The 288,358-nt window shown below is 42.9% G+C and overlaps 10 protein-coding genes, 1 non-coding gene and 5 pseudogenes across 12 annotated transcripts; all 16 read right to left on the bottom strand.

Moving 5' to 3' along the window:
- Nucleotides 1-16,798: 16,798 nt before the first annotated feature.
- LOC108413456 lies at nt 16,799-31,817 on the bottom strand (annotated as a pseudogene).
- Nucleotides 31,818-38,697: 6,880 nt separating this feature from the next.
- On the bottom strand, nt 38,698-40,962 carry LOC108441810 (perforin-1-like). Its single transcript, XM_037535560.1, has 3 exons — nt 40,867-40,962; nt 40,177-40,707; nt 38,698-40,078 (listed from the first exon to the last, which is right to left on the bottom strand). Exons 2-3 carry the CDS (start codon nt 40,704-40,706, stop codon nt 38,890-38,892), a joined length of 1,719 nt encoding a protein of 572 aa, XP_037391457.1. The 5' UTR covers nt 40,707; nt 40,867-40,962; the 3' UTR covers nt 38,698-38,889.
- A 6,629-nt stretch (nt 40,963-47,591) lies between these two features.
- Nucleotides 47,592-49,823, bottom strand: LOC108414999 (perforin-1-like). Its single transcript, XM_017687941.1, has 3 exons — nt 49,802-49,823; nt 49,087-49,620; nt 47,592-48,972 (listed from the first exon to the last, which is right to left on the bottom strand). The coding sequence occupies exons 2-3, from the start codon at nt 49,617-49,619 to the stop codon at nt 47,784-47,786; spliced, it is 1,722 nt and encodes a 573-aa protein (XP_017543430.1). The 5' UTR covers nt 49,620; nt 49,802-49,823; the 3' UTR covers nt 47,592-47,783.
- A 14,717-nt stretch (nt 49,824-64,540) lies between these two features.
- LOC108414998 lies at nt 64,541-67,878 on the bottom strand (annotated as a pseudogene).
- A 3,183-nt stretch (nt 67,879-71,061) lies between these two features.
- On the bottom strand, nt 71,062-72,897 carry LOC108414997 (perforin-1-like). Its single transcript, XM_017687940.1, has 2 exons — nt 72,365-72,897; nt 71,062-72,250 (listed from the first exon to the last, which is right to left on the bottom strand). The coding sequence occupies exons 1-2, from the start codon at nt 72,895-72,897 to the stop codon at nt 71,062-71,064; spliced, it is 1,722 nt and encodes a 573-aa protein (XP_017543429.1).
- Nucleotides 72,898-86,016: 13,119 nt separating this feature from the next.
- On the bottom strand, nt 86,017-88,040 carry LOC108415000 (perforin-1-like). The gene is made up of 2 exons (XM_017687942.1): nt 87,508-88,040; nt 86,017-87,393 (listed from the first exon to the last, which is right to left on the bottom strand). The coding sequence occupies exons 1-2, from the start codon at nt 88,038-88,040 to the stop codon at nt 86,205-86,207; spliced, it is 1,722 nt and encodes a 573-aa protein (XP_017543431.1). The 3' UTR covers nt 86,017-86,204.
- Nucleotides 88,041-92,543: 4,503 nt separating this feature from the next.
- Nucleotides 92,544-94,567, bottom strand: LOC119262580 (annotated as a pseudogene).
- Nucleotides 94,568-105,094: 10,527 nt separating this feature from the next.
- Nucleotides 105,095-108,131, bottom strand: LOC108416285 (annotated as a pseudogene).
- A 4,681-nt stretch (nt 108,132-112,812) lies between these two features.
- Nucleotides 112,813-115,052, bottom strand: LOC119262581 (perforin-1-like). The gene is made up of 3 exons (XM_037535551.1): nt 115,022-115,052; nt 114,304-114,837; nt 112,813-114,189 (listed from the first exon to the last, which is right to left on the bottom strand). Exons 1-3 carry the CDS (start codon nt 115,030-115,032, stop codon nt 113,001-113,003), a joined length of 1,734 nt encoding a protein of 577 aa, XP_037391448.1. The 5' UTR covers nt 115,033-115,052; the 3' UTR covers nt 112,813-113,000.
- An 8,022-nt stretch (nt 115,053-123,074) lies between these two features.
- LOC119262578 (perforin-1-like) lies at nt 123,075-125,328 on the bottom strand. Its single transcript, XM_037535545.1, has 3 exons — nt 125,284-125,328; nt 124,566-125,099; nt 123,075-124,451 (listed from the first exon to the last, which is right to left on the bottom strand). The coding sequence occupies exons 1-3, from the start codon at nt 125,292-125,294 to the stop codon at nt 123,263-123,265; spliced, it is 1,734 nt and encodes a 577-aa protein (XP_037391442.1). The 5' UTR covers nt 125,295-125,328; the 3' UTR covers nt 123,075-123,262.
- A 4,421-nt stretch (nt 125,329-129,749) lies between these two features.
- LOC108410557 (perforin-1-like) lies at nt 129,750-133,180 on the bottom strand. The gene is made up of 3 exons (XM_017681696.2): nt 133,159-133,180; nt 131,239-131,772; nt 129,750-131,124 (listed from the first exon to the last, which is right to left on the bottom strand). The coding sequence occupies exons 2-3, from the start codon at nt 131,769-131,771 to the stop codon at nt 129,936-129,938; spliced, it is 1,722 nt and encodes a 573-aa protein (XP_017537185.1). The 5' UTR covers nt 131,772; nt 133,159-133,180; the 3' UTR covers nt 129,750-129,935.
- A 2,226-nt stretch (nt 133,181-135,406) lies between these two features.
- Nucleotides 135,407-140,524, bottom strand: LOC108410556 (annotated as a pseudogene).
- Nucleotides 140,525-155,392: 14,868 nt separating this feature from the next.
- asns (asparagine synthetase) lies at nt 155,393-177,477 on the bottom strand. Of its 2 annotated transcripts, none has more exons than XM_017681700.2 (12): nt 177,340-177,477; nt 174,005-174,260; nt 172,594-172,831; nt 171,930-172,115; nt 171,420-171,521; nt 171,082-171,209; nt 170,833-170,959; nt 166,839-166,945; nt 166,231-166,331; nt 165,209-165,290; nt 163,967-164,122; nt 155,393-157,522 (listed from the first exon to the last, which is right to left on the bottom strand). In XM_017681700.2, the coding sequence occupies exons 2-12, from the start codon at nt 174,251-174,253 to the stop codon at nt 157,313-157,315; spliced, it is 1,686 nt and encodes a 561-aa protein (XP_017537189.2). In that variant the 5' UTR covers nt 174,254-174,260; nt 177,340-177,477; the 3' UTR covers nt 155,393-157,312. The 2 variants fall into 2 exon arrangements, with proteins under 2 accessions (XP_017537189.2, XP_017537188.2); XM_017681699.2 differs by lacking the exon at nt 177,340-177,477 and adding an exon at nt 175,439-175,567.
- LOC119262610 lies at nt 173,566-173,751 on the bottom strand. The gene has a single exon (XR_005129768.1). It is a non-coding gene; the product is annotated as a U2 spliceosomal RNA (small nuclear RNA).
- A 2,689-nt stretch (nt 177,478-180,166) lies between the features above and the next one.
- bloc1s4 (biogenesis of lysosomal organelles complex-1, subunit 4, cappuccino) lies at nt 180,167-200,689 on the bottom strand. The gene is made up of 5 exons (XM_017681703.2): nt 200,202-200,689; nt 197,590-197,661; nt 197,100-197,201; nt 192,697-192,825; nt 180,167-180,943 (listed from the first exon to the last, which is right to left on the bottom strand). The coding sequence occupies exons 1-5, from the start codon at nt 200,544-200,546 to the stop codon at nt 180,848-180,850; spliced, it is 744 nt and encodes a 247-aa protein (XP_017537192.2). The 5' UTR covers nt 200,547-200,689; the 3' UTR covers nt 180,167-180,847.
- A 5,145-nt stretch (nt 200,690-205,834) lies between these two features.
- Nucleotides 205,835-284,462, bottom strand: pard6gb (par-6 family cell polarity regulator gamma b). The gene is made up of 3 exons (XM_017681702.2): nt 284,156-284,462; nt 263,641-263,863; nt 205,835-208,116 (listed from the first exon to the last, which is right to left on the bottom strand). The coding sequence occupies exons 1-3, from the start codon at nt 284,225-284,227 to the stop codon at nt 207,128-207,130; spliced, it is 1,284 nt and encodes a 427-aa protein (XP_017537191.1). The 5' UTR covers nt 284,228-284,462; the 3' UTR covers nt 205,835-207,127.
- Between the last annotated feature and the right edge of the window lie 3,896 nt (nt 284,463-288,358).

The raw sequence follows: 288,358 nt of genomic DNA, 5'->3' as shown, positions 1-288,358 counted from the left end.
TTGAAGGCCATGATTTGAGAAGGGCTTACCGCCGTCACAGGTGTTTGAGCAGGGTTATCGGACTCACCCGAGACCCTTGGGGGTGACGGCGCGTTAGCTTTAGCAGGCCCAGTCGAAGAAGTGGCCACAGCATGCCCTTTAGTGGTCCTGCTGGCCATGATTTGCCTTCCCTTTCGTAAAGTATGCAAGTTGGATATAAAGTGAAGAGACTTGTAATCTGTATTACGCCTAAATATCACTTAAATGACAGAGTTCTGGAGAGCTCCGCAAAATGCAACCTACACCATCGCTCGCTCCAAGAATTTTATTTTTGTTCCAAACTATTCCGATATTTATTCCTAAAGCCTTCTTTAAAGAGTTAAACAAAATTACATCCACTTTCATCTGGAATAGGTCTCTTCCCCAGATAAGGAGGGAATTCTTAGAAGGACAGAAGGAAGAGGGGGGATTAGCCTTGCCAAATTACATGTACTACTATTGGGCAGCTAATATTCACAAACTAGGTTTTTGGGCCCTAGACCCATTAGATGAAGAACTTCCAGCCTGGGCTCTGATGAAACGACGTTCCTGTAACCCAGTGTCACTGCTCTCTCTTATCTGTGCCCCATTACCACTTGGCAAACGTTTTTCCACCAACAATCCAGTGGTGAGTGGTTCACTGAAGATCTGGACTCAGTTAAGGATTCATTTTAACATGAGACAGGCTCTCTCTTCTGCTCCTATTACAGCAAATGCTCTCTTCCCTCCATCACTTATTGACTCTACATTCCACGTTTGGGCGAGGAAGGGTGTCAGTCATGTAAAAGACCTGTTCAGAAGTAACAGTTTGATCTCATTCGAACAGTTGAAATCAGACTTTGACATCCCACAATCAAATTTTTTTAGATACCTCCAAGTACGCAGCTTCGTTAAAAAATATTTTTCACCATCCTTGACAACACTTGAGAGGAACTGGATTGATGATCGTTTAAGTATTAATCCTTTAGACAGGGGAGTGGTATCCATCCTATATGAAAATATTCAAAGAGTCACCTCCCCTACTCTGAATCATATAAAGGCACAGTGGGAGGAGGAATTAGGAGAGGAAATCTCAGAGGAAGCCTGGCAGAGGGCCGTGCAGTGGGTGCCTTCATCTTCAGTATGTGTAAAACATGGATTACTGCAGTTCAAGGTTCTTCATAGGTTACACTTTTCCAGAAGTAAGCTTGCAAAATTATATCCCAATACTGATCCAACATGCCTTAGATGTAAAAAAGATCCAGGCACCCTTAGTCATATGTTTTGGACATGCCCACAATTATTAGACTTTTGGATGGGAATTTTTAATACCTTTTCACATATTTGGAATATAAATTTCAAACCTAACCCCCTAACAGGTTTATTTGGGGTAGTCCCAGTAGACATACTTGTAACTTCAGACCAATCAGAAGTGGAAGCCTTTTCCACGCTACTAGCTAGACGTATGATCCTTTGCAGGTGGAAGAAGGCCGACCAAAAATTGGGTCAAAGAAGTCATGGCACATCTTAAACTAGAGCATATGAAACACACTACTAGAGGGTCAACTAGGAGGTACTATAAATGCTGGCAACCATTTAAGTCACATTTCGCGTCCCACTAAATTCAGCAGCCATCTTTTTATTTTATTTATTTATTTATTTTTTTTTTTAATTTTCTATTTTTTTTTTTTTTTTTCCTTCCCTTCTCTGTATCAGTCAGAATTATAAAGCATACTAGCTAGAATAGCGATAGGGTGGGCTAAGGGGCTTAAGAGTGTTTGTTGATGTATCTGAAGGAAAGACTGAGTCAGCTGGACTTTTGAGTCTGTTTGACAATCACTGAAAAGAGTGGGTTTAAAAGCAAAGCAAAGCAAAATTTATTTATATAGCGCTTTTTACAACAGATGTCACAAAGCAGCTTTACAGAATAATCAGTATTACAGAAAGAAAAGAGAAGAAAGGAATATCAGGGTCCAAGCCCCCATGAGCGTCGCTAGTGGCGACGGTGGCAAGGAAAAACTCCCTAAAATAGGAAGAAACCTTGAGAGGAACCAAGACTCAAAAGCGGAACCCATCCTCCTACGGTCGACACATTCCTTTTGAAAAGAGCCTTTTAGATTCACTTTTTTTTTTTTTACATTTTTTTGGAATATAGTCAATTTTCAGTTTTTAGCCACTAAAATTCCATCTCAGATATTACTAAAAACAAGTTGTATCAAAATCAATGTCATGCTCAAATCCGGGTTCGGGTCATGGGGGCAGCATCCTAAGCAATGAGGCCCAGACCTCCCTTTCCCCAGTCACTTCCACTAGCTCTCCAAGTGGGATTCCGAGGCGCTCCCAGGCCAGCTGGGCGATATAGTCACGCCAGCGTGTCCTGGGTCTTCCCCAGGGTCTCCTCCCAGGTGGACTTGCCTGTGACACCTCCCGAGGGAGGCATCCAGGAGGCATCCTAACCAGATGCCCGAACCACCTCAGCTGACTCCTCTCGACATGAAGAAGCAGCGACTCTACTCCGAGTCCCTCCGGGATGACCGAACTTCTCACCCTATCTCTAAGGGAGAGTCCAGACACCCTGCAGAGGAAACTCATTTCGGCCGCTTGTATTCGCAATCTGATTCTTTCCCAAAGCTCATGACCATAGGTGAGGGTGGGAACGTAGATTGACCGGTAAATCGAGAGCAAACAGCAGCGATGTGTCTCACTGTCATTGCCCACATGAGCGTTAAAGTCCCCCAGTAGGACAATAGAGTCTCCAGGAGGAGCACTTTCAAGCACCCTTCCCAAGGACTCTAAGAAGGCTGGGTACTCTGAACTGCTGTTCGGTGCATAAGCACAGACAGCAGTCAGGACCCGTTCCCCAACCCGAAGGCGTAGGGAAGCTACCCTCTCATCCACCGGAGAAAACCACAACATACAGGCACAGGGGCTATGAGAAAGCCCAGAAAAGAATAAAATCCAGCCCCTCTCAAGGAGATTGGACCCAGAGCCCAAGCTTTGTGTTGAGGTGAGCCCGACTATATCTAGCCGGTTTCTCTCAACCTCGTGCACCAACTCAGTCTTCTTCCCCGCCAGTGAGGTAACGTTCGAAGTTCCAAAAGCCAGTTTCAGCAACCGAGGTTCAGAACGCCAAGGCCCATGCCTTCGGACACTGCCAGATCCACAAAGCACCAAAGCCCCTCCCATTGGTGGTGGGTGGATGGGAGGAAGGACTCATGTAACTCCTTCAGGCTGGGCCCGGCTGCTGGCGAGCCCCTCCCCCAGGCCTGGCTCCAGGGTGGGGCCCCGGTAACCCTGTTCCGGGCAGGGTACACAAGTCCTGTTCTTGCCTTTTCATAGGGGTTATTATGGATCACACTTTATCTGACCTGTCACCTAGGACCAGTTTACCATGGGAGACCCTACCAGGAGCTTTTGCTCCAGACAACATAGCTCCTAGGATCATTCAAGCATGCAAACCTCTCTACCACGATAAGGTGGTGATCCATGGAGAGGTAACGTAAAGCCATTCAGTGAAATATATTACAAACTCAATTGCACAAAATTTGAGAGTGAATGCTAATAAAAAAACAAAGCAGTGATTTATAAATATACTTCCACCTGTATTTAAACAAAAGCAGTCTAAAGTCAATCTAAGTCTTATCGACTTAACTGTGTTTTTGTCAGAATTTGCTCATTCTGAAATTGATGTGTACAGCACATTGCAATAGAAGCATTTTAAGACTTGGAGCAATAAGGAAGTGTAAAAAAAACCTTACACAGATAAAAGCGCATCTTATTCAGTCATAAAAGCTGCAGGAAAGGCCGAGGAAGGATGGCACCGATGCTCACTTCTTTACCAAAATATGCATCCAACACTTTAGGAACATAATATTTAGGTATTTGACCCTCTATGGTGAATAATATTATCAACACATTTAGGGAACTGTTGCAACCAAGAGCTCTCTCTTTTTGCCCAGGGTCTGGACATTTATACATAATTTTAATATTAACAATACTATTGCCCTAATAACTATCTGTAATCTAATATCTTCACAAATAATTCAACGCATCAAAGAATATCAACAAAAATGAAAAAGGATAAACAGGAATCCAAAAGGACTTCACTGGCTGAGTTCTTGTGGAATGAAGGTAAAGGCCTTCACTTTATTGAGCATCAAATGGCAAGATGGTTCCTGGTCAACCACAATGCAAAGAACATCTCAAAACATCCCTTTTTATTCCCCTTTGGGGTGATGGGGTGATCTCCCCACCCCAGTTACACAATTCCGTACCATTTTAGGCCATCATGTCCTTTAGCCTTTAAAACCAAAAGCATACGATGTCTTTTTTTAAAGCCCAGTCTGGTCAGACTCTTAATAGTTCTCTCCTTACAGGGCCGTCTTGCGCAACTGTCTATAGGGCATCTTACACAGCCCTCCATATACGTACAAGAGTGTACCTTAGTTATAACTTACACTGTCATCTGGGCTCAGCTCCCTTCTCTGGGCCCAGAAACTCGTTCCCCGTTAGAGTGTCCACTGCATACAATCCATAGTCTGCTTCCCTATATTACCTTATTAGGGGGGGTCTCTAATCAATGTTTAGTTTATTGATTACTAACCAGCAATATTTTATTTAGTCTTTCCCATCAGAATTTAAAAAAAAATTTTTACCCGGATTTTCTCCCCCAGTCACACGATACCACCAATGCTAGGAAGGTGGGGTTAGCACAGACTTCCTCTGAGACCTGTGAAACCAGCCACTGCTTCTTTTCAAACTGCTGGTCACGCAATGCCACGGGACAGCCGAACGCACTCGGAGGACAGCGCCAACCGCCTGATCTGGTACGTCAGCTGACAAATGTCTGTGCTGACTAGTATCACATTGAGTGATGGGGGGGATGGGGGGCCATCCTACCCACCCAGAGAGAGCGATGCCAGTTGTGCTCTCTTGGACTCCCGGCTACAGATGTCTGTAGCAACACCAGGGATCGAACTCGAGCTCTCCTGATGACACGGCCAACGCATACACGGCTGCAAAATAATCTTTGTGTGCAAAAAGCAAGGTCAAAAACTACAGCAGAGTGCTTGTGACCTATGACCCCTCAGACGCAGAAACACTTTGACAAGTGTTGTCAATAAACACTGTTTGTCGTTTCATCCATAAATGTTAACTGTACTATGCACAGTGTAAGTCACATATAAACAATGTCCAGAAACGCCGTCGACTTCTTTGGGCTGAATTGGACTGATACACAGTGGAAATGCATTATGTATTGTGGTCGGACAAGCCAACCTTTTATATGGTTTATGGAAGTAATGGATGTTGTGTTCTCTGGGCCAAAGAAGTAAAGGACAATCCAGATTGTCGTCAATGTAGAGTTAGAAAGCCAGCATCTCTCATGCCACGGTGGAAACTACTTTTCCACAATAAGTGATATGACTGTGAATTTGATTCTGTCTGCCAAGATTCTGAGCTCTTGTTCAAATTCTGTGTGAATTCAAAGGGCTCAGTACATTTGAATAAGTAAAGGCATAACAGTATGTCAACATTGCTATAAATGTTTTTGTATCACAGTCCATTGTTATGTTGATCATATTGAAATGTAAAGCTCTCTGACTATATAACTATATAAAATTAATGCAATAATTCTAAAAAAAAAAGAAGACAAATGTTACAGTTTGAATTATACTATACTGAAGCGGGTCGTGAAGTAAGGAGGCTCAAGTTAGTGGAGAATCCCGCGGAGGGAAAACATTAATGCTTCGAGGCGAGGGGGCCGTACCAGACGTCCGGAACGGCTCGTCACACCCTGAGCCGGGGAAGGAGAAAAGGCCGGCCACTCCATGGGGCGTGCCGGGACAGTGCCTGCGGGACCTCCACGCTTCGCGGGCCGCCCAGTCTCCACAGTGCTGCCAGGAGCCAGGTGGGCCGGCTTCAGGCAGTCTACCGAAACGCTCACAGGAACGCCGCCAACCTCAACCTTGAAGTATTTATCCCAGGAGTCAACACTCGGAAAGGACCATCGTAGACTGGATGGAGGGGGCTCCGGTGCGCGTTGTGCCGCATGAACACCAACTCCGCCGCTCGCAAAGAAGGCGGAAAGCGTGACTCCGGCAGGCCATGTTGGGAGGTGGGCACCGGTGCAAAAGCGCTGAAGAACTCACGAAGGGCCTGCCGCTGGTGGCTGGCGGACCACGGGGCAGTAGAACTTGGGAGGAAATCCCCGGGAACCCGTAGCACCTGGCCATAAACAAGTTCAGCCGAAGAGGCTTGGAGGTCGTCCTTGGGGGCCGAACGGAGGCCCAGCATGACCCAGGGAAGCCTACCGGCCCAACCGTCATCCTGGAGACTGGCCCGGAGTGCGGCCTTCATAGAGCGGTGGAAACGCTCACACAGCCCATTGGCCTGGGGATGGTAGGCAGTAGTACGGTGAAGATGCACCCCGAGACCCGCAGCCATGCTGGTCCAGAGGGCTGAAGTGAACTGAGGGCCGCGATCCGAGGAAATGTCTGATGGAACGCCAAATCGCGAGACCGGGAACAACCGCGAGACAGGGAACAACGCCAGCGGGGCCTTAACATGCTGATGCACTTTGGCGCGTTGACAGTCCACACAAGCAGTACTCCAGTTGCGAATGTCCTTTTTAAAGCCGTGCCAGACGAATTTGTCTGCTACCAGCCTTTGCAATGCCCTCCTGCCGGGGTGAGAGAGGCCGTGTATGGTGTCAAAAACCGGTCTGCGCCAGCAGGTGGGAACAATAGGCCTGGGGTGGCCCATGGACACATCACAGAGGAGCGTCACACCAGTATCACTGAAGGGAACATCCGCCAACCGCAAGCCAGTGACCGCAGACCTGTAGGCTTGGACCTCTGGGTCCGACACCTGGTCCGCCGCCATTCGGGAGTAGTCGGTGCCGAGGTGTACAGTGTCAACTGCCGCGCGGGAGAGACAGTTGGCCACAGGGTTGTCTTTTCCTGCAACATGCTGAACGTCCATGGTGAACTCCGAGATGAAGGCCAGCTGACGTTGCTGACGGGAAGACCACGGTTCAGAGGACTTCGCCATGGCAAATGCCAAGGGTTTGTGATCCACGAATGCAACAAATGGACGGCCCTCCAAGAGAAAGCGAAAGTGGCGCACGGCCAAGTACAGGGCGAGCAGCTCACGGTCAAATATGCTGTATTTACGCTCATCGGGGCGGGGCAGGCGACAAAAGAATGCCAGGGGTTGCCAAGCACCATCGACCCTCTGTTCATGCACCGCGCCAACTGCATAGTCAGATGCGTCCGTGGTGATAGCAATGGGTGCATCAGGTGAGGGATGCGCCAACATAGTCGCATCTGCCAGCGCACGTTTGGCCGCATTGAAAGCCAGGAGCCGCTCGTTAGTCCAGTCTACTGCGTGTTTGGCCGCTTTGGCCGACTGGCTGCGCATGGGATGAAATGGTGATAGAAGTTCACCATGCCTAGAAACTCCTGCAGAGCTGTAACTGTCAGAGGGCGGGCGAAACACTGAATAGCTTCCACTTTAGTAGGGAGTGGAACCGCGCCGGCACTGGTGACGCGGTGACCGAGGAAATCGATGACCTGAAGCCCGAACTGGCACTTCGACGGGTTGATGAACAAACCGTGCTGATTGAGGCGCTCAAATAGGAGCCTGAGGTGGTGCAGGTGTTCCGACCTGGAGGTGCTGGCAACTAGAATGTCATTCAGATAAACAAAGAGGAACGGCAGGTCACGCAGGACACTGTCCATGAGGCGCTGGAACGTCTGGGCGGCATTCTTGAGGCCAAATGGCATGCGGAGGAACTCAAACAGGCCAAATGGAGTGATCACCGCCGTCTTCGGGATGTCAGCGGGATGCACAGGGACTTGATGGTAGCCATGAACTAGGTCCACCTTGGAAAAGATGACTTTCCCAGCCAGACAGGCAGAAAAATCCTGCACATAAGGAATGGCATAGCGATCCGGAGTGGTAGCATCATTGAGTCGGCGGTAATCACCACATGGGCGCCAGCCTCCGCCCGGCTTCCGGACAATGTGCAGTGGAGAAGCCCAGGGGCTGTTGGACCTTCGCATGATGCCTATGCATTCCAATGTGTCAAACTCAGCCTTTGCGACCGTGAGCTTGGCGGGATCCAGGCGCCTAGCGCGAGCGTGGACCGGCGGACCCGAAGTGGCGATGTGATGTTCGACTCCATGCTTGCTGCCATCTGAGGAGAAAGTGGGGTCCGTCAGGCCCGGAAACTCCGCGAGGAGGCGCGAGAAGTCGTCTGAGACAAAAAACGCACCCGTCAGCTTGGAGGAGCCGAAACGGCTGAGTGAGCATGGTAAGGAGCTGAACGTCTCCGGGTTGACAAGGCGTCTGTTTTTAACATCAACCAGCAGGCTGTTGGCACACAGGAAATCGGCACCTAGAAGGGGGGTGGAAACCTTTGCCAGCACAAAAGGCCATGTAAATCGCTGCCCGCCAAAGCACAGTGGAATTGACCTCAGCCCATACGTGGGGAGGTACCATTGGCGGTCTCGAGGGGGGGGCCAGCGCGGCCTGACTTCATGTCCAACCCGGAGGCAGGCAGAACGCTCAACTGAGCGCCTGTGTCGCAAAGGAAACGGCGCCCTGACACTGTGTCTGTGAGGAAGAGCAGGCTGCTGGAATGGCCGACGCCCGTAGCCGCTAGCAGGCGTCGGCCCTTGCGTTTCCCGGCTTCCCAAAACTGCAGGGAGGACGACATTTTTTAGCCTTGGTCCCAAAACGTGCATGATAGAAGAAGAAGGCTGGAGGGGGTTGGGGCATGGTTGCACATACCGGGGCGTCAGAGGGGGATGAAGACGCGTATGCCCGCGTGGCCGCAAGACACTGCTTGGTGGAGAGGATCTTGTCGGCCTCTCTAGCCAAAGCACGAAAGTCTTTAAGAGTTGAGCCTGCTAAAGCCGCACGAACATCGCCAGGCAGCTGCTGCAAGAAAAGTTCTCTGAATAGAAAACATGGAGGGTGGTCGCCCAGCAGAGACAACATGTGGTCCATGAGTTCGGACGGTTTTGAGTCGCCTAAACCAGGTAGCGAGAGAAGCCTGCGTGCGCGCTCTGACTCGGACAACTCAAATGTCTGAAGGAGAAGTGACTTTAACGCTGCATACTTATCGCCTTTGGGGGGAGCCTGGAGGAAACTCAGTACTCTGGAGGCAGTGCTGTTGGTCAGGGAAGCGACGACGTAACAGAACTTCGTCTCGTCCTCCGTGATTCTCCGGATGGTGAACTGAGCCTCAGCTTGCGCGAACCAAATGACGGCATGCTGCTCCCAAAACTCCGGTAGCTTAAGAGCCACTGCGTGTGTTGGCATGTCGGAAGAGCTTCGGAGACGTCCGAAGAGGCATCTGGGTCACCACTGAAGCGGGTCGTGAAGTAAGGAGGCTCAAGATAGTGGAGAATCCCGCGGAGGGAAAACTTTAATGCTTCGAGACAAAAACGAAACTTACAACTCGCTTCCAAAACAACAACTGAACTAAAACCAACTAGTGCCCCCCCCTCAAGTCTCTTAAAGGGCTAGACCCCGTTGAGTGACTTAAAGCCTGTCCGTTGCGAATTTGCTCCAGTCGCGAGTAGTAGCCCCTACAATACAACATATTTCAATATGTCAGTGTTTTTGATAACACTATTATGGCTATTTTGGTTTATTGTAGCCACATAGTAAATTGAAATGTAAGTAATAATCCTGTAAATGTACATGTTAGGTTTTTTTGAAGATACCTTGAATCCTCAATTCTCCCCTTGATTACAGAAATGGTGAGCCTACCACTTCCATCCTGATGTCACCGTTGGCTCCACCCACTATTCCATGTGCCCCTTAATTTTGATCCTCCATGTACATTTGTTTTGGTTTTCTAGTCCTGACCCTTTGTTTCATGACTCCACCCCTGATTGTCTCCACCTGTGTTTACACCTGTCCCTCGTTACCTTTATGTATTTAAGCCCTGTGTTTTCCCCGGTCTGGTTACTGGTCTTTGCTTGAATCTCTGCCTGTGTTGTTTGGATGTTTATGCCTGTGTTCATTTTGTCATGTCTGTCCCTCTTGCTCTCCGTATTGGCTATTTGAACCTGGACCGTTTAGACTATGACCCTGGATTTGCCCGTAATAAATCTCGCTTGTCTCCGCACTTGCGTCCGCCTCCTCGCTCCCCGTCACACCTGAAGACAGAATCACACCTTTGAGATGAAACACTTGCTGATTTGACTTTTCCAAGTCATGTTATTGGTTGTACGGGGAGCTTACCTGAAGTACGGGTTGTTTTTCATCTTGACTGTTGGCTCACGTTGACTGTACTCAAGTTGTCAATGTAATTCTGTTGGTCCCATTAGCTGGCCAGTTCTGATGGTCTCGCCAAACTGGTCATCTGAGTCTTACCAGCTGAATTAGTCTGGTGTACCAGTTCTCACCAGTTGGTCATATTAAATAAACCAGCTCTAACCCACTGAGTTAACCAGGCCTACCAGCTCTTACCAGATTTGCCAAGTTGGTCTTACAGCTCTAACAAGCTCATTTTGATGGTCACTATCTTTTTAGCTAATGGAGTTGGAAGCTGGAGTTATTAGTCATGTCTGTGACCCCTAAAGGGCGGGGCCTAGGCCAACCATTTTACTGCTTTTTTGTGTGTTTGCTACTCTTTGTCAGTTCAAAACATTACATATTCAAAATATATAACTATACCAAAAGTATGCTAATTAAAAATGTGCTAATGAATACACTTTCACTTTATGGTAATCACTTAAAGAAAATATTCTCAATATATGTTATCTGCCCTTATCTACCCCCTTATTTTTATTTTATGCTCTTAACCATATTTACTGTAGAGTGTTAGTAACTTGCCTTTTGTTGCAGAAAAGTGATGATTGTTACCCACCCTTAGCAAACACAGTCCTTGGTTTGTATTATATACACTCACCGGACACTTTATTACTTGCTAGTAAAAGGTTGGACCCCATTTTGCCTTCAGAACAATTCAATAAGAATTAATTCTTCGTGGCAGACTTTCAACAAGGTGTTGGAAACATTCCTCAGAGATTTTGGTTGGTTATTTGAGTTACTGTTGTCTTTCTATCATCTGGAACCAGTCTGCCCATTCTCCTCTGACCTCTCACATCAACAAGGCATTCCACACAACTGACCGCTCACTGGATATTTCCTCTTTTTTGGACCCTTCTCTGTGAACCCTAGAGATGGTTGTGTGTGAAAATCCCAGTAGATCAGCAGTTTCTGAAATACTCAGACCAGCCCGTCTGGCACCAACAACCACGCCACGTTCAAAGACCCTTAAATCCCCTTTGTTCCCCATTCTGATGCTCAGTCTGCACTTCAGCAAGTTGTCTTGATCACCTCTACATGCCTAAATGCAGTGAGTTGCGGCTGTGTGATTGGCTGATTGTCTATTTGTGTTAACAAGCAATTGAACATAAATAAAGTGGCTGGTGAGTGTATGTGATATATATCATATATCTTTAACAACATTAACAACAATAAAGGCCTCTCCTACAGAAGTGTGGTGACTGCAGAGAGCTTCTTTGCATGTCCACTTTGCGGCAGTGTAACCAGTGGTGGTGAAATTTTCATCTGTGCTCATTTTCTTCTTTAGGGCTTGACAGTGTTTGAACTCTGTACTCAAAGTAACACCATTATGTGTGCCTGATGCTTCCACATCCAAACAGTCTTTGACCGCAATATCTGTAAGTCCATTCATTGCTGCTTTACAGGTTCTGATGGCTGTTACTGCTTTCATCTTCCCACCTAAGTCCACTCCTGTGGTATAATGTGTGCCAAAAATGTCAATTATGCGTTGATAGGAGTCTGAATCATATTCTCGGGGAAGAGACTGCAGAGCCTGAAGAAACTCATGATGCAGTGGGGGTGAAGATGCTATTTTGTAGCTGTGAAAGAATTTAGAAGCCATTGATATTTATAATATGTACATAGTGACAGCTATGCAACGTGATATTCATCTGTTATACCATATAAAATGATTTCACAAAATTTATTTCACAGTGCTTCACGGGAATAAGTTCCTCCTACTGAAACTGAACCCTTACACATCACATCGAGCCCAATTTTCCAGTTGTTTGAGATTGAAGAAGTAGAATCGTTCACAAGAGCTTCACTCGAATCATACATCTTGCTGGAGACCTTCATTGAACACTTTGGGAGTGCGCTCCAGAACACCACAGCAGCTGGTGTCTTCTGCTCTTTGTTGTTCAGGTATGGGTTCTCATACATTTTGCAACTGCCATTCCCAATGTCCCACTTGTCCATGTCGATGACATAAGACCCTTTTCGCTCCATCTTCACAACGTCAAAGCCTTCTCCACCGAGGTTGTAGCCGGGAACGTAGCCAGCATTGTTGCAGTCTTCTGGACCACCCAGTTCTGGTTGTTCTTCAGCATTGACCAAGGAGAAAAGAGAACACCAAATCCAACAGCTGAGAAGGTAACGACTCATCCACCCCATTCTGTGAGACAATAGAAGAAATCCTTTAGTCTTTCCTTAAATAATCAATGGGGAAAAATACCTATTAAATACACCAAACTACTTGTGGTCTATGAAGCAGATCATAGTATATATACACATAGCATTCAAGTATTAATATGCAGTTTACAAATGTAATCGTTTTAGTGAATCCCATCAGAACTTACTTGGCTCTGAGATGTGAGGTATACCAAACCACATACCACACGTTAAATACTAGTGGATGCAGGAGGGGCTTTCTGTGTTGTCTTTATATAGGTATCTTTGATCAGGTACCTGCTATGCATTGGTTCTTCAACTGGTGACAAAAAGACTGATGACTTAATCTTAAAGCAGCCCAATGTAAAATACTTTCTTAAAAAAGTAATATATCTGACAAGTACCTGGAATCAGTTTATCTCTCCACACTTCTTACAGTTAGCTTTTTTTTAAGTTTAGTCGCTCCTTGTTCTGTCAAAGAAAGTCTTTTTGCACTTTTCAGCAAAAGAACCAAGATCTTTTTTGGCTTGGTTCGTAAAAGTTCAGTTGCATGTTCTCTTTCTACAGAGCCAGGTGAAAATAAATATATAAATACAATCAACAATCTCCTAAACTTTCATAACTTTTGTACTGCATTTTGGGCCACTTCATTTTGATGCATATTAACACACACACACACCCCCACACACACAAAACCGCTTATGCTTCTGGGTTGCGGCAGCAGTCACTGGGCGGAAGGCCACCAGTGTATCACAGAGCAGACAGACAAACATATATGCTCACTTGCACACACACACACACACACCTAGGGGCATTTAAACATGTCCAGTCGGCCTGACTGCATGTCTTTGGATTGTGGGAGAAAACCGTAGCACCTGGTGAAAACCCATGCAGGCACGGGTAGAACTCCACACACAAAGGGCCCTGGTCACCTGGCTGGTACCAAACCCAGGTGATCATGATGATTGAATTGGTTATTAATTCTTGACAAATTTTTTGAAGATGTAAGGGCCCTTTCACAGTGGCTGATCCGCAAGTCCTGTATTCGCAAGACTTGCACACTACAGTGATGTATTTACGCGATGAGCAATTTTAAAGCAGCACAATGTGTAACCCCATTTCCAAGAACGTTGAGAATGTAATGTAAATAAAATGTAAATAAAAACAAAATGCAGTGATGTGCAAATCATTTAAACCCTATATTTCATTGAAAACAGTTCAAAGACAACAAATCAAATGTTGAATAAAATGAACATTTTGAATATATATATATATATATATATATATATATATATATATATATATATTTTTTTTTTTTTTTTTTTTTTTTTAAAGATATGTCCATTTTTAATTTAAAGCCAATGAAACATTCCGAAAAAGGTGGGATAGGGGCAGTCGTGGGCTGGAGGTTATTGAACCAACCTTGTGACTGGAAGGTCGCCAGTTCGATCCCCTTGGCTGGATAGGGCTGCCCTCTGGGTAAGTGTCCTCATTGCCCCTGTGTGTGTGTGTGTGTGTGTGTGTGTGTGTGTGTGTGTGTGTGTGTGTGTGGGTTCACTCACTCACTAGTGTGTATAGATATGTGGGTTAAATGTGGAGGTCTTAATTCCTCTGTGTGCAAACACAGTTGGCTAATAGTTCTGATGTACTGCTGTGTTTCAAAACCTTTTAAGATCTGTAAGTGTTTGGGAACTGAGGAGACACTGCTGTAGTTTTGAAAATGAAACGTTTTCCTGTTGTTGCTTGATATAGGATTTCAGCTGCTCATCAGTTTGGGGTGTCCTTTATCATATTTTTCATTTCATAATGCACCGAATGTTTTCAGTGGTGACGGGTCTGGACTGCAAGCAGGTCAGTTTAGCACCCAGACTCTTGTAATAGTGAGCAATGCTGTTGTAATACATGTAGAATGTGGTTTGACATAATCAAGGCCTTCCTTGAAAAAGACGTCGTCTGGATGGCAGCATATGTTGCTGTGTGTTACGTGTTGGGCCTGGAAAGCGGGGGGGCTTTTCTCTCTTTCTCGCTTGCTCGCTTGTATGTCTCCTCCCTCGTTTGCTCCCTAGCTCCGTTACAGAATCTCCAGGAGGAGTGTAGATCTGCAGAGTCGATCTCCAGGAGGGGTTTAGATCTGCAGAGTCGATCTCCAGGAGGGGTTTAGGTTTGCAGAGTCGATCTCCAGGAGGGGTTTAGGTCTGCAGAGTCGATCTCCAGGAGGGGTTTAGGTCTCCAGAGTTGATCTCCAGGACTGCCATTCTGACAGTGACAATTCTGACTTGTTAAGTTTGCAGATGACACTACCCCGCTCAGTCTCATCTCAAACGTTGATCAGTTCACATATTGTGAGGGAGTCATGATATGACTCCCTCCCTGTATGGCTGGTGTCATGGTATGGAGCTAACAACCTGGACCTAAACACAAAAAAACTGTGGAGATGATCATTGATTTCAGAAGGAAACTCCCCCCACTGCTGCTGCTGGAAATGCAGAGCTGCACAGTTAGCAGAACAGAGTCTTACGAATTCCCGGGTGTCACCATTCAGCAGAATTTCAAATGGGACAGACACAGCACTGCAGTTATGAAGAAGGCCCAGCAAGACATTTTGGCTGCCTCAAGCACTACTTGTCCAGTTTTACACTGCCATAATATAGTCCACCATCACCAGTGCTGGACAGTAACTAACTAAATGTAATTGGTTTTCCCATTCTGGGCGACTTTTTACTTTCACTCTCCTACATTTCAGAGTCTAATATCTGACTTTTTCCTCCGCTACATTTTGAGAAATCTGTCGTTCCTTTTAGTTTTCCTTTTAGTTTTAGCACAAAATCTCTTGGTGCTGAAGCATTAAGAGTTCCTTTCAGTGGAACTAATGGGCCGGGGATTGCCAGACGGAGAAGCGTGATTGGTCACTCCAGAGAACACGTCTCCACTGCTCTAGAGTCCAGTGGCGGCGCTTTACACCACTGCATTCCACGCTTTGCACTGCGCTTGGTGATGTAAGGCTTGGATGCAGCTGCTCGGCCATGGAAACCCATTCCATGAAGCTCTCTACGGTGTCCTTGAGCTGAAGGCCACATGATGTTTGGAGGTCTGTAGTGATCGACTCTGCAGAAAGTTGGTGACCTCTGCGCACTCTGCCCCTCAGCATCCGCTGACCCCGCTCTGTCATTTTACGTGACCGACCACTTCGTGGCTGAGTTGCTGTCGTTCCCAATTGCTTCCACTTTATTATAATCCCACTGACAGTTGACTGTGGAATATTTTGTAGTAAGGAAATTTCACGTCTGGACTTTTTGCACAGGTGGCGTCCGATCACGGTACCACCATCAGCTTCCAGCCTGTTTCCCCTCAGCTATAAATTCATCGCACATGAGAAATGGCTTCTCTGAAATTGTATTTTTTCCCAACTTCTGAAGACCCCCACCCAGAACTCGCTGCCTTAGGATGCTACTGTGCATTTTTTTCTGGGGCCTGGACAACCAAACAGATTACCAGGACTTGGTGCCTTAACACCCTGTCCACCCTACACCCCTTCGTCCTTTCCCTTGTCTGGTGTCGAGTCCATGAGTTGGCATGATGCATTCATACTCTGAGCTGTGTTTTCATGTTTAAATTCATTACAGAGAGTGACGCTGTTTTAGATGGATGTGTTACTGGTACGAAATCACTGAAACAGATATGGATAATATTTAGCCTAATGCTAAAGGGAGTGGTAACTAACTATATTTCTAATCTGTCAAATTCCCTCTGCCCCTTGTTTTGATAATCGGTTTCTTTTTGGTCATTGGAATTTTAAGCTGAAGTTTACTGGTCAGGTTTGAAGGGTGGGGCCTGGGGCAACTGTTTGCCCGCTGGCTCTGACTCTCTGACCACATGTCTATGTATTTTGTTCCCACTGTATACTATCACAAATCTGCTGAATTGGTTGTGTTAGAGCAGGCAAATATATTTATTTCTTTGTTTTTCTTGCCTTCATTTAGACATTCCCTAGAGGAGTAGTAGAATGTAATTGCAAGTTTGGCCTGTGGAATGTGGCAAAATTAAGGGATATCATTTGATGGCTAAAGAACAGTGTAATATTAGTTTTTACAAAAGTTTTAAATTGTGCATGTAAGTAAACTTTTCTGAAGAAATAAAAGTCACTCAGGTCTGTCTCTGTGGATGCTTTAATAATAAAAAAAGTACAATTTGCAGGGGAATGAAAAATTCAGCAAGCCGTGGAAAACATGAAACCAAAGGGTTTTTTTGTTTTGATGTAAACATAAGATTTTTATTTGCAAAACAATACGCTTTTTAATATCATATCTGCTGCGCATGATTTGTATTACTCATAATAACCTTTGAAATAGGGGTTATTGGAGTAAATCTGGGCCATCTGGAGCTTCCACATATCTTTAGCCAGAATACCATTTCTGGACTGGAATATTTTGGCCTTTGGAGAAGGTATGTAAGTTGCGCAGTGTGGACCCTCCAGACTAGGAGCACATTTACAGAATAGGAGAAAAAGAAGGTGCCATACTGGAAGTAACATCTCAGGTCAAAGGAGCACTAGCCTAGAAGGTCTCTGTTCCAAGGAGTGTCTTCATCATATACTTTGACAGTGTTTTTTTGGATGGTGGACAGCTGGGGATAGTCATTGTTTGTAATTAGTGCAATTGAATGTGCCTCTGTATGTGATTTCTACATAGGCATCCGTTTTAGAAAAGACGTCTCCATGTAAACCGTTGACTCGGAGATTAAAAACCTTCAGTGTGGCTAGACCTTTTTCAACAGGACAGCAGCTGGACAGTAGTTTGACTTCCATAACAAACACAGGCACAGCGATCTCTTGCACTATTCTGGTGCCCTATCTTACAGGACCCACAGCAAACCTTTTTAAAGGTGTTGTTACGGATATAATTTTCTACTGCCTTCTTTAGTCCGTTCCTGGCAGGGTGGTTCTTGTTCAGCACTGAATGTAGGGGGTGAAGAGTGTATGTCACCACATCTGGGATGGTCTTCAGGGAATCCAGCCACTGGTTTAGAGAATTTGGGTGCGAGTTCCTGGAGAAAAGGAGATCCTCACCATTGATGTTCCCTCCTACCATCTCTGTCTGTCGCTCATTAAACATTGAGCTGAATTGTTCAGTTGTTCTCATTTTCGTCTTTAGGTTTTGACAATATTTGGACTCTGTATACGACGTGACACTCTTGTACGTTCCTGATGCTTCCACATCCAGTCTTTGACCGCTGTATCTGTAAGTCCACTCAATGATGCTGTGCAGGTTCTGATGGCTGTTACTGCTTTCATCCTCTCACCTCCCAAATCCACTCCTGTGGTGTAGTGCATGCCAAATTTGTCGATAATGTATTTATAGGAGCGTGAATCAAGAAACCTGTAAAATGACGGGTCCGGTTATGGCGGCTTGCTGAGAGGACATGTGTTAATCTGCTCTGCTACCTCATCAACTAAATCCTTTCTAAAAACGTTTTTTTTTTTTGCGTCGGTTGTTTATCTCAACCTATCAGAAAACAGAAGGTAATGCCAACGACACAAAAAAAAGCAAGCCTAAGCCGCAAACAAACTCTTCAACCGAAGTTGTTGAACTTTGCAATGCCGACCAATAAGCCTAACTCTGCGGCTAGCGTCGAAGCTATGGAGACCGAGCATACGGCTAATGCTAGCAAGGCAGCCGAAGACACAGCACCAGGGCCGGATAACCCTGCGGTTACAGATGGCTCGCAAGCAACTTCTGAAACTATGAATGATTCCTCCTGCAAGACTACTGGTGACATACGAGGGACGACCACATATCTTCAACAGTCCTGGAGAAGCCGAAGAGTTCATCAGACAGCTCAAATAGAGTTGAAAAGTTGAGGTGAACTTGGAAGTAAATGTTCATGGGTGAGTGAAATTAACGACTATTAGTGAGCTGATCCAAAGAGGGCTCATAGGATTCAAGAGCAAGAAAGATTTGGGTCAGATGTCATCCTTGGAATAGTAGTGTATTCTGGACTGTTTTCAAACATAGTTAAGCTTATGTTGTTATTGACGAAATTGACATGTTTTCTTCTTCAAAAAGGACATCTAAAAATATGTCTCCCAATTTCCATGTGCAGTTTTATTTTAAACAGTGAACATACCACATAATGTTAAGTTAAGTGTTAGGTAAAAGGTAAACATCCCGTATATGTTCTTCACTTTTATATGGAGAAAGACACAGTTTACAGTCAGGTGACGTGTTTTTTGAAAAAAAGGTTCGTACACATGAGGTAGCAGATGTTAGATTTAGAACTATTTGAAAAGCAGTTTTGCTGATCCTCATCTTAGAGAGGACCAGTTAGCTATTTGGGGAACCCTAAGATTTAAAAGGGGAACACTCAGACTATGGAGCCTGAGTGGGAGGCCATTGTTGGTTTCGGGTTGTTATTTGTTCTTTATTTAATTTTTCTTTCCTTACAAGAAATAACTTGGGGTAAAAGTTATGTTATCAATCTAATCTTTTTCTTTCTCACAGGTGTGATTATAAAAGATCTAAAAGATGGGAAATTGGTCTCTACCTATCTAAATAAAAATTAAAATTACGTCATGGAATTGCAGAGGGTTACAAAAACTGAAGAAGATTAAACAAGTAATGAACAGAATTAAATTAATGCAATCTAATATAGTCTTTCTTCAAGAAACACATTTGATGCACAAAGACGAGCTGAAAATAAAAAGAAGATGGAAAGGAAATATTTTTTCTGCCCCTTTTAACTCCCAGGCAAGAGGGGTCATGATATTGATTCATGAATCTATTCCACTGCAGGTGAATAAGCTCATTAAAGACAATTTGGGGCGATATATTATTGCCCATGGAACTCTACTTAGGGAGGAATTAGTTTTGGTAAATATTTATGCCCCAAATGTAGATGATCCCATTTTTTTTCAGAATCTGTTTCTGACCTTATCTACGTTCTCTGGAAGTTATATAATAGCAGGTGACTTTAACTGTACCTTAGACCCAGTGAGAGACAAGAGCTCAGGTGTGGACCAATCACACGGACAAAGTAGGAGGGTAATACACCATTTTATGAAAGAATTAAATCTAATAGATATTTGGAGAGAAATCAACCCCAAAGATGTAAAATTTTCCTGTTACTCTAGCACTCACAAGTCCTATTCACGGATTGATTTCTTTCTAGTGTCAACAAATTTAAAGTACAAAATTAAAGAATGCTCTTATGAAGCAATTTTAATTTCAGATCACGCCCCCAATTTTTTAGTATATCAAGAGATTAAATTGATATGGCATACCTCAAGATGGCAATTCAAACGAAAATGGCTGGAAGAACCTGGCTTTGTCTCCTACCTGGATGAGCAAATAAAATTATATTTTGAAACAAACACAACAGAAACATCTGCTAGTATAAAATGGGAAGCCTTTAAAGCATTTATTAGGGGTCAGATAATTAGTATCACAAGTACGAAAGCTAACCAGACATATCAGAGGGCGAAAACACTGGAAGCAAAAATAAAACAGAACAGTATTATTACCAATCAGGTTCCCCTGAAGTGCATCAAAATTTACTACTGTTGAGAGCACAGTATAATGAATTATCGGCATCCAAAGCAATGACAAGCCTATAACGACTCAAACAAACTTTTTATGATCAGGGGGAAAAAGCAGGGAAGGTACTTGCTTGGCGTATTAAACAGTTACAGAATGGAAGGAGTATTACTTCTTTACAAAATAAACAAGGAGAGGAAATTGTAGACCCAGTGGAAATAAATGAAACATTCTGGATATTTTATGAAGAACTCTATAGGTCAGAAACTCCTCATGAAATTCCAAAATTAAGAGAATTTCTAGATAAAATGCATTTACCCTCAATACCAGAAGTACTTAAAATGGATTTAGAGCAAGATATAACCTTGGAGGAAATATCCTCAGCAATTGATAGTATAAGTGTAGGAAAAACACCAGGACCAGATGGTCTACCTATTGAAATCTATAAAAAGTTTAAGAAAAGATTGCAGACTCCTCTTTTAGAAATGTTTAAGGAATCATTTATTGAGGGAATTCTTCCACCCTCTCTAAGAGGAGCTTTGATTACCTTGTTGCCAAACCCTGGTAAACTAAATAATAAATGTGAGAATTTGAGGCCAATTAGCCTTCTGAATGCAGATGCAAAGGTGTTATGCAAGATTTTAACTAGAAGGATTGAGGAAACAATACCAGTGATAATAGGAAAGGATCAGAACGGGTTTGTTCGGGGCAGACAGGGCTTCCACAATGTCAGAAGAGTGTTAAACATACTTTATTACAAAAGGATGCACCAGATACAGCTTTGCTTTCACTGGACGCTGAAAAAGCCTTTGACCGCGTGGAGTGGCCCTACTTATTTGAAATTCTTGAACGTTTTGGGCTGGGTGAAAATTTTTGCAAATGGATAAATTTGCTCTATACAGAACCATATGCAGAAATACAGACTAATGGAATTGTTTCAAAAGCTATTCAGGTGAAGCGGGGGTGTAGACAAGGGGATCCTCTGTCTCCACTATTGTTTATCATGGCAATAGAACCATTTGCAATTGCAGTAAGGAATCATATCAACATTTCTGGAATAAATATAGGAGATCAGGAACACCACCTAGCATTATATGCAGATGATGTCATTCTTTTTCTTAGGGATTTGGGGAAGTCTATCCCTGCCTTGTTGGATTTGATTAACACATTTGGGAAGATCTCGGGTTATAAAATAAATAAATCTAAAACTTCTATAATGCTATTAAATCATGCAGAAAGAAAAAATCCACCTGAGGTGACCCTCCAATTCAATAATGTGGACTGTTTCACATATTTAGGCATTAAAATTGTACCAAATCTTGAGAATATTGTAGAAACTAACTACAAACCTTTGTTACAAGAAATTTCAAATTCACTAGACAGAAGGATATCAATACCAATGTCACTAATAGGGAAAATTAATGTTCTTAAAATGAATATACTGCCTAAACTGTTGTATTTGTTTCAAAATTTGCCATTACCACCACCAAATAACTTCTTTTCGTATTTAAAGACCCTTTTTACGCGTTTTCTATGGAACAACAGACGTTCCAGGTTGCGCATGTCATTGATGTACTTACCCTATGATAGAGGGTGGCTTAGATGTCCCAATATCCTCTGGTACTATTGGGCAGCACAGCTAAGGGGATTGATGTTCTACTTTACAGAAAAAGATGCTCCCTTGTGGAGAGAGATGGAAGGCCATCGTTTGGGCCTACCCCTTCCCATTTACCTTTACTGGCAAAAATCTTAAAAAAAGCACTAAGAATCTAAACTAAGAAGTTAGAAATATGATTGTTGTATGGCATCAAGTAAAAAAATATTTGGGACAAAATGACTCTCTCTCTTTGTTTAGTCCGATATGGGGCAATGAATCATTTCCATCTGGGAGGTATGATGGGGGGTTTAAAATCTGGGCTAAAAAAGGAATAGAAGCAATAGCAGATTTATATAATACCGACAGTGAATTGCTTATGTCATTTGAAGAAATAGCCGATAAATATAGTATATCACGTAACCATTTTTTCAAATATTTACAAGTGAGAAACACAACATAATCAGTCACTTTCTATTCCTGTTTTGTCCAAAATAGAAAAATTAATGGTTAAGAATTGTTTGGGGAGAGGTATCATTTCCAACATATATAACCTTTTAATGGGTGAATCCTTAGAATCATCGATAGAGAGATTGGAGGCATGGAGAAGGGACCTACAGGAGGACATCTCCGTTGAGGATTGGGAGAAGGCATGCAATAGAGCTCACTCACAAACAATAAACTTGTGTCTTAAATTAATACAATATAATTGGCTGCTACGTACATATATAACTCCAGAAAGGCTCAATACATTCAATAGTGCTATACCTGATGTGTGTATCGAGTGTGGTAAAGAAAAAGGGACACTCTTTCACTGTCTGTGGCAGTGTGCCTATATAAGACGATACTGGGAAGCACTGAGGGACTGTATCCAGGACATCCTGCGTATACAGATACCATGGGACCCAAAGCTCTTCCTATTGGGTACATATCCAATGAATTACAAAATTAGGAAAAGACATCAACAGTTTCTAGAAATTGGTATATTATTAGCTAAAAGAGTTATTGCTGTATCATGGAAAAGAACAAGTGTGCCAGGTATAGATAAATGGTTAGGTGAATTATCTACAACTCTGCCCTTAGAAAAAATGTCTTATGCTATCAAAGGTAAATACTCGTCCTTTTATAGTATTTGGGGTCCATTCGTCAAATATCTAGAGAATACTGATTTAACTCAAATGTTGTAAGAACATAAAATATAAGTAACCCTCTGCAACTTAAAATATATAACACCATTTGTTTTTCCCCATCTAATGCTCAGAAGTAATACAAGTAAACAATGATTTGATAACTTTAATACTCTTACAATACCCTCAACTTATCTGCAATTATTTTAAATTTCATGTGCATGTGTATGTGTATGTATGTATATGTGCATGTATGTGTATGGACATGCGTGCGGTATGTGTATGTATATGTATGTACATGCATATGTAGGTGAATTATGTTTTAATATATATATATATATATATATTTTTTTTTTTTTTTAACTTTTTTTTGGGGGGGTGTCTAGATATGTTCATAATGTTGTGGTAAACATGACATTTTGTTAAAATCAATAAAGACAATGTTAGCAAAAAAAAAAAGAAACCTGTAAAATGCAATGTAAACTAAAGTTGTTGCTGGCCTTCATTGTGTTGAATGGCTGTAGCTACAGGCAAGTAACTACAAAAGGTTGTTAGGTTTTGTGGGAATAGTACGGTTTTAATCAGTTAACAAGGCAACCTCTAGTGGATTTCTTATGATCTGGTGTTTCTGTCTGAAACGCGGGGGAGCGATGATGAGGCGGATGCATACGCTGAGAGAAACGAGATTTATTAGGGGCAAATCCATAATCAGGGTCTAAATAGTCCAGGATCAAAGAGCCAACACAGAGAGATCGAGAGACAGACATGACAAAAAGGAACACAGACTAAACTCACAACGGAGGCCAGAAGAAACAACACCATGCAAAGATCAGCAAATAAATACAAGAACAACAAGGGTTAACAAGGCACAGGTGAAAGCAATCAAGGGTGAAGTCTAGAAACAAGGGGGCAGAACAGGGAAGAATCAAAGCAAGGAAGCACATGGACAAGACCAGAAGTAAACATAATCACATGGAGGACTGGGAGGGGCCATTCGCGACACTATCATATATTTAAGATGTCTATCTCAGCACTGTATAGGGACCTGGAAACCTGGCCTGAAAATTAGACCCCACAATAGTTAATAGCATAAATAGTACCTGATCTTCTTCACAAGAAGTGTCTCGAGTCCATGATTTGTGTACGTTGTCCACCTCTGTCTAAGAGTTACCCATACTTGCCTATTAAATTCACACACCTCATAGAGTCTCCTACAAAAATGGCTGATATAACCGAAAAACATTGTTCCAATTATTTATCAAAAGGGACGACGGACCATGCACAGTATGTCCAAAAAGAAAACTTTGGCTAAAACCAATCCTCTCATGAGTAGCTACTCTAGCTGCTAAAAATAACCAGGGCAATCCAATTTACCAGTCTTCACCAATCTGGACACAATAATCTCATAGTATGGACTGAGCATCTGATGGAAGCACTCCACTACTCCCTGACTCTGGGCATGATATGCAGTAGCTTTATTGTGTTTTTTATTAAGTGACTTTAAAATTTGACCAAATATACTGGAAGTAAAATTAGGCTCGATATACCAAAAACTGAAGCAAACTGAGTCGAGGTTTGGAAGTAATTGCATGAATAAACTGCAGGAAGTCTAGTAGCCTGACAAATTACAGTTGGCAGATACTTGTTTCCCACTTTAGACCTCAGCAATGTATCAACACAATCCACAATAAGATGCTCAAATGCGTTATAACGGGAATCGGTGCAGTTTGAACACTTGGTTAGGTTTTCCACTTAACTGTCAAGCATGCCATGATTTAGTATTAGCAGACACATCCCTTTTAAGCCTTTAATGCTTACAAGTAGCTGACACTGAGACTGAACAAACAGGCTGAATAAAGAGAGACTGAGACTAAACAAACAGGCTGAATAAAGAGAGACTGAGACTAAACAAACAGGCTGAATAAAGAGACACTGAGACTAAACAAACAGGCTGAATAAAGAGAGACTGAGACTAAACAAACAGGCAGAATAAAGAGAGACTGAGACTGAACAAACAGGCTGAATAAAGAGAGACTGAGACTAAACAAATAGGCTGAATAAAGAGAGACTGAGACTAAACAAACAGGCTGAATAAAGAGAGACTGAGACTAAACAAACAGGCTGAATAAAGAGAGACTGAGACTGAACAAATAGGCTGAATAAAGAGAGACTGAGACTAAACAAATAGGCTGAATACAGAGACACTGAGACTAAACAAATAGGCTGAATAAAGAGACACTGAGACTAAACAAATTGGCTGAATAAAGAGAGATTGAGACTAAACAAATAGGCTGAATAAATGAAAATGCAGTTTATTTATGGCTTGCTTGTGAAATGTGGTGTGAAATGCTCAAGATAAGCCGCCACCACAGTCAATTAGTCATATGTGAACGAAACAGGCCTACTGAGTAACTTTTCTTCAGACAAATGTATGATAACTAAAGGAAAGGTAATGCGAGAAAGAGAGAGCACATGTTTGCAACCTACTTAACTTGATCTGCTTTTCTTTTTATACATACATAAAGAAATATATTTATATTTATATTAAGGAATACATTCATATATGGGACCAAATTGCTTGGGTGTCACTGCAAGCGACAGAGAGAGACAGAGAGCACGTCACTGCAAGCGACAGAGAGCGACAGAGAGCGCGTCACTGCGGTAAAGTTTGTTGTGCTATCAGCATTTAAATCAACAAGAAGCGGTAAGTGGCTAAATATCATGGCTTCTGCTGGTTGTTTCGTCTGCTCAGAGTGTGGCATGTTTAGCTTAACGCCCTTTTCCGCCTCTAGTGATAGCGATAGCGTTTGTGCTAAGTGCCAGTTAGTTAGCTGTTTGGTGGAGAAGGTCGACCAGTTAGAAGTGCGTATCCGGGGATTATTAAGGGATAGGCAGCCAGAGGCAGCGTTAGCAGCCCCCGGTACCCTAGGGAGAGTTAGCACCCCCTCGACTCCGGCGTCAGAGCCCTCACAGCGGGGCGAATGGGTGACGACTCGGCGGTCTAGCCGGAAAGCTAAGGCTAATGCTAACGCTGAGGCCAAAGCTAGCCCACCGGAACACCACGCTCCTCCCATTCGCGTGTCAAACAGGTTTGCACTTCTGGTCATAGGAGACGCGATTGTTCGACACGTGAAGTTAGCTACTCCGTTAGGGGCACCAGCGGTTACAGTTAGATGCTTATCGGGAGCCAGAGCGCCGGACATTAGTGGCAACCTTAAATTAGCCGATAGGAGATATTCGAGGATAGTCATCCATTTAGGGGCCAATGATATCCGTCTGCGGCAGTCAGAGATAACTAAGGCTAATATTAGAGAGGTGATTAAACAGGCCCAGACGATGTCCGATGCCGTAATCTGCTCTGGCCCCATCCCAATGCGGCGCGGCGCTGAGGCCTACAGCAGGCTTACGGCGTTAAACTGCTGGATGTCCAAGTGGTGTTCCGAAAATCAAGTGGGCTTTATAGATAATTGGTTACGATTTGAGGGCAAGCCTGGTCTTATAGGTAGGGATGGTGTCCACCCCACGCGGGTGTCCACCCCACGCGTCCACCTCACTTGTTCAGTTTAGCTTTTGGTAGGTAATGTTCCCCCTTAGATAAAGGCAGCAGATCCAGGGGTCCATGGACACAGGGAATTATAGTAAACTGAGACGCTGGTGCTGTCGTCCCGCTGCTCGCACGCGGTCACTCAAGTTTGTGGACGGTGGAGTGGAGGGATGCCAAACTGAGTGCTGCCGTGTCTGTGTGTCCTTCTGGTTCTCTCCTTTTAGTTAAGCTGTCATAGTCAGATCTGCCGGAGTCGTTAGCCACACTCTGTAAATGTTTACATTCCCTGTTTATGTACAAACGGATAGAACAAAACTAATTCCATTTACCTGCTTTTTTTCCGAGTATACAACCGCCCACATGTCCGGCTGGACACTGAAGGACGACTGACTGCCGAGCCCCCCTGCTACCCACTTCAGACCAGCTGCCCACATGTTGTGACAACATCCGTTGTAAAAAGCACTATACAAATAAATTTGATTTGATTTGATTTGATATAATAAGTATCTTCCTCGGTCGTCTGCCTTCACACACATATCAACTTGAGTGACATCCCAGCCTTAATCTATAGGGTTTAATATGATGTCGACCCACCCTTTGCAGCTATAACAGCTTCACCTCTTCTGGGAAGGCTTTCCACAAGGGTTAGGAGTGTGCTTATGGGAATTTTTGACCGTTCTTCCAGAAGGGCATTTGTGAGGTCAGACACTGATGTTGGACGAGAAGGCCTGGCTCGCAGTCTCCACTCACATTCATCTCAGAGGTGTTCTATCAGGTTGAGGTCAGGACTCTGTGCAGGCCAGTCAAGTTCTTCCACACCAAACTCGCTCATCCATGTCTTTATGGACCTGCTTTGTGCACTGGTGTGCAGTCATGTTGGAACAGGAAGGGGCCGTCCCCAAATTGTTCCCACAAAGCTGGGAGTATGAAATTGTCCAAAATCTCTTGGTGCTGAAGCATTAAGAGCTTAAGGTGATTGGAACACCTGAATTCAATGATTTTAGATGGGTGAGTGAATACTTTTGGCAATATAGTGAGGAGGGCCTGGGTTCGATTCCCCGGCCAGGCGACCAGGGTCGTCTCTGTGTGGAGTTCTCATGTTCTCTCTGTGTCTGCGTGGGTTTCCTCTGGGTTCTCTGGTTCCCTCCCACAGTCCAAAGACGTGTAGTCAGGCCAATTGGACATGCTACAGTGCCCCTAGATGTGAGTGTGTGTGTGATTGTGTATGTCTGTCTGTCTGTCTGCCCTGTGATGTACTGGCGACCTGTCCAGGGTGTATCCTGCCTCCGCCCAATGACCGCTGGGATAGGCTCCAGCACCCGCCCCCCCCGCGACCCCCCCGCGACCTGAGGGAGACGCGGCTTAAAAAAATGGATGGATGGATGGATATATATATATATATATATATATTTTAATATACATACTATATTGCCAAAAGTATTAGTAGTAGTTCTTAAAACATGTATTATATTGTGAGCACAAAGCAGGAAAGAAAATACCAGATCAATAAAATATTATTAATTAGATGATATTGGTAACACATTTTGATCAGTGCATAAACTCTTCCAATACAGAATAGACTCTTTTAAATGTGTGTGGGGCGGACATGGAGATCTTTCATTGTTTACTTGTAGCAAACATATCCAGTCACGTAGAGGCTGTACTTCAGCCTGGTTCTCTCTCACTATGAATTATTTACATGCTTCAAAATGGTGCTATATTACAGCGACCAAGAGGGAGATAATAGGAAGGAAGTAAAATAGGAAGAAATTCTGAGACACACAACTTACTAATCAAAAACTTTTACTTTTATGGTCTTCAGGGTGGATATTGAGAATGACCTGACTGATTGTTGTTATGGGAACATGAGGCAGAATGGAAATGAACTCTGATATTTTGTATTAATATAATCAGGTAAAATATGTTCTCCATTATTTGATAAATTAGGACGCCACTGTCTCTGCGTGTGTGTCTCTGAGTTGAGGCGCTAGCGGGAAATGATGGTGTAAACAGACGGGTGAAAACCCCCTGCTGTGAAAACAGTTCACACCTCTGTACAAAGATGGCAGTGCTTAGATAAAATAACCAACTTCCGCTTTCAGTTGTAAAGGACTTTGAATGAAAGCAGTGTTTGAAATGTGCCATATAAATAAACTGGCCTTGCCTTTCCTTTCTTCATATTGTAGCGTCTAAGAACAAAGAACAAGTAGAAGGCAACATTGTTCATGTGGACAAATGCTCTTTTATTGAACAGGCTGTCCAGTGATATTGAATACAGCAGGATAGCAGACAGGTCACTTCTAGGTACATGATTTTGTTGTTTATCAAACAGCAATGATGTGAAGATGATGGCCCTAATATAAATGATCTCATATGTGTGGAACAGAAAGAGAGAGAGTGAGGGGCTCATCTCCTGTGGGACCTTGGGCTTTAGACCTGGGTCCCCTTAGCTTAAACATTCCATATGAAATTTCAGATGCCTCATATTTCACTTTATGGTAGGTGCCAACACCCACTCTAACTACCACACAGCCCAGCACAATAAAGCACAAATAATGCATTAACACACGTCCAACTAACAACCAGCAACATTAACAAGTCCAGGTCTTACCAGGAGAGATGTGCCTTTCTGCACAGACTACAAGGATGCATTGGGCCATCTGCAGTGGTGGACAGTAACTAAGTAAATGTAATTCGTCACTGTACTTAAGTAGTGTTTTGTGTATCTGTACTTTACTGAAATTTTTACTTTTTCCATTCACTCCACTAGATTTCAGGATTCCATGGGGAGACCCCATGGACCCTCACAGAGCAGCTACTATTTGGGTGGTGGATCATTCTCAGCACTGCAGTAACCCTGACGTGGTGGTGGTGTGTTAGTGTGTGTTGCGCTAACACAATAGCAAAATTAATAAAGATTTGACTATTAAGATTGATACATTTTTGATAAATAAGACTTGAATTAATATACAACCGTGAATAAAAATAATAAAGAGCCTCTCTTTGGACATGAGTGCTCAGATTAACAAATAATGAGTTCTGTGTGGGTTGTAGGGTTGATATAGAGCATGCAGTGACTCCGTCAGGCCGAGCTGTTACATCCTAACTAAAAGACGGAAGCACAGACTCCCTAAGATGTCAGCGCTCCTCCATTCCACCATCAACAAACCTGGGTGAGAGCAGTGGGATGACAGCACCAACATCTCAGTTCATCATAATGCTCTATGTCCAAAAACGTCCTGGTCTGCACCTTTTATGTCAGAGGATGAACTAATCACCAAAAGCTTGACTAAGCAAGTAGCCTAGACTTGAAATCTGACACCACAATAGAGCTTTTGAAGCCAATTTATTGAAACCAACTGGAAGCTAAAGAGAGTAGAATCCTAACTGGTGCAAATGTAAAGGTGTTTACAAGGAATTGGGAATTGCTGATAAATCTCACAACCAAATCATGCCAGAATATATGAATATATGGACCTACAGAATGTATGTATTCAATGAGTCACTGAATTTTAACCCCTTAAGTCACTCTCAGAACTACAGGCCTTTAGCTTAACAAAGCAGCTGCATGGTAATTACCAAATAATTTATAGTACACACATCGTCTAAGCCGCTTATCCTTCTGGCTCGTGGGTCATTTATAGTAGTTATGGAACAAATATAATTAATAACTTAATAACAAACCTTCAGCATATGGGATTTTTTATTTCCATGCCCTTACATTTTGGGAAGGACAGAAGCATCACTGATGAGAGGCTCAGCTCTCACAAAGCACAATGTGCTATTTTAATGTGATAATTGCACCCCCTTGTGGAGAGAGTGAGGTACAAGCCAGTCCATAATAGCTGAAAAACCCCACTACATTTCAGGGAACTGCAAACCAGTTTCTTCCACAGATTTACCTGTGGACTTCTCTGTAGTACAATACTTAAGCTCAGCTTATCTGTAAAATCATCACTTGTATTGCTTTTAATGGTTTTCTCAGATGGTTTAACTCATCCAGCATCTCCTTTCCCTACACTGCAAAGCCTCCTTTATACATCGTTCTGTATATAAAATATTATTTTACTCCACAAGCCTGGAACAAATGCAGCTATAATGCCTAATCCTAAAATGGACTGTCTAGGAGAGCCTGTCTTAAGATCTTCATTGACTTACTTTGTGATGAAAGTCAAAGAATCACTAGCCACATTTACAGGCAGCCTAATAATCCGTTAATAATCCGACTAATAGCTCAATCAGAATAAAACACGTCTATGTAAACACCTCAATTGTAATAGTCTAGTCCGATTGAGGCCATTCAGAATACAATTTCTACCCGATTGAACAAGGTGGGTAATCCTATAAATAATCTGTTAAATAGAAGAATAATATCCATGTAAACGCTTGTATCCAATTACATTCCCTATCGGAAAGTTTAAATCCGTTCTGCATAGTGAAAGTTTATACCGTTCAACACAGCAGAACAACTCTGCAGAAACTGGTCTGCAGAGGAGACGGAGTTCATGCTCTGATCTTTAAAAGACGGCGGTGGGACGGAAATCCAGCTTACGTGTCTCAGAACACAACGTCTTCCTCTCGGCCTTCTTTAATAAGGACATGCGAAGGACGTTTTCCTGAGTCCAACCTCATTTTAAAAGCAATTAAAAACACAAGCACTGCTCACTGCTGCTCATCTCATGCTGACTGGACCTCACGTGATGCTCACTGTCATGGTAAGTGGTTCTCCACGCTTGTGCATCATTTTGCGTTGGATTACTTTTAGCGTGGATGTAAACCTATTTTCCACCAGATTATCGAATAGAGCAAGAATAAACACCTCAGTCTAAATCTGTAATTGGAATATAGTCAATCAGATTGGCAAAAATCTTTGCATGTAAACTGTGTCACTAACACCAGCTGAACAGAAAGGTGGATGAGTCCAATTTGTCATTTGGATCCTGGATCAAACCTTAAGATGCTCCTAAATCACAAACTGGCTTTTCATCTTTTAATATGCTGCTTATTAATGTTTCCATCAGCCTAATAACTGGCTTCAGATCTCATATTCTGTTGGTGGTCATACCTTAGGAGGGGTCAAAAATGAAAAAGTGCCATCCTACAAGTACTTAATGAGATAATGAGAACCTAGTGAAGAAACTGAAGGTTTGGCTGGGTTTTTATTATCGTAATAGGACCTGCCTGGATTTAGCAGCTCGGAACGGCTTTTGCACGCTATGTCCTTAAGTGTTTTGTTTTAGACTAGGTGGATTTAATTTACATGCATGCGGACTCCTCTGTACTCCACCGCTTAGAGTCTGTGTATCACAGTTCTCTGTCCTTATCCAGTTCATTGTCCCGTACGCATCTCTGCATACTTTCTGATCTGGTTTCTTGGCACTGATCTGATCTGGTTTCAGCACTGGATGGAAAGGCTTTCTCCTATGTGTAGGTGAACACGTGTAGTGGTGAAATGCCCTCTGTTCAGGTGGTAGCTCACTGAGCAGGGGAGCTACATGTGAGCCACACTGTAGCTCCACTTGTCCCTCCGGGCCTAGAGTCTGAAGCATGCCTACCAGTGACTGAATCTGAAGTACAGACTTCTCAAATGCAGCAGTATCTCCAGGTCTTATATCAGGAGAGTCCACCACCGTAGCATTCTGCTCCAGTGTACTGTGGTGCAGGCTGGCCAATGGTGTTGGGGAGAGTAAGTAGGCATCTGCGATCAGTCTTGCTTTTTTAAACTTCAGGTGATCTACTAATGCCTGGTTTTTAAACAGTTGAATCCCGCCGACTGGTCGAAGGTACTTTAGATCCACCCCGTTCTGTAAGATACAAAAATAATAAAATGGTTTAATGATTTCTTAAATAATCAATGGGATTAAACCTAAAAACAGTAATTATTAATCTCTGTGGTACAGCCCACAGCACATACACAGCATTAAATGATTAGAACTCAGCTTAAACAATTCATTTTATTTGACTTTCAATTAGTTCCATCACAACTTACTTATGTCTTGTGTCTCATCTGTATCTCAGATGTGAGTCAAGCCCAAATGTCTCATCTTAAGTACTTGTGGCAGAGGGAGGGACAGATGCTACATTTACATGATGACGAATCTTAAAGGTGCCAAATATAAAATACTGTCTATATTTGGCACAAATATAACTGTAAAAACACCTAAAGTAAGTTCAGAATCATTTCTCCATAAAGAAAGTAGTGTTGGGCGTTTCGAGTCTTTTTGGTCTGTTCATCAGGGCCATTCTTTTGGCTCTCAGATTTCTTTGTTAGCTTGATGTTTTTCATAACTACATGCCTAAAGTGTCCCGTGCATGTTACTGTCATGAATGAGGGGCTTTATATGCAGAATACATGCACGAGTTCCAGTATATGAAAGAACTCAACAGCCAAATAAACAAGTATAATGGAAAATCAACTATGTGCCATGTCCTAAACGGCATATTTATTAAGTACATACTAAGTGCGCACTACTTGACCGTTAAAGAGCTATGCACTTTCACTATGCAAGTGTGAAGTATCCACACATTCTTGGACGGACTACATCCACTATTTCTTTCCCATTCTTTAACCTGTGAGGCTGAGCTTTACTACCAAAATGATTTTCCTTATAAACATGGTTGTAAGAGAATGCCTAAAGAGAATGTATAGCTGCAGCTGTGTCTGCACCACAGCACATGATGTCTGTCAGCTGTTCACCAGCTTGACTACTTAACAGTTACACCACTATTTCTGTTACTGCAAATTAGATCGGATTATACCGACAATATTCATTTAGATTAAATTCCTTTAGATTGTAAATATCAACAGTAATGATATGAATGCAGTCTGGAGAGACAGAAATTCCTAATAAATAACACTTTTACCATAATCAGTAAGTAATAAGATTTATGCAAACTGCTTATTTTATGATGCAGATTGTTATTTGATTCAAAAATGCACATTTTCTATTTACAGACACTTAAAAAATGCTGTTTTGGGTGGTCGGCCTTTAGTGGTGAGCTGGCTCTAAATAAAAATAACAATTTTTTATTGTGCAAGGATGCCTGCAATGGTATATTTATGTCTTAGATATGCTTTTCTCATCTTTCACACAAAAATGAATACCCACCCCTTTGTCTCCTGTCCCCTCGGCTCTCCGGCATTGGAAAATTACATCCCTCAGCCTGGATTTCTTCTTCCACTGCAGTGGATTCTTGGGATAGGGCAGTGTGCTGTTTGATGAACGCTGCCTATCTGGACACACAACTATTCTCACAGTATGCATTGTGAATTTTCAGATGCGGCCATAGGGAAACCACAACACAGCACGGTCACAACAGCAAGATCAGACAAATAGGGCTACTATACAGGGTGACTGCGATAGCAAAGGGGTGGAGCTAGGAAGACAAGTGGGGGTTGAATGGTGGAGGGTGGAGCCAGACGAAGAAGATTTCTTAATCATTCTTTTCCTCGCCTTTTCTCCAAATCATCTCCAAAAGGCAGCTCAAACGGGGCTTAGCCTTAAGGCTTAATATACCTAACCAAAGATATCATTGGTCAGGTATATAAACTGATTATTCAACCAGTGACCAAAAGATGACACATTTTCATGACGACTCACTGGACTGCTAAAATTCTCCTTCTATCAAGGAATGTATTTATAAACATTCAAGGTCTTTTTGCACTTTTAACCAAAAGTCCTGAGATGGTTAAAAATCCTTTGCATGTTTTCCTTCTCCAGCACCAACAGAAATCATCATCATCATCACTTTTATTTATATAGCACCTTTCCCATGCTCAAGGTTGCTTTACAGTTAAAGAGCATCAACACATTAAATAACAACACATCAAACAAAAAGACAACGCAGGTAAACATTCAGCCAGACTGTGCAGAGTTTTGTGTGTTATAAGGAGAACTTTGTACTGAATACGGAATATAATGGGCAGCCAGTGAAAAACAGGGGTGACATGGTCACTCTTTTTTGAAAAGGTGACGATCCCAGCAGCAGGGTGCTGGAGCTTATCCCAGCAGTCATCGGGCAGAGGCAGGACACACCCTGGACAGGTCGCCATTCCATCGCAGGGCAGACAGACAGTCACTCACACCTAGGGGCAATGTAGCATGTCCCGAATGTTCTATATTTAGGAAAATAAAACATGTTTCTACGCTTACCTGAGTGTCTTTTTGAAGCTTCAAATGTCTGTCTTGAAGCCGGAGCTGAAATGCCAATGAGTTACGTTGAGTAAGTTATGCTGAACATGAGAATCAGTCATGTTTAGCAAGGAGCCCCTAGTGTTCGCATGTGGTAGAACCTCATCCCACCCCTGGAAGCTGCAAGCTACATATTGTAGAGACATATTCCGTGCAAACCCTTAGAGGTTGTTGCTACCCGGTCTGCACCTTCTGCCCGATCCCATCGCTTTACAATACAGTATTAGTGGAATAGCTTGAGGTATTTAATCCTAAAACCAGCAGTCTCATGCTCGTTCCTACTTCAGCACTATTTACTGTACTTAAGTTAGTAATATTAAACTAGGAAAATGTCAGTTGGGTTGCTGTGCAGCTTTCGCCAATTTACTATAGCTTTTATTCTGACATATAATGCACTGTTTGTGTGTAGAAGCTGTTATATAATGAACATGACTTGTACTCCACTGCTTACCGCATGTGCCGTTACTCGTTACTGAAAATGAAAATGGGACAAACCTGTATATTCGGAATATATCTGAAAATATTCTGAATATATCTAAAGTAATCTGATTTTACAAACCAGTTAGCTACAAAGTCTAAAAATGTGCCATAAAAGAACTGCTTTTGTAAGTGTGTCACGACTGGCCCCTCCCAGTCCATGTGCATTTGTTTTGGTTTTCTAGTCCTGCCCCCTTGTTTCATGACTCCACCCCTGATTGTCTCCACCTGTTTGTACCTGTCCCTCGTTACCCTTATGTATTTAAGCCCTGTGTTTTCCCTGGTCTTTGTTTGATCGTGCTGTTTGTTTGATGTATGTTGGCAGAACTGTTTGAATCTTTGTTTATTGTTTGGTGATTAGGATCTGTTTGTGTTTCTCATCATGCCTAACTCTCGTGCAATCCGTGTTGGCTTATTGACCCTGGACCGTCTTGACCCTGATTTTGGATTTGCCCTTAATAAATCTTGCTTATCTCAGCACGCGGGTCCGCCTCTTCGCTCCGTGTTACAAAGTATAAAAGCGTTACTGGTTCCAAAGGTTCTTCACGCTCAAAAACCTTTTTTTTCTATAGCAGTGATCAATTAGGTTAGACTAAAATAGTGTAATGTGCCAGAAGAAAGTGAGAAAAATAATAAAAGCTAGTTAAAATATGTTTTTAGAAATATTCGTTTTTTTCAGAACGCTGGAAAATGTTTATTGGTAATGTGTTCTAGAATGAAAGGTTGCTCTTTTTTAACTGTCATATGTGCAGTATGGAGAAGGCAGGACTGGATGGTCTCAAAGTGTGATTTTAAGCATAGCAGACATGCAAAGATGAGTGAAGGTGCTAAACCAGTACAGTTGACTGGCCTAGTTATGAAAGAAACAGGCAGCCAGTGTTGTGAAGCTAAAACTGTCTGAGATAATCACATATAATCTTTTCTAGCATGTGTTCGTGTTCTTGCTCCCGAATTTTGCACAAGCTGTAGTGTACAGTGCTGGAGTTGGCGTCCTAAACTTCACTTGCATTTCCAAGACCATTAAAGACCACCTTTGCTGGTCCAGGCTTTTTTAAATAGTGAGCACTGGAACAGTGTCAGTAGTTGGGAGCTTTGTGAGTCTTTTAGGAGAGGTATGAAAATGTCTCGTAGCAAATGTAGAAGCTTAGCGTGAGAACATGAAAGTTAGCAGCCCTGTTTACAATCCACAGTCCACTTCACCAAGGAGTTCATCAGAAAGAGTGAGTGGAGAGGTTGACAGAGGTCAGAACAGTACAAGTGGGCTTGCACAAGCAAGAACTGTGGTGTATAGCTTGGTAGTGGACTTCTCTAAAATGTGATGGTACAGAGTTTGTTATGGCCCAGCTCAGCGCTTTTATCATCTTGTCCTAATAGATCTGAAGAGCTGCTGTCGATGGAGTAAAGGGAACACAAACTAACTCTAATCCTTACTTTGACACGCTGTGCATGTGTTGTCTTTGTAAGCAAAGCTGGACTGTTTTTCACACTTATCTGGCTGAGTTGCCAGTTTGTTTGTTAGCATGTTATGTCTCTGTGGGCCAGTATTGCGTACGGTGTAAAAGAAGACCTCAGGAAAGGAGACTGGTAGATTTGAACCATCTGTGCAAAGCATTTAAAAGCAGAAAAAATCGACAGACAGACACTGATCACTATGCCAGACGGAACAGTCACCACCTGCACGGCACCTCATAGTGAATAATTTATGGCCAGGATGACTTTACAGTTTTGCTTCAGTTAAGTCCACAGATAAATCTACAGATACGACAATTTCTTAATCGAACTGGTTTGCGTTTACCTGAAACTCAAACTCCACTCACTCAAAAAGGGGGCGCTATTGTCTTATTAAAACTATAACAGCTGAGACTCTCACTAGTGGTGCTTCTTGTCCTTGCCAGAATGTAGCAGCATGGAATGTTAAAAATAAAAAAAAATATTAATTCATTAAATGGAAGGTTTGTTATTCTGTTATGAATTCTATTCTTTCTATAACTACTATAAATTATTTGGTGATTACCATGAAGCTATTTTGTTCAGCCAAAGGTCTGTGGTTATAAGAGAATCACTGAATCATTTAAACATATTGTGACGATCGGCGGCGAGACCCAGAGGCAGGAGACATGTTCTTTGCCAACAGTGATCTTTATTTAGTTTACTACTCACTTACTGCATTTAAACTGCACGGAAAGCGAAACCAGACTACTCCAACTGGGGAAACCCGTGCCCAGGCCATCAGGCTAGCTGCACTTCTGCCAGAGGGTGAAGACGGCAACAAACACATTTGCATGGCCCCTCCTACTCTGACTGGAGGGCCGGAGCGCGGCCAATCCAGGAAAACCCCGTGCTCGCCACAATATATAATCTGGTGGATAAGTAGTTTTGGTTTAATATTTCACCTGCACACTTTTACAGCTCTTGTGTTGGGGGTGTGATTTAGTTGGAAGATTTATCAGCACACTCCCAAATTTTGGTCACGGTAGACTTGGTTTCTTGTGTACAGGTTCGCTTCTGCTGGAAGAATCTCACCGGCACACTCCCAACTCCGTTTACAAGAGCTGCTTGACTGTATGTGCTGCATGAGGTTTTGAACAGGTAAGAGGCCTTTACCATTCCACCCTTTAGGATTCTACTCTGTCTAGTTCCCTAGGTCAGAGGGCGGGCAATGTACCATATGGTTTTGGTTATGGGTAGTGAGGTTTAATGTAGTTAGCTTTGTAGCAGGCAAGCGTTTTTCTTTGACGCTTTCCAAAGTTTGATTCTTCCACTGTGGTACTAGACATCATAACAGTGGTTGGTTTTAGTAAAATAACTTCAGGAGCTCAAAAATTGGTCAGTTCTTTGTCAGTTCAGTGTTTTAGTGCCACATGGTACTGATCCCACAGTACCCTAGGCAACATGTTGGGTTGTAAATTGGATTTTGGATGTCTTTTTTTTCCTAAGATTGCTCAGTTTCTAGCTACAGCAGACAGTGGGCTGTTTTTTTAATTAACCTGTCAAGTTAAGATTGTGGCTCAGACACAATCTCAGATTTCAAGTCTAGTATCTACTTGTTTAGTCAAGTCTTCGGGGATTAGTTTTCTCCATTACATATAGAAGGTGCAGTTACATACGTTCATGTTGGTGCTGTCGTCCTGCTGCTCTCACTTAGGTTTGGTGATTGTGAGGTCAGTGCTTACATTGTAAGGAAGCCTCATGTCTGTGCTTTAGTACACCTACCTTGTGTCTATTTTATCAGGTCCACTTGTCATATAGGAGATTTTATAGTTCTAAAATTACAGACTGTAGTTCATCTGTTTCTCTGCGTACTTTGTTACCGTGTTCTTTAATGGTCAGGGCCACCTCAGAGCAGGTATTACTTGGATCATTCTCAGCACTGCAGTGAAACTGATGTGGTGTCATGTTAGTGTGTGTGGCGCTAGTGCGAGTGGAACAAACACAGAAGTACTGGAGTTTTAAAATACCCGAGTGTCACTGTAGTCCACTGTAGTCCACCAACCAAAACCAACCAACCAACCAACCAACCAACCAACCAACCAACCAACCAACCAACCAACAGCGTCCTGTGGGCAGCATCATATGAACATTGATGAAGGACTTGAGGATGACCAACACAAACTCTGTAGCAACAGATGAGCTATCGTCTCAGATTTTACATCTACAAGGAGGATTAAGAAAGTATCTGTGTCTAATAGAGTGGACGATGTGAGGTGGTTGGTCAGTGTAAGGACTTAAGCTTTTTTTTTGAAGAAAACAAACTCAGGTCTGTCTTTGTGGATGCTTTACTTAAACCAAAGTGCAACTTGCAAGGCAGTCAAACATTCAGCAAGCAATGGTTAAAATATGAAACCAAGTAAAATACTTTTTTGTTACATTTATGCAGATGTTCTTGATCTGTGAAACAAGCCAAATAAGCTAAGCTTTTTAGCATCATAACTGCTGCATAAGCTTTGTATTACTATTTATAACCGTTGAAATAGGGGTTAGTGGAGTAATTCTGGGCCTCCTGGAGCTTCCACATATCTTTAGCCAGAATGCCGTTTCTGGACTGGAATATTTTGTCCAGATGGGAGTCCATCGGAGAAGCACTGTAATCTGCACACTTTGGACCCTGCAGACTAGGAGCACATTCTACAGAATAGGAGAAAAAGAAGGTGCCATACTGGAAGAAACACGTGTCAGTCACTTTTCCACTTCTCAGGTCAAAGGAGCACTTTCCAAGAAGGTCACTGTTCCAGTATGTGTCTTCATCATATACTTTGAAAGAGAGTTTTTTGCTGATGGACAGCTTGACGGGACCAAACTCGAATGATTCTGTCCAACGGGGATTGTTATTATCTTTAATTACGGCAGTGCGCCTGACCGCGTCGCCGTAACTGACCTCTACAGAGCCATCTGTTTCAGTCCAGTGGTCTCCATATAAACCATTGGCGTAGAGTTTGAAAACCTTCAGTGTGGCTAGACCTTTTTCAACAGGACAGCAGTTGGACAGTATATTTTGACTTCTTTCACAAACACAGGCACAGCGATCTCTTGCACTATTCTGGTGCCCTATCTTACAGGACCCACAGCAAACCTTTTTTAAGGCGTTGTCACGGATATAATTTTCTACTGCCTTCTTTAGTCTGTTCCTGGCAGGGTGGTTCTTGTTCAGCACTGAATGTAGGGGGTGAAGAGTGTATGTCACAACATCTGGGATGGTCTTCAGGGAACCCAGCCACTGTTTTAAAGAATTTGGGTGCGAGTTCCTGGAGAAAAGGAGATCCTCACCATTGATGTTCCCTCCTACAATCTCTGTCTGTCGCTCATTAAACATTGAGCTGAATTTTTCATCTGTGCTCATTTTCTTCTTTAAGTCTCGACAGTGTTGGGATTCTGTACTCAAAGTAGCAGTCTTGTATATGCCTGATGCTTCCACATCCAAACAGTCTTTGACTGCTGTATCTGTAAGTCCACTCAGTGCTGCTTTACAGGTTCTGATGGCTGTAACTGCTTTCATCTTCCCACCTAACTCCACTCCTGTTGTAAAGTGTGTGCCAAAGCTGTCGATTATGTGCTGATAGGCATGTGAATCATATTCTCGGGGAAGAGACTGCAGAGCCTGAAGAAACTCACGATGCAGTGGTGGTGAAGATGCTATTTTGTAGCTGTAAAGGATTTTTGAAGGTATTCATATCCATTATTTGTATACAATTATAAGTTTTTATTGTACCATTTAGAATTATTTCACAACAAAATGGCTCACCTGTAAAAGCTGCATTTGACAACATGCTTGGTAAAGCTGAAATTGTCCTCCTTTGACTTCTTCATACCAAACTTTGCTTCACGGGAATGAGTTCCTCCTAATGAACCCGAACCCTTAAACATCACATCGAGTCCAGTTTTCCAGTTGTTTGAGATTGAAGAAGTAGAATCGTTCACAAGAGCTTCACTCGACTCATAAATCTTGCTGGAGACCTTCATTGAACACTTTGGGAGTGTTCTCCAGAACACCACAGCAGCTGGTGTCTTCTGCTTTGCCTTCTTCAGGTACGCGTTACTGTACATTTTGCAGCCGCCATTCCCAGTGTCCCACTTTTCCATGTCGATGACATAAGACCCTTTTCGCTCCATCTTTACAACGTCAAAGCCTTCTCCACCAAGGTTGTAGCCAGGAACGAAGTCAGCATTCTTGCAGTCTTCTGGACCACCCAGTTCTGGTTGTTCAGCATTCAGCATGGTGAGAAGTGAACACCAAATCCAACAGCTGAGAAGGTAACGACTCATCCACCCCATTCTGTGAGAACAGAAAAAATAATTTAGTCATTCCTTAAATACTTATTGCGAATAAACTTCTTACAAACGGAAAACTCTTTGTGGTCTGTAGTACAGTCACAGTGTGTATACAACATGCAGCATTAATATTCAGTTTACAAATTTCATTATTTCAACTTACATGTGTCTTGCATCTGTATCTGAGAACTCTGAGATGTGAGTTATGCCTGTCTCACGTTTAACACTAGTGGAAAGGGGAAGGACGTATTCTGTTGGCTTTATTTAGATATCTTTAGTTAGTTACACATTTTATCTCGATATATTTTTGATGCTTCAACCAGTGACCAAAAGATGATGCGGTTTCATGATGACTAATCTTAAAGGAGCCCCGTGAAAGATACTCTTAATTAAAATAATACATCGGAAAAGTACCTGAAGAAAGTATTTTGTCTTGCCACACTTTTTACAGTTTGCTTTTTATTTATTTACTCTCTTAGACTTCTGAAATCTTCCTTTTTCTGTCAAAGGAAATATTTAGAAACATTCAAGGTCTTTTTGCACTTTCACCAAAAAGCCTAAGATCTTAAAAAATCCTTTGCATGCTTCCTTCTTGACATGTAGCTTACAAAGTAAGTAAATAAATAAAATAATAAACATGCTTTAACATTAAATATTGAATTCATAAGGCCACAGGGTCTATGGGATTGGGTTTTTGAGTTTTTGGCTCGTTTTCAGTCTTGGCTCAGTTCAACCAAGTGAGTTACACTGAACAGGAGAACTAAAACACATCATTTCTACTGAAGAATATGCCAGTTTTGTTACAGCTTAACTAACGCTGTACTTTTAAACTGCCATAAAATGCTTGCCAGTATGTGGTACAGATTGCAGTGTTCTCTACACATGCGCGACAGTGGTTCACAGGCATGGTGCAAATCCTGCAAGGGACCCACATCAGTAGCAATACAGCTGGTTCAAGTGGATCCTTACTACCTTGTATTTCTCCCCTTATCTCAGAAACATGATGCAAAACACCAGACGGTGCCTACAAGTGAGTCATCAATGAAAAGATATGAGTAGGCTTAAATGGCTCAAACAGAAAAATGTAAATAGTTTCTAAACACTTGTCCAGGACCCTCCTTTCATTTTGGAAAGTAGAAGGATGTATTTCACCGATCAGTCATTGGGTGGCATTACTGCTACTGAGTGCTGTTTGGTTGGCATTATTGCTACTTCGTACTGCTTGGTTGGTGAGCTGAGCAGCTCAGTGGCTGAATGAAGCAGTTCTCACTCTGACCTCATGAGTGTGCATGAGGCACCGTCATGAAATTGTATAATCAGAGTTCAAAAGCGCTGCAATATAACAGCCGTGTTGAAATATTTCATTTTGTACTGTGTTCAGGAAACCATTCTTCTATATGCAGTTGTTTAAGCATTTACAAGCCATAATTGTGCTGAAATGCTTCATATTAACTCTTTAATTTTGGACTCACATAGATGCGCCCTCTGCCGTTTGATAAAACCCGAAGACTTTAATTAGTCTCCTTCTTTTTCTAGTTTAATATTACTTACTCTTAAGTTTCTTTGGGGAAAACCTTTAGACAAGCAGGATACGGAAAAAAACCTGCTCAGTGTGTAGTGAGGCTTGGAGCAAAAATGTTAGGCAGAAATCTCTATGCATGACGTGGCTGTGGCCAACTGCAGCCTGTTAATACAGCATAATGATTTGTGCATCTTGCATTTATTTGTGGGTAGACGCTGTTATATGACCAATGTAATGCACACTACATAGGGAGTAGGATGCCTTTTGAGATTGAGCCCATATTTTGCCCAGTTTTGTTCATGGTATTGTGGTTGTAGCACTTCCAGGCTAAGAATGCCTGTAAGAAAACCAGTCAGGTAGAGAATCACACCGTCACTGTGTTTACACTAAAACATCAACGATGGCACAGCAGTGGAGCAGAGAGCGCAAAATACAGACGTCATGACTGCTGAAGAGTATAGTCATATAATTAGGCCATGCCATAAAACACTCAAGCTGCATTCACGTTTGTGTTAATAAAAAGGTCGCTCTGCACGACACAGTGGTACGTGGCCACAACAGCATAAAATCACGCAAATGTTGCCATAGTGACTGCGGAGCCGGTGAAAATCGAGGGATATTGGCGAGCTTTACCAGTGTAGATTGCTTCAAGTGGAGAAAGACAGGAGGGGTGCTCTGTGCACTTTTATTTTTGCCGTATAAAACTGGGTTTGTCTGGAATTCAACAATAAGATATTTGGCGTTCATGGCGCCCCAAAAAGTCGAGATCTGGTTTATTTCACCTCTGCAGGCAAAAGTTGGCAAAATCGAACGCTTCACAGACTGTTTCACTTACCGCTGTGGTCTGCGGAATGCTGACAAGAATGCTGATAAGTTATTATTTTATTTATTTTTTCCCTTTCGTTTCTTAACATTTCAAATATAGAAGAATGATTCCCTCTTTTTGGATTTTATAATGGCACATCGTGTACACTGTGAGCACAAACTGCTTCACTCAATTGCAGTAATGCCAACCAGTCAGCACTCAGTATCAGTACCGTAAGCATCCTACTGTCCTGTTTGCGTAGGAAAAGGGAAATAAATAGGAAGTTCCCTGTTTAAGGCAGTGCTGGACAAAGTACACGAATCATGTACTTGAGTTAAAGTAGAGACACCCAAGGTAAAATATTCCTCCTGTAGAAGTAGAAGTTCCTCCCTTTAGACCTCCACTTGAGTAAAAAGTACTAAAGTATTTACCTTCAAATGTACTTAAGTATAAAGTAAAAGTACTAAAAGAGTAATTCTGGCTCTGATGTCCTGTTATCATTTTTATAACCAGACTGGCTTCATGAACTCATTTCAGGTGAAAGTCCTCCAGCGTCTCTCTTGGTAAACCAGTCTTTTAATAGAACGTCATTAATTAGTGACGCTGACGTCTATTAAAATGATCATAGATCTTTGCGCTTCTTTCATTTTGACATGTTGCATTTTTATACACACAGAAACTAAAAGGAATGACAGATTTCTCAAAATGTAGCGGAGGAAAAAGTCAGATATTAGACTCTGAAATGTGGTGGAGTGAAAGGAAAAAGTCGCCCAGAGTGGAGAAACTTCAGTACAGATATACCGAAAAATACTAAAGTACAGAAACTAATTACATTTACTCAGTTACTGTCCACCACTGTTTTTAGTGCAATACATTCCTTTACATTCCAAAGATTAAAGGAAGGGCATGGAAGTGGATAGTAATGAATTTTGCTCGATTGGTTGAGGACCTCCTCGCAGACACCCTCTGGTGTTTTGCAGGCTTGTTTTTGATACAACAGGAGAAGCAGGAATCGGCCAGGCTCCCCTAAACTAGCTCTAGTGGTTCTAATGCGTGTTTTTTGTGTTGTGCGTTTACGAGATTAAATTGTGAAAGACTGTTGTTTGAATTTAATGGGAATTACTCTAAATCATTCTAAACTATATTTGAAAATAAAATGATGATGATATTCAGAACAGTTACTGAAGCTTCAGAGAGACCGGTTCCTGTCATAGTGCCGAGTCGAGCTACGAAGACCATAGGACTGTCCATGATACAGTAGTCATACCGCTTTGATATTTAGCTGCATTTTCAGGCTTAAATTGTTGGAAACAAGAGCAATTCTGTAAATGTTTTATTCTTTAATTTATTAATATTTTATTCATCTTTCCGAGTCATTTCATGAGAGCTTTTGCATTCACAACATCTGCCATGCTTAAATCTGATCTGTTACCATGTGAGCACCACTCATGTCTATTTAATATAAAAACATCAATTTTACTTAAAATACAATATATTAAAATATGTTTTTTTTTTTAACTTACCCATAAAGCTAGCAGCAGCTGTGCAAGGCCTAGCAGGCCTTGGCCCACTCTAAACGATGCTAAAATTACTTTCATTATTGAAATTTTGTGAATAAATAACCTTAATGCTGTTTTAACTAAACAGATGTTACTGGTTCTAATGAATTGAAGCAGAGTAGGAAAGCTTTAAATCAACAGGAGTACTATTGTGTACTATTGCTCAAAGAATAGCGCCTCAACCTGGTCATCTGTGTAACTGACTTTTCCACAAGGAGTGATCTTTAAAAAAAACCTGTCTAGTGTTCAGTCTTGGTGTGAGTGCTCAGGGCTCAGTTCTATATCAGATGTAACGTGACAGAACCACTCAGACGCTTTACTGTCAGAATCGTCCACCAAAATCGTTGTCAGGAACCCGGCACAGGTCAAATCCCGTAAGGGCAGCAAGTAAAGACAGAAAAACATAACAGGCAAAAACAATCCAAAAGGGATCAGGCAAAAACAGGTAAGTCAAAACACAGAAGATCAATCAAAACCAGGAAAAACAACATATAAATGCTCAGCAGCTCAAGAAATGAGCAGCTGAATACCTCACACTGAACTACTCTAAAAGCCCGGGCTTTGTACTAAAACTAACTGAGAGGCCAACAGGTGCTACAGATTAGTACTCAGGCGAGAGAGAGCTGTGATTGGAGCATGCTGGAGGGTCCGGAGTCATGTGATCTCCTAGAGGATTCTGGGGGTTGGAGTCCATGGAAACGTCTGAGCCAGAGGGACACGTGACATCAGAATTGATAAAGGCATTAAGAAATTACCAACTGGTATTTCCTTTGTCTCACAGTTCGTTTTATGAATTGGTAAAAATAAATATAAAAGTTGAGAATGTTCATCATATTTAAAAGTGATGCTCTCTGGCAACTAAAGAAAAATAATTACAAAACAAATACAAAGAGTAAGGAGAAATGTTAGTTTGAATCACACTATACATATTATAACACATCAGCGTTTTTGAGTAATAATGTTGTGGCTATTTTCAGTTCATTGTAGCTACATGCAGTTAATTGAAGTGTAAATAATCATAATAATAATAAAAATAATAAGTCCTATTAATATACACATTGCCCTGCAATGGACTGGCGACCTGTCCTGGGTGTGTCCTGCCTTCCACCCGATGACCGCTGGGATAGGCTCCAGCACCCCACCGCGACCCTGAGGGAGAAGCGGCTTAGAGGATGGATGGATGGATGGATGGAATATACATGTTAGTTTTTGGTAGATTTTTCATGCTAAAGTGAAAGATTTCAGTTTCACTGAAATAATAGATGATTTCATTCTAAATAATCATTTCGTGCTGTATGGCCCTCCCTCTGTGTGCCCGTGTGACCCTGAGTATGTTCCATATTGCTCCATGTTGTGTGCAAAGCGGGCCTCTTCAAAGGCAATGGCCTGAAGAAGTGCCTAAGTAAAGAGACTCAGTTGTAACCACATATTATTAAGGATGTTTTTGAAGATTTAAGGTCATAAATAAAGTGAATGAAGTTCAAAAGCCAATGTTTGATTGTGGCCTTGGCCAATAATTAGAGAAACCATGTAATTCTAATGGAAGGTTTGGAAATCATAGTGCAGTCATAATAGCATGTGATTTGAAGATAATGGGGTAAAAATCAAGAGATCAAATTTTTTTGAAAGGGGCAAGGAGACGTCAGTCAATGACCCCTGTTTGCCCACAGAGAAGTATAAAAGTTATGGGTTCTTGTGGGTTGGTCAGTTGCAGCCTGTGCCAGCTCAGATTAACGTTTGCCTGTTGTAAAGCCTTAAGCTTTAATAAAAGAATCTTTGCCTTTTTCTACCATTCCTGGTGTTTGAGCTCTACTTTATTTTGGAATTTTGAGGGAGCTATATTTGCTACAGCAACACACTGGATCATGGATTCCTTCTCTTGATTATTGGAAATACGGCCAACCACTTCTATCCTGAAGAAAGAATCTCATCTTTGAGACGTAACACCTGTTGACTGGAATTTTCCAAATCCTGTTATTGGTGGTAGGAGGGAGCTTACCTGGCCCTTGGGTTCTCACCTTTTGCAGGACATGCAGTCGGACTGCGTCTTAGCACCAAGGCTCAGGTATTCTTTGTTACTGTAAGGCTGCATTCAGGTTGTTCAGCTAACTCTGTCTAGCCAAGCTAGCCAGCTCTTGCCAAGCTTGTCATCCAGGTCTTACCAGCTGAGTCAACCTGGTCTCTTAGGTCTTATGGTTGAGGTTGAGTTGATCGTCCAGTTCTAACCAGCTTTTACCATATTGAACCTTGTTGACCTTGTTCTGATGGTCACTTTAAGTATTGGCCTTGGAGTTTGAAGCTGCAGTTGTCGGTCATGTCGGTGACCTGCTGGTCCAGCCTCTGGGCATTTTCTTTTTTCATGTTTTTTTTCTCTTTGTTTTGGTGTAACTCTTCTAGACTGTGTCAGTTCAAAATGTTACAGTGAAAATAAGTGGACATACCAAAAGTGGACGTACCAAAATTGTGCTTTTAAAAGGTTTATTAATGAATACACTTTCACTTTATGGTAGCCACACTAACTAACCTGCAGCCCGACATGGAACAAAGGAATAAACACACCACTGAAGTCTCAGGCTGGGAGATTAAGAAACCCTTATTAGTCCCACAACAGGGAAATTTCACCTCTGCATTTAACCAATCCGTGAAGTGAAACCCCACATACACTCTAGTGAGTATATAAGTAATCAACTTTTTTTGAAAAAGAGAACTCATATTTCAAAATTTGTCTTTGTGAATGCTTTAATTAAACCAAACTGCAAGATAAAAGGCATACATTGAGCAAGCAGTGCATGAAATTTGAAAATGTGTAATATGCTTTTTGTTTTTCATTTTAGACAGAAGTTTTTAACACAAACTGTAGCAACAGATGAGCTATCGTCTCAGATTTTACATCTACAAGGAGGATTAAGAAAGTATCTGTGTCTAATAGAGTGGACGATGTGAGGTGGTTGGTCAGTGTAAGGACTTAAGTTTTTTTTTTTTGAAGAAAACAAACTCAGGTCTGTCTTTGTGGATGCTTTACTTAAACCAAAGTGCAACTTGCAAGGCAGTCAAACATTCAGCAAGCAATGGTTAAAATATGAAACCAAGTAAAATACTTTTTTGTTACATTTATGCAGATGTTCTTGATCTGTGAAACAAGCCAAATAAGCTAAGCTGTTTAGCATCATAACTGCTGCATAAGGTTTGTATTACTATTTATAACCCTTGAAATAGGGGTTATTGGAGTAATTCTGGGCCTCCTGGAGCTTCCACATATCTTTAGCCAGAATGCCGTTTCTGGACTGGAATATTTTGTCCAGATGGGAGTCCATCGGAGAAGCACTGTAATCTGCACACTTTGGACCCTGCAGACTAGGAGCACATTCTACAGTATAGGAGAAAAAGAAGGTGCCATACTGGAAGGCACACATGTCAGTCACTTTTCCTCTTCTCAGTTCAAAGGAGCACTCTCCAAGAAGGTCACTGTTCCAGTAAGAATCTGCATCATATACTTTGAAAATGAGTTTTTTGCTGATGGACAGCTTGACGGGAGCAAACTCAAATGATTCTGTCCAACGGGGATTGTTATTATCTTTAATTACAACAGTGCGCCTGACCGTGTCGCCGTATCTGACCTCTACAGAGCCATCTGTTTCAGTCCAGCGGTCTCCATATAAACCATTGGCTCGGAGTTTGAAAACCTTCAGTGTGGCTAGACCTTTTTCAACAGGACAGCAGTTGGACAGTATATTTTGACTTCTTTCACAAACACAGGCACAGCGATCTCTTGCACTATTCTGGTGCCCTATCTTACAGGACCCACTGCAAACCTTTTTTAAGGCGTTGTTACGGATATAATTTTCTACTGCCTTCTTTAGTCCGTTCCTGGCAGGGTGGTTCTTGTTCAGAACTGAATGTAGGGGGTGAAGAGTGTATGTCACCACATCTGGGATGGTCTTCAGGGAATCCAGCCACTGGTTTAGAGAATTTGGGTGTGAGTTCCTGGAGAAAAGGAGATCCTCACCATTGATGTTCCCTCCTACAATCTCTGTCTGTCGCTCATTAAACATTGAGCTGAATTTTTCATCTGTACTCATTTTCTTCTTTAGGGCTTGACAGTGTTTGAACTCTGTACTCAAAGTAACACCATTATGTGTGCCTGATGCTTCCACATCCAAACAGTCTTTGACCGCTGTATCCGAAAGTCCATTCATTGCTGCTTTACAGGTTCTGATGGCTGTTACTGCTTTCATCTTCCCACCTAAGTACACTCCTGTGGTATAATGTGTGCCAAACATGTCAATTATGCCTTGATAGGAGTCTGAATCATATTCTCGGGGAAGAGACTGCAGAGCCTGAAGAAACTCACGATGCAGTGGTGGTGAAGATGCTATTTTGTAGCTGTGAAAGAATTTAGAAGCCATTGATATTTATAATATGTACACAGTGACAGCTATGCAACGTATTATTTATCTGCTATCCCATATAAAATGATTTCACAGCAGAATGGCTCACCTGTAAAAGCTGCATTTGACAACATGCTTGGTAAAGCTGAAATTGTCCTCCTTTGACTTCTTCATACCGAATTGTGCTTCACGGGAATGAGTTCCTCCTGATGAACCCGAACCCTTAAACATCACATTGAGCCCAATTTTCCAGTTGTTTGAGATTGAAGAAGTAGAATCGTTCACAAGAGCTTCACTTGACTCATAAATCTTGCTGGAGACCTTCATTGAACACTTTGGGAATGTTCTCCAGAACACCACAGCAGCTGGTGTCTTCTGCTTTTCTTTGTTCAGGTATGGGTTCTTATACATTTTGCAGCTGCCGTTCCCAACGTCCCACTTGTCCATGTCGATGACATAAGACCCTTTACGCTCCATCTTCACAACGTCAAAGCCTTCTCCACCAAGGTTGTAGCCAGGAACGAAGTCAGCATTGTTGCAGTCTTCTGGACCACCCAGTTCTGGTTGTTCTTCAGCATTGACCAAGGAGAAAAGAGAACACCAAATCCAACAGCTGAGAAGGTAACGACTCATCCACCCCATTCTGTGAGACAGTAGAAGAAATCTTTTAGTCATTCCTTAAATAATCAATTGGGAAAAAATATTATATATAACAAACTACTTTTGGTCAATGAAGCAGCTCACAGTATATATACACATAGCATTCAATTATTAATATGCAGTTTACAAATGTAATCGTTTTAGTGAATCCCATCAGAACTTACTTGTGTCTAAACTATATCTGAGATGACTCTGAGATGTGAGGCATGCCAAACCACATTTCACACATTAAATACAAGAGGAAGAAGGAGGGCCTTACTGTGTTGTCTTTATATAGGTATCTTTGATCAGGTACCTAAACTGCTATGCATAGGTTCTTCAACCAGTGACAATTAGACAATACATTTTCATGATGACTTCCTCTTAAAGGAGCCCAATGTAAAATAGTTCTCATCAGACTGCTAAAAATTCTCCTTGTTCTGTCAAAGAAAGTCTTTTTGCACTTTTCAGCAAAAGATCTAATATCTTTTTTGGCTTGGTTCTTAAAAGTTCCTTTCATGTTCTTTTGCTCCAAAGCCAGCAGAAAGGTATCCTGCAAAAAAAAAAAAAAAGGGGAGGATATGCCAACTCCACACATAAAGGACCCTAGTCACCTGGCTGGTACCAAACCCAGACTTTGCTTGCTGTGAGGCAACAGTGCGACCCACTCCACCACCATGCCATCTCTAGACCAGCTATCTATAATGCTGGGAGCGATGACGAGGCAGACGCACATGCTGAGAGAAGCGAGATTTATTAGAGGCAAATCCAGAGTCAGGGTCAAAACGGTCCAGGGTCAGAGAGCCAACACGGACAGATTGGGGAAAAGACATGACGAAAAGGAAAACGGAAAAACACACTGCGGAGGCCGGAAGAACGACGTTAAACACCACAATACAAAACAATGCAAACAGTACATTACAAAGACCAAACAACGACCAGCGAACTCACAGGGGAAGACACAGGGCTTAAATACAAAGAATAACAAGGGTTATCAAGACATAGGTGGACAACACAGGTAAGAACAATCAAGGGCAAAGTCAAGAAAAAAAGGGGGCAGGACAGGGAAGAATCAAAACAAAGAAAGCACATGGACAAGACCAAAACAAAACAAAAGCACATGGAGGACTGGGAGGGGCCACTCGTGACACTATCCTTTTTGTAATTTCCCATCTCTATATGCAACCCTGTAATAATGGGTTCATGGGATCTCCCAAGCTTTCTACGTTTAGTTAAATATTTTGTGAATGGATTCTTAAGCATCCCTTAATGTCTTTTCAATGCATCAAATATCTGTCTTTATGCAAGAGCTTATATGTTGATGCTTAACTTGGTGCTAACACACTATATGAACCTAAGTATTGGGACACCAACACATTACACCTACAGGAGCTTTTATTTAGGCATTAATATGGAGTTGGTCCCCCTTTGCACCTATAACAGCTTCCACTCTTCTGGAAAGTGGGTAACGCTACAATACTGTTTCATAGCTACTAAGTAACTGGTCAGGAACTAAGCAGGAACAAATAGGTGGTGCTGCATTAACACTTAAGTAACTGCTAAGGACTACTAGTTAACTATTCAGTAGATAATGAAGAATTAATGATTAGCGTAGTTCACTATTAACTAAACAATAAGTACTCAGTTCTATATAGAATTACTTAGTAACTATGGCTTCTTAGAATAATTACTCATAAATTCCTGTTTCTGTAAATAGAAATGGAGGATATAATCCATTATATTCTAGAGGCTGCACACCGTGTAGTGTATTTCACTACTGTTAGAAGTGTTGGAATACTCTACATCAGTTAGTAGTTCAGTAGGAAACTGGTCAGACTCAGCTATTGAGCAATTAATGTTGATTTGATCGATAATTTATGAGTAATTATTCTAAGAAACCAAAGTTACTAAGTAATTCTATGAAACTTGGTAGTTATTTTTTAGTTAATAGTGAACTACCCTAATCATTAGTTCACTATTATGTACTGAGTAGTTAACTAATAGTTCTTGGTAGTTATGAATAGCTCTTTAAGTGTTGGAAGGTGTGTTGGAAGGTGTGTTGGAAAGTGTTGGAATCTCGAAGGTGTTCATTGGGGTTGAGGTCAGGGCACTGTGAGGGCCAGTCAAGTTCTCCCGCACCAAACTCAACCAGTCATGCCTTTCTGGACCTTGCTTTGTGCGCTGGGGCTCAGTCACTCTGGAACAGGAAAGGACCTTCCCCAAATCTACGAAGTTGGAAACATACAATTGTCCAAAGTGTCTTGGTCTGCTGAAACCTTAAAATTTCCCTTCACTGGAATTAAGGGTCCTAGGCCAACCCCTGAAAACAACATAGCATCATCCCTCCACCAAACTCGGCAGTTGGCACAATGCAGTCAGACAGGTAACGTTCTCCCGGCATTCTCCAAACCCTGATTCGTCCATCAGACTGCCAGATGGAGAAGTGTGATTCGTCACTCCACAGATTACAGAGTCTAGTGGCAGCATGCTTTACACCACTCCATCCAACACTTGGCATTGTGCATTTGACCTTAGACTTGTGTGTAGCTGCTGGACCATGGAAACTCATGTTGTGAAGCTGCTAATGTGCACTTTAGTTAACGTTGCTTCGAGAGGCAGTTTGAAACTCTTTAGTGAGTGATTCCACAAAGGATAGGCACTGTGCACTTCAGCACTTGGCAGGCTCACAGGAGTGGTCTACTGCTTTGTGGCTGAGCTGTTGTTGCTCCTAGTTGCTGCCATTTCATAATAATAGCACTTACAGTTGACAGGCAGATCTAGCAGGATAGAACTTTCATAAATAGACTTGTGGCAGAGGCAGCATCCTATGACAGTGACATGTTTGAATTCGCTGAGTTCATCAGTATGAGCCATTCTGCTACAAGACTTTCTCTATCGAGATTGCAAGGCTATGTGCTTAGTGTTATCCGCCTGCTAGCAGTGGGTGTCCATGAAACAACTGAAAATAATAAGGAGGGGTGTCCCAATACTATTGTCCTTATATATAGTATAGTGCAACATACAACTGAAGTTAATGACTGGACCCTCCTGCGTTTGCATGTTCCTTTCAGAGTAAATCCAGGACACGGGGTCTATGGGATCGACTCTTTTGAACTCTCGGCTCATTTTCAGTGGAACATGGCAGGAACTGGCTCATTTACACCGAGTGAGTGAGTTACATTGAGTTGAACATGTTTTTGCGAACTTTTGGCTCAGGTGAAAATAGCAAGCCTGGAAGAAAAATATGCCCAATTTCAAAGATGAAGTTACTAATATGTGGTATTTTTGTTTTGTTTGATTTTACAAGATTAGTGTGGAAGATTGAGTCCGGTTTGAGCGGCGCCATGTAAAGACGTGTTCGAGGCGAGCTCCTCAGGGGAAATACAAATTTCAAACTTTCAGATTCAGTACCAGCATAATACTTAGTAAAATATACAAAAAAGTGTCTCTGTGTAGAGTGAAAGGTTTGGTAGACAGAAAAGATGCCCCAAGTTCGCAGAAAAAAGACACAGAAGCCAAAGCTAGCGCGGATCCTCAGTCAACTACGAAGAAGGCCATGGCGGCCGCTAGCGAGCAACAGGCGGTCTTGCAAGCGATCAACATGCTGAAGGTTGACTTGCTGGCCAAGATTGACGAGAAGGCCTCAGCACAAGCCGCAGAGCTCCGAGACCAGATCGGAAAATTACAAGCTGAGCTAGGCAACGCGCTGGAGCAAGTGAAAACCAGGGTGGAGGCTACTGAAACTCGCATGGTGGAGCTGGAGGCCTCTGTGAGTGGACACTCAGACTTCATTTTTAGTGTGGAAAAAGACATGCTAACCCTGAGAAAAGAGCTGGCTACACTAAAAGACCGATGTGAGGACCTAGAGGCAAGATCACGCTCCAATCTGAGAATTATGGGGGTGATCGAAGGCCAAGAAGGGGGCAAGAAGCTAACCCAGTTCGTAGCAAATCTCCTAAAAGACGTTCTTAATCTTGAAACGCCCCCAATCCTGGACCGAGCACATCGCTCTCTCCGAAGTAAACCAACAGAGGATAATCAGCCACCACGACCATTAGTGGTAAAGTGTCACTATTTCTCTGAAAAACAGAATTTTGCGAAAGGCGGTTGAAAAGAGGCTCATGACAACAGCTGACGGCGACAGGATCTGCGTCCTCCACTTCACTTCACTTTGACCGTGAGTAGACGGTGTGCGGCATTTAATGAGATCAGGAGCCTGCTCCGGGGCTGCGGAGGGGTCCGGTATGGGCTGATGTAGCCGGCAACGTTGAAAATCACCACATCGGAGGGTACAGAGGTCCGCTTTGAAGACCCAGAAAAGGCGAGGGCGTTTATCAGGAGCAACATAGCAAGTTCGACCCAAACGCCGCTAGCTGATGTGCCAGGTAGCTCCAGGGATATCAACTCTGTGGTGGAGCACTGAAGTCTTTCGACTTGCTAACTCAGTGCCGGACTGATGGACATCAACCGTATTTTAGGTGGAGATGGAACATACTGTCATATCTCGGAGAAGGGACGTGAATCAAACCTAGTAAGTCAGTCCTTACATGGACAAGAGGCTTAATTTAGGACAGCGTTATTGTGAACAACTGATTTAGGGATGATATTGTAGCTCCTGAGGAGGATGGCCTACATGGTAAGCTTTCAGTACAAGAAAATCTGCTGGAAGAGATTTGAGTCTGACTGTTCAGCAGTTGTTAGTGTGTAATGGTTATGTTAGTGAGTTCTTTCTTTCCCCAAGCCCCCCCATTTTGCTGTTTTTCTGTCTTTTTATTTCTTTCTTTCTTTAATTTTTGGATGAATATTTGTTGCAAGGTAGGACCTCAAGGAATATGTCCGCAGTAGTGGAGCCCAAGACACGTTTTTATACTCTGGGATGATGAGTAGTAGCCAGACACAGAAGGCAATCACAAAACTGGTAACCTGGAATGTTATCTGGAGAAGATGAAGAGTGAAATTGTGTTTATGCAAGAAACCCATATGTTAAATAAAGAATATTTAAAGCTGAAAAGGGGAGGGTTCACACAGGTGTATCACTCAGGAAATGGGGGTAGGTTTAGATGAGTGGCAAGCAAGCAAAATTTATTTATATAGCGCTTTTTACAACAGGTGTTGTCACAAAGCAGCTTTACAGAACAATCAGTATTACAGAGAGAAGAGAAAAGAAGAAAGAATATCCGGGTCTGAGCCCCCATGAGCGTCGCCAGCGGTGACGGTGGCAAGGAAAAACTCCCTAAAAGAGGAAGAAACCTTGAGAGGAACCAAGACTCAGAAGGGGAACCCATCCTCCTATGGTCGACACCGGACAGCAAACATTATTAGTATGAAGTATTATAGTAAAGTGGGAAAAGAAAGATCTGAGGGTGAGGACTGCACAGCGCTGTACAGCAAGAAGCTCAGTGGTGGTCAAACCGGTCCAGAAGGCTGGTGAGCAGCGGCACCAATCAAGGCAGTAGAGGCAACAGCATCAGGCGCACAGGATGGGAAGCTGATCAGCTCGGCAGAGAAAGGAAAGAAAAAAACAGAGTTAGTACTGTAAAGAGTGGCTGACCACAGATTACAGTAAAACAGCAGTGTAGACTCCAGCAGGTCTAGACCTGACAGGGAAGACTAATCACCAAATGCTTGACTGTACAAATAAGTTTTTAGCCTAGACTTAGATTGAGGCTGTGTCTGATTCCCGAACATTAGCAGGAAGATTATTCCAGAGCTGGGGGGCTTTGTATGAGAAAGCTCTCCCCCCTGATGTAACTTTATTAATTCTAGGTACCAGTAGTAAGCCAGCACCTTGTGATCTAAGTAGGCGTGATGGTTCATAGTGGGAGAGGAGCTCACTCAGGTACTGAGGGGCGAGCCCGTTTAGAGCTTTATATGTCAGTAATAGGATTTTATAATCAATGCGAAATTTAACTGGTAACCAGTGCAGGGCTGATAAAACTGGACTAATATGGTCAAACTTCCTAGTTCTTGTGAGGACTCTGGCTGCAGCGTTCTGGACTAGCTGAAGCTTGTTAAGGCTTTTGCTGGGACATCCAGACAGCAGGGCATTACAATAATCTAGCCTTGAAGTGATAAATGCATGAACTAGCTTTTCTGCATCCTGTAGAGATAATGAATTTCTTAATTTAGCAATATTGCGGAGATGCAGGAAGGCTGTTCTAGTGATATTAGTTATATGTGTGTCGAAGGAGAGATCAGCATCTATCATGACACCAAGATTTTTAACAGATAAGCTTGATGAAACTGAGAGATTGTTAAGTTTTAGTGTTGAGTTAGACAGTCTGTTTCTGGCTAATTTTGAACCAAGAAGCAGGACCTCTGTTTTATCTGAGTTAAGTAACAGAAAATTATTTGACATCCAGTCTTTTACGTCTTTTACACAGTCCTCAATCTTGCCAAGTTTAATTTTATCATCCGGTTTACTTGATATATATAACTGGGTGTCATCGGCATAACAGTGGAAATTTATGCCGTGTTTACTGATAATGGTCCCTAGTGGTAGCATATATATTGTAAATAATATAGGTCCTGGTGTTGTGGAACACCATAAATTACTTTTGCACGAACAGATGATTCACCCTTTACATTAACAAACTGATATCGATCGGTGAGGTAGGACCTGAACCAGGAAAGAGCTGTTCCTGTTACCCCTACAAGGTTTTCTAGTCTATCTAGTAGGATAGAGTGGTCTATTGTGTCAAATGCTGCACTAAGGTCAAGGAGGACTAACAACGACACATTTCCTTGGTCGTTGAATAATAGAAGATCATTTATAATTTTTACTAATGCTGTTTCTGTACTACGATGTGGCCTAAAACTAGACTGAAATTTTTCATGTAGATTATTCCTATGCAAATAAAGGCTTAATTGTTTTGCTACCACTTTTTCCAGGATCTTAGATATAAAGGGGAGATTTGAGATAGGTCTATAATTTGATAGTTCACAGGGATCGAGGTTAGCTTTCTTAATCAGCGGTCTAATTACTGCAAGTTTAAAAGTTTTTGGGATAAATCCGAGGCTAAGAGAGGAGTTTATTATTGACAGAATAGGCTTAGTTATTTCTGGTAAGATTTCCTTGAGTAGACCTGTAGGAATTGGGTCCAGAATACAGGTTGATGGTTTTGCAGAAGAGACTATTTTGACTAGTTCATTTTCTTGGAGTAATGTAAACGATTCCAGCCTATCTGGGGTGACTCTAATATTCTCAGGGTCTAGACTGGAATTATAAGACAGCAGGTTTGTGGAATTTAACTGTGTGTTCAGAATTTTCTGTCTAATTTTTTCGATTTTATCACTAAAGAAATTCATAAAATCATTGCTGCTATAGGCTGATGGCATCTGGGGTTCAGTGACTCTTTTGCTCTCTGTTAGTTTAGAAATTGTGCTAAATAGTAGTCTGGGATTGTTCTTATTGTTGAGTGGCCATTCATTTGCATAGGAACATTCAGTTTGTGGTGTCAAAAGCCATCACTGATAAAAATGGAAGATACTTGATCATCCAGGGGAAGCTGTTTAATTTGCCTGTAATTTTAGCTAACATATATGCCCATAATTGGGATAACGCTTAGTTCTTTAAGGATGTGTTTTCTCTTCTCCCCCAACTAGATACTCACAGCTTAATTCTAGGAGGTGACTTTAATTGTGTGTTACACCAATCACTTGACCACTCCAGCCCTAGAGCGAACATAGGCAGTAAATCAGCTCAGTGTATTAATTCTTTTCTTTTGGAATATGGAATGATTGAAACTTGGAGATTTAAATATCCAACTCAGAAACAATTTTCCTTTTTTTCCTCAGTACATCATACATACTCCAGGATTGATTATTTTTTAATAGATAGAAAATTGCTCTCATTGCTGAGTTCAGTAGAATATGAAAGTATAGTGATATCAGACCAGTGATATCAAGCTCCGCTTTCCTGAAAACATACTGCCTGTGCAAATTTGGCGCCTGAACCCAAGACTGTTAGCCGATGACTACTTTGTTAAATTCATCCATCCATTTCCAAGCCGCTTCTCCGTCAGGGTCGCAGGGGGATGCTGGAGCCTATCCCAGCAGTCTTTGGGCGGAAGGCAGGACACACCCTGGACAGAGAGGACCCTGGCCACCCGGCCGGGGAATCGAACCCAGGCCCCCCTCGCTGTGAGGCGACAGCGCTACCCACCACGCCACCGTGCCGCCTTGTTAAATTCATTAAATCCCAAATAGATTTTTTTCTTGAAACAATTGAATCTCCTGAAATTAGCTGTAGGACACTATGGGAAACCATAAAAGCATTTATAAGAGGGCAAATTATTTCATACACTGCAGGTGAAAACAAAAGGAAAACAAAACGCACTACAGAAATTGCAGACAGAATAAAAATGATTGATCAACTATATTCAGTATCATCAAATGAGGACCTATATAAGGAGAGACTTTTGCTACAGACCGAATTTGACTTATTAACCAATGAGAGGGCGATAGATCTGTACATGAAGTCTCGGCAGAGCTATTATGAATCTGGCGAAAGAGCTAGTAAGCTCTTGAATCACCAGCTAAAACAGTCAACATTGTTGGGTTTTATATCAGCTATTCATAATTCTGAGGACAAGGTAGTTATTGATCAAAAGTGTATTAATGACCAATTTAAAGTTTTTTACAAAGACACGTCAGAGAGGAATAACATTGAACTTATAGAAGGCTTCTTCAGTAACCTACAGGCTCCTACTCTCGGAGAATCTGAGAAGTCTAGGTTAGAAGGAACTATAACTATGGAAGAGATAGATACTGCAGTTAAAAAAATTTGGTCGGGAAAGGCGCCGGGCCCGGATGGGTTCCCTATTGAGTTCAGATAACGCCTCTCCTTTGTCGTGTCTTTGAGGAGATATTAGAAAAGGAAGCCCTGCCCTCAACAATGACAGAAACGGTAATATCAGTTCTTCTTAAAAAGAACAAGGATCCACTTAATTGTGAATCGTATCGTCCAGTCAGTCTTCTTTGCTGCGACTATAAAATTTTGAGTAAGGTGCTGGCAACCAGGCTTGAATCAGTTATGTCTAAAAAAATCCATCCAGACCTGACTGGATTCATTGCTGGTAGACAATTATCCAATAATCTCCGTAGGCTATATAATGTGTTATATCTACCTAATAATGAGACTAGTCCAGAAGTCATCCTTTCATTAGATGTGCATAAAGCATTTGACAGGATCGACTATAATTATTTGTTTACAGCATTGAGGACATTTGGCTTTGGGCCAACTTTTATCTCCTGGGTCAAGATTTTGTATAAATCACCCAAAGCGATGGTCCGAACGAACCATATTCTAGCCACATCTTTTCGTATTTACAGAGGCACGAGACAAGGCTGTTCTCTGTCTCCATTACTCTTCAATTTAGCTATAGAGCCTCTGGCATTAGCACTGAGAAACAGCGTCAGCATGTCCGGAATTAACAGGGAAGGGCAAATTCATAAACTGTCGTTGTATGCCGATGATCTCCTCTTTCTATCAGATTCAAATACATCTATACCCGTAGCTCTGAACATTATTTCTGATTTTGGACGAACATCTGGATATAAAATTAACCTGACTAAAAGTCTCCTATTTCCCATTAATGAGAAAGCACATCAGATGTCATTTCAGCACTTCCCATTTTTAGTAACTAAGGATAAGTTCACATACCTGGGGGTAACGGTGACATCTGCTTACAAAGATCTGTTTGACAATAATTAGAAACCGGCGCTGGATAAGGCTCGGCAGGACTTTGAACAATGGTCATCCCTTCCTCTTTCTCTTGCGGGTAGGATTAACTCAGTTAAAATGACAGTGATGCCAAGAATTTTATTTTTGTTCCAAACTATTCCGATATTTATTCCTAAGGCCTTCTTTAAAGAGTTAAACAAAATTACATCCACTTTCATCTGGAATAGGTCTCTTCCCCAGATAAGGAGGGAATTCTTAGAAGGACAGAAGGAAGAGGGGGGATTAGCCTTGCCAAATTACATGTACTACTATTGGGCAGCTAATATTCACAAACTAGGTTTTTGGGCCCTAGACCCATTAGATGAAGAACTTCCAGCCTGGCCTCTGATGAAACGACGTTCCTGTAATCCAGTGTCACTGCTCTCTCTTATCTGTGCCCCATTACCGCTTAGCAAACGTTTTTCCACCAACAATCCAGTGGTGAGTGGTTCACTGAAGATCTGGACTCGGTTTAGGATTCATTTTAACATGAGACAGGCTCTCCCTTCTGCTCCTATTACAGCAAATGCTCTCTTCCCTCCATCACTTATTGACTCTACATTCCACGTTTGGGCGAGGAAGGGTGTCAGTCGTGTAAAAGACCTGTTCAGAAGTAACAGTTTGATCTCATTCGAACAGTTGAAATCAGACTTTGACATCCCACAATCAAATGTTTTTAGATACCTCCAAGTATGCAGCTTCGTTAAAAAATATTTTTCACCATCCTTGACAACACCTGAGAGGAACTGGATTGATGAGTGTTTAAGTATTAATCCTTTAGACAGGGGAGTGGTATCCATCCTATATGAAAATATTCAAAGAGTCGCCTCCCCTACTCTGAATCATATAAAGGCACAGTGGGAGGAGGAATTAGGAGAGGAAATCTCAGAGGAAGCCTGGCAGAGGGCTGTGCAGTGGGTGCCTTCATCTTCAGTATGTGTAAAACATGGATTACTGCAGTTCAAGGTTCTTCATAGGTTACACTTTTCCAGAAGTAAACTTGCAAAATTATATCCCAATACTGATCCAACATGCCTTAGATGTAAAAAAGATCCAGGCACCCTTAGTCATATGTTTTGGACATGCCCACAATTATTAGACTTTTGGATGGGAATTTTTAATACCTTTTCACATATTTGGAATATAAATTTCAAACCTAAGCCCCTAACAGGTTTATTTGGGGTAGTCCCAGTAGACATACTTGTAACTTCAGACCAATCAGAAGTGGTAGCCTTCATGGAAGTCATGGCACATCTTAAACTAGAGCATATGAAACACACTACTAGAGGGTCAACTAGGAGGTACTATAAATGCTGGCAACCATTTAAGTCACATTTCGCATCCCACTAAATTCAGCAGCCATCTTTTTTTTAAATTTTATTTATTTATTTATTTTATTTATTTTATTTTCTAATTTTTACATTTTTTTCCTTCCCTTCTCTGCATCAGTCAGAATTATAAAGCATACTAGCTAGAATAGCGATAGGGTGGGGTAAGGGGCTTAAGAGTGTTTGTTGATGTATCTGTCTTTTGTTCTGTATTTGTGTGTTATTGAAAAACCAATAAAAATACAATAATAATAATAAAGTGTGGAAGATTGTTATTTGACTTTTATTAGAATTTGTCAGCATAGAACACAGACATAAACATTAAAAATGATGCAAGGAAAGACTGCCTCGAATGGCTCAGCTCTTTCTTTACCACAACAGACCAGTAAAGAGCCCGCATCACTGCTGACCCAGCACCAATCCGCATGTCAATCTAGATACTTGAACTCCTCCACTTGAGGCAAGAGCCTATCCCCGACCCAGAGAGGGCTCTCCACCCTTTTCCGCCTGAGAACCATGGTCTCGGATTTAGAGGTACTGATTCTCATCCCGGCCGCTTCACACTTGGCTGCAAACTGATCCAGCGAAAGCTGAAGTTCGCGGCTTGATGTCCCCAATAGGACCACATCATCTGCAAACAGCAGTGATGTGTCTCACTGTCATTGCCCACATGAGCGTTAAAGTCCCCCAGTAGGACAATAGAGTCTCCAGGAGGAGCACTTTCAGGCACCCTTCCCAAGGACTCTAAGAAGGCTGGGTACTCTGAACTGCTGTTCGGTGTATAAGCACAGACAGCAGTCAGGACCCGTTACCCAACCCGAAGGCGTAGGGAAGCTACCCTCTCCTCCACTGGAGAGAACCCCAACATACAGGCACAGAGTCGAGGGGCTATGAGAAAGCCCAGAAAAGAATAAAGTCCAGCCCCTCTCAAGGAGATTGGACCCAGAGCCCAAGCTGTTGAGGTGAGCCCGACTATATCTAGCCGGTATCTCTCAACCTCGTGCACCAACTCAGTCTCCTTCCCTGCCAGTGAGGTAACGTTCGAAGTTCCAAAAGCCAGTTTCAGCAACCGAGGTTCAGTGGGTCGATGGGAGGGGGGACTCATGTAACTTCTTCAGGCTGGGCCCAGCTGCTGGCGAGCCCCTCCCCCAGGCCTGGCTCCAGGGTGGGGCCCCGGTAACCCTGTTCCGGGCAGGGTACACAAGTCCTGTTCTTGCCTTTTCATAGGGGTTATTATGGATCACACTTTGTCTGACCTGTCACCTAGGACCAGTTTGCCATGGGAGACCCTACCAGGAGCTTTTGCTCCAGACAACATAGCTCCTAGGATCATTCAAGCATGCAAACATCTCCACCACGATAAGGTGGTGATCCATGGAGAGGTAACGTAAAGCCATTCAGTGAAATATATTACAAACTCAATTGCACAAAATTTGAGAGTGAATGCTAATAAAAAACAAAGCAGTGATTTATAAATATACTTCCACCTGTATTTAAACAAAAGCAGTCTAAAGTCAAGCTAGTCAGTGTTTTGTCTTATCGACTTAACTGTGTTTTTGTCAGAATTTGCTCATTCTGAAATTGATGTGTACAGCACATTGCAATAGAAGCATTTTAAGACTTGGAGCATCAGGAAGTGTAATAAAAACCTTACAAAGATAAAAGCGCATATTACTCAGTCATAAAAGCTGCAGGAAAGGCCGAGGAAGGATGGCACCGATGCTCACTTCTTTACCAAAATATGCATCCAACACTTTAGGAACATAATATGTAAGTATTTGACCCTCTATGGTGAATAATATTATCAACACATTTAGGGAACTGTTGCAACCAAGAGCTCTCTCTTTTTGCCCAGGGTCTGGACATTTATACATAATTTTAATATTAACAATACTATTGCCCTAATAACTATCTGTAATCTAATATCTTCACAAATAATTCAACGAATCAAAGAATATCAACAAAAATGAAAAAGGATAAACAGGAATCCAAAAGGACTTCACTGGCTGAGTTCTTGTGGAATGAAGGTAAAGGCCTTCACTTTATTGAGCATCAAATGGCAAGATGGTTCCTGGTCAACCACAATGCAAAGCACATCTCAAAACATCCCTTTTTATTCCCCTTTGGGGTGATGGGTTGATCTCCCCACCCCAGTTACACAATTCTGTACCATTGTAGCCCATCATGTCCTTTAGCCTTTAAAACCAAACGCATACGATGTCTTATTTTAAAGCCCAGTCTGGTCAGACTCTTAACAGTTCTCTCCTTACAGGGCCGTCTTGCGCAACTGTCTATAGGGCATCTTACACAGCCCTCCATATACGTACAAGAGTTTACCTTAGTTATAACTTACACTGTCATCTGGGCTCAGCTCCCTTCTCTGGGCCCAGAAACTCGTTCCCCGTTAGAGTGTCCACTGCATACAATCCATAGTCTGCTTCCCTATATTACCTTATTAGGGGGGGTCTCTAGTCAATGTTTAGTTTATTGATTACTAACCAGCAATATTTTATTTAGTCTTTCCCATCAGAATTTTTTTTTTCATTTTTACCTGGATTTTCTCCCCCAGTCACACGAAACTACCAATGCTAGGAAGGTGGGGTTAGCACAGGCTTCCTCTGAGACCTGTGAAACCAGCCACTGCTTCTTTTCAAACTGCTGGTCACGCAATGCCATGGGAAAGCCGAACGCACTCGGAGGACAGCGCCGACCGCCTGATCTGGTACGTCAGCTGACAAACGTCTGTGCTGACTAGTATCACATTGAGTGATGGGGGGTGGGGGGGCCATCCTACCCACCCAGAGAGAGTGATGCCAGTTGTGCTCTCTTGGACTCCCGGCTACGGATGTCTGTAGCAACACCAGGGATCGAACTCGAGCTCTCCTGATGACACGGCCAACGCATAGACGGCTGCAAAATAATCTTTGTGTGCAAAAAGCAAGGTCAAAAACTACAGCAGAGTGCTTGTGACCTATGACCCCTCAGACGCAGAAACACTTTGACAAGTGTTGTCAATAAACACTGTTTGTCGTTTCTTCCATAAATGTTAACTGTACTATGCACAGTGTAAGTCACATATAAACAATGTCCAGAAACGCCGTCGACTTCTTTGGGCTGAATTGGACTGATACACAGTGATAAGGCATTATGTATTGTGGTCAGACAAGCCAACCTTTTATATGGTTTATGGAAGTAATGGATGTTGTGTTCTCTGGGCCAAAGAAGTAAAGGACAATCCAGATTGTCGCCAATGTAGAGTTAGAAAGCCAGCATCTCTCATGCCACGGTGGAAACTACTTTTCCACAATAAGTGATATGACTGTGACTTTGATTCTGTCTGCCAAGATTCTGAGCTCTTGTTCAAATTCTGTGTGAATTCAAAGGGCTCAGTAATACATTTGAATAAGTAAAGGCATAACAGTATGTCAACATTGCTATAAATGTTTTTGTATCACAGTCCATTGTTATGTTGATCATATTGAAATGTAAAGCTCTCTGACTATATAACTATATAAAATTAATGCAATAATTCTAAAAAAAAAGAAGACAAATGTTACAGTTTGAATTATACTATACTACTACTCGCTCCAGTCGCGAGTAGTAGCCCCTACACACGTCCCCCCAGAATCCGCGAAAACTGATATGTCCAACCGGTGAGGTGGCTGAACCAGACGTCCGGAACGGCTCGTCACACCCGGAGCCGGGGAAGGAGAAAAGGCCGGCCGCTCCATGGGGCATGCCGGGACAGTGCATGAGGGACCTCCACGCTTCGCGGGACGCCCAGTCTCCACAGTGCTGCCAGGAGCCAGGTGGGCCGGCTTCAGGCGGTCTACCGAAACGCTCACAGGAACGCCGCCAACCTCAACCTTGAATTATTTATCCCCAGGAGTCAACACTCGAAAAGGACCATCGTAGACTGGATGGAGGGGAATCCGGTGCGCGTCGTGCCAGATGAACACAAACTCCGCCGCTCGCAAAGAAGGCGGAAAGTGTGACTCCGGCAGGCCAAGTTGGGAGGTGGGCACAAAAGCGCTGGAGAACTCACGAAGGGCCTGCCGCTGGTGGCTGGCAGACCACGGGGCAGTAGAACTTGGGAGGAAATCCCCGGGAACCCGTAGCACCTGGCCATAAAGAAGTTCAGCCGAAGAGGCTTGGAGGTCGTCCTTGGGGGCCGAACGGAGGCCCAGCATGACCCAGGGAAGCCTACCAGCCCAACCGTCATCCTGGAGACTGGCCCGGAGTGCGGCCTTCATAGAGCGGTGGAAACGCTCACACAACCCGTTGCCCTGGGGATGCACCCCGAGACCCGCAGCCATGCTGGTCCAGAGGGCTGAAGTGAACTGAGGGCCACGATCCGAGGAAATGTCTGATGGAACGCCAAACCGCGAGACCCACGTGTCAATGAATGCTCTGGCCACCTCCGAGGACATCGTGGAAGAAAGCGGCACAGCTTCTGGCCACCTCGTGGTCCTGTCGACGATCGTGAGGAGGTGGGTGAAACCCCGGGACGGTGGCAGCGGACCCACCAGATCCACATGTACGTGGTCGAAACGCCACTCAGGCACAGGGAAAATGGCCAGCGGGGCCTTAACATGCTGATGCACTTTGGCGCGTTGACAGTCCACACAAGCAGTACTCCAGTTGCAAATGGACTTTTTAAGGCCGTGCCAGACGAATTTGTCTGCCACCAGCCTTTGCGATGCCGGTCTGCGCCAGCAGGTGGGAACAATAGGCCTGGGGTGACCCATGGACACGTCACAGAGGAGCGTCACACCAGTATCACTGAAGGGAACATCCACCAAGCGCAAGCCAGCGACCGCAGACCTGTAGGCTTGGACCTCTGGGTCCAACACCTGGTCCGCCACCATTCGGGAGTAGTCGATGCCGAGGTGTACAGCGTCAACTGCCGCGTGGGAGAGACAGTCAGCCACAGGGTTGTCTTTTCTTGCAACATGCTGAACGTCCGTGGTCATCTACTCCGAGATGAAGGCCAGCTGACATTGCTGATGGGAAGACCACGGTTCGGAGGACTTCGCCATGGCAAATGCCAAGGGTTTGTGATCCACGAATGCAACAAATGGACGGCCCTCCAAGAGAAAGCGAAAGTGGTGCACGACCAAGTACAGGGCGAGCAGCTCACGGTCAAATGTGCTGTATTTACACTCAGCGGGGCAGAGCAGGTGACTAAAGAACGCCAGGGGTTGCCAAGCACCATCGACCCACTGTTCATGCACCGCGCCAACTGCATAGTCAGATGCGTCCGTGGTGATAGCAATGGGTGCATCAGGTGAGGGGTGCGCCAACATAGTCGCATCTGCCAGCACACATTTGGCCGCATTGAAAGCCAGGAGCCGCTCGTTAGTCCAGTCTACTGCGTGTTTGGCCGCTTTGCCTTTGAGGGCTTCATACAGAGGATGCATGAGACTGGCTGCGCGTGGGATGAAACGGTGATAGAATTTCACCATGCCTAGAAACTCCTGCAGAGCTGTAACTGTCAGAGGGCGGGCGAAACACTGAATAGCTTCCACTTTAGTAGGGAGTGGAACCGTGCCAGCACTGGTGATGCGGTGACCGAGGAAATCAATGACCTGAAGCCCGAACTGGCACTTCGACGGGTTGATGATCCAACAGTGCTGATTGAGGCGCTCAAATAGGAGCCTGAGGTGGTGCAGGTGTTCCGACCTGGAGGTGCTGGCAACTAGAATGTCATCCAGATAAACAAAGAGGAACGGCAGGTCACGCAGGACACTGTCCATGAGGCGCTGGAACGTCTGGGCGGCATTCTTGAGGCCAAATGGCATGCGGAGGAACTCAAACAGGCCAAATGGAGTGATCACCGCCGTCTTCGGGATGTCAGCGGGATGCACGGGGACTTGATGGTAGCCATGAACTAGGTCCACCTTGGAAAAGATTCCCAGCCAGACAGGCAGAAAAATCCTGCACATGAGGAATGGGATAGCGATCAGGAGTGGTGGCATCATTGAGTCGGCGGTAATCACCACGTGGGCGCCAGCCTCCGTCCGGCTTCCAGACAATGTGCAGTGGAGTAGCCCAGGGGCTGTCGGATCTTCGCACGATGCCTAGGCGTTCCAATGTGTCAAACTCAGCCTTTGCGACCGTGAGCTTGGCGGGATCCAGGCGCCTAGCGCGAGCGTGGACCGGCGGACCCGAAGTGACGATGTGATGTTCGACTCCATGCTTGCTGCCATCTGAGGAGAACGTGGGGTCCGTCAGGCCCGGAAACTCCGCGAGGAGGCACGAGAAGTCGTCTGAGACAAAAAACGCACCCGTCAGCTTGGAGGAGCCGAAACGGCTGAGTGAGCATGGTAAGGAGCTGAACGTCTCCGGGTTGACAAGGCATCTGTTTTTAACATCAACCAGCAGGCTGTTGGCACACAGGAAATTGGCACCTGAAAGGGGGGTGGAAACCTTTGCCAGCACAAAAGGCCATGTAAATCGCTGCCAGCCAAAGCACAGAGGAATTGACCTCAGCCCATACGTGGGGATGGAGGTACCATTGGCGGCCTCGAGGGCGGGGCCAGCGCGGCCTGACTTCATGTCCAACCCGGAGGCAGGCAGAAAAACTGCAGGGAGGACGACATTTTTTAGCCTTGGCCCCAAAACGTGTATGATAGAAGCAGAAGGCTAGAGGGGGTTGGGGCATGGCTGCACATACCGGGGCGTCAGAGGGGGATGAAGACGCATATGCCCGCGTGGCCGCAAGACACTGCTTGGCGGAGAGGATCTTGTCGGCCTCTCTAGCCAAAGCACAAAAGTCTTTAAGAGTTGAGCCTGCTAAAGCCGCACGAACGTCGCCAGGCAGCTGCTGCAAGAAAAGTTCTCTGAATAGAAAACATGGCGGGTGGTCGCCCAGCAGAGACAACATGTGGTCCATGAGTTCGGACGGTTTTGAGTCGCCTAAACCGGGTAGCAAGAGAAGCCTGCGTGCCCGCTCTGACTCGGACAACTCAAACGTCTGAAGGAGAAGTGACTTAAACGCTGCATACTTATCGCCTTCGGGGGAAGCCTGGAGGAAACTCAGTACTCTGGAGGCAGTGCTGTTGGTCAGGGAAGCGACGACGTAACAGAACTTCGTCTCGTCCTCCGTGATTCTCCGGATGGCGAACTGAGCCTCAGCTTGCGCGAACCAAATGGCGGCATGCTGCTCCCAAAACTCCGGCAGCTTAAGAGCCACTGCGTGTGTTGTCATGTCGGAAGAGCTTCGGAGACGTCCGAAGAGGCGTCGGGGTCACCACTGAAGCGGGTCGTGAAGTAAGGAGGCTCAAGTTAGTGGAGAATCCCGCGGAGGGAAAACTTTAATGCTTTGAGACAAAAATGAAACTTACAACTCGCTTCCAAAACAACAACTGAACTAAAACCAACTAGTGCCCCCCCCTCGAGTCTCTTAAAGGGCTAGACCCCGTTGAGTGACTTAAAGCCTGTCCGTTGTGGATTCGCTCCAGTCGCGAGTAGTAGCCCCTACAATACAACATATTTCAATATGTCAGTGTTTTTGATAACACTGTTATGGCTATTTTGGTTTCTTGTAGCCACATAGTAAATTGAAATATAAGTAATAATCCTGTAAATGTACATGTTAGGTTTTTTCGAAGATACCTTGAATCCTAAATTCTCCCCTTGATTACAGAAATGGTGAGCCTACCACTTCCATCCTGATGTCACCGTTGGCTCCACCCACTATTCCATGTGCCCCTTAATTTTGATCCTCCATGTAAATTTGTTTTGGTTTTCTAGTCCTGCCCCTTTGTTTCATGACTCCACCCCTGATTGTCTCCACCTGTGTTTGCACCTGTCCCTCGTTACCTTTATGTATTTAAGCCCTGTGTTTTCCCTGGTCTGGTTACTGGTCTTTGCTTGAATCTCTGCCTGTGTTGTTTGGATGTTTATGCCTGTGTTCATTTTGTCATGTCTGTCCCTCTTGCTCTCCGTATTGGCTATTTGAACCTGGACCGTTTAGACTATGACCCTGGATTTGCCCGTAATAAATCTCGCTTGTCTCTGCACTTGCATCCGCCTCCTCGTTCCCCGTCACATCTGAAGACAGAATCACACCTTTGAGATTAAACACTTGCTGATTTGACTTTTCCAAGTTGTTCTGTTGGTCCCCTGTTGGTCCCATCAGCTGGCCAGTTCTGATGGTCTCGCCAAACTGGTCACCTGAGTCTTACCAGCTGATTTAGTCTGGTGTACCAGTTCTCACCAGTTGGTCATATTAAATAAACCAGCTCTAACCCACTGAGTTAACCAGGCCTGCCAGCTCTTACCAGATTTGCCAAGTTGGTCTTACAGCTCCCACAAGCTCATTTTGATGGTCACTATCTTTTTAGCTAATGGAGTTGGAAGCTGGAGTTATTACTCATGTCTGTGACCCCTAAAGGGCGGGGCCTAGGCCAACAATTTTACTGCTTTTTTGTGTCTTTGCTACTCTTTGTCAGTTCAAAACATTACATATTCAAAATATATAACTATACCAAAAGAATGCTAATTAAAAATGTGCTAATGAATACACTTTCACCTTATGGTAATCACTTAAAGAAAATATTCTCAATATATGTTATCTGCCCTTATCTACCCCCTTATTTTTATTTTATGCTCTTAACCATATTTACTGTAGAGTGTTAGTAACTGGCCTTTTGTTGCAGAAAAGTGATGATTGTTACCCACCCTTAGCAAACACATGTTAACTGTCATACTCACCTTGTCACCTCAGTCCTGGGTTTGTATTATATACATTCAACGGACACTTTATTACTTGCTAGTAAAAGGTTGGACCCCATTTTGCCTTCAGAAGAATTCATTAAGAATTAATTCTTCGTAGCAGACTTTCAACAAGGTGTTGGAAACGTTCCTCAGAGATTTTGATTGGTTATATGAGTTCATGTTGTCTTTCTATCATCTGGTACCAGTCTGCCCATTCTCCTCTGACCTCTCACATCAACAAGGCATTCCACACAACTGACCACTCACTGGATATTTCCTCTTTTTTGGACCCTTCTCTGTGAACCCTAGAGATGGTTGTGTGTGAAAATCCCAGTAGATCAGCAGTTTCTGAAATACTCAGACCAGCCCTTCTGGCACCAACAACCATGCCACGTTCAAAGCCACTTAAATCCCCTTTCTTCCCCATTCTGATGCTTGGTCTGCACTTCAGCAAGTTGTCTTGATCACCTCTACATGCCTAAATGCAGTGAGTTGCGCCCGTGTGATTGGCTTATTATCTATTTGTGTTAACAAGCAATTGAACATAAATAAAGTGGCTGGTGAGTGTATGTGATATATATCATATATCTTTAACAACATTAACAACAATAAAGGCCTCTCCTACAGAAGTGTGGTGACTGCAGAGAGCTTCTTTGCATGTCCACTTTGCGGCAGTGTAACCAGTGGTGGGAAATCACAGTATTGTGTTCTGTCTGCCGACTGTTACTAATCTGCTGATTCAGTTGTATTTACATTTACATTTATGGCATTTGGCTGACGCTCTTATCCAGAGCGACTTACAATTTGATCATTTTACACAAGTAGGCGAAGGCAGTGTTAGGAGTCTTGCCCAAGGACTCTTATTGGTATAGTGTAGGGTGTTTACCCAGGTGGGGGATTGAACCCCAGTCTACAGTGTAGAAGGCAGAGGTGTTAACCACTACACTACGCCAACCACTATTGTATTGTATTGAAGCAGGCAAGCGTTAAAAAAAAGGGCCAAACCCAAAATATAATGGGTAATATAATGGGTATAATCTGGATTTAAATTCTATAGAGAACATTTAGTCTTAGATTAAACGCAAACTTGGTTATGTTTTTCAGCTGTTTGAAGCCATTAATGCTGAGTGGACAAATGGTGACTTTGCTTTCTGTGAAAGATTGCAAGTTTGCAAATTTACACACAAAACTTCAACATTTAAAGAGATCAAAGGGAAAAGCTCTCACAGGAACCTACTGCATTGGTTTGATGAATGATCTATTGTTAACACCATTCAGAGGTTTAGAAGATTTCGGACTTGGCCTGTTTTCTTGCCCTGCAGCGTATGCTGTCACGAATCAACCAAATCAGAAAAATGCATTCATTTAGAAGTCTTTCTAAAGGAGTCATTGGATGTAACTGTTGAAGTTAAAGATGTATTCTGTGTTTACATGTTTTAAACTGTGTTTTTTATGAGCCTTTTTTTGAAGAAGAATACCTACACAGATTTGTCTTTGTGAATGCTTTACTCAAACCATAATGCAACTTGCAAGGCAAATAATTAGCAAGCAGTGCTTCACCATGAAGGAACTGATGTTCTTTTTTTTCATTTTACAAACCTTTACATACATTTTGGTCTGTCTAAGAAGCTACGCTGTTTAGCATCATAACTGCTGCATAAGCTTTGTATTACTATTTATAACCCTTGAAATAGGGGTTATTGGAGTAATTCTGGGCCTCCTGGCGCTTCCACATATCTTTAGCCAGAATGCCGTTTCTGGACTGGAATATTTTGGCCAGATGGGAGTCCATCGGAGAAGCACTGTATTCTGCACACTTTGGACCCTGCAGACTAGGAGCACATTCTACAGAATAGGAGAAAAAGAAGGTGCCATACTGGAAGAAACACATGTCAGTCACTTGTCCACTTCTCAGGTCAAAGGAGCACTCTCCAAGAAGGTCACTGTTCCAGTAAGAATCTGCATCATATACTTTGAAAGAGAGTTTTTTGCTGATGGACAGCTTGACGGGACCAAACTCAAATGATTCTGTCCAACGGGGATTGTCATTATCTGTAACTTCAGCAGTGTGCCTGACTGTGTCGCCGTAACTGACCTCTACAGAGCCATCTGTTTCAGTCCAGCGGTCTCCATATAAACCAATGGCGTAGAGGTTGAAAACCTTCAGTGTGGCTAGACCTTTTTCAACAGAACAGCAGTTGGACAGTATATTTTGACTTCTTTCACAAACACAGGCACAGCGATCTCTTGCACTATTCTGGTGCCCTATCTTACAGGACCCACAGCAAACCTTTTTTAAGGCGTTGTCACGGATATAATTTTCTACTGCCTTCTTTAGTCCGTTCCTGGCAGGGTGGTTCTTGTTCAGCACTGAATGTAGGGGTTGAAGAGTGTATGTCACCACATCTGGGATGGTCTTCAGGGAATCCAGCCACTGGTTTAGAGAATTTGGGTGCGAGTTCCTGGAGAAAAGGAAATCCTCACCATTGATCTTCCCTCCTACAATCTCTGTCTGTCTCTCATTAAACACTGAGCTGAAATTTTCATCTGTGCTCATTTTCTTCTTTAGGGCTTGACAGTGTTTGAACTCTGCACTCAAAGTAACACCATTATGTGTCCCTGATGCTTCCACATCCAAACAGTCTTTGACCGCTGTGTCCGAAAGTCCTCTCAATGCTGCTTTACAGGTTCTGATGGCTGTTACTGCTTTCATCTTCCCACCTAAGTACACTCCTGTGGTATATTGTGTGCCAAACATGTCAATTATGCGTTGATAGGAGTCTGAATCATATTCTCGGGGAAGAGACTGCAGAGCCTGAAGAAGCTCATGATGCAGTGGGGGTGAAGATGCTATTTTGTAGCTGTGAAAGAATTTAGAAGCCATTGATATTTATAATATGTACACAGTGACAGCTATGCAACGTGTTATTTATCTGTTATACCATATAAAATGATTTCACAGCAGAATGGCTCACCTGTAAAAGCTGCATTCAACACAATGCTTGGTAAAGCTGAAATTGTCCTCCTTTGACTTCTTCATACCGAATTGTGCTTCACGGGAATGAGTCCCTCCTATCGAAACTGAACCCTTACACATCACATTGAGCCCAATTTTCCAGTTGTTTGAGATTGAAGAAGTAGAATCGTTCACAAGAGCTTCACTCGAATCATACATCTTGCTGGAGACCTTCATTGAACACTTTGGGAGTGCTCTCCAGAACACCACAGCAGCTGGTGTCTTCTGCTTTTTGTTGTTCAGGTATGGGTTCTCATACATTTTGCAACGGCCATTCCCAATGTCCCACTTGTCCATGTCGATGACATAAGACCCTTTTCGCTCCATCTTCACAACGTCAAAGCCTTCTCCACCAAGGTTGTAGCCGGGAACGAAGCCAGCATTGTTGCAGTCTTCTGGACCACCCAGTTCTGGTTGTTCTTCAGCATTGACCAAGGAGAAAAGAGAACACCAAATCCAACAGCTGAGAAGGTAACGACTCATCCAGCCCATTCTGTGAGACAATAGAAGAAATCCTTTAGTCATTCCTTAAATAATCAATGGGAAAAAATACCTATTGAATACAGCAAACTACTTGTGGTCTATGAAGCAGATCACAGTATATATACACATAGCATTCAATTATTAATATGCAGTTTACAAATGTAATCGTTTTAGTGAATCCCATCAGAACTTACTTGTGTCTAAACTATATCTGAGATGACTCCTAGATGTGAGGCATGCCAAACCACATTTCACACATTAAATACTAGAGGAAGAAGGAGGGCCTTACTGTGTTGTCTTTATATAGGTATCTTTGATCAGGTACCTAAACTGCTATGCAGTGTCAACCAGTGACAATGAGAATACATTTTCATGATGACTTCATCTTAAAGGAGCCCAATGTAAAATAGTTCTCCTCATCAGACTGCTAAAAATTCTTGTTCTGTCAAAGAAAGTCTTTTTGCATTGTTCAGCAAAAGACCCGATATCTTTCTTGGCTTGGTCCTTAAAAGTTCCTTTCATGTTCTTTTGCTCCAATGCCAGCAGAAAGGTATCCTGCAAAAAAAAAAAAAGGGGGGAGGATATGCCAATTCCACACATAAAGGACACTAGTCACCTGGCTGGTACCAAACCCATACTTTCCTTGCTGTGAGGCAACAGTGCGACCCACTGCACCACCATGCCATGTCTAGACCAGCTATCTATAATGCTGGGAGCGATGACGAGGCAGGCGCACATGCTGAGAGAAGCGAGATTTATTAGAGGCAAATCTAGAGCCAGGGTCAAAACGGTCCAGGGTCAGAGAGCCAACACGGAGAGTTTGGGGAAAAGACATGACGAAAAGGAAAACGGAAAAACACACTGCGGAGGCCGGAAGAATGATGTTAAACACCACAATACAAAACAATGCAAACAATACATTACAAAGACCAAACAACGACCAGCGAACTCACAGGGGAAGACACAGGACTTAAATACAAAGAATAACGAGGGTTAACAAGACACAGGTGGATAACACAGGTCAGAACAATCAAGGGCGAAGTCAAGAAACAAGGGGGCAGGACAGGGAAGAATCAAAACAAAGAAAGCACATGGACAAAAACAAAACAAAAGCACATGGAGGACTGGGAGGGGCCAATCGCGACACTATCCTTTTTGTAATTTCCCATCTCTATATGTAACCCTGTAAAAATGGGTTCATGGGATCTCCCAAGCTTTCTACTTTTAGTTAAATATTTTGTGAATGGATACTTAAGCATAGCTAAATGTCTTTTCAAAGCATCAAATATCTGTCTTTATGCAAGAGCTTATATGTTGATGCTTAACTTGGTGCTAACACACTATATGAACCTAAGTATTGGGACACCAACACATTACATCTACAGGACCTTTTATTTAGGCATTAATATGGAGTCGGTCTCCCTTTGCACCTATAACAGCTTCCACTCTTCTGGAAAGTTGGTAACACTACAATACTGTTTTATAGCTACTAAGTAACTGGTCAGGAACTAAGCAGGAACAATTCAGTAGATAATGAGGAATTAATGATTAAGGTAGTTCACTATTAACTAAACAATACATACTCAGTCCCAGATATAATTACTTAGTAACTATGGCTTCTTAGAATAATTACTCATAAATTCCTGTTTCTGTAAATAGAAATTGAGGATATAATCCATTATATTGTAGAGGCTGCACACCGTGTAGTGTATTTCACTACTGTTAGAAGTGTTGGAATACTCTACATCAGTTAGTAGTTCAGTAGGAAACTTGTCAGACTCAGCTATTGAGCAATTAATGTTGATTTGATCTGTAATTTATGAGTAACTATTCTAAGAAACCATAGTTACTAAGTAATTCTATGAAATTCGGTAGTTATTTTTTAGTTAATAGTGAACTACCCTAATCATTAGTTCACTATTATGTACTGAGTAGTTAACTAATAGTTCTTGGTAGTTAAGAATAGCTACTTAAGTGTTAATGCATCATTTCGAAGGTGTTCATTGGGGTTGAGGTCAGGGCACTGTGAGGGCCAGTCAAGTTCTTCCACACCAAACTCAACCAGTCATGCCTTTCTAGACCTTGCTTTGTGCGCTGGGGCTCAGTCACTCTGGAACAGGAAAGGACCTTCCCCAAATCTACAAAGTTGGAAACATACAATTGTCCAAAGTGTCTTGGTCTGCTGAAGCCTTAAAATTTCCCTTCACTGGAATTAAGGGTCCTAGGCCAACCCCTGAAAACAACATAGCATCATCCCTCCACCAAACTCGGCAGTTGGCACAATGCAGTCAGACAGGTAACGTTCTCCCGGCATTCTCCAAACCCTGATTCGTCCATCAGACTGCCAGATGGAGAAGTGTGATTCGTCACTCCACAGATTACAGAGTCTAGTGGCAGCATGCTTTACACCACTCCATCCAACACTTGGCATTGTGCATTTGACCTTAGACTTGTGTGTAGCTGCTGGACCATGGAAACTCATGTTGTGAAGCTGCTAATATGCACTTTAGTTAACGTTGCTTCGAGAGGCAGTTTGAAACTCTTTAGTGAGTGATTCCACAAAGGATAGGCACTGTGCACTTCAGCACTTGGCAGGCTCACAGGAGTGGTCTACTGCTTTGTGGCTGAGCTGTTGTTGCTCCTAGTTGCTGCCATTTCATAATAATAGCACTTACAGTTGACAGGCAGATCTAGCAGGATAGAACTTTCATAAATAGACTTGTGGCAGAGGCAGCATCCTATGACAGTGACATGTTTGAATTCGCTGAGTTCATCAGTATGAGCCATTCTGCTACAAGACTTTCTCTATCGAGATTGCAAGGCTATGTGCTTAGTGTTATCCGCCTGCTAGCAGCAGCATCTGAGGGTGAAGATTGCTCAGTGTTGTAAAGCAAGAAGCTCAGTGGTGGTCAAGCCGGTCCAGAAGGCTTGGTGAGCAGCGGCACCCGATCAAGGCAGAAGAGGCAACAGCATCAGACGCACAAGATGGGCAGCTATTCAGCTCGGCAAAGAAAGGAAAGAAAAAAAAAGGAAAGACTGATTTGTTCATGAATCCAACACATCTACTGGAGATTAAAGCTGTGAATTGAGCCTAATAGACTGTAAACTGAGCTCCTTTGTGATTATTTTGTTGATGGACAATAGAAATCCAGAAGTATTGAAGATTCAAAAAGTCCTGTTCCTGTCTTATAGTCTCTTGTGTTTTCTTGTCCCAGCGAGTTTTCAGTTTAGCTAGCACATGAAGATCACTGGACCATGAGTCCATGAGTTGGCATGATGCAGCAGTCGTACTACTCAGATATTTAGGTGCGTTTTCATTTTTAAATGGTTATTACTCAGAGCAATTCTGAAAGAATTTATTTTCTTTCGGAGTCATTTAACAAGAGCCTTTTGGATTCATATTTTTTTCACATGTTTTTTGGAATATAGTCAATTTTCAGTTTTTAACCACTAAAATTCCATCTCAGATATTACTTAAAACAAGTTGTACCAACATCAATGCCATGCTCAAATCCGATCTGCTACCACATCAGCGCTAGTCCTATCAATTTAACGTAAAACCATTCAGTGAAATATAATACAAACTCAATTGCACAAAAGTTGAGCATGAATGCTAATAAAAAAACAAAGCAGTGATTTATAAATATACTTTCACCTGTATTTAAACAAAAGCAGTCTGAAGTCAAGCAAGTCAGTGTTTTGTCTTGTCGACTTAACTGTATTTTCGTCAGAATTTGCTCATTCTGAAATTGATGTTTACAGCACATTTCAATAGAAGCATTTTAAGACTTGGAGCATCAGGAAGTGTAAAGAAAACCTTACACAGATAAAAGAGCATCTTATTCACTCATAAAAGGTGCAGGAAAGGGCGAGTGCTTTAAGAGGAAGGATGGCACCGATGCTCACTTCTTTACCAAAATATGCATCCAACATTTTAGGAACATAATATTTATGTATTAGACCCTCTATGGTGCATAATATTATCAAAACATTCAGGGAACAGTTGCAACCAAAGAGCTCTCTCTTTTTGCCCAGGGTCTGGACATTTATACATAATTTTAATATCCATCCATCCATCCATCCATCCATCCATCCATCCATACATACATCCATCCATCCATCCATCCATTATCTTCGGGGTTCGGGTCATGGGGGCAGCATCCTAAGCAATGAGGCCCAGACCTCCCTTTCCCCAGCCACTTCCACTAGCTCTCCAAGGGGGATTCTGAGGCGCTCCAAGGCCAGCTGGGTGATTTAGTCATGTCAGCGTGTCCTGGGTCTTCCCTGGGGCTCCTCCCAGGTGGACTTGCCTGTGACACCTCCCGAGGGAGGCGTCCAGGAGGCATCCTAACCAGATGCCCGAACCACCTCAGCTGACTCCTCTCGACATGAAGAAGCAGCGGCTCTACTCCGAGTCCCTCCCGGATGACCGAACTTCTCACCCTATCTCTAAGGGAGAGTCCAGACACCCTGCGGAGGAAACTCATTTCAGCCGCTTGTATTCACGATCTTATTCTTTCGATCATTACCCAAAGCTCATGACCATAGGTGAGGGTGGGAACATAGATTGACCGGTAAATCAAGAGCCTTGCCTTATGGCTCAGCTCTTTCTTTACCACAACAGACCAGTAAAGAGCCCACATCACTGCTGACCCAGCACCAATCCGCCTGTCAATCTCCCGCTCCTTTGTACCATCACTCGTGAACAAGACCCCGAGATACTTGAACTCCTTCACTTGAGGCAAGAGCCTACCCCCGACCCAGAGAGGGCTCTCCACCCTTTTCCGCCTGAGAACCATGGTCTTGGATTAGAGGTACTGATTCTCATCCCGGCCGCTTCACACTTGGCTGCAAACCGATCCAGGGAAGGTGAAGTTCGCGGCCTGATGTTCCCAATAGGACCACATCATCTGCAAACAGCAGCGATGTGACCCTGAGGTCACCAAACCTCCATCCTGCGCCTAGAAATTCTATCCATAAAAATTATGAAATTATGAAAAAGGGCAGCCCTGACGGAGTCCAACTCTCACTGGGAACGAGTCTGACTTACTGCCGGCTATGCGAACCAAACTCCAGCTTTGTTTGTACAGGGCCTGAATGACTCATAGCAAAGAGCCATGTACCCCGTACTCCCGAAGCACCTCCCACAGAATACCCCGGGGAACACAGTCGAATGCCTTCTCCAGATCCACAAAGCACATGTGGACTGGTTGGGCAAACTCCCATGAACCCTCCAGAATCCTGGAGAAGGTGAAGAGCTGGTCCAGTGTTCCACGACCAGGGCGGAACCCGCACTGCTCCTCCTGGATCCAAGGTTCGACGATAAGCCGGAATCTCTTCTCCAGTACCCCTGCATAGACCTTACCAGACCTTAGGCTGAGGAGTGTGATTCCCCTGTAGTTGGAACACACCCTCCGGTCCCCCTTTTTTAAAAAGAGGCACCACCACCCCAGTCTGCCAATGCAGTGGCACCGCCCCTGATGTCCACACAATTTTTAAAACCAAGGAGCTTCTTAACTACCTTAGCGACTTCGGCCTCATTAATGGACAAGCCTATTCCCATGTCCCCGGACTCAGCCTCCTCACTGGAGAACGTGTCGGTGGGATTGAGAAGGTCCTCAAAGTATTCCTTCCACCGCCCAATGACATCTTCAGTCGAAGTCAGCAGCACACCATCTCCACTATATACAGTGCTAGTGGCACACTGCTTTCCCCTTCTGAGTCACCTGACGGTTTGCCAGAATCTTTTCGGAGCCGACTTAAAGTCACTTTCCAAGGCCTCACCAAACTCCTCCCTTACACGGGTTTTTGCATTGGCGATGACTGAAGCTGCAGATCGCTTGGCCTGTTGATACCTGCCAGCTGTCTCTGGTGTCCCACAGGCCAACCATGCCCGGTAGGACTCCTTCTTCAGCTTGACGGCATCTCTCACCTGGGGTGTCCATCACCGATTCATTCAATCATTCATTCAATCATTGAACTGCGGCCTAGGGTGTCCTGGTGCCATGTGCAATTATGGACAACCTTGTGTTCAAACATGATGTTCGTGATGGACAAACTGTGGTTTGCAAAGAAGTCCAAAAACTGAACACCACTTGGGTTCAGATCAGAGAGGCCATTCCTCCCAATCACACCTCTCCAGGTCTCACTCTCATTGCCCACGTGAGCGTTGAAGTCCCCCAGTAGGACAATAGAGTCTCCAGGAGGAGCACTTTCAAGCACCCTTCCCAAGGACTCTAAGAAGGCTGGGTACTCTGAACTGCTGTTCGGTGCATAAGTACAGACAGCAGTCAGGACCCATTCCCCAACCCGAAGGCGAACCGAAGCCCAAGAAAACCCCAACATACAGGCACCAAGTCGAGGGGCTATGAGAAAGCCCACACCTGCCCGCCGCCTCTCACCATGGGCAACTCCAGAAAAGAATAAAGTCCAGCCCCTCTCAAGGAGATTGGACCCAGAGCCCAAGCTGTGTGTTGAGGTGAGCCCGACTATATCTAGCCGGTATCTCTCAACCTCGCGCACCAACTCAGGCTCCTTCCCCGCCATTGAGGTAACGTTCAAAGTTCCAAAAATCCAGTTTCAGCAACCGAGGATCAGAAAGGCCCACACCTTTGGACACTGCCCGATCCACAAAGCACCGAACTCCTGCTACTGCCCCTCCCATTGGTGGTGGGTCGATGGGAGGGGGGACTAATGTAACTCCTTCAGGCTGGGCCCAGCTGGGCACCATGAGTAAATGCCCGGCCACCAGACGCTCGCTGGCGAGCCCCTCCCCCAGGCCTGGCTCCAGGGTGGGGCCCCGGTAACCCTGTTCCGGGCAGGGTACACAAGTCCTGTTTTTGTGTTTTCATAGGGGTTATTATGGATCACACTTTGTCTGACCTATCACCTAGGACCAGTTAGTCATGGGAGACCCTACCAGGAGCTTTTGCTCCAGACAACATAGCTCCTAGGATCATTCAAGCACGCAAACCCCTCCACCACGATAAGGTGGTGATCCATGGAGAGGATAATTTTAATATTAACAATACTATTGCCCTAATAACTATCTGTAATCTAATATCTTCACAAATAATTCAACGAATCAAAGAATATCAACAAAAATGAAAAAGGATAAACAGGAATCCAAAAGGACTTCAGTGGCTGAGTTCTTGTGGAATGAAGGTAAAGGCCTTCACTTTATTGAGCATCAAATAGCAAGATGGCTCCTGGTCAACCACAATGCAAAGAACATCTCAAAACATCCCTTTTTATTCCCCTTTGGGGTGATGGGGTGATCTCCCCACCCCAGTTACACAATTCCGTACCATTTTAGCCCATCATGTCCTTTAGCCTTTAAAACCAAACGCATACGATGTCTTTTTTTTAAAGCCCAGTCTGGTCGGACTCTTAACAGTTCTCTCCTTACAGGGCCGTCTTGCGCAACTGTCTATAGGGCACCAGGAATATTTTATTTACTCTTTCCCATCACAATTTTTGTTTTCATTTTTACCCCGATTTTCTCCACAATTTTAGTCGTTTCCAATTCCACCCGCTACTTAGTCACACGATACTACCAATGCTAGGAAGGTGGGGTTAGCACAGGCTTCCTCTGAGACCTGTGAAACCAGCCACTGCTTCTTTTCAAACTGCTGCTCACGCAATGCCACGGGACAGCCGAACACACACAGAGGACAGCGCCGACCGCCTGATCTGGTACGTCAGCTGACAGACGTCTGTGCTGACTAGTATCACATTGAGTGATGGGGGGAGGGGGGGCGTCCTACCTACCCAGAGAGAGTGATGCCAGTTGTGCTCTCTTGGACTCCCGGCTACAGATGTCTGTAGCATCACCAGGGATCGAACTCGCGCTTTCCTGATGACACGGCCAACGCATAGACGGCTGCAAAATAATCTTTGTGTGCAAAAAGCAAGGTCAAAAACTACAGCAGAGTGCTTGTGACCTATGACCCCACAGACGGCACTGCATTAAAAACGCGACTGTGATACGTCTCCACATGGATGCAGAAATACTTTGACAAGTGTTGTCAATAAACTGTTTGTCGTTTCATCCATAAATGTTAACTGTACTATGCACAGTGTAAGTCACATATAAACAATGTCCAGAAACGCCGTCGACTTCTTTGGGCTGAATTGGACTGATACACAGTGGAAATGCATTATGTATTGTGGTCGGACAAGCCAACCTTTTATATGGTTTATGGAAGTAATGGATGTTGTGTTCTCTGGGCCAAAGAAGTAAAGGACAATCCAGATTATCGCCAATGTAGAGTTAGAAAGCCAGCATCTCTCATGCCACGGTGGAAACTACTTTTCCACAATAAGTGATATGACTGTGACTTTGATTCTGTCTGCCAAGATTCTGAGCTCTTGTTCAAATTCTGTGTGAATTCAAAGGGCTCAGTACTACATTTCAATAAGTAAAGGCATAACAGTATGCCAACATTGCTATAAATGTTTTTGTATCACAGTCCATTATTATGTTGATCATATTGAAATGTAAAGCTCTCTGACTATATAACTATATAAAATTAATCCAATAATTCTAAAAAAAAGAAGACAAATGTTACAGTTTGAATTATAGTATACAACATTTTTCAATATGTCAGTCTTTTTGATAACACTGTTATGGCTATTTTGGTTTATTGTAGCCACATAGTAAATTGAAATGTAAATAATAATCCTGTAAATGTACATGTTAGGTTTTTTTGAAGATACCTTGAATCATCAATTCTCCCCTTGGTTACAGAAATGGTGAGCCACCACTTCCATCCTGATGTCACCGTTGGCTCGACCCACTACTCCATGTGCCCCTTAATTTTGATCTTCCATGCACATTTGTTTTGGTTTTGTAGTCCTGCCCCTTTGTTTCATGACTCCACCCCTGATTGTCTTCACCTGTGTTTGCACCTGTCCCTCGTTACCTTTATGTATTTAAGCCCTGTGTTTTCCCTGGTCTGGTTACTGGTCTTTGCTTGAATCTCTGCCTGTGTTGTTTGGATGTTTATGCCTGTGTTCATTTTGTCATGTCTGTCCCTCCTGCTCTCCGTATTGGCTATTTGAACCTGGACCGTTTAGACTATGACCCTGGATTTGCCTGTAATAAATCTCACTTGTCTCCGCACTTGCGTCCGCCTCCTCGCTCCCCGTCACACCTGAAGACAGAATCACACCATTGAGATTAAACACTTGCTGATTTGACTTTTCCAAGTCGTGTTATTGGTTGTACGGGGAGCTTACCTGAAGTACGGGTTGTTTTTCATCTTGACTGTTGGCTCAAGTTGACTGTACTCAAGTTGTCAATGTAATTCTGTTGGTCCCATCAGCTGGCCAGTTCTGATGGTCGCGCCAAACTGGTCATCTGAGTCTTACCAGCTGAATTAGTCTGGTGTATCAGTTCTCACCAGTTGGTCATATTAAATAAACCAGCTCTAACCCACTGAGTTAACCTGCCCTACCAGCTCTTACCAGATTTGCCAAGTTGGTCTTACAGCTCTAACAAGCTCATTTTGATGGTCACTATCTTTTTAGCTAATGGAGTTGGAAGCTGGAGTTATTAGTCATGTCTGTGACCCCTGAAGGGCGGGGCCTAGGCCAACCATTTTACTGCTTTTTTGTCTTTGCTACTCTTTGTCAGTTCAAAACATTATGTATTCAAAATATATAACCATACCAAAAGTATGCTAATTAAAAATGTGCTAATGAAAACTGTAACACGGGTTCTAGCTAACAGCGGGTGTTAGCTGGATTATAGCATTGCAATTTAGGAGCAACAACACAGTAGGTAATTTCTATCATTAACCTTGGGTTTAATTGAATAAGCAAAAGAAGAAAACACCAAGATACTGTGAGCAAAACAGAATGATCCCAGGATCGCCTACAGAGACGGGGCAACTACTACCCAAGAGACACCACTGCACTATGATTGGGAGTTTAGGAAAACTTCCATTTAATAAAGAAACATGTATGTAAATAAAAAAAAACAGATAAAACATACAATAACCCAATCAAATTTGTGTCGGGATTAGCTAGTAAATCTACTACTGTACTTTGCTACTACCCAGGTTGGAAATAAAACATCCCATTTTTGTTTAAATCCATAAACAGTCTCCAATCACAGTTCAATCAGTTCAACAATACAATTCAATTTCGTCTAGCAAAATAGTACAATTTCAATTACAATTTCAGTATCCCTTGTTTTCATATACGTGTGTGTGTGTGTGTGTGTGTAAATAATAAATGTTCCTTGTTGCTCCACAGGTTGCAAATTGCACATGTGGCTGTGACTGTTCCAGTCCGTGAAGAAAAAAAAAGTAAGTATTCCTCCTACCGCACTGCAGAAAGGCTTTAGTGCAAAGTTCAACAGGAACAGGGGATTTCACAGACTAAATGATGTCCACTGCTTGCAAATCACTTGTTTAGGGTCAATATTCCAGGGTGGCTCGCCATCGAATGAAAACAGATCCAACTTTGTCTCTGGCAAAAAAACCTGACCTATAATAAGGCCATAAATCACTATTAAATTCAAGTTTCAAAGTGTCTTTAAACATGAACATAGACTGTAACCGGCGTGACTCACGAATAACTGCACTTATTTACAAAGTTATCTACACATTGTTTCTACACAGTAAACGAAGAAACTGCATCACTCGGCACTGAAAGGGTTAACTTCTGCCGCGTACACCATAACGTCGCCTCTCAGCCACGCGCAGCACAGGCTGTGTCTAAAACGCGCCAAAAAAACTTGCATGAACTCTGGAATTCAACAGATATCTCTTATATAGCTTACTCTGGGTTCGCCGCTCTACTACCAAGTTATAAGAACACGTTCAAACACATTATACCGCTAGTATTTAACGCATTGCATACTAACTTAACTTAGCATAATCGCCTGTAGCATCAGCAAATAGAACTCCTTGTTCACCGGCAAAGTGCTTTTTTAGGTCCAACCACTGAGCAGTTTAAATAAAGAAAAGATTCTCTTAATTCTAGCGCTGTTTTTATTGTTTTTATAACTTTTAGCTTATCTCTGTTCTCTTGCAGGGAAATCCACCGCCTTGGCTGCTGGCTGAACCCAAAAAGGGAGTTCGGCACCAAATCCAGCAATATTTTATCCTCACATTAATGTAACTTGCCACCTTATTGGCTGGCTGTATCAGTGACGTGAAATATCTCTCCAATCAGTGAAATGGATACTTACGGACTAAATAAACCTATTTTTGTTTTTAATATTGGCGTCCATTTTATTTTATTCTTCTCAGCTCATTTCATATAGATTGAGCTTGGCTCAGGCTCAGAAATACTTGTACATTAAACTTTAACAGTTAAATATGATTTTTTTCTCTTAGAATTAAGAATGAGTTATTTGGTTCCAGTTTTCTGTAGCAAAATTCTTAATAATTAGACTGTCTTATTCAGATGTTTTGTGACCTGGGTTACAATACACTTTCACTTTATGGTAATTACTTAAAGAAAATATTCTCAATATATGTTATCTGCCCTTATCTACCCCCTTATTTTTATTTTATGCTCTTAACCATATTTACTGTATGAGTGTTAGTAACTGGCCTTTTGTTGCAGAATAGTGATGATTGTTACCCACCCTTAGCAAACACATGTTAACTGTCATACTCACCTTGTCACCTCAGTCCTTGGTTTGTATTATATACATTCACCGGACACTTTATTACTTGCTAGTAAAAGGTTGGACCCCATTTTGCCTTCAGAAGAACTAATTAAGAATTAATTCTTCATGGCAGACTTTCAACAAGGTGTTGGAAACGTTCCTCAGAGATTCTGGTTGGTTATATAAGTTCCTGTTGCTTTTCTATCATCTGGAACCAGTCTGCTCATTCTCCTCTGACCTCTCACATCAACAAGGCATTTTCGTCCACACAACTGCTGCTCACTGCATATTTCCTCTTTTTTGGACCCTTCTCTGTAAACCCTAGAGATGGTTGTGTGTGAAAATCCCAGTAGATCAGCAGTTTCTGAAATACTCAGACCAGCCTGTCTGCCATCAACAACCACGCCACGTTCAAAGCCACTTAAATCACCTTTCTTCCCCGTTCTGATGCTCAGTCTGCACTTCAGCAAGTTGTCTTAATCACCTCTACATGCCTAAATGCATTGAGTTGCAGTCGTGTGATTGGCTGATTATCTATTTGTGTTAACAAGCAATTGAACACATAATAAAGTGGCTGGTGAGTGTATGTGATATATATCATACATCTTTACCAACATTAACAATAATAAAGGCCTCTCCTACAGAAGTTTGGTGACTGCAGAGAGCTTCTTTGCATGTCCACTTTGCATGGCCACTGCACGGCAGTGTAACCAGTGGTGGGAAACCACAGTATTGTGTTCTGTCTGCCAACTGTTACTAATCTGCTGATTCAGTTGTATTTACATTTATGGCATTTGGCTGATGCTCTTATCCAGAGGGACTTACAATTTGATCATTTTACACAAGTAGGCAAAGGCAGTGCTAGGAGTCTTGCCCAAGCACTCTTATTGGTATAGTGTAGGGTGCTTGCCCTGGTGTGGGATTGAACCCCAGTCTACAGCGTAGAAGGCAGAGGTGTTAACCACTACACTAACCAACCACTATTGTATTGTATTGAAGCAGGCAAGCGTTAAAAAAAAGGGCCAAGCCCAAAATATAATGGGTTTTACTTATGGAGCTACCCTGCTCAGAATCTGGATTTAAATTCTACAGAGAGCATTTAGTCTTAGATTAAACGCAAACTTGGTTATGTTTTTCAGCTGTTTGAAGCCATTAATGCTGAGTGGACGAATGGTGACTTTTCTTCCTGTGGAAGATTGCAAGTTTGCAAATTTACACACAAAACTTCAACATTTAAAGAGATCAAAGGGAAAAGCTCTCACAGGAACCTACTGCATTGGTTTGATGAATGATCTATTGTTAACACCATTCAGAGGTTTAGAAGATTTTGGACTTGGCCTGTTTTCTTGCCCTGCAGCGTATGCTGTCACGAATCAACCGAATCAGAAAAATGCATTCATTTAGAAGTCTTTCTAAAGGAGTCATTGGATGTAACTGTTGAAGTTAAAGATGTATTCTGTGTCTTTTATGAGCCTTTTTTTGAAGAAGAAAACTTACACAGATTTGTCTTTGTGAATGCTTTACTCAAACCATAATGCAACTTGCAAGGCAAATAATCAGCAAGCAGTGCTTCACCATGAAGGAACTGATGTTCTTTTTTTTTTTCATTTTACAAACCTTTACATATGTTTTGGTCTGTCTAAGAAGCTACGCTGTTTAGCATCATAACTGCTGCATAGGCTTTGTATTACTATTTATAACCCTTGAAATAGGGGTTATTGGAGTAATTCTGGGCCTCCTGGAGCTTCCACATATCTTTAGCCAGAATGCCGTTTCTGGACTGGAATATTTTGGCCAGATGGGAGTCCATCGGAGAAGCACTGTAATCTGCACACTTTGGACCCTGCAGACTAGGAGCACATTCTACAGTATAGTTGAAAAAGAAGCTGCCATGCTTGAAGACACACATGTCAGTCACTTTTCCACTTCTCAGTTCAAAGGAGCACTCCCCAAGAAGGTCACTGTTCCAGTACGTGTCTTCATCATATACTTTGAAAGAGAGTCTTTTGCTGATGGACAGCGTGACGGGACCAAACTCAAATGATTCTGTCCAACGGGGATTGTTATTATCTGTAATTACGGCAGTGCGCCTGACCGTCTCGCCGTAACTGACCTCTACACAGCCATCTGTTTCACTCCAGAGGTCTCCATATAAACCAGTGGCGTAGAGGTTGAAAACCTTCAGTGTGGCTAGACCTTTTTTAACAGGACAGCAGTTGGACAGTACAGTTTGACTACTTTCACAAACACAGGCACAACGATCTCTTGCACTATTCTGGTGCCCTATCTTACAGGACCCACTGCAAACCTTTTTTAAGGTGTTGTCACGGATATAATTTTCTACTGCCTTCTTTAGTCCCTCTCTGGCAGGGTGGTTCTTGTTCAGCACTGAATGTAGGGGGTGAAGAGTGTATGTCACAACATCTGGGATGGTCTTCAGGGAATCCAGCCACTGGTTTAGAGAATTTGGGTGTGAGTTCCTGGAGAAAAGGAGATCCTCACCATTGATGTTCCCTCCTACAATCTCTGTCTGTCTCTCATTAAACATTGAGCTGAATTTTTCATCTGTGCTCATTTTCTTCTTTAAGTCTCGACAGAGTTGGGATTCTGTACTCAAAGTAGCAGTCTTGTATGTGCCTGATGCTTCCACATCCAAACAGTCTTTGACTGCTGTATCTGTAAGTCCACTCAGTGCTGCTTTACAGCTTCTGATGGCTGTAACTGCTTTCATCTTCCCACCTAAGTACACTCCTGTGGTATAATGTGTGCCAAACATGTCAATTATGCGTTGATAGGAGTCTGAATCATATTCTCGGGGAAGAGACTGCAGAGCCTGAAGAAACTCACGATGCAGTGGGGGTGAAGATGCTATTTTGTAGCTGTGAAAGAATTTAGAAGCCATTGATATTTATAATATGTACACAGTGACAGCTATGCAACGTGTTATTTATCTTTTATACCATATAAAATGATTTCACAGCAGAATGGCTCACCTGTAAAAGCTGCATTCAACACCATGCTTGGTAAAGCTGAAATTGTCCTCCTTTGACTTCTTCATACCGAATTGTGCTTCACGGGAATGAGTTCCTCCTGATGAACCCGAACCCTTAAACATCACATCGAGCCCAATTTTCCAGTTGTTTGAGATTGAAGAAGTAGAATCGTTCACAAGAGCTTCACTCGAATCATACATCTTGCTGGAAACCTTCATTGTACACTTTGGGAGTGCTCTCCAGAACACCACAGCAGCTGGTGTCTTCTGCTTTTCCTTGTTCAGGTATGGGTTCTCATACATTTTGCAACTGCCATTCCCAATGTCCCACTTGTCCATGTCGATGACATAAGACCCTTTTCGCTCCATCTTCACAACGTCAAAGCCTTCTCCACCAAGGTTGTATCCGGGAACAAAGCCAGCATTGTTGCAGTCTTCTGGACCACCCAGTTCTGGTTGTTCTTCAGCATTGACCAAGGAGAAAAGAGAACACCAAATCCAACAGCTGAGAAGGTAACGACTCATCCACCCCATTCTGTGAGACAATAGAAGAAATCCTTTAGTCATCCCTTAAATAATCAATGGGGAAAAATACCTATTAAATACAGCAAACTACTTGTGGTCTATGAAGCAGATCACAGTATATATACACATAGCATTCAATTATTAATATGCAGTTTACAAATGTAATCGTTTTAGTGAATCCCATCAGAACTTACTTGTGTCTCATATATATTTGAGATGGCTCTGAGATGTGAGGTGTACCAAACCATATACCACACGTTAAATACTAGTGGATGCAGGAGGGGCTTTCTGTGTTGTCTTAATATAGGTATCTTTGATGAGGTATCTGCTATGCATTGGTTCTTCAACTGGTGACAAAAAGACTGATGACTTAATCTTAAAGCAGCCCAATGTAAAATACTTTCTTAAAAAAGTAATATATCTGACAAGTACCTGGAATCAGTTTATCTCTCCACACTTCTTACAATTAGCTTTTGTTTTAAGTTTATTCGCTCCTTGTTCTGTCAAAGAAAGTCTTTTTGCACTTTTCAGCAAAAGAACCAAGATCTTTTTTTGCTTGGTTCGTAAAAGTTCAGTTGCATGTTCTCTTTCTACAGAGCCAGGTGAAAATAAATATATAAATACCATCAACAATCTCCTAAACTTTCATGACTTTTGTACTGCATTTTGGGCCACTTCATTTTAATGCATATTAACACACACACACACCCCCACACACACACAACCGCTTATGCTTCTGGGTTGCGGCAACAGTCACTGGGCGGAAGGTCACCAGTGTATCACAGAGCAGGCAGACAAATATATATGCTCACTTGCACACACACACACACACACCCACTCACACCTAGGGGCATTTAAGCATGTCCAGTCGGCCTGACTGCATGTCTTTAGATTGTGGGAGAAAACCGCAGCACCTGGTGGAAACCCATGCAGGCACGGGTAGAACTCCACACACAAAGGGCCCTGGTCACCTGGCTGGTACCAAACCCAGGTGATCATGATGATTGAATTGGTTATTAATTCTTGATACATTTTTTGAAGATGTCAGGGCCCTTTCACAGTGCCTGATCCGCAAGTCCTGTATTCGCAAGACTTGCACGCTACAGTGATGTATTTACGCGATGAGCAATTTTAAAGCACCACAATGTGTAACCCTATTTCCAAGAAAGTTGGGAATGTAATGTAAATAAAATGTAAATAAAAACAAAATGTAGTGATGTGCAAATCATTTAAACCCTGTATTTCATTGAAAACAGTTCAAAGACAACAAATCAAATGTTGAATAAAATGAACATTTTGAAAATATATATGTTTTTAAAAGATATGCCCATTTTTAATTTAATGCCAATAAAACATTCCGAAAAAGGTGGGATAGGGGCAGTCGTGGGCTGGAGGTTATTGAACCAACCTTGTGACTGGAAGGTCGCCAGTTCGATCCCCTTGGCTGGATAGGGCTGCCCTCCGGGTAAGTGTGCTCATTGCCCCTGTGTGTGTGTGTGTGGGTGGGTGGGTTCACTCACTCACTAGTGTGTATATATATGTGGGTTAAATGTGGAGGTCTAATTCCTCTGTGTGCAAACACAGTTGGCTAATGGTTCTGATGTACTGCTGTGTTTCAAAACCTTTTAAGATCTGTAAGTGTTTGGGAACTGAGGAGGCACTGCTGTAGTTTTGAAAATGAAACGTTTTCCCGTTCTTGCTTGATATAGGACTTCAGCTGCTCATCAGTTTGGGGTGTCCTTTATCACATTTTTCATTTCATAATGCATCGAATGTTTTCAACTGTTGTAATACATGCAGAATGGAGGGGTCTCCAGGAGGGGTTTACGTCTGCAGAGTCGATCTCCAGGATGGGTTTAGGTCTGCAGAGTCGATCTCCAGGAGGGGTTTAGGTCTGCAGAGTCGATCTCCAGGACTGCAATTCTGACAGTGACAAATCTGACTTGTTAAGTTTGCAGATGACACTACCCCGCTCAGTCTCATCTCAAACGTTGATCAGTTCACATACTGTGAGGGAGTCATGATATGACTCCCTCCCTGTATGGCTGGTGTCATGGTATGGAGCTAACAACCTGGACCTAAACACAAAAAAACTGTGGAGATGATCATTGATTTCAGAAGGAAACTCACCCCACTGTTGCTGCTGGAAATGCAGAGCTGCACAGTCAGCAGAACAGAGTCTTACGAATTCCAGGGTGTCACCATTCAGCAGAATTTCAAATGGGACAGACACAGCACTGCAGTTATGAAGAAGGCCCAGCAAGACATTTTGGCTGCCTCAAGCACTACTTGTCCAGTTTTACATTGCCATAATATAGTCCACCATCACCAGTGGTGGACAGTAACTAACTAAATGTAATTGGTTTCTGAACTTAAGTAGTTTTTGGTGTATCCTTACTGAAGTTTTTCCCATTCTGGGTGACTTTTTACTTTCACTCCACATTTCACTTACATTTCAGAGTCTAATATCTGACTTTTTCCTCCGCTACATTTTGAGAAATCTGTCGTTCCTTTTAGTTTTCCTTTTAGTTTTAGCACAAAATCTGTTGGTGCTGAAGCATTAAGCGTTCCTTTCAGGGGAACTAAGGGGCCGAGCCCAACTCCTGAAAAACAACCCCACACCATAATCCCCCCTCCACCAAACTTTATACTTGGCACAATGCAGTCAGACAAGTACCGTCTCCTGGCAACCACCAAACCCAGACTCGTCCATCGGATTGGCAGATAGAGAAACATGATTGGTCACTCCAGAGAACATGTCTCCACTGCTCTAGAGTCCAGTGGTGGCGCTTTACACCACTGCATTCTACGCTTTGCATTGCCCTTGGTGATGTAAGGCTTGGATCCAGCTGTTCGGCCATGGAAACCGATTCCATGAAGCTCTCTACGCTGTCCTTGAGTTGATCTGAAGGCCACATGAAGTTTGGAGGTCTGTAGTGATTGACTCTGCAGAAAGTTGGTGACCTCTGCGCACTATGCCCCTCAGCAACCTCTGACCCTGCTCTGTCATTTTACGTGGCCGACCACTTCGTGGCTGAGTTGCTGTCGTTCCCAATCGCTTCCACTTTGTTATAATCCCACTGACAGTTGACTGTGGAATATTTAGTAGTGAGGAAATTTCACGACTGGACTTGTTACACAGGTGGCGTCCGATCACGGTACCACCATCAGCTTCCAGCCTGTTTTCCCTCAGCTATAAATTCATCGCACATGAGAAATGGCTTCTCTGAAATTGTATGTTTTCCCAACTTCTGAAGATCCCCACCCAGAACTCGCTGCCTTAGGATGCTACTGTGCATTTTTTTCTGGGGCCTGGACAACCAAACAGATTACCAGGACTTGGTGCCTTAACACCCTGTCCACCCTACACCCCTTCGTCCTTTCCCTTGTCTGGTGTCGAGTCCATGAGTTGGCATGATGCATTCATACTCTGAGCTGTGTTTTCATGTTTAAATTCATTACAGAGAGTGACGCTGTTTTAGATGGATGTGTTACTGGTACGAAATCACTGAAACAGATATGGATAATATTTAGCCTAATGCTAAAGGGAGTGGTAACTAACTATATTTCTAATCTGTCAAATTCCCTCTGCCCCTTGTTTTGATAATCGGTTTCTTTTTGGTCATTGGAATTTTAAGCTGAAGTTTACTGGTCAGGTTTGTAACCCCCTGAAGGGTGGGGCCTGGGGCAACTGCTTGCCCGCTGGCTCTGCCTAAATGCATTGAGTTGCAGCCATGTGATTGGCTGATTAGCTAATTGTGTTAACAAGCAATTGAACTAATATGTAATGTACCTAATAAAGTGGCTGGTGAGTGTATGTGATATATATCATACATCTTTACCAACAACAATAAAGGCCTCTCCTACAGAAGTGTGGTGACTGCAGAGAGCTTCTTTGCATGTCCACTTTGCATGGCCACTCCACGGCAGTATAACCAGTGGTGGGAAACCACAGTATTGTGTTCTGTCTGCCGACTGTTACTAATCTGCTGATTCAGTTGTATTGAAGCAGGCAAGCGTTAAAAAAAAGGGCCAAGCCCAAAATATAATGGGTTTTACTTATGGAGCTACCCTGCTCAGAATCTGGATTTAAATTCTATAGAGAGCATTTAGTCTTAGATTAAACGCAAACTTGGTTATGTTTTTCAGCTGTTTGAAGCCATTAATGCTGAGTGGACAAATGGTGACCTTTCTTTCTGTGAAAGATTGCAAGTTTGCAAATTTACACACAAAACTTCAACATTTAAAGAGATCAAAGGGAAAAGCTCTCACAGGAACCTACTGCATTGGTTTGATGAATGATCTATTGTTAACACCATTCAGAGGTTTAGAAGATTTTGGACTTGGCCTGTTTTCTTGCCCTGCAGCGTATGCTGTCACGAATCAACCGAATCAGAAAAATGCATTCATTTAGAAGTCTTTCTAAAGGAGTCATTGGATGTAACTGTTGAAGTTAAAGATGTATTCTGGGTCTTTTATGAGCCTTTTTTTGACGAAGAAAACTTACACAGATTTGTCTTTGTGAATGCTTTACTCAAACCATAATGCAACTTGCAAGGCAAATAATCAGCAAGCAGTGCTTCACCATGAAGGAACTGATGTTCTTTTTTTTTTTCATTTTACAAACCTTTACATATGTTTTGGTCTGTCTAAGAAGCTACGCTGTTTAGCATCATAACTGCTGCATAGGCTTTGTATTACTATTTATAACCCTTGAAATAGGGGTTATTGGAGTAATTCTGGGCCTCCTGGAGCTTCCACATATCTTTAGCCAGAATGCCGTTTCTGGACTGGAATATTTTGGCCAGATGGGAGTCCATCGGAGAAGCACTGTATTCTGCACACTTTGGACCCTGCAGACTAGGAGCACATTCTACAGTATAGGAGAAAAAGAAGGTGCCATACTGGAAGACACACATGTCAGTCACTTTTCCACTTCTCAGTTCAAAGGAGCACTCTCCAAGAAGGTCACTGTTCCAGTACGTGTCTTCATCATATACTTTGAAAGAGAGTTTTTTGCTGATGGACAGCTTGACGGGACCAAACTCAAATGATTCTGTCCAACGGGGATTGTTATTATCTGTAATTACAGCAGTGCGCCTGACCGTGTCGCCGTAACTGACCTCTACAGAGCCATCTGTTTCAGTCCAGCGGTCTCCATATAAATCATTGGCGTAGAGTTTGAAAACCTTCAGTGTGGCTAGACCTTTTTCAACAGGGCAGCAGTTGGACAGTACAGTTTGACTTCTTTCACAAACACAGGCACAGCGATCTCTTGCACTATTCTGGTGCCCTATCTTACAGGACCCACAGCAAACCTTTTTTAAGGCGTTGTCACGGATATAATTTTCTACTGCCTTCTGTAGTCCGTTCCTGGCAGGGTGGTTCTTGTTCAACACTGAATGTAGGGGTTGAAGAGTGTATGTCACAACATCTGGGATGGTCTTCAGGGAATCCAGCCACTTGTTTAGAGAATTTGGGTGTGAGTTCCTGGAGAAAAGGAGATCCTCACCATTGATGTTCCCTCCTGCAATCTCTGTCTGTCGCTCATTAAACATTGAGCTGAAATTTTCATCTGTACTCATTTTCTTCTTTAGGGCTTGACAGTGTTTGAACTCTGTACTCAAAGTAACACCATTATGTGTGCCTGATGCTTCCACATCCAAACAGTCTTTGACCGCTGTATCTGTAAGTCCATTCATTGCTGCTTTACAGGTTCTGATGGCTGTTACTGCTTTCATCTTCCCACCTAAGTCCACTCCTGTGGTATAATGTGTGCTAAACATGTCAATTATGCGTTAATAGGAGTCTGAATCATATTCTCGGGGAAGAGACTGCAGAGCCTGAAGAAACTCATGATGCAGTGGGGGTGAAGATACTATTTTGTAGCTGTGAAAGAATTTAGAAGCCATTGATATTTATAATATGTACACAGTGACAGCTATGCAACGTGTTATTTATCTGTTATACCATATAAAATGATTTCACAGCAGAATGGCTCACCTGTAAAAGCTGCATTCAACACCATGCTTGGTAAAGCTGAAATTGTCCTCCTTTGACTTCTTCATACCGAATTGTGCTTCACGGGAATGAGTTCCTCCTACTGAAACTGAACCCGTACACATCACATCGAGCCCCATTTTCCAGTTGTTTGAGATTGAAGAAGTAGAATCGTTCACAAGAGCTTCACTCGAGCCATACATCTTGCTGGAAACCTTCATTGAACACTTTGGGAGTGCTCTCCAGAACACCACAGCAGCTGGTGTCTTCTGCTTTTTGTTGTTCAGGTATGGGTTCTCATACATTTTGCAACTGCCATTCCCAATGTCCCACTTGTCCATGTCGATGACATAAGACCCTTTTCGCTCCATCTTCACAACGTCAAAGCCTTCTCCACCGAGGTTGTAGCCGGGAATGAAGCCAGCATTGTTGCAGTCTTCTGGACCACCCAGTTCTGGTTGTTCTTCAGCATTGACCAAGGAGAAAAGAGAACACCAAATCCAACAGCTGAGAAGGTAACGACTCATCCACCCCATTCTGTGAGACAATAGAAGAAATCCTTTAGTCTTTCCTTAAATAATCAATGGGGAAAAATACCTATTAAATACGGCAAACTACTTGTGGTCTATGAAGCAGCTCACAGTATATATACACATAGCATTCAATTATTAATATGCAGTTTACAAAGGTAATCGTTTCAGTGAATCCCATCAGAACTTACTTGTGTCTCATATATATTTGAGATGGCTCTGAGATGTGAGGTGTACCAAGCCATATACCACACGTTAAATACTAGTGGATGCAGGAGGGGCTTTCTGTGTTGTCTTAATATAGGTATCTTTGATCAGGTACCTGCTATGCATTGGTTCTTCAACTGGTGACAAAAAGACTGATGACTTAATCTTAAAGGAGCCCAATGTAAAATACTTTCTTAAAAAAGTAATATATCTGACAAGTAACTGGAATCAGTTTATCTCTCCACACTTCTTACAATTAGCTTTTTTTTTAAGTTTATTCGCTCCTTGTTCTGTCAAAGAAAGTCTTTTTGCACTTTTCAGCAAAAGAACCGAGATCTTTTTTGGCTTGGTTCGTAAATGTTCAGTTGCATGTTCTCTTTCTACAGAGCCAGGTGAAAATAAATATATAAATACAATCAACAATCTCCTAAACTTTAGACAGTTGGGAATGTAATGTAAATAAAATGTAAATAAAAACAAAATGTAGTGATGTGCAAATCATTTAAACCCTGTATTTCATTGAAAACAGTTCAAAGACAACAAATCAAATGTTGAATAAAATGAACATTTTGAAAATATATATATATATTTTTTTTAAGATATGCCCATTTTTAATTTAATGCCAATAAAACATTCCGAAAAAGGTGGGATGGGGGCAGTTGTGGGCTGGAGGTTATTGAACCAACCTTGTGACTGGAAGGCCGCCAGTTCGATCCTCTTGGCTGGATAGGGCTGCCCTCCGGGTAAGTGTGCTCATTGCCTCTGTGTGTGTGTGTGTGTGTGTGTGTGTGTGTGTGTGTGTGTGTGTGGGTGGGTGGGTGGGTTCACTCACTCACTAGTGTGTATATATATGTGGGTTAAATGTGGAGGTCTAATTCCTCTGTGTGCAAACACAGTTGGCTAATGGTTCTGATGTACTGCTGTGTTTCAAAACCTTTTAAGATCTGTAAGTGTTTGGGAACTGAGGAGACACTGCTGTAGTTTTGAAAATGAAACGTTTTCCCGTTCTTGCTTGATATAGGATTTCAGCTGCTCATCAGTTTGGGGTGTCCTTTATCATATTTTTCATTTCATAATGCACAGAATGTTTTTAGTGGTGACGGGTCTGGACTGCAAGCAGGTCAGTTTAGCACCCAGACTCTTGTAATAGTGAGCAATGCTGTTGTAATACATGCAGAATGTGGTTTGACATAATTTTACTGAAATAATCAAGGCCTTCCTTGAAAAAGACGTCATCTGGATGGCAGCATATGTTGCTGTGTGTTACGTGTTGGGCCTGGAAAGGGGGGGGGGCTTTTCTCTCTTTCTCGCTTCTATGTCTCCTCCCTCGTTTGCTCCCTATCTCCGTTACAGGATCTCCAGGAGGAGTGTAGGTCTGCAGAGTCGATCTCCAGGAGGGGTTTACGTCTGCAGAGTCGATCTCCAGGAGGGGTTTAGGTCTGCAGAGTCAATCTCCAGGACTGCGATTCTGACAGTGACAATTCTGACTTGTTAAGTTTGCAGATGACACTACCCTGGTCAGTCTCATCTCAAACGTTGATCAGTTCACATACTGTGAGGGAGGAGTTGATATGATATGACTCCCTCCCTGTATGGCTGGTGTCATGGTATGGAGCTAACAACCTGCACCTAAACACAAAAAAACTGTGGAGATGATCATTGATTTCAGAAGGAAACTCCCCCCACTGCTGCTGCTGGAAATGCAGAGCTGCACAGTCAGCAGAACAGAGTCTTACGAATTCCCGGGTGTCACCATTCAGGAGAATTTCAAATGGGACAGACACAGCACTGCAGTTATGAAGAAGGCCCAGCAAGACATTTTGGCTGCCTCAAGCACTACTTGTCCAGTTTTACACTGCCATAATATAGTCCACCATCACCAGTAGTGGTCAGTAACAAACTAAATGTAATTGGTTTCTGAACTTAAGTAGTTTTTGGTGTATCCTTACTGAAGTTTTTCCCATTCTGGGTGATTTTTGCTTTCACTCCACATTTCACTTACATTTCAGAGTCTAATATCTGACTTTTTCCTCCGCTACATTTTGAGAAATCTGTCGTTCCTTTTAGTTTTCCTTTTAGTTTTAGCACAAAATCTCTTGGTGCTGAAGCATTAAGTGTTCCTTTCAGTGGAACTAAGGAGCTGAGCCCAACTGCTGAAAAACAACCCCACACCATAATCCCCCCTCCACCAAACTTTACACTTGGCACATTACAGTCAGACAAGTACTGTCTCCTGGTAACCACCAAACCCAGACTCATCCTTTGGATTGCCAGACGGAGAAGCGTGATTGGTCACTCCAGAGAACACGTCTCCACTGCTCTAGAGTCCAGTGGCGGCGCCTTACACCACTGCATTCCACGCTTTGCACTGCGCTTGGTGATGTAAGGCTTGGATCCAGCTGTTCAGCCATGGAAACCCATTCCATGAAGCTCTCTACGCTGTCCTTGAGTTGATCTGAAGGCCACATGAAGTTTGGAGGTCTGTAGTGATTGAAGAAAGTTGGTGACCTCTGCGCACTATGCCCCTCAGCATCCGCTGACCCCGCTCTGTCATTTTACGCAGCCGACCACTTCGTGGCTGAGTTGCTGTCGGTCCCAATCGCTTCCACTTTGTTATAATCCCACTGACAGTTGACTGTGGAATATTTAGTAGTGAGGAAATTTCACGACTGGACTTGTTACACAGGTGGCATCCGATCACGGTACCACCATCAGCTTCCAGCCTGTTTTCCCTCAGCTATAAATTCATCGCACATGAGAAATGGTTTCTCTGAAAACCCAGGGACACTTTTCCTCCCAGGATCCACAGAGTATGTGGAGGGGCATCAAGTGCATCACGGACCACAAATCCAACGTTGCACAAAGCTCCAAAGACCCATCCCTGCCTGAGGCTCTCAACAAGTTCTTCGCCCGCTTTGAGAATACTGACACCCCCCCCCAGCACCAAACTCACACACTCACCAGGAGAGGAGCCCCTCAGCGTGACACCAGCAGAAGTAAGGAGGACGCTGAGGAGGATCAATCCCCGGAAAGCTGCTGGCCCGGACAACATCCCCGGAAGTGTGCTAAGAGACTGCGCCGACCAGCTCTCGGATGTCCTGGTGGACATCTTTAACGCCTCCCTCATCCAGGCAGCAGTCCCCTCTTGCATGAAGACTGCCACCATCATCCCGGTCCCCAAGAGCTCTGCAGTGACGGGTCTGAATGACTACCGGCCAGTGGCCCTCACGCCGATATTAACAAAGTGCTTTGAAAGACTGGTTCAGACCCACATCAAAGCCACCATCAACGTCACTGTGGATCCACACCAGTATGCATACAGGAGGAATCGATCCACAGAGGATGCCATCTCCTCTGTGGTCCACACTGCCCTCACCCACCTGGAGCAGGATTCCTATGTTCGTATGCTCTTTGTGGACTTCACATCTGCTTTCAACACCATGACTCCTCAGACCCTGATAACAAAACTCTCCTCACTTGGACTGAGCTCTTCCATGTGCAACTGGGTCCTAGACTTCCTGACCAACAGGCCGCAGTCTGTGAGGTTCCACAACATCTCCTCCCCCACCATAACCCTCAGCACTGGCTCCCCTCAGGGCTGTGTGTTGAGCCCCCTCCTGTTTACACTGCTTACATATGACTGCTCACCTATCCATCCAGGCTGTCATATTGTGAAGTTTGCGGACGACACAGCAGTGGTTGGATGCATCACAAACAGAGATGAGTCCAACTACAGGCAGGAGGTGGAACACCTGGAGGGTTGGTGCAGAGAAAACAACCTCTGCATCAACGTAAAGAAGACGAAGGAGATGATTGTGGACTTCAGAAGGGGCCATCATGACCACCTCCCTCTGCACATTGGAGGTTCTGAGGTGGAAGTGGTCGACAGCTACAGGTACTTGGGTGTGCACCTGAGCAGCAACCTCACCTGGAGCAACAACACTTCCACTCTGGTCAGGAAGGCACATCAGCGGCTCTACTTCCTCAGGAGGCTGAGACGAGCTGGACTCGGGAGGGCAGTCCTCACCTCCTTCTACAGATGTGTGGTGGAGAGCGTCGTGTGCTCCAGCATCAACGTGTGGCATGGAAGCTGCTCTGCTGCAGATAGGAAAGCACTGCAGAGGGTGGTGAAGGCTGCACAGAGGATTGTTGGAGTCAGCCTCCCCAGCACCACAGACATTTACACCTCCAGATGCAGGAAAAGGGCTACCTGCATCAGGAAGGATCCCACCCACCCAGCACACGCACTTTTTGTCCCGCTCCCCTCAGGCAGGAGGCTGCGGAGCATCAAGTGCAAAACAACCAGACTCAGAAACAGCTTCATACCAGAAGCTGTAAGGCTCTTAAATTCCAACTGAACACACTGCACTGACACTTACAAGAACAAGTACTGTTACAGACACTGTCACTTTAAACCGCACTGAGACACTTTATCTAGACACTTTATCCACTGCTCTAAGTCAATATCATGCTGCTATAGCAAACTTGCACTCTGGACTTCATATTGCTGCTAACTGCCTACTTTCCTACTCTCCCTCTCTTGTGTACTTTCTATTTATTTATCTATTTTAATAACAGCTCTTGGGTGTAAACTGGACCATGAGATCTTAATTTCGTTCCACCTCATGTACCATGTGATGCGAATGACAATAAAATCTCCTTGAATCCTTGAATTGAATCCTTGAAATATATGTTTTCCCAACTTCTGAAGATCCCCACCCAGAACTCGCTGCCTTAGGATGCTACTGTGCATTTTTTTCTGGGGCCTGGACAACCAAACAAATTACCAGGACTTGGTGCCTTAACACCCTGTCCACCCTACACCCCTTCGTCCTTTCCCTTGTCTGGTGTCGAGTCCATGAGTTGGCATGATGCATTCATACTCTGAGCTGTGTTTTCATGTTTAAATTCATTACAGAGAGTGTTTTAGATGGATGTGATACTGGTACGAAATCACTGAAACAGATATGGATAATATTTAGCCTAATGCTAAAGGGAGTGGTAACTAACTATATTTCTAATCTGTCAAATTCCCTCTGCCCCTTGTTTTGATAATCGGTTTCTTTTTGGTCATTGGAATTTTAAGCTGAAGTTTACTGGTCAGGTTTGTAACCCCCTGAAGGGTGGGGCCTGGGGCAACTGCTTGCCCGCTGGCTCTGCTTAAATGCATTGAGTTGCGGCCGTGTGATTGGCTGATCAGCTATTTGTGTTAACAAGCAATTGAACAGGTGTACCTAATAAAGTGGCTGGTGAGTGTATGTGATATATATCATACATCTTTACGAACATTAACAATAATAAAGGCCTCTCCTACAGAAGTGTGGTGACTGCAGAGAGCTTCTTTGCATGTCCACTTTGCACGGCCACTCCACGGCAGTGTAACCAGTGGTGGGAAACCACAGTATTGTGTTCTGTCTGCCGACTGTTACTAATCTGCTGATTCAGTTGTACTGAAGCAGGCAAGCGTTAAAAAAAAGGGCCAAGCCCAAAATATACTGGGTTTTACTTATGGAGCTACCCTGCTCAGAATCTGGATTTAAATTCTATAGAGAACATTTAGTCTTAGATTAAACGCAAACTTGGTTATGTTTTTCAGCTGTTTGAAGCCATTAATGCTGAGTGGACGAATGGTGACTTTTCTTTCTGTGAAAGATTGCAAGTTTGCAAATTTACACACAAAACTTCAACATTTAAAGAGATCAAAGGGAAAAGCTCTCACAGGAACCTACTGCATTGGTTTGATGAATGATCTATTGTTAACACCATTCAGAGGTTTAGAAGATTTTGGACTTTACCTGTTTTCTTGCCCTGCAGCGTATGCTGTCACGAATCAACCGAATCAGAAAAATGCATTCATTTAGAAGTCTTTCTAAAGGAGTCATTGGATGTAACTGTTGAAGTTAAAGATGTATTCTGTGTTTACATGTTTTTTGAACAATATGTTTATTACAATTTTTCAAAAGTGTTATATACAACTAGACAGGTAAACAACAGAAAAAATTATACATTATGCTTAAAAAAAAGGAATGACAAGAAGATTTAAAATGTGAAAACGCACACAAAAACAAAACAGACAGGGCATACAAACTAAGGCAATGACTTATCTTCACTAGTGCAAATCCAGCATTAACAGAAAAAAAAAATTTAAAAAAAGGAAAGAGGCGGTTAGCCAATCACATTGTTTCAAGGTCTCCCTCAAACTCTTCGAGATGGTCCAAGAATGGCCGCCATATCTTTTAAAATTCTCTGAGATTATTAGACAGATTGTACCTGATTTTCTCCATGTGCAATAGAGATGTGAGCTCAGATAGCCACATCTTGAAAAGGGGCACTGCCTCTGACTTCCAAAGCATTAAAATGAGTCTTTTTGCAACAACCATTCCGTACATTATGGTGTGTTGTACACACTTACTTTGCGGCAACAGAACCATTGAGTACCCAAAAAGTGCCACCTGTGGGTCAGGCTTGAAAACACAATTGTACATCTCAGAGAACCATTGGAATACACTGCACCAAAAGTCATACAGTTTTGGACATGACCAGAAAAGGTGGACTAAGGTACCATCTGCAGACTTGCATCTCTGGCACAAAGGGGAGACAGTTGGATATATTTTATGCAGTTTAGTTTTAGAGTAGTGGAGCCTATGCATGACCTTGAACTGAATAAGGTGATGTCTAGTGTTGATGGAGCAATATTGTATTCTACTGAGACCTTCCCCCCAGACAATATCATCAATCTGGATACTCAACTCTTCTTCCCAGGCACTCTTCAAAGACTGGGTGGCACAGTCCACTTGTTCAGAGAATATTTTAACAAAATTTGAAATCAGGTGTCTTGAATCCGGTGGGCCAAGCAAAAGATTATAAATCTTACTTTCCTCAGGAAGAGTTTCAAAATTATGTATGTTTTGGCGTACATAGTTCCTAACTTGCAAGTACCTGAAGAAATGTGTTGCTTGGAGGGTGAACTTATGTTGCAGTTGAGTAAATGAGGCAAAATGCTTATTAAGGTACAAATCTTTTAAAGCAACTATGCCTTTTAGTTTCCAACTGTGAAAAGTTGCATCAGACAGTGAGGGTGGAAACGCATGATTATGACACACAGGAGCATAAACAGAGGTACCAGGTAGTTCACAACACTTCTTAATTTGCTGCCATATTCTCAAACAGTTGCGAATTATTTGGTTATTCACTTTTAAGTTGAGAAGACTAGGTGTTGAGAAAAGAAGAGGTGGGAGTGAAGTGTTTTTAACACCAGCCTTTTCAATGGCCACCCAGGCTGGAGTTTCTGCTGAGACACCAGGATTGTAACCTTCAACCCAATAAGCAAGAGGTCTAAGGTTTGCTGCCCAGTAATAGTGCTGAAAGCATGGCAGTCCAAATCCACCCTTTTCTCTTGGTTTTTGAAGATGCTTTTTGGATATCCTGTGAGCTTTAAACCCCCATATAAATGGCATGATTATTGAGTCCAACAACTTAAAGAAAGACTTGGTTAAAAAAATTGGAAGATTTTGAAACAGATAAAGAAATCTTGCCAGCGAAACCATCTTTATAGCATTTATACGGCCCACCATTGAAAGGGGAAGAGTGCGCCACCTTCCAATATCTACTTTTAGTTTTTCCACATTTTCACCGAAATTCAATTTAAAAATTAATTTTGGGTCTTTTGGAAGGGTTACTCCAAGGTACTTCAACTTGTCTTTAACTTTAAATGGGAGTCTATGCAAAAATTCTGGTTTGGGATTTTTCCCAAGAGGCATGAACTCACCTTTTTGCCAATTGATTGTGTACCCAGAAATGTACCCAAATGACTTAATAAGATCTAACAGAATAGGAGTGGATAATTCGGGCTGTGACATGAAGATTACTACATTGTCAGCATATAAAGACAGATGGTGGTCCACACCTCCTAGATGGATGGGGTTGAGAGTTTCATGCTGTCTAATACAGATTGCAAGGGGTTCAATACATATTGCGAAGAGGAGTGGGCTAAGGGGACACCCCTGACGCGTCCCACGCTGCAGACGAAATGAGGTGGACCTATCTCGATTTGTAAGGATGGAAGAGGACGGTGTCGCATACAAAATTTGAATCCAAGAGATAAAACGGTGACCAAATCCAAATTCTTCCAGGACCCTAAACATGTATGGCATTTCTATTTGGTCAAATGCCTTCTCGGCATCTAGGCACAAAACCGCTACCTCCTGGTCATTCTTATAGTTATGGTACATTATATTCATTAATCTTCGAACATTAAAGAATGAAAACCTGCCTGGAATAAAACCTGTTTGGTCTTTATGAATAATGGAGGTGATATGTTTATTTAACCTATTTGCCATTAATTTTGTGAAAATTTTAAAATCAGAGTTCAGTAATGAAATTGGGCGGTACGATGAGGGTTCAGTCTCATCTCTCCCCTCCTTTAGAATAAGTGAGATGTTAGCGTCATATAAGGAGTTAGGAAATTTTTGGTTATCAAATGAATGCTTAAACATCCTAAGCAAGAGTGGAGTTAATTGTTTGTGGAATGTCTTGTACCACTCCATGCCAAATCCATCCGGCCCAGAACTTTTCCCGTTGGGGAAAGATTTTATTGCCTCTAGGATTTCCTCAGCTGTGATATCAGCATTAAGCGCTTCACATGCCTCATCACTTAATTTGGGGAGGTTCAAGTCCTCCAGCCATGTAGAAGTGTCACCTGTCGCTTTGGATGTGTACAGTTGTTCATAATATTCCCTGAAGCGCTTATTTATATCCAAAGAGTTAGTAATAAGATCTCCTGATTTAGATTTTATCTTGTGTATGGCTCTGTTAGCCTGCAGTCCCCTCAACTGTCGCGCCAGAAGTTTCTGGGGTTTGTCTCCCAGTTCAAATTGTTTTTGTTTCAATTTAAATAGTTGGTTCTGTACCTGGGCAGACAATATGTCATTATATTCATATTTAAGTTTAATTATGTTCTGTAAGGTGACAGAGTTAGGAGATGATTTATAAATTGTGTCTAGTAGTGTTAAATCTTTTTCAATTTCTATCAAACGGCGTTTCTTTTCTTTTCTCATGGATTTTCAAAAGAAATAATGTGCCCTCTAATCACAGCCTTGAAAGCTTCCCATAAAGTTGAGTCTGTAACCTCATGGTTATCATTTGTTTCCAAAAATTCAGATATTTTAGAAGAGATAGTCTGGGAAAAATAGGCGTCAGAGAGAAGTGAAGGATGGAAGCACCAACTATACTGTCGTTTCATATGATTGAGGTCAAGTACCAATGATGTTGGGGAATGATCTGAGATTAGTATATTGTGGTATTTGGTGGAGATCACATTTGATATCAGGTTTGAATCAAGCAGGAAATAGTCAATTCTAGAGTAAGATTTGTGACGCTGTGAGAAAAAAGAATAATCCCTATCTGTAGGGTGCTGAAGTCTCCATATATCAACTAGATGAGTAGATAACATCAAATTGTTTACAGTTGCTGAGGCAGCAGAAGGTAACTGGGTTGGTTGGGAAGATCTGTCCAGATAATTATCAATCACACAGTTGAAATCACCCCCAACAATTACATTTGTGTCTGAGAGATTAGGCAGCAAATCAAAGACCTTGCTAAAGAAATTTGGGTTGTCAAAGTTGGGACCGTATATATTTAAAAGTGTAACCTGGTGTGTGTAAATGTGTCCTGTCACCAAGAGAAATCTACCATTAGGGTCACAAATAGTGGAAACATGCCTAAATGGAATACTTTTACTAATTAGGATGGCCACTCCACGAGCTTTACTAGAAAATGTGGACTGAAAAATTTGATTGACCCATCTACACTTAAGCAAATTTGCTCTAGTTGGCTTTATATGAGTTTCCTGCAGAAACACAATGTCTGCAGCTAAGGACTTTAAATGAGCAAACACTTTTGCTCTTTTAATGGCATGCCCCAATCCACGAACATTCCAACTAGTAAAAGTAATCCCGGTGCCACCACCTCTTAAAGTAGAGCTATGCACGTCTAAACACAGTAAAATGTACAAGTGACGCCCTTAAACACTGAACACAACATAAAAACGAACTATGTAAAAAACACACAAGTATACACCCCCTCCCCCCGTTCCACTTTCCCAAACAAAGTGAAAACACGTTCCCTTCAAATAAACACAGAGGCTGCCAGGCCATTGCAAATAAAAGTTTAGCGTAAGTAAAGAGCCCCAAGCCCTCTCTCCAAAAAAAACAATGATCTAATAGCGTCCATTAGGAGAAAAGAAAAAAAAATATTGTCCCAACCTGTAATTGTAAAAGGCTACATACCAGAAAATGTATCAATTCAAAGCGTGAACTGCACATACACTCAAGCCAATGCCATTGCGAACTGCTCGGCTTCTTGCGGTGTGGAGAAAACTTGCTCTGATGTACCCACTGTGACCCTGAGCCGGGCTGGGTAACGAAAACCGACCTTGGCGCCAGCCAGCTTCAGCCTGTCACGAACTCCTTCAAACGCCTGGCGTTGCTTGATCACCTCCGCAGGATAATTGGGGAAAATATGAATTGCCCTCCCGTTGTATGTCAAAGGAAACTGTTGATGAGATAGTCGCAGTATTTTCTCCTTGACTTGGAAATGGTGGATCTTGGCTATCATGACACTCGGCCGTGCCTCGCTGTCCTCATTAGATCTATTCCCCAGGCGATGCGCACGATCCACCACAACAGGCTTTGGAAAATTACTGGCGCCTAACAGTTCAGAGATAAACTTCTCCAAAAAAATCCACAGGGTGTGCTCCCTCGATTTTCTCAGGTAGGCCTACAATTTTAATATTTTGACGTCTAGAGCGAGCTTCCAGATCGATTACTTTGGCGTGCAATGCGCGGTTTTCTTTCTGCAATTCCATGCAAGTTTGTTCAACTTTTGTGAGGCGAATGTCTTGACTGGAATTAGCCTCCTCGATTGTGGCTACTCTTTGACCAAGACTCACCAAAGATGCTTGAGTGGATGCCAAGGTTGCCTCTAATGCATCAAATCTGTCAGTCATCGTTTTGTTCATGCTCTGTATTGCCAAAAGTATGCTGCAAGCGTCTGCATCAGTATCCGCGGAGTCCGCGAGGCCCTCGGCGCCCGCTAGCTCTGGTGAAGCACGGGTTGCCGACTCAACTTTATCCTGCTTTCCCCGTTCTGCCTTCCATTTTCCCATCCTATTTCTCTTAATAATCGCTTAAATCAACAAAAGGGTCGGGTAAACTGACAAATTTTTGATTAAATATCCAATTATATTATGATATGGAGAGGAGCTCAGAAAAACGTGTCTACTCCATCTGGTGCTCACTAGCGCCCCCCGTGTTTACATATTTTAAACTGTGTTTTTTATGAGCCTTTTTTTGAAGAAGAAAACTTACACAGATTTGTCTTTGTGAATGCTTTACTCAAACCATAATGCAACTTGCAAAGCAAATAATCAGCAAGCAGTGCTTCACCATGAAGGAAGTGATGTGCTTTTTTTTTCATTTTACAAAGCTTTACATACGTTTTGGTCTGTCTAAGAAGCTACGCTGTTTAGCATCATAACTGCTGCATAAATAGGGGTTATTGGAGTAATTCTGGGCTTCCTGGAGCTTCCACATATCTTTAGCCAGAATGCCGTTTCTGGACTGGAATATTTTGGCCAGATGGGAGTCCATCGGAGAAGCACTGTAATCTGCACACTTTGGACCCTGCAGACTAGGAGCACATTCTACAGTATAGTTGAAAAAGAAGGTGCCATGCTTGAAGAAACACGTGTCAGTCACTTGTCCACTTCTCAGGTCATCGGAGCACTCTCCAAGAAGGTCACTGTTCCAGTACGTGTCTTCATCATATACTTTGAAAGAGAGTTTTTTGCTGATGGACAGCTTGACGGGACCAAACTCAAATGATTCTGTCCAACGGGGATTGTTATTATCTGTAATTACGGCAGTGCGCCTGACCGTGTTGCCGTAACTGACCTCTACAGAGCCATCTGTTTCAGTCCAGCGGTCTCCATATAAACCATTGGCGTAGAGGTTGAAAACCTTCAGTGTGGCTAGACCTTTTTCAACAGGGCAGCAGTTGGACAGTACAGTTTGACTACTTTCACAAACACAGGCACAACGATCTCTTGCACTATTCTGGTGCCCTATCTTACAGGACCCACAGCAAACCTTTTTTAAGGCGTTGTCACGGATATAATTTTCTACTGCCTTCTTTAGTCCCTCTCTGGCAGGGTGGTTATTGTTCAGCACTGAATGTAGGGGTTAAGAGTGTATGTCACAACATCTGGGATGGTCTTCAGGGAATCCAGCCACTGGTTTAGAGAATTTGGGTGCGAGTTCCTGGAGAAAAGGAGATCCTCACCATTGATGTTCCCTCCTACAATCTCTGTCTGTCGCTCATTAAACATTGAGCTGAAATTTTCATCTGTACTCATTTTCTTCTTTAGGGCTTGACAGTGTTTGAACTCTGTACTCAAAGTAACACCATTATGTGTGCCTGATGCTTCCACATCCAAACAGTCTTTGACCGCTGTATCTGTACGTCCATTCATTGCTGCTTTACAGGTTCTGATGGCTGTTACTGCTTTCATCTTCCCACCTAAGTCCACTCCTGTGGTATAATGTGTGCCAAACATGTCAATTATGCGTTGATAGGAGTCTGAATCATATTCTCGGGGAAGAGACTGCAGAGCCTGAAGAAACTCATGATGCAGTGGGGGTGAAGATGCTATTTTGTAGCTGTGAAAGAATTTAGAAGCCATTGATATTTATAATATGTACACAGTGACAGCTATGCAACGTGTTATTTATCTGTTATACCATATAAAATGATTTCACAGCAGAATGGCTCACCTGTAAAAGCTGCATTCAACACCATGCTTGGTAAAGCTGAAATTGTCCTCTTATGACTTCTTCATACCGAATTGTGCTTCACAGGAATGAGTTCCTCCTACTGAAACTGAACCCTTACACAACACATTGAGCCCAATTTTCCAGTTGTTTGAGATTGAAGAAGTAGAATCGTTCACAAGAGCTTCACTCGAGTCATACATCTTGCTGGAGACCTTCATTGAACACTTTGGGACTGCTCTCCAGAACACCACAGCAGCTGGTGTCTTCTGCTTTTTGTTGTTCAGGTATGGGTTCTCATACATTTTGCAACTGCCATTCCCAATTTCCCACTTGTCCATGTCGATGACATAAGACCCTTTTCGCTCCATCTTCACAACGTCAAAGCCTTCTCCACCGAGGTTGTAGCCGGGAATGAAGCCAGCATTGTTGCAGTCTTCTGGACCACCCAGTTCTGGTTGTTCTTCAGCATTGACCAAGGAGAAAAGAGAACACCAAATCCAACAGCTGAGAAGGTAACGACTCATCCACCCCATTCTGTGAGACAATAGAAGAAATCCTGTAGTCATTCCTTAAATAATCAATGGAGAAAAATACCTATTAAATACAGCAAACTACTTGTGGTCTATGAAGCAGCTCACAGTATATATGCACATAGCTTTCAATTATTAATATGCAGTTTACAAATGTAATCGTTTCAGTGAATCCCATCAGAACTTACTTGTGTCTCATATATATTTGAGATGGCTCTGAGATGTGAGGTGTACCAAGCCATATACCACACGTTAAATACTAGTGGATGCAGGAGGGGCTTTCTGTGTTGTCTTAATATAGGTATCTTTGATCAGGTACCTGCTATGCATTGGTTCTTCAACTGGTGACAAAAAGACTGATGACTTAATCTTAAAGGAGCCCAATGTAAAATACTTTCTTAAAAAAGTAATATATCTGACAAGTACCTGGAATCAGTTTATCTCTCCACACTTCTTACAATTAGCTTTTGTTTTAAGTTTATTCGCTCCTTGTTCTGTCAAAGAAAGTCTTTTTGCACTTTTCAGCAAAAGAACCGAGATCTTTTTTGGCTTGGTTCGTAAAAGTTCAGTTGCATGTTCTCTTTCTACAGAGCCAGGTGAAAATAAATATATAAATACCATCAACAATCTCCTAAACTTTCATGACTTTTGTACTGCATTTTGGGCCACTTCATTTTGATGCATATTAACACACACACACACCCCCACACACACAAAACCGCTTATGCTTCTGGGTTGCGGCAGCAGTCACTGGGCGGAAGGCCACCAGTGTATCACAGAGCAGACAGACAAACATACATGCTCACTTGCACACACACACACACACACACACACACACACACACACACACACACACACACACACACCTAGGGACATTTAAGCATGTCCAGTCGGCCTGACTGCATGTCTTTGGATTGTGGGAGAAAACCGCAGCACCTGGTGGAAACCCATGCAGGCACGGGTAGAACTCCACACACAAAGGGCCCTGGTCACCTGGCTGGTACCAAACCCAGGTGATCATGATGATTGAATTGGTTATTAATTCTTGATACATTTTTTGAAGATGTAAGGGCCCTTTCACAGTGCCTGATCCGCAAGTCCTGTATTCGCAAGACTTGCACACTACAGTGATGTATTTTACGCGCTGAGCAATTTTAAAACAGCACAATGTGTAACCCCATTTCCAAGAAAGTTGGGAATGTAATGTGAATAAAATGTAAATAAAAACAAAATGTAGTGATGTGCAAATCATTTAAACCCTGTATTTCATTGAAAACAGTTCAAAGACAACAAATCAAATGTTGAATAAAATGAACATTTTGAAAATGTATACATTTTTTAAAGATATGCCCATTTTTAATTTAATGCCAATAATACATCCCGAAAAAGGTGGGATGGGGGCAGTCGTGGGCTGGAGGTTATTGAACTAACCTTATGACTGGAAGGTCGCCAGTTCGATCCCCTTGGCTGGATAGGGCTGCCCTCCGGGTAAGTGTGCTCATTGCCTGTGTGTGTGTGTGTGTGTGGGTTCACTCACTCACTAGTGTGTGTGTGTATATATATATGTGGGTTAAATGTGGAGGTCTAATTCTTCTGTGTGCAAACACAGTTGGCTAATGGTTCTGATGTACTGCTGTGTTTCAAAACCTTTTAAGATCTGTAAGTGTTTGGGAACTGAGGAGACACTGCTGTAATTTTGAAAATGAAACGTTTTCCCGTTCTTGCTTGATATAGGATTTCAGCTGCTCATCAGTTTGGGGTGTCCTTTATCATATTTTTCATTTCATAATGCACCGAATGTTTTCAGCTGTTGTAATACATGCAGAATGTGGTTTGACATAATCTTACTGAAATAATCAAGGCCTTCCTTGAAAAAGACGTCGTCTGGATGGCAGCATATGTTGCTGTGTGTTATGTGTTGGGCCTGGAAAGGGGGGGCTTTTCTCTCTTTCTCGCTTGTGTGTGCTCCCTCGTTTGCTCCCTATCTTCGTTACAGGATCTCCAGGAGGAGTGTAGATCTGCAGAGTCGATCTCCAGGAGGGGTTTAGGTCTGCAGAGTCGATCTCCAGGACTACAATTCTGACAGTGACAATTCTGACTTGTTAAGTTTGCAGATGACACTACCCTGGTCAGTCTCATCTCAAACGTTGATCAGTTCACATACTGTGAGGGAGTCATGATATGACTCCCTCCTTGTATGGCTGGTGTCATGGTATGGAGCTAACAACCTGGACCTAAACAGAAAAAAACTGTGGAGATGATCATTGATTTCAGAAGGAAACTCACCCCACTGCTGCTGCTTGTAATGCAGAGCTGCACAGTCAGCAGAACAGAGTCTTACGAATTCCCGGGTGTCACCATTCAGCAGAATTTCAAATGGGACAGACACAGCACTGCAGTTAAGAAGAAGGCCCAGCAAGACATTTTGGCTGCCTCAAGCACTACTTGTCCAGTTTTACACTGCCATAATATAGTCCACCATCACCAGTGGTGGACAGTAACTAACTAAATGTAATTGGTTTCTGAACTTAGGTAGTTTTTGGTGTATCTGTACTGAAGTTTTTCCCATTCTGGGTGACTTTTTACTTTCACTCCACATTTCACTTACATTTCAGAGTCTAATATCTGACTTTTTCCTCTGCTACATTTTGAGAAATCTGTCGTTCCTTTTAGTTTTCCTTTTAGTTTCAGCACAAAATCTCTTGGTGCATGAAGCATTAAGAGTTCCTTTCAGTGGAACTAAGGGGCCGAGCCCAACTCCTGAAAAACAACCCCACACCATAATCCCCCCTCCACCAAACTTTACACTTGGCATAATGCAGTCAGGCAAGTACCGTTCTCCTGGCAACCGCCAAACCCAGACTCATCCATCGGATTTCCAGACGGAGAAGCGTGATTGGTCACTCCAGAGAACACGTCTCCACTGCTCTAGAGTCCAGTGGCGGCCCTTTACACCACTGCATTCCACGCTTAGCACTGCGCTTGGTATGTAAGGCTTGGATCCAGCTGTTCAGCCATGGAAACCCATTCCATGAAGCTCTCTACGCTGTCCTTGAGTTGATCTGAAGGCCACATGAAGTTTGGAGGTCTGTAGTGACTGACTCTGCAGAAAGTTGGTGACCTCTGCGCACTATGCCCCTCAGCATCCGTTGACCCCGCTCTGTCATTTTACGTGGCCGACCACTTCGTGGCTGAGTTGCTGTCGTTCCCAATCGCTTCCACTTTGTTATAATCCCACTGACAGTTGACTGTGGAATATTTAGTAGTGAGGAAATTTCACGACTGGACTTGTTACACAGGTGGCGTCCGATCACGGTACCACCATCAGCTTCCAGCCTGTTTTACCTCACCTAAAAATTAATCGCACATGAGAAATGGCTTCTCTGAAATTATATGTTTTCCCAACTTCTGAAGATCCCCACCCAGAACTCGCTGCCTTAGGATGCTACTGCGCATTTTTTTCTGGGGCCTGGACAACCAAACAGATTACCAGGACTTGGTGCCTTAACACCCTGTCCACCCTACACCCCTTCGTCCTTTCCCTTGTCTGGTGTCGAGTCCATGAGTTGGCATGATGCATTCATACTCTGAGCTGTGTTTTCATGTTTAAATTCATTACAGAGAGTGACGCTGTTTTAGATGGATGTGTTACTGGTACGAAATCACTGAAACAGATATGGATAATATTTAGCCTAATGCTAAAGGGAGTGGTAACTAACTATATTTCTAATCTGTCAAATTCCCTCTGCCCCTTGTTTTGATAATCGGTTTCTTTTTGGTCATTGGAATTTTAAGCTGAAGTTTACTGGTCAGGTTTGTAACCCCCTGAAGGGTGGGGCCTGGGGCAACTGCTTGCCCGCTGGCTCTGCTTAAATGCATTGAGTTGCAGCCATGTGATTGGCTGATCAGCTATTTGTGTTAACAAGCAATTGAACAGGTGTACCTAATAAAGTGGCTGGTGAGTGTATGTGATATATATCATACAACTTTACCAACATTAACAACAATAAAGGCCTCTCCTACAGAAGTGTGGTGACTGCAGAGATCTTCTTTGCATGTTCACTTTGCACAGCCACTCCACGGCAGTGTAACCAGTGGTGGGAAACCACAGTATTGTGTTCTGTCTGCTGGCTGTTACTAACTGATTCAGTTGTACTGAAGCAGGCAAGCGTTAAAAAAAAGGGCCAAGCCCAAAATATACTGGGTTTTACTTATGGAGCTACCCTGCTCAGAATCTGGATTTAAATTCTATAGAGAGCATTTAGTCTTAGATTAAACGCAAACTTGGTTATGTTTTTCAGCTGTTTGAAGCCATTAATGCTGAGTGGACGAATGGTGACCTTTCTTTCTGTGAAAGATTGCAAGTTTGCAAATTTACACACAAAACTTCAACATTTAAAGAGATCAAAGGGAAAAGCTCTCACAGGAACCTACTGCATTGGTTTGATGAATGATCTATTGTTAACACCATTCAGAGGTTTAGAAGATTTTGGACTTGGCCTGTTTTCTTGCCCTGCAGCGTATGCTGTCACGAATCAACCGAATCAGAAAAATGCATTCATTTAGAAGTCTTTCTAAAGGAGTCATTGGATGTAACTGTTGAAGTTAAAGATGTATTCTGTGTTTACATGTTTTAAACTGTGTTTTTTATGAGCCTTTTTTTGAAGAAGAAAACTTACACAGATTTGTCTTTGTGAATGCTTTACTCAAACCATAATGCAACTTGCAAGGCAAATAATCAGCAAGCAGTGCTTCACCATGAAGGAACTGATGTTCTTTTTTTTTTTCATTTTACAAACCTTTACATATGTTTTGGTCTGTCTAAGAAGCTACGCTGTTTAGCATCATAACTGCTGCATAGGCTTTGTATTACTATTTATAACCCTTGAAATAGGGGTTATTGGAGTAATTCTGGGCCTCCTGGAGCTTCCACATATCTTTAGCCAGAATGCCGTTTCTGGACTGGAATATTTTGGCCAGATGGGAGTCCATCGGAGAAGCACTGTAATCTGCACACTTTGGACCCTGCAGACTAGGAGCACATTCTACAGTATAGGAGTAAAAGAAGGTGCCATACTGGAAGACACACATGTCAGTCACTTTTACACTTCTCAGTTCAAAGGAGCACTCTCCAAGAAGGTCACTGTTCCAGTACGTGTCTTCATCATATACTTTGAAAGAGAGTCTTTTGCTGATGGACAGCTTGACGGGACCAAACTCAAATGATTCTGTCCAACGGGGATTGTTATTATCTGTAATTACAGCAGTGCGCCTGACCGTGTCGCCGTAACTGACCTCTACAGAGCCATCTGTTTCAGTCCAGCGGTCTCCATATAAATCATTGGCGTAGAGTTTGAAAACCTTCAGTGTGGCTAGACCTTTTTCAACAGGACAGCAGTTGGACAGTATATTTTGACTTCTTTCACAAACACAGGCACAGCGATCTCTTGCACTATGCTGGTGCCCTATCTTACAGGACCCACAGCAAACCTTTTTTAAGGCGTTGTCACGGATATAATTTTCTACTGCCTTCTTTAGTCCGTTCCTGGCAGGGTGGTTCTTGTTCAACACTGAATGTAGGGGTTGAAGAGTGTATGTCACAACATCTGGGATGGTCTTCAGGGAATCCAGCCACTTGTTTAGAGAATTTGGGTGTGAGTTCCTGGAGAAAAGGAGATCCTCACCATTGATGTTCCCTCCTGCAATCTCTGTCTGTCGCTCATTAAACATTGAGCTGAAATTTTCATCTGTACTCATTTTCTTCTTTAGGGCTTGACAGTGTTTGAACTCTGTACTCAAAGTAACACCATTATGTGTGCCTGATGCTTCCACATCCAAACAGTCTTTGACCGCTGTATCTGTAAGTCCATTCATTGCTGCTTTACAGGTTCTGATGGCTGTTACTGCTTTCATCTTCCCACCTAAGTCCACTCCTGTGGTATAATGTGTGCTAAACATGTCAATTATGCGTTGATAGGAGTCTGAATCATATTCTCGGGGAAGAGACTGCAGAGCCTGAAGAAACTCATGATGCAGTGGGGGTGAAGATGCTATTTTGTAGCTGTGAAAGAATTTAGAAGCCATTGATATTTATAATATGTACACAGTGACAGCTATGCAACATGTTATTTATCTGTTATACCATATAAAATGATTTCACAGCAGAATGGCTCACCTGTAAAAGCTGCATTCAACACCATGCTTGGTAAAGCTGAAATTGTCCTCCTTTGACTTCTTCATACCGAATTGTGCTTCACGGGAATGAGTTCCTCCTACTGAAACTGAACACGTACACATCACATCGAGCCCCATTTTCCAGTTGTTTGAGATTGAAGAAGTAGAATCGTTCACAAGAGCTTCACTCGAATCATACATCTTGCTGGAGACCTTCATTGAACACTTTGGGAGTGCGCTCCAGAACACCACAGCAGCTGGTGTCTTCTGCTTTTTGTTGTTCAGGTATGGGTTCTCATACATTTTGCAACTGCCATTCCCAATGTCCCACTTGTCCATGTCGATGACATAAGACCCTTTTCGCTCCATCTTCACAACGTCAAAGCCTTCTCCACCGAGGTTGTAGCCGGGAATGAAGCCAGCATTGTTGCAGTCTTCTGGACCACCCAGTTCTGGTTGTTCTTCAGCATTGACCAAGGAGAAAAGAGAACACCAAATCCAACAGCTGAGAAGATAACGACTCATCCACCCCATTCTGTGAGACAATAGAAGAAATCCTTTAGTCTTTCCTTAAATAATCAATGGGGAAAAATACCTATTAAATACGGCAAACTACTTGTGGTCTATGAAGCAGCTCACAGTATATATACACATAGCATTCAATTATTAATATGCAGTTTACAAATGTAATCGTTTCAGTGAATCCCATCAGAACTTACTTGTGTCTCATATATATTTGAGATGGCTCTGAGATGTGAGGTGTACCAAGCCATATACCACACGTTAAATACTAGTGGATGCAGGAGGGGCTTTCTGTGTTGTCTTAATATAGACCTATCTTTGATCAGGTACCTGCTATGCATTGGTTCTTCAACTGGTGACAAAAAGACTGATGACTTAATCTTAAAGGAGCCCAATGTAAAATACTTTCTTAAAAAAGTAATATATCTGACAAGTACCTGGAATCAGTTTATCTCTCCACACTTCTTACAATTAGCTTTTTTTTTAAGTTTAGTCGCTCCTTGTTCTGTCAAAGAAAGTATTTTTGCACTTTTCAGCAAAAGAACCGAGATCTTTTTTGGCTTGGTTCGTAAAAGTTCAGTTGCATGTTCTCTTTCTACAGAGCCAGGTGAAAATAAATATATAAATACAATCAACAATCTCCTAAACTTTAGACAGTTGGGAATGTAATGTAAATAAAATGTAAATAAAAACAAAATGTAGTGATGTGCAAATAATTTAAACCCTGTATTTCATTGAAAACAGTTCAAAGACAATAAATCAAATGTTGAATAAAATGAACATTTTGAAAATATATATATATTTTTTTTTAAGATATGCCCATTTTTAATTTAATGCCAATAAAACATTCCGAAAAAGGTGGGATGGGGGCAGTTGTGGGCTGGAGGTTATTGAACCAACCTTGTGACTGGAAGGCCGCCAGTTCGATCCTCTTGGCTGGATAGGGCTGCCCTCTGGTTAAGTGTGCTCATTGCCCCTGTGTGTGTGTATGTGTGTGTGTGTGTGTGTGTGTGTGTGTGGGTGGCTGGGTGGGTGGGTTCACTCACTCACTAGTGTGTATATATATGTGGGTTAAATGTGGAGGTCTAATTCCTCTGTGTGCAAACACAGTTGGCTAATGGTTCTGATGTACTGCTGTGTTTCAAAACCTTTTAAGATCTGTAAGTGTTTGGGAACTGAGGAGGTACTGCTGTAGTTTTGAAAATGAAACGTTTTCCCGTTCTTGCTTGATATAGGATTTCAGCTGCTCATCAGTTTGGGGTGTCCTTTATCATATTCTTCATTTCATAATGCACAGAATGTTTTTAGTGGTGACGGGTCTGGACTGCAAGCAGGTCAGTTTAGCACCCAGACTCTTGTAATAGTGAGCAATGCTGTTGTAATACATGCAGAATGTGGTTTGACATAATCTTACTGAAATAATCAAGGCCTTCCTTGAAAAAGACGTCATCTGGATGGCAGCATATGTTGCTGTGTGTTACGTGTTGGGCCTGGAAAGGGGGGGGGGCTTTTCTCTCTTTCTCGCTTCTATGTCTCCTCCCTCGTTTGCTCCCTATCTCCATTACAGGATCTCCAGGAGGAGTGTAGATCTGCAGAGTCGATCTCCAGGAGGAGTGTAGATCTGCAGAGTCGATCTCCAGGAGGGGTTTAGGTCTGCAGAGTCAATCTCCAGGACTGCGATTCTGACAGTGACAATTCTGACTTGTTAAGTTTGCAGATGACACTACCCTGGTCAGTCTCATCTCAAACGTTGATCAGTTCACATACTGTGAGGGATGATGATATGACTCCCTCCCTGTATGGCTGGTGTCATGGTATGGAGCTAACAACCTGGACCTAAACACAAAAAAACTGTGGAGATGATCATTGATTTCAGAAAGAAACTCACCCCACTGCTGCTGATGGAAATGCAAAGCTGCACAGTCAGCAGAACAGAGTCTTACGAATTCCCGGGTGTCACCATTCAGCAGAATTTCAAATGGGACAGACACAGCACTGCAGTTATGAAGAAGGCCCAGCAAGACATTTTGGCTGCCTCAAGCACTACTTGTCCAGTTTTACACTGCCATAATATAGTCCACCATCACCAGTGGTGGACAGTAACTAACTAAATGTAATTGGTTTCTGAACTTAGGTAGTTTTTGGTGTATCTGTACTGAAGTTTTTCCCATTCTGGGTGATTTTTGCTTTCACTCCACATTTCACTTACATTTCAGAGTCTAATATCTGACTTTTTCCTCCGCTACATTTTGAGAAATCTGTCGTTCCTTTTAGTTTTAGCCCAAAATCTCTTGGTGCTGAAGCATTAAGAGTTCCTTTCAGTGGAACTAAGGGGCCGAGCCCAACTCCTGAAAAACAACCCCACACCATAATCCCCCCTCCACCAAACTTTACACTTGGCACATTACAGTAAGACAAGTACTGTCTCCTGGTAACCGCCAAACCCAGACTCATCCTTTGGATTGCCAGACGGAGAAGCGTGATTGGTCACTCCAGAGAACAAGTCTCCACTGCTCTAGAGTCCAGTGGCGGCGCTTTATACCACTGCATTCCACGCTTTGCACTGCACTTGGTGATGTAAGGCTTGGATCCAGCTGTTCAGCTGTTCAAGCTCTCTACGCTGTCCTTGAGTTGATCTGAAGGCCACATGAAGTTTGGAGGTCTGTAGTGATTGACTCTGCAGAAAGTTGGTGACCTCTGCGCACTATGCCCCTCAGCATCCGCTGACCCCGCTCTGTCATTTTACGTGGCGGACCACTTCGTGGCTGAGTTGCTGTCGTTCCCAATCGCTTCCACTTTGTTATAATCCCACTGACAGTTGACTGTGGAATGTTTAGTAGTGAGGAAATTTCACGACTGGACTTGTTGCACAGGTGGCGTCCGATCACGGTACCACCATCAGCTTCCAGCCTGTTTTCCCTCAGCAATAAATTCATCGCACATGAGAAATGGCTTCTCTGAAATTGTATGTTTTCCCAACTTCTGAAGATCCCCACCTAGAGCTCGCTGCCTTAGGATGCTACTGTGCATTTTTTTCTGGGGCCTGGACAACCAAAGGGCTGCCCTCTGGGTAAGTGTGCTCATTGCCCATTGTGTGTGTGTGTGTGTGTGTGTGGGTTCACTCACTCACTAGTGTGTGTGTGTATATATATATGTGGGTGAAATGTGGAGGTCTAATTCCTCTGTGTGCAAACACAGTTGGCTAATGGTTCTGATGTACTGCTGTGTTTCAAAACCTTTTAAGATCTGTAAGTGTTTGGGAACTGAGGAGGTACTGCTGTAGTTTTGAAAATGAAACGTTTTCCCGTTCTTGCTTGTTATAGGACTTCAGCTGCTCATCAGTTTGGGGTGTCCTTTATCATATTTTTCATTTCATAATGCACCGGATGTTTTCAGTGGTGACGGGTCTGGACTGCAAGCAGGTCAGTTTAGCACCCAGACTCTTGTAATAGTGAGCAATGCTGTTGTAATACATGCAGAATGTGGTTTGACATAATCTTACTGAAATAATCAAGGCCTTCCTTGAAAAAGACGTCGTCTGGATGGCAGCATATGTTGCTGTGTGTTACGTGTTGGGCCAGGAAAGGGGGGGCTTTTCTCTCTTTCTCGCTTGTATGTCTCCTCCCTCGTTTGCTCCCTATCTCCGTTGCAGGATCTCCAGGAGGAGTGTAGATCTGCAGAGTCGATCTCCAGGAGGGGTTTAGGTCTGCAGAGTCGGTCTCCAGGAGCGATTTAGTTCTGCGGAGTCGATCTCCAGGAGTGGAATAGGTTTGCAGAGTCAATCTCCAGGACTGCGATTCTGACAGTGACAATTCTGACTTGTTAAGTTTGCAGATGACACTATGATATGACTCCCTCCCTGTATGGCTGGTGTCATGGTATGGAGCTAACAACCTGGACCTAAACACAAAAAAACTGTGGAGATGATCATTGATTTCAGAAGAAAACTCACCCCACTGCTGCTGCTGGAAATGCAGAGCTGCACAGCCAGCAGAACAGAGTCTTACAAATTCCCGGGTGTCACCATTCAGCAGAATTTCAAATGGGACAGACACAGCACTGCAGTTATGAAGAAGGCCCAGCAAGACATTTTGGCTGCCTCAAGCACTACTTGTCCAGTTTTACACTGCCATAATATAGTCCACCATCACCAGTGGTGGACAGTAACTAACTAAATGTAATTGGTTTCTGAACTTAAGTAGTTTTTGGTGTATCCATACTGAAGTTTTTCCCATTCTGGGTGACTTTTTACTTTCACTCCACATTTTACTTACATTTCAGAGTCTAATATCTGACTTTTTCCTCCGCTACATTTTGAGAAATCTGTCGTTCCTTTTAGTTTTCCTTTTAGTTTTAGCACAAAATCTCTTGGTGCTGAAGCATTAAGTGTTCCTTTCAGTGGAACTAAGGAGCCGAGCCCAACTGCTGAAAAACAACCCCACACCATAATCCCCCCTCCACCAAACTTTACACTTGGCACATTACAGTCAGACAAGTACTGTCTCCTGATAACCACCAAACCCAGACTCATCCTTTGGATTGCCAGACGGAGAAGCGTGATTGGTCACTCCAGAGAACACATCTCCACTGCTCTAGAGTCCAGTGGCGGCGCCTTACACCACTGCATTCCACGCTTTGCACTGCGCTTGGTGATGTAAAGCTTGGATCCAGCTGTTCAGCCATGGAAACCCATTCCATGAAGCTCTCTACGCTGTCCTTGAGTTGATCTGAAGGCCACATGAAGTTTGGAGGTCTGTAGTGATTGAAGAAAGTTGGTGACCTCTGCGCACTATGCCCCTCAGCATCCGCTGACCCCGCTCTGTCATTTTACGCGGCCGACCACTTCGTGGCTGAGTTGCTGTCGTTCCCAATCGCTTCCACTTTGTTATAATCCCACTGACAGTTGACTGTGGAATATTTAGTAGTGAGGAAATTTCACGACTGGACTTGTTACACAGGTGGCGTCCGATCACGGTACCACCATCAGCTTCCAGCCTGTTTTCCCTCAGCTATAAATTCATCGCACATGAGAAATGGTTTCTCTGAAAACCCAGGGACACTTTTCCTCCCAGGATCCACAGAGTATGTGGAGGGGCATCAAGTGCATCACGGACCACAAATCCAACGTTGCACAAAGCTCCAAAGACCCATCCCTGCCTGAGGCTCTCAACAAGTTCTACGCCCTCTTTGAGAATCCTGACACCCCCCCCCAGCACCAAACTCACACACTCACCAGGAGAGGAGCCCCTCAGCGTGACACCAGCAGAAGTAAGGAGGACGCTGAGGAGGATCAACCCCCGGAAAGCTGCTGGCCCGGACAACATCCCCGGAAGTGTGCTAAGAGACTGCGCCGACCAGCTCTCGGACGTCCTGGCGGACATCTTTAACGCCTCCCTCATCCAGGCAGCAGTCCCCTCTTGCATGAAGACTGCCACCATCATCCCGGTCCCCAAGAGCTCTGCAGTGACGGGTCTGAATGACTACCGGCCAGTGGCCCTCACGCCGATAGTAACAAAGTGCTTTGAAAGACTGGTTCAGACCCACATCAAAGCCACCATCAACGTCACTGTGGATCCACACCAGTATGCGTACAGGAGGAATCGATCCACAGAGGATGCCATCTCCTCTGTGGTCCACACTGCCCTCACCCACCTGGAGCAGAAGGATTCCTATGTTCATATGCTCTTTGTGGACTTCACATCTGCTTTCAACACCATGACTCCTCAGACCCTGATAACAAAACTCTCCTCACTTGGACTGAGCTCTTCCATGTGCAACTGGGTCCTAGACTTCCTGACCAACAGGCTGCAGTCTGTGAGGTTCCACAACATCTCCTCCCCCACCATAACCCTCAGCACTGGCTCCCCTCAGGGCTGTGTGTTGAGCCCCCTCCTGTTTACACTGCTTACATATGACTGCTCACCTATCCATCCAGGCTGTCATATTGTGAAGTTTGCGGACGACACAGCAGTGGTTGGATGCATCACAAACAGAGGTGAGTCCAACTACAGGCAGGAGGTGGAACACCTGGAGGGTTGGTGCAGAGAAAACAACCTCTGCATCAACGTAAAGAAGACGAAGGAGATGATTGTGGACTTCAGAAGGGGCCATCATGACCACCTCCCTCTGCACATTGGAGGTTCTGAGGTGGAAGTGGTCGACAGCTACAGGTACTTGGGTGTGCACCTGAGCAGCAACCTCACCTGGAGCAACAACACTTCCACTCTGGTCAGGAAGGCACATCAGCGGCTCTACTTCCTCAGGAGGCTGAGACGAGCTGGACTCGGGAGGGCAGTCCTCACCTCCTTCTACAGATGTGTGGTGGAGAGCGTCGTGTGCTCCAGCATCAACGTGTGGCATGGAAGCTGCTCTGCTGCAGATAGGAAAGCACTGCAGAGGGTGGTGAAGGCTGCACAGAGGATTGTTGGAGTCAGCCTCCCCAGCACCACAGACATTTACACCTCCAGATGCAGGAAAAGGGCTACCTGCATCAGGAAGGATCCCACCCACCCAGCACACGCACTTTTTGTCCCGCTCCCCTCAGGCAGGAGGCTGCGGAGCATCAAGTGCAAAACAACCAGACTCAGAAACAGCTTCATACCAGAAGCTGTAAGGCTCTTAAATTCCAACTGAACACACTGCACTGACACTTACAAGAACAAGTACTGTTACAGACACTGTCACTTTAAACCGCACTGAGACACTTTATCTAGACACTTTATCCACTGCTCTAAGTCAATATCATGCTGCTATAGCAAACTTGCACTCTGGACTTCATATTGCTGCTAACTGCCTACTTTCCTACTCTCCCTATCTTGTGTACTTTCTATTTATTTATCTATTTTAATAACAGCTCTTGGGTGTAAACTGGACCATGAGATCTTAATTTCGTTCCACCTCATGTACCATGTGATGCGAATGACAATAAAATCTCCTTGAATCCTTGAATTGAATCCTTGAAATATATGTTTTCCCAACTTCTGAAGATCCCCACCCAGAACTCGCTGCCTTAGGATGCTACTGTGCATTTTTTTCTGGGGCCTGGACAACCAAACAGATTACCAGGACTTGGTGCCTTAACACCCTGTCCACCCTACACCCCTTCGTCCTTTCCCTTGTCTGGTGTCGAGTCCATGAGTTGGCATGATGCATTCATACTCTGAGCTGTGTTTTCATGTTTAAATTCATTACAGAGAGTGTTTTAGATGGATGTGATACTGGTACGAAATCACTGAAACAGATATGGATAATATTTAGCCTAATGCTAAAGGGAGTGGTAACTAACTATATTTCTAATCTGTCAAATTCCCTCTGCCCCTTGTTTTGATAATCGGTTTCTTTTTGGTCATTGGAATTTTAAGCTGAAGTTTACTGGTCAGGTTTGTAACCCCCTGAAGGGTGGGGCCTGGGGCAACTGCTTGCCCGCTGGCTCTGCTTAAATGCATTGAGTTGCGGCCGTGTGATTGGCTGATCAGCTATTTGTGTTAACAAGCAATTGAACAGGTGTACCTAATAAAGTGGCTGGTGAGTGTATGTGATATATATCATACATCTTTACCAACATTAACAATAATAAAGGCCTCTCCTACAGAAGTGTGGTGACTGCAGAGAGCTTCTTTGCATGTCCACTTTGCACGGCCACTCCACGGCAGTGTAACCAGTGGTGGGAAACCACAGTATTGTGTTCTGTCTGCAGGCTGTTACTAACTGATTCAGTTGTACTGAAGCAGGCAAGCGTTAAAAAAAAGGGCCAAGCCCAAAATATACTGGGTTTTACTTATGGAGCTACCCTGCTCAGAATCTGGATTTAAATTCTATAGAGAACATTTAGTCTTAGATTAAATGCAAACTTGGTTATGTTTTTCAGCTGTTTGAAGCCATTAATGCTGAGTGGACGAATGGTGACCTTTCTTTCTGTGAAAGATTGCAAGTTTGCAAATTTACACACAAAACTTCAACTTTTAAAGAGATCAAAGGGAAAAGCTCTCACAGGAACCTACTGCATTGGTTTGATGAATGATCTATTGTTAACACCATTCAGAGGTTTAGAAGATTTTGGACTTGGCCTGTTTTCTTGCCCTGCAGCGTATGCTGTCACGAATCAACCGAATCAGAAAAATGCATTCATTTAGAAGTCTTTCTAAAGGAGTGATTGGATGTAACTGTTGAAGTTAAAGATGTATTCTGTGTTTACATGTTTTAAACTGTGTTTTTTATGAGCCTTTTTTTGAAGAAGAAAACTTACACAGATTTGTCTTTGTGAATGCTTTACTCAAACCATAATGCAACTTGCAAGGCAAATAATCAGCAAGCAGTGCTTCACCATGAAGGAACTGATGTTCTTTTTTTTTTTCATTTTACAAACCTTTACATATGTTTTGGTCTGTCTAAGAAGCTACGCTGTTTAGCATCATAACTGCTGCATAGGCTTTGTATTACTATTTATAACCCTTGAAATAGGGGTTATTGGAGTAATTCTGGGCCTCCTGGAGCTTCCACATATCTTTAGCCAGAATGCCGTTTCTGGACTGGAATATTTTGGCCAGATGGGAGTCCATCGGAGAAGCACTGTAATCTGCACACTTTGGACCCTGCAGACTAGGAGCACATTCTACAGTATAGTTGAAAAAGAAGCTGCCATGCTGGAAGACACACATGTCAGTCACTTTTCCACTTCTCAGGTCAAAGGAGCACTCTCCAAGAAGGTCACTGTTCCAGTATGTGTCTTCATCATATACTTTGAAAGAGAGTTTTTTGCTGATGGACAGCTTGACGGGACCAAACTCAATTGATTCTGTCCAACGGGGATTGTTATTATCTGTAATTACAGCAGTGCGCCTGACTGTGTCGCCGTAACTGACCTCTACAGAGCCATCTGTTTCACTCGAGAGGTCTCCATATAAACCATTGGCGTGGAGGTTGAAAACCTTCAGTGTGGCTAGACCTTTTTTAACAGGACAGCAGTTGGACAGTATATTTTGACTTCTTTCACAAACACAGGCACAGCGATCTCTTGCACTATTCTGGTGCCCTATCTTACAGGACCCACAGCAAACCTTTTTTAAGGCGTTGTCACGGATATAATTTTCTACTGCCTTCTTTAGTCCCTCTCTGGCAGGGTGGTTCTTGTTCAGCACTGAATGTAGGGGGTGAAGAGTGTATGTCACCACATCTGGGATGGTCTTCAGGGAATCCAGCCACTGGTTTAGAGAATTTGGGTGCGAGTTCCTGGAGAAAAGGAGATCCTCACCATTGATGTTCCCTCCTACAATCTCTGTCTGTCGCTCATTAAACATTGAGCTGAATTTTTCATCTGTACTCATTTTCTTCTTTAGGGCTTCACAGTGTTTGAACTCTGTACTCAAAGTAACACCATTATGCGTGCCTGATGCTTCCACATCCAAACAGTCTTTGACCGCTGTATCTGTAAGTCCATTCATTGCTGCTTTACAGCTTCTGATGGCTGTTACTGCTTTCATCTTCCCACCTAAGTCCACTCCTGTGGTATAATGTGTGCCAAACATGTCAATTATGCGTTGATAGGAGTCTGAATCATATTCTCGGGGAAGAGACTGCAGAGCCTGAAGAAACTCATGATGCAGTGGGGGTGAAGATGCTATTTTGTAGCTGTGAAAGAATTTAGAAGCCATTGATATTTATAATATGTACACAGTGACAGCTATGCAACATGTTATTTATCTGTTATACCATATAAAATGATTTGACAGCAGAATGGCTCACCTGTAAAAGCTGCATTCAACACCATGCTTGATAAAGCTGAAATTGTCCTCTTTTGACTTCTTCATACCAAATTGTGCTTCACGGGAATGAGTTCCTCCTACCGAAACTGAACCCTTACACATCACATCGAGCCCAATTTTCCAGTTGTTTGAGATTGAAGAAGTAGAATCGTTCACAAGAGCTTCACTCGAATCATACATCTTGCTGGAAACCTTCATTGAACACTTTGGGAGTGCTCTCCAGAACACCACAGCAGCTGGTGTCTTCTGCTTTTTGTTGTTCAGGTATGGGTTCTCATACATTTTGCAACTGCCATTCCCAATGTCCCACTTGTCCATGTCGATGACATAAGACCCTTTTCGCTCCATCTTCACAACGTCAAAGCCTTCTCCACCGAGGTTGTAGCCGGGAACGTAGCCAGCATTGTTGCAGTCGTCTGGACCACCCAGTTCTGGTTGTTCTTCAGCATTGACCAAGGAGAAAAGAGAACACCAAATCCAACAGCTGAGAAGATAACGACTCATCCACCCCATTCTGTGAGACAATAGAAGAAATCCTTTAGTCTTTCCTTAAATAATCAATGGGGAAAAATACCTATTAAATACAGCAAACTACTTGTGGTCTATGAAGCAGATCACAGTATATATACACATAGCATTCAATTATTAATATGCAGTTTACAAATGTAATCGTTTTAGTGAATCCCATCAGAACTTACTTGTGTCTCATATATATTTGAGATGGCTCTGAGATGTGAGGTGTACCAAACCACATACCACACGTTAAATACTAATAGATGCAGGAGGGGCTTTCTGTGTTGTCTTAATATAGGTATCTTTGATCAGGTACCTGCTATGCATTGGTTCTTCAACTGGTGACAAAAAGACTGATGACTTAATCTTAAAGGTGCCCAATGTAAAATACTTTCTTAAAAAAGTAATATATCTGACAAGTACCTGGAATCAGTTTATCTCTCCACACTTCTTACAATTAGCTTTTGTTTTAAGTTTAGTCGCTCCTTGTTCTGTCAAAGAAAGTCTTTTTGCACTTTTCAGCAAAAGAACCGAGATCTTTTTTGGCTTGGTTCGTAAAAGTTCAGTTGCATGTTCTCTTTCTACAGAGCCAGGTGAAAATAAATATATAAATACCATCAACAATCTCCTAAACTTTCATGACTTTTGTACTGCATTTTGGGCCACTTCATTTTGATGCATATTAACACACACACACACCCCCACACACACAAAACCGCTTATCCTTCTGGGTTGCGGCAGCAGTCACTGGGCGGAAGGCCACCAGTGTATCACAGAGCAGACAGACAAACATACATGCTCACTTGCACACACACACACACCCACTCACACCTATGGGCATTTAAGCATGTCCAGTCGGCCTGACTGCATGTCTTTGGATTGTGGGAGAAAACCGCAGCACCTGGTGGAAACCCATGCAGGCACGGGTAGAACTCCACACACAAAGGGCCCTGGTCACCTGGCTGGTACCAAACCCAGGTGATCATGATGATTGAATTGGTTATTATTTCTTGATACATTTTTTGAAGATGTAAGGGCCCTTTCACAGTGCCTGATCCGCAAGTCCTGTATTCGCAAGTCTTGCACACTACAGTGATGTATTTTACGCGCTGAGCAATTTTAAAACAGCACAATGTGTAACCCCATTTCCAAGAAAGTTGGGAATGTAATGTAAATAAAATGTAAATAAAAACAAAATGTAGTGATGTGCAAATCATTTAAACCCTGTATTTCATTGAAAACAGTTCAAAGACAACAAATCAAATGTTGAATAAAATGAACATTTTGAAAATGTATACATTTTTTAAAGATATGCCCATTTTTAATTTAATGCCAATAAAACATTCCGAAAAAGGTGGGATGGGGGCAGTCGTGGGCTGGAGGTTATTGAACTAACCTTGTGACTGGAAGGTCGCCAGTTCGATCCCCTTGGCTGGATTGGGCTGCCCTCCGGGTAAGTGTGCTCATTGCCTGTGTGTGTGTGTGTGTGTGTGGGTTCACTCACTCACTAGTGTGTGTGTGTATATATATATGTGGGTTAAATGTGGAGGTCTAATTCCTCTGTGTGCAAACACAGTTGGCTAATGGTTCTGATGTACTGCTGTGTTTCAAAACCTTTTAAGATCTGTAAGTGTTTGGGAACTGAGGAGACACTGCTGTAGTTTTGAAAATGAAACGTTTTCCCGTTCTTGCTTGATATAGGATTTCAGCTGCTCATCAGTTTGGGGTGTCCTTAATCATATTTTTCATTTCATAATGCACCGAATGTTTTCAGCTGTTGTAATACATGCAGAATGTGGTTTGACATAATCTTACTGAAATAATCAAGGCCTTCCTTGAAAAAGACGTCGTCTGGATGGCAGCATATGTTGCTGTGTGTTATGTGTTGGGCCTGGAAAGGGGGGGCTTTTCTCTCTTTCTCGCTTGTGTGTGCTCCCTCGTTTGCTCCCTATCTTCGTTACAGGATCTCCAGGAGGAGTGTAGATCTGCAGAGTCGATCTCCAGGAGGGGTTTAGGTCTGCAGAGTCGATCTCCAGGACTACAATTCTGACAGTGACAATTCTGACTTGTTAAGTTTGCAGATGACACTACCCTGGTCAGTCTCATCTCAAACGTTGATCAGTTCACATACTGTGAGGGAGTCATGATATGACTCCCTCCCTGTATGGCTGGTGTCATGGTATGGAGCTAACAACCTGGACCTAAACACAAAAAAACTGTGGAGATGATCATTGATTTCAGAAGGAAACTCACCCCACTGCTGCTGCTGGTAATGCAGAGCTGCACAGTCAGCAGAACAGAGTCTTACGAATTCCCGGGTGTCACCATTCAGCAGAATTTCAAATGGGACAGACACAGCACTGCAGTTATGAAGAAGGCCCAGCAAGACATTTTGGCTGCCTCAAGCACTACTTGTCCAGTTTTACACTGCCATAATATAGTCCACCATCACCAGTGGTGGACAGTAACTAACTAAATGTAATTGGTTTCTGAACTTAGGTAGTTTTTGGTGTATCTGTACTGAAGTTTTTCCCATTCTGGGTGACTTTTTACTTTCACTCCACATTTCACTTACATTTCAGAGTCTAATATCTGACTTTTTCCTCTGCTACATTTTGAGAAATCTGTCGTTCCTTTTAGTTTTCCTTTTAGTTTCAGCACAAAATCTCTTGGTGCATGAAGCATTAAGAGTTCCTTTCAGTGGAACTAAGGGGCCGAGCCCAACTCCTGAAAAACAACCCCACACCATAATCCCCCCTCCACCAAACTTTACACTTGGCATAATGCAGTCAGACAAGTACCGTTCTCCTGGCAACCGCCAAACCCAGACTCATCCATCGGATTTCCAGACGGAGAAGCGTGATTGGTCACTCCAGAGAACACGTCTCCACTGCTCTAGAGTCCAGTGGCGGCCCTTTACACCACTGCATTCCACGCTTAGCACTGCGCTTGGTATGTAAGGCTTGGATCCAGCTGTTCAGCCATGGAAACCCATTCCATGAAGCTCTCTACGCTGTCCTTGAGTTGATCTGAAGGCCACATGAAGTTTGGAGGTCTGTAGTGACTGACTCTGCAGAAAGTTGGTGACCTCTGCGCACTATGCCCCTCAGCATCCGTTGACCCCGCTCTGTCATTTTACGTGGCCGACCACTTCGTGGCTGAGTTGCTGTCGTTCCCAATCGCTTCCACTTTGTTATAATCCCACTGACAGTTGACTGTGGAATATTTAGTAGTGAGGAAAATTCACGACTGGACTTGTTACACAGGTGGCGTCCGATCACGGTACCACCATCAGCTTCCAGCCTGTTTTACCTCACCTAAAAATTAATCGCACATGAGAAATGGCTTCTCTGAAATTATATGTTTTCCCAACTTCTGAAGATCCCCACCCAGAACTCGCTGCCTTAGGATGCTACTGTGCATTTTTTTCTGGGGCCTGGACAACCAAACAGATTACCAGGACTTGGTGCCTTAACACCCTGTCCACCCTACACCCCTTCGTCCTTTCCCTTGTCTGGTGTCGAGTCCATGAGTTGGCATGATGCATTCATACTCTGAGCTGTGTTTTCATGTTTAAATTCATTACAGAGAGTGACGCTGTTTTAGATGGATGTGTTACTGGTACGAAATCACTGAAACAGTTATGGATAATATTTAGCCTAATGCTAAAGGGAGTGGTAACTAACTATATTTCTAATCTGTCAAATTCCCTCTGCCCCTTGTTTTGATAATCGGTTTCTTTTTGGTCATTGGAATTTTAAGCTGAAGTTTACTGGTCAGGTTTGTAACCCCCTGAAGGGTGGGGCCTGGGGCAACTGCTTGCCCGCTGGCTCTGCTTAAATGCATTGAGTTGCAGCCATGTGATTGGCTGATCAGCTATTTGTGTTAACAAGCAATTGAACAGGTGTACCTAATAAAGTGGCTGGTGAGTGTATGTGATATATATCATACAACTTTACCAACATTAACAACAATAAAGGCCTCTCCTACAGAAGTGTGGTGACTGCAGAGAGCTTCTTTGCATGTTCACTTTGCACAGCCACTCCACGGCAGTGTAACCAGTGGTGGGAAACCACAGTATTGTGTTCTGTCTGCTGGCTGTTACTAACTGATTCAGTTGTACTGAAGCAGGCAAGCGTTAAAAAAAAGGGCCAAGCCCAAAATATAATGGGTTTTACTTATGGAGCTACCCTGCTCAGAATCTGGATTTAAATTCTATAGAGAGCATTTAGTCTTAGATTAAACGCAAAATTGGTTATGTTTTTCAGCTGTTTGAAGCCATTAATGCTGAGTGGACGAATGGTGACCTTTCTTTCTGTGAAAGATTGCAAGTTTGCAAATTTACACACAAAACTTCAACATTTAAAGATATCAAAGGGAAAAGCTCTCACAGTAACCTACTGCATTGGTTTGATGAATGATCTATTGTTAACAAAATTCAGAGGTTTAGAAGATTTTGGACTTTACCTGTTTTCTTGCCCTGCAGCGTATGCTGTCACGAATCAACCGAATCAGAAAAATGCATTCATTTAGAAGTCTTTCTAAAGGAGTGATTGGATGTAACTGTTGAAGTTAAAGATGTATTCTGTGTTTACATGTTTTAAACTGTGTTTTTTATGAGCCTTTTTTTGAAGAAGAAAACTTACACAGATTTGTCTTTGTGAATGCTTTACTCAAACCATAATGCAACTTGCAAGGCAAATAATCAGCAAGCAGTGCTTCACCATGAAGGAACTGATGTTCTTTTTTTTTCATTTTACAAACCTTTACATATGTTTTGGCCTGTCTAAGAAGCTACGCTGTTTAGCATCATAACTGCTGCATAAGCTTTGTATAACTATTTATAACCCTTGAAATAGGGGTTATTGGAGTAATTCTGGGCCTCCTGGAGCTTCCACATATCTTTAGCCAGAATGCCGTTTCTGGACTGGAATATTTTGGCCAGATGGGAGTCCATCGGAGAAGCACTGTAATCTGCACACTTTGGACCCTGCAGACTAGGAGCACATTCTACAGTATAGGAGAAAAAGAAGGTGCCATACTGGAAGGCACACATGTCAGTCACTTTTCCACTTTTCAGTTCAAAGGAGCACTCTCCAAGAAGGTCACTGTTCCAGTACGTGTCTTCATCATATACTTTGAAAGAGAGTTTTTTGCTGATGGACAGCTTGACGGGACCAAACTCAAATGATTCTGTCCAACGGGGATTGTTATTATCTGTAATTACAGCAGTGCGCCTGACCGTGTCGCCGTAACTGACCTCTACAGAGCCATCTGTTTCAGTCCAGAGGTCTCCATATAAACCATTTGCGTAGAGTTTGAAAACCTTCAGTGTGGCTAGACCTTTTTCAACAGGGCAGCAGTTGGACAGTACAGTTTGACTACTTTCACAAACACAGGCACAGCGATCTCTTGCACTATTCTGGTGCCCTATCTTACAGGACCCACAGCAAACCTTTTTTAAGGCGTTGTCACGGATATAATTTTCTACTGCCTTCTTTAGTCCCTCTCTGGCAGGGTGGTTCTTGTTCAGCACTGAATGTAGGGGGTGAAGAGTGTATGTCACAACATCTGGGATGGTCTTCAGGGAATCCAGCCACTGGTTTAGAGAATTTGGGTGCGAGTTCCTGGAGAAAAGGAGATCCTCACCATTGATGTTCCCTCCTACAATCTCTGTCTGTCGCTCATTAAACATTGAGCTGAAATTTTCATCTGTACTCATTTTCTTCTTTAGGGCTTGACAGTGTTTGAACTCTGTACTCAAAGTAACACCATTATGTGTGCCTGATGCTTCCACATCCAAACAGTCTTTGACCGCTGTATCTGTAAGTCCATTCATTGCTGCTTTACAGGTTCTGATGGCTGTTACTGCTTTCATCTTCCCACCTAAGTCCACTCCTGTGGTATAATGTGTGCCAAACATGTCAATTATGCGTTGATAGGAGTCTGAATCATATTCTCGGGGAAGAGACTGCAGAGCCTGTAGAAACTCACGATGCAGTGGGGGTGAAGATGCTATTTTGTAGCTGTGAAAGAATTTAGAAGCCATTGATATTTATAATATGTACACAGTGACAGCTTTGCAACATGTTATTTATCTGTTATACCATATAAAATGATTTCATAGCAGAATGGCTCACCTGTAAAAGCTGCATTCAACACCATGCTTGGTAAAGCTGAAATTGTCCTCCTTTGACTTCTTCATACCGAATTGTGCTTCACGGGAATGAGTTCCTCCTACCGAAACTGAACCCTTACACATCACATCGAGCCCAATTTTCCAGTTGTTTGAGATTGAAGAAGTAGAATCGTTCACAAGAGCTTCACTCGAATCATACATCTTGCTGGAGACCTTCATTGAACACTTTGGGAGTGCTCTCCAGAACACCACAGCAGCTGGTGTCTTCTGCTTTTTGTTGTTCAGGTATGGGTTCTCATACATTTTGCAACTGCCATTCCCAATGTCCCACTTGTCCATGTCGATGACATAAGACCCTTTTCGCTCCATCTTCACCACGTCAAAGCCTTCTCCACCGAGGTTGTAGCCAGGAACGAAGCCAGCATTGTTGCAGTCTTCTGGAACACCCCGTTCTGGTTGTTCTTCAGCATTGACCAAGGAGAAAAGAGAACACGAAATCCAACAGCTGAGAAGGTAATGTCTCATCCACCACATTCTGTGAGACAATAGAAGAAATCCTTTAGTCTTTCCTTAAATAATCAATGTGGAAAAATACCTATTAAATACAGCAAACTACTTGTGGTCTATGAAGTAGATCACAGTATATATACACATAGCATTCAATTATTAATATGCAGTTTACAAATGTAATCGTTTCAGTGAATCCCATCAGAACTTACTTGTGTCTAATATATATTTGAGATGGCGCTGAGATGTGAGGTGTACCAAACCATATACCACACGTTAAATACTATTGGATGCAGGAGGGGCTTTCTGTGTTGTCTTAATATAGGTATCTTTGATCAGGTACCTGCTATGCATTGGTTCTTCAACTGGTGACAAAAAGACTGATGACTTAATCTTAAAGGAGCCCAATGTAAAATACTTACTTAAAAAAGTAATATATCTGACAAGTACCTGGAATCCGTTTATCTCTCCACACTTCTTACAATTAGCTTTTTTTTTTAAGTTTATTCGCTCCTTGTTCTGTCAAAGAAAGTCTTTTTGCACTTTTCAGCAAAAGAACCGAGATCTTTTTTGGCTTGGTTCGTAAAAGTTCAGTTGCATGTTCTCTTTCTACAGAGCCAGGTGAAAATAAATATATAAATACAATCAACAATCTCCTAAACTTTCATGACTTTTGTACTGCACTTTGGGCCACTTCATTTTGATGCATAGTAACACACACACACACCCCCACACACACAAAACCGCTTATGCTTCTTGGTTGTGGCAGCAGTCAGGCCACCAGTGTATCATAGAGCAGACAGACAAACATACATGCTCACTTGCACACACACACACACCCACTCACACCTAGGGGCATTTAAGCATGTCCAGTCGGCCTGACTGCATGTCTTTGGATTGTGGGAGAAAACCGCAGCACCTGGTGGAAACCCATGCAGGCACGGGTACAACTCCACACACAAAGGGCCCTGGTCACCTGGCTGGTACCAAACCCAGGTGATCATGATGATTGAATTGGTTATTAATTCTTGATACATTTTTTGAAGATGTAAGGGCCCTTTCACAGTGCCTGATCCGCAAGTCCTGTATTCGCAAGACTTGCACACTACAGTGATGTATTTTACGCGCTGAGCAATTTTAAAGCAGCACAATGTGTAATCCCATTTCCAAGAAAGCTGGGAATGTAATGCAAATAAAATGTAAATAAAAACAAAATGCAGTGATGTGCAAATCATTTAAACCCTATATTTAATTGAAAACAGTTCAAAGACAACAAATCAAATGTTGAATAAAATGAACATTTTGAATATATATATATTTTTAAAAGATATGCCCATTTTTAATTTAATGCCAATAAAACATTCCAAAAAAGGTGGGATAGGGGCAGTCGTGGGCTGGAGGTTATTGAACTAACCTTGTGACTGGAAGGTCGCCAGTTCGATCCCCTTGGCTGGATAGGGCTGCCCTCCGGGTAAGTGTGCTCATTGCCCCTGAGTGTGTGTGTGTGGGTGGGTGGGTTCACTCACTCACTAGTGTGTATGTGTGGGTTATGTGGGTTAAATGTGGAGGTCTAATTCCTCTGTGTGCAAACACAGTTGGCTAATGGTTCTGATGTACTGCTGTGTTTCAAAACCTTTTAAGATCTGTAAGTGTTTGGGAACTGAGGAGGCACTGCTGTAGTTTTGAAAATGAAACGTTTTCCCGTTCTCGCTTGATGTAGGACTTCAGCTGCTCATCAGTTTGGGGTGTCCTTTATCATATTTTTCATTTCATAATGCACCGAATGTTTTCAGTGGTGACGGGTCTGGACTGCAAGCAGGTCAGTGTAGCACCCAGACTCTTGTAATAGTGAGCAATGCTGTTGTAATACATGCAGAATGTGGTTTGACATAATCTTACTGAAATAATCAAGGCCTTCCTTGAAAAAGACGTCGTCTGGATGGCAGCATATGTTGCTGTGTGTTACGTGTTGGGCCTGGAAAGGGGGGGCTTTTCTCTCTTTCTCGCTTGTTCTCTTGTATGTCTCCTCCCTCGTTTGCTCCCTATCTCCGTTACAGGATCTCCAGAAGAAGTGTAGATCTGCAGAGTCGATCTCCAGGAGGGGTTTAGGTCTGCAGAGTCGATCTCCAGGAGGGGTTTAGGTCTGCAGAGTCGATCTCCAGGAGGGGTTTAGGTCTGCAGAGTCGATATCCAGGAGGGGTTTAGGTCTGCAGAGTCGATCTCCAGGAGGGGTTTAGGTCTGCAGAGTCGATCTCCCGGAGGGGTTTACGTCTGCAGAGTTGATCTCCAGGAGGGGTTTAGGTCTGCAGAGTCGATCTCCAGGACTGCAATTCTGACAGTGACAATTCTGACTTGTTAAGTTTGCAGATGACACTACCCTGGTCAGTCTCATCTCACACGTTGATCAGTTCACATACTGTGTATGGCTGGTGTCATGGTATGGAGCTAACAACCTGGACCTAAACACAAAAAAACTGTGGAGATGATCATTGATTTCAGAAGGAAACTCACCCCACTGCTGCTGCTGGTAATGCAGAGCTGCACAGTCAGCAGAACAGAGTCTTACGAATTCCCGGGTGTCACCATTCAGCAGAATTTCAAATGGGACAGACACAGCACTGCAGTTATGAAGAAGGCCCAGCAAGACATTTTGGCTGCCTCAAGCACTACTTGTCCAGTTTTACACTGCCATAATATAGTCCACCATCACCAGTGGTGGACAGTAACTAACTAAATGTAATTGGTTTCTGAACTTAAGTAGTTTTTGGTGTATCTGTACTGAAGTTTTTTCCCATTCTGGGTGACTTTTTACTTTCACTCCACATTTCACTTACATTTCAGAGTCTAATATCTGACTTTGTCCTCCGCTACATTTTGAGAAATAGTTTTCCTTTTAGTTTTAGCACAAAATCTCTTTGTGCTGAAGCATTAAGAGTTCCTTTCAGTGGAACTAAGGGGCCGAGCCCAACTCCTGAAAAACAACCCCACACCATAATCCCCCCTCCACCAAACTTTACACTTGGCACAATGCAGTCAGACAAGTACCGTTCTCCTGGCAACTACCAAACCCAGACTCATCCATCAGATTGCCAGACGGAGAAGCGTGATTGGTCACTCCAGAGAACACGTCTCCACTGCTCTAGAGTCCAGTGGCGGCGCTTTATACCACTGCATTCCACGCTTTGCACTGTGCTTGGTGATGTAAGGCTTGGATCCAGCTGTTCAGCCTTGGAAACCGATTCCATGAAGCTCTCTACGCTGTTCTTGAGGTGATCTGAAGGCCACATGAAGTTTGGAGGTCTGTAGTGACTGACTCTGCAGAAAGTTGGTGACCTCTGCGCACTATGCCCCTCAGCACCCGCTGACCCCACTCTGTCATTTTACGCGGTCGACCACTTCGTGGCTGAGTTGCTGTCGTTCCCAATCGCTTCCACTTTGTTATAATCCCACTGACAGTTGACTGTGGTATGTTTAGTAGTGAGGAAATTTCACGACGGAAATTTCACGACGGAAATTTCCCAACTTCTGAAGTTGGGAACTCTAAGGCAGTGAGGTGAGAACTCGCTGCCTTAGGATGCTACTGTGCATTTTTTTCTGGGGTCTGGACAACCAAACAGATTACCAGGACTTGGTGCCTTAACACCCTGTCCACCCTACACCCCTTCGTCCTTAGTCATTGTTAGTCATTGTTTTTAATTAGTGCATTTGAATGTGCCTCTGTATGTGATTTCTACATAGCCATCCGTTTTAGAAAAGACGTCTCCATATAAACCGTTGACTCTGAGATTAAAAACCTTCAGTGTGGCTAGACCTTTTTCAACAGGACAGCAGCTGGACAGTACAGTTTGACTTCCATAACAAAGACAGGCACAGCGATCTCTTGCACTATTCTGGTGCCCTATCTTACAGGACCCACAGCAAACCTTTTTTAAGGCGTTGTCACGGATATAATTTTCTACTGCCTTCTTTAGTCCGTTCCTGGCAGGGTGGTTCTTGTTCAGCACTGAGTGTATGTCACCACATCTGGGATGGTCTTCAGGGAATTCATCCACTGGTTTAGAGAATTTGGGTGCGAGTTCCTGGAGAAAAGGAGATCCTCTCCATTGATGTTCCCTCCTACCATATCTGTCTGTCGGTCACTAAACATTGAGCTGAATTTTTCAGTTGTTCTCATTTTCGTCTTTAGGTTTTGACAATATTTGGACTCTGTATTCGACGTGACACTCTTGTATGTTCCTGATGCTTCCACATCCAGTCTTTGACCGCTGTGTCTGTAAGTCCACTCAATGATGCTGTGCAGGTTCTGATGGCTGTTACTACTTTCATCCTCCCACCCAAGTCCACTCCTGTGGTGTAGTGCATGCCAAATTTGTCGATAATGTGTTTATAGGAGCGTGAATCATATTCTCGGGGAAGAGACTGCAGAGCCTGAAGAAAGTTGCGTTGCACTGGGGGTGAGGATACTATTTGGTAGCTGTGAAGGAATTTTGAAGGCATTCATATTTATGAGTACACAGGGAAACCTATGCAACATTTATTGTATTTTTTTATTTATATTACAATTTAAATTGATTTCACAGCAGAATGGCTCACCTGTAAAAGCTACATTTGATGACATGCTTGGTAAAGCTGAAATTGTCCTCCTTTGACTTTTTCAACCCAAACTTTGCTTCACGGGAATGAGTTCCTCCTAATGAACCCAAATCATTAAACATCACATCGAGTCCAGTCTTTTGAGATGGACGAAGTAGATTCTTTCACTCGAGTCATACATCTTGCTGGAAACCTTCATTGAACACTTTGGGAATGTTCTCCAGAACACCACAGCAGCTGGTGTCTTCTGCTTTGCATTGTTCAGGTATGGGTTCCTGTACATTTTGCAGCTGCCATTCCCAGTGTTCCACTTTTCCATGTCAAAGACATAAGACTTTTTTCGTTCCAACTTCACAACGTCAAAGCCCTCTCCACTAAGGCTGTAGCCAGGAACAAAGCCAGCATTCTTGCAATCTCTTGGTCCACCCAGTTCCAGTAGTTCTTCATTATTTTATCCACTGCTCTAATTCAATATCATGCTGCTATAGCAAACTTGCACTCTGGACTTCATATTGCTGCTAACTGCCTACTCTCCTACTCTCCCTCTCTTGTGTACTTTTCAATTTTGTGTTTTTTGTATCTATTTGCTTATATTTATCTATTTTAATAACAGCTCTTGGGTGTAAACTGGACCATGAGATCTTAATTTCGTTCCACCTCATGTACCATGTGATGCGAATGACAATAAAATCTCCTTGAATCCTTGAATCCTTGAATTATTCACCATGGAGAGAAGAGAACACATCCAACAGCTGACAAGGTAACGACAGATCCAGCCCGTTCTGTAAGATACAAAAATAATAAAATAGTTTAATGATTTCTTAAATAATCAATGGGATTAAACCTAAAAACAGTAGTCATTAATCTCTGTGGTACAGCCCACAGCACATACACAGCATTAAATGATTAGAACTCAGCTTAAACAATTCATTTTATTTGACTTTCAATTAGTTCCATCACAACTTACTTATGTCTTGTGTCTCATCTGTATCTCAGATGTGAGTCAAGCCCAATTGTCTCATCTTAAGTACTGTGGCAGAGGGAGGGACAGATGCTACATTTACATGGTGACTAATCTTAAAGGTTCCAAATATAAAATACTGTCTAAATTTGGCACAAATATAACTGTAAAAACACCTAAAGTAAGTTCAGAATTGTTTCTGCATGAAGTTTTTCACATCAGCCTTTCCTCACGAGCAAAATCCCATGCTAAAGAAAGCAGTGTTGGGCGTTTCGAGTCTTTTTGGTCTGTTCATCAGAGCCATTCTTTTGGCTCTCAGATTTCTTTGTTAGCTTGATGTTTTTCATAACTACATGCCTAAAGTTTCCTGTGCATGTTACTGTCATGAATGAGGGGCTTTATATGCAGAGTACATGCACAAGTTCCAGTATATGAAAGAACTCAACAGCCAAATAAACAAGTATAATGGAAAATCAACTATGTGCCACGTCCTAAACGGCATATTTATTAAGTACATACTAAGTGCGCACTACTATGCACTTTCACTATGCAAGTGTGAAGTATCCACACATTCTTGGACGGACTACATCCACTATTTCTTTCCCATTCTTTAACCTGTGAGGCTGAGCTTTACTACCAAAATGATTTTCCTTATAAACATGGTTGTAAGAGAATGCCTAAAGAGAATGTATAGCTGCAGCTGTGTCTGCACCACAGCACATGGTGTCTGTCAGCTGTTCACCAGCTTGACTACTTAACAGTTACACCACTATTTCTGTTACTGCAAATTAGATCGGATTATACCGACAATATTCATTTAGATTAAACTCCTTTAGATTGGAAATATCAACAGTAATGATATGAATGCAGTCTGGAGAGACAGAAATTCCTAATAAATAACACTTTTACCATAATCAGTAAGTAATAAGATTTATGCAAACTGCTTATTTGATGATGCAGTTTATTTGACTCAAAAATGCACATTTCTTATTTACAGACACTTAAAAAATGCCGTTTTGGGTGGTCGGCCTTTAGTGGTGAGCTGGCTCTAAATAAGAATAACAATTTGTATTGTGCAAGGATGCCTGCAATGGTATATTTATGTCTTAGATATGCTTTTCTCATCTTTCACACAAAAATGAATACCCACCCTTTGTCTCCTGTCCCCTCGGCTCTCCGGCATTGGAAAATTACATCCCTCAGCCTGGATTTCTTCTTCCACTGCAGTGGATTCTTGGGATAGGGCAGTGTGCTGTTTGATGAATGCTGCCTATCTGGACACACAACTATTCTCACAGTATGCATTGTGAATTTTCAGATGCGGCCATAGGGAAACCACAACACAGCACGGTCACAACAGCAAGATCAGACAAATATGGCTACTATACAGGGTGACTGCGATAGCAAAGGGGTGGAGCTAGGAAGACAAGTGGGGGTTGAATGGTGGAGGGTGGAGCCAGATGAAGAAAAGATTTCTCAATCATTCTTTTCCTCGCCTTTAATTAAAAAAAACACAGCCTTTAACAAATCTATGCCACTTATCCTTGTGGGTTGTGGGGGGTGCTGGAGCCAGCACAGGTCAGTGGTCATCGGGCAGAAGGCAGGAGACACACTGTGCAGGTGCCAATAACGAATGATACGCAAATAGTTGACACAAAAATATGAATGTTGCCATGTTGTTCGCACCACAACCACAAAGGAACAAAGGCTGCTTTCCATTTTGGAAAAGTGAAAGTAGCGCGCAGAGCTTTGTTGCTCCATTCCGGGACTGGAACTTTGAATGCATGCACATGTAACTCGGCTGGCATGGCAAGATCTTGCAAGGAAAGGCATCTCCAAAGGCAGCTCAAACGGGGCTCAAACTGGGTTACAATGCCAGGGAGATGCCACTGTCAGTCATTACGCGATATGATACGCCCACACAGTTCTTTCTGGAGCATTTATCTATCATAAAACTGTGTTCATTTATATCATCATCATCTAAACCGCTTATCCTTCGCAGGGGGCCTATCCCAGCTGTCACTGTGCGGAAGGCAGGATACGCCCTGTCTGTGCTCTGGATTTAAATCCGAATCTGTTTAATGTTGAGCACATTTAGATGTTTTACAGCTGTACATTTGACAAAAATGATAATATCTAAATATATGACAAAAACAACAAAATCAGCGGCAAAAAAAGTTTTTTTGTTAGGTTTAACTTCAGTCTTTAGACGTGACCACCTCTGTCTGAGACAGAGATGAATTGAAGACCCCAGGAGCAAAGCTCAAGAACAGGTACTAGTTTCAGATTCCACCACTGGCAGCACACAAGTCATTTCCACCTCCAGAGTGAGATTTTACAAGGCTTTGTGATTTCAACGATCGCTTTCCTAAGTGTTGTACCAATGGCTGCAGAGAGAATAGATGTACTGAATGTTCCTGGATGACTGTTCTCTTATTCTCCCACCTCTTTCCAGCATGGTTCTGCTATATTGATGAACTTTCAAGCTTTACAAGTGGAAGCAGAAGTCCTACTCATTAAATGAGTAAATGATTGGCTCACATTCAGCATTTTTAAGTGTGATAGAAGCTTCTAGATCCCAGGTCTAGGTATCTCTTGCCTTCAGTAACCACTGGATCAGAAAGAGTGAATTATGAGTCTGTTAGATATCATGGTGGATTGTCCTCAGCATCGTCCTCACACAGATGGTTGAATTCCCAGTTCTGGCAGAAATGCCAGGCATTCTGGAAGTGTAAATGCTCTGCTGAACCTGTTTTGCACCGGAGAACGTGTCCAGTGTACAGCAAGAGGGTATGAGAATGGAGCAACGTCCTACATAAACCTTGTGTAAGCAGACCCTGAGGAATACAACTATCCAGGGCTGGGGGTTTGTTGTGCTGTGATAATCTTAAGGCAGCAGGCGTTCGCTGGCCGTCATGACTGTTTAGCCCTGGACAAGCCACGTGAAGCTCTGTTCTTTTGCGTATGTCAGTAGAAGAGCTGGTCTGTTCAGACTGGTGTCACATACAGATCACATTGATCACATGAGCAGAGTAGCGAGTAGTAGGTTGTTGAGACCAGAACGGTCTATTCTCCCCGGGTTGCTCTGCCAGCAGGTTCTCTCTCCCTATGGCTCTCTCTCGTCTTTAAACCGCTGCAACTGCTTTGTATTTTCTGGTTCAAATTCATTTGGTTCTACAAACTTCTGGAAACAGACCTCCTCCAAGTCCTCCACATACTCTGCCATCTTTCAAAACAGGTAAGAAACCTGTAAAATGCACTGTAAACAAAAGCTGTTGCTGGCCTTCATTGTGTTGAATGGCTGTAGCTACAGGCAAGTAACTACAAAAGGTTGTTAGGTTTTGTGGGAATAGTATGGCTTTAATAAGTTAACAAGGCAAGCTCTAGTGGATTTCTTATGATCTGGTGTTTCTGTCTGAAATGCGGGGGAGTAATGATGAGGATGATGATGCATACGCTGAGAGAAACGAGATTTATTAGGGGCAAATCCATAATCAGGGTCTAAACAGTCCAGGATCAAAGAGCCAACGCAGAGAGATCGAGAGACAGACATGACAAAAAGGAACACAGACTAAACTCACAATGGAGGCCAGAAGAAACAACACCATACAAAGACCAGCAAATAAATTCAAGAACAACAAGGGTTAACAAGACACAGGTGAAAGCAATCAAGGGTGAAGTCTAGAAACAAGGGGGCAGAACAGGGAAGAATCAAAGCAAGGAAGCACATGGACAAGACCAGAAGTAAACAAAATCACATGGAGGACTGGGAGGGGCCAATCGTGACACTATCATATATTTAAGATGTCTATCTCAGCACTGTATAGGGACCTGGAAACCTGGCCTGAAAATTAGACCCCACAATAGGTAATAGCATAAATAGTACCTGTTCTTCTTTACAAGAAGTGTCTCCGTTCCATGATTTGTGTACGTTGTCCACCTCTGTCTAAGAGTTACACATACTTGCCTATTAAATTCACACACCTCATAGAGTCTCCTACAAAAATGGCTGATGTAACCGAAAAATATTGTTCCAATTATTTATCAAAAGTGACGATGGACCATGCACAGTATGTCCAAAAAAAACTTTGGCTAAAACCAATCCTCTCATGAGTAGCTACTCTAGCTGCTAAAAATAACCAGGGCAATCCAATTTACCAGTCTTCACCAATCTGGACACAATAATCTCATAGTATGGACTGAGCATCTGATGGAAGCACTCCACTACTCCCTGACTCTGGGCATGATATGCAGTAGCTTTATTGTGTTTTTTATTAAGTGGCTTTAAAATTTGACCTAATATACTGGAAGTAAAATTAGGCTCGATATACCAAAAACTGAAGCAAACTGAGTCGAGGTTTGGCAGTAATTGCATGAATAAACTGCAGGATGTCTAGTAGCCTGACACATTACAGTTAGCAGATACGTGTTTCCCACTTTAGACCTCAGCAATGTATCAACACAATCCACAATAAGATGCTCAAATGCCTTATAACGGGAATCGGTGCAGTTTGAACACTTGGTTAGGTTTTCCACTTAACTGTCAAGCATGCCATGATTTAGTATTAGCAGACACATCCCTTTTAAGCCTTTAATGCTTACAAGTAGCTGACACTGAGACTGAACAAACAGGCTGAATAAAGAGAGACTGAGACTAAACAAACAGGCTGAATAAAGAGAGACTGAGACTAAACAAACAGGCTGAATAAAGAGACACTGAGACTAAACAAACAGGCTGAATCAAGAGACACTGAGACTGAACAGTAGTAGTAGGTCTCCTTCGGTCATTTGTTGACCATGGATACAGCGCCCTAAGAGTTTGCAGTGTTACGACTAGAACAGCATCTTCGGTGGCTGGTAAGTCCAGTGCCGGAGTGGCAGTCTCTGCTGCACAGTGTGGAACTGTAGTTTATAACCGGTAGACTGCTGCTTCCCGTGTTGTTTCGACGCTGTGAAGCAAAGCTGGAGTGTCCTCTCCAAGGCACAAGCCAGTGCAGGGTAGTGTGGAGGACCAGCTGTTGCCCAAGCAGCAGGTCCCCCCTCTCCACAACGCTGGTTGATCCAACGGAGCGGCAGGGCCAATACAGTTTGGGACCAGTGCTGTCGCAGGAGATGCCAGAGCGAGATTGCATGCAACCACAAACTGCCTATGGGACTCCAGCTCCAGATTTTTCCTCAAGGTTTACTCCTGAATCTTTTCCCTAAAAGAGATGTGGCTGCAAGGCAGCAGAGGTTTTTGACAGAGTTTTCCTTCTCTGCATGAGGCAGGTGGCACCAGGTTACATGGTTACTGGTGGCAGGCATAGCCTAACCTGACCATAGAGACTGAACAAATAGGCTGAATAAAGAGAGACTGAGACTAAACAAATAGGCTGAATAAAGAGAGACTGAGACTAAACAAATAGGCTCAATAAAGAGAGACTGAGACTAAACAAATAGGCTCAATAAAGAGAGACTGAGACTAAACAAATAGGCTGAATAAAGAGAGACTGAGACTGAACAAATAGGCTGAATAAAGAGAGGCTGAAACTAAACAAATAGGCTGAATAAAGAGAGGCTGAAACTAAACAAATAGGCTGAATAAAGAGAGACTGAGACTAAAAAAATAGCTTTAGAATGTCTTGTATTCTTTGGCTGCTTGATGCAGATTCATGCTCTAATTGCAGTCTCTGATCTTCAGCTACACTGAGACACTGTGGTTTTGGTAGTTTATTTATGGCTTGCATTTGAAATGTGGTGTGAAATGCTCAAGATACGCCGCCACCACAGTCAATTAGTCATATGTGAACGAAACAGGCCTACTGAGTAACTTTTCTTCAGACAAATGTATGATAACTAAAGGAAAGGTAATGCGAGAAAGAGAGAGCACATGTTTGCAACCTACTTAACTTGATCTGCTTTTCTTTTTATACATACATAAAGAAATATATTTATATTTATATTAAGGAATATATTCATATATAATATGTATCTTCCTCGGTCGTCTGCCTTCACACACATATCAACTTGAGTGACATCCCAGCCTTAAACTATAGGGTTTAATATGATGTCGACCCACCCTTTGCAGCTATAACATCCTCAACTCTTCTGGGAAGGCTTTCCACAAGGGTTAGGAGTGTGTTTATGGGAATTTTTGACCGTTCTTCCAGAAGCGCATTTGTGAGGTCAGACACTGATGTTGGACGAGAAGGCCTGGCTCACAGTCTCCACTCACATTCATCTCAGAGGTGTTCTGTCGGGTTGAGGTCAGGACTCTGTGCAGGCCAGTCAAGTTCTTCCACACCAAACTCACTCATCCATGTCTTTATGGACCTGCTTTGTGCACTGGTGTGCAGTCATGTTGGAACAGGAAGGGGCCGTCTCCAAATTGTTCCCACAAAGCTGGGAGTATGAAATTGTCCAAAATCTCTTGGTGCTGAAGCATTAAGAGCTTAAGGTGATTGGAACACCATTGGAAATGATTTTACATGGGTGAGTGAATACTTTTGGCAATATAGGGAGGAGGGCCTGGGTTCGATTCCCCGGCCAGGTGACCAGGGTCGATTCTCTGTGTGGAGTTCTCATGTTCTCTCTGTGTCTGCGTGGGTTTCCTCTGGGTTCTCCAGTTTCCTCCCACAGTCCAAAGACGTGTAGTCAGGCCAATTGGACATGCTACAATGCCCCTAGATGTGAGTGTGTGTGTGATTGTGTATGTCTGTCTGTCTGTCTGCCCTGTGATGTACTGGCGACCTGTCCAGAGTGTATCCTGCCTCCGCCCAATGACCGCTGGGATAGGCTCCAGCACCCCCCCCGCGACCCTGAGGGAGAAGCGACTTAAAAAATGGATGGATGGATGGATATATATATATATATATTTTTTTTTTTTTTTAAATTACATACTATATTGCCAAAAGTAGTAGTTCTTAAAACATGTATTATATTGTGAGCACAAAGCAGGAAAGAAAATACCAGATCAATAAAATATTATTAATTAGATGATATTGGTAACACATTTTGATCAGTGCATAAACTCTTCCAATATAGAATAGATTCTTTTAAATGTGTGTGGGGTGGACATGGAGATCTTTCATTGTTTACTTGTAGCAAACATATCCAGTCACGTAGAGGCTGTACTTCAGCCTGGTTCTCTCTCACTATGAATTATTTACATGCTTCAAAATGGTGCTATATTACAGCGACCGAGAGGGAGATAATAGGAAGGAAGTAAAATAGGAAGAAATTCTGAGACACACAACTTACTAATCAAAAACTTTTACTTTTATGGTCTTCAGGGTGGATTTTGAGAATGACCTGACTGATTGTTGTTATGGGAACATGAGGCAGAATGGAAATGAACTCTGATATTTTGCATTAATATAATCAGGTAAAATATGCTCTCCATTATTTGATAAATTAGGACGCCACTGTCTCTGCGTGTGTCTCTGAGTTGAGGCGCTAGCGGGAAATGATGGTGTAAACAGACGGGTGAAAACCCCCTGCTGTGAAAACAGTTCACACCTCTGTACAAAGATGGCAGTGCTTAGATAAAAATAACTTCAGCTTTCAGTTGTTAAGGACTTTGAATGAAAGCACTGTTTGAAATGTGCCATATAAATAAACTGGCCTTGCCTTTCCTTTCTTCATATTGTAGCGTCTAAGAACAAAGAACAAGTAGAAGGCAACATTGTTCATGTGGACAAATGCTCTTTTATTGAACAGACTGTCCAGTGATATTGAATACAGCAGGATAGCAGACAGGTCACTTCTAGGTACATGATTTTGTTGTTTATCAAACAGCGATGATGTGAAGATGATGAAAGGATCTCCGCTGACACCGTCTTGCTTGTATATAAAAAAGTTTATTACAAAAGAAGTCCAGCATCTTAGTCAGACACCATGGATTGCCTGAGAGAGGGTTGAAGCCAAATATAAAACCCCTCTGAAAAACAGCCCTGACATACCCAGCTTATATAGAGTGGTTATTTTCGTGAAGTAAGGCACACATATGGCCCTAATATAAATGATCTCATATGTGTGGAACAGAGAGAGAGAGAGCGAAGAGCCCATCTCCTGTCGGACCTAGGGCTTTAGACCTGGCCCCCCTTAGCTTAAACATTCCATATGAAATTTCAGATGCCTCATATTTCACTTTATGGTAGGTGCCAACACCCACTCTAACTAACCACACAGCCCAGCACAATAAAGCACAAATAATGCATTAACACATGTCCAACTAACAACCAGCAACATTAACAAGTCCAGGTCTTACCAGGAGAGATGTGCCTTTCTGCACAGACTACAGCTGCCGTGATTCAATGACAGACAGTTATGTAACTGCCATAATAAAAGTAGCGTTGGAACGCAGTAAAAAACTTGCTCACCTAAGTAGGCGGAAATCTAATTTTATGAATACTGTGAAAAGAATTCAAATTAGGAATTCAATTTAGCCCTTTCCCCCAGCCAAGAACAGCTCCAGCCTCTTTTTCAGCTAATTCCCTCTCCCTGCTTTTTTTCCGAGTATACAATCGCCCACATGTCCGGCTGGACACTGAAGGACGACTGACTGTTGAGCCCTCCTGCTACCCACTTCAGACCAGCTGCCCACGCCCCAGCTACCACCACCTGCCTTGGACTAGCTGCCCACCCTACACTGATGTTCTCATAGACTCCCAGCTATTACTACTACTAATACTACTGCTATTAATGTTAGTAATATAATCCCTTGTAGGTAGTTTGACCAGAGGAGGATGGGTCCCCCCTGGTGAGCCTGGTTCCTCCCAAGGTTTCTTCCTCAGCTCTGAGGGAGTTTTTCCTTGCCACTGTCGCCCCTGGCTTGCCCACCGGGGGGTTTTTACATTTTTTACATTCTTGTTAAAACTCTGTCTTTTCTGGAATTCTGTGAAGCTGCTTTGTGACAACATCCGTTGTAAAAAGCGCTACGAATAAATTTGATTTGATTTGATTTGGTGTGTGTTTCTTTTTTCAGACCATCACCACTATTATAACAGGGGTGCTTGCTGCCCTGTGATGGACTGGCAACTTGTCCAGGGTGTATCCTGCCTTCTGCCCAATGACAGCTGGGATAGTCTCTAGCATGACCCAGAAGGATGTGTGTGTGTGTGTGTGTGTGTGAGTGCGTGCTTTGCTTGCCTTGCTCTATCTTTTGGCAAAAAAGGAAAGCACATGCAGAATGTCATCATTTTCTTGCATCTTAAATTGCCAGACAATCTTGATCACATAATCTGACATACAGCCTAACGGAATTCATCCAGTCTGACAGAGTTTGGCCAAGACTTTATTTGCAGCATCTAGTGCAATGTGTCATGCAGTAAACTTACAAGACCACTGTAATCGCACTGTGTAAAAGGGGCTGCAGTATATGACTAGACTGATGCTTATACTTCCTAATCAGTCTTATTCAGAGCTTTTGTGTTATTATTGTAGCATTTGACTTCAATAATTTAAAGAGATGTGATGTTAGGTATACCTGGGAAGACAGAGACAGCAGAAAGATGAGATAGGAACTGACTAGAGTGAGGTGTGGGAATAGAGGCGCGGTTTTTAATGAGTACAGAGGATGTACATTTACGGCGTTTGGCTGACGCTCTTATCCAGAGCGACTTACAATTTGATGATATTATATAGGTAGACCAAGGCGATGTTAGGAGTCTTGCCCAAGGACTCTTATTGGTATAGTGTAGGGTGTTTGCCCAGGTGGGGATTGAACCCCAGTCTACAGTGTAGAAGGCAGAGGTGTTAACCACTACACTACACCAACCAGGATATCTGCTCTTTGTACAAACTCTAGAATCTGCAGCCCATTTTTTAATGGAAAAGTTGAAGGAAAGAAACTCTCAAGGATGCATTGGGCCATCTGCAGTGGTGGACAGTAACTAAGTAAATGTAATTCGTCACTGTACTTAAGTAGTGTTTTGTGTATCTGTAATTTACTGAAATTTTTACTTTTTCCTTTCACTCCACTACATTTCAGAGTCTAATATCTGACTTTTTCCTCCGCTACATTCTGAGAAATCTGTCGTTCCTTTTGGTTTCTGTGTGTATAAAAACATGTCAAAACGAAAGAAGCGCAAAGCCAGAGCACCAATCAGGGCCCAGCGGTCACTTTGTTTAGAGCTGGTTTTGACCTGTTGGTCAGACCGACCCAGTGCAGCACGCGGTTCAACGTCAGCACAGCAGCGTAAAACTTTGGAGTGTCTATGTAAAGAGTTACACTGGAGTATTTTCACCTAATAATTACTCTTTTAGTACTTTTACTTTATACTTAAGTACATTTGAAGGCAAATACTTTAGTACTTTTACTCAAGTGGAGGTCTAAAGGGAGGAATTTCTACTTTTACTGGACTAATATTTTACCTTATAGTGTCTCTAGTTTAACTCAAGCACATGATTTGTGTACTTTCTCCACCACTGTCCTCATCTGAGCCCTATGAATGCTCTTAAAAGAGCCACAATAAAGGAGCTTTTCTGCAACAAATGTATTTAAGAAGTGACGTTTCAGCTTTAGAGCATCTTTTGATTTATCATATCTCACGGGCTTTGAGGGGAAGGGTACTTGACCATGCTTGATAGCAGTAGCACAGAATATGGTCTTGTGGTTGAGAAAATACATCTCTGAAAGAGCATGTAAATAAAGGAAGTACACCAATGCCCGTTCACACTGTTTACTGTAAACGTGATAAATAATTGTTGCAATGTAACACTATGATGAAGATAAACAAGACCTTAAAGGGGATTTTTTTTTTTCAAAAATTGAAAAATTCTGCCTATTACAGTTGTTGAAGTCATTCAATGTCATTTTAATATGAAATTGTTTATTGTAGAGGTTCATATTTCTTCGATGCTAAATGGTTGGTTGCAGAGATTTCTTTATAGTGGTGGCGATAGGAACCAGGGGTCACAATGCTTTATTTTACTATCCAAGACCACCAGTGTGTTTTGAGTTTGTATGGTGATGATTGGAAAATTGTGGAAAATATTGCCTCACAGGATTTTTCAAAGCACATTTTAGACCAAAATCTTAATACATCTTAATACAATGTGTCTGACATTAGGCGGTGTATTTATTACTTATTTATTATTTATTTATTTCAGGCAATACCTTTCTCTGCCGGAGCTTTTAGAGGAGGACATCTGGTTCCTATCACCATCACTGTGAACAATTCTGGCTCAGTACGTTTACACCGATCAGGCCCAACATTCTGACCACCTCTTTGTTTCTACACTCATTGTCCATCTTATCAGCTCCACTTACTGTATAGCTGGTCTTTGTAGTTCTACAGTTTCAGACTGTAGTCCATCTGTTTCTCTGACACTTTGTTACCCTGTTCTTCAGTGGTCAGGACCCCCATGGACCCTCACAGAGCAGCTACTATTTGGGTGGTGGATCATTCTCAGCACTGCAGTAACCCTGACGTGGTGGTGGTGTGTTAGTGTGTGTTGCGCTAACACAATAGCAAAATTAATAAAGATTTGACTATTAAGATTGATACATTTTTGATAAATAAGACTTGAATTAATATACAACCGTGAATAAAAATAATAAAGAGCCTCTCTTTGGACATGAGTGCTCAGATTAACAAATAATGAGTTCTGTGTGGGTTGTAGGGTTGATATAGAGCATGCAGTGACTCCGTCAGGCCGAGCTGTTACATCCTAACTAAAAGACGGAAGCACAGACTCCCTAAGATGTCAGCGCTCCTCCATTCCACCATCAACAAACCTGGGTGAGAGCAGTGGGATGACAGCACCAACATCTCAGTTCATCATAATGCTCTATGTCCAAAAACGTCCTGGTCTGCACCTTTTATGTCAGAGGATGAACTAATCACCAAAAGCTTGACTAAGCAAGTAGCCTAGACTTGAAATCTGACACCACAATAGAGCTTTTGAAGCCAATTTATTGAAACCAACTCGAAGCTAAAGAGAGTAGAATCCTAACTGGTGCAAATGTAAAGGTGTTTACAAGGAATTGGGAGTTGCTGATAAATCTCCCAACCAAATCATGCCAGAATATATGAATATATGGACATACAGAATGTATGTATTCAATGAGTCACTGAATTTTAACCCCTTAAGTCACTCTCAGAACTACAGGCCTTTAGCTTAACAAAGCAGCTGCATGGTAATTACCAAATAATTTATAGTACACACATCGTCTAAGCCGCTTATCCTTCTGGCTCGTGGGTCATTTATAGTAGTTATGGAACAAATATAATTAATAACTTAATAACAAACCTTCAGCATATGGGATTTTTTTCCATTTTTATTTCCATGCCCTTACATTTTGGGAAGGACAGAAGCATCACGTATGAGAGGCTCAGCTCTCATAAAGCACAATGTGCTATTTTAATGTGATAATTGCACCCCCTTGTGGAGAGAGTGAGGTACAAGCCAGTCCATAATATCTTAAAAACCCCACTACATTTCAGGGAACTGCAAACCAGTTTCTTCCACAGATTTACCTGTGGACTTCTCTGTAGTACAATACTTAAGCTCAGCTTATCTGTAAAATCATCACTTGTATTGCTTTTAATGGTTTTCTCAGATGGTTTAACTCATCCAGCATCTCCTTTCCCTACACTGCAAAGCCTCCTTTATACATCGTTCTGTTTATCAGGGAGTTACTCCACAAGCCTGGAACAAATGCAGCTATAATGCCTAATCCTAAAATGGACTGTCTAGGAGAGCCTGGCTTAAGATCTTCATTGACTTGCTTTGTGATGAAAGTCAAAGAATCACTAGCCACATTTACAGGCAGCCTAATAATCTGTTAATAATCCGACTAATAGCGCAATCAGAATAGAACACGTCTATGTAAACACCTCAGTTGGAATCGTCTAGTCCGATTGAAGCCATTCAGAATACAATTTCTACCCGATTGAACAAGGTGGGTAATCCTATAAATAATCTGTTAAATAGAAGAATAATATCCATGTAAACGCTTGTATCCGATTATATTCCCTATCGGAAAGTTTAAATCTGTTCTGCATAGTGAAAGTTTATACCGTTCAACACAGCAGAACAACTCTGCAGAAACTGGTCTGCAGAGGAGACGGAGTTCATGCTCTGATCTTTAAAAGACGGCAGTGGGACAGTCGTCCAGCTTACGTGTCTCAGAACACGACGTCTTCCTCTCGGCCTTCTTTAATAAGGACATGTGAAGGACGTTTTCCTGAGTCCGACCTCATTTTAAAAGCAATTAAAAACACAAGCACTGCTCACTGCTGCTCATCTCATGCTGACTGGACCTCACATGATGCTCACTGTCATGATAACATTTACACTAAGTGGTTCTCCACGCTTGTGCATCATTTTGCGTCGGATTACTTTTAGCGTGGATGTCAACAGATTTTCCACCAGATTATCGAATCGGTCAATCGGATTGGCAAAAATCTTTGCATGTAAACACAGCCAGTGTCACTAACACCAGCTGAACAGAAAGGTGGATGAGTCCAATTTGTCATTTGGATACTGGAGCAAACCTTAAGATGCTCCTAAATCACAAACTGGCTTTTCATCTTTTAATATGCTGCGATCAGTCTTGCTTTTTTCAACTTCAGGTGATCTACTAACGCCTGGTTTTTAAACAGTTCAATCCCGCCGACTGGTCGAAGGTACTTTAGTGCAATTTTCAGGTGAGCAAACTCATTCGGGTCTTGGCTTGCAAAACTGGGGATAGTTGATAGACGATCATCTTCTGTTAGGTAATTAAAAAAAAGGCAACCCTTTTGTTTCCACGCAAAATTTAACAATCAAGTGTAGCCTGTACTAGGGATATGTGCATTGGGGCACTCCCACACCTGACCAGCAGAGGGGGGCGGTGCACTGTGAATGCTTCGTGCCTGCAGGCTTTGTTTGAAGTCTCGTGGGAGCTGAGTAAATTCTCGTTTGGTTCGCTGCGAGCGAGATGCTGGGCTTTAAAGTCTCGTGAGATTTAGCCCAGATATCATTTGGTTCACTGCCAGGGACACGTGCGGGCAGCGTGAGGAGCTCTTAAAACTTCAGCACAGCTGCTAATACTTCATTCGGGTTGGTTGAAGTAGATGCTGCTATACTAATTGGAGCTGGAAAAGTGAGCTGTTTTGTGCACAGTGAATCTGGTACGTGCTGTGGAAGCCCAGATGCAGGTATTTGCTGTTCTCTGTTGTGAGACTAGGTTAATAAGTCATAGAACATTGGTGTTTGGCTGGCTTTAAAACATGCTCATTGGTTACAGTGGGTAGCAGTATCCGGTATTGGACAGCAGTTTCATTGACAAGGGGGAAGTGGAGCCCTTTCAAGGCAAACGCATTAAATTGTTCAAGTATACAGACAGGTATGTGATTTTATTCAATGGGTTCAGGGCTTTCAGCAAAATTGTATAGCACTAATAGTGTGTCTTCTGTTTTAGGAGTGGTATCCCTGGCATGTGGAAAAAAAAGTTAATCACTGTTCTTTCCTTACCATTAAGTCTTAATAGAAAATAGATTTATTAAAGATGGATTTTTAACTGAACTACGCCTTAAATGAGTCAAGTGCCAACCATTCTTGTTTTAGTCAGTGTCGCATTTTTTTATTAACAGTTCTGACTGTGGGAGGCCAGTTAAGGGGAGGAAACCAGTAGCTTACTTCTACCATAGTAATATAAACTAAGCTGAGAAACAAGCTTGTGGGTTCCTTTTTTTTGTGGAGTGCAGTGTTTATTTAAATTTATATAATTCATTTGGTGTTTTGCTTAATTTTGTTGTTTACTCGTGTTTTTGATTTATTTAATTTATGTATTTTGTTTTGGAGTGTTTGTTTGCATTTGGGCCCTTAATCCTTGTAAATCCTTGTTTTGTTTTGTTTTATGGTTGTACTACTGGCCTTCCAACATAATCTTGCTACATGGCCACTGACTCCTAAAATTTGTGTCATTGCTATACCGTCAACTCTGGTCCTGGTCAAGTTTTATTGTGTTGTATATTTTATGAGCCGAGGATTATTCTAATAAAATTATTGTGTAAAATCAGTCATCACTCTCCTTAATTCACTCTTGGTAATTCACCAAATGGCTTACCAACCCTGAGTGGGAAAGCACTAGTTTGGGTTACTCTCTATAACCTAAAGGTGGCAGTATAGCTGCTGTTTAACTGTTTTTGGGACAATTTAAGGGATGTGTTTTGTGGGCCTCGGCCTCACGGCTTATACAAGCAAAAAGAAGTACCACTACTCAGAATAGCAAGAATGATATATCCTGGAACAAAACCTCGTATCTTGAAAATGGTAATGTAACCCTCTTCTCTCTACATGGCTCCCCAGCTGGGCTCTGCATTGTGTTTTGATGGTAATGAAAGGGACCAGGAAGCACAGGAATGTGGTGTGATCAACTTGTGGCGCTGTTATATTGTCAGGCTTGGCATATCTTCAAGGAAGCGCACAATACTGTCTTAAACCGTTTTTTTTCCACTTCTAACTTGCACTCAATGAAAGTCTCAGCTAACATTCACAGTTTCTTCCATTGAAAATGTACATAGCACTCAATGGCATTCACTGCTCACATTAAATAAAAAAAAAAGATCTATATATATATATATATATATATATATATATATATATATATATATATATATATATATATATATATATATATATATATATATATATATATAAATATAATTCTTAAACAATTTAAATTCCCAAGCCTACATGTAAAACAGGTCACACCAAACCAAAACTGACAAAACACATGAGCTTAGCAACTGTTTTACACCAGCTTTTTGCTTGCTATATTTACAAAAAAACCCCCAAAACTTAGCTTTAAAATATGTACTAATTTGGACCACTAACTGAACATAACATGTTATCCAGTGGTAATCTGTCCAAAACACTGATGGATGTCATATTTTTAAATTATTAATTAGGATTAATCACAGAGCACAGTCAGCATGTCTCACCTTCAAGGAAGCACACAATACTGTGTCTTCCTCGCTAAACAGCAACAATAAGGAGAAACAACTTTGGGTCATTTCTTTTGGGCCTTTCATCATGAGATTTACACATAACAAAAGGCAATATGCATTTTCGAATTATGTCAAAAACTGAAAAATGACAGACACAGTGTCATGATCCCACTTCAGTACAAACCCACACATGTCCTGTATAAATTAAACACTGCACCAGCTGCCGAGCGCTACAATCCAAAAGCATCTAATTGAATAAATGACTGCTAAGGGCTACAAAGCTGCACAGCCTGTATACAGTACCACACAAACTAAAAGCAAGAAGAGCTGAGCAATAATCATAAAGGGGCAGTCGTGGGCTGGAGTCCATGACTGAAGCACCCTTGAGCAAGGCACCTAACCCCCAATTGCTCCCCAGGCGCTGTGGATAGGGCTGTCCACTGCTCCGGGCAAGTGTGCTCACTGCCCCCTAGTGTGCGTGTATGTGGGTGTTTCACTGCGTGGATGGGTTAAATGCAGAGGTCTAATTCCACAGAGTGCAAACACGGTGACAAATGGTTCAGAATTCAATTCTAAAGTAAAAGGAGCACAATGGTCAGAACTCAATCCAACACAAGGGGAGAGTAGAGAGGGAGAGGAAGGAGCGAGCACCTGGTTAGGTTAGTTAGGTACAGAGTCCCAGTTCACAGCAGTCTTTAAGTTCCAGTCAATAACAATCCATTATGAACCAGATCTTCATCGGCTGTCCCAGTCCACGCTGACACAGGCTAAGGAGATTCAGCCCATCCTCTCAGAGCACGCCAAAATCAGGGGTCTCACTCAGCAACACGTGCTCCCCCAAAAGCACCTGCCGGCCAAGAAAAAGCACACCTAGGGACCCCATAGGTGTCCCTTATATCAGCAGCCAATTTTAGGCCCGTGTTCGCTCTTATATCCCGCCCCCTCAGGTAACTACAGTATATATCTCTGAAATAAGTTACAGAAGCGACTTACAAAAAGTGCTTTTATATATCTAGAGAAAGTATCTTTGCTACAACACATTAGAATGAATAGCTCACTTAAGTGCTGTAAAAAGAGATGTCTTCAGTCTGCTGTTCTGAGGCCGAAATTACTAGAAGGCTCAGACAGACAAGAAATTGTTGAACCATCACTTTCTAAACGCACCAATGGTGCCATCCAGTGGCTAAAAAGGGCCAAACATGGAATACGACTAATACTGCCAGCTGAATTTTGAGCAAGAGAGACCGTCATTGTGCTTTGAACAAGGGAGTTGTTTGCCTGATCATAGCAGGCCACCGTGCTGGAGTGAATAATGACCCCCTGAACTGAGTGGCTGCAGGTTCCTTTCAGCCGAAGAGCAAAACTGTCCACCAGTCTGAAGCTGACTAAGCCGTTTTTAGGAGCAGCCTGTTGGGAAAACTAACCCAGACTCTGCACTGGTTCACATCATTTCATCGGGGAAGAAACGCTGCCTCATTTGGTTAAGATCAGTGTGCGGCGTATGAGAAAATGGCCATGTTAACATGCAGAGAAAGAATGATAACAAAACTAATCAGGAATCGGCAGCCTATCAAACACCACGGCTTTTCAGTGCGTCAGTACTGAGTAATTCACGGCCTACTTTGACCTCCTTTTATGCAAATACAGTAAAAACTGATATGATTTGTGAGTTATGGATAAATCATACACCCCTTGCTAACATGCTATTACAGATGAACATGTAAAGCTGATAACAGTACTTGATTAATTTTTTTCCTCCTATGTTTTGTAGTTGAAATTAAAACTGAGAAGTGAAGATATTTTCTTTTAAACAAATGTTTTAAAGGGGAAACACCAAGTTTCAAAATCTCTGCATAATAATAATAAAGACTTTAGGGGCTCTGGTACTATGGCCAATTGCCCCCCTGCCCCCTGGTAGTTGCATCAGTGGGTACAAGAACTATGTAGGGTGCTTTAAGGCTAAATAGTGCCCACAGCATCTTTTTTTTCTTCAGATTACTATAATCAACATCCCATATAAAACTCAGAAGACACATGAAGGTTCGCTGGTGCTTTGGGCAGTACATTAAATGTCTGTGTAGTGGTATAGTGTAGGGTGCTTCACCAGGCAGGGTTTGAACCCCAGTCTACAGCATAGAAGGCAGAGGTGTTACCTACTACACTAACCCACCACATTTATATAAGGTCTTTATTTATAACCATATATAAGACATTACATTACATTACATGGTTTAATATTCAACCAAGACACACAAGCCAAGCCCAGAAAAACTTTATTCCCAAAAACAAATTGCTATGACCTCAGATTCCACTGCACATCCTACATCGCCAAAAGGTTATTTTAGGTCCTATACATTAGCTCAAGAAGAGAATTAAGAGTGGATTAAACAAGGAAGTCGTGTTAAGTTTCACAAAATCTGCACCGATACGTTTCCAAAACTCCAAAGTTCAGTGTTAGAAGTTTGTTGCATTTTCTTTCTCACCATCCAAATAGTCCCAAACATATTCAGTGCCGCTGAGGCCTGGACTCTGAGGCACAGCTGGCGTTCTCCTCCTTTTGCAAAAGACTAAAGTTTAAGTGCTGATTATCCGTTGGGGAACAGTTCTGGTGTCTACCTGGTCTCGCCCGGTTGTTAGAAGCCCCATTTTCTCTCTATATTTTGGACCTTGTTTTGGAATCTCCCATTTTTTCTTTCTCCTTCCTTATGCATGTAGATTATCATATATCTCATCTTCTCAGAACATCCCCTAAAAAATAAATAGCTTGTACCCAACAGCCATTGACTGGAAGTTAAATAAATTAAAGGTGGTCTTTGGCTTTTGCATAGTGTTTAGTAATTTGACTGTAATAACAATCTAACATATTATCAACTCAATCAAAGGCAGCAGAAGCTGAGACGTATTAAAGCAGAGAAAAAGACAAGGAAAGAGAAGCTCTGCCTCTACTGTGTACAAGCTAAAGGGATCTTTTATAACCCCTTAAAATCTCCATTACTCAGTCCGACCGTTTTCTAACAAGTGTTAATCATTAGATATAGGTATGCCACACGTCTCCGTATGTGGTGGTGTCACAGTTGAACTCAATAACTTATCATTTTCCATGTAATAAGGCTCAAGCCAGTGTTAATGGGGTTAAATGGGGCATAAAATATCCCCCCCCCCCCCCCCCCCAAAACTTAAGAAAACCACTTATCCCTTTTGGGTCATGGGAAGGGAGGCGGTGCTGGAGCGGTCTTTGGGCTGAAGGCAGGAAAGGGCACCAGTCCAGCACAGACGGACACATACAGCCACACACGCAATCAGGGGCAATTTAGCGAGTCCAATTAGCCTGACTGCATGTCTTTGGACTATGGGAGGAAACTGGAGCACCCGACACAGACGTGGGGAGAACATGCAAAATCCACCCAGAAAGAACCCTGGTGGCCCAGCCAGGGAACCAAAGCCAGGCTGATTCAAGTATGCACTGTGCGCTAAACGTTTAGGGCACAGAAAAAAAAAAACAAGCATAAATCGGAGAACAGAACAGCAAGTTGTGAACACTTCACGTCCCACCTCCACTCATATCAATCGGTACAATGAGAGAATAAATGTCTCCAAGTTTCCAGACAGCTCACCTGATTAGTGAACTGTTTTAACAAACTCCCTTTGAATACCCTTGCTTTATAACAGGTATTTGAAAACGCTGAATGCGCAAGCATCTACAAACACGTGGTGCAGCTAGTTTTCCTGAATCTACCGACTGCTTCAAGGAAACACTAAAAAAAAGTATAAATGTAACCAGTTTTCCCGAAACAGGTTTCTGTTTCTGTAAACATGGGGCTTTTGAGTGGGCACTAATTGCTAAGAATGGCAGCAATTAAAAACAGTCAGACTTCAGAGATCCATTACTTTTAGAGGTGGAACTGCAGACATAAAAAAAATTGAATAAAAGTGGTTTAAATTATGCTGCGAACGAAAAAGGGCAATTATATTTAAATAAAATGGGGCAGAGGACCGAATAACCAAAAAAAAAAAAAAAAAAAAAAAAAAAAAAAAGGTAAGGCACAATCTACAGCGTAACATGTAGGCCAGCTGTTCTGACTGTACACGCCCGATTACTGGTCCTTGTCCGGCTTGTAGATGGAAAGGGTTCTCGCAGAAGGATCAGTAGCTTTGATCCAGCGGGGCATCCAGTAATGGGAAATCCAGTCAGAGCGGCCGGGGTAATGCTTCTCAAACACCTGCCGGTAATAGTAGCCTTCTTTTGTTGTGGGGGTGTTATGAGGGTACAGCTTGGCCGCTTTCTCTAACTGAGAGTCGTTAACCTGCAGAAACAGAGAGCAAGGAGAAGACGTGAGAAAGGGCCAGAAAGAGAAGTGACCATTTCTCTGAAACTGAATTTTCTTCTTTTATTGAGGATGAGAAGAAGGATGTCTAGATATAAAGGGATCCATCAAGCTTGCATATCCTGCATTTCACAATGACAAACTTTAAATTGCTGCACAATTCTTTAAAATCAAATTCTGTGGGTTTTTTTTTTTTTAGACCCCACTAAGGGAAAAATAGCAATGCACTCAATATGGCATGTATTAATGTTTTATTTAAACAGATATGGATGAAAATCAAACATTTATTTGGATCATTCTTTTTGCTTTTTTTTTGAGTGATGCTACACCTTAATTATAAGTATTTCCTTAAAATAAAGGCGTGGCTAAATTATGGCTCTGCCTATGGACTAAATCTCTGTTTGGTAGTGGCATAAAAACAGCATTTTTGAAAATGTATTTATTTAAAATTTAATTCACAAGAAATTTTAATATTTAAATTTTAAAAGAAATCAAAACTAATTTGGGAAAAAGGGAAAACATGTTTTTTTTTTTTTTTTTTGTAAATTTAGAGAATAGGGTTCAGGACCGAAACTTCCCAATAGAAAGAAATCTCAATTAATGTCTTGGGTTAGAGCTGGACGATATGGCCAAAAATATCACAATAAACAAGATTCATATTGTTCGATAGATACATATCACGATAAATGTCAAATGTCACCATTTCTTGATTTTTGCTCCTGAGGGGTTAACACTCACCAAACAGAACATTTCACAAATCCGTCAGTGTCTGGTGAGCTGTTTTTAACCAACTGTGAAAATGCGGCTGCAGTTTTTGTAATAGTCATAATTTAAAAAAGAATTTTTAGCTGTCTGGTTACGAGTGCTTGGCTATTCCATTACAAATACTAAACAAGTGGCCAGAAACAGAAGCTTAGTACGAACAGCGAACATTAGCTGACTCGGGAGGTCAGTGATCGATCACACCGCCTCACTGGCATCAGTCCTGCTGCATTCATGTCAGAGCATATCACAGTATTCAGACACCAGCTAGCAGACGACTGGATTTCTCTATAGTGTTTGAGGGGTGAGCCGCAGTATATCAGACCAACAGAGTCCTTCGTTTAGCTACTTTAACGCTGCTAAAGCTTGTTAGGAAAGAGAAGCGTTCACTGCAGGTCAGTAGTTACACCACTCATCTCATCACTCACACTCAGGCACAGGAGAACAAATCACCGTTCGCTGCACTCAAACAGGGAATGCATAACTCCACGTTTCAGACGTTGCTAAAGACTCATTTTACTCTTCGTCCCCTCCCTAATCATGTCAAGAAACTTGGAGGTGCGCCCTCTCCTGGCAACCGTAGTGTTGCTTTCCTTGCAGTAGAAAACACCACCAGGGCTTTCGCTAGAACATGCAAGTGTCCTTACAAGCTAAATCGGTTGAAATGTCCTTATACACTTTGAGATATATGCATATATGCATGACCTGTGATACTCACATGTTGACAGTTACCTTGCAGAGGCAGCAAAAGGGAGGCAGAGCAGAAAGAGCTCACTCATGAATGTGCCCAAGGGCCCACGGCTAGCTCATGAGAGGGGTGATGTCTGTACCCTAAGTCAGACAGGGTAGCAAATGTGTACACTGCAGCTAGACACTTGTCGGTAATGGGATCTTGAGGCCTTGTAATATTGGTTGTGCTTTTATTTATCCTTGTTTTTAAATGCACTCTTGTGGGACAGCAACACCCCTGCTGAGGAGAATGGAAGAGCTCTGGTAATGCAGGGGCGGGGCTAACCTTATAAGAAGTGGGGGAAAGGTTCTGGGAGGAGGCTAGCTCAGATACTCACCTCAGATTGTGAGGAGATTAAATTGTCGAGCTTTGCTCTACTCCTCAGTCTTATGGCCTTGCGGCCTAAGACCACTTATACTTACCTGTGCTACTATTCAGTCAGGTCAACATTTTAACCACTGTTTATTTTGTGTTTGTACAGTTGTCTTTTGTGTTTTCACTTTTGTAAATAAATCACGCCAGTGTTTGAAATTGCCAGTGCAAAGAATCATTCCGAGTCTGTCCATCTTCAGCCTGCATCTGCTTTCCTCATAGCCATTCAGCTACAACCTACCCGGTGACTTTGTCTCCTCGTGGAGTTCGGCGAAGCATCGTCACATTATGGTGGCAGCGGTGTCTGTTTCCGCAGCGGTCGTCATAAGGACAGCAGAGTAAGTTTTCCACAAATGGCTGCAGTGATTCACACTGTGGTGGCTGTACGGAGCACAGCTACGGCGAAAAGACGACACTGAAGAAGGACTGTATATAAAAGGACTTTTGGTGTAGTTCTGAGGCATACCTGGAAAAAAATGTCTCCAAAGAAAGTGACAGCGAGCTCTCATGCAGAGGAGCAGAATGAGAGTGCGAGAGAGCAATGGCGGCAGCCAACGACATCAGCAGAGTCCATCGCCGGCAGTACAACAGCGAGCCTAGAGCAAGTCTGTGAGTTACTCCAGGGCTTCATCGCCGAACAGAGGAGTAAAGATGAGCTCGTATACTGCAAAATGGCAAGACAGGAGCAAAGATGGTGGTCACTTCAGCATCAGTTTGCACTCTTACAAGGAGAAGTCCAGAAAAGCCAGCTTGCAGCGAGTCTGGACGGCGTGAGGAGCGAGGAGCAGAGTATGCAACCTCAACCAAGGATTTTAAGGACTTCACAAATGGCAGCGGCAAGTCAAAGACAGTGGCAGCAGGAGCGATTTACAGCGCAAATGGTATGGCAAGCTCCCAGAATGCCTACTTTGAAAGAGACTGATGACATTGAACACTTCCTGACTACATTTGAACGCTTACTACAAGCTGCGCAGTGGCCTGTACAGAACTGGGCACTTCACCCGATTCCCTTGTTAGAAGGCAAAGCAAGAGCGGCTTATGTTGCAATGAATGCTGAGGATGCGTGTGACTATCAGAAAGTAAAGAGTGCAGTATTGAGAAAGTATGAAATTAACAAAGAGACTTATAGGCAGCGTTTCAGAGACAGTACTGTGAGAGCGAATGAAACACCCAGGGAATTGTACACCAGATTGAAGGGACTGTATGAGAAATGGATGACACCACATGAAAAAAAACCAAAGAGCAGATTGGTGACACCATTATCATGGAACAGTATCTCAAGATGGTGAACCCCGAGCTCCGCAGCTGGATTATCAAACGCAGCCCAACATCAACAGATCAAGCAGTCACACTCGCAGAAGCGTACATCGCAGCAAGACAAGTGGAAGGACGGTTCCGGCTGGGAGATCTGAGCACACCACGGTACAGCCGTGAGCCTGGTAAGTTTGGGGACGGTTATGGTAGTGGTTCTAAACCCCAGGTTTTAGATTATCCACGCAAGGTTACCAGCGAAGCTCAGACAAAAATAAAGCCAGAACTAGTAATATCAAATGCAGCCCAGATAAATCTATCATGTTTTAACTGTAATCAACTGGATTTACCCAACAGCAGAGGTTAACATCGAGGTTATTGGACAAATATACTTACTGAATGTGGGTATTTTGCAAGAAACCCCCTATGCTGTAATCCTTGGCAGAGACATACCAGTGCTGGTAGACCTCTTAATTCAGAAGCAGAATAAAGCTGAAGCTATGGTAATGACCGGGGCACAGACTAAAAATGCAGGGCAAGAAAGTGTAGCATTACCGAAGGAACTCCCATTTTGTGAAGTCACCAAAACCCGTAAATCTAAAGCTGTTTGAAGGCAGGAAAAAGTCAGAGGTACAACCATAGAGGAGCAAGTAATGCCACTAGAACTCGATGCAGCAGGGTTAATATCTGACATTTTAAAACAGCAAGCGGAAGACCCTACGCTGAAACCTTTGTTTTTAAAATGTACTGAAGCCACAGCTGAAGGTGACAAACAGTTCATTTTAAAAGACAACATTCTATACAGAATCAAGGGCGAGTACGAACAGCCTGCAGTTCCCAAAAACTTAAGACAGCAAGTACTCAAACTGGCACACTCAGAGCCTTGGGCAGGTCATATGGGGACAATTAAAACACTAAGCAGGATAGTCACTAGGTTTCACTGGCCACATCAATACCAAGATGTGGTAGAATGTTGTAAAACGTCCTGAATGCCAACTTACTGCCCCTTTAAAAAGAGCAGGCAAGGTTCCCATGGTTAACTTGTCCATTGTAGATGTTCCATTTTCACGTATTGCCATGGACATAGCAGGGCCTCTTCCAAGAAGTCGTGGGGGTAACCGCTATATCCTAGTAATATGTGATTATGCAACAAGGTACCCAGAGGCATTTGCATTGAAAAAGGTGAAGACAAGGCAGATGGTCAACGCCTTAATCCAACTTATTGGATTACTTACTAAGTTTTAACGGATCAGGGGTCTAATTTTACATCCAGGCAGCTCACTGATGTTTTTAAACTACTGGGGGTTAGGGGTATCAGAACCACACCATACCACCCTCAGGCTGATGGGCTAACTGAACACTTCATCCAGACCCTGAAGTCCATGCTACAGCGTTTTGTTTCCGAGGTTGGAGCAGATTGGGACACATGGCTCCCATATGTCCTATTTGCATACAGAGAGGTGCCACAAGCGTCAACGGGATTTTCACCATTCCAGCTTCTCTATGGTAGAGAGGTGAGAGGACCATTAGACGTCCTGAAAGAGGCCTGGGAAGGCAAGGACACGGTGCAAAAGCTGAATGTTCTCTCACACGTTCTCAAAATGAGAGAAAAAAAAATGTCAAAGATCACAGAGCTTGTGAGGGACAACATGGAGAAAGCACAGCACCGGCAAAAGACTTTGTATGACCGCAAAGCAAGGAACAGAGAGCTCAAGTCTGGCGAGAAAGCTCTGGTTCTTCTGCCAACATCGGCTACCAGTCTTTTAGCAAAATGGCACAGGCCTTATGAGGTGAAGAAAGACAAAGAAATGGTAAAGAAAGACATGTCACAGAAAGCAAAACTGACTGAAGAGTGTGAAGCAGCATTCCAGGACTTGAAAGACTGCTTTTGCACAGAACCGGTTTTGCACAGCCCAGACTTTGACAAACCGTTCGTTGTACAAACAGATGCGTCAGGTTGTGGATTGGGAGCAGTGTTACTGCAAGAGCACGAGAGTGAGCTTAAGCCGATCCTTTATATCGTCCGGAAGTTGTTTCTGAGGGAGCAGAATTACTCCACGGGAGAAAGAAGCTTTGGCTGTAAAATGGGCATTAGACTCTCATAAATATTACCTGTTGGGGACTGAATTTGTTCTTGAAACTGACCACAGGTCTTTGCAGTGAATGGAAAAGATGAAAGACACTAATGCTAGAATAACACTGTGGTATTTGTCGCTACAACCCTTTAAATTTCACGTGCATTACCGGAAGGGGGCGCAGAACACCACTGCGGACTTCCGCTCTCGTCACATCATCACAGTTGTGATGTTGATGGGGGGGGGGGGGGGGGAGCAGAAAGCGCTCACTCATGAATGTGCCCAAGGGCCCACGGCTAGCTCATGAGAGGGGTGATGTCTGTAACCTAAGTCACAGAAAACGGAGTAAGACAGGGTAGCAAATGTGTACACTGCAGCTAGACACTTGTCGGTAATGGGATCTTGAGGCCTTGTAATATCGGTTGTGCTTTTATTCATCCTTGTTTTTAAATGCACTCTTGTGGCACAGCAACACCCCTGCTGAGGAGAAAGGAAGAGCTCCGGTAATGCAGGGTTGGGGCTAACCCTATTAGAAGTGGGGGAAAGGTTCTGGGAGGAGGCTAGCTCAGATACTCACCTCAGATTGTGAGGAGATTGAGTAGAGCAAAGCTTCACAATTTAGTCTTATGGCCTTGCGGCCTAAGACTACTTATACTTACCTGTGCTACTATTGAGTCAGGTCAACATTTTAACCATCATTTATTTTGTGTTTGTACAGTTGTCTTGTGTTTTTACTTTTGTAAATAAATCACGCCAGTGTTTGCAAAGAATCATTCCGAGTCGGTCCATCTTCAGCCTGCATCTGCATTCCTCATAGCCATACAGCTACAACCTACGACTTCGTGTCTCCTCACGGAGTTCGGCGAAGCAACGTCACAGGGCATCATTATGTATTAACATGACATTTAAAGATAAGTGGTAGTTCTGTTATTTTAATTTCTAAATCCACTGGATTTGGTGTTTATGTAAGTTTCAGATGAGGCCTGCTGGCTAGCTAGTCAGCTATAAATCAGGTCTTATAAGAAATAAAAAGAAACAAAATCAGCATCATGAAATTCACTTCAAACATGACAGAAGCACTGCTCGATCCATAAGGAGGTAGGTCAGCTGGAGAACCTATATCCATGTCCCTCTTAACCACAGAGGTCCAGCTGTCTGTATTCTAATCGCAATAAGCAGCAATAAAGCAATAGAAAAAGCAATACTAGTTCTTTGGGTATGTTGTGCATGTACCTCAGACTCAATGTGGTCCTGCAGGATCGCATACCAGGACTTCTTTGCAGACGTCATACCGTCACTGAAAGCCTCTTTACGTCTCCACAGTATCTCATCTGGAATCAGGTTCAGCCCCTTAAACGATTCCCTCAGAAGATGCTTCTCCACCCCATCCTGTTTACATAAAGCTGGTTAATTTACAGTATACTAAGCTTGTTATGAGAACATGCTGAATCTGGAATTCTACATTTACCTTCACCTGCCATAATAAACAGGTTTAACCACTTAAACTGCAGGTGTATTACTCGGTTATTGATATTAGGACTGTCTGCTGTCAATTATTCAGCAACTATGCAAGTTCCACAGTTATAAGAGTGAGGAATCAAAGTGAGGCCCCACAACAGGGTTTAAATCAGAATGTGTGTTATACAACATCGGTGTTATACAATCTACTGACAACAAGAAGTCCAGCAGCTACTCAGCCACAGTTTAAAAGACTGCTTTATGAATCTTTTTTTGGAGCATAACCTTAAAGTGTAGTGAGAGTTCATCTTCTGGAGTTTGTTTCTGTAATTACATAATTAAATCGCAGTTATTGGAAGAAAACCTTGCATCTCCAGAACAGTAACTTTACAGGAGAAGGAAAAAAAACTACTTTTAATGTAAGTCAATGGAACCAGAAACGTTCCCAAGTCATGTTGGGTCCGTTTATTTTGGTCCATTCATCATGAAATTTGCACACAATGTAAAGAGTAACAGGAATTTTTAAAAGTGTGTAAAAATCTGAAAAACGACAAAAATGGACATGAGGTTTTCTTCTGACAGCAGCGAAATGATAAATCACACAATTATGTAAGGAATAACACTGATATTCGATCAATATTCTGTACTGACAGCTTCTCAGTTTGCATTTGTGCCTTTTTCTATTTGTTATGATGTCAAAAAATGTAAGTATCTCAATGTAAAAACAAATGTAATAACAAAGCTAAATATATTTCTACACATTTCAATGAGTAACAAGTGGCAAACCAAGCTGAAACGCTTTTGTTACTGAATTTACATTTATGGCATCGACGCACAATTGGATCATTTTACACAGGAAGGCGAAAGTAGTGTTAGGAGTCTTGCCCAAGGACTGGAGGTATGGAGTAGGGTGCCTGCCCAAGTGGGTGACTGTACCCCAGGCGACAACGTCACCCACTACACTATATCAACCACCATACTGCAACTTTTAAAGATTAATAAGGCAGTTCATTTCACCTTGGGCACCCTCATCTCTGGAGGCAGGGAGAGAAAGTAGGCAGAGAACCTGTGATCCAGGAAAGGCACTCTCAGCTCCAATCTAAAGAGAGGTTTGAGAGAAAAAGGAATTAATATAGAGAAGGGAGGCAGCCCATCCCCATCCCCATCCCCCCCCCCAATGCAAAGCATAAAAACAAACAAACAAACAAACAACGTTGCTTTTGATTTTTGGGCAAAAGAGAAAAATGAAATTTTTTCTAAAAAAATATTAAAAGACTTTTAGAAGCCTAAAAGGAAGAGACATAATCTATGACCTTACAAACAATTTTAACAGTAACAAAAACATAAATTAATGATTAAAAACTTGTTTTCTTCACTGTCCTGTGGTGGTCAGCACAGACATGTCTAAACAGTTTAATGCTGGTAGTGTGGATTCCGTGAGGAACATTTGAGTATCAGAAGGAGATGCCAAACTCAGGAACACCTATCCAGGTTTGATACCAACTGAAAAACAATGTCCTGCTCGATATGATGAATATAGCAAAATAACAGGAGCAGAAAGCTCCTGTGAGCACATCCAGGCCATTTGTAGCCTTTTAAAAAAAAGAGAAAATCAGAAAGGACAGCCAAAGCGTAAAGTCCAAGTAAGAAATAATGTAATATATTGCCTTGGATGGAGATTTTGTGTCTCAATTGTAGCCTTACGCACTCTAATCGTTATGTTTATTTGATGTACTGTTTTTATTGATCGTCAGTTCTTTTGGTCTTTGATTTTTGATCCAGTGCATCTTGAATTTTGACTTCTGTTTTGGTGAAGAATTTTTGCTTCAATGCATTATCAGCAGAGTGCGACACAGAAAGAATAAATAAAAAAAATGTAAAAAAAGAGAACAACAAAACAAAACTAACAAAAAATAAAGCAATTAAATGACTTCCAAACAGGAAGATGTGTAAATATCATGTATACAGGATTATACACAGAATAATGTAGATTTTCAGATGTGGGCGCTTCATACAGAGAAGCGGAGGTTTTTCCTCACCCGTGAGCGGCTGTCGTCCTGTCTGCTCTCAGCACATCGAACATGTACAGCTCCTTCATCAGACGCACACTGTCCTCTGCAGCAGCCTTCGGAGACGGAGCCTGGATCAATCAACACAGCGTCACTCTCTCACAGCTCCAGAGCCAACAGTTAGACACATTCACATACTACCGTCGTATGCCAAGTTTGCGCGCACCTGGTCAAATGACGTTTTTGTTGATTTTCTAAGTGATAAGTTACACATCCTCTACTGAGAACTGGTGAAATTAAATTGCATATTTAAGTTGGTCCCTGTAGAGCACGCATGTCCATCTGGGGACTATCTGGGCCAAAGTGCTGTGGAGATCAGTGTTTACCCTCATCCTAATTTTCTGAATTCAGCTAATGAAAACCTTGTTAATTAGCAGATGAGCCTTTGGAAAAGCCGTTCTCTCTCATGCCAATGAATTTTACGGTGATTCATTTAATCTAATCAGGGGAAAAAGGAAAAGTCATTTAGCCAGACCAGGAATGTTCACACTTTTGTAGAGCAGTAACTACCGAATAACGATAAAATCAGCCAACTAGATTGTAAACTACTCACATTTTGGCAAACAGATTATCTTTACCTTATGGAAGTAGATGTAGCCCTGAGTGAGTTCATCAGATCCTTCGCCAGAGAAGATGACCACACTGTCAGTAGTCTTACGAATAAACTTGGACACCAGGTACATACCTGGAAACAAAAACAAAATAAAAGACCCTCATAAACCACTTTCTACATGAGGCAATGATGCCCTCTAGTGGCTAAAAAAGACTAGCTGTTTTACAATGAACAAAAGTATCATATATTTCCTTCTTGTTGAATTATTTTCATGATGATGCATATTTTAAATTCTAAATCCTTTTACAGTAAAATACACAAGCATGATGGATACATTTATATGTATGTCTGCCACACAAGGTTTTTCTACAACGTTAAAGCTGTAAAACAGCATTACAGTAATAACTGCTGTGCCGTAGGAAAACTGACAGGCACAGTTACAGTTTAGTCATTTACCACATTAAACTTGGCTTGACTGATTTAATTCAGCAAGGTTTGTTTGCGCTTTTTGGTCACAAATTGCCATAAATCGCACCCAAACCAAATTGTGAGTCATTTAAGGCAAAGTCTGAGCCGAGTCACGAATCTGTGTGTGTGTGTGTGTATATATATATATATATATACACATATATATATATATATATACACACACACACACACACACACACACACACACACATATACATACATACATACACACACACACACACACACACACACATACATACACAATATTTTTTTCCGTAAGTATTCCACTCACTCATCCTAATCATTGAATTCAGGTGTTCCAATCACTTCCATGGCCACAGGTGTATAAAGCCGAGCCCCTAGGCCTGCAGACTGCTTCTACAGACATTAGTGAAAGAATGGGTCGCTCTCAGGAGCTCAGTGAATTCCAGCGTGGTACCGTGATCGGACGCCACCTGTGCAACAAGTCCAGTCGTGAAATTTCCTCACTACTAAATATTCCACAGTCAACTGTCAGTGGGATTATAACAAAGTGGAAGTGACTGGGAACGACAGCAACTCAGCCACAAAGTGGTCGGCCACGTAAAATGACACAGCGGGGTCAGCGGATGCTGAGGGGCATAGTGCGCAGAGGTCACCGACTTTCTGCAGAGTCAATCACTACAGACCTCCACACTTCATGCGGCCTTCAGATCAGCTCGAGAACAGCGTAGAGAGCGTCATGGAATGGGTTTCCATGGCCGAGCAGCTGCATCCAAGCCTTACATCACCAAGCGCAATGCAAAGCATGGAGTGCAGTGGTGTAAAGCGCCATCACTGGACTCCAGAGTCTCTAGAGTGCTCTAGAGTGATGAATCACACTTCTCCATCTGGAAATCTTATGGACGAGTATGGACGGGTTGGCGGTTGCCAGGAGACGGTACTTGCCTGACTGCATTGTGCCAAGTATAATGGTTATTATGGTGTGGGGGTGTTTTTCAGGAGTTGGGCTCGGCCCCTTAATTCCAGTGAAAGGAACTCTTAATGCTTCAGCACCAAGAGATTTTGGACAGTTTCATGCTCCCAACTTTCTGGGAACAGTTTGGGGACGGCCCCTTCCTGTTCCAACATGACTGCACACCAGTGCACAATGCAGGTCCATAAAGACATGGATGGGCGAGTTTGGTGTGGAAGAACTTGACTGGCCTGCACAGAGTCCTGACCTCAACCTGATAGAACACCTTTGGGATGAATTAGAGCGGAGACTGTGAGCCAGGCCTTCTCATCCAACATCAGTGTCTGACCTCACAAATGCTCTTCTGGAAGAACGGTCAAAAATTCCCATAAACACACGGCTAACCCTTGTGGAAAGCCTTCCCAGAAGAGCTGAAGCTGTTATAGCTGCAAAGGGTGGGTAGACATCATATTAAACCCTATGGATTAAGACTGGGATGCAATTTCATGTGTATGAAGCCAAACGAGTGAATACTTTTGGAAATAGTGTAATTTACAGCACAGCATTTAATTATATTTGATTCATGGTATGTTTTAATGTTTAACCAACATTAGCAAATGCTTTAGACTTTGGTTTTATCCAAAGCCTATGATCTGGACTAGGGCAAAAGTAAGCGACCCCTGGCACGAGAGAGTAAAGCCCCTCTAAACGTGGGCAGCTTTAATGTCCTTTCAGCTAAAGAACTGATGTGCAAAACTTGTCCAACATTCGAGCGCCGACTAAGCAGTTTTAAGAGCAGCCTTTGGAAAAGCCGTTCTCTCTAATGCCAATGAATTTACGGTGATTCATTTAACCTAATCAGGAGAAAAAGGAATTTCACTTAGCCAGACAGATCTGGTTCAGATCAGTCGGCAAAGTGAAAGAGAAAATGTTAACGTAGCACATAGAACCAAGAACATGCGTCAAGGTCGACCACTGCGGCCTCACACTTTGTTAGCAGTAGTTCAGTTTCTCTATTCTGGGGTCTTTATACATTCCCAGTCAAACATTTGGGGACAACTACTTGTTCAAAAGGCTTTATAAATGAGCAAGCTTTATTTGTCGGATAGTGAAAAGATGCGTCGATATTTCTGGACTAATGTTAAACACCTGAATTTTTATTTTGTATTTTTTGTGCTTTTTAAGCTTTATGATTTTTTCCCCCCACAAAAAATCCAGTTTTTTAAAGATTTTTCCTGAAATCGTTTTCACAAAAAGCAACAGAACTTCAATGACACCATGCATGAAAGGGTTAAAGTCATTTATCATTTTGGATAGGGTATAGGATAGGGCACCCATATACTGAGGAGCTCATTGCGCGTTGTTTGTTCAGATTGATTTGTCCTAGCGAGAGTTATTGCAAAATATTCGGGGCCTCTTTCGAGTGAATCTCCCTGTATTACTCTTTAGTGGATTACATTTGCCTGTTATACCACACCACGCCCAAAAAATCTTGCACATTCTTCATGTATAGTGATTTCTTTTTTTGATCTGGAGAGGTTATGGAGATGCCTGGTAGACGCCTAGTGGAAAACGCTGTGTAGCCCGCTGATACTCCTGTGGGTCTGCTCCAAATTTGGTACTTTGTCCCTGTTGGACCAAGAAATGCATCTGATTTTTCATTCCCAGTGTCCCACACGTCGCAAACCCCCAAAATGACAGGAGTTTTTTTGTTTTTTTGACATTTTCTTCTGTATTTGATGTTCTCAAATGGAACATGGAATAATGTAAAGAGGTGAATGAACGTTTTAGCCCAGGTGTCTTCAGTGTAAGCCCCGAATCATCATTCAGAAATGAGCTAAAACGTGGATCTGCATTAAGGGATCAACATGCCAAAGATGTGTTATTAGATAACTTTATCAGGTAGTATTTCAGATAATTACTGTAAACCATTATATAATCAACAATTTCAATATTTGCATAATACAACATTATTAATAATGACAACATAAGCTGATTCACATAATGTAAATATATTTTACATTATTTAGCAAGCCATTCACAACATGGTAAATGTGACATTGGGAGTCTTTTCCAAGGACTTTTATTATGGCATCCTTTTTTCATAAACAAGTAGACAAAAAAAAAGGCACAAAATTATCGGTTGTAATTATCAGCTGTAATTCCAGTATTGGACTGATGGTAATGGTCAGTGATGGACAGCAACGAAGTAAATGTAATTTGTTTACTGTTAAGTAGTTTTTTCATGTATCTGTACTTTACGGGAATATTTCCATTTTGGGTGACTTTTTACTTTCACTCCACTACATTTTGCAAAATCTGTCGTTCCTTTTGGTTCGTGTGTGCATAAAAATGTAACTTGCCAAAATGAAAGAAGCGCAAAAGCAAGAACACAAATCAGCGTATCATGTTCCCCCTTTTCTGAACACCATTTCATTTTATAGTAAATGAGTTTGGGCTGGTTTATGTTTATGAACAGACGCCTACAGATCAACACAGTAAAGGAGCTCATCTGTGATCTCCTTTAACTCAAGTACACGGTTTGTCTATTTTGTGTTATATTTAAAATGTTACCCTTTTTTTTTACAAACCAATAGTAATAGTGTGCAGTGCTTACCAACAGAAGCGCGCACTGTGGTGATGTCATAACTCTCCAGGTGAACGATGACCTCCTCCAGAGCCTTGATGCCCTCCTCTGGGGTGAAATTCACTTCGTGGTGTTCACTGTCTATGTGGGCTGCTACCTATTGAACAACAACATTCAGAACAGACAGATCTAAAATCCTGCTGGTGTCACTGTAACAGAATAAGAGTTCATGGTCAGGATGGGCATGAACATTTTCTCTGGTGATTAAACTCCACTGGCCTTGCGTGCAGCGATAGCATCTGGACTGTCACATGCCCCAATTGAAAACGTCTGAATGGGGTACTGCAACTCCTGCTCCTTGGCCAGCTTAACGAGCGTAGCTGCGACCAGGCTAGAGTCAAGTCCACCTACATACAGGGAGAGTTTAGTTGCAATAAATTTCATTTTTTATTTTCATTTTGTTTATTTTTAATTGTTTTCTTGTTGTACTTCTGTAAACCAACCAAGAAAGATTATCTATTATATAATTCTTGTTATAATTGTCTATATGATCATATCTATAAAATAAAGAGCTTGTTCAAAAGAAATAAGACGTCGTCAAAAGTGACTGGCAGTACCTGAGAGGAGGCACCCGATTCTCCTGTGGGCCATCAGACGTTTCCTCACTGCGTTTTCAAACAGGATCCTGATGTTGGCCTTCACTGTCTCCAGAGCAAAGCCTACACAAGCAAAGACACAGCTGACCAACGGAGGCGCACTGCAGGCGGGTTGAGTGGCGTTCTGTCTGCTAGCATGTGCATCAGAAACTGCTTCGTGGTACTGGTCAAAGGTCTAGACATTTCCATCACCAATATCGGCGCAGACATTGATACAGTATTGGTATCAGTGCCACTCTACTTATTTAAGGTTTCAGTATACAGTTCCTGACTTCTCCACAAATAACAGTAGTTATGACATTGTTATGACCAGCATTTACTTGAGTTTGTCTATTAACACAAGGACCTATGTAAACACTCAAGTTGGAAAAGATGATGTTTACAGCCCTGCAACTAATTAATAAGTCCTTCCTGAGGTCTGTAACGTTGCATTATGTGTGATGTAGTGATGTATGACTATCAGGTATCTACCTTTTCCAAGTGCCTCAGCGCTGTCATAAACAGCATGTTTGGGCTCGTCTGTGCAGCAATGAAAACGGTCCATCTTGACAGACTTCACCTTTCCATTCGGCTGCAGGTCAAAGATCTCGAAGTGGCCTGGTGGGAACGGGGTGATCTTCACCGGTTCAGACATGGAGTGTGTGATCTGTGTTAGACCTGAGGACAGACAGAGAGAGAGGGAGAACAGATTCCCAAACAATATGAATCAAAATGAAAGAGACCAAATGAAATGTTCTGAAAAAAGATGATCTAAAACGTCCAGTGAATCTAGAAGTGTCTTCGGATGTTTTTATATGTAATGTTGATGATCGTAAATAGTGGTAAACCTAAAAAAAAGTTCTCTTTTGATACCAATTTTGTCTGCATGTGTCCATCTACCATAATTGGATATTAAAAACGTTTTAATTATTGTTCGTTTTTAATCTTCTCAAGACCAGGCAGCGCCTGTTGTCATAACTTTCAGTGAGGGAGCATCTTCAGACGTCTGACTCCCATCACCACCAGCGTGAACAATGACGACTCATTTCACATCCAATCCAACCACTCTGAATGGCTACTTCACGTTTACTTATTATTTTTCATTTGAATTTGATGGAACCTCTCTTTAAAGGCATCCCAGATCCTGAAATCTTACCTTTGGCCTCCGAGCAGACAGCGAGGAAGCCGTCATCGGTCAGCAGCTTGAACATGGGCCTCACGCCGTATGTATCTCTCCCAAGGAAAACTTTCCTATTGGCTACGTCCAGCAGGATGAAGGCAAACACACCATCCAGCAGGGTGGCCATCTTCTCGACGCCGAAGCGATCGTACAGGTGAAGCAGGATCTCTCCATCCATGTGGGTTTGGTAGTCAAACTCAAAGTGATCCCTCAGCTTTAGGTGGAAGGGAGTAATGTCAAAGACAAAATCTATAATAAGTCTCATGTTTCCATTGCAATCTCACAAAAACGACGGCATGATAAACATGCTTGCCAATCCTCCCTATAACAGGACAACTGATGTTCACTGCTCTCGCTCAAATCACAAAGCAATTCAAGGCACTTAGGTTTTCTTAATGAAATTTTGGGCTAGGTCTGAATGGGAACATAGGCTCAACCGCATTTCACCCCTTGTCCCTACCACTTAGTCCTTACCCCTCTGTTTTGCACGTTCACGTCTAGGGGTGTCCCAATTTCTGTTAGGGCTACTAAAGGCTACTAAACCTCTAATAGTCATATTGCCCTCCCCCACATACTGTGACACTGTTTTTAATTGCAAGTGATCTATGTGATAGATAACGAGTCTTGTGAGCCAATCTTGTACTTTTCACTGCAAAACACTTCTCAGGAAGGTTGACTCAAATGCAAAATGACCAATCACAGCCTGCTGTTTATCACCACAATGGCTTTGGTCTGCTATCGCTGACTATGATCGATGTAGACTAGACTACACTCAAAACCAGAAGAGATAAAACTTAAGAAAAATCATAAAAGGTGCTGCAGGGAACTATGTTGACACAGACAGCCAATCAGAATGCAGCCGATAAAATCTTAATAGATGCAAAAGATGTCAGACTTCCCATTTAAGTGATACTTTTTTAATCCCACAAATGGGGAAATTCCACCTCGGCATTTAACCCATCCGTGAAGTGAAACACCACGAACACACTAGTGAACACACACACTAGGGGGCTGTGAGCACACTTGTTGTGAGCAAAAATCAATTTAATATGTAGTCCTCATATAGAGGCCGTATCAGATATTAAACTGATAAGAACTGATACTACACTAGTACCGAGACTACTGACCTGCCATTGCTTCTTATGAAGGCTTTTGGAGGGTTTGGAAAAAACCCACTTTCTAAAGTCTCATGGTTGAAATTATGAACAGAGACACTACTTTAACGGCTACTTTTACAGCCTGGTCTGTTTCATGGTGAACGGCAAACCTATGAGCCTGTTAACTGTACATAGAAGCAAACAGAACGGACTGGAATCTCCTGAAAGACGATGGGTCAATCAAACCAACCCCATCATGCAGATTTAATCCGGTCAGCAGCAACACGTACCCGTTTATGGTTGTAGATCTCGCCGTTGTAGCAGAGGAAGAGGTAAGGGAACTTCTTCACTCGCAGGGGCTGCATGCCATACAGCTGATCCACAATGGCCAAACGGTGGAAACCGAAGCAGCAGCTGGTGAAACCATTGACGTTCTCGAAGCGGAAAGCATCGGGACCACGATGCGCGATCTTCATGGCAGAGGTGCACTGAACCGACAGACACTCATCGCTCCCAAATAAGGCCCATATACCACACATTTTTCTTCTGGATAAAAAAAAAAAAAGACATGATTATTAGTCTTTGAATAGTGAAGTGTTCACTTCTGAAGATCACAGGAAGTCAAATCATCCTCTAGACCACGTTGTAAAGTAGCTGTGACATTAATATGCACTTGTGTCTTATCATGAGGTCTTTATTACTGAAACACAACTAAGATGGAGATCAAGTGACACTTATTAGTCCCACAACGGGGAACTTTCTCCTCCACGTTTAACCCATCCGTGCAGTGAAACACCACATACAGACTAGTGAAGACGCACGCTAGGGGGCAGCGAGCACACTTGCCCGGAGATTTGGGGAGCCCTATCCGCAGCGCCCAGGGTGCAGTTTGGGGCTAGGTGCCTTGCTCAAGGGCACTTCAGTCATGGACTGTCACCAGACTGGTTCCCCAACCTCCAGCCCACGACTTTCTCAGAGCTGAGTAGAAACAAAAGACTTTATTAAAAGTAAAAGTCATGTGTTACATTTTTCCCCTTGTATTTAATTGTGTTTGACATTTATGTTGGTTGACATACAAGAACAATCATAATTCTTTTTCTTTTATATATTTATATATGGACATGATGTAGGCTGGGCTGGTCTGATTGGCTCAGAGAATGACATGGGCGGGGCTGCAACTTCATATAGTACAGCACGTCTCGAGTCGCACTGGATACTGAACTGATTCAGAGCAGCCGGCAGCGTTCAGTACAAAGAGCCGACTCAAAGATCCATCCGAGTCATCACTCCCGCCACATGGCGCACACTGGAGAACACATTATCACGGTAAAACGGGAAAATCGAGCTCAAACAGGACACCCAGCTGACCACAGCATCACCACACTCCTGAAGACACGAGAAACGTACTGGGGTAAAATCATTTCTTCAAATGAGGCGAAATAAAGTCCCGGTCGTTAGAAATAAAAGCCAGAATAATGTTTAAATGCTAGGAGAAAACGCCCCCAGCAGTAAGAGAGCACGTGTACAAGTCTGCGGAAAGGACGCGACACCCAAGCTGGCTTTTCTGTTCACCAGCTGGCCAAAGACGAGCTGCCTTCAGCCTCGTTTGGTGGCATTTCTGCCTCATTCAGGGTGAATGTGATTCAGTCCGGCGTCACACCTCACAAGCGCCGCTCAAAGAGACGAGCTAAAGCCCGTAAAACGAAGTCAAATGTGAGCTTTACCTCTGGACGCGGAGGCAGAGCGAAGGAGAGGTTTCCCTACAGCAGAGAGAGGCTGGCAGCTGCGTGTCTCGAAGCCGCCCGGCTGATGAAATAAGCCGCTGAGATTCAGTCAGTCGCCAACGCCTCAATAAGGAAAGCGGCTATTGGCTGTTCTAAAAGCAGCTAGACGTCGTTAAATGACGCAATCGCCTAATTTGCAAATGATTCCATTTGCGTGTATTTAAAGTTGTGGGATAAAGGAATAACGGCGTGGGAGAGAAAAACGGGAGTAAAACCATCCGAAATAGGTTAGATCTACAAATAAACTCGGAATAAATTAACTTCTGTTGATTCTTTCCTTTTCTTTTTTGCCTTTGAAACAGGCCGCCACTTCTCAAAATGACTTCATGGCTTTAATGCTTTGTTTATGACATTATTACACATTAAATAAATCATTTTTACGTAAATTACATAAATCAATTTTGTCCTGTGTTGTTAAATGTTAGCATATCAAATTTAATCAAAAGACTCTTATGTGGCGTGGAGCTGCTACTCTACGTTCAGCCCTCCTGCTTTATCTGGGCTTGGGACCTTATAAGAGAAACTTAGAGGTAGTTAGTTTTTTTAATATTTAATTTTTTAAAAATTTATATTTACATCCCGGGGTCATCTAGAGTTGTCGCTAGTCGCATTTCTTAATAGAGGGGTCTGAAAAGTCGCTAAAGTTGGCAACACTGGGTTCAGTTGAGTTCGCCTTCTTCGTGTTGTCAGAATAAAAGTCTGATGCAATGATCCACCGTATGGACAAAAGTATGTGGACACCTGGCCATTTCACCTATATGAGCTTGCTGGACGTCCCATTCCAAAACCAGAGACGTTCATATAAACTTGCCGAACGTTTGTGAACCTTCACACCAAACCAGCCCGACTGAACGTGAGAACGAGACGCTGCGTTTAATCCTGTGCCAGACAGAAACGCACAACTGAAAAGCTGTAAATATACAAAAAGATCACGAAAAGTTTAAGTGTAACCAGCAATCAAACTTACACAGCCAAACGCCTGATACCCAACAAAAGAAATTAAAACCAAGTCTGTCATTCCAGGTTTTTCCTAACAATAATCAACAAAAATAAGCGAATACAAACCAAACAATTTTGTGCAAATCCTTGTTGAACTGTTGAAATGAAACTGTTCCAATTTAACCATTTCAGCAAGATACAGACAGACGTGATATTCAGAGTCCTTTGTTAAAAGGACAGTAACGAAGTAAATGTAATTAGTTTCTGTACTTAAGTACTTTTTCGCGTACCTGTACTTTACTGAAGTTTCTCCATTCTGGGCGACTTTTTACTTTTTTTACCTATTTCATATAGTACAGCACGTCTTGAGTCGCACTGGATACTGAGCTCTATAGAACTGATTCAAAGCAGCCGGCAGCGTTCAGTACAAAGAGCCGACTCAAAGATCCGGGTCATCACTCCCGCCACATGGCGCACACTGGAGAACACATTATCACGGTAAAACGGGAAAATCGAGCTCAAACAGGACACCCAGCTGACCACAGCATCACCACACTCCTGAAGACACGAGAAACGTACTGGGGTAAAATCATTTCTTCAAATGAGGCGAAATAAAGTCCCGGTCGTCAGAAATAAAAGCCAGACTAATGTTTAAATGCTAGGAGAAAACGCCCCACAGCAGTAAGAGAGCACGTGTACAAGTCTGCGGAAAGGACGCGACACCCAAGCTGGCTTTTCTGTTCACCAGCTGGCCAAAGACGAGCTGCCTTCAGCCTCGTTTGGTGGCATTTCTGCCTCATTCAGGGTGAATGTGATTCAGTCCGGCGTCACACCTCACAAGCGCCGCTCAAAGAGACGAGCTAAAGCCCGTAAAACGAAGTGAAATGAAATGTGAGCTTTACCTCTGGACGCGGAGGCAGAGCGAAGGAGAGGTTTCCCTACAGCAGAGAGAGGCTGGCAGCTGCGTGTCTCGAAGCCAGACGGCTGATGAAATAAAGCGCTGAGATTCCGTTGAGCCTTCTCTCTTCGCCTTCTACGTGTTGTGTCAGAATAAAAGTCTGATGCAATGATCCACCGTATGGACAAAAGTATGTGGACACCTGGCCATTTCACCTGTATGAGCTTGCTGGACGTCCCATTCCAAAACCAGAGACGTTCATATAAACTTGCCCCCATTTTAATACAAAGTAATACAGTATATAACGTTAATATAAAGTTGCCCCTCGTCTCCTACCCCATCACCCTGAACACAAGGCTGTGTGCTGGGCCCTTAATCAAGTGGTTGACACTAGGTCTGATCAAAGGATGCACCACCTGGCTGAATGGTGTGGTGACCTCAACCTGGCGCTCAACACCCAGAAAACCAAGGAGATCACAGTGGATTTAAGGAGGGGCAGGAGCCAGGCGGGTTCCCACAACATACGTCAAGGGAGCTGAGGTAGAGAACGTGTCTGGCTTCATGTTCCTTGGCATTCACATCTCTGATGATCTCACCTGGTCCCTAAACACTTGCTTCCAACAGGCCCACCAGAGTTCCAGGATTGTCAGAACGTTTGTGAACCTCCACACCAAACCAGCCCGACTAAACGTGAGAACGAGACGCTGCGTTTAATCCTGTGCCAGACAGAAACGCACAACTGAAAAGCTGTAAATATACAAAAAGATCACGAAAAGTTTAAGTGTAACCAGCAATCAAACTTACACAGCCAAACACCTGATACCCAACAAAAGAAATTAAAACCAAGTCTGTCATTCCAGGTTTTTCCTAGCAATAAATCAACAAAAATAACCGAATATAAACCAATTTTGTGCAAAGCCTTGTTGAACTGTTGAAATGAAACTGTTCCAATTTAACCATTTCAGCAAGATACAGACAGACGTGACATTCAGAGTCCTTTGTTAAACTCAGTGGTGGACAGTAACTGAGTAAATGTAATTAGTTTCTGTACTTAAGTACTTTTTGGTGTATCTGTACTGAAGTTTTTCCATTTTGGGCCACTTTTTCCTTTCACTCCACTACATTTCAGAGTCTAATATCCGACTTTTTCCTCCTACATTTTGAGAAATCTGTCGTTCCTTTTGGTTTCTGTGTGTATAAAAACGTAACATGTCAAAACAAAAGAAGCGCAAAGCCAGAGCATCAATCAGGGCCCAGCGGTCACTTTGTTCTGAGCTGGTTTTGACCTGTTGGTCATACCGACCCAGTGCAAGCACACAGTTCAAGGTCAGTGCAGCAGCGTAAAACTTTGGGAGAGTCTGTTCAACATAAATGATGAACTAACCTAACTTTGTGTAAATAGAGCACAATATAGAAATATGCACCCATATGCAGGTATATAGCTGAGCTAAAAGTTAAAGCAGAGCAAAGTAAGTCTGTAAGCCTTTACTAGGACGTCAGTACATACTGAGACATATTAAGGCCAAGATGGTGAAACAGACATAAAATGTGGCTTCCAAGGTGGTTTCATTGTTGTCGAAAGGACAAAATGGCTCTTTTCAGTTTCGGTTTCAGTTGCCAAACCCTGAGCTAAACCTACTAGTAAGGGATGATCAGCACATAACCATTTGCTTGAACTGTCAGGATTGCACAATCGCCACCAACCCAGTTAAGGACCATGTTCTGTGGTTCACATTTTCACGGATTGACTGAAGCCTGTACCAAAAATTATCGCTATAGCTACACAAAAATTTGTAGGCACTACAGATATTAGCTACATTCGATAAAACTGTAGCGGCTCCAGCTACTAGTTAAAAAAATTGTAGTTAGCTACAAAAAGTAGCGCACCACTACTCCACCATCCCTGCTCACACTGCGTCTGTGTGGTATGGCAACTCCTCCACCTCTGACCGCAAAGCTCTACATAAAACTGTAGGTAGGATATTTTAATGGCCTAAATGACCCTTTTAGAAACTGCAACCAGGACTGAAATCTAAAAATAAGCTCGTTTGATGGCCTAAATCCCCTTATAAGAAAATGTTACCAGCTTTAAAACAATAATTAGGATATTTTCATCACTTAAATCACCTTTATCAGGGAATAAGTAACGAGATTAAGCTTTAAAACACAATAAAATGGTCGAAACATTACTTTACTACACTGTAGTAATGTAGTGTAGTGCTCAGTAGGACCGCTCGATAGGTAGAACATTGTTATGGATGCAGACCCATCAGATGTTATAGTGCTATTCAGAAACATGGGAGTATATATCCACTTTATTGTCCTGAAACCCTGCTGTCTCTGGCATTGGACATAATGTCTTTTTCCTCAAGGGCAGTTTAACTGTATTATATGGGCATAACTGTATTAACTGTATTATAAGGAAGCGCTCTCGTTTCCACATGTAGTATTAGTGGAATAACAAGCAGTGTTATTAGAACAACCTTAATGGCGGTATTATTAGAAAAATATCCATGTAGATTTCCTTGAAAAACTGAATGGAAGCTGTAATAAAAGGTAAATACTAAACATTTAGATTTTACATTTAGCTGCTGAGGTTCCCCCACGTTAAAATAAATAAATAATGTGCTTAAAAGCCGTTTTTGACTGGAAACAAAATAAATGAAAGGTGGTCTCTAACTTTTGCACAGCACTGTAGAAAGTTGTGCATGTTATGTTGCCAAATTATGTCGTTTCAATAGTTTGATTTCTCGCTGGTAAGCAGGCAGTATTTAAAAAAAAAAAAAAGAAAAAGACATTCTTGACTCATTAACTCAGGACAAACATGGCTATACTTTATTATTATTTTTTTTTTTACAGTATTTGTATTTTATTATAAATAAATGAATGTTAATTCCAAATCAGATGATTTAAATAGTTAACCGATTAATGACACTGAAGTATAAAAGGAGATCAGACAGCAAGAACATTTACATGATGATGAAGAACCACGTGCAACAGTGGCTCCCCTGTCATCAAATCACAGCATCTGACGGACTGTTAAATCAGAACAAGGAGGGAAAACGACAGGAGTCAGGTGTTAATCGTGCAAAAAAGACCTCGAGTGCTGGAAAAAAGGGACCAAGATCATATGATAACACTATAAAACTATACACAAGCCTAAGTAAAAACCCCCAGAAACTGCCCTCGTGTTCTGATGACCGCTAGCATGCTTTCTCAGTCAGATGGGTGAACACAGCCACCAGCTTCCAGGAGAGGCACTTTAAACAATGCGAGTTCTTTAAAACAAAAGGTTTTTGGTTATAAAACTAGCTGCCGTCAAACAGTCTACTAAAATAGCACTTGGCTGTGATCTGGTGCCGTTAGATTAAGCTCAGTGTTCTCGAGTACCGTGTTTATATTGCTGTTGAAGGCAAGTGTCCGTCAGACACAGCAGCCGTTACAGTCCACGCTGGACTGGGTCTTGTGTGCAGTTTTGACCTTGGCAAAGGTCAGCGCCGCAGTGGCTGTTGTCACTGCTCTGGGTGAGGTGTGAAGTAATCGTCAGTCCTGAATATGGGGGGAATCTCTTGGTGCTGTTGTGGTGTTCTTTTGGGGCTGGCAGGTTTCTGAAAAGCAAGAAAAATTATTACTCTCTGCCATTGTTAATAATAATAATAATAATAATAATAATATACACACCAATCAGGCATAACATTCTGACCACCTCCTTGTTTCTATGCTCACTGACCATTTGATCAGCTCCGCTTACTGTATAGCTGCACTCTGTAGTTCTACAGTTACAGACTGTAGTCCATCTGTTTCTCTGATACTCTGTTACCCTGTTCTTCAGTGGTCAGGACCCCCATGGACCCTCACAGAGCAGGTACTATTTGGGTGGTGGATCATTCCCAGCACTGCAGTAACACTGATGTGGTGGTGGTGGTGTGTTAGTGTGCGTTGTGCTGGTCTGAGTGGAGTGCTGCTATATAGTAAGTGGAGCTGATAAAATGGGAAATGAGCATAGAAACAAGGAGGCGATCATAATGTTATGCCTGACTGGTTTATTATGATGCTCAAACAGTTCTAAGAACAACTGAACAAGTCATGTGATGATATTTAGCAACAGTCTACAGTACAGATACAGACAAAAGTACAACATATTCACTATATGGCCAAAAGTATGTGTTGTAGTTACTCAGTTCAGGTGTTTCAGCTCCACTAACAGGTGTGTAAAATCAAGCACATAGCCTTGTCTCCATAGACAAACACTGGCAGCAGAATGGGTCGTACTGATGAGTTTGGTGCTTTTAAATGTGCCACTGTCATTGGATGAAACCTCTGCCACAAGCCAGTATGTGAAATTTCTGCCTTGCCAGATCTGTTCCGGTCAGCTGTAAGCGCTACTATTGTGAAAAAGGAAGCATCTAGGAGTGACAACAGCACTTTTCAATTCATTCAAATTATGAACCTTTTTCGGACGTTTAAATTGCTGTGGTCAAACTGACCCCATCCATGAAGAGGTTAGTAACTTTGAAGATCACTGGAGGGTCAAGCATAATTTACACAATCGATCTACCTCTGAGAAGAGCTGCTGGGTATGTATGGTGTGAAAGACAGAAATGCGGAAGGTCAGATGGTGGTAGATTTTGCAAAGAGAATGGAAATGGCTGTGGTGAACACGTATTTTCAGAAGAGGGAAGAACACAGGGTGACATACAAGAGTGGAGGGAGGTGCACACAGGTGGATTATATCCTTAGCAGGAGATGCCACCTAAAGGAGATTGGAGATTGTAAAGTGGTGCCAGGGGAAAGTGTAGCAGGGCAGCATAGGGTGGTTGTCTGTAGAATCAGATTAGAAACAAAGAAGAGGAAGAGAGTGAAGACAGAGCCAAAGATTAGATGGTGGAAGCTGAAGGAGGAGGATGGTTGCAGGCAGTTCAGGGAAAAATTGCAACAGGCCCTTGGGGGCAGTGAGGAGCTACCTGAGGACTGGGAAACTACAGCTAAGGTGGTGAGAGAAACTGGCAAGAATGTGTTGGGTGTTTCGTCTGATCAGAGGAAAGAAGACAAGGAAAGTTGGTGGTGGAATGAGGAAGTCCAGGAGAGTATTCAGAAGAAGAAGGCAGCTAAGAAAAAGTGGGATAACCAGAGAGATGAAGGAAGTAGGCAGGAGTACCGTGAGGCTAGTCGCATAGCGAAAAGAATGGTGGCAAAGGCAAAGGCTCAGGCCTATGATGAGCTGTATGAGAGGCTGGACAGTAAAGAAGGAGTAAAGGACTTGTATCGTTTGGCTAAACAGAGAGATAGAGCTGGAAAGGATGTACAGCAGGTTAGGCTGATAAAGGATAGAGAGGGAAATGTACTAGTGAGTGAACAGATAGTGTTGAGTAGATGGAAGGAGGACTTTGAAGAACTAATGAATGAGGAAAAGGAGAGAGAGAGGAGGACAACGGGGGGAGAGAGATAGTGGATCAGGAAGTGCACAGAATTAGTAAAAGTGTAAGTGAGGGCAGCTTTAAAAAGGATGAAGAATGGAAAGGCAGTTGGTCCAGATGACATACCTGTGGAGGTATGGAGATGTTTAGGAGAGAAGGCAGTGGACTTTTTAACCAGGTTGTTTAACAAAATCCTGGAGAGTGAGAGGATGCCTAATGAGTGGAGAAGCGGTGTACTGGTCCCCATTTTTAAGAACAAGGGTGATGTGCAGAGCTGCAGTAACTACAGAGGTATAAAGTTGATGAGCCACACCATGAAGGTATGGGAAAGAGTTGTTGAAGCAAGGCTAAGGCGAAAGGTTCAGATCAGTGAGAAGCAGTTTGGTTTCATGCCCAGAAAGAGTACCACAGATGCAATCTTTGCGTTGAGAGTGCTGGTAGAGAAGTACAGAGAAGGTCAGAAGGAGTGTCTCACATTGTGTCTTTGTGGATCTAGAGAAGGCATATGATAGGGTGCCAAGAGAGGAACTGTGGTACTGTATGAGGAAGTCAGGTGTAGCTGAAAAGTATGTTAGGGTGGTGCAGGACATGTATGAGGATAGTGAGACAGTGGTGAGGTGTGCAGTTGGAGTGACAAATGGTTTCAAGGTGAAGGTGGGGTTACATCAGGGATCAGCTTTGAGCCCCTTCTTGTTTGCAAAGGTGATGGAAAGGTTGACAGATGAGGTCAGGCAGGAGGCTCCATGGACCATGATGTTTGCAGATGACCTTGTAATCTGTGGTGAGAGTAGAGAGCAGGTGGAAGAGAATCTGGAGAGGTGGAGGTTTGCACTGGAGAGGAGAGGAATGAACGTCAGTAGAGACAAGATGGAATACATGTGTGTGAATGAGAGGGAGGCAGGTAGAAAGGTGAAGATGCAAGGAGTAGAGGTCGTAAAGGTGGATGACTTCAAATATCTTGGGTCAACCATCCAGAGCAATGGACAGTGTAGAAAAGAGGTGAAGAAGAGGGTGCAGGCAGGATGGAGTGGGTGGAGACGGGTGTCAGGGCTGATGTGTGACAGAAGGATAGCAGAAAGAGTGAAAGGGAAGGTTAACAAGACAGTAGTGCGTCCTGCTATGATGTATGGTTTGGAGACTGTGGCTCTGTCTAAAAGACAGGAGGCTGAGCTGGAGGTGGCGGAGATGAAGATGCTGAGATTTTCGTTGGGAGTGACAAGGCTGGACAAGATTAGAAATGAGCAGATCAGAGGGACAGTGAAGGTGGAGCAGTTTGGAGATAAAGCCAGAGAGGCCAGGTTGAGATGGTTTGGACATGTGTTGAGGAGGAATAGTGGATATATTGGTCAAAGAATGTTGGAGATGGAGCTGCCGGGTAGAAGGAGAAGAGGTAGACCTCAGAGAACGTTTATGGATGTAGTGAAGGTGGACATGGAGATGGTTGGTGTAAAAGTAGAGGAGGCAGATGATCCGCTGTGGCGAACCCTAAAGGGAGCAGTTGAAAGAAGAAGAAGAAGAAGAAGAAGAAGAAGAAGAAGAAGAAGAAGAAGAAGAAGAAGAAGAAGAAGAAGAAGAAGAAGAAGAAGAAGAAGAAGAAGAAGAAGAAGAAGAAGAAGAAGAAGAAGAAGAAGAAGAAGAAGAAGAAGAAGAAGAAGAAGAAGAAGAAGAAGAAGAAGAAGAAGAAGAAGATCTACCTCTGAGAATGCTGCACCAGTGGTGGGCAGTAACTAAGTAAATGTAATGTTTCTGTACTTTAGTATTTTTCGTGTATCTGTACTGAAGTTTTTTCATTCTGGGCGATTTTTTCCTTTCACTCCACTACATTTCAGAGTCTAATATCCGACTTTTTCCTCCTACATTTTGAGAAATCTGTCGTTCCTTTTGGTTTCTGTGTGTATAAAAACGTAACATGTCAAAACGAAAGAAGCGCAAAGCCAGAGCACCAATCAGGGCCCAGCGGTCACTTTGTTTAGAGCTGGTTTTGACCTGTTGGTCATACCGACCCAGTGTAGCACACGGTTCAACGTCAGCGCAGCAGCGTAAAACTTTGGGAGAGTCTGTTCAACATAAATGATGAACTAACCTAACTTTGTGTAAATAGAGCACAATATAGAAATATGTCCACATATGCAGTCGAGACTGACGCGGCTTTATTCTGAATTTCTACAAACACCGTTTCATTTTATAGTAAATTAGTTTGGGCTGGTTTATGTTTATGAACAGACGCCTACAGATCAACATAGTAAAGGAGCTCATCTGTGATCCTGAGTTTAAAGCCAGTTTTTATTCAACTTAAACTTGGAACTAAGTTGTAAATAAATCTGAAACTGAAACTTTGCTTGTGTGTAAAAAGTGATTTCAGAGCCACTCGGTTCTCCCTGATGGAAACTGTTTACCTTCAGTGTTTTGTGCTTCTGATCATTTTAATAGACGTCAGCGTCACTAATTAATGACGTTCTATTAAAAGACTGGTTTACCAAGAGAGACGCTGGAGGACTTTCACCTGAAATGAGTTCATGAAGCCAGTCTGGTTATAAAAATGATAACAGGACATCAGAGCCAGAATTACTCTTTTAGTACTTTTACTTTATACTTAAGTACATTTGAAGGCAAATACTTTAGTACTTTTACTCAAGTGGAGGTCTAAAGGGAGGAACTTCTACTTTTACTGGAGGAATATTTTACCTTGGGTGTCTCTACTTTAACTCAAGTACATGGTTTGTGTATTTCGTCCACCGCTGTGCTGCACATAGTTTTTGCACCAGTACACTTGTGTCTCCAGTTTATTCTGTATTCATTGTCTATTGTTTCAGTACTTGTTGTCCTTGTCTTAACTTTTAGGCAGTAGAGAAGTAGTCTGAATGCATGTCATACTGTACCCCTGTATATGCAGAAAAAACAAAGTTGATTTGAACAGAATTATTTAACAACTCAACACAGTTTGAGGCCTGCAGCTTGTACGATGCTAACCGGTGGGCTATAAGCTTCTATTACTCGTTAGCTACATAAGCTTTGTAGCTCCAGTGCGAATGTAAGAAAGGAAGAATCTCTGACTCTTAAATACATATTTTAAGCTTTACAGAGTGACTCAGCAGTGCACACGCATCATGTTAAGCCTGTTTTTTTTTCTTGACTCAGTAATGCTACTTTCACTTTTAACAAATAAATAGGGCAGCTTTAACCATGTGCAGGATGTAATCTGGGCGGCACAGTGGCGCGGTGCCTAGTGCTGTTGCCTCACAGCGACGAGGGCCTGGATTCAATTCCCCGCCCGGGTGACCGGGGTCCTCTTTGTGTGGAGTTTGCATGTTCTCCCCGTGTCTGTGTGGGTTTCCTCCGGGTTCTCCGGTTTCCTCCCACAGTCCAAAGACATGCAGTCAGGCCAATTGGACATGCTGAATTGCCCCTGTGAGTGTCTGTCTGTCTGCCCTGTCCAGGGTGTATCCTGCCTTCTGCCCGATGACTGCTGGGATAGGCTCCAGCAACCCCCCCCCCCGCGACCCTGACGGAGAAGTGGCTTGGAAGATGGATGGCTGGAATGATGTAATCTCATGGAAATAGTATTTTAGGCCTATTAAGCCACTGTGTCTTGCTTCTCTCTTTCAGATGAACGTTTAAGGCCTGCTCAGCGCCACAGAACACATTTCCAAATCATTGTAGCCCAAGGTCGGAAAGTGGAACACAAGGAATGTGGACAAACAGCTCCAGCAGGAAGAGGAAAAAATGAGACTGGAAGTGCAAGGGGATACAGGGAGGGGCTGAACATGTTGCAAAGCAGTAACTGAATTTCGCTTCAAGGAAACTCGCTTTGTCTGTTCCGTAGAGAAGATCCTGAATTTCCAGCTCAAATAACATCCAAGAAAGAAAGAGAGTCTCCTCATAATACACCGTGAATCAGTGCCAGGCTAATGACAGATGTGAAACTTTCCCTTATGTATGTGAAACTCTCACTACATGAAAACAGGACGTGGTGAATTTCATGAGCGTTTGTATTGTTTAAATGGGAAATCCGTTCAAAACGTCAGCAGATTCTGATCACCCAGACATAAACGAACTCATTCAGAGTGGTTTCATGGGAAATCGATTACTGAAGAGAAACTACCTGAGTGACGTCTTTACAGTGGTGGTGATAGGAGCCAGGGGTCGCCATGACAACACACATGTGGCCGTTTTATTTACTATAAAAGCCACCAGTCAACCTTCACGTTTCTTCTGAGGTTTTATATGTAATGCTGATGATGGTAAAATAGTTTCTATACTAAAATAAGTTTTTTTTTTGGGAACATCCTACATGTACCTTTCTGCCATGAATGTATTCAAAAATTCATTTAAGGCCAAAAAATCTCTCTCCAAACTACAGTAAGACAATGCCTCAGACACCAGGCAGCGCATTTATTTAATGTCATTACTTTCCATGAGGGAGCTTTTAGAGGTGGACTGTGAAGATTTCTGACTCCACGTTTCTCTAGAACGGAGCGTTTCACTCCAAACCGCTCTGAATGACTGCTGTTTACATCTGAATGATTTAGTTATACAGAAATTTAGAAAACGAGTTTAATTCCCATTTAACTGATAACATACTGAACTAAGAGGTTCATACCTCATTGTAATCAGAAGGCTTATGCTTAAATGCTTGAAAACTAATCCTAAATCAAGTAGTGAATATATAAGAACATTTTTTTTACACGTCCCTGTAAAAATTGATTCGAGCAGCCAATGTTGGGGCCAAGGTCTATCCCCTCCGACCCCAGGCCTCCAACATACTTATTCATAGTATTATTATGGTAGGAATCTTTAAATACCAGCGAAACACTTTCAGTAATAACTGTTTTAAGTCCAAGTTCTCAAAAGATGTCAAAAAGGAAAGAAAGAGTCTTCAGATGCTGAGTTTGTGGAAGAGGGAATAAGGCTTCTTCTTTATTTCAGCATCAGGCGGCACAGGATCGTGAGAGATCCAACTGTGCAAACAGTTTATACCATTTATCTGGGGTGATGTGATCCCCCCCCCAACTTCTCAAACTTAGATACTAGCTTATTCTCTAATAGGTGCATCTCTTTGTCCGTCAATTTGGCCATCGCTCAATGAGCTCACTCCTAACAACTGGTTTTGACCGGTTTTTACCAGCCTGCTTTACCTCCCAAGGTCAACTTGTACCTCTTTTCACTGGTTCAGTAAGTGCACACAGGCCTGCCTTTGAAACCAGAGGCTTTCCAGTGTCTAGAATCTCCTACGCAGACAGACTAAGGCCTTCCCTGTAAGCCAATACTACCTATTTGGTTATTGATTACAACATCTAATCTATTTGATTAATGAGTAAGGGAACATTTATTTAAAATCTCCATCACCAACACATTCCCAGCATAAGTAGATCTCCGTCAAGCCGTTTAGAAAAGCAGCCTAGGTGGCTCCTCATGAAGCTGCTTGAGAGAACGCCTTGAAAGAATATAAGATAGGAGATTTAACACGTTTCCTGGCCTAATTCCGTATGTTTTGTCCAAACTTTTGACTGGCACTTAAGCTGAAAAGTAGTTTGTGAATGAGTTCTTGTTCTATTTGATGTAAAATAAATAAATAAATAAATAAAAAGTTCACAACCACATAAAACAAATTCAAAGTTTTACAGGCTCCAGCTTTCCCTGCGTTTCCTCTGACGCTGGATGGTCAGCTCCGACTCATCCTGGAGATACTGGATATTGTAGCACACAGTTCCACTGCTCCACAGCCTAATGCTGGGGGGGCTTTGTACCCCTGTAGCCCACACTTGGCATTGGGCATGGTGACCTCAGGTTCATGTACAGCAGCTCTTGAGTGCCCCATTGTATCAGTCAATGGATGTGTTTATATGCACTCAATAATCCAATCATAATCAGATTTATGCAGCTATCGGTTTATTCAAATGGCCAAGTAAACAGGACACTCCGACTTCTTATATTGATTAAGACATCTGATTAAGAAATTCCATAAAGAGAGCTGGATTTTAGCTCTGTAGTCCGATTTCTCGGCGTGCGTCAACTCTCGCTCCGATTTCTCGGCGTGCGTCAACTCTCGCTCTGATTTCTCGGCGTGCGTCAACTCTCGCTCCGATTTCTCGGCGTGCGTCAACTCTCGCTCCGATTTCTTTCGGGTTTGTCAGTCTGCGCATGTGAGAAACAGACTGCAGTACCAGAAGTAAGTGAGCAGCGTCGCTGCACTTTTAGAGCGAAATACATCACAAAAAGACTGAAATATTCTTCATCGTCTAGACGATGCATGTTCATATTTGCAGGTAAATTGGTGCCATGTCTTAATAAAAAATAAACAAATAAAAAAAGCCACAGCATGAAGTTTGAGTTTTACAACACGTTTACATCACGACCTCTTCCGTGAGTTTACTGGCTGGTTCCAAAGCAGAAATCTGATTACCGTCTGACTCTAAACCTGGACTTCTCCCATCATCTGATTACTCAAGTGCATGTAAACGTGTTGATTAGATTCCTGACAAAATCTGACGTTTTGCCGATTATTAAGTTCATGTAAAACACACTCAATGTTTCTGTATGGAGATCATACACGCTGAACACCTGCGCCAGCAATGGGTGACCTTGGAGAAGCTGAATTCACTCCACAGAAAGCCTGTCTGGATATTTTTGTGCTTACAGCTGGAACACAAGCAGCTTCAGAACGTTTTCAGACAGAACCTTTATATCGCCCACGTCCTAATGTTCCCCAGAACCTGCAGCTCTCAGTGACTGTAGGTGTCACAGACAAGGTGGCAGGGCTTCCACTCAGAACTAAACCTGAATAAAGTGCGACATTTCCTCATGTTTCTGTAGCCGTCCGCGTCCCCCAGACCGGTTTACAGCAGGCGTGTCTGCCTCACTGCAGCACTCAGTGTTTTCATTTAACACGCGTGATTCAACTTACCGGCTCATTACCGAACACCTCATGACTCGAGTTACAGCAGAGAAGAGGCGGAAGAAAAGGGGGAGGAAATGTCCCGGGAGGACAGCGGGGACTTTGACTCGCTGCTCTCTGCCGTTTTCATTTTGTGTTGAGTTTTAATTTTATTTCCACTGCATATCAACACTATTCCTGCAGTTAATTCAGCGCACCTGATCCACAGATACACGCAAAAGTTTTGGCACCCCCCATCGAAGGACACGTTTTACTGAGGTTAATTTAAAGGCGCCCGTTGTTTTTTCTGAAGCGAACGCAGACGCGTTTCTGGTCTCAGCAGCTGCCCGTAAAGCTGCCTTTACTATCACCATCTTGACTTTCGTGCCATAGCAGTGCCTCCGTCCCGTCACCTGTCTGGGTTCCTGTGTGCTGTGGTACAGAAGTCGGTTTACACGGTACTGCACACGGCGTCTGATCCAACGTGCTGGATCAAACAGTAAAGGTAGAGGATAAATCATGGAATGAAACTGAATAAAAAAGCAGTTGTGTGTGAAATCCCGACGCTGGTGAAGCTGGTAAGATTCTTTCTCTATAGACGGTAATGCCGTTAACATCTGTTTGTTTCCCATGTTCTGTTGGTTGGAAACCACAACATCGCTAAAAGGGTGTGTTGACATTGTTCTTCTAGACAAACGAGTTCATTTTACTCTCTACCAGGCAGTACCAGAGTTTCTTGTTCCTTGGCATTTTCCCAGCATTCCTCGCCAGAGCGATAGTCTGTCTATGTTATAATCTCTCCAACCAGAAAAGTATGTAAACATTTTTTTTAACCTTATGTTCATATACAAAATAAACACTGCCTGGTCAGATGACATTCTGTTGATTTTTCTAAGTGAAAAAGTCTCTGAAACGTCCTTTACAGGGAAGAAACTCACATTTATCTGAAAATGTTTGCGCACACTTTCTATTCCCTGGCTAAAATGAGTGTTGGGCATATCGGAAGATTTGGCACACATTAAACGTTTGCACAGGCCACAAATTGTTTTATTTTTTCCCCTCTGTGTTAAATCCAGCAAATAAACTGTAACTGCGAATTAAAATGTGCAGAAGTGTTCTTACTTACTTTCACTTAGAAAAAGCATTGAAACGTCTCGTTTGATGAGGGGCGCCAAAAGACTGTACAATAGGAATGGTTAAGCAAATGCGAAGCAGTTTAAAAATAATATGAGAGGAAAAAAGCGTGATAATTAGCTTGATATTGCTGATTTAAATCATCGTGATTTATAATCTCCGTTATCAGCGCCGCACCGCCCGAGCGCGCTGTCCCACTGGAACATGTGCTTCACCAGCGTCGGGATTTCACACAAAACTGCTTTTTATTCAGTTTCATTCCATGATTTATCCTCTACCTTTACTGTTTGATCCAGCACGTTGGATCAGACGCCGTGTGCAGTACCGTGTAAACCGACTTCTGTACCACAGCACACAGGAACCCAGACAGGTGACGGGACGGAGGCACTGCTATGGCACGAAAGTCAAGATGGTGATAGTAAAGGCAGCTTTACGGGCAGCTGCTGAGACCAGAAACGCGTCTGCGTTCGCTTCAGAAAAAACAACGGGCGCCTTTAAATTAACCTCAGTAAAACGTGTCCTTCGATGGGGGGTGCCAAAACTTTTGCGTGTATCTGTGGATCAGGTGCGCTGAATTAACTGCAGGAATAGTGTTGATATGCAGTGGAAATAAAATTAAAACTCAACACAAAATGAAAACGGCAGAGAGCAGCGAGTCAAAGTCCCCGCTGTCCTCCCGGGACATTTCCTCCCCCTTTTCTTCCGCCTCTTCTCTGCTGTAACTCGAGTCATGAGGTGTTCGGTAATGAGCCGGTAAGTTGAATCACGCGTGTTAAATGAAAACACTGAGTGCTGCAGTGAGGCAGACAGGCCTGCTGTAAACCGGTCTGGGGGACGCGGACGGCTACAGAAACATGAGGAAATGTCGCACTTTATTCAGGTTTAGTTCTGAGTGGAAGCCCTGCCACCTTGTCTGTGACACCTACAGTCACTGAGAGCTGCAGGTTCTGGGGAACATTAGCACGTGGGCGATATAAAGGTTCTGTCTGAAAACGTTCCAAAGCTGCTTGTGTTCCAGCTGTATGCACAAAAATATCCAGACAGGCTTTTTTTAATCAGGGAGAATGTGAGCTATAGCGTAAAGCTTGGTATCACCTGTATGTGGTACGTCGTATCTGTACTTGGATCATGATGACATTGTTTATCGTGACAGCTCTGCAGGCAATAGTTCTTCGTCTAAATTTACATCATCGTCTAAGCTCAAGCACAGATAATAGACAGCCATATTAAGGGAACAGCTTCAGCCTAAAATAGTTCACTTTGAAGTCAACCAGAAACCAGACTTTTTCGCATTAAAGGGCCCAGACTGTAGAAAACTGTCATTCTTTGACACAAGTGTTTGAAATGGTATGTAAAATAGTTAAATTAAAAAAAAAAAAAAAAAAAAACATTAACTCTTCACTCCGTACAGCCCACATACAGAAACGAAGCTGTAAAAACAGCCTGTTTTTAATTGTTTTTGTGATGTCACAAAAACTAAGACAAACATAAATCCATATAAATTCTGCCATTAAGCAGTTCAGCCCCACCCACTGACACTGAATTTATAAGAATTGTTTCAGCTTTTTTGAAATAAGGCACAAAACAGGGCAGCCAATTAGCACAGAACTCATTTGCATACATCAGTCTAAAAGGCACAGCAGGAAAACCAGCCTGTTTAGTTCTAAGGAATAAAGAGAAGTTGGGGTGGAGAATGGTCAGGTAAAAATGAATGATGACTGTTTTTGTGGATTTACCCACATAATCACCAGAAAATGTCTTTAGCGCCTCCGAAACATCTGATTTGTGATGAACACACCAGCAAGCGGGGATAAATAAAACCCATCGGTTATATCATGTTTGAGTCCCACCCAACGCTAAGCTGGCTCAGAGACCCTCCCCGACACAGTGCTTCAGTCACGTCTTCTATTGGCATCATTCCTCTGATATTACTTACGTTTAAAAATCCAGGGACGCTCCGGAAAATCTTTTTGAAAGCACCCGGCAGGGTCTTCACTTCACCTTCTGCTTGGGTAACCTGCTCCTCCATGGCGCTCACATTGGCTGCGACCATCTTGACAAAAGCCTTGAGACAATGTGGCAAACATACAAAACAATACAGTTAAACTACAGGACGGCACAGAGCAGTTCACTATGTGAACATTCTAACTCCCCCCCGCCCACACTCGCCAGCGAACCCCCCCTCACGCTCGCCAGCGAACCCCCCCTCACGCTCGCCAGCGAACCCCCCCCACGCTCGCCAGCGAACCCCCTCACGCTCGCCAGCGAACTCCTCACACTCGACAGCGAACCCTCTCACGGGTTTGACGGCAAGTGCGAGGGTTTGATAGTGAGTGTGATAGTGAGTGTGAGAGTTTGATAGTGAGTGTGAGAGAGTTTGATAGTGAGTATAAGAGTTTGATAGTGAGTGTAAGAGTTTGATAGTGAGTGCGAGAGGGTATGATAGTGAGGGTGAGAGTTTGATAGTGAGTGTGAGAGAGGTTGATTGTGAGTGTGAGAGTTTGATAGTGAGTGTGAGAGTTTGATAGTGAGTGTAAGAGTTTGATAGTGAGTGCGAGAGGGTATGATAGTGAGGGTGAGAGGTTGATAGTGAGTGTGAGAGAGGTTGATAGTGAGTGTGAGAGAGTTTGATAGTGAGGGTGAGAGAGTTTGATAGTGAGGGTGAGAGAGTTTGATAGTGAGGGTGAGGGGTCTGATAGTGAGGGTGAGAGAGTTTGACAGTGAGGGTAAGAAAGTTTGATAGCGAGTGTGAGAGTTTGATAGTGAGTGTGAGGTTTCTGATAGTGAGTGTGTGAGAGTTTGTTAGTGAGTGTGAGGGGTCTGATAGTGAGTGTGAAAGAGTTTGTTAGTGAGTGTGAGGGGTCTGATAGTGAGTGTGAGAGAGTTTGATAGTGAGGGTAAGAAAGTTTGATAGCGAGTGTGAGAGTTTGATAGTGAGTGTGAGGTTTCTGATAGTGAGTGTGTGAGAGTTTGTTAGTGAGTGTGAGGGGTCTGATAGTGAGTGTGAGAGAGGTTGATAGTGAGTGTGAGAGTTTGATAGTGAGTGTGAGAGTTTGATAGTGAGTGTAAGAGTTTGATAGTGAGTGCGAGAGGGTTTGATAGTGAGGGTGAGAGAGTTTGATAGTGAGGGTGAGGGGTCTGATAGTGAGGGTGAGAGAGTTTGACAGTGAGGGTAAGAAAGTTTGATAGCGAGTGTGAGAGTTTGATAGTGAGTGTGAGGTTTCTGATAGTGAGTGTGTGAGAGTTTGTTAGTGAGTGTGAGGGGTCTGATAGTGAGTGTGAGAGAGTTTGTTAGTGAGTGTGAGGGGTCTGATAGTGAGTGTGAGAGAGTTTGATAGTGAGGGTAAGAAAGTTTGATAGCGAGTGTGAGAGTTTGATAGTGAGTGTGAGGTTTCTGATAGTGAGTGTGTGAGAGTTTGTTAGTGAGTGTGAGGGGTCTGATAGTGAGTGTGAGAGAGTTTGTTAGTGAGTGTGAGGGGTCTGATAGTGAGTGTGAGAGAGTTTGATAGTGAGGGTAAGAAAGTTTGATAGCGAGTGTGAGAGTTTGATAGTGAGGGTAAGAAAGTTTGATAGCGAGTGTGAGAGTTTGATAGTGAGGGTAAGAAAGTTTGATAGCGAGTGTGAGAGTTTGATAGTGAGGGTAAGAAAGTTTGATAGCGAGTGTGAGAGTTTGATAGTGAGGGTAAGAAAGTTTGATAGCGAGTGTGAGAGTTTGACAGTGAGGGTGAGAAAGTTTGATAGGGAGTGTGAGAGTTTGAGAGTGAGTGCGAGAGGTCTTATAGCGAGCGCGAGAGAGGTTGATAGTGAGTGTGAGAGTTTGATAGTGAGGGTGAGAGAGTTTGATAGTGAGGGTGAGGGGTCTGATAGTGAGGGTGAGAGAGTTTGTTAGTGAGTGTGAGGGGTCTGATAGTGAGTGTGAGAGAGTTTGATAGTGAGGGTAAGAAAGTTTGATAGCGAGTGTGAGAGTTTGACAGTGAGGGTGAGAAAGTTTGATAGGGAGTGTGAGAGTTTGATAGTGAGTGCGAGAGGTCTTATAGCGAGTGCAAGAGGTCTTATAGCGAGCGCAAGAGAGTTTGATAGTGAGTGCGAGAGGTCTTATAGCGAGTGCAAGAGGTCTCATAGCGAGTGCAAGAGGTCTCATAGCGAGTGCAAGAGGTCTCATAGCGAGTGCAAGAGGTCTTATAGCGAGTGCAAGAGGTGTTATAGAGAGCGCAAGAGAGTTTGATAGTGAGTACGAGAGGTCTTATAGCGAGTGCGAGAGTTTGATAGTGAGTACGAGAGGTCTTATAGCGAGTGCGAGAGTTTGATAGTGAGTGCAAGAGGCCTTATAGTGAGTGTGTGAGAGTTTGATAGTGAGTGTGAGAGTTTGATAGTGAGTGTAAGAGTTTGATAGTGAGTGCGAGAGGGTTTGATAGTGAGGGTGAGAGAGTTTGATAGTGAGGGTGAGGGGTCTGATAGTGAGGGTGAGAGAGTTTGACAGTGAGGGTAAGAAAGTTTGATAGAGAGTGTGAGAGTTTGATAGTGAGTGTGAGGTTTCTGATAGTGAGTGTGTGAGAGTTTGTTAGTGAGTGTGAGGGGTCTGATAGTGAGTGTGAGAGAGTTTGTTAGTGAGTGTGAGGGGTCTGATAGTGAGTGTGAGAGAGTTTGATAGTGAGGGTAAGAAAGTTTGATAGCGAGTGTGAGAGTTTGATAGTGAGTGTGAGGTTTCTGATAGTGAGTGTGTGAGAGTTTGTTAGTGAGTGTGAGGGGTCTGATAGTGAGTGTGAGAGAGTTTGTTAGTGAGTGTGAGGGGTCTGATAGTGAGTGTGAGAGAGTTTGATAGTGAGGGTAAGAAAGTTTGATAGCGAGTGTGAGAGTTTGATAGTGAGGGTAAGAAAGTTTGATAGCGAGTGTGAGAGTTTGATAGTGAGGGTAAGAAAGTTTGATAGCGAGTGTGAGAGTTTGATAGTGAGGGTAAGAAAGTTTGATAGCGAGTGTGAGAGTTTGACAGTGAGGGTGAGAAAGTTTGATAGGGAGTGTGAGAGTTTGAGAGTGAGTGCGAGAGGTCTTATAGCGAGCGCGAGAGAGGTTGATAGTGAGTGTGAGAGTTTGATAGTGAGGGTGAGAGAGTTTGATAGTGAGGGTGAGGGGTCTGATAGTGAGGGTGAGAGAGTTTGTTAGTGAGTGTGAGGGGTCTGATAGTGAGTGTGAGAGAGTTTGATAGTGAGGGTAAGAAAGTTTGATAGCGAGTGTGAGAGTTTGACAGTGAGGGTGAGAAAGTTTGATAGGGAGTGTGAGAGTTTGATAGTGAGTGCGAGAGGTCTTATAGCGAGTGCAAGAGGTCTTATAGCGAGCGCAAGAGAGTTTGATAGTGAGTGCGAGAGGTCTTATAGCGAGTGCAAGAGGTCTCATAGCGAGTGCAAGAGGTCTCATAGCGAGTGCAAGAGGTCTCATAGCGAGTGCAAGAGGTCTCATAGCGAGTGCAAGAGGTCTCATAGCGAGTGCAAGAGGTCTTATAGCGAGTGCGAGAAGTGTTATAGAGAGCGCAAGAGAGTTTGATAGTGAGTACGAGAGGTCTTATAGCGAGTGCGAGAGTTTGATAGTGAGTGCAAGAGGCCTTATAGTGAGTGTGTGAGAGTTTGATAGTGAGTGCGAGAGGTCGTATAGCGAGTGCAAGAGTTTGATAGTGAGTGCAAGAGGCCTTATAGCGAGTGCGAGAGTTTGATAGCGAGAGCGAGAGGTCTTATAGCGAGTGCGAGAGAGTTTGATAGTGAGTGTGAGAGGTCTTATAGTGAGTGCGACAGAGTTTGATAGTGAGTGCAAGAGGTCTTATAGCGAGGGCGAGAGTTTCATAGTGAGTGCGAGAGAGTTTGATAGTGAGTGCAAGAGGTCGTATAGCGAGTGCAAGAGTTTGATAGTGAGTGCAAGAGGCCTTATAGCGAGTGCGAGAGAGTTTGATAGTGAGTGCGAGAGGTCTTATAGCGAGTGCGAGAGAGTTTGATAGCGAGTGCGAGAGGTCTTATAGCGAGTGCGAGAGGTCTTATAGCGAGTGCGAGAGAGTTTGATAGTGAGTGCAAGAGGTCTTATAGCGAGGGCGAGAGTTTCATAGTGAGTGCGAGAGAGTTTCATAGTGAGTGCGAGAGGTCGTATAGCGAGTGCAAGAGTTTGATAGTGAGTGCAAGAGGCCTTATAGCGAGTGCGAGAGAGTTTGATAGTAAGTGAGAGGTTTAATAGAGTGCGTTAGAGGTTCAATAGCGCGTTTGAGAGCCAAGTTAGAATTTCACAATATATTTTGTATATATTTCACAATGCCCACCCTCTTCTGTACAAACTGATGATTACTGTTGTTTATAATAATACCTCCAACTTATCAATTTTTCTGTAAATCTCTCTCATGTCTTCTGCTTTTCGGTGAATCTGAGGCAGGTTGGTGTTCACTATCTGAGAGGTGTCGTTGCGAATCTGTTAAAAAAGGGAAAGAAACGTAAATCAAGTGGTCAAAAAATGTCAGATAACTCATTTTTTACCAACGTTTGTTGTCATTAATTATTAATAATTAACATTAATTGTATGAATTATATATTAAATATTATACAACCCCAATTCCAATGAAGTTGGGACGTTGCGTAAAACATAAATAAAAACAGAATACGATGATTTGCAAATCCTTTTCAACCTATTTTCAATTGATTACACTACAAAGACAAGATATTTAATGTTCAAACGGATAAACTTTGCTGTTTTTTGCAAATATTCACTCATTTTGAATGTAACATTATACATTAATATTCATTTTAATACTAGGATTACAATCATACACATCAAAAGGTGAAAGGAAAACAAGGTTTACCATGTCCAGCATCCCCACAAACTCATCCACTCGAGTCAGCATTTCTTCCAGACTCTTCTCCAGACACAGGATCTGCAACGTTAATCACATCACTTTGGTTCTCCTGCATTGGATCTTGAATACTCTGCATTGTACGTATGCAAAAGTCTGGGTGGCCCTGGTCAAACGACACACTTCTGCACGTTTTAATGCACAATCACTTTTCATTTGCTGAACTTAACACATAAAATGTGGCCTGTGCAAAAGCTATGGCCTTTTTTATATTGAATAATATACTTGTAATATAGTTGTACAAGAGATCTAGAGTTAAAAAGGGCTAGTTTTATGGTCTTAGACGCAGACTCCTGAGCTGATAGGAGCTGACGGGCAATCAGCTGCAGACTGGATAAGACTATCCCGCTGTTTTGAGTGACCTTGCTTTTGTGCTACCAGTCACAACGGAGATTCTAGAGGGCACTGCATGCAAACTTTAGTTTGGCCACGTCAGTCGCAGGGATCCCATATCAGCTTTTTTCCCCTCTCACTGTTGACAATTGAAGACTGCAGGGCTTGTCACTGGGGCAGTGGCCAGTTGGCAGACAAGGCCGTAGAGGCCGAGCCGGTGTGCTGGCTCATGGGAGTACAGAAGTCTGTCACCTTTTAAGCCAGTTCAGTGTTAAAGAGCGCGGTGTGAGATCTTTCTTACCCACTGATATATGGCTCTAGAACGAGTCTCCTTACTGCAAGGATGGTACTGACCATCACCATCTCTCCTCTCCTGTTAATATAGGCTGTGCAATATATCACAACTATTACTGTAATGACACTTTCACTGCACTTTAGACTGTAAACACTGCTGATATTCATAGTTATGTTTATATTCATTGTGTTGTAACTGCCTCATACCACTTAGTGCAATACCTGCTTTCATATGAATACAACAAGTCTGTCTTATATGCTACGTAAATATACTAAATATTCTATATACACACTTTTATTCCTACCCTTTCATATTTTACTTTGTGTCTTTTTCTATTTCTGCCTATTTTATGTTCTTCTTCTGTTCTTTCTGCCTAATATATGTAAGTTTATGTGTAATTATATGTCTTGGAATTGTGTGTGTGTCTCTCTCCCTCCCTCCCTCCCTCCCTAAATTGTGCACTAATAAAATGCTAAGTTTAATTTTTTTTCCCTTAGAAAATCCATAAAACATGTCATGTGACCAGGGTGGCCTATGGCTGTATGTAGTGTTGTATGTCTGTTACTTTTGTGCTGTCAAAGCTGTTAATGCTTGAATAAACAAAATTTATAGAATATTAATTAATAATTACACTATATTACACAATATTTTTTATATCTATGTGTGTGTGTAATAATTATTTATATATATTTAGTGTGTTTGTTTAACCATTTCCAAGCCTCTCCTCGAGGAAGCCCAGTATTATATGTAGTTAAAAAGCAGCTCCTGGTTTGACCAATCAGTGCTCAGTAAATTGAGCTCATGATGTAATTGATGATATTAACGAGTCTCTGTGGCGGCTGTGAAGGTGTCCAGGAAAAATATGGACCCAAGAAATTCTTGTTACTTTTTATTGTTTTTCTGTTTATTTGAATTATGAATACGACTTTATTCTAATGTATATTGTGATAAACTCACTGCTGAGGTCAATTGTTTAAAAAATAGCTTAGATGTCTAAAACTTTCACACAGTGTTGTGTGTGTGTGTGTGTATATATATATATATATATATATATATATATATATATATATATATATATATGAATGTATATATGTGTGTGTAAAGTGTCAAATAATGCTCATATATGCATAAGGTATGGACTGTGTGTGTGTGTGTGTGTGTGTGTGTGTATATATCTGATAACAGGGTTTCAGGTGAGTGCAGTGCAGTCATAACTGTTGCTATTACGATTGTCTTCTGCTTCTGAATATTAAGTCGTCAGGGATCAAACATTAGATTTCCGAATGGGGCCGGCTTTGGGAATCACTGCTGTCCGTGATAAACTAATTCCACAGTAAACGCACACTGAGCGGGTCGTGTTCACAGAAGTCCTGAGAGGCTCTGAGGGAGTTTTCTGAACGGTCATCTTGAGATCACCACTTAACTGTGACCTCAAGATAACAAATGTTGTTTTCTCAACATTCAATTTATTTTTCTTGCGATCATCAAGTTATCTCGAGAAAACCAATTGTTATAATGAGATCACGAGTCATGATCACGAGAAAACAAATATCTTGAAATCTTGTCTTGCAAGACAAATAACTTGTGATCTCGAGAAAACAGTTATCGAGATCAAAACGCAAATTTGTGAAGTTGAGATCTCGAGAAAACATTTGTCGTCTTGAGATCAAAAGACAAATAACTCATGATCTCAAGAAAACATTTTTCTTAAGATCAAGAACCAAATGTCATGATCTCGAGAAAACAACTTTTGTTATCTTAAGATCCCAAAACAAATAAGTAGTGGTCTCAAGATAACAGTCCAGGACATTATAACACCTCACGGCCTCTCTGGACTTCCGTTTTATCAGCGTGAGCTGTAATCAAAGCAGTAAACTGAGTAACTCCGCACACGACCCGCGGCGGCAGTCCTCCTCCTCCTCCTCCTCCTCACCTCCTCTCCAGCGTTTGCGCGGATGTATGTGGAGTAGCTGAGCGCCGTGCGCTTCAGCATCTCCTCGTCCTGCTCGTTTGGTTCCAGGGCTGCCTGCGGCTCCAGCGCCGCGCTGGGCCCGAAGCTGGGGCTCTGCGGGACGGCTGGGCCAAAGCTGGGGCTCTGGGACACGTTCCCCCCGAAGCTGGGGCTCTGGGACACGGCCCCGCTACTCAGGGCCTCGCTGGCCATCGACAGGCTGCTGGCGCTCAGGGACACCACGCCGCTATCCCTGCTGACCTCCGCGCTGGACTCCTCCAGCGGAGACAGCGCCGCTCCCCTCTCATAGCGCGGCTCCATGGCCATGAACACCGTCAAACGCCCCTCACGGCTCGGCTGCGTAGCGTGTCAGACGCGGAACCCTCGCTGCTCGAGTCCCGACAGACTCAGATGTTTACCTCCCTCATCATATGACTCTCTACGGCTCCCCGCGAGGGCCAAGCAGAGCGCAGCGCAGCGAAGGCTGAAGGGGAACTCCACCGGCTTTTCTGAATTTCTCCAGGATTGAAGGGTTGAGCTGCGAACGGTCGTTCAGAGCGGTTTGGTGTGAAATGCTCCGTTTTAGAGAGACTTTTTAGAGACGTTCGCAGCGGTGGTGATAGGAACCAAACGTCTGAAGAGTTTCATGCCTCTGAAAGACGAGAAATTGGTTAGACACGTGATGTTTTGTTAGTTTTGTGATAAACTTTTGGCTTAAAATGTATTTCAACCCATTCATGGCGGAGGGATACATGCAGGGCGTTGGCAAGGCAAATTAGTCCCCAATTAAAATTTTTTTTTTTCAGATTTATCACTATTTTACCATCATCAACATTACATATTAAACTCAGAAGACTCGTGTGGGTTCTCTGGTGGTTCTGGATGGTAAATAAAATGTCTGGTCCCCATCACCACCACTGTGAAGACTTGTGAGCCCGTAAGTTTCTCTACAGGGAACCATTTCACACCAAACCAGAATGAATGGCTGAATTATTCAGAATTTTATGAAAAATTGGTGGAATTCCCCTTTAAGTTACTCCCGGGTCCAAAATGAATGCTAAGGAGCAAAATCCAAATTTTGAAAATGTTATGATGTCAAGTTTGCAACAATAGCAGAACCATTTTTGGTGCTAAATGGAACCATTTAAGCATACAATGGATCTATATAGAAGCAGTTACCAAAGAACCCTTAAAGAACCTTTCTTTAAGTGTGTAGTGTAGTGCCACCCAAAGCCTGTTTGCTGTAGATAACATGCTGGAACTATACTCATTCATTGAGGACTCGCTCGCCGGCGCCCTCTAGCGTTTGGGTTTTCCCCAGTAAACTGGCTGTGGTAGTACAACCTACACACTTCACACTACTTCATACTATACTGGACAGAGGTGGACGAAGTGCACAAACCATGTACTTGAGTTAAAGTAGAGACATCCAAGGTAAAATATCACTCCAGTAAAAGTAGAAGTTCCTCCCTTTAGACCTCCACTTGAGTAAAAGTACTAAAGTATTTATCTTTAAATGTACTGCTGTGTGTCAAGTGTTTAGTGCTGTATATATTATATAATGTATTATTATATTCAGTACTGTGTGCCTGTACTGTGACTGTATTTAGGACATTCTCTTCTGCCTGTTTGTTTATTCCTACATTTTCATGTCTGTCACACCTGTGACTTGTCATGTGCAGGCTGGGCCTAATCTTGGCATCAGTCCTTTGTTTTATAGGCTGGCTCTGTTTCTGGTACCTCCACGCAAAATCAGCTTCAATTCTCCAGAAGTATGGCCAGCTCCCTGGTTTGGGACGGGGTTTGGGACGGTGTTTGGACTCTTCAGATCCTAATGGTCTAATAGGTGACCAGTGACTGACTCCGCATGCATCCGATGGTTCCCTAATGGGATCCAAATGTATTCTACAGGAAACTAGTGGCCTCTAATCATAACTATTCAGACAGGTCCCATTAATGGTTCTGATTGTCTTTTTTCATTAAGGCTAGAACGTGTAGTCAGGGCAGTCGTGGGCTGGAGGTTAGGGAGCCAGCCCCGTGTTGCTCCCCGGCTGCCAACCACTTCGGTCAAAGTGTGCCCCCTAGTGTGTGTGTTCACTAGTGTGGGTTTTCAGTGCATTGATGGGTTAAATGCAGAGGTCTAACACCACAGTTGGCAAAATGGTTCTAAATGGTTCTGTGTAATCTGAAGCAGTGGTCACCAACCCTCTTCCTGGACATCCACGTACCTTCCTGCAGACTTTAGTTGCAACTCTGATGGACCCCACATCATCAGTGGAGTTATTGCCTTCAGAAGTCCTTCACTCTCAGAAATAAAGGCACTAAACTGTCACTGGGGCAGTGCCCCTCCTGTCACTAGGGTGGGACCCTCAAGGGGACGTCTCAGGACCTTTAGTCAGGGACCATAATTGTACCTTTGAAATCCATTGAAATTATATTCTCAAGTTTTACTGTCTCCACACACTCCGTCTCGGCGGCTAGCCAAAGGCTCAAGAAAGGGAGGGAAAAAGGAGGAGTAACAAATCTTTTTCTTGCACTTAATTCCCTTTGTCTTCTTTCATTCACTGTTTTTTTCCCTCTCTTTTTTAATACTTGCACTGTCACAAGTGATGCGAGAGCCAGGCTTAGAGCAGTGGTGTCAAACTGAGCCACTGAAAGGGCCTTATTAAAAATCTCAGCGTTAAATACTTACTAAAAAATAATCCTAAATAAATTGTTTTAGTTTTAAACTGACCATAGGATGGGTGACAGGGCTCCTGCCAGTGGCAGACCGAGACTGACCAATCACAACTGTGGACATGGCCAGTATTTAAAAATCACTGTCCAGCTGCAAACCTGACTGGATTTAGTGCAGCACAGTGTGTGAAGCGTTGAATCGTAATTTGATTGATATCCTTTGCCTTTGATATGGTATTTTTAGAATGTGGGCTTACTCTGTCTGTTTTAACTCAACGGAGGTCAGCAAAAATAAATATCATCAAACAATGTGCAACACAAAAAAAATGTCCTGATGTATCGTGGTGTTACATTTTGCCATATCGCCCACCTCTACTTTATAGTACGCTATGCAGAGAGCTAAAGCTGAAATAAAAATAAAATAAGAAGATTCGACATTTATTGCCACCTTAAATTCTGGTCCACCTTAAATCAAAAAGAGTTCCAATCTAAATTCTGTGCCACATTAATTTTAGACAATATTTACATACAAAATATGTCCTAATGCACAAGGAGTCTGATGATAGACTCTGTTGTTAATACTGGGCTCATGGTTTAATATTTGATGATCCGTTATAACGTCTCCACGATGCACAGTTAAATTACTCCATTGCGTTCCACCGTCGCGCCCTCAGGACGCCGAGTGTCTGAATCTTGTGCGTCCAGTCAACATTACGTAGTCTACCACAGTGTCTCTCAGCCCATTTTAGTGTCTGCCTGTTTTCAACACCCCTGATCCAAATAATCAGCTCATTAACAAGCCCTGGGGGGCAGTCATGGGCTGGAGGTTAGTGAACCAACCCTGTGACCGGAAGGTTGATGGTACGATCCTAAACCCCCCCTCTCTGCTCATGGCTAATGTGGATACGGCTGCCCACCACTGTGCTCACTGCCCCCTAGTGTGTGTGTGGTCTCTAGGGTGTATGTGGGGTTTCACTGCATGGATGGGTTACATGTGGAGGTGAAATGTCCCCGTTGTGGGACTAATAAGGGTCACTTAATCTTACTTAAGGAGCGTATGGAGGCAAGGAGACGCTAAAATCTGCAGGACAGTGGGCCCCCAGGACCAGGGTTGAGAAACACTGGTCTATCAAACGTCATGCACGTTACAAACCTTAGGAAGCGTTCTAGAGTGGAATAACAAAGAATTCAATTCATATTATCTTAAAATCTCATTATTTATTCAAAATTTAAAATCGGTGTACACAGAAGGTGAACAAAGAAATGAAAACCAAGACAATAAAAACCAATTTAGACATTTTGTACAATAAATATCCCTTTGCTTGGTTCTGAGGCGGATCCCAATAAACTGATAGTTCCAAAAATCGACCAGCAGATGGAGACTCTGAGACAGGAATCAATACTTGTGCCGACCGTGAGGCATCAATGTACTTTGATCAGAGACAAAACTCGGATTTATGCTGTCCATCCAGAGGCCTGAACATAGGTGACGCAGGCGCTGAGCTAGTGGCCCGATACGTGGGGCGAGTTGTGCCGGAAGGGTGGACAATAAGGCACATGAGATTTGAGGTCGGACAAAAATAACATGCAGGTAGACTACACTGTGTAAATGTCATCAACTAAAAAGACTTAACGAAAGGAGGACCCACAGTGAACACACCGCCGCAAGGCTGTGAAGATCACAAAGCAGAACAGACTGTTCAGCAGACATGCGGTTAACTAGTTAACCCAACACTGATTTGTGCTTTCCAACACAACTTGTTCCCAATTCTAAGAAGACAACCCAGTGATGAAAGTGGCAATTAAAGGGGAAGTCCACCTTGTTTATCCTTTCTTCCTTCAGAATTAGCTCGTGTAGATATAAACAAAGTCATTCACGATTGGATGTGAGACACTGTCGAGAAACTTAGACTCAGGTGTCTTTAGAGTGGTGGTGATAGGAACCAGGGGTCACCACGTCTGCAACACAGAGCCGTTTTATTTACTAGCAAAACCACCAGTGAACCCACACTTTGTGTTGATGAGGGTAAAATAGTGTTAAATCTGAAAAAATGATATTTCCTTGAGGGACTATTTTGTCTTATAACATCTTGTTTTAGGCCACTAAAAATGAGCTTAAAACAATGTGCCAGGCATCAGGCGGCATATTCGTAACTATTACATCGCTGCTGTCGGAACAAAACCTCATTTTTCAGGTATTGGCATAGCTTGGCACAGCTCACAGAGGCATTTTGGCTCCTATCACCTCCATTGCTGAGTACTTTAAAGTGGCAAGGTTCTCTAGAACAGAGCATTTCACATCAAACCACTCTGAAGGACTTTGTCGCCATCCTAATTTACGTATGCATCAGTACAATCCCCCTTTAAATGCTAAGGTCAGCGTGAATGACCTTAAAGAGTGTCAGCACCTGCATGCCGAAGCTAATTTAGCTTTGGAGTTAGCGAGCCGGCTGCTCAAAGCCGAAAGCTACGCGTCTTGGGGACTGAGCCTGTGCACGGCTGGGAGGATTTGGGTTTGGGCCAGAGTTATAAGGTCATTAGCAGTTAACTGACAGAATGTGTGGTGAGGACAGAAGACAAAGCCATTGGTTTGGCGTAGTCGGAAAGCTTCAAGCTAAGTGTTCCACTGTAGAATGAAGGTACCTGATATAGGCCTCAAAGCAAGAGAGAGCGGAAAACGTTATTAAGACCACATCAATGGAAAAAAAGATAAATCTTTAAAAAAAAAAAAAAAAAAAAAAAAAGGATAATTCCTCGATCCACGGAATTACAGTGTATTCTCCTATGTAGCCTATAATACTCAAAACGCGAATAAAAGGAATCGGTGCTGGAATGAGATAAACATCCTAGAAACACATCCAGCAGACATCTCTGCCACTTCCAATGTATCTAGGTTGACCTCTTGGTGAAGACCAAGTCCGAGTATACACACAAAAAGCTTACAGGATACATCAGCCTTTTTATTTCATTTCCCCAGGAATTCCAGTGATCACTATGACTCATGATAGTGGCAGATGTGTTTCAGTTATCTACTGTAACTCGGATGAATAGAAAAAAAAAATAAACACACACGCACACACACACACACACACACACACACACACACACACATACACACACATACACACACAAAGAGGCAACACAGGCCTAAACCGCATTGCTGGTCCAAGGAGACGTTCAGAAAACATGATTAAAAGTGATCCTTAAATGGGAAATGTCACAAAAAAAAAAAAAAAAACAAAACAAAAAAAAACACATTCATGTTAAATTAGTGGCTCTGCCTAATGGAAAAAAAAACAAAACAAAACAAAAAGAAACATGTACCACGCTACTCCCCATGCATCCCCAACAGATAAGACTGATAAGACAGATAAGAAGACATGGCCGCATACTTAAAGCAAACATCCTTTTAAGAACGAGTAAAAGACGCGAATGTGTTAAATTAGTCTTTGTACAAAAACCTTTTTAAGAAAGCAGTGAGGTTCAACGTTGAGTCTGTCGTCCCAGGCTGTGAAGCGAAGTCTCTGGGTGGTCAGATCACATGACCCGAATGTGTTTGTGTTTATATAAGAGAGAGACTTAAAGTGAGAGTTTGATCCAAATCTTGTCTATAGAATTTCTCCACTTGGCCCAAATACAGACGATCAGAGAAGACGTGTTTGGTGTCTGAAGTTCATTACTAGTATAAAAGCATGAGAATTCAGGCTTCACGATGGCTGTTATGCTGTGTTTACATTATGAAAGCAGACAGACAACTTGGATATTTCGTTGTTTTCAACGGAGCAGTGATGGAAAATTCCCCTACGGTGACGGCAATGGTCCATCAACAGTCCTGTTTTCCCAGCGTTTGCTGTAGACCGTGGTGGATGTTGATTGGATATTGCTGGTTTTTTAATGTCAACATGTAAACACAGGATTACCGTTCTTTTCAGACATGCAGTGCACCCTTGTCTATGTCTATACACAACAGTACGTAAGTAATCGCTAATCGACTTGCTTAAGACCGTCTGAGACAAGTTTGGGATGATCTAGGCACGCAATCTGCATGATATAAGCTTCCATTACTTGTTAGCTACATGGGCCTCGTAGCTCCGGTGCAAAATTAAAGAAGCAAATTCAGACACCAAGCATGTCTTCGCTGATCGACTACAGTGGGAACCCGAGGACAAACTGTAAACGTGATTTTACTCAAGCCATCACTTTAAGAGCGAGTCTTCAGAGTGTGGACTGTATTATAAGGTGATGACCATGCCGTCCTCCTCCACTCCTCCAGGGGGTAGAGCCAGGCTGTTTCGTGGGTCCGTTCTCAGGCTGCTGAGGATTTTGTGCAGGCTGCCGTTGCTCTCTCTGGTGCTGGCGCTGTGGTAGTGAGGCTGCTGGAGGTTCAGGTCCCTCTGGAGCCTGTAGCTCAGGCTGCTGTGGCCCGTGCCGTTCAGGCTGGGCTGCGAGTGGAATGAGGCCGTGGATATGACCGAAGGGGGTCTGGTTTGGGGTCTGGTTGGGGGGCTGGGAGGAGACGGGGCGGCGGAGGATGTCTGCTGATTTTGGGAGACGTTGGAACGGCGAGACGGGCGGCTTACGCTGCTTTCTATGACGATGTCTGACTCTTCGTCGCTGTCCAGATCGTCATGGCCGTAACTGTGGGCAACAGTGGCCGTAGATGGAGAATGTGTGATGGCTGGGAAGCTTCCTGAGCCGCTGCTGTCGGAGGACTGGCCTGAACTTCCGGAAATCCGGCTGCTGCGCACCACGTTGTTGCGCTGGTTCACTGGCTTCACAGTCACGATCAAGTTGTGGCTGTTTGCGATCATCATGTCCGTCACTTGGTCCAGGGTTTTGCCCGAAACTTCGATGCCGTTGACTTCCAGCACCTCGTCATTAACCGCCAGTAGGCCAGTGCTTTCCGCCAGGCCTCCGGGCACCATGCGGGAGATGAAAATGCCTGGAACTTTCTCCAGGCCATGCGGAGTGACGCGGACGCTGGTGCCGTCGCGGATGTAGAAGCCCAGGGGCTTGTCTGAGCCGTAACGGTACAGCCGGACTCTGCGGTGCGACTCTGGCAGGATGTCAACATCGATGATGGAGGACACGGGCCGGAAGTCCTGAGGCATGCCGATGCGGATCTGCGGCCGCTTCCTGTTCAGGTCGTTGCGAAGTGTGACGACAGCCTTCTTCTTACGGGTCAGTGTGTTGATCCCGAAGTTGCTGTAGTCGACCTCCTCTGCAAGAGAGAGAATAAAGACACAACATGAGGCCACAGGCTGTTCGCACTGTTCCCATATGAAGGTGATTCAAGGCAGATGGGACTATGGGCTTATTTATGAATCACAGACGCCTTCATCTTTTCTCATAAATACAATACATGTGTGATTAGAAGCACAAATCTACATCAAGACAAAGGCTGTAAAAGATGGAGAAGAAAGGAGAGAGAAGAGAAGAATTTGAGACAAAATTGACATTCAGTGATGCATGAAAATGCATCTCCATTCAGACACTGGAGGTGTGATGATGTGACGTAACGCAGCTCTGTGGCATTTCAAAACAGTAGCTTACAAGAGCTACAATACAAACACAAGCTTAGCTGAGATTACTGCTCAACGTTATGACCCAGACTGACCCAGTTAGCCTGAAAAAGTACAGTGAATACACCAAATATCGGTCTGAAATGGTGGTCAACTCTGAGCACCTGTCCAATTACAATCATTTTTAAAAGAAGTTATCTGCCAATACTGCTATGATTCCAATATTACTGTGCATCCATAATATATTATTTTGTATACAAAATGTGCAATGCAGTGCCAGCTCCATTGAAAATGAACAGTCATGCATTACAGACCCTTTTTCATTGTAGAAATAATCTTTTTTCTGAATGTTGCTGGAATTTCACCTGCAATTCCACTAGAAGATCTGGGAGTTGAGTTAGGTTTCTGGGCCCATGTTATATTTGTTTAGGCTTTAGTGGTAAAGCCTGCAGCACTGTGCTGCTGTTATTTCACCTTTGGGGCAGTCGTGGGCTGGAGGTTAGGGAACCAGCCTCGTGACCAGAAGGTTGCCGGTTCGATCCCCAGGGCCAACAGTCCATGACTGAGGTGTCCTTAAAGCAAGACACCTAACCCCCAATTGCTCCCCGGGCGCCATGGATAGGGCTGCCCACCGCTCCAGGCAAGTGTGCTTACTGCCCCCTAGTGTGTGTGTGTGTACTCACTAGTGTGTATGTGGTGTTTCACTTCACGGATGGGTTAAATGCGGAGGTGGAATTTCTCCGTTTGTGGGATTAATAAAGCATCACTTAACTTAATTATTTTTCAGATGGACGCTGCAGGCCTGCCTTACTCTGCACAATACCTGTTCACTGCTAGACCAGGGCTGAGAATTCAAATGACTTCTAAAGGAGTCAAATTCATAACAAACCCTGAGGACATTTTGTCACTGATGGCACAAAACTTAGCGTCTATTTTCTTGTATTAAACCTTGTGTCTATCTACTTTTATTAAAGATGCTTGACCTTTGTGTCAAAATCTCATGATGACTGGGCCAAAGGAAATGACCCAAGATGACTGAAATGTTATTATATTAACTTACATTAAAAGTTGAACATGTTTCTTCCGTTTCCTATAAAATAACCTGTTTTAGAGACACTAAGTTTTGTTCCCGACAGCGATGATTTACCTGTTTAAAAGACCCAAATCATGCAAAACGAATTTTTTTCATTCACTTTTATGAAATTAAAGAATTGAAACACTGTTAAAGTTTCAACACATGCGGTCTACTCCCCATTCCACACAGTCTATATATGGGAAGAAAGCTGCAAATGATGTCACAAAAACATATTGAAATATCTGCCTATTCACACTGATATTATAAGGAGTGTTTCAGCCTGCAGTGCTTTTATGAATGAGGGCAGCCAATCAGAACAGTCGTCATTTACATACATCGGTCTTAAACATACAGTAACACAAACAGCCTCTTTAATTCTAGGGGCTGCAGAGAGGTTGGAAATGGTCGTGTAAAAATAACCCACTTGTGGTACATAAATGACCAACAATGTCAGGAGTGGACACAGATCACATTATAAGATAAATACCATGAGTCGTAGAGTTTTAATTAAATGCTAAGTTAGTTGTTTTCAGATGAGCTCCGCAGTTTAAGCAGAATAACTGAATGAGTCTCTCTGTGTTTTCTGTAGTTTTCAGACGGTGTTCAGAAGGTCAGTATCTGCAGATCTAAGATCATAAACAGAGACACTGTGATGTAAATGGACCTTTAAGGTGATTTAAAAACTAATAGCAGAGCTTTAAAATCTATCCTGAGTGATCCAGGCAGCCAGTGCAGCGCTTTTAAAGCAGGACAGATCTGATCTCTCTGGGTTGTTTTGGTTGGTTAGTGTAGTGGTTAACACCTTTGACCTTTCACACTGTAGACTGGGGTTCAATCCCCCACCAGGGCAAGCACCCTACACTATCACAATAAGAATCCTTGGGCAAGACTCCTAACACCACCTTGGCCTACCTTTGTAAAATGATCAAATTGTAAGTCGCTCTGGATAAGAGCGTCAGCCAAATGCCATAAATGTAAATGTAAATGTTAGGATGCTGCTGCGTTTTGTACGGGTTGTAAAGGATGTACTGTTTTCTTAGGAAGCCCAGTAGGAAGACCATTACAGTGATCAACTCTGCTGTAACAAACACATGAACAAGTGTCTCTGCGTTGCTCTGAGAGAGAAAAGGCCTTTAGTGACATTTCTCAACATGCGGGACAGAGCTCACACTCAGGTTTCGCACTTTATGTTTAGTAAATGAAGCCAAATAACTTCCCATAAAGCAGCTTTCTCGGAGTTTCTATACCCATGGTAAGTATTTCCGTTTTTTTTTTTTTTTGTGTGATTGAATTTAATAATAGAAAAATGAGCAACATCCACTGAGAAACATCGGACCTATAAATAAATGAATAAATAAATAAATAATAAAACACAAGAACAAGGTCAGACATGCAGCCTCTAATAAAGACATCTGATCCTGGTGCTGTGACACTTTGCCGAACACCCGATCCTGACCTGCAATAAACCCAAAATGTTTGTGTGTGTTAAATATCAGCGCTAATCTCCAGTCACATCCTTTCTGCCAACAGCGGAGAACCTCCTGTGTGTGATGTGGGGAAGGGGAATGCAGTAACGGATAAACAGTTTATTGCTCTAAAACAGCCTGCTGACGGACGGCTTTCTGCTAATGATGGAGTTTCACTAGGACCGCACAGCAGAGTAATGAGACTTCATAGAGTCTGTGGAATACTGCTGCATAGTGCTGAGTTACCACCTGGACCTATATAGTGGTGTTGATGTGACTTTATAGTACTGAACTTTAGGTTTATATAGCAACAAAGCAAAACCACAACACTTCAGGAAATTTGTAGAACAAAAAAAGTACAAATGGTGTCGCACTTTAAAAATTCTGTCAAAAGCTGTGAGAACAAATCATTTTAGTCCACGTTTCACACACCACACTCAATCCAAATAACCAGGATTAATTATGCCCTCTCTGTCAGGACATCTGCAGTTGGTCAGTGTGCTAGTAATACTGATGATATCCACAGTGTGATGTGATTTATTGCGATATATAGTGATGTAAGTTCCAGCCTTTAGTGGTACTATAAGTGATACCTTTTTAATCCCACAAACGGGATTAAATTCCACCTCCACATTTAACCCATCCGTGAAGTGAAATACCACATACACACTAGTGAGTACACACACACACTAGGGGGCAGTGAGCACACTTGCCCGGAGCGGTGGGCAGCCCTATCCACGGTGCCCAGGCAGCAATTGGGGATTAGGTGTCTTGCTCAAGGACTGTCAGCACTGGGCATTGAACCGGCGACCTTCCGGTCACAGGGCCAGATCCCTAACCTCTAGCCCACGACTGCCCCCTCCAGCCCACGACTGCACCCATAGATGGAGAAAAGATCTGCAGTGTTAGCTGCAATTGATGTCATTTGCTGGCTGCTTAAGTCTGTTCTAAGATGCTTGCTTAAAATAAGAACATACAAACTAAATAAATATTAGGTTTCCCTTCTGGATATGCAGGTTCTACCTGGTTTGGGGGGGGTGGCGGTTGTTCACATCTCCTTGTTTGCATTTTTGAGGACTGAGGTCTTTTTTTTCTATTGCGTTTGATGCATTTTGCCCCGTTTTTCCATTTTGGGGCAGCTGTCTTTTGTGTGGAGCTCCAAGTGCTCAGAGAAAAGTTCGTAGTGGTCAAACAGGCAACGTCATGACCTATTTTTTCCCTGTGCTCACCAATCAGACCAGAAAGAAAGCAGGCATTGAATGACAGCTGTAATGGAAGAGGGATTAGTAGTTGCACCCACCGAGTACTCGGACCTTTATTCCGATACTGTGTCTCACAAGCTAGACGGTAGCTAGACGGCCTGTTTACGATTGTTAGGTAGTCGAGACAGAAGTGACACTTTTTGGTTGATGGTGTTGAGCAAATGTCTCATTTATGTGGAAGCTGTTAGGACAGGGGTGCGTAAGGCTGGGTCACCCACAAGACGTTACCTGCTGACGGCCTATGATATCTCCTACTACCACCCAACCCAGTCCTATCCTCGGTGCAAAAGCAGCATGTGGAGGCCGATCATGCTGCTCCAGAACATGGATAATGTCTTTTCCAAGCAGAAGCAGGACTTCAGGTTTAGGGTCTAACTGGGGTATCTTGATAGCTATGACTATCAGGTGAGATTGGCATCTTGTTGCACCTGGGGTCAGTTTCCCTGCCTTGTTATCTGGGAGGGTGTTACAGTCGGTGGTTGGAAGCTTGAGACTCTTTTTCCCCCATCAAGTGGCTCTTTGACCTGCTGAGTCAGACCCGCTTGTGCATGTTTTAAGGTGCTTTTTGTGACATCAATTTTGTTAGTCCTCATATATAAACTTTGTGGACTGTGATTAGTGCATTTTGAAATTGAATGTTTAAAAATGTTAAAAATGCTAAAATCAAACAAACAAACAAAGTAAGGAAAACTTGGTTTCCCATCTTCTCGGCCCTTTAAGATGAGCAGAACAAACCAGCCCAAAATAAGCCATATCAGGTGTGTACGACATGGAGTAGCAGCATCCAGAAAGCATGAGATCATTAACTGTATTCACGCAAACTGCAATATCATGCGAACACTACATTTTTATCACCACAGCCCTGCGCGGCTGCGGCAGCAGCAGCTATTCTAACTTGCTTTCAATTACAGTTTTTCAAGGTACACCCCACCCCAAACCCCAGCTGGCCCCAGACTGCTCTGCTGCTCCATTTGCCACGCCAGTTAAAAGCAGTGCCCAGCATTTGCTTTCAGAGAAAAGCAGTTTTGGACACCAGCCACCCTCCTGTTCAAATACTCCTGGAAATATATTTTAACAATGCTTGTATGCAGCCTCTGAATTTCATCAAAGTGCTGCGCTGCAGTTATTCTTAGTCTGGGGCTGTGGCAGCATGCTTATTTTGATTGAGTCCAGACAGACTTTTATTATGCGCTGGAATTTCAGCCGCAAGTGCAAGTCTCCTGATAGGAAACACATTGGAGTTTTTCTCTCTCTGCCCCTCATTAGGGCCGCGCCGCACTCGCCGAGCCTCCGCCCTCACCTCATCTCAGACAAACCTGGTGCACCTCACGTGTCAGGCTACGCCACAGGTTCAGAAAACTTCAGTACGGCTGAGGGACTGATGCTGAATGCATGTGTGTGGCGTGGTTTGGTGAAAGTGAAATGCTCAATAAATGTTCTGTTATTAAGACGGCTGCTGCTAGTAATAAGCTATGTGACGTATCTTTGTCCATGTTTTTAGATAACAGTGTGTTATACAGTGTCAGGAACCAAGTTCAGTTAAATAATGTATCTAGAGCCGGAGCTGACCCGCACACTTTTCCACTGTACCTGCCACAAACCAAACCCGGCTTGCTTCACCTTCCGTTCGGGATACAGGATTTAGGCCTGGAGTCACACAGACATGGGGCTCGTATTTACCTCCAGTAAGTCTGAATCCATGTAGTTTGATCTATGACTGCTGGTAGGTGCATCAGGTAGAAGGCAGTGATTGAAGTTCATACATTTTGGAATGTGAGAATCAATATTCAATAAAGTAAAGTTTGCACTCATTCCTGGCCAAAATGCTTTTGGGACTTTTTTCACGTGTAGAAATGAGGGCTGGGACACCAAGACATTTTGATGAATTTAAAAACTGGGACAAAATTATCGGCACTTGTCAATTTTTTTTTTAATTGTTGAATTTCCTTTAACTTTTTCCTTTTTCTGAAATAAAAGTTTGAATTCGTATCTAAAAATGGTTAAATTAGTCACTACCCAGTCCATATATGTAAGCTAAGCTGCAAAAACGGCTTGTTTTGAAGTTTTTAAATACGGTTCTCACACGTTCTCAGAGTTAAAATGAAAAAACAATAAAAAATAAGACATTGGACTTGATGTGAAGGTTTCAGTGCGGTACATCATTTAAATCATTTCCTAAAGAACAGTTATCACATATCAAATTATTCATGGAAATTTTGGCTTACTCCATTATTCCATTTATCATAAAGTTTTAATACACCATAAAGAGCAGCTGGCATTTTTTAAATCATGCTAAAAAAAGCCAAATCCAATTAAACAGGCATTAGGTATGCAGATGCTTAGTGTCCTTTAAATACTAACAATATTTATGATGTTCTGAGAACAGCTTAGTGATGTAAATGAGCACGATAACAATAAAAATATTGTCATATTGCTCACCCCTAGGCAAAACACGGTCACTTACACTCAGGTGTGGGCGATATTGCAAAAAACAATACATGATACACGATACTGCAAGGAGTTTTCACGATACGAAATACGTCACAATTTTATTATTTTTTATGATGTAACTGGGATTCCCCAAAACATCTTGGCACAAGCATCACTGTTAAATGGCAGCGTGAGAATCACAAACACCTCTCACTATCAGTTAAGACCACGATCTTAATACTACAAAGCTTTTAGGAAACTAGACGCTGACGATTGAGTACTGGGGCAGTCGTGGGGAACCAGCCCTGTGACCGGAAGGTCGCTGAGTCGACAACACGTGACTGAAGTGCCCTTGGGCAAGACGCCTAACCCCCAACCGCTCCCCAGGCGCTATGGATAGGCCTGCCCACTGCTCTGGGCAAGTGTGCTCACTGCCCCCTAGTGTGTGTCTTCACTAGTGTGTATGTGGTGTTTCACTGCACAGATGTGGAGATGAAGTTTCCCAGTTGTGCGACTAATAAAGGCCACTTAATCTTAATATCTGCAACATGCTCAGAAAAGCATACTGTGTTGTATTGTGATGGAAATGATCACAATTACAAGAATTACCATCACATCGTCCAGCATTTATATTTCCCTGCACGAGGAGGCCGAACATAAATGCCCCAAAACATTTTCCAAGCTGGCCTATTATCTCTAATCAAAGCTTCGAGGAAGCGCCAAGCCTAAATAATTACATTTGATTAGTATACTCTGCAAGTGATATCACAATCATGATGCATGAAAGCACAGACTCATTACGGACGGCCCCAGAGCATCAACACGACAGCGTTCCGATGCTTCCTCACAAAAGCATAAAACCATCAGGCATGAGGCAGCGCAGAGGTGGAGGCAGAGAGAGAAGGCAGAGAGAGCCGACGGCCCGAATCCTGCAAACAAACTGCAGACGGCATCAATCATCGCGTTCAGACAGCTCCACCGTGCGTCGCACGCCGCTGTTAAAGCGCACACAATGTGAGATTCAAAGGCTCGGCGAAGAGCCCGGCCTCTTCACACAGTGCCAGGCACCCACCGCAGTCACCTGACTCGACTGGTGGAGGGGCAGGGGTCAAAGGTCACGGGTTACTGGGGTGGGAGCACAAAGCAGCGGCCCTACATTCCAACGTGACGGCTTAAATATTCAAAGCGGCACCAGAGCACTAGTGCAGGAATGTGGAGGGAAGCTGAACAACATGGCAAAGACCCTAGTGTGATACTTAAAGGGCTCATATATCACAGAAAACCCAACTTTTCTACAAACAAGAGTTTGACGTGGTACATAAAGTTCATTAAAGTTTCAAAATGCACGGCTCATTCCTCAGTACACATGTAGAAAAACAGCTCGTTCTGAATTCACTGTTTTTGTGATGTCACAAAAACAAAACATTGACATGTATCTGGCTATTCGTGGCTCGGCACGCGCTATATGTCGTGTTTTAAACTGGACTGCTTTCTGAAAGAGGCACAATACAGAGCAGCAACTTGGATATACATGTACGTGCAAAAGTTTGAACACCTGCGGTTTTTGCGGATGTTCTAAGTGAAAACAGGTTAAACCTCCTTTACAGATGACAAACGAAAAATGTGGCACTTTCTGCAAATGTAGTGCTTTATTTGCTGTGTTTGACACCAAGTTTGTAAAGTTTCAATACTTTGCCACATCAGTCGGTACTTGACTGAGAGGAATTTCTATTGGTGCTGCTCAAACACACAAACAATGTACAATCATACACGAAACTCCAGAAGTCCAGAGACAAAGTTATCTTGAAATAACAAGTTAGTTATGTTGCGATCTCAAGAAAACAAAGTTGTCACAAGATAATTAACTTGTTCTCTCAAGATAATTACAGCATCAACTCATGGCCTCTGGACTACTAAACTTATCTATCTATATACCTATATATATCCAGATAGATAGATAGATAGATAGACAGACAGACAGAGACAGACAGACAGACAGAGACAGACAGAGAGACAGACAGAGAGACAGACAGACAGACAGACAGAGACAGACACACAGACAGAGACAGACACACAGACAGAGACAGACAGACAGAGAAGGAGACAGACAGACAGACAGACAGAGAGAGAAGGAGACAGACAGACAGACAGAGACAGACAGAGAGAGAAGGAGACAGACAGACAGACAGACAGACAGAGACAGACAGAGAGAGAAGGAGACAGACAGACAGACAGACAGAGACAGACAGACAGAAAGAGACAGACAGAGAGAGAAGGAGACAGACAGACAGACAGACAGACAGACAGACAGACAGACACAGACAGACAGAGAAGGAGACAGACAGACAGAGACAGACAGACAGAGACAGACAGACACAGACAGACAGATGTTGATGCATGAAATCTTAAATCTTCCAAGCATAACGTGACTGACTCGTCCGATTCAGGCAGAATCAGCTGCTGTAGCTCCCTCAGTCCGTGTTCATGGGACTGCACTGTGGGAACTGGAGGGTGGGAGCTCAGACTGGCTTTTGTTCTGGCCCTCCCACCACTCCTTAACTTCCATGGTAAAAAAAGGGCCCCTTTCAAGTTACGCACAATTTTGACTGGGGCTAATAAAAGCAGAGAATCTAAAGGCCTTAACAGCCTGTTATTAAGCCTCCTAATGCAATTTACTTTGCCATTTTCCCCGCGTTTACCTCGCTGAGCAACGAAAAGCCCAAATGCAGAGAGAGCATCAATTAGTCCAGGCCAAAATCTCGCTGTCTTTCCACCTCACTCTGGCCAAAGTGTCCTCTGGGGAATATTACAGCTAATTAGTGTAGCTGGTGTGCAGATCCTACACGGTGGTTAGTCTGAATACAGCCTGGAAGAGCTGCAGTAAATGAACAGGAACAGCGCTGAGGCACCAGCAGTGAGAGCCACGCAGGTGCCAGCATTTGGTTTGAGCCAGACTGCAACAGTCCAGCAGCAAAATATCTGTGAAACGTCTGTGCTCAAAGAGATATTTTCAGCTTATTCTTCCACAGACCACGCAATCAAAACATTAGACTGGCCTCATGTAACTTCACTGAACAATATCACAGATTTGGCAGGAGAAAACAGAGATACTACATTCCTCTAGACTTACGGTGATTTAATACACATCACCAAGCATGACTAACATACCAAAGACTTCAGGAGTCGACACAAGAAAGCTAAACTTCACAAATACCGTCTCTTGATATGGTCAAGTGTCAGCCACTGTACCTAATACAGGTTTAGGCCAGATCCCTTAAACCTCTTAAAGCTTCAAAGTAGTTACTGCATAATTCATATTAGTTACTACATATTCATAGTAGATACTGAACAATCCATAGTAGATAATAAATAATTCATAGTAGATACTGAACAATCCATAGTACATACTGAATAATACATAATTACTGAATAATTCATTGCAATTACTGAATAATTCATAGTAGATACTGAATAATTTAAGTAGATAGTAATTCTTTTAAAGCAATTACTGAGTAGATACTTAATAATCCATAGTAGAATGTAGTCATACTGAACAATCCATAGTAGATACTAAACAATCCATAGTAGATACTGAACAATCCATAGTAGATACTAAACAATCCATAGTATATACTGAACAATCCATAGTAGATACTGAACAATCCATAGTAGATACTAAACAATCCATAGTAGATACTGAACAATCCATAGTAGATACTGAACAATCCATAGTAGATACTAAATAATCCATAGTAGATACTGAACAATCCATAGTAGATACTGAACAATCCATAGTAGATACTGAACAATCCATAGTAGATACTAAATAATTCATAGTAGATACTGAACAATCCATAGTAGATACTGAACAATCCATAGTAGATACTAAACAATCCATAGTAGATACTAAATAATTCATAGTAGATACTGAACAATCCATAGTAGATACTAAATAATCCATAGTAGATACTAAACAATCCATAGTAGATACTGAACAATCCATAGTAGATACTAAACAATCCATAGTAGATACTGAACAATCCATAGTAGATACTGAACAATCCATAGTAGATACTGAACAATCCATAGTAGATACTAAACAATCCATAGTAGATACTAAACAATCCATAGTAGATACTGAACAATCCATAGTAGATACTGAACAATCCATAGTAGATACTGAACAATCCATAGTAGATACTAAACAATCCATAGTAGATACTGAACAATCCATAGTATATACTGAACAATCCATAGTAGATACTGAACAATCCATAGTAGATACTGAACAATCCATAGTAGATACTGAACAATCCATAGTAGATACTAAACAATCCATAGTAGATACTAAATAATTCATAGTAGATACTGAACAATCCATAGTAGATACTAAATAATCCATAGTAGATACTAAACAATCCATAGTAGATACTAAACAATCCATAGTAGATACTGAACAATCCATAGTAGATACTGAACAATCCATAGTAGATACTGAACAATCCATAGTAGATACTAAATAATTCATAGTAGATACTGAACAATCCATAGTAGATACTAAATAATCCATAGTAGATACTAAACAATCCATAGTAGATACTAAATAATTCATAGTAGATACTAAACAATCCATAGTAGATACTAAACAATCCATAGTAGATACTGAACAATCCATAGTAGATACTGAACAATCCATAGTAGATACTAAACAATCCATAGTAGATACTGAACAATCCATAGTAGATACTGAACAATCCATAGTAGATACTGAACAATCCATAGTAGATACTAAATAATTCATAGTAGATACTGAACAATCCATAGTAGATACTAAATAATCCATAGTAGATACTAAACAATCCATAGTAGATACTAAATAATTCATAGTAGATACTAAACAATCCATAGTAGATACTAAACAATCCATAGTAGATACTGAACAATCCATAGTAGATACTGAACAATCCATAGTAGATACTGAACAATCCATAGTAGATAATAAATAATTCATAGTAGATACTGAACAATCCATAGTAGATACTGAACAATCCATAGTAGATACTAAATAATTCATAGTAGATACTGAACAATCCATAGTAGATACTAAATAATCCATAGTAGATACTAAACAATCCATAGTAGATACTAAATAATTCATAGTAGATACTAAACAATCCATAGTAGATACTAAACAATCCATAGTAGATACTGAACAATCCATAGTAGATACTGAACAATCCATAGTAGATAATAAATAATTCATAGTAGATACTGAACAATCCATAGTACATACTGAATAATACATAATTACTGAATAATTCATTGCAATTACTGAATAATTCATAATAGATACTGAATAATTTAAGTAGATAGTAATTCTTTTAAAGCAATTACTGAGTAGATACTTAATAATCCATAGTAGATTGTGAATAATCCATAGTAGCTACTCAATAATTCAGACTAGATACTGAATAATTTATGGTAATTACTGAATATTTTAATAGACACTATCGCACTACTGCAATTTCCCTTTGGGATCAATAAAGTTCTATCTATCTATATTAACGAGTCCTTAGTAGATAGTGGATAATTCATAGTAGATACTGAATAATTCAAAGTAGATACTGAAAAATATTTAATCGATACAAATTAATCCATAATAGTGACTAAACAATTAATTGGTGAACGTCTTATGATTAATAATGAAATAACTAGCCTGGAAATAAAAACTGCAAAATTCCAATCATAAGCACAATTCACGCTGTGCTGCCCGAGGTCGGCACATATCCATTTTGATGGTCTTTGGAGTGGACAGGGATAAAAACTGCGCCGTATAGAAAGCCTGAGGAGGCATCAGTTACATGGTGCTGTAATGCTCTGTGACTGGACACACAACTTTTCATCAAATTCAAATCATAATAAAATATCTTGTAAACGTGGCGTGAATGGACAGTTTAGAATCTGCGCTATCAGCAGAATTTCTCAGAGCAAGAAATACCATTAAAAACCATTGTTACTGCTGATGATACCTGATCACCACTGAAGGGTCATAAGCACCAAATGCTCTGCATGAAGCTTTATTAAGCCATCATAATTACGATAATAACTTTATATACAGGACAGTGATGAGACAGAACATTCCTATCCACCAGAATTCCTGTTATTCCATAGACTGGAGCAGCGTAACAGTGAGAAAACGTTTTGTGCTGCTCTGGTATAATGGCCAAGTTGAACTGAATTGCTTTGGTACACGGATGAAGAGTGACACTGCTTTTCCCATCATATTACTGTCCTCGTGGTCAGCTTATTCACTGCTGGACTTCAACAGAAACCCTCCCTTCCCCCAGCGCGCAGCACGGCTTTGTGGTTCAGCTTGCAGTGCCATCTCGTTCCCACAAGCCGCCTGAATCGGAGGTGAAACTCTTTTTGGATGTGAAGTGGAGGTGAGCAGACGAACGCATTCAAACCCAGCGGCACCAGTGCACTCTGGAGCGGGAATCTTCTCATTTCCACCAGGCTGACTAACTTCACAACCCGCTAGGCCTAAAGACTGAAGGGCAGGGAAACGAGTCCAGCAGAGACGCGCAGCCTTTACAGACTTAAAGCAACAGTTCAGCCAAAAATCAGTCTGGCTCATATGTAGCTGATCAGCCTCGACACGTCTGGTGCCTTCTTCAGTTCTGCACTCAAGCTATGAGGCTAATGGGGCTAACAAGTAACAGACATTTATAATCCACCAGATAGCATGGTGCTAACTGCATGCTGACATCATCACACACTTGCCTCTAACTGCGTGGAGCTGTTCAGTAATATAATAGCTTATGTGCTTATGTGGCGTCTGACACTGCGTGTCACACTTATCTAGAAACAGACGGGTCAAAAGCTGAGAACAGCAGCAGCCACTGAAAGTCGCTTTCTTTATCCATCCTAATCGGTAAGAGTATTTCCTAAAAAAGACCATTTTCAGGAAAAACATATTATGCTCATGAATTCCACTGATTTTTCCATTTTTCTGAGTAATTCAGATGAAATAAGATACAATAAGATTACTGTACCGTGCTGCTACAATAGGAGACCCCTTCAGGGATTAATAAAGCACTCAATCAACTGATCTGTCTGTCTGTCTGTCTGTCTTGTTGTCCATCTAGCTGTCGAAACAGTCATTCAGAGTGTTTTGAGGAAAAACGCTCCATTTAAAAAAACAGTTGAGTCAGAATTGTTGACAGTGGTGGTGATAGGAACCAGACATCTGAAGAGCTTAATGCCTCTAAAAGCTCCCTCACAGAAAACACTGCCTGATGCCTGAAACACTGTTTTACATTAGTTTTATGAAGGATATATATATATAATTGAATTCTGAACCATTTGTCACTGTGTTTACACACTGTGAAATTAGACCTCCGCATTTAACCCATTCGTGCAGTGAAACACCCGCACACATGCACACTAGTGAACACACACGCTAGGGGGCAGTGAGCAGCCCTGTCCACGGCGCAATAGGGGATTAGGTGCCTTGCTCAAGGGCACTTCAGTCATGGACTGTCAGCCAAGAGGATGGAACCGGCAACCTTCCGGTCACAGGGCTGGTTCCCTAACCTCCAGCCAAAGACTGCCCATATATATATATATATATAGATAGATAGATAGATAGATAGGCAGGTGGGTAGATAGGTAGATATGGATAGATGGATGGATGGGTGGGTGGGAGGGTTAGTACATACATAGATAGATAGATAGATAGATAGATAGATAGATATATAGATAGATAGATATAGATAGATAGATAGATAGATAGATAGATAGATAGATAGATATAGATAGATAGATAGGCAGGTGGGTAGATAGGTAGATATGGATAGATGGATGGATGGGTGGGTGGGAGGGTTAGTACATACATAGATAGATAGATAGATAGATAGATAGATAGATATATAGATAGATAGATAGATAGATAGATAGATAGATAGATAGATAGATAGAGGATGATATCCCAATTTAACTTTAAATTTCAAATTTTTAATTACATTTTTTAAATTGAATGATTTTCTCTTTTAAATGCTTCATGTTTTAATCATGTTTTTAATTTATTTTCTTTATTTTTTAAAGGACTCTATTTGCCTACTAGCAACAATAAAAACTCAGAAGACATGCTTAGCTTCACTGGTCATGTTTTCGTGGGCTGGAGGTTAGAGAACCAGCCCTGTGACCAAAAGGTTGCCGGTTTGATCCCTTCGGCTGACAGTCCATGACTGAAGTGCCCTTGAGCAAGACACCTAACCCCCAATTGCTCCCCGGGTGCCGTGGACTGGGCTGCCCACTGCTCCGAGCAAGTGTGCTCACTGCCCCCTAGTGTGTGTGTTCACTAGTATGCATGCATGTGGGTGTTTCACTGCACGGATGGGTTAAATGAGGAGGTCTAATTCCATAGAGTGCAAAACACGGAGACAAATGGTTCTAAATTCTAAAAATATTCGGACTGTTTACACCTCGCCATCTGAATTATGGATACACTTTGAAAAATCGGTGGACTTGCCCTTAAAGTAAACTCAGTGTTTTGCTTTGTATGAAAAACTGCTATATATGAAATTTCTCTAGTCCACTTTCTCTAAGCAAAGGGGAAAAAGGGGAAAGAGTTGAAGAGTCATGGAAGTTGCTGACAGCCAGAGCGAGAAAAGGGGAAACAGGTTACGTCATGTTTCTCATGGATAAATGAAGGGGGGGGAAATCCCTCTAATGAAAACACACCGTTAGAGTGACTTGACCTCTGACCACGTCCATTTAAAAGCGATTTCTCTGAAGGTGACGTCTCTCTCTCTCTCTCTCTCTCTCTCTCTCACTCTCTCTCTCACTCTCTCTCTCACTCTCTCTCACTCTCTCTCACTCTCTCTCTCACTCTCTCAACCCTGAAGTAAGGCGAGAAGACGGAGCCCCTTTCAGTAATAAAGCCGGTGCACACTCAGCACTATGCATGCACACTTTCCCCTTTAACTTGCTCTTAGCAGCAGAACTCTGTCTCTCACATCTGGGATAAGTTAGCGGCAGTAGAGGGCGGAGAATGCGCCGCTAGATTAGCCTCCCTTTCCATCTCCTTTCTACTCCACACATCACATTCTGGCCACAGGTCAGGGCAGACTGTGTGTGTGTGTGTGTGGCGGAGGTACTGCTTTGAACTTTCCTCCAGAGGGACGGCGGGGGAGACCGTAAAAGACTGTACAGTCGGGAGGAAAAAAAGCCGACAGGTAAAACAAATAAGACCGAACTGTTAGAGGAAAAAAGCCAACAGGTCATGTAGAAATGATACTGCGCTGTCAAATAGGAAGAAAAATGCAAATACGTATGAATAATAAATATTGAACGATGTTAATTTGTCTTTACATGTGCATTATCCAACCTCTCTTTACCTCTTAGAATTAAACAGGCAGTTCTTTTGTTGTGTCTTTTATGACTGATATATGCAAATGAGCCCTGCTCTGATTGGCTTGGTTGAAAAAGCAGTCCAGGCTGAAACACTCCTAATAAGGGCAGAAGTGGGTGGGGCGAAACAGCCGTAGGCCGGACAGGCGGAGATATGTAAATGGGCCTATGTAGTTACATATGTAAATAGTTTCCAGGCTTGAATGATTAATCATTTTTATATCGAAATCGCAATCTCTAAGGGAGCTACAATTTTTTAAAAAATGACAGCCTACATCATCAAAAACGCAAAAATCTGAGGGAACTGTTTCTCCATATTTTGTGAGGTCACAAGCAGGGCTTACTGGCAGTCTGGCACATACAGTAAGACAAGCTTTAAGCTAGTAAAGGTTCATTTTCTGGTCTTGTCCAAAAAAATAAAAAAAGTTAAAAAATAAAAAATGCCTGAAGCTCAATTTGCAGAATATAATCACAATTTAAATCGCAAAATCAGTCCAAATCGTTCAGCCCTATTAGCTCCTATTATTTCAGTTCTGGATTGTATGGACTGGTGAGTAAATGGTACATTTTATCCTTAACCGTGTTCAAATACGACACCTAGGCCTTTTATTTAAAACAAGAAAGTAAAAAGATAAATGTGTTTTTTATGATATGGGCCCTTTAAGATGCTGCTCTTTGGGCAGGGCCTGTACTTACTGCGTGAGATGGCTGATCTAGGCTCTGTTCTTGTCAGTAAGGTTATTGTTAATAAAGCCATGCCCACATTTTAGGATAATTGGGCCAATTTTGAGGCTCCCAATAATCACACGAGCTGTCCTGCTTTCAGGCAGGGCTTAAACGATTATCCTCCCAGATTACGCTGTGGTGTGGGGTGTGCACAGCTTTACCTGTCTGTGCTACTCGGCTCCTGAGAAAGTTTCTGAGATTTGTCTTGGGCCTATCTTTTAGGTGTCAAGGTGTTTTGATGACTGAAGGACGATTTAAGACAGAAAACCCTGTGGAATCCGTCTTTTATTTGTGCAGACTGACCCCGAGCCCATTGTGGCCTGGTAAAACTGTCTTTTGGGCCAGGTATAATCAGCAATTCCGTAAAATTGACTGATAAATGCTGCGACTGCATTACAGGTGTGTAAAATAGCAGTTTTTCCCAGCGAAGTCTGTCAGTGTCTTGAAACTAAAGTTAGCTTCATGTTTCAATGTTCCATTCCACCTTAAATGGCACTGCCAGAATGTAACTGCTGCACAAATTAAGGTGGAATGGAAATGTTGAACAAGCAAATAAGAATCCAACATCAGCCCTGTGTGCATGAGTGGGTTCGGGCCGGGTTCGGGTCTCAAATTCAGCAGTAGCGTCGAGCCTGATCAGGTAGGTCGAGGATATTGATGGGGTTCAGGCTTCATGCTGGCGCAGACGTCTGGACAGACATAAGAGAGGAGTCTGATTTAAATTCTGCTTTACGATTACAGGCCCTGAGCTAAACGCCTTAGGAAGATGGCAGGAGGCCTCAGGCTCTGTGTGAGCTGGGCAAAAAAAAATAAGCCTGGCAAGTAAAAATAGTGACAAGACCATAAAGAGTTTCCATAAATGTCCTTAAACAAGCCTAATAAGCCACTAAAAGCAAAGTCTACAGGGTTTTACAAGAGAAAGAGAGACACAGCAAGAGAGAAATAGAAAGAAAGGAAAAGAGGGAAAAGGAGACAGAGCGCAAGAGAGAAAGTTAAAGAAAGAAAGAAAGAAAGAACAAGTGAGAAAAACAGACTGAGTGAAAGAGAGAGAAAGGCAGAAATAGAAAGAGCAAGAAAATGAATGAGAGAGAAATAAAGAACAGAAGAAAGAGAAACAGACAGAGAAAAAGAGAAACAGAGAGAAAAAAGAGAGTGAGGGGAGAGACTGAGAGATCGAGAGAGAGAGACAGAGAGAGGAGAGAGACAGAGAGGAGAGGGGGAGAAGAGAGAGAGAGACAGACAGAGACAGAGAGAGAGAAATAGAAAGAAAGAAAGGAAAAGAGGGAAAAGGAGACAGAGTGCAAGAGAGAAAGTTAAAGAAAGAAAGAAAGAAAGAGCAAGCAAGAAAAACACTGAGTGAAAGTGAGAGAAAGGCAGAAATAGATCAAGAATATGAATGAGAGAGAAATAGAGAGCAGAAGAAAAGAAACAGAGAGAGAAAAGAGAGAGAGAGAGACAGAGACAGAGAGAGGGAGAACAGAGAGAAAGAGAGACACAGATAGAAGAGAGACAGAAGAGAGTGAGAGTGAGTGAGGGACAGAAGAGAGAGAGAAGAGAGAGCAAGTGAGAGTGAGGGAGAGAAGAGAGAGCGAGAGAGTGAGTGAGTGAGAGAGACAGACAGACAGGCAGAAAGAGAGAGAGAGAGAGACAGACAGAGAGAGAGAGCGAGAGAGAGAGCACGAGAGAGAGCGAGAGAAAGAGCGCAAGAGAGCGAGAGAAAGAGCGCAAGAGAGCGAGAGAAAGAGCGCAAGAGAGCAAGAGAGACAGAGAGAGAGCGTGCGAGAGAGAGAGAGCACGAGAGAGAGCGCGAGAGAGAGCGCAAGACTGAGAGACAGAGAGCGAGCGAGCGAGAGAGCGAGAGAGAGAGCGTGCGAGAGAGAGAGAGAGAGAGAGAGAGCGAGAGTGAGAGACAGAGAGAGTGAGAGAGATAGAGCACGCGAGAGAGAGAGAGAGCGAGAGAGAGACAGAGAGAGAGAGTGAGAGAGAGCGTGAGTGAGAGAGAGTGAGAGCGTGAGTGAGTGAGAGAGAGAGAGAGAGAGAGAGAGAGAGAGAGAGAGAGAGAGAGAGAAAGAGAGCGCGAGAGAGAGCGCGAGAGAGACAGAGAGAGAGAGAGAGAGAGAGAGAGAGACAGAGAGTGAGAGAGAGTGTGAGTGAGAGAGAGTGAGAGAGAGCGTGAGTGAGGCAGAGAGAGAGAGAGAGAGAGAGAGAGAGAGAGAGAGAGAGAGAGAGCGAGAGAGAGCGCGAGAGAGACAGAGAGAGAGAGAGAGAGAGAGAGAGAGAGAGAGAGAGAGAGAGAGAGAGAGAGAGAGAGAGAGAGAAAGAGAGCGCGAGAGAGAGCGCGAGAGAGACAGAGAGAGAGAGAGAGAGAGAGACAGAGAGAGAGAGAGAGAGAGAGAGAGACAGAGAGAGAGAGAGAGAGAGAGAGAGAGAGAGAGAATGCATTGCAGTGCCCAGTGAGGCAGATACAGTACCGTGCTGGGAGCCATGGCCAGCACCACCTGTCACTCTGACCTTCTGCACCAGAAAAGGCCTTTTCAGTTTACTGTACTCTGGTCATCTGCAGAGAATGACCACTGCAACAACAACTAACAGTGTTTCTTTTTGCTCTCAATCACTGTCAATACAGGTGCATCGTTTATGATGATTTCAATTCCTTTATGGACAAATAAAGAAAAACTGACACAGTTTACTTTACTTTGATAGTTACAATACACGCATCATCATTTCCTGTTTCAAACTCGTCAATGTCTATTTCAGAACCAGAATCAGTACAACGATCAAATAAAAGAAAGAGAAAGAGCGAGCAAGAAGGAGCAGGTGAAAGACAGAGAGAGAGAGGGGGAGAGAGAGAGAGAGGGGGGGTAGAGAGAAATAGAGAGGGGGAGAGAAATAGAGAAGGGGAGAGAGAGAAATAGAGAGAGAAAGAAACAGAGGAGAGAGAGAGAGGGGGAGAAATAGAGAGGGGGAGAGAAATAGAGAGGGGGAGAGAAATACAGAAAGAAAGAGAGAGAGAGAGAGGGGGGAGAAATAGAGAGGGGGGGGGAATAGAGAGGGGGAGAGAGAGAGAAATAGAGAGAAAGAAACAGAGAGGAGAGAGAGGGGGGGAGAAATAGAGAGGGGGGAGAGAAATAGAGAGGGGGAGAGAAATAGAGAAAGAAAGAGAGAGAGAGAGAGAGAGGGGGGAGAAATAGAGAGGGGGGGAGAAATAGAGAGGGGGAGAGAGAGAGAAATAGAGAGAAAGAAACAAAGGAGAGAGAGAGGGGGGAGAAATAGAGAGGGGGGAGAGAAATAGAGAAGGGGAGAGAGAGAGAAATAGAGAGAGAAAGGGGGAGAAATAGAGAGGGGGGAGAGAAATAGAGAAGGGGAGAGAGAGAGAAATAGAGAGAGAAAGGGGGAGAAATAGAGAGGGGGGAGAGAAATAGAGAAGGGGAGAGAGAGAGAAATAGAGAGAGAAAGGGGGAGAAATAGAGAGGGGGGAGAGAAATAGAGAAGGGGAGAGAGAGAGAAATAGAGAGAGAAAGGGGGAGAAATAGAGAGGGGGGAGAGAAATAGAGAGAGAAACAGAGAGAGAGAGAGAAACAGAGAGGAGAGAGAGAGAGGAGAGAGAGAGGGAGAGAGAGAGAAACAGAGAGGAGAGAGGGGGGAGAAATAGAGAGGGGGGGAGAGAAATAGAGAGGGGGAGAGAGAGAGAAATAGAGAAAGAAAGAAACAGAGAGGAGAGAAAGAGGGGGGAGAAATAGAGAGGGGGGAGAGAAACAGAGAGGGGGAGAGAGAGGGGGGGGGAGAGAAATAGAGAAAGAAAGAGAGAGAGAGAGAGAGATATTGAGATTATTTACTCTTATCAAGACTTTTTGCTAAAGTATTTTCCATAATCATAATTTCTCAACACGCCCAGCTGTACTGCACTGTCAAGCTGCACTATTTATATCATTATGCTGTAATAAAAGGTCAACAGTCATATGCGCAGTGAGCATTCTGACCAATCACAGTTCAGGTATTACTGTAGTGCCACAAAACGTTTCGGTCAAAACGATGCAGTCTAATCTTTAACCAACCACATTATTGATTCAGCAATTAGCTTTTAATGCACTGCAATATAATCATAACTCTAGTATTTTGTCCATATCGACAGCCCTACCACACACAGAGAGCACAGGCAGTAGTACCCTTTAGGCATCTCTGATGAATCGAGGTGAAAAAAGTGCCCTAATCTCGTCTTTGCCCACAACCTGACCCCCCCACAGGCTACTCGCTGAGCCGAGCCAGACCTGTTGTCTAATCTCTCCGTCACTGGTGACACCAAACAGTCCAGGATTTAGGCGTGGAGGGGGATTAAAGTGTTAATGAAGTGCTCAATCTGTCCCCAAAAGGTGTTTGTAGAAGCAACAGGACCTGATAAAAGTGAGCTCTCTTCTAATTAGCTTAACAACAGTTTAAGAGGTCACTCTCAGCCCTCCACGAGCTCATTCCCCAAGTATGAACTCTTAGAAGACAGTCGACTTGAGCCGAAACCTCAAAACCAGCGGTTTAAAAGCGACTGCGACAGGATATGGTGGATTAAGACTGACACTTCGGTGACAAGAGTACATGGTTTCATCCTCCACTTCAAGCGCAGAATGGACAAAGAGCGGCAAAAAAGAGCCAAACTGGAACCCTTCCTTTAAAACCGCAGCAAGAACTGCTTTCGCTGCAAGTTTTCCCTCCTTCGGACGAAGAGATGCGGATTATGCTGTGGTTCGAGAAACGGAAACTACAGTCTTGTACATAAATAATGAGAAATTGCAGCCCTTGTGGTGGCTTCTTTGGATGAATCATCAACCTCTTTTTTTTCCCCCTTCTTGGATGAAGTTAAAGTGTCCTTGTCTTAAGATTAAAGTATGATCACTTCATGAAAAACAACCACGATATCAGCTTTATTAATCATATTCTGTTTAAGAGTGTGGACTGAATGCCACAGTATGCAGTATGGTACTCTGAAAGGTTCCTAATTGGTTCTTTGCTGGTACTTGCACAGTTTTAGTAAAAATTCATCTTTACTTTATATGGAGGCTCTTTCAATTCTGAAAGGCCAAAATCATCCAAAAAAAAAAAAATCCTAGCTTTATGTTTTAATTAAAATTAAAACATGCAGTATGTAAACAATATTGAAGTTTCCAGATGTACCCTTCACTCCCCAGTCCATATATGGAAGCTAAGCTACAAAAACGTCCCATTTTTTGATGTCAGGTAATGCAATCCGTCAACATACATCCATATATTCAGCATTTAGCCCCGCCCATTCACCCTAAAGCTATAAGAGCTGTGACCCAATTCAGGGGCTGCATCCTTCGGAGGCGTTTGAAGGCCGATTGCATCACAGCGGTGCTACCATTTCGAAGGCTCCTTCATATGCGGCTGAAAATGTGTCCTTTTCCATGGCAACGAAGGATCCGACGGGTGGAGGTTCACTGAGGTTCACTGCACGCCGGCGGAGATGTGAGAAATTGGCGGCATTGGCAGAGGAGCGATGGCGGCTGAGGAGACACTTCTAAACGTAAGGATTGGGTTTAAACTGAGTCGAATAGCGAACGATACAAATGTTAAAAAAGCTGATGTTTCAGTTTTTAGGATGCAAGGATTGAAGTTTATAAGCTCCATCCTTTAAAGAGCAGCGTTTCGTGATGCGATGGTGAGGGTGGGAAACAGCAAACAGGGTATCCGCCACAGACCAGACCGCCTCATTTCGGTTCAGGCTTTGCGGGTCTACGCAGCTCCTGAATTGGGACACACCTAAGGAGGGTTTCAGCTGAGCTTTTCAAACATGGTACAATACAGGGCAGCCAATCAAAACAGAGGTTATTCAAATATTATGAGTCTTAAATGAACAGTAACAAACTTGTAAAACAACGTGTTAAGTTCTAGAAGATAATGCGAGGTTGTAAAAGAGACAAATGAAGTATGACAAATCCCCAAAAATGGTATAAGCAAATGTCATGAGTGGAAATAAATTGCAAGAAAAACTATGCAGGACATGGGCCATTTAATACAACCACAACGGAAAGGCTCTTTGGGGAAACGTGGTTCTACAACTTAAAAGAACACCTTTTGTCACTTGAAACAGTGTTATATACTGTAACATCAGAGAAATAAAAGCAAGGTACACAGCCCAGCCTCCAAAGGTTCTCGAAGGGTTCTCTGAAGAACCAGTTTAGCTCCTTAAAGCAGTGGTTCTCAGACACGTTCCCATGACCCTCAAGACGATCCATACTTTTGCTCTATTTAAGTTGAAGCTAAAATCTAGCTTGTCTGGGGGTCCCTGCGAACCTTTTTAAAGAACTATGTTGGTAAATGAGATGAAGAACTTTTTGAAGTTATAACAGAACCTTAACATAGTGTAAAGGTTCTATACCAATTTAAGGGTTCTATATCATGTGAGAGTTGTGTATATTTTGAAAAGGTTAGTCAGTTATAAGGTTCCCTTTCTGACATGTTAATTAATTAATTAATTAATGAATTAACTAACTAACTGACCCTTATTAGTCCCACATCCCCGCACCACATACACACTAGTGAACACACAATAGAGGCAGTAAGCACACTTATTGTGCCCTATCCACGGCGCCCGGGGAGCAGTTGGGGGTTAGGTGTCTTGCTCAAGGACGCCTCAATCATGTACTGTCGGCTCTGGGGATCGAACCGGCGACCCTCCTCCTCACAGGGGCGGTTCCCTAACCTCCAGCCCACGACTGCCCCGTGTGTTTTTATGTCTTAAAGTGTATACAGGACAGGCCCTGTACAGTCGCCACAATGACTGAACTAATCCACTTTCCAGAGAAAGACTGGAGAAGATTTCTCCTGCACAGAAAAGTCGTCAAAATCACGTAACGTATAAAAACACGTTTGGTGAAAACGCCGGAGAGTTTCTGACCACATGAGGCACTCATGCCCCGTCTCTACTCTTCTCTGGAAGAACAACTTCTTACTACTAGTGCTCCTTGGGAAAGTACCCTGTGGGCTTCGGCAAGTCCAGACTGGCTCTCCACACCTGGGCTGCACACAAACACAACCACCCTTTCACAGAACACACTTCCTGATTGTGTGCTGACACAAATGTGTCAAGGTGCTCCACCTCTGCTTCACTCCACTGCTACTGTTTACCATGACCACATACGTACACACACGGTCAGAGAGTGCACAGACACCCAGATATTTAAGAAAACAGGTTCGTTTTTCAAAAAAACTTCATAAAAAAAGTCTTTGTCCACTTAAGAATGCAAAAATGACTAAGCTGCTCTGCAGTGAACAGGCAAAGCACTCCACTCCTAAATGAAAGTGGGCCGATCAGTGAAAAACCGAGGCCTGCTCAAGTACCCCCACCTCGTCTGTCAACGTCTGTTGTTTGTGAGTCTCCAAACTGCATTTGGGTTTGACTCCCTTCTCCTGAACTTGTGAACTCTGGAGCACTGCTGATTGGCAGGTGGCCCACATGCTTGTGGAGAAAGGCCTGTTTTTTGCTCCAGCTCTGTCTCCCTGCCATTTGGGTTAAATGTACAGTTGACGTTTTTAAAAGATGGCCAGTTGCAGTCAAAGGAGTAAAGTAAATGGGCTTACATACCAGAAAAAACTCCATCTGAACTGTGCACACCATCTCAAATTTGCCCAATACTCGCAGGAAACGCTGTCAATTTGGCCAAGAAACTGTGTCCACAATCTCAGACTAATATCTTTAATAGTGTGTGATTTACAGAGGCTTTTAAAAGTGGGTGTGGTCTTACAATGAGCGCTGTGGTCCAGTGCATTTTGAAGGAGCTCAAGTGGGAAAGGAGGGGGTCAGGAAAATGAATTAAACTTGATTTTTATTTTTTACAGACACTCTCATCAAGAGACAGGGACAAAAATGCTAGTATTACTACCTAAACAGGGATCTGAACCCTGATCTGGCTGTAATGTTACCCATGCTCATTAATCAATGTGACGCTTTGCTGGAGAGGTTATCAGTCAGGACCGGACAATATGACAATATTTATCGTTATCACGATAAATTTCATCACAATATGCTTTTGTGATAATAACATGGATATCATCAGTACTTAAAAAACACTTTCCATCTGCATGCTTGCTTACAAACAGAGCAAAATTAGTCCTGTTTAACTCTATTCATCGTTTCTGATGGGATTTTTTTTTATGTGTCTTTTCCAACTTATGGTCCATTTTAGCTCCACTTACTGTATAGCTGCACTTTGTAGCTCTACAGTTACAGACTGTAGTCCTTCTGTTTCTCTGATACTCTGTTACCCTGTTCTTCAGTGGTCAGGACCCCCATGGACCCTCACAGAGCAGGTACTGTTTGGGTGGTGGATCATTCTCAGCACTGATGTGGTGGTGATGGTGGTGTTAGGGTGTGTTGTGCTGGTCTGAGTGAATCAGACACAGCAGAAATTTACATGACCAAATGAAATGAATGACTTTTTATCTTATTTATTTGTAAAATCTCCCATCAAATTAACAGAACATGTGTTTTCTGATCTCCACACATCACTATATGCTCACCATTTACTGCTTAAAGCCAAAAATCTCCGCCGCTCTTTGTGTTGTTTTCTAAAAGTGATGTTTCCAGAGCAGATCACTGAAGAGACGCCGTCTGTTTATAGTTTAGAGCCCAGATTTGGGGAAAAACGGCTCGACTTTCAGTAGAAAAACAAAGTTCAGCTTCTTTTATTATAAGGGTTTAAAATGACATCACCGTCTATTAGACTGGAGAGAAGAGCTACAGCCTCACACGACGCCCAGCTTCTGAATGGAGCTTATGGAATATGAACGTTATGAAGAACATGATGAAGTGCGAAGGAAAAAAACACATTTAAGAACATTCTTTCTTACACTTTCATGAACCTTGCCCACATTGTTCAATATTTCTGCATAGTTCAGTCGCTGAGATGTAGAGTCGGTCATTCAGAGAAATGTGAAAGGGCTCATCGTACAACAACTCACCGACTCAGATGTCGTCACAATGGTGGTGATATACTAATACACTAATACAGCCAATTTGTTTACTATCCAAAACCACCAGTGAACCTGCACATGTCTGAGATTTTATATGTAACGCCAATTATTGGCAAAAAAGTGGTGAAGCTTTTTTAAAAAAAAAAAAAAATATTGTTGTCTTTGCTGATTATTTTAACTCACAACTGGAGCCCTGCATGTGCCTCTCCACCACGAATGGACTTTAAAAATATATTTTAGGCCAAAATCTTCTCAAAGCATCAGGCAGTGCATTCATAACCATTTCCTGCAAGGTTTTTAGAGGCATTGAATTATTCTGGTTTATCTGGTTCCTATCGCCACCACCGTGAACAACTCTGACTTGGTAAGTTTCTCTAGAACAGAGCGTTTCACACTAAAACATTCTGAAAACTTTAACATCTCAACGATCTGAGATGTAAACGAAGAGTTGGTGGAATTCCCCTTCGAAAGGTGTGCTTAGGTGGGGTGACTTCATATGAACTGACCCAACTCCTCAAAAGACACAGTGGACTGCGACCAAAAGGGAGTTTGTGTTGCATTTTTGGCTGAAACGGCCTCCGTCCACGGTTTACTTTCAACACACAGACAAAGAACGATGTGTTTTCTGTTCTCTGTCGAGATCTCATTGACTGATCATGAATGGTGATGACAGGAGCCTTTAAACTAGCACGTCTCTCTCGCTCGGCCATTGTCAGCAGATTTGGCTCCGCCAATCCCACATTCAAGCCCCTGTAACTGACAGCTCAACACGGTCCCCTCTGCCAATAGGAGTCCTAGCACTGTGGTGTAATTAGGCAAATACACAGTGTCTGTCAAGCTCCATCACAGTGAGGGGCATCTCGTTGTTTTAAGGTTCCCTGACCTATATAGCCGCCATTCATCGGAGAGCAGCCTTTCAACTGAGGGCAATTGTTCTTTTAAACTGTTTCTATCACTGAGCCCCTCCCTGCAAGGCCTGCATGTCGAGGCCTAACACTGCAGCACGAACAGGAACACCAAAAACCACGAGGCCAAAGCCCTTCAGCAAGACTGAGATGATGTAAAGAGGATATAATAAAATTAATGTGGTCTACGTTGCATCAGCAGACCAGAGAGGATTAAAGAAGCCAGATCCACCGCCCCCCACCCCCGAAAAACAAAAAAAACAATGCTTTCTCATTTGCTTCTCTCGCTCTCTCACGCTCTCTCTCGCGCTCTCTCTCGCTCTCTCTCTCGCGCTCTCGCTCTCTCTCTCTCGCTCTCTCTGACTTGCTCTCTCTCTCTCTCTCTCTCTCTCTCTCTCTCTGTCTTGCTCTCTCAGTCTTGCGCTCTCTCGCTCTCTCTCTGACTTGCTCTCTCTCTCTCTCTCTGACTTGCTCTCTCTCCTCTCTCTCTCTCTCTCTCGCTCTCTCTCTGACTTGCTCTCTCTCCTCTCTCTCTCTCTCTTGCTCTCTCTCTGACTTGCTCTCTCTCTCCTCTCTCTCTCTGTCTTGCTCTCTCAGTCTTGCGCTCTCTCTCTCGCTCTCTCGCTCTCTCTGACTTGCTCTCTCTCAGTCTTGCTCTCTCAGTCTTGCTCTCTCAGTCTTGCTCTCTCAGTCTTGCTCTCTCTCTCTCAGTCTTGCTCTCTCAGTCTTGCTCTCTCAGTCTTGCTCTCTCTCTCTCAGTCTTGCTCTCTCAGTCTTGCTCTCTCTCTCTCTCTCAGTCTTGCTCTCTCTCTCAGTCTTGCTCTCTCTCTCAGTCTTGCTCTCTCTCTCTCTCTCTGTGTCTTGCTCTCTCTGTCTCTCTCTCTGTCTCTCTCTCTCTCTCTCTCTCAGCAGGACTCAATGAGCTAGAGTGCAGTTCCTTACACAGCAGCTTTATCCCCCAACGTTACACTGTTCTGAATGCTGTGGAAAGTGTGCCACGCTGCTGGACAGGTGTGCTGAATAAAGCGGCAAGTCAGAGCAGATGCTAAACATTCCTCTTGGTGACAACACTGCAAGAAATAAAGTTGCCTGAAGCGAGGTGCACCTCCTCACAACCTCATACCTCCATTTACTCAAACCATACGGCAGAGCCGGAGAGGAGCTGAACCCAATCCATCCCCGTCTCTCTGCATCCTCCCCTGACTCTCTGGCTTCGCTGGAATGGACAGGGGCTGCAGCTGCTGCGTGTGGGACGAGGAGACAGACGGTTCAGTCAGCAAATAACACATTTGGCGATTGGCCTCAAAAACCCCATACGGGAAAGAGTTCGACCCAACCATTCCTCCCCAGTGTCACTCCTCAACCCCCTCTCTCTGCTCGGGAGTGACTGTAACTGCCGGTTAGAAAGCAGCACTGGAGTCTCAGAGTCTCGGAGCAGCTTTGTTTGTTTGTCAGTGGGTTGAGCCGTGCCTGGCTTGCTTCAGCGAGTGCCGGGCTTTGGAGGAAAACCTCCATTATAATTAAAGCCTCCTAAAATAGGCGAGTGGGTGTGCATGCACAACAAGCTGTAGATACGGAGTTGATTAGGGATGTCTTGATCAAGTTTTCGTGTCCCTGATCCCAATCGGAGTCCTGCAAAACTCATTTGTCGAGTCATTCAGAGAGGTTTGATGCGACATGGCTCACTGTAGAGAAAGAGGCTGAGATTTCCATACAGCGTTGGCGATGGGAACCAGGGGTCCCGATGTTTACAACACAAATACAGCCATTTCATTTACTATCAACACCAACCAGGGAACCTTCTGAGCTTTTAAAAGCCGAGAATGGACAACTATTGGTAAATAAATAAATAAATAGGTTCTCTCTTAGTACAAGCAGCCTCATAACACCCTGCATATACTTTTCTACTATGAGTGCATTTACAATAAACTTTCTCAAAACTGTTGTAAAGCAATGTCTCAGACATCAGGCAGTGTATTCATAACCCTTCCACGAAACAGATTTCTGGGATGGATATTTCAGAGGCATTAAACTCGTCAGACCCCCTCTGAACCCCCTCTGGCTTCCATCACCACCCCATGAAGAATTCTGAGTCAGTTTCTCTAGAACAGAGCTTTTCACATCAAACCACTCTGAATGACTTTGTTTACGTCTTAATTTAATTATACAGAACTTCTTTTGAGGGCATTTATTAAATTACCCTTTCATTTTGGGTACCTGTTGGGTCTGATCCCATATTTGCAGATGAAAGTCCTGTAGTTTGCACCTCAAATAAATAAGGATTAGCAAAACTGGTCCAAGAAACTGATTAATAAAGGATATGAATCTGATCAGGCTTAATAAAGCTGATACAAATGGTTTAAAACACGCCAGGATCAGCCTGAAACTGCTCTGCTGGACATTCCCAGACGTGACAGAGCTGAGGTACAATGAGAACGCTGAAAGGAAACCACCTCAGAATTCAGAATGGGCTACAAAGGTGAATGTAAAAGCCCTTAAGAGCATCCAAAAAGGCAGATTTAGACCAGTTCATAGGTTTTAAGCCGTCTTTTTGGGCCCCAGACGGCAAGAATAAGAGGTGCCTGAGAAGAAAACCCATTCATGTGTTGCAAATGAACATCCATCGAAGCTCATACCTCTACTTACTTAAGCTTTGCGTCAGACAGACGGCGAGGAAAATCTCTATTTATTCAAAACTTTCTGCACAGTCTTAGGCTTGCGTGCGCTGGGATCTGGAGCTCTAGGAGGCTGAAGAGTAGCTCCATTATAATTAAGGTCTCCTAAAATAGGCCAGAGGCAAAGGCAAGGCCTTTTCTGAGCCACTCTGTACTCTTGTGGTTCTCCAGACACCATGGCTGGGTCTTATGTGTGGCAGAAAACCTTCATGCCATTCGTGGAAAGGAAACGGAGCTGATGATGGCTGCTAAAAGAAACCCAGTTTGGGAGCTACAGTAAACACAGCGAGGCCCCGACAGCCTTATACAGGGCCAAGAATGCAGCCTGTCCAGAACTTTCCGGAACATTCCAGTACATGCGAAAGGAGAAACAAGGATCGGCGCAAGCCACGCATGGGACATTCTTCTTCACATTCCCAAGCATGGGAAACGTCATCGGTCAGTGTTTCATGAGAAAAGCTTTCCTTATAAGCAAGAATGCTGTACAGTGATGTACAGAAAGTGAAGCTCATCATCTTCTACAAACCCTACAAGCACTGAAACATCCTGTATAGCACAAAATAATAATACCGAAGAATGCAGCTGGACCCAAAAGAGAGAACAAGGTGGTCTCATCATGTTCACCATAAATCATACTCCCCCAACTCGAGAGGCCCAGGAGCAGCCAAAAAACTGTCAATGGCCAGTAGAAGAGTGGGGGTGGGGATGGTAGGGTTGAGAGAGGGGAACACATTCCACTTTCAGCCATGTGTCTGACACACAGGGCATTTGGAGTCAGACAATGGGCAACAGGAGCAGTATAGATGTCTGACCTCACACAGTGTCGATTAGAATACATTTCAGTTCTTTTGTAACTGATTCGGTACATCATAAAAACTCAAAATCCAACAGAATCCGATGTCAGCAGTTTGGCACAATGCAGACAATACATCAATGTGACTGAGGAATGACTTGCACATAATAAAAATAATAGCCTGGGATTTTTTTCAAAAACGAGCAATTTTTTTTTATATTATTGCAATGGATTGTAATTAGGGATGCATTGATATGGGAGTTGTGGGCAGGTATACACTTTTTTTCAGGGACAGTACTGTGCAAATGACAATTTCATGTTGTAATTGCTTCAATGGCTATTAAGTGCGTGTTATTAATTTTTCTGTGGATATTTCAGAGGAGAAATAAAGTAAGAGAGGGGAAAAATGGAATTTCCAAAGCTGGAGTTAATATTAAAATAATTAAAAGATACATTTTCTTCTTTGCACACCTAACAACCACCTGGAGGCCCTGTTATGACATAAAAATTGCCCCATCACATAAACAGCACTTTTTGCCCCAAATTGCCCCATCAGATAAACAGCTTTCCTCTGAGAGAGAGGAGAACATCAAGCTGCTCCAGATCTGAAAACATCCACAGGTGTTTCTGTCCATCCTTCCACTGCGAGAAGACCACTCAGCGCTGTGGGTCTGAAAGGACGTGTAGCTGATCAAGAAGAACCTCACTGAGAAAAGGAGACGGACACATCAAACCAAGAAGCTGCACAATGGACTGACCACCCCAGAGTCCGGACCTCAACACCACTGAGTGTTTTTGGATTACTTCTTTTTTGAGAAGCAGAAAATGGAACCGACTTCTAGCACAAAATAACGGCCAAACACTGAAAAATGAATCATTTGCACTTAATGGCCAGTTTGACTGGAAATGAAGTAAATGAGTGGTGGTTTCCGGCTTTTGTGCAATACTTCAGACCAATTTCAGGGAAAATACTGCTGGGCTCCAGTCAGTTACGAACTCTTGACGAACTTTTAACGTTAAACTACGTTAGAAAGTGTATTTGGCTCTGAATCACCAGAACAACTCTGCAGATTATACACAGCAATGCAAACTAGGCAAAGTTGACCTAAGATTAAACTCGAGCAATTAATTTTGCATCATAGAGCCACGAACCACAAGGAGAAAGCCTTTCCTGTAGGACAGGTAACAATGAGGGACAGAAAAATGGAGAGAAACTGCCCAGCCAACAACAAAAACAGAGTGAAATGGTCCAGATGTCCTGCCTGAGAAGAAGAATTCTAAGAATTCATGCCAAACTTCAGACATGAATAAAATCTGATTGTACTGTGGAGATAAAATGCCAATTTGGCCACTAATGGTCGCAATCGGGTGCAAGTATGCCAATAATGAACAGGGCAAAAATCGAACAAAGGAAGCCTTGTAAAGATAAAAGAAGACGACGAAGAAAAATGCCAGTCTTCCCTCTAAAAACCCTACAGAGGCTCATCAAATTACACGTCAATTAAAGAAAAATCTGAGAAATTTTAGCCCTCTTTCCCAGAGCCACAAAAAGCTGACGCGAGTTCCTCTAAACTGGCAGCTGTAATCCCACATAAACAAGCACACACTTGTCTTCACAGTTTTGAATCAAAGTGAGGTGATCCACTGCTAAGCCTGGCAGGGTTAAAACGGGCTCCGCATGCCTGGCCTTGTCTTCGCGAGCTGCAGTAATTACCATGGAGTGAGGAGCCAGCACGCCAGACGAGCTCCACCAGCTTAGCAAGACTTCTACAGCTTCCCCAGCATGGAGGCAAAACCACCAGCACCCACAATGCACCTCTGCTGGTCCACGCCCCGCCAGGGTCCACGGATCGGCACGTCTGCCTAAACCACGCTGGACTGAGCCTGCTCCAGACGCCGCAAAGCAGAGCCTGCAGCTATAAACAACTACGGCCTCCAGATTTGGGGTTAAGGCCACTTCCTCTGCCCCCCACCCCACCCCCCCACCCCCCGGCCCTACCGAACAAGGCCAAAAGAACAGAGATTAGGCAGAGGCTGAATGTTGAATTTATCATCCATTTTAATGATTCTGGCAGCAGACAAATAAATTGCTGGTCTCTCCAGCAGACCGCTGACTTGTTTGTGTCCATGGTCAGGAATTATGGTATATCCATGCGAAATCACATGGTGGAACAGAGGCCCACAGCAGGACATCGCCACGAGAGAGGCCTTTTCATCAGAGGAGTGGGCATTTTCCTACAATCCTTATTGAGAGTGATGAAAACAAAGCGCTCCCTTTGACCCGACCCCACTAAAGCCCAGCCAAGCACAGCAGCGGAATTAAAGAAGATAAATGCGGCCGTGAGGGCGGAGCTTGTGTGCGGTAAAGGTGAGCAAGGATGAAGAAGTGTGATGTGTACAGTGGGAATGCATTAGGCAGCAAACCACAAGGCTGAGATCGTCCTGGGAGGAATTCAAGTGCAAATGAAGCATGCTTTAAAAGAGCCGCCGCAACGGAGATCAAAACAGTCGCGGAAAGCGGTCGCAGCTGGAAACATCACTACAGCTGTGATGTAATTAAAGAGCAATAAGAGCCCCGATTATGAAACAGAAAAACGGCACACATCCATTCACATTAAAGCGGAATTCCTTTGGATTCGCTGAAGCTTTCGCGCAATCCAATCATTAAGATCTAAACAACGTCTTCCAGGGTGATTTGATGTGAAATGCTTCGTTCTATTCAAAGCAGTGGTGGAATTCGGTTAGAGAGCCGATCTCAGATCAGACTCCGTATTTATCACCGTCTTGATTCTAGATCAGCACAAAATTATGGTGGAGGGGCACATACAGGGCATTGTGAGGCAAGACAGCACTTATTGTTTCAGATTTATCATAATTATATCATTAAGATTGTTATTCCAAGTGGTTCAGTGTAAAATGCTGCTTTCTAGAGAAACTCAGAGTCAGTACTGTTCACAGTGTTGGTGATGGGAACCAGACGTCTGAAGAGTTTAATGCCTCCGAAAGCTCCCTCACAGAAACTTTGTGGCCTGAAACGGCTACGAATGCACTGCCTGATGACTGAGACATTGTTTTATGATGGTTTGAAATAAGATTCTGGTTTAAAACGTATTTTCAGAAACACATTAATGGTGGAGGGGCACATACAAGTCATTGTGAGGCAAAATAGCACTTATCTTTTCATATTTATCATAATTATATCATTAAGATTGTTATTCAGAGAAAAGTCATGGTGTTGTTGTAAAGTGCTCCGTTCTAGAGAAACTTAGAGTCACAACTCTTCACAGTGGTGGTGATGGGAACCAGACGTCTGAAGAGTGTAATGCCTCTGAAAGCTCCCTCACAGAAACTTTGTGGCCTGAAATGGCTATGAATGCACTGCCTGACGACTGAGAGACTGTTTTGTGATATAAGGTCTTGGCCTAAACCTTTTTTAAAGCCATTCATGGTGGAGATGTACATGTAGGACGTTATAAGGCCAATTTGTCCCCAATGAAAGCTGTAAATCTGAAAAAAACAAGTTATTTCATTATTAATGATCAACATTCCATAAAAACTCTGAAGACTCACGTGGGTTCACTGGTGGTTTTGGAGAGTAAATAAAATGTCTATATTTGTGTTGTAGTCATGGTGACCCCTGGTTCCCATTACCACCACTAAATGAAGGCATCTGAGTCAGTTTCTCTACAATGAACCATTTCACACCAAACCACTCGGAATGACTTCGTTTACAACATATGGAATTATCCAAAAAAATGTGAAAAGTCAATGGAATTCCATAACAACACCCCTTAACTGTGGTAAAATCACTATCGTTTGCAGAAAAGCATCTTTGGTTGAGTGTGTAAGTGGGTTCCCACCAGGTTCAGGCCCAGCCTGGGCAGCCAACCTAGATCGCAGTAGAATTAGTAGTATTGATTGTTCTGCTCTTTAACCAATCGATTACATGCATACATCTACAAGCACAAGTACAAATTCTAACTGCCACCATGCATCCTTCTGATTGGATGATACTGTTCCCTTATCACTAATGTGAGCAAGCTCACCTCGTCAGTGCCTACTAATAACTCTAATAATCTAATAATAAATCTAATAAATAGCTGTCTTAAAAAGCCGAATAAAACTATTATTCATCATCTTCACCAGCGCCCTGTTAGGTGGGGAGAAAAAGTGGAGATGATCTGTGGACGCATTTCTCTCTTATTCAAACCGAAGTAAAGACCGTATCGTTCACACTGAACATGGAGTGCCATGTGGATTAAAGAGGGGCAGAAAAAACACAACCAATCCGAAAAGACACCCGAAGACACGCCAGGCCGCGGTGTCTGCCAGGGCAAATACTTATGCATTACTTGGGCAAACGTAATGTTACGTGGCTCTGGCTTTGGAAGCGATGACACTCTGGCATTCATTTCTATACGACATATGAAAAAGTACAGTCAGTAACACATTCTTAACTTAGATGACTCAACACACGTCAGGGTACAGTATGTTCAAGGTATGTTTACTTCTCATGGAATTTTTACAGTCATAAGAAACATCCTTCAACAAAAGTCATTATAGCATCATGGAAGTCTCTGACAAAATTTCCAGAAAATGAGACAAAACCTGGAGTTGCTCTTTCAAAATCCCGACTAAAACAAACAAACAAACAAACAAACAAACAGAGTAAAATCTGACTGCAGTTTTCTAATGATTAATGCCATAACTTAAATAATACCCCCCCCCCCCCCATGATGCTCTACCTGCACTATCTGGCACATTGCTGCTACACCGTGTTTTCACTGTTTTACTCTGGTTTTTCTACCTCAGGACCTGCTGTGTTTCTGTCTGTCATCTGACTGCGTGACTCAGATCACAGCATGTTAAATATCTCTGCACCTTATTCCACGACCTCATGTCCAGAATGAGTGCTGTGTCGGGGCTGCGCTGTCCTGTCTGTTTACTGTGTCTGATGTCTGTTTAATTTATCCTATTTATTCTTTGTTGGACTACGATGCTCCTGAAGGAACACAATTTCACTCCACTGTGTACTTGTCCATAGACGGAATGACAATAAAAGCCTCTTGACCTGACTTGACCAGGGATGAAGAGGGCGTTATAATATAGTTTGCACTATACCAGTTGGCAGTTAAGCTTCTATTACTTGTTAGCCACACCAGCCTCACAGCTCCAGAGCTACACTAAACAAGCAAACTTCAAATACCGAAAACGCCTCGGCTAATTGACGACATTTGGGGCGAAGGACTGGGAAAAACGGCATGGTGGCGTGTCGGTTTCCACTCACATCCACCTGCGGGACATGTGGCCTCCATACCCGACTCAGCCTCTCCTTTATCCCCTCCCTGCTGAAAACCTTCCACTCTTTTACAGCACCTCTCAACGGAGATGGACCACACGCACGCAAGAGGCATTTTATAGCACAACGAAGGCAGCTCTAGCGCCAGCATGGCACAGGAACAAAGTCAGGAGCTTCCTGTGGATTAGCGACTGAACAACACCACAGGCAGCGCCCAGTTTAGCCAACTCGCTAGGTAAGCAGGGCTGTTCAGCATATCCAGGAAAGGCAACAACGCACATACTCACTGGCCAAATGGTAAAGTTATCACATCACAGAAGCCTCGACACAGTTCCAGGGATGCTGCCAGACACAGTACCGTGCAAAAATGAGCAGCCCTTGATTTATTTCATTTCCAGTCAAAACAGCCGTTATTTACAAGATATTCATTTTGCCACAGATATAAAATTCATTTGGGTGCAAAGGTTTGAACTACTACGGTCAAGGTACCCGTTTTGTTGATTTTCTAAATGAAAATAGGGCGTACTTCCTCCACAGGGAACAAAATTAATTATATGTTTATGCAAATTTTTATGTTTTGAAAAAATACTTTTTTGAATATGTGAAATTTAGCAAACTAACTGTACACTCAAGTGTGCAGACGTGTCTCTGTAGAGGACATGTAACTTATTTCCACTTAGAATATCAACACGTCACTTGACCTGGGGAGCACAAACTTTTGCTTTTGTTGCATTGCACTATAATATTGCATTTTTCAGTATTTAGTGTTTGCCTTTATTATAGCAGCCATTGTTTTTTTTTTTTTGCTTTTAGTTTTTCAAAGAAATTTGCAGGGATGTTTTTTCCACTCCTCCAAAGTTCAGTCTTAGAAGTTGGCTTTGCATTTTCTGCTTCTGACCATCCATATAATCCAAAGACCATCCAAACACACTCAGTGGTGTTGAGGTCTGGACTCTGGGGTGGTCAGTCCATCGTTCAGCTTCTTGGTTTGGTGTGTCCGTCTCCTTTTCTCAGTGAGGCTCTTCTTGATCAGCTACACGTCCTTTCAGACCCACAGCACTGAGTGGTCTTCTCACAGTGGAAGGATGGACAGAAACCCCTGTGGATGTTTTCAGATCTGAAGCAGCTTGATGTTCTCCTCTCTCTCAGAGATGAAAGCTTTAAGTGCTGTTTATCTGATGGGGGCAGTTCTGGGGTCGACCAGGTCTTGCACTGTTGTTAGGAGGCTCCAGCTTTCCCCCCCCCACTTACTTTCCTTCAACTTTCTGCTTCTATGTGCAAGCAGATTATCTAATATCTCCTCAAAAAAGTCTTAAAAATGAATAACTTGCATTTATTAGTTGTTTTAACTGTTAATTAAACACATGAACTGTCTGTACATACTGTAGTTTTGGCTCTAAGTAGCTAGAATAACAATGTGTTTGACTCCGTATTCATTTCGCCATTATCATACATGCCACTGAACCAGCTTCAGTGTTGGTTGGTAAGTCTGCAGCCAAACAGCAGAGTGAATGTACGAGTCTGGCAAACCGTCCGAATATTTGTGGAAGCACCGCTAATCCAGAAGAATGTAAGAGCCACAGAAAACATCAGACTGCCCTGGAAAAGGAGAGGACTCTTCTGGGTGACAGGAATTTCTGAAGAGATCAGCACTTTCACTGCAGAGAGAAAGTCAGAGACAGAAAAAGGAAAGGAAAAAACTCTACAGCCAGGAAAAGGGAGTCCGACAGCTGTTTTTCTTTCTTTCCTTCAAAAAAGGCCATTATGAATAACATGTGGTGGTATTTCATTATGATCTCGCACTGACTCTATCAAAAAAAAAGGTGCTTTTAATCGTGGAGCCTTGGGCCATCTCTCTGTTCTGCAGACAAAGAGGGAGGACTTTAGTAGGACCGGCTAACAACAAAAGCACCGAGGAGCTGCTGCTCTTGCATGGCTGGCTCTCAAAGCCTTGCACGGATAGAACGGCACTAATAAAAGAACGTTACCAACTCTTCACATAAGACAGAAAGAAGCTAAAAGTTTGTGTCATTACGTCACACATAAAGGAACATTTTGAGCTGGATCTGAATGAAAATAAACAGTTCACTCGTTATTATTACAATTATTATTCCTCTCCAACATTAAGAACCTTTTACTCCCTATAAAGAGAACTAACAAATATGTAACATCTATAAGCAAGGGGTGGACAATTTGGGGGAAAATACATAGAGAAATATCTACTGATCGATTTCTGACCAATACCACAACTGCGAATGACTTGAGGCTTGAGTTTCAGACTGTCCTTTCACAAGCTTTGTGCTATTAGGCTAAATCTATCCACAATGAATAATGTAAGATGTACTACATGGCCAAAAGTACATACTTCCTAATTACTGAGTGAAGGTGTTTCAGCCACACCCTATGCTAACAGGTGTATAAAATCAAGCACATAGCCATGCAATCTCCATAGACAAACAATGGCAGTAGGATGAGCTCAGTGACTTTAAACATGGCACATGGTCAGTTTGTGAAATTTCTGCACTGCTAGATCTGTCCCAGACAACTGTAAGTGCTATTATTTATCTAGGGGCAACAGCAGTTCAGCCATGATGAAGTACACACACACACACACACACACACACACACACACACACACACACACACACACACACACACACACACTTTCTAAGCCGCTTCACCCTCAGGGTCACGGGGTGCTGAAGCCTATCACAGCGGTCAGCATGAAGAAGTAGCCCATGCAAAATCAAATCAATTGTCTTCTGTTCCATAACTCACTACAGAGATCCCGACTGCCTCTGGAAGCAACACCAGCATAAGAACTGTGGTTCAGGAGCTTCATCAAATGAGTTGCATGCACACAAGCCTAAGATCACCATGTGCAATGCCAAGCGTTAGCTGGAGTGGTGTCAAATATGCTGTCTCTGGACACTGGAGCAGTGGAAACGTAGGATGATGAATCATACTACACTTCCTGTCAGTCTGATGGAAACATCAGATGCCAGGAGAAAGCTATCCGAATGCATAGTGACAACAGTAAAGTTTGGTGGCAGAGGGATAATAGACCGCGGCTTTTTTTTCAGGGTTTGGGCCCCTTAGTTCCAGTGAAGGGTAATGTTAATGCTACAGCACACATTTTACACAATTATATGCCTCCAACAGTTCGTTGAAGACCCTTTCCTGTCCCAGCATGACTGTGGCCCTGTGCACAAATCGAGCTCCACGAAGACCTGGTTTGAGGAGTTTGGTGTGGAGGAACTCCAGCGGCCCTAACCTCGACCCCATTGTACACTCTTTTGACCGAAGGACCAGAAATTCCCACAGACATACTCCAAAACCTTGCGGACAGCTTCCCAGATGAGCAGAGGCCATTACAGAGGAAAAGGGCTTCACGTTAATGCTCATGGTTTTGAAATAAGACGTCCAAAATTGAACTGTAATGGTCATGTGATGTGTCCACATACTTTTGGCCACAATGTACACTGAAGCTCTTTCAAATTGTGATTCGCATATAACAATGACTAATCTTTCAGCCCTACCTTGAGCAGCATTTTCAAATGTTTCTGTTTATTATTATTACCACTACCAAAAGAAGATTATGGATCTGCCGGTGCTCTCCACGGGCCAAAAATAACCTCAGTCCGAGGCTGTACAGAGGCTGGACTGAGTGCATTTCCACTTGACAAAGCACGTGAGTTGTATAATCCTTTGATGTACTTACGTAAGAGGGGGGAGGAGGATTTAGTGCATGAGCAAACATTATATGGAGCCAATGAGATCTAATTTTATTTCAAACTAGTGAGAGGCTGGTGGGTATGGTAGGTTATTCCTAATTGCCTCCTGCTCTCTCGCAGGTTCTTTAAGGATTTAGGAGCAAGCTGGGATCTCCGAGTTGCCACAGTGCACCTCCCAGCAACCCCTGGGAGACGTAGTCCGACCAGCCAGATGTGCGGGTGGTTCTCTGTGGCTGGTGGATGTAGCCAACAAAAGCACAGGGTCTTTAAAAAGCATTTATTATTATACAAATATATGTGTTACTAAAATTTGATGAGCCAAGTAAAGTTCAAAGTCACTTTGATATGCAGACATATGACCGCTCTCATATAAACTGTATATAAGTAGTTTTTGATTGTTATGTTGCTTGGCAACCACAGGCTACTGTTAACTACACTGCTTGGTAAAAAAAACAAAAAGAATTATTATTAAGGATAAATTGAATCGTTTAATGAATAATGGCGTATTTTATCTTATTGTACTTTGTCGTCATGTGTTAAGTGTTTTATTATAATTAGAAGGTCCATTTTTCGACATAAGCCAGTAAACTAAGCCATTCAGAGAAGAATTGTTCTCAGCAGACATCTGAAGAATTTTATGCTTCTAAAAACTCCTTCACAGGCAGTTATTACATGAAATAGTTGCTTGATGCTGGAGATGTTTTCAGATTTTGGCCTAAAACATATTTTTTTTAATCCTCCATGGGGAAAAAAGGTCCATGCAGGACTGGGTAAGACACAACGGTCCCCAAAGAAGCTTCTTTTTTTCAGACTTTTTAAAACATGTTATCATCAATAACATTAATAAAAACTTAGAAGACACTTGCAGCTTAACTGGTGGTTTTGGATAGTAAATAAAATGGGTATATTTGCGTTGTAGTCAATGCGACCCCTGGTTCCCATCACCACCACTGTTAAGAAATCAGAGTCTGTAAATTTATCTAAAAACCATTTCACATAAAACACTCCGAATGACTACAACGTACAACAACACCCCTTAACTGTGGTTAAATCACTGCAACACACTCAATTTTTTTATTGCTTTAGCGTAGAGCGACTTACAATTTGATGATTTTACACAGGCAGGTAAAGGTGGTGTTAGGAGTCTTGCCCAAGGACTCTATTGGTATAGTGTAGGGTGTTTACCCAGGTGGGGGATTGAACCCCAGTCTACAGCGTAGAAGGTAGAGGTGTTACCCACTACACTAACCAACCAACTGGTTGGTGCTCTACTGGTCAAGTTTATTTTATTAGCAGTGTACAGTGCAAAAATATCTCAACAAGCGCAACCAAATATGAGCAATATATGTAGGATTTCTCATTATGAGGCTGTTATAAGAATATCTGTATCTTAGTCAGCTCATTTCATTAAAACCTCTTTTAAGTGATCTTATCAAGAGAAATTCTTACTGCACTTGTGTTTCTGTGGAACAAGAATGTTTATCTGTCAGTGCAGAAAAAGGTCACTGTACTTGACATAATCACACAGTACAGCCTAAAAAAGAGGCTGGATTCTCTTAATATGTGCTTACAAAAACATCACAATGACAAGGCAGCTATCAGACACACTACCTGCCTTTAAGATGCGTTCATGTTTTGTAATGTAAAAAAGAAAAAAAGAACTGAGACGTGTGCAAACAGTGAGGCGGTGAGAAGCAGTACGGTGCAGGACTCAGACACGTTTATAGCGGGTCACCGCCTGCTTTTGTTCCCCAAAAATAACAGACACGCTCTGAGGAGTGAAGAGAAGGCCCTGTGAAAACTCCCATCAAACAGGATTTACTCACACTGGAGAGAAAAGCTGAACTGTAGCGGAGATGTCACCTCACTGCAGGGCTATACGGCTTAAAATCACAACAGACAGTGGAAGAACCGAGATGGAAAAGTGGCCGAACAGCACTGCCACGCATAGACAGATCCGATATGCCTTTTATATGGAGCTGAAATTGCCTTGCCAGGAAAATATTAGCATGATTCTTCTCATCGTGTCTTATTCTTGCGTCTTTCTTTGCCTCTCGACCTGCAGTTAGAGATTTAGAGCGTATGGAGTACTGGTGAAGGTGGATACTAAAGTGGTGATGGTTGTTGTTGCTCGTTTTTATTCTTGGTGGTGGTGATGGTTGTTTGTGGTGGCGGTGATTGTTGTTGGTGCTGGTCGTTGTTAGTGGTGAAATCTGTTATCGGTGGTGGTGGTGATTGTTGTTGGTGGTGATTGTTGGTGATGGTTGTCAGTAATGGTTGTTGTTAATGGTGGTGACTGTTGGTGTTGGTGATTGTTGTTGGTGGTAATGGTTGTTAGTGGCGAAGACTGTTATTGGTTGTGGTGGAGATTGTTGTTGTTGGTTGTTGGTAATGGTTGTTGTTAGTGGTGGTGACTGTTGGTGTTGGTGGTGATTGTTGGTGATTGTTGTTAGTGATGGTGATGGTTGTTGTTGGTGATTATTGTTGTTGGTTGTTGTTGGTAATGGTTGTTGGTAGTGGTGGTGACTGTTGGCGGTGATGATTGTTGGTGGTGGTGGTGATTGTTGGTGATGGTTGTTGTTAGTGATGGTGACTGTTGGTGGTGATGACTATTGTCAGTGGTGGTGATGGTTGTTGTTGGTGATGATTGTTGTTGGTTGTTGTTGGTAATGGTTTTTAGTGGTGGTGACTGTTGTTGTTGGGTTGATGATTGTTGGTGGTGGTGACTGGTTCATGATGGTTGTTGGTGTTAGTGATGATAACATTAGTATCTGCATTACTATTATTATTTTTATGACTTGACACACATTATTAATAATTTACTTCTATGGAAGCTCAGTTCTTTTGACTATAGTTCAGTTTCATTTATACAATGGTAGAAAACACAGTCCTAAAATGTGGGTGCAGTTACCTAATTAGCATTGCTGAGAGAGACAGGAAAAAACTGAAGAACCACTGACATGAAACAAAACTTAAAAATGAGACACTCAACTGGAGTGTGAGGAAGAACCAGTGAGAACCAAGTGTCAAAAGTAAACACTCGAAGAACATGAATCTAAGAACCACTGAGATGACCCAAAACTAAAAGGGGGCTGAACTGGCCAGTGCAGTTAGGATGCTAGATAGTGGAGTTATCTGTAGGTCTGCAGCGAAAGCATGAATGTCCAGAGCCACTGATCGCGGTGGGGGGTGTGGGGGTACGAGAGGATCTGCGAGACAGAGGGAGCAACTCCCACACGTTTTCATTTTACCCCTCCACTCCCTTCCCCCTCCAGACCCTCTTCTCCCTGTTAAACAGAAACAGTCGGAGCGAAACAGCTTAAATGAGCTAATAAAACGTGCCAGATACACCGAACAGCGTCTTGAAAAGCAATTTCCTGAAATTTACCAGTCTGAACTTGAGCTGTTGATTAAAAAGGCAAATTTAGAATATAAAGATCAAGCCAACAGCCCCGTCTCAAGCAATGCGGGCATGGATGTGCAGCCAGATTTCAAAAGCACCATGTTAATTTCTTGGGAATGACAGAAATGACCAAAAAAAAAAAGCAGCTGCTCACTTCACTGACCAAGGCAGCATTCCCAGACTCGAAGCTGCTTTAACTTCTTACAGTGAACGATCCGGCTCTACTCAAGCCATGCCAAGCTTTGTTCTCCCAACAACAGATTTAGGATTTCCACTCTTAAACTTGGGCCAAAACACTGGATTAAAACAATCAAAAGGCTGAGACGCACTGATTTACTCACGCTCTTCATAACACAACAGGGCTGTGTAGTACTTTTCACACTCTTTCTCACTGGATCCAACCTGGAAGTGGTACGGCAGTACCTACACATTATCTTCAGCTGAGGCTGAACTGAAACGGCAGGCGCTAAATTGCCTGCATTGTTCCTGAACGTTACCGAGCCCTGAAATCATAGGTTAGGGTGTTCTGTGTGTAATCTGAGCTCATGGTTTTCCCAGGCATGACCACAGAGGAATCAGACAAAACAACAGACCGTAAGAGACGTACTAAGATGACCCGGGCCTACATGGCCTTCATCACTGCACATGTTTGTTTAACTTTAGCCTCTTTTTGTTCCTGCAATAACACGCTGCTTTGTTTAAAGGTTGGTCTGAGCAAGTGACGGCGCTGGCTGAGATTCCGAGATTCTTCAGGTATGAACTTGTCCATACTGCGCATGATCTGCCTTCATATGCAGATCTTCATAACCTTAAATTACCTCGCAGTTTTACTGAACATAGTGGTGGGTAATATGATAGACAGTTTCACAGCACATGGTACACATAATGGTATCACATCAACAGTGTCCCATGTGAAAGCTGCGTTAAGATCTCTGAGTACAATGACTTAGTCAACATTCCACACACTGCACTGCACTAGATCCAATTAAACAGGACTAATTATGTTATTATTAGAAATAATGATTCATTTTTCAGCCTTGAAGTGCCGACGGTATTTATAATATACTCAGAAAAGTCAGAAATGAGTTGTGTATCCCGATAATAAAATATATCATGATGATGATCCAGTATGGTATCGTCCACCTCTAACTCACCATTAATTTATTTTTAAGGCAGACTGTGGACTTTTACACTGGAAAAAAGTATATCTTGGCAAGTTTTATCATCTTAAATCTAGTCTAAATATCCAAGATCCACTGGACTGTTTAAACTGAATATGATAAGAACTCTTCTTAATTTTTATTGTTTATGTTTCAAGTCATTTAATCTACGAAAAAAAGTGTATTATTTTAGGGAAAAAAGACTCACTTGAATTGACAAAAAATAATTCTGAGAAATATTTCATTTGTTGACTAGATTTAATGTGATATACACACACACACACACACACACACACACACATACATATATATATATATATATATATACACATACATACATACACACACACACACACACACACACACCACACACACAAGCATATATATACACACACACACACACTCACATTATATATATATATAATATATATATATATATATATATATATATATATATATATATATATATATATACACATACATACATACATACATACATACACACACACAAACACACACATCAAAAATATATATACACACACACACACACACACACACACACACACACACACACACACATATATATATATATATATATATATATATATATATATATATATATATATATATACATACACACACACACACACACACACACACACACACACACATATATATGTATGTGTATATATATATATATATATATATATATATATATATATATATATATAGATATATATATATATATATATATATATATATATATACACACACATACATATACACACACACACACACACACACACACACACACGGTCTAAAGTACATGAGCATAAGTTAGTATATCAGCGTAACAAATGCAGTACAAATCAATCGATGTGGAGCTGGAACTCCACAGAATCAAGACTTTTTAACCATACAGTCGCATGTAAAATGCACTCCTGGACAAATGAGTATGCAAACACATTAACGCAACCTCTATTTCTGATCACTTTAGTGCACAATTTCTATGCATTTGCTGAGTTTTATTATTTTTTCCCCAATATGTTAAACACATAAAAAGTACCATAACATCTATTTTGAGTCTTACCCCCCCCCCCTCTCTGCAGAGGAGGCGTTTACTTATTACCACTAGAAATTCAACAAAACATGCCTGACCAGGGCTCCAAAACTTTTGATTACCACTGTACAGAATGAAGACAGTCCAATCGAGTCCTGAGCTCAGATCACGTGTAGCGCCGTACTCTACTAAAGTACCACACATGCCATCCTGCTTTGAATTCACACTCATTTGCATACACAGTATTTTCATCTCTATGTTTACACATTACTTCAGGTGGTGACGTGAGCGTGTGGGTGAGATGGTTACGGTTGGTCTCGGGGACATAAAGAGCAGTGGGCAGTAACAGATCACACAGATAAAGCTGTGGAAAAGTTGTGCAAACGTGAGCAGGTAGGAGTATTCAAACACGGGCACAACGGAGTCCCGCGTGGCAGAGTGAACTCATTCTCACGTCTCCAGGAGTCCCACTTAAGAGCGAACAGTTAGGCAGAAATATAACATCATGATAAATGGAGCAGATAAAAAGAACAGCAGAAACAGCAGCGCCACAAAGTGACCGATTCTGACTTCTTTACACCCAAATTGGCCGAAGGCCGATTATTTGGCTGATATTTATCAGTCTTTTTTGTAACCCGGCGCTCATACTGTGTGGGCTAAATGAATGGGGCACTGACACATTTCCAGCCAAAGTCCCAATATAAACATCATTATTTACTCTTTTAATGGACCCCACTGGCCCTGTAAGCCATACAAGTGCAGACGTAGCAGCTCAGATACAGGACAAGTGCACTTACAGCTGAATGCAAACGTTTGGGCTCCTCAGTGAAAATAAGGCCGAATCCCATTTCACCCCTCGCCCCTACCACTGAGCCCTTAGCCCTCTGTTTTGCGCGTCCACGACTAGGGGTAGGGTGTCCCAATTCTTGTTGAGATAGAGGGGCAGGACGAAGTGTTAGGGCCACATGACCCTGCATCCGGAGGTTTTTCAGTGCCGCACTCCTAATGGAGTTATTAGGAAAAAAGAAAACACACACCAGCAAGATGGCTGCGCGAACAACCCCAGAAACCCAATGTGAGAATTTTCTCAGTTAAAAAATGACAATAACCATCATATTATCTTAGTTTAATGCCGTTTCAATGTATTATGGTCGTTTTCATAACAACCATTAAAAATCACTAGTATTATGCCGATGTAACTAGCTTAGCTAAATTTCCCCGTTCCGCCTTAAATAGCCCAGCAGTTCTGACGCCTAAAGCACCAGAATGTAACTGCTGCACCATTTAAGGTGGAATGGGAAAATTCAAACAAGAAAATATAACCTCAGCTTCGTATCAGCAATGAATGAACGGTGGGCGATAATAAATAACTGCCCCCCTCTTCGAAGGCGTATGATGCCCAAAATGTAACTAAAGCCCAGCAGTGAGGAGCTGAACTTTCCACTCCTCTGCTGTCCCTGAAGACGGGTCGGCTACAGAGCAGCGCCAGTAGCTGTTAATGAAGTGATGTTTGGTTTTTGGTTTTTTTTGAGGGTTGTCCCATTTAGTAGGGCACTCGGTTTTGATTTCTCCGTTCCAAGGAGTAGGAGTTCGGGTGACACTTGAAACCAAGGGGTAGGGGTAAAAGGAAGAAATGGGACTGGGCTCAAGTTTCACTTCTCTAGAGAGAAAAATTTAACACTTAACTGCAAATTTCAGTGCACAATTTCTATTTACTTGCTCAGGTCAAACGTACCAAAAGAAAACAAAACAGAGCGCACAACATAAAACGTCATGGAATTTTTTACACAGGACACATTTTCCGAGTTTTTTTTTTTTTTTGGGCCAAATTCAGTAATTGTGTGTTAAATGTATAGAGGTGTTCTCTGTGGAGCAGTGGTCACCAACCCTGGTCCTGAAGATCTACCTTCCTGGAAAGTCTGGTTCCAACCACCATCTTCCACACCTGCTCCAGCTAATACACTTCTCAGAACTCCCTGATTGGCTGAACTGGATTTCCAAGGTGTTACATGAGGAGGTTGAGAGGAAGCAGGATGTTAGATGCAGGTTGGAGCTAAACTCTGCAGGAAGGCAGACGTCCAGGAGGAGGGTCGGTGGCCACTGCTGCAGAGGACGCAACTTACTTTCACTTTGAAGGTCAACAAAACATGTCATTTGACCAGGTGGGCACCAACGTCTGCATACGACTGAACCAGCCTCACGTTATTTACCTTGTGGAGCTGCAACACAGATCAGCCAAATGTAATGAAATGTTAAAGTAATGAATTAACCAGTTGCTAATTGAGCATTTCCAGCAAAAAAGCTGGCAATTTTGATTGTGCATCCTGAAAATAATGTAAGATAATCCCCTGGCATTTCTCCCAAATGCAGAATCCCTGATGTATAATCAGGTCATTTTCATTAAACGAACTAGGAATGCAAAATACCATCGGAATCATACGGATATCAGCAGATAACTGTGATAACAATAACAACAAAGAAGATCATTTGAGCATCTGCGCCGTCTGTTCTGTCTCCTCCTTCATTCAGCTTCATTCAGACTGAATCCCACTGTTCAAACTAACTGTACAAAGGCACGAGACACATGTTCTCAGTCAGCTCACAGTCTAATTTAAGGAGACCACGGAGCACATGTTCATTTTTCAAACTTAAACAATGTCAGGAAAAAATCAGAAGCATATTCTGCATACAAATATATTTAGAAATATCAAAGATCAACTCGTTTCAAAGAGAAAAAAGGGCTGGATGTTTTAAACAGAACTCAACATCAGTCAATAAAATGGCATAAACAGAACCCAAACTAGCTGTATGTTGACAGATGGGGGACGGACGGACGGACGACTCAATGTCATATCATACAATTTCCATTTCACACGATATCAAAATACACACTACACACAATAAAACACAACATTTGAATATGAATAAACAAACAAAACAACACAGTGGTATTTTGATGTGTGTTAGCTTAACAACATCCAAATTTCTCGTTAAGGAAATCCAGTATTTACAGTTTCCATCCAATACGCAGTTTATCTAATCGGCCCTGTGAATCGGATCAGGTGCTGCTGATGAACCTGAACACATCCATGTGGTGGCTGAAGTGCAGAGCGAAGTCAGGAACCAAGCCTGTGTTCTTCTAACTGTATTCTTCCAAACAACATAGAACTTCTTTTAAATATTTCTTATAATTAAAAATATAAGCTGTTTAAAATGTGCACTATATTTCCAAAAGTATTCGCTCGTCTGCCTTCACACTCATATGAACTTGAGTGAGATCCCGTTCTTAATCCATAGGGTTTAATATGATGTCGTCCCACACTTCGCAGCTATAACAGCTTCAACTCTTCTGGGAAGGCTTTCCACAAGGGTTAGGAGTGTGTTTATGGGAATTTTTGACCGTTCTTCCAGAGGGGCACTTGTGAGGTCAGACACTGATGTTGGACGAGAAGGCCTGGCTCACAGTCTCCGCTCTAATTCATCCCAAAGGTGTTCTATCGGGTTGACGTCAGGACTCTGTGCAGGCCAGTCAAGTTCTTCTACACCAAACTGGCTCATCCGTGTGTTTATGGACATTGCCCACCAGTGCACAAAGCAGTCATGTTGGAACAGGAAGGGGCCGACCCCAAACTGTTCCCATAAATTTGGGAGCATGAAATTGTCCAAAATCTCTTGGTGCTGAAGCTTTAAGAGTTCCTTTCACTGGAACTAAGGAGCTGAGCTCAACTTCTGAAAAACAACCCCACACCATAATCCCCCCTCCACCAAACTTTACACACCGCACAATGCAGTCAGACAAGTACCGTCTCCTGGCAACCACCAAACCCAGACTCGTCCATTGGATTGCAAGATGGAGAAGCGTGATTGGTCACTCCAGAGAACACGACTCCACTGCTCTAGAGTCCAGTGGCGGCGCTTTAAACCACCGCATTCCACGCTTTGCATTGCACTTGGTGATGTAAGGCTTGGGTGCAGCTTCTCGGCCATGGAAACCCATTCCATGAAGCTCTCTACGCTGTTCTTGAGCTGATCTGAAGGCCACATGAAGTGTGGAGGTCTGTAGTGATTGACTCTGCAGAAAGTTGGTGACCTCTGTGCACTATGCCCCTCAGCATCCGCTGACACCACTCTGTCATTTTACGTGACCGACCACTTCGTGGCTGAGTTGCTGTCGTTCCCAATCGCTTCCACTTTGTTATAATCCCACTGACAGCTGACTGTGGAATATTTAGTAGTGAGGAAATTTCACGACTGGACTTGTTGCACAGGTGGCGTCTGATCACGGTACCACGCTGGAATTCACTGAGCTCCTGAGAGCGACCCATTCTTTCACTAATGTCTGTAGAAGCAGTCTGCAGGCCTAGGGGCTTGGTTTTATACACCTGTGGCCGTGGAAGTGACTGGAACACCTGAATTCACTGTTTTGGATGGGTGAGTGAACACTTTTGGAAAGTGTGTATATGTTCTTGCATTTATTCAAATGTCATATAGTATTTTTAAAAGCACAGCCACACTTGCTGTCCAGATAAACGGCTGTACACAGTTTTTTGACTGGTTAAGACCTTTACCAAGTACTGTACACCAACACAATGAAAACAGATCTCTAATTCCAAAGGGTAAAGATCCAAATAAATAAATAAATACATTTTTAAAAAGTGTAAAAATAGTGTGTTAGTGTCTGTGTTGCACTAATGTGTGAATCATTGCTCTACCACACTTGAACTCCGTTTTGATTTCTTGAATAATCTCCTGAAGAATCAGAATCACATTGACTCACTGTGAGGTTAGAGATTCACAACAACCTCATGCTGACCTGTCTTTCTTTTATCCTTACAGGAATCCTGTGGTGGAAAAATCAGACACTACAGGCCACCCTGACCCTGATTAGTCATTACCCACAGTCCTCTGAGGTGCTTTCCTGCCCCCATCCCATCACAGGCCAGTACAGGTGCACTTCAAGGGACTTTTTCCCACACCGCTTAGCAGTGGAAGTCCCCTGACGGAGGGGCTCTGCGGGGCATGTCTGAGTCTGCCTCATATTCTAAAACCGTTCTGGATCCCCAGCATTAGGCCACCGTGACTCAGAGTCTGCTGGAGAAAGCCCTTCCTCACAGTGCTGGATGCTGCCTGGGACCTACTGGGTTTTGTTGTCTCATTTTAGGTAAATAAAGGAAGCCCTGTTACCGAGGCGAAGGATGAAGAGGACAGGAAGAAAGAAGACCCATGCTTTAGTTAAGCCTGCCACAGTCTGCTGAATGTGCACGTAAGCACACTGTTTAAAACCACATATCTTGGCAATAAGTGCATGTATCATTATAATGAATCTAAATAAACAATTTCTTATTTCAAAAGGTAGTTGATAGATTGTGAGCTGGTCTGGAGATCAAAGTTTCTTTCCAGATTTCGCCCGAACATCTCCAGCGGTCACATGGATTTATTCACTTCCAACACCAGCACACTTCATTTAACCCAATGAAGTATTGATTAGCCAAACCAGATGGTGGACGACAGCTATAAGTAATCCTGCAATGGCGTGAGGAGAGATTCGGGAATACTTAAAAGAACACACTGACATACTTAAAACTACTTAGGCCCAGTCCCATTTCTCATTTTCAACCCTACTCCTTGATTTCGAGTGTCACTTTGCCTCTTGGAACGGAGTTAAAAGGGGTAGTGGTTGAAATCTTCCGTATGAAATGGGACCCTCAAATAAAGAAGAGCATTTCTTCATTAACAGCTGCTGGAGCTGCTCTGTAGGCCACCCTGCCCGTCTGCAGTGACCACAGAGGAGGGTAAAGTTCAGCTCCTCACTGAGCTTTAGTTACATTTAGGGCATCATTTGGCTTCAAAGAGGGGGGCAATTCTCTGGTGATATGAAGCCATTTGCCAGCTTCTTGTTCGAATTTTCCCATTCCACCTTAAATGGTGTAGAAGTTGTGATGCCAGATGCGCCAGAATGTAACTGCTGTTTAAGGTGGAAGGGGAAAGTTAGCAAAATACTAGTGATTTTAATGGTTGTTATGAAGAAAAAGACCATGATACACTGAAACGACATTAAACTAAGACAATACCATGGTTATCGTAATTTTTAATGGAGAAGATTCTCACATTTGTGGTCTCTTGAGCAGCTATCTTACCACTTTCTCTCTTTTTCTCGTTACACTCTGTTGTGAGCCTCTGAAAAAACTCTGTCTGGAGGGTCATGTAGCCCTAACACTTCGCCCTACCCCTCTATCTCAACAAAAATTGGGACACCCTACCCCTAGAGGTGAACACGCAAAACGAAGGGGCAAGGGCTCAGTGGTAGAATCGAGGGATTGGCCCTTATTGTTCTAATAATATTCGTATTTGTGGTGCCTAAAAGCTCTGCACAGTACAACATATGGTACATATTACATATAAGTATTGCATCTTTTCATGATTCCATGGCCACACAGTATAAAATAAGACTTAATTATAGCTAAGACTTAATTATAGTTGGTGAACTGCCTGTAGAGGAATCGACCAATCAGGAGCAGCCAATCACCCATACGATATGTGTGCATGACAACACAAACAAAGTACATTCAGCGTTCAGGCCTGAAGCCAAAATAAGTGGATATCGTTGTTGTCCAAAGAAAAACTCTGTCTTGATGGTGGTTGGTTCCCACCAGGACAAGCACCCTATACTACACCAATAAGAGTCCTTGGGCAAGACTCCTAACACCACCTTCGCCTACCAGTGTAAAACAGTCAAATTATAAGTCGCTCTGGGTAAGACCGTCTGCCAAATGCCATAAATGTAAAAGATAGCACCTCCAAAATGGTCACCTTACAGGAGAGGGCGAAGAAGTACCTCAGTTCCAATGTAAGTTAATGCAAAGAGATTTTATTCCAAGCAATTTTGCAACATTTCTATTAGTCAATTATGAAGTTTTACAGAACGAATGTAACGTGAAGCTGCAGAGCTGAAATTATGCAGAAAACAAACAAACAAAAAAAACGGAGATGCTTGGGTTTTTTGGTCAGCGACGATATGCTCATCAACAATATAATAATAATAAAAAAAATTAATTATATTATATTAATAATATAACAATAATAGTTTACATCGCAGTCACAATACTGGTCTGAACAAATCACTACTAGACAATACTTCCCCTCAAACCGCTCAGCCCTACTATAAAAGCAAGTGGTTGTCTGTGTGTGAGTGGGCGTGCGGGTGGGCGTGCATGTCGGGAACGCCGAGTAGCTGGAATGCAGGTTCTATTTGGTACCACGTAGCTCTGCCTCACTCTCTGCTTACTCACGCTTGTGTTTGGAGCTGGACTGAGCATGAGAACGCTCCTCATTGTACCGCGCTCACAATGGAGGCCGCCAGAGCTGAATGGCATTCTGAGCTATGAGAAACGTCCCTCATTAGCACGACAATGCAAACCCCGCTGACCACTCAGACCTCAAGCTTGTGTGGTCACGAGAAAACACGGTTTATGTAACTCAAGCCCGGGGGAACGAGGGTCCGGTGTGACCAGCATTCCATCATTCTGTCTCACTCTGTGCAGACTGGACTGTACACAGTGTTTATTTACTGTCGTTAAATTTGGTATTGAAGCCTACATGTCATCTAATTAGCATATTTTTGAGGCCATTCGTTATCAGTCCCATGTAGTCTGAATGTTGTATATGCCTTAATTCAATTAAAACAATCAAACCACTGAGCCGTCTGAACTTCTCACAGCCGAAATCACCGCAGTCTCAATTCGGATGGATTTTCTTAAGTTTCCAAAGATAAAAAAACGTTCCGTGAAAAACCTCAATTGCATTATTCTGACACTTTAGTTTTGCGCTGGAGCTACAAGACTAACGTTGATTAAAGTAATGGAACCCTATAACCCACCTATTAGTCTGGTGCTGACTGCATTACAAACAGACTTACTTGTGTTTTCAGACAAACTGCTGTCAAAATACTCTCAACTGCCACCTTGCTAGTAAAAGGTTGGACCCCCTTTTGCCCTCAGAACTGCCTTAATTCTTCATGGCACACTTTCAACAAGGTGTTGGAAACGTTCCTCAGAGATTTTGGTTGGTTATTTGAGTTGCTGTTGCCTTTCTATCATCTGGAACCAGTCTGCCCATTCTCCTCTGACCTCTCACATCAACAAGGCATTTTCGTCCACACAACTGACCGCTCACTGGATATTTCCTCTTTTTCGGACCGTTCTCTGTAAACCCTAGAGATGGTTGTGTGTGAAAATCCCAGCAGATCAGCAGTTTCTGAAATACTCAGACCAGCCCGTCTGGCACCAACAACCACACCACGTTCAAAGTCTCTTAAATCCCCTTTCTTCTCCATTCTGATGCTCGGTCTGCACTTCAGCAAGTCGTCTTGACCACCTCTACATGCCTAAATGCACTGAGTTGCAGCCGTGTGATTGGCTGATTAGCTATTTGTGTTAACAAGCAACTGAACCATTTATGGTTTTACCATCTACCGCCATTATGAAGTCTCCACTTCATCTGTATCTTTGTCAACGTTCATAATAAATAAAAAACATAGAACCATTTTTTTAAATTTGTAAAAGAGCAAGCAATGTATTCACACACACACACACACACACACACACACACACACACACACACACACACACACACACTTTCTACACTGCTTATCCTTCTGGGTTGCAGGGAAGGGGGGTGGCCGGTGCTGGAGCCTATTCTAGCAGTCATTGGGCAGGATACTCCCTGGACAGATCGCCAGTCCATCGCAGCTGTATTTACAAACAAAGCTGAATTTACAGCGAGTGGCATTTATGGACACAGTAAGGGACAGTGAAGCTGAGTATGTGCGCTGTCCACGAGGACCAAATGTCTGAGACCACTAATGAAAATACTTCTATTTTTGCATTCTTTTCTAACTTAATATAATTGGTAATGAAGCATTTGTACTATCAGCACAACAATCTGAGTGAATATGAATTATTATGACTGAATCACTAACAGTGACAAAAATCTCTGCTGAGTAGATCAAATCCGCCTCAGAGAGGAGTCTGAATGAGTTTCAATGGGAGGAATAAGACCAAATAAAAAATAAAATAAAACAAAATAAAATTCTGACCTTTTCTTTCTGACAAAGTTGCTTCAATTTGAATAGTGACCTAGAAATCGTGCACAATCCAAAACCATTTTAAATTCAATTTAAATTCTGAGAGGTTTTGCTGCTTATTTTCAGCATTAAATGAAAGAAACCCCAGATCTTCAGCGTGGTATCAGACGTTTGACACCCACTCCCGATCTGTACTGAAAGCAAGGCAGTGCGATTGGGATCAATAACTTGGAAGGCCTCCCAGCCCTAATCATCTCAAACTAGACGCAGCAGCTCCGCTCAGCACCAGTACGCACGGTGACGGGGGGCTGAGGCGTGAGACAGCGCTGCGTATCTGTCAGCGAGGGAGTAGGAGCAGCGGAGTCTCTCCACAGGAAACACAGTGAACACACCAGCCTTTCCTACAGGAAGTCACCTCCAAGCCTGACAGGCTCTGCCTCGTCTTTCTCCCGCACTCAAACACATCCTCTCTCTCTGCTGAACGCTGAGTAAGGCCCACAGCTGGCCCACTGGAGGGAAAATGTGACAGTGGCAGTAACACATAATAGCTGCACACAGGGGCTGCAGTGAGGACTGCGTAGAGAAACCACAGCTCCAGATCCTAAAGGTCCAATCACATGACCATGTTTACCCTGTATTTTGTGGGACCGCAGGACGAGCGAGAGAATCAGAGGAGCTGAATCTAAAAGGATTTCGCCATGTTCTCTGCTCCGCATGCACTTTAGGAGGCCAAAACTCTAACCTCTTACTGCTGGGAACGGGTCTCGGCGGAGCCGGCTTGTCTCTGCTCAGATATCTAGAACTAACAACAGGCCAGCAGTGAAAGGAGAGCAGGCATAAGAGCAGGAAACAATCCTGCAGCACGATTAAGACTAAGAAAAAACTCCAGCAGCCCTGCTGTGTCTGATCCACTCAGACCAGCACAACACACACCAACACACCGCCACCTCAATGTTACTGCAGTGCTGAGAATGATCCACCACCCAAACAGTAACTGCTCTGTGGGGGTCCATGGGGGTCCTGACCACTGAAGAACAGGGTAACAGAGTATCAGAGAAACAGATGGACTACAGTCTGAAACTGTAGAACTACAAAGACCAGCTATACAGTAAGTGGAGCTGATAAACTGGACAATGAGTGTAGAAACGAGGAGGTGGTCAGAACGTCATGCCTGATCGATGTATTTACACACACACACACACAGAGTGGAAAGCAAGTGGACAGTGTTTAGACTTGTACCAGCAGCGCTCCTGCGTCTGATCCACTCGCGCCAGCACAACTAAAAGCTCTGAGATGACAAAGGACTTGGCTAGTAACACTGAGGTAACAGATCTTTAGTGTTTGTTTCTCTTAATGACTTCAGATTAGCTGCTTTTCTCAGTCAGAATTAAAGTCACCATTGAGTTCTGTGATCTGGTTCTTTAATTTAATGGAATGCAAGAATTGGAAAATGCTGAGTTGGAAAATTGAGCAGATCTGCTAAATGCAGAATGAATGGACCTTCATTACAAACAGCGATTTCAAACTTCTGGATGCCGTACATCCCGCCACGCTCAGCGTGGCCTTTAGCCTTATGTTCTGTGTACTCAAAATATAGAATGCTACTAAAGTTTTTTTTGCATTTAAAAGCTAAATTTTAAAATTTTAGTTGGCGTCTGTTTTGGCCACCAAAAGTCGTTACCAGCTTTCGCCACTAGCCCAGAAACGCTGCACTGATACATTCTTACCAAGTCCAGCAAGAGAGAGAGAGCACATACCTTGTCTTTGGATGAAGATTCGCAGCAGTGGGTGTGCAGTGGACACGGCCTTGCTGAAGTTTTCGTCGTTGTTGATGGGCAGCAGGTCTCCGTGGACGTCCGCATAGCCGATCATCACCTCCATGTTAGCGATGCGGTGGATGTGTATGATCAGCTTGAAGAATTCTTCAAACTTACCCGGCTTGGCGCGGTTCACGGAGAACCTGCGGAACTCTGCCCCATACTACGGAACAAAGAGAAAAGGAGCGAAAATTTAGAGCCCACAATAAAACAAATCTACAATCTAAGGCAGATAACATGACGCATCTCTTGATTTAGCAGGTCATCCACAAGCAATACGCGTTAAACAGCGCACAATACGGTAAGCTGAGTTTCCAAAGCCTCCAGTACCAACAAACTGCGCAAAAGTCAGAGACCTTTCATTTATTTGATTTCCAGTCAAGTACAAGCTAATCATTTTCAGGAGATGTTCCTGAAAAGACGTGAAACAAGCCCAAAACTGGAGTTCACAAAACGATCAAACGCTACAGAGACTAGTGGCTCCTAACAACCACCTGGAAGACCTGGTCGACACCGAAACTGCCCCCATCAGATAAACAGCACTTAAAGCTTCCATCTCTGAGAGAGAGAGGAGATCAAGCTGCTTCAGATCTGAAAACATCCACAGGTGTTTCTGTCCATCCTTCCACTGTGAGAAGACCACTCAGCGCTGTGGGTCTGAAAGGACGTGTAGCTGATCAAGAAGAACCTCACTGAGAAAAGGAGACGGACACATCAAACAAAGAAGCTGAACGATGGACTGACCGCCCCAGAGCCCAGGTTGGCGCTTTCCTCCAAGCGGTCCAATGATGTTGCGTTATCGATAGATCGAAAAGATGCTGTGGCGCTTCACAGGTCTCAGAGGAAGCCTTTGCCCTCCTAGCGCTGGAGGTATGATGTGATTGGGGATGTCCTAACTAGTGGGCGGAAATGGAAACGGCTAAATTGGGGAGAAAATTGGGGGGGGAAATCCCACCCCCCACCCCCCACCCAAAAAAGAAAAGTAAGATGTGCAATAAAACTGCTCTCAATAACATCAAGCCAAATGAAAAATTCTATTTAAGGGGCAAAGTTCTACAATCCTGTGTTTTCTACTACTACTACTACAATCTCTTACTCTATTTTGGTGATTCATTGACTCTTAGACTAAATCCAGCTTTTTAGCAGACCAAAACACCCGTAGTCAGGGACAGCCTAACCTGTTTTAACAAGTACACAAGGGGGTGGGACCTGCCAGCTGCAGCTTTGTACCAAATTTAGCTCTAAAAGAAGTTCACAGAACATCATCTCTTCCTGTACAATGAAGCCATTCAAGCTTTTCAGAACATATGGAGCGAGTTATTACCGCAAAGCGGTGACACAGAAAGAGGTCTAGTTCCAGTTAATGGAAGTGGGAAGTATTGTTTCAATTCTTTATGAGTGGAAAAGTCAGGGTGAGTTCAGATTGATGCCTTTCACTCCATTCCCAACAACAGCTGCAAACTAGACACAATACCTCCGCGGTACGTGGTAAACCCAATTCCAGGACTTTGTCAGCCTGGCCATGTGACGTCTCAAGTTTTTGACGGTTCGTCTATTTATTCAAACGCTGCTAGAATCTGAAAGCAGTGGAAGTCAGATATTCTTAAGCAGGCCCGGGACGTTCTGCTCTCACCCTGCTTTTCAGGGTTTTCATAAACTTGGTGTTTGAAATAAGGAAATGGAGGAAAAGGAGGCTGGGACACAATGGAACAATGCAGCTGGATCTGCAGACGCAGCAAAAACATTCGAGAAATGACAACAACCGTAGAGCAGCGGGACATCAAGCCCTGAGCTTTCTGTCCTCTGAAGAGCAGACGCTCGGTACAGGTGGACAGGTCAGAAAGCCAGAGGCCTGTTTCACAAAGCAGAGTTCACTAACTATGAGCCTCAATCACCAACTGTTCTAATCCTCTTAGTCTCCAGGGTATATTTTGGTTTGTCCATCTGAATTTACACGATCGAATCAGAAGGTAAATGATTCAATAACTGCATGAAATCAATGTAAATTTTGATTGATTTTTTTTTTGTAAAATCTCCCCTCAAATGACCAGTACATGTGTTTTATGATCTCCACATATCACTATATGCTCACCATTTACTGCTGAAAGCCAAAAATCTCCGACGCTCTTTGTGTTATTGTATAAAAGTGATGTTTCCAGAGCAGATCACTGAAGAGACGCCGTCTGTTTATAGTTTAGAGCCCAGATTTGGGGAAAAACGGGTCGACTTTCAGTAGAAAAACAAAGTTCAGCTTCTTTTATTATAAGGGTTTAAAATGACGTCACCGTCTATCAGACTGGAGAGAAATCAAACATGATCAGCCACGTTTGAGCACCGAAGTTTGCTTTGTTATCTCTGCAGTGGCGCTATGAAGCTAATGTATATAAAAATGCACTGGGATGCACTGATTATTCCTTTTTAGGGCAGATTCCGATGTCTTTACAGCTAAATTGGCCAATAAATGATTTCCTGGCCTATTTTTAACGCGTACTGAGTGGAACAAATGATTAACACATTCATAGTACTGTCTATTAGTGAAGTTGCAACATAAACAACATTCAGTTTTACTGGCAAACTGCCATTTTAAAATTGTCTGTTCGAATAACAAATTTAATACATCAAAATCCAGAGGCGATTGGCCATTTAGCACAATGACCCGTACATAATTATGCTACAAGGGTAAGGGTGTAGCAGCAACAGCATGAGTGCATTTGCATGGCTCCTGTTATTTACCTCATTGTGACAGACATTGGGGGGAATATTTCACAAAGCATGACTTTTCACTTTAGCTGGGTAACTTAAGCCCAAAGTCAGGTCTGCCCAATAAGAAGGGGGCGCGTCTATTGGATGATCCTCATTCTTGGGCTTATGTAATCTGGCTAACTAAGGAATCCCACTTTGTCAAATACTAGATAACAACTAACGGAAGCTTTTGTGCCCAGGTGGCCTTGTGCATCATCACACTTGCCTCAGACTGTTGTTAAGCAGCCTGGTTTCTGACACTCTTATCCAGACGTATGGTCACTAATTTGATGACTTGACTCAAGAAAATGGAGAAAGACTTGCAACTTGACGTCGACTTCAACTCCAATGATTTGGACTTCGACTCGGAATTCAACGTTGAGGCTCGGAAGGTCTCGAGAAAGTAATACTGTCACCTTTTTTCATGTCACGGCTTTATATCAGCTGAAAAAATGCAGCTTGTTTAGGACTCAAAGATTAGGACTACTGACTTGAGTATCGAGACTTGAGTATCGAGACTTGAGGCGCAACTTAGTGACCTGTTCCCACCTCTGTTGTTCTATAAAAACGAGTAAAACGTGTCACAACTCAACACAGTGCGGTGATCTGGGCTAAAGCTAAACACCAGGTGCATCCATTTCCAGTACTTGTTGGCAACATTAGCCTCGTAGCTCCAGCGTAAAACTAACCAAGCAAACTTCAGACCAAACATGTCTAAACTGATAAACTGCAAACTGGAGAAATGATATTCATTCCAAACGCTCGCTCCAAGTTGACGCGCGTTGCAGGACTTCTTCCCACATCCGAAAACAACCACTTTCAACACCCCCCCCCCCCCCCACCCCCCCCACCCCCCCCATCACCACCAGGAAAACATGCTGTATATCAGCACACACGACTGTTAAACTTCATACACAACTGTCCATCTGGCTTGGATGCTTTTCATGACCACCAAAAATCATCACAAGCTGAGGTCAAGCTGGGGGCAGGGATGTGGTCATGTGACTCTTCGGCTAATGCTTGCTGTGGAGCGGGGAGCGTGGGCAGCCCAGAAAAACACAGGCCTCGCTCTGTCTGTCTCAATAACACTGAGCTGCGGCGGCCCCCAGCACGCTGAGCTCACTGCACTGCTGTAATTACGCTCTCAGTAGGAGAAGCCTGCGCCGGCCAGCAGCAGCCTGTGATTACTGTATGAAATATGAACGCAGGGCTGGTGGGGCGGAGCACTGTGGCAGGTGTGTGATCCCACTAGCCACCCTGGAAAACAACACACACACACACAAACACACACACACACACAAAGAGACAGGCCTTATTACAAAAGCTATCCATCCACTGGTCAGTTCTCAGTGAGAAACTGACCTACCGGTTCAGAATTAGGCTGTGCTTAAAGCCAAGCCAAAGACATAGTATAGGGTAGCATGGTTGCACTTCAGAGTGATAGTTTAGTGAACAGTCGTTCCTTGTCTTCGGGCTTAAGTACGTAAGGACATAACATGGCCCGAGGAAAGCGCGATGATGCAGTCTAATGTTATTAGACATTTACATTAGACTGTTAGCACCATTAGCCTCGTAATTCCAGTTTAAAACTAAAGGAGCTTCAGATCAAACATGTCTAAACTGATGTAAACTGTAAACTGTATTAATAATATTCATTCTAAACAGTCGCTTTAACTTGACAAGCACTACAGGACTTTTTCCCACAATTGAAAACAAACTTACTCAACTACACCCCCTCAACACCACCAGCAAAACAGGCTGTATATTAGATTTTACATTTACAGCATTTAGCAGACGCTCTGATCCAGAGCGACTTACATGAAGAGCTTTGTCTGTCTAGAGACGCAAGTGTCTTTGCTAGTAACCAGTAGGTTAGAGAGAAAGACGGTCCTGAGCTCAGATACTGCTAGAAACAGAGTCACTGTAGATACAGAGAGAAAAGGAGCAGAACACAGCAATACAACACATTACACTACGCTGCACTACACTGCTGTACACTGCAATACACTGCAATACACTACGCTACACTGCAATACACTACGCTACACTGCAATACACTACACTACGCTACACTGCAATACACTACAGTACACTACACTGCAATACACTACGCTACACTGCAATACACTACACTACACTGCAATACACTACGCTACACTGCAATACACTACGCTACACTGCAATACACTACGCTACACTGCAATACACTACACTACACTGCAATACACTGCAATACACTACACTGCAATACACTACGCTACACTGCAATACACTACACTACACTGCAATACACTACGCTACACTGCAATACACTACGCTACACTGCAATACACTATGCTACACTACACTGCAATACACTACGCTACACTACACTGCAATACACTACGCTACACTGCAATACACTACGCTACACTGCAATACACTATGCTACACTACACTGCAATACACTACGCTACACTGCAATACACTACGCTACACTACACTGCAATACACTACGCTACACTGCAATACACTACGCTACACTGCATTACACTGCAATACACTACACTACACTGCAATACACTACGCTACACTGCAATACACTGCAATACACTACACTACACTGCAATACACTACACTACACTACACTGCAATACACTATGCTACACTACACTGCAATACACTACACTACAGTACACTACACAACACTACACTACACTACACTGCACTGCAATACACTGCAATACACTACAATACACTGCAATACACTACACTGCACTGCAATACACTACACTGCACTGCAATACACTACGCTACACTACACTACACTGCAATACACTACAATGCAGTACACTACGCTACACTACACTGCAATACACTACACTACACTGCAATACACTACGCTACACTACACTGCAATACACTACAATACACTGCAATACACTGCACTACACTGCACTACACTGCAATACACTACGCTACACTACACTACAATGCAATACACTACACTACAGTACATTACAGTACAATGCATTACAATCAATATTAATTCAGTGCTGATTTAAGTGCTGTGTAAAGAGACGGTCTTCAGTTTGTTCCAGCGCCTGGATGCCAGTGCAGAGAACAGCCTCGACGCTCGTCTTCCACGCACCTTGAAGGATGGCGAGTCAAGCCGAACTGTACTTGAAGCTCGAGGGCTGGTATTAGCACACGCAACTGTCCATCTGGCTCGGATGCTTTTTTCACGGCCACCAAACTTTGGGGCTTAAGCAAGAGAGAAATCCTACTTTGTGCATCCCTAGATAACAAATACTGGAAGCTTATGTGCCCAGTTAGCATTATGCATCACCACACTTGCCTCAGACTGCTGTTAGGTACTCTAGTTTCTGACTTACCTATAAAAATGGTCACAACATCGTCATACAGTGTCAGAAACCACTCAACTCAGCACAGTGTGCTGATTTACACTAATGCTAAATGCTGGGTGTATCTGTTTCCAGTACTTAGAACATTAGTATCTCCAGTGTAAAACTAAAAAAATCAAACTTTAGACCAAACTGATATAAACAGCCATGAACAATCTTACTACAAGCAGTTCATGTGAACTCTAAGGCCAAATCCCATTTCGCCCCTCGGCCCTGACACTTAGCCTTACCCCTCAGCTTTGTGTGTGCACCTTTAGGGGTAGGGTGTCCTGGTTCTTGTGGAGACAGAGTGGAAAGGCGAAGTATTAGGGCTACATGACCCTCCAACTGGAGGTCCCCGCAGAAGCTCACTCTAAACAGAGTTTTATGAAAAAAAAAAAAGAAGAACCGGCAAGACGGCCAAACGTGAGAATATTCTCCGTTAAAAATGATAATAACCATCGCATTATCTTAGTTTAATGTTATTTCAATGTATTACGGTCGTTTTCTTCATAACAAGCGTAAAAATTCCCTAGTTGTGCGCTGATATCTCAGTAGCTAACTAGCTACATTTCCTGTTCCATCTTAAACGTTGAACAATTTTAAGGTGGAACAAGAAATTTTAAATGGTGAATAGCTGATTCAGCCACATCACCACAGAATTAGAGGTGGGCTATAATAAATAATTGTCACAACCCCCCCCCATTAAAGGCGTATGATGCCCTAAATGTAACTAAAGCCCAGCAGTGAGGAGCTGAACTTCCCCCTCCTCTGCTGTCACTGCAGACTGCAGGGTCTTCTAATGAAGTGATGCTCTACTTTATTTGAGGGTCTCATTTCATGGGGGAAGATTTCAACCACTACCCCTTGAAACTCAGTTCCAGTGGGCAAAGTGACACTCGAAAACAAGGGGTAGGGGTGAAAATAAGAAATGGGATTGGGCCTGATGATGAGAACATCCCTGCGTAGCCTCGCAACTCCAGCTCAAAGCACGTTTAGACACCGAACATGCCTTGGCTGAACTGTGCACATGTGATTTTGGCCAAACTGTTCCTGTATGGACAAACTGTCATCAGTAGGATTCACAGTAGTGGAACTTTCCCGGTGGCTCATTAGTGTCACACTGAACAGGGACAAAGAACATAAAACAGTAAACAGGTACACAACACAATGTACAATATATAAGTTGCACAAGTCACAGCTTCTAAGTCTTAAGCATACTGCCACATATTATACAGGTTCTAGGATCTACTGCACGTGCCCACGATCCTAAACCCCTTCGATGTGTTTACTCAGCTATATAAACACTTGTGGTCTAAAGACTCTTTGCCCTATTTCTAAAAAAAAAAAGGAAAAGAAAAAGAAGTTGGGGACCAAAACTTGCCAGAAGGCAGCAGCTGTGATTCTGTAAATAGAAGTGCCTATAGAGTTTTCCGTATAGGATTTTCTATAGTAAGTGTAAACTCCTGTTCCGGCTGGAATGTGCGCTGGCCGCTGTTTGTAGTAGTAAATATGACAGGTCACGTGTTCATTTGAGCTGGAAGCAGAGCAGTGCAGGAGGTTTCGGTACACTTGCGTGAGTAAACTCAGTCAGTGTTTTTGGGTGTGTTTGCACAACCTGTGACCACCCCCACACACACACACACACACACACACACACACACACACACACACACACACACACACACACACACACACACACACACACAAAGCGGAACAGGCCTCAGACCACGGTGCGGGTCTCATCTCAGCCAACCCAATTCCACCACACATCATTTCTTCGTTTCTGATTACGATCGTGAGCAATTAACATACAGATCACACAGAAGGAGGATCATGGTAGTGAGTTTTAAAGGTAAAGACATTCATCTGCATCCCAAAAAAACTATAAACAATAACTACCAGACCAAAAATAATCCAGACCCGTGAAGTCCTGGGAGTTATTGCTTATACTTTTTGGGATGCACTTGCATTTAGCTTTAAGTCCAAGCGTGCTCAACACGGTAACACTTTATTTAAAGGCTACCTACATAAGGGCTTTGTAACACATTCATAAGCACTGAATAATGTGTTTATGAAGCACAGCTTGAACATTTATTAAGTGCTTATGTCGGTTCTCGATCTCACATAAGATGTTTTATGAAATAAATGACATTGTACTGACATAATATGAATAAACCTTGAACATATTTACAGAAGATATTTAAACACTATACATAATTGCATCAATCATCTTATCTATGCCATGGAGGAAAGAGGGGGTGTTTTCCAGGCATATTTCACCTGATATTAATACAATGTCATCTTAAGAATGCTGACATAGTTATGTGTAGTGTTTTAAATGTTTAGTGCTGTAAATATGTTCAACGTTTATTCTTATTATGTCAGTACAATGTCATTTATTTCATAAAACATCTTATGTCAGGTTGCGAGAACCGACATAAGCACTTAATAAATGTTCAAGTAGTGCTTCATAAACACATTATTCAGTGCTTATGAATGCGTCACGAAGCCCTTATGTAGGCAGCCTTCAAATAAAGTGTTACTGTCAAAGCTCTGCAAGCAGACAGCTAAAGAAAAAGAACAATGACTGAAAGCTAAAGAAGAAGTGAAGTCTGTGAGCTTTTTCCTGAAATCAAGGATAAAGTCGTCTCATACAAAACAGGCCCACCTGATTTGGCTTAGCCCACCGTTACATTCAACCACCAGCAAAGAAAGAAATCGTGCTGGTGTGGCTTCAGAACGGTCAGTAAACTCTAGCCTTTTCTACATCACAGGGGTCCAAAATCCAGCCCCAGGGCCAAATGTGGCCCAAGCACTGGTTTTAATCAGCCCTCCCGAGTGTTGCAGCGCTGTATACCTACAATAAACAGGCAAATTCACTCACTGAATGACATTTAGTCACGACTACATACTAACAATGCAGCCGCCGGCAGTTTCAAGAGCGATGGAACACATTCATCGAGGGCTGTAACAACTGTGTACCTAATATGTCAAAAGACTGTAAAGAATTTAACATTAAAATGTGTTATTACGCAACCCAGCGTGGACTTTACCGTTAATATTCAGGGGACAATAAGAAAAAAAAACTACCGCAGCTTTTAATCTAATTTAAATCTAATTTTAATCTAAAATGTAAAAAATTTAACAGCTTGTACAATGTACATTACTTCTTCTGTATGTTTGTGTTTCTCAGTTTAAATACTGAATAGTTCATATAATTCATGAAGAATATTTTGGGAAAGAATGGCAGTTATTCTGGCCTGCTTTGGACACCTCTGCCCTCCCTGCTGGTGTTCTGATAAACCAAACTACTTACGTTCCCTTTCCAGTCATCACTAAAGCTCATGATGTTATATTATTACTAACTTCAGTCACTGGAATATTCTGAGCCGTATCAGTTTCTGTTGATTCGATGTGTTTAGCAGCAACTCTAAAGAACTACTGAACATTCAGCGGCTCGCTCCGCCACAGTGTTACACACGTTGGCGAGCCAACTGCTTATAACTGCTTATAACTGCTTAACTAACTCAACATACAACTCATTCTGTAAGTGTAGCTGTACGTTGCCCAGTGAGCAAACACGTTAAAATGTTAAACCAGATGTTAAACAGATGTTAAAATGTTAAACAAAGTCAGGCATGTCAAACTGGGAACCTTCCTGCAGAAATCAGCGTCTACCCTCATCTAACACGCTGAATTCAGTTAAAGGCCCTGCTGACTGATGAGGTGTGTTGCATGACGTAGCGTGCTGAAGTCTGCCGTGTTTTGGCCCACGAGGACTGGAGCCTGACTCATATCGGTTAAACGGCGCTGCAGCATGAAAAGCTCTAATATTAATCGACATGTTATTACATCACTACTTTTAACTGTTGCTCGTTACTCAAAATTACAAGCTTAAAACAAAGCAACTTTTTTCCTGTGGCAGTGATTCAGCTGTTTGTGAACAGAACCTCGGACTGTCAGAACGTTGCCAAACCTACCAAACATTTCATTGTTATAGCTCCTCACATTTACAGGCCACATTTAACATATTTTTAAAATTTTTACCCCAATTTAGTCGTTTCCAATTCCACCCGCTACTAAGGACTCTGTAATCACACGATACTACCAACGCTAGGAGGGTGAAGGCAGCACAGGCTTCCTCTGAGACCTGTGAGACCAGCCACTGTTCTTTTCGAACTGCCGCTCATGCGACGTCACAGGGCAGCCGAACACGCTCGAAGGACAACGCCGACCGCCAGATCTGTTACGTCAGCTAACAGACGCCTGCACTGACTTGTATCACGTTGAGTGATGGGGGGAGAAGGGGGGCCATCCTACCCACCCAGAGAGAGCGAGGCCAGTTGTGCTCTCTGGGACCCCCGGCTATGGACGGCTGTAGCATCACCAGGGATTGAACTCGCAATCAACTGATGACAAGGCCAACGCTTAGACGGCTGCCACTCGGGAGCCCCTTACAGGCCACATTTAAGCCAATTAATCAGTTATTAGTCAATTACTACCTTTGCAGCCCTGATTGGTATCGTCAGATATTTGCTTAAACAATGATCAGAATCAGACCGGCTATAATTCTCACTTCTGTCTTTAAGTAATCTGGCTCAACAGCGAACTCCCGCATTGTGAAACGCTCCCATGTCTTTTATCAAACCGCAGCGCAGGCAACGTTTACATCAGCCCACATCCCCCTGCATGTTCAGGCAAGTTCTCGCGTTAGGGCTGTTTTGTCTCAGCTGTTCTCTTCGGGAATTTTTGTTCCCTGATGCTGAACAGCCCTGCGGTTTCAACCTTATCACGTTTAACCTTACTATCCTATCTGTGAGCACGTCTCATGGAAATGCAGATAAGGCCTGGCGGTGGAGGTTCTGGCAGTGAGGGAGCAGCGGGGAGGCGATTCTGGAAAAAAGCGCTTTGACACATCACATTTCCCACTGACACTAGAGGTGCAAACCTCTGACCTCACAATGACTCAGTTACTCTTACAGGTAATCGCACATTTTCACAATCTGACTGTTTTTCTGAAATGATTCAGTTTTTTTAGACACAAATGGAGGGACTATTTACGCAGCCGGGCGGAGTGTTACAGCAAAAATGACATCTGATACTTTGGGAAAGTTTCAGGACACATGATACGCCACAATATTATTTTTCTGATATCATGAAAGCAGGAAAAAGAACCATGATTCACTCAACATTTTGCGCATCGAACTGATTCAAATTGGTTATAAAGGAGGAGACAAGCTCTGCGGGAAAAGCTCTGCCGTGGAGACGGACATTAAAGATTAAGAGACCCTTATTAGTCCCACAAACGGGGAAATTTCACCTCCACAGTTAACCCATCTGTCAAGTGAAACACCACATACACACTAGTGAGCACACACACACTAGGGGGCAGTGAGCACACTTGCCCGGAGCGGTGGGCAGCCCAATCCGCAGCGCCCGGGGAGCAGTTGGGGGTTAGGTGTCTTGCTCAAGGACACATCAGTCATGCACTGTCGGCTCTGAGGATCGAACCGGCGACCTTCCGGTCACGAGGCTGGTTCCCTAACATCCAGCCCAAGCTATTTATGCTGGTTTTGTCAGATTTTACCAGCGATTTGAAATTTATTTTGCAAATATAATTGCAGCCTTTAGTCTCATGTTTATAGGTCTCTCAAGGGGGAGGAGCCTGATACTGTATCAGTGTAAATAACTGTCCGGGGGCATTGGCCAGATGGTCATCGAGCGGATGGACTTTGACTACATCCAATTCAACTAATTATGCTGTCATTGTGATAAAACATGCAGGTATTCAATGTTCTGTAGAAAATGGATATTATGATCTAATTTATCACAACAGCAATAAATATGATCTCATAGCCCAGCCCTATCACACCGCAGACACCCAAACCAGTAAGGTGCAATATTTGGCATTTTTACATTTGAAGATAGAATTTTATTTTTGTAAACAACAACAAAAAAAAAAAGTGCATATTTTACTGAACATTTTTAGAATTGAATACAAGTTGACATGACGTATGAATATTTGACCAATATCAGTAGAGTGATAATAGTTTTAGCATCATAACCAGATCCAGATCTATCAGGGACCATCTATAAATTGAATTTTCCTGATTTTTTTTATTTTTATAAGAGCATTTGCTGTACTATAATAAAGTTTCCCACGAATGATCCCACTCACAGGTCAGTCTATACAGTCCATATATGGAAACTAAACTTGGAATTCATTGCTTTTATGATGTCCGAAAACAAACACATTAACATTTACCAGCCTATTCAGCCTAGAGGAGTTTAGGCCCCGCCCACTGACATTGAAGTCGTAAGGAGTGTTTCAGCCCATACTACTTTTCAAATGAGGCACAGCACAGGGCAGCCAAGCAGAACGCAGCTCATTTACATATTGGTCTTAGAGCGTCAATAACAAAAACAGCTTGTTTAATTCTAAGGGATAAAAAGAGGCTGGAAATGGTCATGTAAAGAAAAAAAAAGAGGTTTTTAGTATGTCAATACCATACAAACAGCTCAGGGGAAGAAATACAATACCCAGAAAGCGGAGAATATGGGCCCTTTAAATACAACACTCGAAAACTAAAAAGTTCAAAAGTTCAATGGCGCCTTCAGACCGAACTTATTCTATACAGACCGAAAGGAGAGAAAAGCAGCTCAGGATAAATGACGTAAAGCAAAAAGCAAGGCAGCTCCGCTCCGTCTGGCCCACAGTTCTCATCTTATCTGCACAGCAGACCCTCTCAAAACAAGAGCCTTCCTGGGCCAGCGTGACAGGAACTCGGTGACGGCATCCTGTGACGTTACAGAGCGTGTTCAGATTGATAGGGAGAGATTAGTGATGTCAAAGCGGTGGATCTCTGAATGTGTGCTGAGTAACACATCCTCCCTGTTCCTACAGCAATCTTCCAAAACGTACCCACTGTCCTCACAGGCACATCTGTGACTAAAAGCGAAACTGCTGATCAGGAAATCAGAGCTGGGTGTGGCTATTAGAATACACACACACACTCACCTTAGTCCACCTGAAATAAAAAGGCCCTTGATTTGACCTGGTTAGTTCCCACTGCTGACCATATTAAGCACAATTCATGACATTTTATCATTTTAAAGACTAAATTCTTACCCCCATAATCTCCCATCTAAATGTAGTGGTTTTGGGACCCCCTTCTAAAAATGATTTAGGATGATGTCATTGTGCACCAGCAGGCAGGAAAAATACTATTAACTAACAAGTTCATGTTTCACCTCCCACTCAACTCCTACGTATCACAGAGAAAACACTCGGCTAGCTCGGAGACCCTCCCTGATACTATGATTCACTCAGAATGATGAAGGAGAAGGAGTTATGTTCCAATCACACCTTTAAGGCTGCACTATGTAAGTTGTGGGGATTTGGAGCCCTCTCTGGTGGAAATGTGGAACTGAACATTTTGGCATGTTCACATTGCAAGCCTCGTTGCTCAAATCCGATCTCTCTGGCACGATGGTTCACACTCATCTATGTACTCTGATCAGCTCTCAGCTTCATTATTAGAGCCAGACGAGGGAGAAAAAGGTGAGATGAGCTGCTTTTCTACCGTTTACAGGCTTTAGCTACTGTGTGGCGCTGCTGCCATGGTAACGCTGGTAAAGCACATTAATTCCCATCTGAGCGTCTCATTAAGGTCACATGGCCACGAATCGGATACGTATCCAAACTAGGACCATATATGAAAGTGGCGCAGGTCAGATTTGAAAAGATCAGATTTGTGTCCACACAGCCCCGAAAACACCAGATCTGAGCCACATTCGGGCAAAAAATCGGATTAATGCCTCTTCAACCTGGTAATGTGAACGTAGCCTTTGTAATGTGGTTTGTGCTAAGGACCCAATGAATCTGACTGCTTGTGTTCAATACAAATTCAAAGAGAACTCAGTCAAAACTTGGTGAAGGACGTGGCGGAACTTCAGTTTTGACAAAGGTAGCTGCTCAATATCAAAATGTATTCTCTCTCTATCATTTCATTTCTTAAAGCTGCACTGAAATGTTTTCGTTAAAATTGAAAGAAGCAGCATTATTGAGTCAGGAGGGAAAAGATGGGCTATGGTGAGTGTGCACTGCTGTGAGTCTCCCTGGAAAGGCATTCTTCAGACCACGTTACCCATCTTTAGAGATTAACATCTCACCCACACAGACTTAAAAAGAAGGTCTGTCTTGACGTTTATGTCTCAAATGCAGAATCAACATTATCCTGATGAAGATACGATGACAGTAATAGATAAATCACTCACTTCCACAGAGACGCCCCTTCATCAAGTGTCGAATTCTCTTTCGACACACTCCCAATCAGATCCATCCTCTCGAGGAAGCGGTCTAAACCACAACTCGCGTTACATAATGTTGCTTGCAGTTACACATTTCCACCAGAGGGGTCTCCAAATCCCCAAAACGTACGTAGTGTCGCTTTAAATAAATAAAATCACTGTTTTTGTGGTTATAAGTTTAGGACATTAATTATTACTACACAACATTAAATTCATTTTTAAATGATGTCGTGACTGTGTGTGTGACGAAGCATAAGCAGCTGACACTGCGCCTCACTTGCCACAAAATGGCCACAAACGTGAAAACACAAAAGTGGAGCTTAACACTGAAACGTGTCAAAGAAAAAGAGAATTTCATGACGATGCACGATGACATTGCAATCAATCCTGTATCTGTAGATAACTGCTTAAAATTCATAATCATTGTCGACGTCGTCATCAGACAGACGTTTAGATTTGTCTGCTATTTAAAGCAGATGTTTGATATATTCATCGTACTCCAGAAGAACACAATGATGCCGGTCAACTCCAAGTCTCGGCATCTTATTTACTGTATTCATCAACTGCATTTTAAACCTATAAATTTTCATTACTCTGTAATTCTAATCCGAATCTAATTTTGAATATCTTATCGATGTTCTTGTATCCGTATTGGCCGATATGTACATGAAAAATACCCCCAACGCTGTAGTGTAATAACAGCTGTATACAATACAGTAATGTTAAACCTTCTCTGTTTTCATTTTAACCCACAACAATCTAAAATGTGCTCTTATTGGACTATTCAAATAGTAAAACTGGTTAAAATGACTCACTCCAGCCCTCCAGCAACCAGAAACCCTCCTCCCGCCTCACGGGTTGAGTCAGTTTCACACAGAATGACTACTGGGTCGTTCACACTTTAATAAGTGCTGCCTGTTCCAAGGTTCCTGTGAGAGAACTGGTTAATCCACACGGCTACATCATTCAAATGGAACCATCTCTGTGGGTGTAAGAGAAGAGACGCTTAATGGGGGCCTCTTGTCTTCGGAGAGCCAGACAGTGGCTCCTTTCATTGCCATCAGCAGCAGGCAGTCTCTGTTATGAATTAGAGCATGGCTGAATACTACGGTGCACTGGTCAGACAATGGCAGGCCAGGTCCGAGCACCATGCCCACGCATTCCTCCAATTAGGACCTTCACAACCACAACCACAACATTACAACCTCCGCAGAGACAGGGTCGAGGGACAGCTGGACGCTTTCCATACTTTGCTGTTTGACAGCTCACTCAGTTCTACAGCTTACAAACAGAGTGGGATGAGGCTCACCTGCCATACTAAAGGAAAACTGCACGGATTCCCAACACGAAGCATTTGTGGAATACAGTCAGTTACCACAGACCTTATTAGGGATACCGGAGGACACCAGAATCACATCTGCACCGGCTGCTTTACAAAAATCGGACAGATGTTTAGATTTGACCCACATATCGAATCGATATTTGCTGATGTATTTATTAAACTCCAGAAGAGCGGAATGTTTAAATGATGTTCGGCTACTGAACAAAAATCTCATTTACTGCACGTACGAATAAACGACATGAGTCCCTGTCACGCCAATTGAAGTAAATCCAGTCCCAGATTCTGGATTTTGTACCTGTTTTTGTATCTTTGTTGGCCAATATGTACGTGATAAATACTGTAGTGTAATAACAGCTGTGTGCAATAAAGGAATGTCAAACTTCTCCATTTTCATTTTTATCCACAACAATCTAAAACGTGCTCTTATTGGACGATTCAAGTAGCGGAACTGGTCGAAATGACTTTCCGATGGGAACACAAAAAGCATCGGATATCAGCACTGGCTAAAATCCCCACAATCGGCGCGTTCCTAACAATAATTCCAGCATGTTGGCTAAATTTATAGGAATAGAGAACTTACAGAATAGAAAACCATTGATTTGAACCACACTTATGATGGAAGGCAATGGGCAGCAGCTTCCCATCGACCTCCATGCTCAATCGCTCTGGACAGTAATTTTACTGCACTTAGAAATCAGCAGAAGAGCTCCTGACTAATAACTACGCTTTGGTCAGTCGCTTCTTCCGCTGATTCCTAAGTACAAATGACCATTTAGGACATTCGAGCATTTGCTAAAGATGCAGCAAGAAGATCTTAAGATGAAAAATAATGCAGTATTCCGTTATTTATTCCTCATTCCTTACCAGGGGAGCCGTTTCTCCAACAAACAACAAACAGATGATTTAAAGCGCCCATATCCCACAATCCTGTTGCATTTTATTTTCCCTTCTCAGGCCCACTTATGACCTTTATGTGGCTTTATGCAACAACAACGATCATAATTAACTTTTAAATGACCGTTTTCTAGTCTTTCCTTATCCCTTGGAATTAAGCAGGCTGTTTAGCCTACCACTTTTAAGACTGATGTATGTAAATGAGCTGTGTTGTGATTGGCTGCCCTGCATTGTGCCTCATTCAAAAAGCAGCCTGGGCAGAAACACTTCAGTGCAAACTAGGGACGCATCGATACTGATACCGATATTGGGTATCGGGTCCGACACCGTACTGATAGTAACATCCGATACCATGTTTAGAAGCTTTTAGGTGCCAACGACAGTCCCAGTTCATTTTACCTGCCTATTTTTTTAGCCTCTTCCTTCTCCTTAGAACTAAACAGGCTGTTTTGCTTGCTGCGCCTTGAAGACTGATGTATGTAAATGACGGGCAGCCCTGTATTGTGCCTCGTTCAGAAAGCAGTCCAGGCTGAAACACTCACCGATCAATTCAGTGCGAGTGGGTGGGGCTAAAGTGCCGTAGGCTGAAAAGGGGGATATATGTAAATATGATCATTTTCATGACATCACCGAACCTGTGAATTTGAAATGGGCCGTTTTTGCGGCTTAGTTTCCAAATATGGACCGTATGGATCAGAGAGTGAACAGTATGTTTCGGAACTTTAGCAATGTTTACACGGCTTTTCCATGATATGAGCGAGATCGAGGAAACAGAAACACATCTTCACCAAACCACACCTGAGTAAGCCTGACCACACATACGGTTTAGCCTATTCTACATGACAGCTGGGGAGTGGGGAGCCCTTCACACCAAAGCTGGGACGTCTGGAGTCCAGCAGTTTGGTGATCTCCCAGCTCAAACACACCTGAGTCAACCCAGCAGTTCATTACTAGGTTTACTCTGCGCATGTAAGCGGGAACGTCACCACATGCTGAGCCTGCAGGTCCAGAACTGGGCACCTTCAGAGTGTAACACATCGCTGTTGTCGAAATCCTCGGATCTCCAAACCGGAAAAGACATACTTTTAATGTAAGTCGATGTAAAGCTCAGCCGTAAAGGCGCAGTGAGCGAAACAGCCCGTTTAATCGTAAGGCATAGGGAGAGGCTGTAGATCGGTCATGTAAAATTAATTATGACTGTCGTTGGCACTTAAAAGTGGTATCAGATGTTAGTATCGTTAAGGCATCGGGCCGATATCCGATACCAGTATCAGTATCGAGGCATCTGTAGCTTACGCTGAAGTTATAAAGAGGTGTTTCAGCCCAGACTGCCCTCTGCATGAGAACAATGCAGGGCGGCCAATCAGAACACGGCTCATTTACATATATCAGTCTTAACGACGAGCGAAACAGCCGGTTTAATTTTTTTTTTTTTTTTAAGGTCATTTTGGGTCGTTTCTTTTGGGGCATTCATTGGGACATTTCCACACGATGTGAAAGGACATCAGGACGTGGAAAAAGTGGAAAAATGGGGAAAAACGGAGATACAAGGTTTCGCTCTGACAACAAGATATGGATGCAACTGCATTATGGGAATAAACCGCCCCCACAAATATACTGAAGAACGACATTAGAAAATGTGACACTTATGCTTTTTTGTAATTAACTACGATGTTGTTGACAAGCAAAGGCTTTCCAGGTATAACAGGGACCAACTGTCAACTGACTAACTAACACCAAATCAATTAGGCAGGACACAGTAGTCTCTATATGAGCTGCAGAGTGACGCCAGCAGATGCAGCTTACAAACACAGGGAGACTGATAGGACCTGTACAGTAAACCTATATAATCAGTAAGTAGGCAGAAGATTCTGGTGGCCTTCAATTTCATATTTTATTCATTTTTCTAAAGCCGAGTTAAAAGAATTCGCCCTGATTTTCTGCATAATTCAATCATTATGATGCAAACAAAGTCATTCGGAGTGCTTTGGTGCGAAACGGCTTATTAAAGAGACGTTTCCGACTTGGATTTCTCTACAGTGGTGGTGATGGGAACCAGGGGTCACCATGGCTATAACACAAATATAGACATTTCACTTAGTATCAAAGACCACCGGCGACGCTACGTGTGTCTGCTGGCTTTTATAAATAAGGCGAAAGGGGGTACTTCACTTCACGTGTGCCGGTATCTCCCTGCCTTTTACCGATAAAGAGAAAAAAAAACATTTTCTAACAAAATCCTCTCAAAACAACGTCTCAGACAGCAAGACAGCACATTCATAACACACAGGACCTGCAATCCCTTCCCGTAAGGCGGCTTTCAGAGGCATTAGACTGATTAGATGTCCGGCTCCCATCACCATCACAGAGATAGGACAATTCCAGCAGAGGGTCTCTGGAACGGAGGATTTCACACCAAACCACTGCGAACGGCTTTGGTTACATTTCAAAGAATGAATTATGCAAAACGGTCGGAGGAATCAAGCTCCACCTCCCTTCCTCGCATCTCCTCGTTTACTCCCCTGTTTATTTGCGTACTAATTTAAACTAATGATGGTGTTGGTCAAGCTGTCGGCTTCACTTTGCTGCCGCTGGCCTGCGGAAGCCTGGCTGTCTGAGGATCACGGAGCACAAAACACCACCCTTTAAAGGGGAACCCCACCAATTTATCAAATATTCTACATAATTAAACGATTAAGACGTAAACAGAGTGGTTCAGAGCGGGTTGGTGTGAGACGCTCTGTTCTAGAGAAACGTACCGAGTCAGAGCTGTTCACAGTGGCGGTGATAGGAACCAGACGTCCACCTCTAAAAGCTCCGTCACAGAAAGTTACTACGTGACATGGTTATGGATTGACCGTCTGATGTCTCAGACATTGTTTGATGACAAAGTGTTGGCCTGAAGTGTATTTTAATCCTTACTTTAACCCACTTGTGATGGAGAGGCACATCCTGGATGTTGTGAGGCAAAACAGTCCCGCCAAAAAAATCTTTCGTTTTCAGCCTTTTCTCTATTTTAACATCACTAACAGTATCTAAAAGTCAGAAGGCATGAGTAGGAGGTTCTGGATGGGAAATAAAATGGCTATGTTTATGCTGCAGACATGGCAACCCCAGGTTCCTACCAGCACCGCTGTAAGCAAATCGGTGTGTCTGCACATCAACCGTTTCACACCAAGCCGCTCTGAACAGCTGTTTACAGCCCTGTGTTGTGCAAATTTAGCAGAAATATTGGAAAAAAACTGGTGGAGTTCCCCTTTAACTCACCAAGCCAAACAGACAGACACACGAGGTCAAGGGGGGGAAACAGAAGTGCTACAAAACACAGACAAATGGACAGTAAGAGTGTCAGTGGACACACTGACCTCTCACAGCCCTCAGCTCAGAGCTGGGAGCCAATACTAGAGAGCTGACATGCTGCAAGCTGGTCTAGTCCACCCAAAACACACTTTCCCAAAAAATCCCAAACCCTAGCCCTGCAGGACCCTTAATCTCAGACGAAGCCGAGCTCGATGTTTCCCGTTCCACCTTAAACTGTGCAGCTCTAACGTTCCGGCGCTGGCGGTTCCACCTTAAACGCAGCAGCCGTCACGTTGCAGAAAGTAACTGCTGCACTGTTGAAGGCTGGACGGGAAAACTCGACCAAGAAGCTGACCTCAGCACCATTTAAGGTGGATCCACTTAAGGTGGACCGGGAAAATTCCAACCAGGAGCTGGCGAATAGGAAGCCAACTTTAGCCACGGTTAATCTCCAAAAGCCTTTCAGCGCCGCTCCGCTCACCTTGCTCTTCACCTCCACCGCATCCAGCTCCGAGTGGCGCAAAGGCTGCGACTTATTGAAGCTGCGGTTCATTTTGATTTAGACGCTCAAAAGTTCCCAGACGAAGCTCTGTGTCCTTCTCTCTCGGGTCCGGGCTTTCTTTCCCACAAAGTTCCCTCAGTGTCCAGCGTACGGGGGCATTTAGTCCTCGGAGAGTGACCCGCAGGCTTCAGCAGGAAAATAAAAGTGTGCGGAGGGGAACAAAATCTCGCCGCCTCCGTTCGGGGCCGCTCAGTTTAACTTTGCTCAATGACATCACCGCTGTGTCTCTCCATGAACTCGGCCAGACGCGGCTCCTCCAACGGGATTTTCCCACCCGTATTCCGGACAGCCCCGCCTCCGACGCCGGGATTGGCCTTTCCCTTTTGGCGTCCCGCCTCCCTGCGCTGTGATTGGCCAGTTAGAAGTTCACACTCAGCGTCTCTGCTTTCTCTTGCGTCACCATAGCAACCGCAGAACCCGTGAAAGGATTTATTATTATTATTATTAAAAAAAAGAGGGTTCTCCAAGGGTTCTTTAGTAGACCCAGAACCACGAACACCCAAAAGAACCACGTGCGTGCTTTATGGCTCTTTGCATACCCGTGAAATGGTTCTTCAGAGTGTCGGTTCTACATAAAGCCTTTTTTTGACAATGGTTCTAGATAGCACCCCAAAATGGTTCTTCTACTGATATAAGCATGACATAAAAAGGAGAACGATTTTTGGTGCTGCATAGAACCATATACAACACATTCTCCAACACTCTGAAGAACCATTTCACAGGTATGTAAAGTGCTCTATACATAAAGATGATTAATATTATTATTATTATTATTATTATTATTATTATTATTATTATTATACACCCAAAGACTGAAGTGTTCTGCACATTCTCAAGTGTTTAATACTAAAACCGAGTCATTATGAAATCTCTAGAACTTAACTCTTAACTTGATTGGCGGACGGACTTGAGTTTGAACTGAGCAGCCAATGACCGAGCAGGAGGCGGGGCTTTACCAGGTAACGCCACCCCCCATCTCGAGTAAACTCCGCCCTCTGCCGCTCATTGGCTACTTAGCTGGCTCCCGTTTTACGGAATACGGGTGGGAAAAAAACAGTTCCATTGCAGGGACACTCATCAAGCTGCCCCCTGCCGTCAACAAGCCGCCACTGCAGTTTATTAAAACGTGTTAAAAGCGTTTTTTTGCGGTTGGAAAATCGGCGATTAATCGACGTGGTGACGTTTACTCAGCAGCACTTCAGCACGTCTTTGATTTTATTACAAGTATGTAATAATGCCCAAGAGAAGCTGACTTGGTGGTACAGGAGTGGGTTTATTGCTGGAGCTGAAGTGAAATGGACTGATAAATGAGGTCAAATGACAGGATGGGTGCTGGATGCACTAGGACGCTCCTCCGTGGAGATCAGCAGTTTTTTTTTTACCTGTTATGTATTTTGTACGAACCTGTTGGCCTGAGCCACATCTGTACTAGGCCCTATAAAATGCTGTCACTGGTCTGAGTGAAAACCACCCAGTCAGAGTGGCTGCGCTGTTTGCTCATCAGCTGTTCAGCCTCACTGCATTCTTGAGGCCTGAAGGCGCCAGTTTAACCTTCTCAGCAGGCCTTGCCCTCAACTCAGTGCTTCACAACTTCCAACAAGGTTGGCCCTGAAATGAGGAGATCCTAAATTTCAGTGCCAGCTCTTCTTATCTGTTTGCTTTGTCCAGGTCAAAGTTGTAGTGCAGAACTTTTAACGGTTTAATGTCCAGGCTTAAATAAGCAGTGGCGGCTTGTGGGTTCCATATTTTCTTTGCTATGCATGTTACATTCCTGCACACTGCGTGAACCGCAGTACATCACATGCAGTACATTGCTGCCCACTAGCGGTCACTAATACTGCTTCAGGTTTACAGAAGCGGATAAATCTGCCAAAATCTCTGTCCATGCACTCTGGCAGAGAGGGCAGGGCAGAATGTTTAGATTATGGTCATTAATTTGACATAAAGTGCTGTTAGAGCATTGCTATGCTATCCCAGGTGGTTGCTAACGTGTCTCTAGGCAGTTGCTAGGGTATCCCAGGTGCTTGCTAACGTGTCTCTAGGCAGTTGCTAGGGTATCCCAGGTGGTTACTAAAATGTTGCTTAGCCGTTGCTATGGTAGGTGTCTCAGGTGGTTGCCAGGGGGGTGCTAGGCCATCGTTATGGTATCCCTGGTGATTGCGAATTCTTATACCTCAAGAATAACATTTATATTAGTAATATTAATGTCTATTTTATTTATTTATTTGCTTAACTATGTAAATGTATATATATATTATCTAAGCTGCTTATCCTTCTGGATTGCTAGGGGTGCTGGAGCCTATCCCAGCGATCTTTGGGCAAAAGGCAGGAAAAATCCTTGCTGAATTAACATGAGAAAACTGGAGAAAGAAACCCATAAAATGTGGCAATGTGTGCAAAAGTTATGGCATATTTGATATTGTATGTTTTTTTTTTACTGTAAGTTAAACCCATCAAATAAACAGTAATTGTGAGTTGAAACGAGCTGAAGTGTGTTCTCTGTAGTGGATGGGTCCAATTATTTTCCCTGACAATAATAATAATAATAATAATAATAATAATAATAATGACTTTTACTAACAACATTATAACTACCATAAACCAAATAATGAATAATAATGCACAGCAGGCTAGTCCTGTTGCCCCACCTGTATTTGTAGCTCCGCCCCATCATCCTCCTACAATGGCAGGTCCTACAATGACCACAAGATGTCAGTATTACACCATTGAAAAACATGAATGTGGAATTCCATAAAGTTTCCTGCAGCTCACAGAAGAACAGCCCAGCTGTGTTCAGGAATGCCAAGATCAGCACAGCCTTGTTGTCTATCTGCTCAAGTCCATTACTGCGCTGGACACCACAGCCGTGCACAGTCTCACATTTTCTGTCAAGGCCTTACAGGAACAGGAAAACAGGAAAGCCTCATCATGCATCAATTTGAACTCTGGTGTTAATTATTCACATATTTACTCGCAGTTTAAGATGAAAAAACAAATACGCTTTGTGTAAATTCTTCAAAGGAAAAATGCAAACAGCTCCAAACAGAAAAAGAAATGGTTCTGGAAAGCTGGAAAGACCACTAACTTTCCCACGGGTGGAGACGATGTTGATGTAGTGGGCAGCTTATGGACCAGTTATTAACCACAAAACATCCAGCAGTGAATGTCATCTAGTGTCTAAGGCCTATGCCGGGGTCGGAAGCATGTGACTCTTTTACTGCCCCTTTGTGGCTCCATAGCAGAATAAAGCTCCTTTACAGTTTTAACAACAAATAGTTTAAAACACTGAAGTAAAATGCTAATTCACCAGCCTTTAACCCTGAAGGTTGGTGCGCAGACTGCTGGTCACCATAGCAACGCAAACAAACATTTCGAGAAAGGCGAAGAAATCGATTTAAGATGGACATCCATAATTTGGAGATGAATGGACACATCTGCATTTATAATCCAGCTGGTTTCTTGATACGTTTAATCTGCAATGAGAAACTGTCAAACGCTCAAACATCGAGAAGCTGAAGTCCGTTTCTCGCTCTCCAGCTTCTCATTAGAATTTTCCTGTTCTCAAAGGTGCCTGAGGCGCTAGAGCGTAACTGCGGCACCATTTAAGGTGGAACGGGAAACTTTGAACATGAAGCCACGAATGAGAAGCGACTTCAGCCTCGTAAAAAGTCGAACACTGAGAGACATTTCACAAGAACCTGTTCTACTGTTGTGGAAAAGTTTCCTGCTGGAGATGTGAGAAAAGCGGCTGTAGCTGAGCTGAAGCTCAAAGTAAGTCTGTGTTTACATCCATCCACCCATCTTCTAAGCCGCTTCTCCATCAGGGTCGCGGGGGGGTGCCGGTGCCTATCCCTGCAGTCTTCAGGCAGAAGGCAGTCCATCACAGGGCAGACAGACAGACACAGACAGTCAATGTAGCATGTCCAATTGGCCTGACTGCATGTCTTTGGACAGTGGGAGGAAACCGGAGAACCCGGAGGAAACCCACGCAGACACGGGGAGAACATGCAAACTCCACACAGAGAGGACCCCGGTCGCCCAGCCGGGGAATCGAACCCAGGCCCTCCTTGCTGTGAGGTGACAGCGCTACCCACCACGCCACCGTGTCGCCCTCTGTGTTTA

Source organism: Pygocentrus nattereri, chromosome 27 (genome assembly GCF_015220715.1).
Source record: "Pygocentrus nattereri isolate fPygNat1 chromosome 27, fPygNat1.pri, whole genome shotgun sequence".
Classification (NCBI taxonomy): Eukaryota; Metazoa; Chordata; class Actinopteri; order Characiformes; family Serrasalmidae; genus Pygocentrus; species Pygocentrus nattereri.
This window is presented reverse-complemented; position numbering and strand designations above follow the sequence as displayed.

Bases quoted from the DNA above. Each gene is read 5' to 3' on its own strand.
- LOC108410557 (XM_017681696.2), bottom strand. From the start codon at position 131,771: ATGTGGTGGATGAGACATTACCTTCTCAGCTGTTGGATTTCGTGTTCT. The intron at 131,125-131,238 runs GTGAGCCATTCT...ATTCTTTCACAG, and splicing joins GTTGAATGCAGCTTTTACAG to CTACAAAATAGCATCTTCAC.
- bloc1s4 (XM_017681703.2), bottom strand. From the start codon at position 200,546: ATGGCCATGGAGCCGCGCTATGAGAGGGGAGCGGCGCTGTCTCCGCTG. The intron at 197,202-197,589 runs GTAAACCTTGTT...CTTTTTTAACAG, and splicing joins TTGTGGGGATGCTGGACATG to ATTCGCAACGACACCTCTCA. The intron at 192,826-197,099 runs GTATTATTATAA...CATTGTCTCAAG, and splicing joins GAAAAATTGATAAGTTGGAG to GCTTTTGTCAAGATGGTCGC.
- LOC119262581 (XM_037535551.1), bottom strand. The intron at 114,190-114,303 runs GTGAGCCATTCT...ATTCTTTCACAG, and splicing joins GTTGAATGCAGCTTTTACAG to CTACAAAATAGCATCTTCAC.
- LOC119262578 (XM_037535545.1), bottom strand. The intron at 124,452-124,565 runs GTGAGCCATTCT...ATTCTTTCACAG, and splicing joins GTTGAATGCAGCTTTTACAG to CTACAAAATAGCATCTTCAC.
- LOC108441810 (XM_037535560.1), bottom strand. From the start codon at position 40,706: ATGGGGTGGATGAGTCGTTACCTTCTCAGCTGTTGGATTTGGTGTTCA. The intron at 40,079-40,176 runs GTGAGCCATTTT...AATCCTTTACAG, and splicing joins GTCAAATGCAGCTTTTACAG to CTACAAAATAGCATCTTCAC.
- LOC108415000 (XM_017687942.1), bottom strand. From the start codon at position 88,040: ATGGGGTGGATGAGTCGTTACCTTCTCAGCTGTTGGATTTGGTGTTCT. The intron at 87,394-87,507 runs GTGAGCCATTCT...ATTCTTTCACAG, and splicing joins GTTGAATGCAGCTTTTACAG to CTACAAAATAGCATCTTCAC.
- pard6gb (XM_017681702.2), bottom strand. From the start codon at position 284,227: ATGAACCGCAGCTTCAATAAGTCGCAGCCTTTGCGCCACTCGGAGCTG. The intron at 263,864-284,155 runs GTGAGCGGAGCG...TTTGTTCCGTAG, and splicing joins CGGTGGAGGTGAAGAGCAAG to TATGGGGCAGAGTTCCGCAG. The intron at 208,117-263,640 runs GTATGTGCTCTC...TCTCTCTTGCAG, and splicing joins AATCTTCATCCAAAGACAAG to AGGAGGTCGACTACAGCAAC.
- asns (XM_017681700.2), bottom strand. From the start codon at position 174,253: ATGTGTGGTATATGGGCCTTATTTGGGAGCGATGAGTGTCTGTCGGTT. The intron at 172,116-172,593 runs GTAAGATTTCAG...GTCTGTCCTCAG, and splicing joins TGTCTGCTCGGAGGCCAAAG to GTCTAACACAGATCACACAC. The intron at 171,210-171,419 runs GTACTGCCAGTC...CCCTGTATGTAG, and splicing joins AATCGGGTGCCTCCTCTCAG to GTGGACTTGACTCTAGCCTG.
- LOC108414999 (XM_017687941.1), bottom strand. From the start codon at position 49,619: ATGGGGTGGATGAGTCGTTACCTTCTCAGCTGTTGGATTTGGTGTTCT. The intron at 48,973-49,086 runs GTGAGCCATTCT...ATTCTTTCACAG, and splicing joins GTCAAATGCAGCTTTTACAG to CTACAAAATAGCATCTTCAC.
- LOC108414997 (XM_017687940.1), bottom strand. From the start codon at position 72,897: ATGGGCTGGATGAGTCGTTACCTTCTCAGCTGTTGGATTTGGTGTTCT. The intron at 72,251-72,364 runs GTGAGCCATTCT...ATTCTTTCACAG, and splicing joins GTTGAATGCAGCTTTTACAG to CTACAAAATAGCATCTTCAC.